The sequence below is a fragment of the Thalassophryne amazonica genome, chromosome 10 (genome assembly GCF_902500255.1).
Source record: "Thalassophryne amazonica chromosome 10, fThaAma1.1, whole genome shotgun sequence".
NCBI lineage: Eukaryota > Metazoa > Chordata > Actinopteri > Batrachoidiformes > Batrachoididae > Thalassophryne > Thalassophryne amazonica.
In genome coordinates this window covers 27328609-27611833 of record NC_047112.1, presented here as the reverse complement: position 1 = coordinate 27611833, position 283225 = coordinate 27328609, and the positions used below count along the sequence as shown (strand labels likewise).

Below are 283225 nucleotides of genomic sequence, written 5' to 3'. Positions count from 1 at the left end.
GCAGCAGTTGTACCCGTCAGCAAAAACAAGTAATGCTGACACGCTAGTGGTCCCTCTTTAACTGTGACTGCAAAAAGGACTTGGACTGAGGGTGCAAATGTAAGACCGAGCGCAGTTTGTTATTTAAGCGGTTAGAAATGCCAGTGCAAAGTCAGGCACTGTGCGAAAAGAGTTGGGGTTACCATGTTCATTATTCATGGGTGTTTTGTAGTCACCTGGCACCTGTCCTGTGGTTTCAACTAAGCAAATGGAGACAAGATTTCCAACTTGTCAACAGATTTGTACCAACCTGTCAGAGTGCACATCGATCATCAAAGCATCCTAATATGAAGACTCCGGTAAGGGGAAAATTTATTCTTTCTTTTTTCTTTGCTGTTTACTCTTATTTAGCAGTTGTTTACAGGTCATCTTTGTTATGTATTTTACACGTATACAGTGCATCCAGAAAATATTCACAGCACTGCACTTTTTCTACATTTTATTATATTACAGCCTTATTCCAAAGTGGATGAAGTAATTTGTTTTCCTCAAAATTCTACACACAATACCCCATAATGACAATGTGAAAAGTTTTTTTTAGATTTTTGCAAATATATTAATAATAATTTTAAAAAACTAAGAAATCACATGTATTTAAGTATTCACATCCTTTGCAATGACGCTCAAAATTGAGCTCAAGTGCATCCTGTTTCCACTGATCATACTTAAGATGTTTCCATAGTTTAATTGGAGTCCACCTGGGGTAAATTCAGTTGACTGGACATGATTTGGAAAGGCACACACATGTCTACATATAAGGTCCTACAGTTGACAGTGCATGTCAGAGCACCAACCAGACACAAACTCAAAGTAATTGTCCGTAGACCTCAGAGACAGGATTGTCACAAGGCACAAAGCTGGGGAAGGGTACAGAAACATTTCGGCTGCTTTGAAGGTCCAAACGAGCACAGTGGCTTCCATCATCTGTAATTGGAAGAAGTTCAGAACCTCCAAGACTCTTCCTAGAGCTGGCCACCTGTCTAAACTGAGCGACTGGGGGAGAAGGAGCGTAGTCAGGGAGGTGACCAAGAACCTGATGGTCACTCTGTCAGAGCTCCAGCATTCCTCTGTGGAGAGAGGACAACCTTCCAGAAGGACAACCATTTCTGCAACAATCCACCAATCAGTTCTGTATGGTATATTGGCCAGATGGAAGCCACTCCTTAGTAAAAGGCACATGGCAGCTCACCTGGAGTTTGCCAAAAGGCACCTGAAGGACTCTCTGACCATGAGAAACAACATTCTCTTATCTGATGAGACAAAGATTGAATTCTTTGGTGTGAATAACAGGCATCATGTTTGGAGGAAACCACGCACCATCCCTACAATGAAGCATGGTGATAACAGTATCATGCTTGTGAGGATGTTTTTCAGCGGCAGGAACTGTGAGACTAGTCAGGATTGAGGGAAAGATGAAAACAGCAATGTACAGAGACATCCTGGATGAAAACCTGCTCCAGAGGCTCTTGACCTCAGAATGGGGTGACGATTCCTCTTCCAGCAGGACAATGACCCTAAACACACATCCAAGATATCAAAGGAGTGGCTTTAGGACAACTCTTTGAATGTCTTTGAGTGGCCCAGCCAGAGCCCAGACCTGAATCTGATTGAACATCTCTGGAGAGATCTGAAAATAGCTGTGCACCAACGCTCCCCATCCAACCTGAAGAAGCTTGAGAGGTGCTGCAAAGAGGAATGGGCAAAGACTTGAGGCTCTAATTGCTACCAAAGGTACATCAGCAAAGCTTTGAGCAAAGGGTGAATGTAATGTAATCTGGTGATTGTAATGTGATTTTTTATTATTATTATTACGTCTGCCAAGGGCATAATAAAATCGGGAATGGTTTATTTATTTATTTGTCTGTCTCTTAGCAGGATTACATCTAAACTACTTCACAGATTCTCACCAGATTTTCTACATATCATGGTTGAAAATCATCAGGAAGGCTTTCTTGATCCTCAAATGATATTTTGTATTGATTACAACTGATCAAGATGATTACTGACACAAAGTGGTCAAGAACAGCAAAATTGTTTTTTCATTCAGATGTAACATCAGTGTGTATACATCCAGAAATATGGCCACCTGGTTACTATGGGTCGCGTCATTGTGATGTTAGCTCAGACAGGACAATATGCACAAACACATCAGTACGTTGAACATGATTTAACAAAGGTGACATGGATAATATAACTGTCTTCATCAATAATTAGTTCAGTGCAACACTGGTAACATCAAGCGCAAGCACTGATTTGTCTCATTACTGTTAGCATCGTACCTACCCGATTTGTAGCGCTACCCGATTTGCGTTGGAGCAGTGGCGCACATGCCTGAGCTGGTCCGCCATCTTGGACAGCTCAGTACGGCACCACCACTTGGACAAACCACAGAGGTGTTTGGTGTCATGAAGATAGCAAATAATCAAAATGCAAGTGTTTAGGTAAAAAAAAAAAAAAAAAAAAACTTGGATTGTATGTGTATCATCATAAAAGACAAATACTGAATTTTAATCAGTTATTTTCCAAAAATGACTCCTTTATGGGAACTATGACTCTTCCAGAAATCTGATCAAAGTTTGGTGAGACAATAATAAATTGTTCATTCCCAAATAAATTCACATTGGAATTATTTACTTAGATGCTGTAGTTATTTTGACTATTTTTGAATTGCTTTCTTTGGATAGTTGCTTTGGCAATAATGGTATTTTTCTCCTGCCAATAAAGCCTGTTTGAGTTGAAGTGGATTATTACACAGATACATTTTTAGAACTGTTTATTGAACAAAAAGATACACAGGGAGATTTACAGAAAAAAAAAAAAAAAAATCCCAGAGGACCACACCAAACAGTAAAATTTAACATTAACCGTTTACATACAGAATTACAAAAATATATACAAAAAAGAACCACTCTGAATTATGTTAAAATGAATAAAACAAAAAATCTTCAAGGGAACAAATGAAAATGTGTTATACAGAAAAATTATTGCAGTTACATTTGACAATCTCAACTCTAATGTTGTTTGCCTAAGTGGTGTTGCTGTACCACATACAGCACAAATTAAATACATAAATTTACTCTATTAATTTTTGTATTTTTATCTGATTGTTACTGCTAGTGTGGCTCTGAAAGGCTTTAAATTTATCTTCAGTATCTGTTAAGTTGAACAGCAAATTGCTTGTGTGATGTGACTGCTCAAACAATAAAACACCATGATATTACACTAACTCTGTATTTATTTTTTTTTTTTACACACCATGACGATGTGAGTAGATCTCAAGTTTAAAATGCATATTCACGCCACTTCTCCGTGACAGCATTTCAGTTCCGTACAATTTTTTTTTTTTTTTTTTTTTACACAGCAACAGAAGTAGTGCTTCATATATTTACAAGATTTAAAACAAAATATTCCAAATTTTATATGTAACAAGTTTAAAACAAAAAAGGTCATCTACTACTATCCTATTACTTTAGAACTTCAACCTTTCAGTTCATGCCTCACTCCAAATGTACAACATCTGTTACTCTATATTTATTACAGTTTTCTTTTAAGAGGACTCTCTATAGTCATGATGAATCAGTTACTGTCCTCGAAGCTGCCGCTGCTGCTGAAAGAGGAGCAGAAACGCACCGTGCTCATGGGGTCAGAGACATACCCTGAAAAACAAAAACATTAACTCTGTCACACTCGTCACAAAATCACCACTGATGATGGTACTGTACATCAGGTGACACCAACCTTCCTCCTGGAGATCACCTGTCCTGGTTTTACTGTGTACCGTCCGCCATCAAGTCACTCTCAGGTCATGAAATCGATTGAATATCATGTGTTAAAGCTGACATGGGACATGACTTGAAACTTGGAGTTTCATAACTTGAGAGTGACTGCCAATTATGGCTGCAACCACAGCTGATTAGTCAAGTCAGGTGTTTTCTAGCTCTTAAATGGCTGAGGACACCTGACTTACGTAATTTGCAGGGTGTGTCGGAAAAATTCACCCCCCACCCCATATATATCCTGTCAATCAGTAGAGGCCGGGGTTGGTTAGGTTCATGTCCATTTGTGGTTTGCTTCATTTATGACAACTCCAAATCAGAATAACTTGGAACGGTACAGAAAATCTTCCCCGCAGTGATCCTTACATTTGCTTTTAATTACATTTCATTACAGAGAGTATTAACAGTATGTTTTGTGTGATCAGCTTTCATTTGTGATATACATCCATTCCTGTCAATGTCAATTTTATTTATATAGCACATTTACAACAACAGCAGCTGCCCAAAGTGCTTCACAGTAAAAACAATATCAAAAACCATACCACAAAAAAACAGAGCATTAAAATTCCAAAATATACAAAGACACATAAGACCAGACACACACAGCTTAAATTGTATTAAAAGCCAAAGCATAAAAAATGAGTCTTACGAACAGATTTAAAAGACTCTAGAGATGGAGCAGCTCTAATGTGCAAAGGCAAACTGTTCCAAAGTTTAGGTGCAGCCACCGAAAAAGCCCGATCACCTCGAGTTTTTAATTGAGATCTGGGCACATTTAATAAAAGCTGGCTTTCTGACCTCACTGATCTGACCGGAACATAATGAGTCAAAAGCTCAGAGAGGTATTCAGGAGCCAAACCATTTAAGCACTTGAACACAAGCAGCAGGATTTTAAAATCAATCCTAAATGTGACTGGGAGCCAATGGAGCGAGGCTAACACAGGGGTGATGTGCTCTCACATCCTCGTCCCTGTAAGCAGTCGTGCAGCAGCGTTCTGGACCTGCTGCAGACGCTTTAGAGACGACTGGTCCAGTCCACAGTAGAGTGAGTTACAGTAATCAAGATGAGATGTTATAAACAAATGAATAATTCGCTCAAAATCACACGCTGGGAAGTAAGCCTTCACTTTTCTCAAGATTCTGAGTTGGAAGAAATTGGCCTTTACCACAGAATTAATTTGCTTGTCCATTTTAAAGGAGCTGTCAAAAATGACCCCCAGATTTCTGACAGACTCATGCACATAGGAAGACAAAGGACCAAGCACATCATATGAACCAGATGACCATGCAGGGCCAAAACCAACTATTTCAGTTTTATTCTCATTGAGAATTAGAAAGTTTAGGGCCAACCAAGTTTTCACTTCCTGCAGACAATTTACCAAGATAGTAAGAGAATTTGATGAGAGCTTAAGTGGCAGATAGATTTGCAGGTCATCAGCATAAAAATGAAAGGCCAAGTTGTATTTTCTGAATATGGTGCCAAGTGGAAGCATATACAGTGAAAAAAGGGTGGGACCCAAAACAGAGCCTTGTGGAACACCATAATTTAAGGGTGCTGAGCGGGACTGGTGTGGCCCAAGGTGCACAGAGAAACTACGGTCTCTAAGATAAGATCTGAACCACTCCAGTGCTGTCCCTTTAAAACCTGCATAATGCTCCAGACGGGACCGTAGAATACAGTGATCAACCGTGTCCTGCGGCAACACATTCCAAAAACATTTGGGACAATGGCAATTTAGTGCTAATAATGAACTTAAATGGTGTTATTTCAAACAGGTGAGGTCAACTGGTGACTGTAATCATGATTTGGTACACAAGCAGCATCCACAAAAGGCTGAGTGTTTGAGAAGCAAAGATTGACAGAGGATCTCCAGTTTGTTTGTTGAACTGTTTAAAAAGAATGTTCCTCAAAGACATATGGGAAGGGATTTGCAAATTCCCCATCCTCGGTGCATAATATCATTAAACAACTCAGTGAATCTTAAGGAATTTCAGTCCTAAGATGAAAATCCATGATCTCTGATCCCTCAGACACCACTGCTTCAATCAATCAATTCAATCAATTTTTTTATATAGCGCCAAATCACAACAAACAGTTGCCCCAAGTTGCCTTCAAGAATCATCAATAGATGATATAGACCACATGGGCAAGGAATTACTTTGAGAAACCTTTTGTCAAGCACTACTATATGGACTTACATTTACAAATGCCACTTCAAACTGTACTGTGCAAAAACTAAGCCTCATGTTAACCTTGTCGAGACGTAGCGGTGACTTCTTTGGGCTCAGAGGCATCTGGGGTGGACCATCACAGAGTGTACTTTGGCCAGATGAGTCATCATTCCAGATCTTTTTTTTAAATAAGAAGTAGACATGGACACTGCTTGCTCCAGACCAAAGAAATGGACCAAATATACTGTTATCAACAACAAGTCCAAACGCCAAGGTCTGTCATGGTATTGGTATTGTGTCAGTGTCCTTGACAAAGGTTGTTGTTGTTGTTCATTCGACTGCTCCGGTGTTGTTCGGGGTCGCCACAGCAGATACAGCCAGATCCACATTGGTAATTGGCACAAGTTTTACACCGGATGCCCTTCCTGATGCAACTCCAGTTTCACCTGGAGAAACATTCACAGCTGTTGGTGTTCCAAAGAGGTCTTCCATCCAAGTACTAACCAGATCCTACTCTGCTTATCTTCTGAGATCTGATGGGATCAGGCTGACACAGAGCAGACCAGCTGCTAGTGTCCTTGACAAAAGTAATTTACTAATTTAATTTACTTACTTCTCTGATGACAGCATTCATGCAAAAAAGTACATTAAAATTTTACATCAACGTGTGCTGCCTTAAAGACAAAAATGTATCCACAGACGTCCATGCATTTTTCAACAAGACAATACAAAACCACATTCTGCACACATTGCAAAAGCATGCCTGTGAAAGAGGGTACGAATACTCGAGTGGCCTGCCTGCAGTCCTGACCTGTCCCCACATGAGAATTTTGGAAATGAAAAATGCAGGAAGGACAAATAGCCTGTCTACAAGGAAGTAAAAGTCCATGTAAACATAAGAATCATTGCATTGCCTCCCTCCCCCACCCTTACCTATCCTCCCCATGCATTTTTGTACCATCCCAACTTTTTCCGATTTGATATTGGAATTTAATCAATATTTATAGAGTACAAATAAAGTGTGGTCCAACTGGAAGCACAATCAAGAGATTTAAAAACACACAAAGCACAGCACAAAATCAAGTTTTATAGAATTTTTTTTTCCTGTATTTACATTTGGATTGACCCTAAACTACAAATGTTATAAGGCAAACACTTTGCATCAAATCCATTAGTGTTACAACAATATTGCTGCTAAGTTGCCTTTGTTGCTTTTGTTTAGGGGTTTTAAGTCATATAATCCCACAGACTTTTTCCACCCTGAGCATTCCTTTTAATCTTGTATTTGTTGTTGCTAAATGTGCAAATAAATTCCAATTAAATCCAAATGCATGTGTATCTGTACACAAACCATTTCGGTCTATTGGCGAAAACTGCAGGTTTCTTCGTAATTCCTCAGATGAAAGTCCTCCAGATGCACGTCGCTGCTCACTGAAATAAACAGGATCAGTATAAGTGATTCATCAGCAACTACCTCCCAGATCCAAAAACAATAAACTGGATTAGTTCATGCAGATTAGTACATGTTAGCAAAATGCAACTCGGTGTACTTCAGCTGATTTTACCAAGTGGGGCTTGATTTTGTGTAGGGGTTTAGCACCAAGTCAAGCGGGCACACCATTTGACATAATTTGTAAAAAGTCTTTTTTCTAGAGCTTGGTGAACTCCCAGATATCTTGGCCCCACTTAAACCTGGCTTCAGTATGGGCCAGGGCCAGCTCCCCGCAACTCAATGCAACTCCGGACAATCTTACACTCCGTCTTCAACTCTTGATATCTGATTCTTTGTGTGCTCAGCATGAAATTTGGAGATTGAGCTGCATTGTACCTGCACCAGATTGCCTGGAGCCAAGCACAAGTCAACCGAGGTAGCCAGGAGCTCAGCCGAGAATCTGAAAATTTTGAACATGATTAACTACCAAGTAGTCCATGGGCTAGACCAGATATCGGTACCAACAAAGGTGGCTAAATGTAGTTGGTTCTAAAATATTTATAGGGTCAACATAAGTGTAAAAAGATGTGACAGCAATTCCAAATTGGTAGCTTTGTCAGTTTTTTTTTATATAAAAATGCAAATTTGCCCATTACCTGTATTCCATATTTTGGTAAAATCTGGAAATATGATAATGTTCTATCCAAAATCAGTCACAAATTGAATAAACAATGTAATGGGTTCCATTTTATGTTTCCTTCAAAGGATCAAAGATAATAAATAGATTTACTCTGTTGTACATCAGTATATTGAATCCAAGTTTAGCGTTGAATCAAAAGAAGTGGTCCTTAAAGCTGACAGGAGCTGTTTGGTCAGATGATCCTTGTTGCTAAAAGCAGAAAGCTGTGCATGAGTGAGGTACTAGCTCATCCCCTGGGGCCTTTGCCATGGGCACTCGCTAATGGTAATGGGACTCTCTGTAAAACCAGCAAAGCAGCCCTAGCCAGAGAACTGGAGAAGAATGTTTCTCCTGCTGAAATCATCCCAAGTCCATCAGCAATGATTATTGATGGAATGAGTGTGGTCCAAAAACTGAAAGGGAATGACAAGACCTTCTCACAGTTGGCAGAATCAGCCCTGGTCACTGTTCTCCATGAAGGTACAAGGAGCTGCCGCATTGATGTTGTGTTTAACGTTTACAAGGAGACATCATTTAAAGATGCAGAAAGAGTCAACAGGGGTGCAGACACAGGGATCCAGTTCAGGAACATCACACCTGGACACAACCTCCTACAATGGAGGAATCTGTTTAGCAGCCCTACTACCAAAACAAGCCTGATCAAGTTCCTGGTGGAGCAGTGGAAGGGACCAAAACATAGAGAGAAACTTGACGGCAAGGTGTTGTATGTTATCTGTGAGCAGCTCTGCTTCAAGATCACCAAAGACCAGTGGGAAGAGGTTGTGGAGCTCAAATCCTCACAGGAAGAAGCTGACACTCGTCTTCTGCTCCATGCTCTTCATGCAGCAGAATCTGGCTACAAGACTGTAGTCATCAGCTCTGAAGATACAGATGTCTTAGTTTTGGTCCTAGGGGTCAGCAGCAGTATCCCCTGTGCCATGTACCAGAAGAGTGGTACAAAGAGCCGAACCCGTTACCTTGACATAACCAGTCTAAGACATGCACTGGGAGGTGGTGTGTGTGACGCTTTGATTGGCATGCATGCCTTCACGGGATGTGGCACGGTCAGTGCATTTGCTGGATGTGGAAAGATGACAGCCCTCAAACAGATGAAATCTGACAAGCACATCCAAGAAGGCTTCAGTGAACTTGGCCGTTCTTGGGAGTTATCTACGGAACTCTTCCAAAAGCTGCAGGAGATCACCTGCCACATGTATATGGCTTCCACTCAAACGACTGAAGTGAACAAGCTTCGGTACCAATTGTTCTGTGTGAAACGGGGAGAGCTGCCATCTGTAGGAGATGTCTGCAGAGTGAGCCTTTTGTCCCAAACCCAAAAAACTGTGGTTGGTCAACAGATGAGAATGGAAGGTGGCTATCCAGTGGATGCGTGGCTCACCTGCACCAAATGTTGTGCTGCAGCTGCTTGCATGCAAATGTGTGCGGCCCTGCAAATTACCTCAGTGTACCTGCCTCAACAATGGCTTTAAGTGCACTGACGTGCAAGCTACAGAGTTGCAACAAGTCAGTGAAGAAGAAACACAAGTTGAGATATCAGACTCTGATGACGATATGGATGATGAATAACTTGCTGGTAATATTCCAGACACTCCACATATTTATTTTTACTTAAACATAGACTACAGTTCATATACAAATAGAGTTTTATGTCACTACAGTTCCTTAAATGTTTATGTGATCCTTTTGGTGTTCATTAAAAATAGGTTTTGCATTCTAAATGATTCAGATAAATTGTGTATTCGCATAGTCTTTTTGCGGGGTACGCCCATTTACGTAGTGATTACCACCATTAAGCTACCAATCTGCGATTTGCTATCATATCAAAACATAAAGTAGAGTCATATGGCATGTCAAAAATACCAATGAGAATTAGCCACCTCAGGTGGTACTGATATGTGAAATTTGGGGTCCTGGCCCATGGACTAAAGTGATCAATTGACCTTTACTGACTTACGCTGATCTCTGTTGTGTAGAATGCTGATCTCTCTGGGACACACACAAGCCATACCGAGATGATGCTCAGAGCTCCGCAATTAACTTGACCAATATTGTAGGATCTTGTTCTTGCTTGTTCTTTTTTATGTTTAATGAAATGGACCACATACACAGAAAACAGCTTTTCTATATGCCTTTTCTGAGTACAATCATCTAGAAAAGCTCACTCTACCTCTTATTATAAAACTCTACATAGTACTTGCCAATACTACAATATAATGATTCCACCTACTGTTACAGGTTCATAGTGAATGTTGCCAGATTCTGTTCACATACACAGGGCAGAGGCCTTCCTCTTCGTTCCGGATGCCATACATGTTTTATTTGGTGTCCTTTTGTTTCTTGTTCAGTATCTAAGCAACTCAATAATATGCTGCTGCTAAAACAATATTTCAGGCAACTCCGCTCTGATAAATTGAATGGATCAAGAACAAATTTGATGTCTTAGCAGAAAGACATGAGTCAAAAACTCTAAAGCTCTTTATTTTTTTATACTAACTTACACTGTGTATGGTCATGAGGGGCTGGAGCCTATCCAAGCTCACATTCCAGCACACTGGTATTTGATTAAGCTCCTGGGTGATTGTTGAATTATACATAATAAAAAAGCACAAGTGACAGATGCAAATTCAACTCAAGGTGCTGAAAGAAGTGATTCAATGCCCCCTACAGTGGTGTAATTCCAGTTGTCACTGCCGTCATGAGTTGTCAGGAGAGGGGTCATCATGAATGAAACAAACCTTCCACATCTACTACTTTAAGTGGTCATCTTACTATTTTCAGGGTCTAGGCTTTTCATGTCATGTGCAGCTGCAACAGTAGGTGGGACCTAATGTCTGCAAAATGAGTGAGCCTGCCATGAGTGAAGACAACCACCCCTGTAAGTAGCTTACAGTGCTGCATGATGGATAGACACAGTGACCATCCTGAAAGAGTGTGAATCCAAAGTTGGGTAGTTAACACCAACTGATAAGTCATGGTGCAAACTTTCCGCTCATGTTGATAAATGCAGAATAGTTATCAAACAACTCTCAAGCAGCCAAAAAATACAGTGTCTTGGAAGACATCAAGGTCAAGATGACCAACTTATAAGAGACAGGAAAGCTCTTCATGGTTGTAGAAGCAGCAGTGTGTCAGTATCTGGTTGAAAAAAGAAATACTGAGTTGCCAATAAAATATGCTTTTATAAGCATTATTTTCAAATAAAAGCATTTTCTTCATGGGCAGCACGGTGGCTTAGTGGTTAGCACTGTTGCCTCACAATAAGAAGGTCATGGGATCGAGTCCCACCTGTGGCCTTTCTGTGTTGAGTTTGCATGCTTTTTCTGTGTTTGCGTGGGTTTCACAGGGTGCTCCAGTTTCCTCCCACATCCAAAGACATGCAGGTTAGGTGAACTGGAAAATTTTAATTGTGAGTGGGTGTGCATGAGTGTGTGCGAATGTGTTTGTCCATCTATATGTGGCCCTGCGAAAAATTGGCATCTTGTCCAGGGTGAACCACGCCTCACACCCTTTGACTGCTGGGATAGGCTCCAGCCCCCCGTGACCCTTAATTGGAGTAAACAGTTTAAGATGAGTGAGTGAGGTGTGCGCATGGCTTTTGTTCAAACAGTTTTTATAAATGAGACCCCGGATGACTTACATTATCTTCCTGAAAAGGTGTGTAATACGAACTCTTTAAGCAGTGCTGCATATGATCAATAGCTGAATTACTGGGTGTTAATCGTGGACTGCTGAGCAGAAAATTTATTTCAGGTTTTCCAGCTGCTTTACCTCTGGCTCCAGACAGCGTAGGCACGAGTGTTGAGTGCGTACTCAAGTTCGAAACGGGAACGCAGGGCCGCCACGTGGCTTCGGCCGGGTCCTGCTCGTCCGAGCAGACAGTCAGAGGAGGAGGAGGGTGACAGGGAGCCACTGCTGTTACTGGAGGCTGGAGACATCAGCTGAGACACACACACACACACACACACACACACACACACACACACACACACACACACACACACACACACACACACACACACACACGTTCATCCAAAAAGAAATATGTATCAAAATGTATGCATTTTACATGAATTGTCATAATCAAAACGCTAAACATTAATACAATACCTCAACATTACACAAGCATTCCTCCAGGCTGGAAACAACTTCAGAGAACTCAGGCCGGTCCTGAAGTAGAAAACCGATTTTAGAATTGTTTTTACATCCAAACTTTAAAAGAACAAGAGCACATGTGCAGCTGTGTTCTCCCTGACATTGTCTCTTATGTTGTGCACTTTGGTTCACTGGTGCATGAAGCAAAGGTGAGCTCTGCTTCAAAAGCAGCCCTTAGATCTCCTGTGGCACTGCAAAAGAACAAACTCCCAAGCTGATCAATTATACATCACAGCCACAGACAGCAGCTGTCTGCACATGGCTTTCACACAAACATGCAAAAATGTCACACGAAAATCATTTAAAGTTTTCCCTCTAATGGTGCCTTTGACATTTGTCAGATAATCTTATTGGTTAATTGTCAGGCACAAACAGGGGTCGTGGCCAAGCAGGTATGTGTGCTTGTTTTGAGTGCGGAAAGTTCCCGGTTCAAACCCCACCCCTGCCCATTCTCCAGTATGGAGTTGTGCCAGGAAAGGCGTCCGACTTGTGCCAAATCAACATGCAGATCCACCTCAGATCTGCTGTGGTGACCCTGGGAAATGCCAAAGGGAGTTCCTATCCTCATCAGGTATAAACATCCATCACTGTGTTCAAATAATTACTGCTTAAAAACACTTAATTGCATTTTATTAGTCTTTAAAGGCGAAGTGTGACATTTTTCAGCCTATGTTCTATTTTTAGATGTTTTGGGGTCATCTTTTCACTGGGGACAAAAATTAATGTAATCAATGCATTATTGATTTGGAACACAAACACCACCATGGCCTAATGGGCTAATTAATGGTGTTGTATGGGGCAATAAGAAACACTCAGAGAAAACCGCCTCATCCTACCACTGAGCAGGTGACGCCAGCACTAAAAATGTCTGGTTTCACCTGCAGTTTCCCAGCAGGCATAAACATGTGCATGTTTACCTCATTAAATAAACTTTTTAAGACCTGATATGCAGTTAGCTGCTTACCTTAGCATCTTTGGCATGGTCTGGCGCTACTGTCCACTGAAAGATTACAAGTCAGTTGCCCATAGGGTTGGGCATCGAGAACCGGTTCTTTTCGAGTATCGTTAAGAAATGATTCGATAGTCCTCTGTTCCATTGGCATAGCTCCAAACGCTGTGCGGCTCTGCCGAGACAGAGTCCGGGCGGAATTAATAACTTCAAAACGAATTGCCGCTTTGAATAAAATAACACCGTTTACAGACAAGAAATTATAATCGACTAAAACTTTTTTTTCCTCAGCTCCGAGGTATGGAAAGATATTCATGCCAATAATGTCTGAAAGGAAATGCTCTTGACAACAACTACAGATTTTGTTTATTTCTATTTATGTCCAGAGATCAAGGATCCACCATGTAGAGTTTATTATGTCCAAAGTTTAAGGATCCAGTGACCAATTTCATATTTATTTACTTTAAGACTCAATAAAATGTTGTTCAGTTTCAATTCAATTTCAATTTAATCTTCTTATAAAGTGCCAAATCACAACAAAAGCTATCTCAAGGCGCCTCACACAGAACAGTTCAACATAAAAAAAAATAAAATAAATAATCAAATACATAATTAAAAACAGAAGTAAAAGAATAAAACAGATAAAAAAATAAATAAAAACTATTCATAAGAAAGAGAATAAAAATAGGCTTTAAGTCTTGACTTAAAAATGTCCACGGACTCTGACTGCCTCACGGTCACAGGAAGACCGTTCCACAGAGCGGGTGTATGATAAGAAAAAGCTCTTTGACCCGCTGACATAGAAAACATGTAAAGCCTACTTTTAGTACACAGTCTTATCAAGGGATAAATAAAGTTCTGTCTAATCTAATCTATCTACTTTAGTAACAGACGAAGTGTGTTTTGGTCATTTGTTTTCACAGTGATGTAGAAAAAGTCAATGCAAAATGCAATTGAAAAGTTGATTAGGACACAATTTTGGACTGGACAGATGAAATTCATGTAAATGGATGATAGAGGGATGAATCTGGATGATTTTTGGCGATGGACATTGGTAAATTTAAAAGCATTTTTGAAGAAACGAGGAAAAGAAATGAGGAAAAGAGGAGTTGATTTGCGAAATGAACATGGCAATCTTGCTGGACTCAGAACAAGTTGTCTAACAAAACCAGACAGATTATGAATCACTACTTAGGACCAACAACAGGGAAATGACATCAGAGCCCATGAAGATTAACAAAGAAACGTCAACGGGGGAGAAGGACAGAGTGTGCCTGTAAACTACTAAACTTAAACAATACGAGGTCTATTAGAAAAGTATCTGACCTTATTATTTTTTTCAAAAACCATATGGATTTGAATCATGTGTGATTACATCAGACATGTTGAACCCTCGTGGACATGCGAGAGTTTTTTCACGCCTGTCGGTTACGTCATTCGCCTGTGGGCAGTCTTTGAGTGAGGAGTCACCCACCCTCTCGTCGATTTTTTCATTGTTTAGGAATGGCTCAGAGACTGCTGCTTTGTTTGATCTAATTTTTTTCAAAACTGTAAGGCACAACTGAGTGGACACCATTTGATAAATTCAGCTGGTTTTCGGTAAAAATTTTAACGGCTGATGAGAGATTTTGGTCTGGTAGTGTCGCTTTAAGGACGGCCCACAGCGCCTGACGGCGATCTGCGCTTCGAGGCGGCAGCGTCTCACCGTTTCAAGTTGAAAACTTCCACATTTCAGGCTCTGTTCACCCAGTAAGTCGTCAGAGAAAAGAGAACTTTCAGAAGAAGTCGGCATGAGGAGTTTATTCGGACATTCCATTGTTAACGGACATTTTGTAATGAAAGAACGTGCGGGCAGAGTCGCATGTCGGGCCGGACCCGACCGCGGGGGGTCGCGACAGGAAAACACCTCCGTTGGAAACCTTAACGGGCAAGTTGGAACATGTCCAAGCTGTTAAACAATTTCTCAGTTACTCACTTGTTGAAAGCCATCAAAAGCCGCCTGAATTTTACAAATGGTTTTCAACACGGAGGTGTTTTTCCTGTCGCGGCGCACACAGATTCGCCGAGTCGTCATGGAAACGACTCGGCAAATTTGCACGCATGTCTTTCATTAAAAAATGTCCTTAAACAGTGGAATGTCCGCATAAAGTCCTCATGCCGGCCTCTTCTGACTCTTCTCTGTTCTCTCACGACGTCCTGGGTGAATTAAGCCTTAAATTAGTATGTTTTCAGCTCGAAACAGGCCGACGACGGCGCCTGGAAGTGCTGCACGACGTCCTGCTCTGTGGGAAGTCCTTACAGCGACAGAAACACCCCATAATCTCTCATCAGCCGTTAAACTTTTCACCGAAATCCATCTTAATTTCTCGAATAGTGTCCACTCGGATATACCTCACAGGTCCAGAAAAAATGTTGATAAAGCAACGCGCGCCATCTCGAGCAGCGTGTGAAACAAAGGAATTCAGCCAAGAGGGCAGGACCACGTCACTCAAGGCCTGCCCACAGGGAAATGACGTCACCGACGCGTGAAAAAACTCACGCATGTGCATGAGGGTTCAAGCATGATTGGTGTAATCGCACGTCATTCAAATCCATATAGTTAAAAAAAAAATAAAAGGGTCGGTTTATTATGTAATAGACCTCGTATATTTTTAATGTATTTGACTGAGTAAGACGTTCGTTATAAAATCTTGCTGAAGCAGTTGCTACGATCTGCGTAAACAAACACGGGTGTTCATGTTTCCTGTATCCAGCGATATCACAGGTGGTATTTACATAATCAGCAATAAACAATAAAATCAATTAACAATTATCAATTCACAATAAGCTTCTATAACATATCACTGGTGTCGCCAACTGAATGGTCCCCCTGCCTTCACTGCACCTTCACTGCGCATGCGTCATTTCATAGCGTCAGCAGGGATTCACTGATTATCGCCTTGTTTCTGCCTAAAACTGCACTCCAGCCATCATCTGTCTCAGCGACAGATATCTGAAACTTTTGTACAACAAACATTTACACATAAATTCAGCATTATTTCATAATAAAAGACAGTGGACCGATCAGAGCGCCACAGCAGCTCGTCTGAGTCTGATGAGAGAGATCAAAGAGAATAATGTGATTATTAACCATTAGATGACAAAGTAACACCTCTTAAATCATTCTAAAGTCAGTCTTAAGCAGAAACAAGGCAGTAATCAGTGAAATGCTGCTGATGCTCCGAAATGACGCATGCGAAGTGAAGGCAGGGGAACCAATTTTTAGTGGGGACTGTTCAGTTGGCGACCACTGAAATTCATTGAAAAACAATGATATAACAGGTGGTTTCAATCCTCACAGGGCTGTGAAAACTCCGGATTTGAGGAATTCCGCGGATTTCATCGGGGGGGGGGGGGGTGTTAGTGTCGTACTCTGTAACTGTCATCATCACTGATTTTTTAAAATGCCTATCGCAACGTGTTTCTTTTTTGTGACATCATGCAAGTTTTATGTTATAAGTTACAGATCTGTGTCCTCGGATCCGCGGAGATTTGCGTTGGAAAAATGCCACTCAAAGCGTAGCTGTTACGGCAGTTGTCGTAAAGCGGGACTGGCAGGGCTGTGAAAACTCCATTCCGCGGATTTCATCATGGGCGGGGTGGGGGGTTAGTGTTGTACTCTTTAATCGTGATCGTTACTGAGTTTTTAAAATGCTTATCGCAAAGCGTTCTTTTTTACGACATCATGCAAGTTTTATAAGTCTGCGGACACTGATCGGTGTGTTACAGATACAAATCGGTTTCCTTGGATCCGCGGAGATTCGCGGAGGAAAAATGCCACTCAAAGCCTGGCTGTTACGCTGCTGCGGTGACACTGTGTGGCTCCTGTGCGAAGCTTAGCTAAACGTGGCATGTGGACATCGCACACTTTTAGAACTTTCAAGTTTTTAAAAGAAGAATTTTGCAGCATGTCTGTGTCGCGGAGCGACATCAGACAGAGGGAAGATGGCGAGAAAGACAGTTTGAAAAACGGGATAAACGGGAAGATAAACGGGAAAAGTGAACTGGTAAGAATTTTTTTTTTCTCTCTCTGGAAAATAAACATTGTGCTGTTCAAACAAGATTTCAGAAAATATTATGTGCCTTTTTTCTTTCATTAATCTAGACTTTCTTTCATTTAAAAAAAGACATTGTTTCTTTGAATGAATTTAGGCTACATGAATTTACACAACAATGTAAATTAGTTTTTATTAATGTAGACTTTTTTCATGGGAAAAAAGACACTGTGGCTTTGAGTGGATTTACAGGAATTTACACAAGAATGTGTGGCTTTTTTACTATAAGGTATGTTATTGATATTTTACCCTGATTTTTAAAATATTCTACAATCTTTAGCTGTAGTTTTTGACATGGTTTAATAGTCTTTTCAGTCTTCATGAATTTCATGTAGTTTAATTGTTCTGAGTTAATACATAATTTGGTTTACAATTAAAAGGAAAATCATTCCAGGTCCTACTTCCACATCGTAATCTGTTATTTCAACATGATCATTGAAATGAAAGGTTGAATCTAGGATCATTTAAATATGCACTAATTTTGAGATTTGTTCTTCCAGGAGATGTTGAAAATGTATCAGTAGATGAAAATTTAATTTGGTTTCTGGGGCCCCACAAGGCCCTAGAAACCGGCTCCTGGGGAGCTGCGCCCCCCAGACCCCCTGCAAATTTTCCTCGGATTTTACAATTTTCATTTCACAGCCCTGTCCTCATCACAAACATATAACAAACGTCGATGACTGTCTTTTCCAGAAACAGTGATCTCTCTGTGTGCTAATATGCTCCGCCTTTAGTAATTCAACAACTACTTCACACTAAATTTGCTAAGAATGAAAGCACACGCCACAAATTTAAAGCCTGTAAAACATTGTCAATATGTACACACATTGCACTAGTACCATTCTATTCCCAATTAACCTTTTAACAGGAAGAGCTAATTTGGCCTTTAGCCACACTGCGCACGCTCCAGCTGACATAGTGACTTTGTGTGTTCCTTTAGGCTTTACCTGTGCCGCCATGGTAGAGCCAATGCATGGCTGCTTGTTGATTTGGCACAAGGTTTACATCAGATGCCCTTCCTGATGCAACGTCACATTACATGGAGAATGGGCGTGGGTGGTCTTGAACCACGAACCTTCTGTTGTTGAAACAAGTGCATGAACCAACGGCACCATTTACATTAAATTTTGCAATGCACTATTATGATTGAGGTGCGTGGGGGGTTCAATCCCTAGCAGAACTGACAGGCAATCTCAGTGTGCGAACAGGAAGGTGACTTCCCTCTTGTGAAAATAACTAATCTGATGCTGAGGATATAGCAGAAGGACTAAAAACATTACGCTACATAAGTTATTATTACTGTGATAACTGTCATTGATAGTTCATCCTGACATAAACGTGCAGAGGTGAAAACATCATTTACCTCTGGACTGGAATTCCAGCCTCTCATCAGAAGTGCAGAGATGGGTTTAGGGATGGAATAGCCGACAGGAGGCCGAATATGATGGTAGGCCATGTCTGCTGCCGCAGCGGCTGAGGACAGGAGAACATCTTGAATTATTTTTAAAAGCAATGAAGAGGTTTCTTCATGTGCGTAATGTATAAATGTTAGAAACACTTCCTCAGCCCACTGCATTTACCGATCTGATCAGCAGAATTCAGTTTCATAATTCCTACGGGATACAAAGCACGCCTGCATATTGAGATCTCAGGGTAGGAGAGGGTGCACAAGGCTTTCAAAGGTCTGCTAAATATGAGCATTTTATATGTTCAAATCAGACCTCCCATTTACAAGAATTCAAGTGAGGTCAACACGTGCATCACTTTTTTATGCAGAGGATGCTACTGGCAGAGGGTGCTCGTACCTCATTTTGAGCTCTGGCATGTTTGTCCACTGATTGTGAAAAATTACCTGGTTTCAAATGAGCAAAAGGAACTTCTCCAGTAAGCAGCTCCCACAGACAGAGAGCATAGCTGAACATGTCTGCCTTCACTGAATATCGGGTACACTGGGTAAATACCTCAGGAGCCATCCAGCGCAGGTTCTGTGAAGACACACACACACACGTATGAAATATATGTTTTGTGAATGAGTTCAAATGTTTACCAAAGGGCAAAATAGTCTCTCATAAAATGTATGAAAATATTATAACATATCCTGTCTCCTTAAATCCAATATAATCAGGTCCATAAGTATTTGGACAGTGACGCTTTTTTTTGTAATAATGCCTCTGTACACAACCATGATGAAGCTGAAACACTTATGAAGTGCTTGACTTTCAGATTTAATTGAAAGGGTTTAATAAAAATATTTAATTAATCATTCAGGAATTACAGTTACTTTTATACACAGTCCCTCCACTATCAGAGTAAATAAGTGAGAAGTTAAATTAATTGTTGTTAATAAAAATCATCACATTTACAACCAGTTTTCTTTTGACAAGTCAGAGGATGGATACTTTAATATTTCTAAGTCATTGAATATGTTTTCATTTACATCAATCGCTAAGGGTGCTACCTCTCATGGGGCTGTGACAGCACGCCAATAGCAGTTGCGAGGGAAATAGCTTGATTTACTGCAACATTTGCAGGGTGACACTCTTCCCTTATTTCACTTGCAGGGCATTGCAAGTGTTGTGCCTGGATTTGAACTGTTCAAAGTTGGCGAGGCGTCAATGGTCCTCCCTGTATGCTCCCAGAGCTGGTGTCATGTGATCATCTGAATGTACTCGCTGGGACTGCTAACATAAGAGATTTTTGAGAAAACTGAGAGGGCTGGGCCACATTCACAAGCTACTGGGGAGCATGCCAAATAGAGGAGATGATTGGAGAGGAACAGCCACCTCTGGAAGTGGCTGAGCAACTGCCGAGCCGGTGCCGCAGTTCCAGTGGACATCAGGACTCCTCTTAGAGCTTTCTGGACTTTTGCATTAAATGTTTTTTGCTTGTTTATTTCTTTTTATTGAGCAGCACAGTTCTGTGGGAGCGCTGTGTCGTTTTTAATCTTTTTTTATCTGATGCACTTTCTCTCTCTCTCTCTGAGGATGTGCACCGGACTCGTTTGATGTGCTCACTGTGCAGACAACGCGCGATCAGTGAGGAAATATGACAACATGCTTTCATTCCAGGGCAAACACCATTTAAATCCTGCACACCCACAGCACGCATGTGTTTCTTTAAACTGGGAAAATCTTTCTGTTAAATGCCATGCTGTAGAAATGTGATGCCATCTGTCCATCAGAGAAAAAACACAGGAGGATGGAGGAATAGAGCAGAGGAGGAGGAGAAGGACACTGCGCATGATCTGTGCCAAATCAATGTGCAGCTCTACCTCAGATCTGCTGTGGAGACCCCGAGTGAAAGAAAACACGGGAGCAATCAAGTGGACTTACAATGCTATTGCTGAATAAATCAAATCAAAGGAAGCACACCCCAAAGTGCTGCTTGGCATCGCTGCGTCACGGAGAAGAAACTGTTCCAGTGCGTGGCTGAGCACTGAGTGTAGATCTTGCAAAGCTTACTGTGCACTCATGAGTCAGCACACTGAGACAAAATCTGCAACGAAAGCAGTTTATTGTTGTGATAACTGTTTGCAGGTGCCAGAAGAAGCTCTGGTTTGTCCTCCCACATAAGCATAACAAAACTCTCAGTATGAATTCAATTCGGTGTGTAAAACTAACACAACTCCTGGGTTTGTATTAGTGTCACTGCTACAAGTCAAAGCTACATTTTTGATAATCTCAAAATATTGCATTGCAAAATATTTGTTACATCGTGTTACAAGTGTATTTTCAACACTATAGTGATGTCTTTCTGTCTGGCACGGTGATCGGCACAAATCAACCCGTCCACCTGCACCTGATACACCTGACTTCAATATCTTGCTTGTTATTGTATCCAGTAATCACACTGAGGCACAACTTTTCAGCCAGCCTTTGCAGCTTTCTCTTAATTTATTTTCACTAAATTTAAGTCTGCTAATATTTTATGAATAAAGTTTAAGGTGTGAAACATTGTAAACACTAAAATCCTATATGTTTGTTCTTGTTGTTGCTTAAAGGCTGTTTGGATTAATGCTAAGAGTGACATTTTATTAAAAACTATTCCTATTTCAAAGAATACCTTTAGAAAACAGTATACTTAAAATGTATTTTATTTAATAAATTTCAGATGTGCAGTTTTGCACAACTGGTCAACATTGCACCAAGTGAGTCAAAACTTCACACATTCTTGAGAGATATTCGTTTCTCAGAATGCAAAAGATGAAGAACTATGCCATGCTTTTTCTGGGTCATCTTTGGATAAAAACTATGTAATGCAACATCTTGATTGAACCCGTACTTTGGATTTTTGTTGTAATTTACACAGGCATCAGATGGTGGGTTTAATTTATCTGACTGTTCTTGATTTTTAGTTTTGCAGCCGGTCGGCTCTGTGTCAGTCTGATCCCGTCCGATCTCAGAAGCTAAGCAATCTGGTTAGTACTTGGATGGGAGACCTCTTCGGAACACCAGCGGCTGTGTGTGTTTCTCCGGGTGAAACTGGAGTTGCGTCAGGATGGGCATCCGGCGTAAAACTTGTGCCAATTACCAGCACGGATCTGGCTGTATCCACTGTGGTGACCCCATCGTTTGGATCTTGGTGTTGATGTCTCACAAGATGGTGGACTGAAATATTGCGGATAGGAGCTCAATGTCCCTTTGAGTGTTTATTCAGCTGTATGGTGCAGTCAGGTGACTGAAGCAATTAAGGTTAACATGTATTGTAATAAAGCCTTTAACTTTAACTTCAACTTCTAATTCATTTAAACTCTCTTTCTTGGGGTTTAGATTTTAGGTGGTGTTTCTTGGGGTTTTTGTCAAATTTTTACTGAGCTCTGTTTTTAAACACCCAATGACTAAAGGAGGACAAAGACATAAATTTGGCAATGCATTTACTGGGAAACCTGTGTTCTGTGTCACGGAATTCTTTATAAAGAATAAAGCAAGTCTTCAAGTAATGAGCAGCTTTGGTGAGTTTAAGTGATTTTACGTGTCTTTACATGCTATCATTGCTGGTGTGAATGACATCTGTAGCCTGGGTCTGTTAGTGTCCATGTAGCAAGTGCAAAAATGTCCAGCAGCTTGGTTGGAATATGTTGAATTCTGGTTGTTTTATTTGTGTCTATAGCATTTTTGCTTCATTGGTGGTCGTATAAGTAAATATGGTTGTTGTGCAAAACGTTTTCTCTTGTGTCTTTGTGTGTTAATTGTGGGAGAACAGCTCTGAAGGCCTAGGTGTAAAATGTATAACCCACCACTGGTGAAAAACTAAAGAAAGCACTGACCCCAGGCTGCTTGGTCATGTTATCCTCCTCAACAGATTGTAGAAATCGAGATTCTGCAGACACAGCAGAGTGAAGCATTTTATTAATTTAGTTGTTCTCTCGTCCAGGATGTTTTACAATAATCTCAGCCAATGGATAAACCCTTTGAAGGAGTAAGTATATAAAGTTTTAAAAGCAAATAATCTGTGTCGTATGTCTCTTTGCCTCACCTCCAAAGTCAGCCACTACAGCATGTCCATCCTCATACAGAAGAATGTTGTGACTGGAAGGAACACATCGTACTTACATCAACACAATTTCAGATTGTTGATACGTCCCTCCACACATACTATTACTGTCTGTGGCTCCTACCTGTTGAGGTCCCTGTGGATGATGGGTTGCGTCAGGTTGTGCAGGTACTCCATGCCCTTGGCCACGTCAATGGCGATGATTAGCTTAGACTGCAGGTCGATAAGCCTGTGCATTGACACATCATTAAAGCGGCAGCTACTTAGCCCTAGATCAATGGTTCCTGCCAATCACGCGCCACTTTAAACAGATCAATGGGACAGTCTGTAAAGGCAGCGCCTGGGCACAGAGTTAGCGGAACACTTCAATGACTGTCCGGTTAAGATAAAGACATCGGTGAAGAGATATTTCCAAGGAGGATAACAGGAGCAGAAATGCACCGCCACGCTGCATAAACATGTATTTGTGACGATGTGCAATGACATTTTCGCCAGCAGACTGCAGGTTTATTTTGGAAGCAGGCCATTTCACTGATGAGCACCATTTTGGGTTGAGTTGTGGGACAATCATCAATAAAATCACCAAAATGTTGGCTCTTTGTTAGGTTACACTATGTGAAGCCTTTTTAGATCTCAACATGAGGAATATTTCACTTTTTGTGGAAATGCTTGCATTTGATTCCCTTGCTGACTTTTCTTCTGTTGAGCCTCTTTGTAAGATATCGGTTACAGATACAAGAAGTGAGCCGTTCTGCTCCAAAACAAGGTAAAAAGATCAAGGCAGCAAGTGAGATTCAAACTAAACAGATCTCACGACCAATAAAGTTATTGTTATAACAAGCAGTAAGCACAACAGGAAGACGTTACAGCTCCTTGAATGGCTGCCTAAGGCTGGCTCCAGAAAGAAGCAGGTTCCCATAGAGGTCCATGTTAAAATCAAGTCAAGTGGTTTTTTTATTGTCATTTCAACCACGTACAGTACATAGTGAGATGAAACAACGTTCCTCCAGGACCAAGGTGCTAATAATATACAATATACAATAAATACACAGGACCACATTAGTGGGGAGGAGGTGGTGCAGGGACTATAATTTTAAACAGACTTATTTTTAGCAGCAGCTTTTCAGTTTTGTTATTGTCTTTGTAGGTGAGGTGTGTGTGTGTGTGTGTGTATGTGTGTGTGTTCGATCAGTCAATGAGATGTGTGCAATTATCAGACCAGAGTCTGGCTGTTCAGGAGTATGATGGCTTATGGGAAGAGTTCAGGAGTCTGATGGCTTGTGGGAAGAAGCTGTTACACAGTCTGGACGTGAGGGCCCGGATGCTGCGGTACCTTTTTCCAGATGGTAGGAGGGTGAAGAGAGTGTGTGAGGAGTGTGTGTGTGGTCATCCACAATGCTGATTGCCTTGCAGATGCAGCGTGTGGTGTAAATGTGCGTGATGGTGGAGAGAGACACACCAATGATCTTCTCAGCCATTCTCACAATCCGCTGTAGGGACTTGTGATCCGATGCGGTGCAGTTCCCAAACCAGGCAGTAATACAGCTGCTCAGGATGCTCTCAATGGTTCCTCTGTAGAATGTAGTGGGGATGGGGGATGGCAGATGTGCCTTCTTCAGGCTCCGCAGGAAGTAGAGGCGCTAATGGGCTTTTTTGGTTATGGTGCCAATGTTGAGGGACCAGGTGAGATCCTCTGCCAGGTGAACTCCAAGGAACTTGGTGCTCTTGACGATCTCCACAGCAGAGCCATCGATATGGAGTGGGGGGTGATCACGCTTGGTCTTCCTGAAGTCAACAACCATCTCTTTGGTCTTATCTACGTTCAGAGACAGGTTGTTGGTTCTACACCAGTCTACTAACTGTTGTACTTCCTCTCTGTATGCTGACTCATCGTTCTTACTGATGAGGCCCACCACAGTCGTGTCGTCAGCAAACTTTATGATGTGGTTCGAGCTGTGCATTGTTGCACAGTCGTGAGTCAGTAGAGTGAACAGCAGTGGACTGAGCACACAGCCTTGGAGAGCCCCAGTGCTCAGCGTGGTGGTGCTGGAGGTGTTTTTTTCCGATCCGGACAGACTGGGGTCTCCCAGTCAGAAAGTCCAGGATCCAGTTACAGAGGGAAATATTCAGTCCCAGTGCGGTCAGCTTCCCAATCAGTTTCTGAGGGATAATTGTGTTGAATGCTGAACTGAAGTCTATGAACAGCATTCGGGCATAAGTGTCTTTATTTTCCAGGTGAGTAAGTGCCAGGTGCAGAGTGGTAGATATGGCATCGTCCGTCGAGCAGTTGAGACGATACGCAAACTGCAGGGGGTCCAATGAAGGAGGCAGCAGGGTCTTGATGTGCCTCTTGACAAGCCTCTCGAAGCACTTCATAATAATGGGTGTGAGTGCTACGGAATGGTAGTCATTGAGGCAGGACACTGAAGACTTTTTTGGCACCGGTATGATGGTGGTTTCTTTTAGACACGTCGGGATGGTGGCGCTGTCCAGGGAGGTGTTGAAGATGTCTGTGAAGACATCTGTCAGCTGGTCCGTGCACTCCCTGAGCACTTTACAAATGTCCAACTTTATTAGAGATGTAGTCCCTTTGAGTGACAGTTTATGTACGTAGTGTGCAGAAGGTAAAACACTGTGAGTGCGGAACTTTTCCTCACCTTTTCTGCTCGTGCAGCAGGGAGAAGAGCGAGCCTCCGGAGACATACTGCGTAACAATGGCAAACTGACTGGGGTCATCCAGACATGCTCCCACAAAGTGGATGATGCACGGATGGTTGAGGCAACAAAGGATGGAAACCTCTCTGCAGAACATATCCACATCCGACTTGGAGCAGTACGTGTTGGCTCGGTAGCTACAAAGGAGAGCTGACATCAGTTTATTGATAATAGACGGAAAATGGCATCTTTAGCTGTGTGCCAAATGCACCGTTACCGTTTTATGGCAACGATTTTGTTTCTGCATTTTCCTTTGTAGACTCTTCCAAAGGAGCCTAGGTGTATACGGATTTCATGAGTATGATTGGGCTGAAGTTGAAAGCACAGTAGTGACTGTATGAGAGGAGTCACCTGATCCAATAATTTCATGAAATTCCAACTCGGAGAGCTGAAGGTGGAAATGAGGCGGCAGGCTGGCTCTGAGCAGGAGCACTTCTGCTTTTTCTAAAAACAGAAACAGGGCATTTTAGATGCTTTTGTCACATCGGTGAAGAGCTGTTTTGTTTTTTGTATTGAGATCCTGAACATAAAAAGTAAAGCGCATCACCTTTCCGTCTCCTTAATTCAGTACCTTGTTTCCAGCTGAACCAGATGAGAACTCGGCACAACACCCCAAACAGATTTTTACACTCTAATTAAGCCCACTGACAGTCAACAGAAGGCATTTTTCATCTGTGAGTGTGTGTTTGTATTTCTATCAACAAAGCATCTCAAAAACTAATAATAGGCAACATCTAGTTTGACCTTGAACACATATTTTACCCGCTGATGCAGTTTCCCTTTGGCGGGTTGGCTTTGTGCTCACGAGAATTTCATATTATTGTCAAAACATAGGTTTAAAAATGCTCAACTAGAATATTTGTATTGTGTAAAATTTATCAGGGTGAAATGTATATGTTGATTTGTCACTGATATACAGTGAGGGGTCACTTCATTGAGATCAAAGGTCAAGACAGACATTTCTAGTCATTTTTATGAAGAATGTTCATTTGGGAAAATATAAATGTCAGATCACTGTCCAAGATCTAGCCTCATTGGTTACTAAGATATAGGAAGGGTTGACTTCACTTGTGGCAAAGGTCAAAATAGGTATTTCCTGTTATTATCAGTTGAAATAGTCTGAGAGCAACCTCAGCTAAAATCTGAGCAGTGGATGAACTTATTTTTGGCCATTGCCATAGCAAAGATTTAATTCCAGTAAAAGTGTTCCAGTAGAGACTATAGAAATTTGCATGTTGCAAACTGGAGCATATAACCAGGAAAGGTAAACCATGTGCATCACTTTTAAAGATCTTACACAGACATAATAAACCACTTTTTGCTGAAACCTCCTTTTGTGATGAGTAATACTGATTAGGGATAGGCCGATAATCGGCCCGGCCGATTATCGGTCAATGCCAATAATTGGCATGGCCGATACTCAGCTAATATCGGCTGAGCTGATTCGGTCTATCCCTAATATTGATGCCCCTTCCACCAATAGCAGGAGCCTATCTTGATGACCTATGATGCATCGTGTAATGTGAATTGCAAGAGGTGTGTCCAGCTCCACATTAGAGGCGTGTCCAACTGCACAATGCTATTTGGACAGTATGAAATCTGAGTGCAGACTAGGGTGCAGTGTGAAAGGGGTTGTATTTAGTTACCTATTAGTTAAGGGTTTTAGGTGTAACATGAAAAAAAAATCTTTTCCCTTAAGACACGTGTAGCCAGATGCTGGCCCATTTCTACTTGTTGTGTGGGCCGCTGAAGAGGAGGTACTGCTGGCCCACCACCACCAGAGGGCGCCCTGCCTGGAGTGCGGGCTCCAGGCACCAGAGGGCGTCGCCGCCCCACAGGAGCAGCCTCGGTAACAGCTGTCACCCATCACCTGAGACAGCTGACGGCAATCATCAGTGGGGTATATCAGCAGGACGGCATCTCCACCTCATCGCCGAGATATCGTTCTTACCGGAGAGGTAACGTATTGACGCTAACAGAGTGTATCTTTTTGGATTGAGCTAGGTATTTGGATTACTGTTCCAACGAGAGGTGGAGGTAACTTTCCTGCTGTTCGGAGTCCTGGGTGCAAACGCGCCCCCATCTGACTGTACTTTGTTTCCTCGCCAGCAGTACCAGGTCCGACACGCGGAGGCAGTGGCCACCTGGGAGTTCGGGACTTGGCGGCTCCAGTATTCCCGGGGTCCTGTGGCGGAGGAAGCCGTGTGGTACCGGTCTTACCTTGGAGAGGCGTCTCCTATCTTCGAGCCTGCCCACACGACACTTTTGTGAATTGACTGTTGTCCATTTCTGTGATTGGTTGTATTCGTTGTGCACATTCACAACAGTAAAGCGTTGTTATTTGACTTACTCCATTGTCCGTTCATTTGCGCCCCCTGTTGTGGGTCCGTGTTCCTACACTTTCCCAACACTACTGAGGGAACAAACTCAGATATGAGAGGTTTTCTAGCCAGCACATGAATCAGTACCCACAACACATGCAAGCAGAAACAGCCAACAAGAAAACGTGGACACCACAAAGACTGCGTAGAGGCTGAGAGTTGTATTAAGACTTGGCACGTCCAGTTTAATGCGTGATGATTCTTTCTCAATATTGCAGAATGTTTTTTTTTCTTTCTGACCACAGGTGTGTTGACTATGAAAATGAGAACCGCCTCTGTTATACACAACCTGACAACCGGCTGCAATGTGTTGCTTTGTGCTGGGTGGAAGATAGGGCCCTATGTGTTTCTTCAAGAGGAAAATCCTTCAGTGCTGCTCTACGTACCTACACCTAAAAAGTAGGGTTCCATTTCAGCTGCTGTTTCAGTGCCAACAGTGTAATTATATTTAAGTTCATCCATTTAGGGCTTCCATCACATTTAACCTGACACTTTCTCAAATATATTATCACACAGATGGAGACGGATCTATAACTCAGAGGATTTCAAATTTCAAAGGGAAGAACAGCAGCCAAGTGTTAAGGTGACTGAGCAGCAACTAGGCCCTTAGCCACACAGTGTGTGTGTGTGTGTGTGTGTGTGTGTGTGTGTGTGTGTGTGTGTGTGTGTGTGTGTGTGTGTGTGTGTGTGTGTGTGTGTGTGTGCGTGCGTGCGTGCGTGCGTGCGCTGTCATGGCAGCTGTCACTGATGTGAATTGTGGGAAATCAGTACCTTTTGTCATGCTTTTTATCTTCCCCAGAGGAGATGGGACAGAAACATAGGACCCATCTGGAGGAGAGCCAGCAGTTACAGGGTTATACAAAGACATAGGCATCGTTTTCTCATAACTTTAAGTGCTCGTGATGAACACTCACCCCCTCCTGGTTGTGAATACTCATTGCAAGGGGAGTCATCGGGACGTTTGTAGTGTTTTAGCAAAGTAACGATGGAATCATGACCTGTGGTGGAAAACACAAGGGCAGAATTGAAAGTGGGTTTGGATCCTGCCCCTCACTGACAGCAGAGCACGACCGCGTGCAACCAGACCTTTTTCGTAAGCCCACATCAGGCAGGTCTGCTCATCCTTCTCCCCGCTCGACCTGCTGGGGTCGCACGCAACCAGGTTCATATCTGCACCGCTGTCCAGCAAGAACTGTACCAGGCGGATGTGGCCGTGGAAACAGGCACTGTGAAGAGCTAAACGCAGGATGTTAAACACTGATTTCACACACACACACACACACACACACACACACACACACACACACACACACACACACACACACACACACACACACACACACACACACACACACACACACACACACACACACACACACATTCATCATCACATTCAATGCCTCTCCTGCACTCTATGTCTGTGATGAGATGAATGAGTCTGACGGATGGAAAGAGGCACCTGTATGCCCGTCTCTGCCCTGATGGTTGATGCTCATAGCATTTTGACTCAACAAGAACTTCACCATCTCCAGGTCTTTACCATAGGTGCACGCACTGTGACACAAGATGCACATACATATGTGAAGATGTCATATTGTGTGTGTGTATGTTTCACATTCACGTCGACAATACCTGTGAAGTGCCGTCTCACTGAATATGTTCTCCTTTGACAGACTTTCGGTGCCAGAAAGCCGGATGAGCTCCTTCAATGCCTCAAATTTGCCATTATAGCAGGCCCTGATGAAACACAGCTTTCAATATTCCAGCTTCCAAAAAAAAAAAAAAAGAGCATCCCTGCATCTCCACCAAAGCCTATGTGAAGTATTTACAAGTGTAACGGTGTGTCGCCATAGATGTTGACAGAATGAGGCTGTAGGTCGAAGTTGCCCTGAAGAAGGAATCGGACAATCTCGTGGTGGCCAAAACGTGCACAGAAGTGAAGAGGAACGTGATCTTCGTTGTCCTGGGCATTCACTGGAAAAAGTAAAATAACAAAATTTCACATTCTCAGTTTGTGGACTTACGTTGATTTTTAGATATTGAGGTTGAAAAGGAAGTATGTAGATATCAAAGTTTTCCCAAAGCTTAAAAATTCTTGCAGTTTATGAGTACTGTATTTACAGTAGTGTTCAGAATAATAGTAGTGTTATGTGACTAAAAAGATTAATCCAGGTTTTGAGTATATTTCTTATTGTTACATGGGAAACAAGGTACCAGTAGATTCTCACAAATCCAAAAAAAACAAGCATTCATGATATGCACACTCTTAAGGCTATGAAATTGGACTATTAGTAAAAAAAAGTAGAAAAGGGGGTGTTCACAATAATAGTAGTGTGGCATTCAGTCAGTGAGTTTGTCAATTTTGTGGAACAAACAGGTGTGAATCAGGTGTCCCCTATTTAAGGATGAAGCCAGCACCTGTTGAACATGCTTTTCTCTTTGAAAGCCTGAGGAAAATGGGACGTTCAAGACATTGTTCAGAAGAACAACGTAGTTTGATTAAAAAGTTGATTGGAGAGGGGAAAACATATACGCAGGTGCAAAAAATTATAGGCTGTTCATCTACAATGATCTCCAATGCTTTAAAATGGACAAAAAACCAGAGACGCATGGAAGAAAACAGAAAACAACCATCAAAATGGATAGAAGAATAACCAGAATGGCAAAGGCTCACCCATTGATCAGCTCCAGGATGATCAAAGACAGTCTGGAGTTACCTGTAAGTGCTGTGACAGTTAGAAGACGCCTGTGTGAAGCTAATTTATTGCAAGAATCCCCCGCAAAGTCCCTCTGTTAAATAAAAGATGTGCAGAAGAGGTTACAATTTGCCAAAGAACACATCAACTGGCCTAAAGAGAAATGAAGGAATATTTTGTGGACTGATGAGAATAAAACTGTTTTTTGGGGGGGTCCAAGGGCCGCAGACAGTTTGTGAGATGACCCCCAAACTCTGAATTCAAGCCACAGTTCACAGTGAAGACAGTGAAGCATGGTGGTGCAAGCATCATGATATGGGCATGTTTCTCCTACTATGGTGTTGGGCCTATATATCGCATACCAGTTATCATGGATCAGTTTGGATATGTCAAAATACTTGAAGAGATCATGTTGCCTTGTGCTGAAGAGGACATGCCCTTGAAATGGGTGTTTCAACAAGACAATAACCCCAAGCACACTAGTAAATGAGCAAAATCTTGGTTCCAAACCAACAAAATTAATGCCTCGCAGATGTGAAGAAATCATGAAAAACTGTGGTTATACAACTAAATACTAGTTTAGTGATTCACAGGATTGCTAAAAAAGCAGTTTGAACATAATAGTTTTGAGTTTGTAGCATCAACAGCAGATGCTACTATTATTGTGAACACCCCCTTTTCTACATTTTGTACCAATAGCCCAGTTTGATAGCCTTAAGAGTGTGCATATCATGAATGCTTGGTCTTGTTGGATTTGTAAGAATCTACTGGTAACTTGTTTCCCATGTAACAATAAGAAATATACTCAAAACCTGGATTAATCTTTTTAGTCACATAGCACTACTATTATTCTGAACACTACTGTACAACATATACTCAGTTCTGGGAGCATGTGCTGATGCCACGTTTTGCCGCATCCACAACACCAAGGAACCGCCTCAGGTCCTTGATGGCAACCACCCAGGCAGAAAGCCAGTCCAACCCCACATCTCTAAAATAATCATTTATTCGCCGGATCCTGATAAAGATTCCTCAGCACTCATGCACCGTCTGTGCTGGATCATGCATAGAGAAATGTGCCACATGACCAAAATGTCAACTGCTAACATATGCTGACACACAGTGCTGGTGCAATTATTAACTTTCAATAAGGACTATTTACTGTGCAGAGCATCCACTTTAAACTGACCATAACTGTCTTTTATGCACTGAGCTGGCCATATATCAAACATTCTGTACCATGCCAATAATTAGCATGTCCCACTGTGTGCACACCTGATCCCAGTGCATCTCAGACAGAAGAGAAGCAGAGTAGGTCCAATTCTGTATGTGACTGTGAGACCACTTGAGAAGACCAGGTGTGTGTGTTTCTCCATGAGGAAATGGAGTTGTGCCAAAAAGGCGCATCCGGTGTAAAACTTGAGGCAAATCCCAAAGCAGCTCTGCACTGGATCTATTGTGTACCTGCTTATCCTGTTAAAGTACTCACTAGTGTGTTGCCTGTGGGGATCCACGGTTTCTAAATTGGGTTGTGTTTATAAAATAGATAGCTGACATTTTTCAAGCGTGGTAATAAATTATGCAAAGTTTCTATAATGATTTTAACTGAAAATGCAGGAAATTAAAATGAGAAAGGTTTGTGAATAATTGCATTTATCATTTGGCACATTTAGTTGATGTTATGTTTTACAATTGGCAACGTTGAGATATTTCCTTTGTTCAGAGTTTGTCTGGTTACCAGGGACCGATTAATGGTGATATCAACATCCACTGTTCACTGTTGTTTCCACAATATCCCTAATTTCTCCAAAAATATTTATCCTATGAACTTTCCATTTTTGCGGCATTCATCACTGACCCAAAATACATAAGGAGGCCGGGGCACAGTGAATCAGAAATGTTGTTTTGTGGCAGCATAAACACATTATGCATAGGTTTAGGTCATTCTATTGTCTATTTACAGTAATACAGAAAGTTATTGTTTATAAGGCTGTGTTTTTTATGTCTCCACAAGTGTAATTTACAGGTGTTTAAAATTGATTTTAATATTTTTGATTCATGGTGCTCCAGACACTAATTCATGGGGCACAGTGAATCAACTTAAAATATAATGAAAAAAACCACATGGTTATAAAGATTTCTTCAAAATTATTAAATATATGCTGATGCATATACAAACTATAATCCAGCAAACCAGCTATGTAATGTGAGAGTGTCTGATACAGTGATATAAGTCCTTTAGAAACTATTATAAATACAACTGTCATAATTTCTGTTTAAATGTGAAAACAGTTGTTTATATACAAAAATTATAGAAATAATTTATGGAAAAATAAATGCATGAGCTTCAACAAGTAATATTTGTCATCTACTTGATACTGGGGCTTAGTAAATCACTTTCTAGACTGATTCACTGTGCCCCAGGTGCATGTGACACACGAGTCATGTTATCAAATAGCTGATAGTCTGGAGAAGACATAACACATGTTCATCAGTTGGACAGGGTAGTCTTCTAACTAATAATTTTTTGGGTCACCTTTCCTCTGTTGTGATAAATAAATAAATACAAAGACACTAACATCCACAAAATTTACTTTCGACTTCACTTGCCACTTAGTTTTACCCTTAATGTATCCAAAAACAAAACACTAATTTATAAGGGCGATGTCTTTATGCATAAAAATATGGCATGACTACTGCAAATATATATGTAGTTTTCCAGACATAGCGACTGATTCACCGTGCCTTGGTTTCCCTTAAGCATAGCAAACGCCAAATGTCAGCTCTCCCCAGTTTCTCCGTGATCGAAGTTACACATACGCACACAGAAGCCACATGGCTTTTGATATATAAACAGCAAACAGGAGTGCAGATAGAAACATCCTGAACATATGTCACAGCTGTCGAAAACTAGTCATTTCAGGCTTAGATTTTACTTACAGCTGGAGTTTCTTCATGCCCAAATTTGTGGGACTTTAATGATCTTTAACATGACCATCCCTGGTTCTCAAGACCAGGCACCTAAGTGGCTCTACTCTACTCTTTTCTACTCTTTTATTTTACTCTTCCTTTTTAGATATTTAGATATACCTTAGTATACTATCATAGTTCCACCTTAGAATTGGAATATAATATATAAGATATACCTTACTGAATTTTCATGAAATCCTAATCATATTTAAATTAAAAAGTAGATTAAATAAGTTATTTTGTATTATGTAACTTCCTTAAAGAGTCAGGTGGGGCACATTCTGGTGAACACTGGAAGAAAGAAGTGCATACAGCTCCCTACAGCTCACACATACAGATAGTCATTCTCACATTCACATCTACAACCAATAATGAGTGTATGTGCATGTTTTTGGAAGTCGGGAGAAAGCCGAAGAACCTCAAGAGAAGAAGGGAGCATACAAACTCCATATAAAACCCAATGGCCTTCTTGCAGAGAGGCACCACCACTGTCTCATATGAATCCTACTGAATTCATGACAGTACGCTTACGTTATGGTCTCACCATCAGCTTTGCTCCCTTCTCCCATCAGCAGTTTAGTAATGTCCAGGAAACCCTTGGCTGCAGCCAGGTGCAGCGGTCGATCCCCCACCTCACCACTCATATTCACATCCGCTCCAAACTTAAGGAGCAGCTTTGCCACCTGGGAAGCAGAGAATGAGAAGGAAAGAGTATAATAAAAGAACAGTTTCTAAAAAACAAACAAACAAACAAACAAAAAAATCAGAAGACAGTATATTAATTTCATTTCCCACAGTGAACACGTCATTCTGACCTGCTCGTGGCCGATGTATGAAGCAATATGTAATGGAGTGAAAAACACAGCATCCTGCATGTTCACAGATGCTCCATGCTGCAGAAGTATATCTACCGTCTGCACAAGAGCAAAAAATAACTTTACTGACTATTGCAAAAGAAGGCATCACTGCATGAATGAAAATTGCACCTTGATTCAAATTAACCTGGTATGATATTATGAAAGAAAGAATACAGGTTTGAGTCTATGCCTGGTTTTGGAGAAACACCGTATACAAATATAGCTCTAGGGAGCTATATACAACCCCTGGCAAAAATTATGGAATCACCGGCCTCAGAGGATGTTCATTCAGTTGTTTAATTTTGTAGAAAAAAAGCAGATCACAGACATGACACAAAACTAAAGTCATTTCAAATGGCAACTTTCTGGCTTTAAGAAACACTATAAGAAATCAAGAAAAAAAGATTGTGGCAGTCAGTAACGGTTACTTTTTGAGACCAAGCAGAGGAAAAAAATATGGAATCACTCAATTCTGAGGAAAAAATTATGGAATCACCCTGTAAATTTTCATCCCCAAAACTAACACCTGCATCATATCAGATCTGCTCGTTAGTCTGCATCTAAAAAGGAGTGAACACACCTTGGAGAGCTGTTGCACCAAGTGGACTGACATGAATCATGGCTCCAACATGAGAGATGTCAATTGAAACAAAGGAGAGGATTATCAAACTCTTAAAAGAGAGTAAATCATCACGCAATGTCGCAAAAGATGTTGGTTGTTCACAGTCAGCTGTGTCTAAACTCTGGACCAAATACAAACAACATGGGAAGGTTGTTAAAGGCAAACATACTGGTAGACCAAGGAAGACATCAAAGCGTCAAGACAGAAAACTTAAAGCAATATGTCTCAAAAATCGAAAAATGTACAACAAAACAAATGAGGAACGAATGGGAGGAAACTGGAGTCAACGTCTGTGACCGAACTGTAAGAAACCGCCTAAAGGAAATGGGATTTACATACAGAAAAGCTAAATGAAAGCCATCATTAACACCTAAACAGAAAAAAACAAGGTTACAATGGGCTAAGGAAAAGCAATTGTGGATTGTGGATGACTGGATGAAAGTCATATTCAGTGATGAATCTCGAATCTGCATTGGGCATGGTGATGATGCTGGAACTTTTGTTTGGTGCCTTTCCAATGAGATTTATAAAGATGACTGCCTGAAGAGAACATATAAATTTCCACAGTCATTGATGATATGGGGCTGCATGTCAGGTAAAGGCACTGGGGAGATGGCTGTCATTACATCATCAATAAATGCACAAGTTTATGTTGATATTTTGGACAATTGAAAGGATGTTTGGGGATGATGAAATCATTTTTCAAGATGATAATGCATCTTGCCATAGAGCAAAAACTGCAAAAACATTCCTTGCAAAAAGACACATAGGGTCAATGTCATGGCATAGGGTCAATGTCAATGAGCAGATCTGATTTGATGCAGGTGTTAGTTTTGGGGATGAAAATTTACAGGGTGATTCCATAATTTTTTCCTCAGAATTGAGTGATTCCATATTTTTTTCCTCTGCTTGGTCTAAAAAAGTAACCGTTACTGACTGCCACAATCTTTTTTTCTTGATTTCTTATAGTGTTTCTTAAAGCCAGAAAGTTGCCATTTGAAATGACTTTAGTTTTGTGTCATGTCTGTGATCTGCTTTTTTTCTACAAAATTAAACAACTGAATGAACATCCTCTGAGGCCGGTGTTTCCATAATTTTTGCCAGGGGTTGTATATATATATATATACTATATTATATGTTAATACAGCAAATGTTAGTAAAACCGTTCCCAGTGCAGGGAGTAAGGAAAAATTGTTGTTATGAGGAAAAATGAACAACGTGTGGCTGCCCTTGGTGAAGGATCTTGTATTTGTATTAATCTTGAATATTTACAGTGCGCCCAGAAAGTATTCACAGCACTTCACTTTTCAACATTTTATGTTACAACCTTATTCCAAAATGGATGAAATTAGTTTTTCCCTCAAAATTCTACACACAACACCCCATAATGACAATGTGAATTTTTTTTTTAGGTTTTTGCAAATTAATAAAAAAAAACTTAAGAAATCACATGTACGTTAATTTACTTAATGTACATGTACTTAATTACAGTCCACCTGGTGTGAATTCAGTTGATTGGACATGATTTGGAAAGGCACACACCTGTCTACATATAAGGTCCCACAGTTGACAGTGCATGTCAGAGCACAAACCAAGCATGAGGTCAAAGGAATTGTCTGTAGACTTCTGGGAAAGTGTACAGAAACATTTTTGCTGCTTTGAAGGTCCCAATGAGCACAGTGGCCTCCATCATCTCTAAATAGAAGAAGTTCTGATTCATCAGATCTCTTCCTAGAACTGGCCACCCATCTAAACTGAGCAATCGGAGGAGAAGGTTGTTAGTGAGGGAGGTGACCAAGAACCTGATGGTCACTCTGTCAGAGCTCCAGTATTCCTCTATGGAGAGAGGAGAACCTTCCAGAAGGAGAAACATCTCTGCATCAATCCACTGATCAGGCTTGTATGATAGAGTGGACAGACGGAAGCCACTGTTAAAAGGCACATGGCAGCCCACCTGGAGTTTGCCAAAAGGCACCTGAAGGACTCTCTGACCATGAGAAACAACATTCTCTTATCTGATGAAACAAAGATTGAACTCCTTGCCCTGAACGCAAGGTGTTATGTTTGAAGGAAACCAAGCACCATCCCTACAGTGAAGCATGGTGGTGGCAGCATCATGCTGTGGGGATGTTTTTGAGGGAAAGATGAATGCAGCAATGTACAGAGACATCCTGAATGAAAACCTGCTCCAGAGCGCTCTTGACCTCAGACTGGGGCGACGGTTCATCTTTCAGCAGGACAATGACCCTAAACACACAGCCAAGATATCAAAGGAGTGGCTTCAGGACAACTCTGTGAATGTAGTGGCCCAGCCAGAGCCCAGACCTTGAACATCTCTGTAGAGATCTGAAAATGGCTGTGCACCGACACACCCCATCCAACCTGATGGAGCCTGAGAGGTGCTGCAAAGAGCAATAGGTAAAATTGCCAAAAGATAGGTGCACCAAGCTTGTGGCTTCATATTCAAGAAGACTTGAGGCTGTAATTGCTACCAAAGGTGCATCAACACTTTCTAGACTGAGTGTGACTTTCTAGACTGTGAATACTTATGTACATGTGATTTCTTAGTTTATTTTTAATAAATTTGAAAAAAAACTTTTTCATGTTGTCATTATGGGGTACTGTGAGTAGAATTTTGAGGGAAAAAATGAATTTACTCTATTTTGGACTATGGCTGTAACATAACAAAATGTGGAAAAAGTGAAGCGCCGTGAATACTTTCTGGATGCAATGAATCACCTCATGGTGTCCAGCCAGGGTGGCTATATGCAGAGCAGTGAGGGCGCTGTAGCCCACTTGCTGGATGTCTGCTCCTCCATGAAGAAGTGCAGTCACAAGTTCAGCATTGTCCTGTAGAAACGAAACCAAAAAATACCTTTTCAGACATTTGGAAGAAACCATAACTGTTATCTTCACCTTCTACTATAAATAGACATGATTTGTACTTGTACATGCTTTTACTGCATTCTTGCTATATCAAGGCCTCAATTTAATTATGATATATTCAGATGTGCGGTAATCACACAATGCAGGTAATCACACTGATTTGTGAGTACCTGCACTCCACCATGTGGTAAAATATAGAATGATGCTGACCAGATGGCAAATATCATGAGAAGGACAAATGGTGGACAACCGCCAGAAATGATGATTTTGACATACACACATGTACAGGGTGACCCAAAAAACCCAGAACTCATAAAAATTGTAATAAATCCTGCAAAGATCCAGCAAATTTCTTCAGTCAGTGTACGATCATTCCCCAAAGTTTTAGTTGTCTTGCATAAAAGTCATGGACCAAGACACGTTGGGGCAAGACTATTGGTCCATTCATCTTTCCCAACATGTCTTGGTCAACCAAGGAAAAGACATTTTGCCTGGACACCTATTTCACCAACAAACCATACCATTTGGAACATAACTTGGAAAGAACATGACTTTTTTTATATATATAACTTTTATTTTCAAATGCAAGTCACAGACTTAAGGTACAAAAATACAGATCCCCCCACCCTTATAACAGAAACAAAATGGAACGCCATAACTCTTGACTCCCTCCCCCCTCCCCGACCTGTGATCTGTGTTCCTATAAGTAAATCAAAATTAAATGAAAATAAAATCTAGAACAAGTGACAACCAGAAGTCAAAACAATAACACACAAACTTATAGGAAATAACATGAGTCATAACTTTTATGCAAAGCGACCGAGATAACTGAAACTTTGAGGAATGATCGTACACAGACTGAAGTTTAAGTTCAGCAAATTTCAAGAACTTTGCTGGACCTTTGCGGGATTTATTATAATTTGTATGGGTTCTGTTTTTTTGTTGTTGTTGTTGTTGGGGGGAGGAGGGGGTCACCCTGTACATGGAAATGTTGATGCATCCATCCTCTGATGTGTCTAATGAAATAATCCTAATAATTAGTTTGTCCAAATGGCTGTAATTTCTACACGGTTAACACAGTTTAAAAAAAAAACCCTTGAATTAAAGCTAAGAGTTGGCACTACAAACACATCACGATTATTTAATTTCAACTCTGTTACTATGGTGTAGCCCTGTGATAGACTGGTGGTCTGTCCACGGTGTCCCATGCCTCTTGCCCAGCAACTGGGATAGGCTCCAGCCCCCTGTGACCCTTAAGTGGAATAACCAGGTTCATAGTGCAGCAGATAAATTCATTTTTTCAGTGAAATGCTTCACTTATACAAAGAAACATGAACTTTTCTACACATCTTCATAGGTTAAGTCATCATTTTCACTGGATGGCCACTCAAAATTTCAAGATAGCCACCATGAAGTTTTGATCATGTCAATTATGCCCTCCTGGCCATGTATTTGAGTTTCTTTGTTGGTTTTATAGAGCCTATGCAATGTCAGTTGGCAAAAGCATTGTTTTTTTTCTTAAAATTTGGAAAAGCACACATGAAACAAGATGGCCGACAATATGGCCATCAAAATCATTAGTTGTTTGTCATATTTAATTTGAAAATAAATATTTGCTTCTAAAATGTGAGAATGTTCTATGACAGTCATTCTAGCACATACATTTCTGACCATTTATTGATGTCTTTGTATAATCTAGGTAGTAGTTTTAGTGATCTATGTAGTTGGAAGGAGTGAATGTCAGTGCACAACCAGGGCACACTGGTGACTTCACTGCTGTGAAACTCAGCATGGGGTTCAGTGTCAGCTAATCTTACTTTACTAATACTCCACCTAGCTTTACTAACTCCCAATATGGTAGAAATGTACTAGTTGTAGTGTAGTTTAGCATAGTTTAGTGTCCCAAATGCTGTCTAACAGCCCCATATCAATTAGCTTGTAGAACATAGTTGGTAGATTTAGTTAGACAGCCGCACCTGAATTGACAGGATGTGCCAGCACGGGAGAGCCAAGCCAAGGGTAAGTGGAGCTATGCATGGTGTGTCCATGTACTTACCCGGATGGTGTACAGATCACACGGGACTTAAATGGCACTGGATGAATGATCGGGCTAGGTGTAGGTCACCTATTTGTCCATGCCAGGTATGCTGCAGGACATGGCAGCAAGTCTGTCATGATCAAAGCCAATGATACAGATGTGCTGGTCATTGGCTTGAGTGTCTTCTCAACTCTACATAGTATGGGTGTGCAGCAGTTGTGGTTGGCATTCGGTCAAGGTTCAAGCCTTTGTTGGATTCCCATCCACGACCTGTCAGACTATGTAGGCCAAGAGAAGGCCACAGGAATGCCATTCTTCCATGCCTTCACTGGCTGTGATGTGGTCTCAGCCTTTAGAAACAAAGGGAAGAAGACAGCTTGGCAAACATGGGATATGTTCCCAGAGGCTACCCCAGTATTTTCTAAACTGAGCAAGTACCCTCCGTCCGTTGAGGATGCAGACATGGAGATTCTGGAGAAGTTTGTGGTTCTTATGTATGACAGATCCAGCACTGTTGACAGTGTAGATGAAGCCAGACTTGACCTGTTTGCCAGGAAGCAGAGGTCGTATGAAGCCATCCCTCCTACCAGTGCAGCTCTGCTTCAACACACCAAATGTGCAGCATACCAGGCAGGATGCATATGGGCTCAGGCAATACTACGTCAGCCAGAAGCAGAGAGTCCATCTGATTGGGGCTGGGAGAAAGCAGGTGATGAGTGGAAGGTCTACTGGACAGCCAACTCATCAACTGCAAAGAGATGTGAACAACTCACCAAATGTGGCTGCAACTCTGGCTGCCGTAGCAGGTGCAAATGCTATAGGCTCGGACTAGCTTGTACACCTTTGTGGAGTTGCAAATGTGACCTGTAAGCTGTCTCCTGAATGAGCTTATGATTTTTGTATGGGTTTGCTGAGTTAGTCGGCCTAATGTCTTTTGGAAATGGACACATCTTCTTCCTATCTGGCCTGAAGTTTTTTTTTCAGCTGCAAACCCACAAGCCACATAAATGAGCCCATACTTATTTATTGATCTTCATTTGCTTATACTTACAGAATACAATTAAAATAGCACAAAGTGAAAGTGGTAAATATATTTTTCTTCTGAAAGGTGCACTAAATCAAATCATTGTCCAGCAAGACTGCCACTCATACAGTGCATATTTACCAGCTTGTAACTGCAAAATTGAGCCAGTGTCACAATGATCAATCACTAATGATTAAATGCAGAGTGGTGCATACAGAGCAAAAAGAGAAAGAAACACTCAGTGCATCATGGGAACCCCCCAGTAGTCTAAGTCTATAGCAGCATAACTAAGGGATTTTTGGGTTCTGAATTTCTGGTTTTTGGGACTTCCAATTTGGATGGACAAGACTAAGAGTCAAGCTTTCAAATGAATTAAAGCTCTGTCTGGGTTTTGGATTAATTAATAAGCTCGAATGGAAGATTGCTGCTAATCCTCCACCTCGGCCCGTGCTACGACCGTTCTGGCAGTTAGTGTGACTCGGGGTGTTGACTCATTTAAACTAACATATTCATCCTGCTGTAACCAGGTTTCTGTAAGGCAGAATAAATCAATATGTTGATCAATTATTATATCATTTACTAACAGGGACTTAGAAGAGAGAGAGCTAATGTTTAATAGACCACATTTAACTGTTTTAGTCTGTGGTGCAGTTGAAGGTGCTATATTATTTTTTCTTTTTGAATTTTTATGCTTAAATAGATTTTTACTGGTTATTGGTAGTCTGGGAGCAGGCACCGTCTCTACGGGGATGGGGTAATGAGGGGATGACAGGGGGAGAGAAGCTGCAGAGAGGTGTGGAAGACTACAACTCTGCTTCCTGGTCCCAACCCTGGATAGTCACGGTTTGGAGGATTTAATAAAATTGGCCAGATTTCTAGAAATGAGAGCTGCTCCATCCAAAGTGGGATGGATGCCGTCTCTCCTAACAAGATCAGGTTTTCCCCAGAAGCTTTGCCAATTATCTATGAAGCCCACCTCATTTTTTGGACACCACTCAGACAGCCAGCAATTCAAGGAGAACATGCGGCTAAACATGTCACTCCCGGTCCGATTGGGGAGGGGCCCAGAGAAAACTACAGAGTCCGACATTGTTTTTGCAGAGTTACACACCGATTCAATGTTAATTTTAGTGACCTCCGATTGGCGTAACAGGGTGTCATTACTGCCGATGTGAATTACAATCTTACCAAATTTACGCTTAGCCTTAGCCAGCAGTTTCAAATTTCCTTCAATGTCGCCTGCTCTGGCCCCCGGAAGACAATTGAATATGGTTGCTGGTGTCGCTAACTTCAAATGTCTCAAAACAGAGTCGACAATAACCAGAGTTTGATCCTCAGTGGGTGTGTCGCCGAGTGGGGAAAAACGGTTAGAAATGTGAACGGGTTAGCAGTGTACACGGGGCTTCTGTTTAGAACTGTTTAGAACTACTACCGGCCAAGAGCTAGTAGCTGCGCTAAGCTAGCGCATTCCTAAAAACACACAAAGTGAATAATGTGTAAATAATTTAGAGGTGATTCAGCAGACGGAGTGCTTTAGTTAAGGCACGTGAAGATTACACTGTGAAACAAATTGTTATCTAGATCAATCTAACTGCGCAGATTAAACAGCTACCAGATACAGCAAAACACCACTGTGCTCCGGAACAGGAAATGATACAATACCGCAGTGAGAGCCAACCACCAGTATTGCAAGGCAAAAGCCATACAATAATTACAGAAAACCCCCAAAGGTCAAAACGACCCCCTATGAGCAAGCACTTGGCGACAGTGGGAAGGAAAAACTCCCTTTCAACAGGAAGAAACCTCCAGCAGAACCAGGCTCAGGGAGGGGCAGTCTTCTGCTGGGACTGGTTGGGGCTGAGGGAGAGAATCAGGAAAAAGACATGCTGTGGAAGACAGCAGAGATCAATCACTAATAATTAAATGCAGAGTGGTGCATACAGAGCAAAAAGAGAAAGAAACACTCAGTGCATCATGGAAATGCCCCAGCAGTCTAAGTCTATAGCAGCATAACTCTCTCAGCTTCTCTCAAAAATTCTTGAAAGGGTAGTTGTAAAACAGCTAACTGATCATCTGCAGAGGAATGGTCTATTTGAAGAGTTTCAGTCAGGTTTCAGAATTCATCATAGCACAGAAACAGCATTAGTGAAGGTTACAAATGATCTTCTTATGGCCTCAGACAGTGGACTCATCTCTGTGCTTGTTCTGTTAGACCTCAGTGCTGCTTTTGATACTGTTGACCATAAAATTTTATTACAGAGATTAGAGCATGCAATAGGTATTAAAGGCACTGCGCTGCGGGTCACCTGATCCAGCCCTAACTATAAGCTTTAGCAAAAAGGAAAGTTTTAAGCCTAATCTTAAAAGTAGAGAGGGTGTCTGTCTCCCTGATCCAAATTGGGAGCTGGTTCCACAGGAGAGGAGCCTGAAAGCTGAAGGCTCTGCCTCCCATTCTACTCTTAAAAACCCTAGGAACTACAAGTAAGCCTGCAGTCTGAGAGCGAAGCGCTCTATTGGGGTGATATGGTACTATGAGGTCCCTAAGATAAGATGGGACCTGATTATTCAAAACCTTATAAGTAAGAAGAAGAATTTTAAATTCTATTCTAGAATTAACAGGAAGCCAATGAAGAGAGGCCAATATGCGTGAGATATGCTCTCTCCTTCTAGTCCCTGTCAGTACTCTAGCTGCAGCATTTTGAATTAACTGAAGGCTTTTCAGGGAACATTTAGGACAACCTGATAATAATGAATTACAATAGTCCAGCCTAGAGGAAATAAATGCATGAATTAGTTTTTCAGCATCACTCTGAGACAAGACCTTTCTAATTTTAGAGATACTGCGCAAATGCAAAAAAGCAGTCCTACATATTTGTTTAATATGCGCATTGAATGACATATCCTGATCAGAAATGACTCCAAGATTTCTCACAGTATTACTAGAGGTCAGGGTAATGCCATCCAGAGTAAGGATCTGGTTAGACACCATGTTTCTAAGATTTGTGGGGCCAAGTACAATAACTTCAGTTTTATCTGAGTTTAAAAGCAGGAAATTAGAGGTCATCCATGCCTTTATGTCTGTAAGACATTCCTGCAGTTTAATTGGTGTGTGTCCTCTGGCTTCATGGATAGATAAAGCTGGGTATCATCTGTGTAACAATGAAAATCTAAGCAATGCTTTCTAATAATACTGCCTAAGGGAAGCATGTATAAAGTGAATAAAATTTGTCCTAGCACAGAACCTTGTGGAACTCCATAATTAACCTGTCTGTGAAGAAGATTCCCCATTTACATGAACAAATTGTAATCTATTAGATAAATATGATACAAACCACCGCAGCGCAGTGCCTTTAATACCTATGGCATGCTCTAATCTCTGTAATAAAATTTTATGGTCAGCAGTATCAAAAGCAGCACTGAGGTCTAACAGGACAAGCACAGAGATGAGTCCACTGTCTGAGGCCATAAGAAGATCATTTGTGACCTTCACTAATGCTGTTTCTGTGCTATGATGAATTCTGAAACCTGACTGAAACTCTTCAAATAGACCATTCCTCTGCAGATGATCAGTTAGCTGTTTTACAACCACCCTTTCAAGAATTTTTGAGAGAAAAGGAAGGTTGGAGATTGGCCTATAATTAGCAAAGATAGCTGGGTCAAGTGATGGCTTTTTAAGTAATGGTTTAATTACTGCCACCTTAAAAGCCTGTGGTACATAGCCAACTAATAAAGATAGATTGATCATATTTAAGATCGAAGCATTAATTAATGGTAGGGCTTCCTTGAGCAACCTGGTAGGAATGGGATCTAATAGACATGTTGATGGTTTGGTGGAAGTGACTAATGAAAATAACTTAGAACAATCGGAGAGAAAGAGTCTAACCAAATACCAGCATTGCTGAAAGCAGCCAAAGATAATGATATGTCTTTGGGATGGTTATGAGTAATTTTTTCTCTAATAGTTAAAATTTTATTAGCAAAGAAAGTCATGAAGTCATTACTAGTTAAAGTTAGAGGAATACTCGGCTCAATAGAGCTCTGACTCTTTGTCATCCTGGCTACAGTGCTGAAAAGAAACCTGGGGTTGTTCTTATTTTCTTCAATTAGTGATGAGTAGAAAGATGTCCTAGCTTTACGGAGGGCTTTTTTATAGAGCAACAGACTCTTTTTCCAGGCTAAGTGAAGTTCTTCTAAATTAGTGATGCCATTTCCTCTCCAACTTACGGGTTATCTGCTTTAAGCTGCTTGTTTGTGAGTTATACCACGGAGTCAGGCACTTCTGATTTAAGGCTCTCTTTTTCAGAGGAGCTACAGCATCCAAAGTTGTGCTCAGTGAGGATGTAAAACTATTGACAAGATAATCTATCTCACTCACAGAGTTTAGGTAGCTACTCTGCACTGTGTTGGTATATGGCATTGGAGAACATAAGAAAGAAGGAATCATATCCTTAAACCTGGTTACAGCGCTTTCCGAAAGACTTCTACTGTAATGAAACTTATTCCCCACTGCTGGGTAGTCCATTAAAGTAAATGTAAATGTTATTAAGAAATGATCAGACAGAAGGGGGTTTTCATGGAATACTGTTAAGTCTTCAATTTCCATACCATAAGTCAAAACAAGATCTAAAGTATGATTAAAGTGGTGGGTGGACTCATTTACATTTTGAGCAAAGCCAACTGAGTCCAATAATAGATTAAATGCAGTGTTGAGGCTATCATTCTCAGCATCTATGTGGATGTTAAAATCTCCCACTATAATTATCTTATCTGACCTAAGCACTAAGTCAGACAAAAGGTCTGAAAATTCACAGAGAAACTCACAGTAACAACCAGGTGGACGATAGATAACAACAAATAAAACTGTTTTTTGGGACTTCCAATTTGGATGGCCAAGACTAAGAGTCAAGCTTTCAAATGAATTAAAGCTCTGTCTGGGTTTTTGATTAATTAATAAGCTGGAGTGGAAGATTGCTGCTAATCCTCCGCCTCGGCCCATGCTACGAGCATTCTGACAGTTAGTGTGATTCGGGGGTGTTGACTCATTTAAACTAACATATTCATCCTGCTGTAACCAGGTTTCTGTAAGGCAGAATAAATCAATATGTTCATCAATTATTATATCATTTACTAACAGGGACTTAGAAGAGAGAGACCTAATGTTTAATAGACCACATTTAACTTTTTTAGTCTGTGGTGCAGTTGAAGGTGCTATATTATTTTTTCTTTTTGAATTTTTATGCTTAAATAAATTTTTACTGGTTGTTGGTGGTCTGGGAGCAGGCACCGTCTCTACGGGGATGGGGTATTGGCGGGATGGCAGGGGGAGAGAAGCTGCAGAGAGGTGTGGAAGACTACAACTCTGCTTCCTGGTCCCAACCCTGGATAGTCACGGTTTGGAGGGTTTAATAAAATTGGCCAGATTTCTAGAAATGAGAGCTGCTCCATCCAAAGTGGGATGGATGCCGTCTCTCCTAACAAGACCAGGTTTTCCCCAGAAGCTTTGCCAGTTATCTATGAAGGCCACCTCATTTTTTGGACACCACTCAGACAGACAGCAATTCAAGGAGAACATGCGGCTAAACATGTCACTCCCGGTCCGATTGGGGAGGGGCCCAGAGAAAACTACAGAGTCCGACATTGTTTTTGCAAAGTTACACACCGATTCAATGTTAAATTTAGTGACCTCCGATTGGCGTAACCGGGTGTCATTACTGCCGACATGAATTACAATCTTACCGAATTTACGCTTAGCCTTAGCCAGCAGTTTCAAATTTCCTTCAATGTTGCCTGCTCTGGCCCCCGGAAGACAATTGACTATGGTTGCTGGTGTCGCTAACTTCACATTTCTCAAAACAGAGTCGCCAATAACCAGAGTTTGTTCCTTGGCGGGTGTGCCGCCGAGTGGGGAAAAACGGTTAGAGATGTGAACAGGTTGGTGGTGTACAGGGGGCTTGTGTTTAGGACTACGCTTCCTCCTCACAGTCACCCAGCCGGCCTGCTTTCCTGGCTGCTCGGGATCTGCTGGGGGACAGCTAACGGCGGCTAAGCTACCTTGGTCCGCACCGACTACAGGGGCCTGGCTAGCTGTAGGATTTTCCAAGGTGTGGAGCCGAGTCGCCAATTCGCCCAGCCTGGCCTCCAAAGCTATGAATAAGCTACACTTATTACAAGTACCATTACTGCTAAAGGAGGCCGAGGAATAACTAAACATTTCACACCCAGAGAAGAGAAGTGCGGGAGAGACAGGAGAAGCCGCCATGCTAAACCAGCTAAGAGCTAGTAGCTGCGCTAAGCTAGCGGATTCCTAAAAACACACAAAGTGAATAATGTGTAAATAATTTAGAGGTGATTCAGCAGAGGGAGTGCTTTAGTTAAGGCACGTGAAGATTACACTGTGAAACAAATCCTTATCTAGTTATCTAGATCAATCTAATTACGCAGATTAAACAGCTAACAGATACAGAAAAACACTGCTGTGCTACAATACCGCAGTGAGAGTCAACCACCAGTCTAAAAATATATTACTTCTGACTTATTACATTAACTGTTCTGCAAAGTGGAACAGGAATGGAACACTTGAATGTGTTTTTTTTTTATATGTATAACGAAAAAATGATGGAAATTGGTACAACTGGCGGCCATCTTGAAAAAATGGTGGCCATATTGAAATTTTGCGTGGCTATCCAAACTTTTCAAAAGAGTTGGTCCTAGTGAGTGTGCCAAATTTTGTTTCTTTGTACAACTGAACTATTTTTCTCCTTATCTGCTGCACTATCAGAAAAGAGGATGGATGTGGTGAAGTACGGATGCCACTGCTGGGTTACTTATGGACTTAACTGCATATAGTACTTTCTAATCTTTCTCACCTTGTAAGCAGCCAGGTGGAGTGCAGTGAATCCATTTTTGCTCAGTCTGGTGGGACGCAAGCCTTTAAGCATCAGGGTGCTGACATGGGATTTGTTCCCTGCAAAATATGTACCGTAATGTATTCTAAAATGTATTTCCTTTACCTTTCGCAAACTGACAACACTGAAAATGTTGCAGGGCACAAAAATATTTACTTCTTTTAGTCTCAGTGGACAGACAGCACATAAATTTTATATATGCTTTACTTACCGAGGTCAAAAAGTCAACTTCCACCACAGGAGACAGTAAAAGCAGTGTGACGTAATCCCAGTAACATTCTGACATTATTAATAGAGTTTAGTCTCCATGCATACCTCCACATACGCAGCAGAGATGCAGCAGCGACAGCCCCTTCTCCGTGCGGTAGTTGATGTTCACCTTCTTAAAAGCCTCATCAGAGCTTCACACACAAATATCGATACTTAAAACAATCATAAAGTGAAGGAAAACATCTTCAATGTTGAATTTCTCCCTTTAAAGCAATCCATTTCTGCCACCTGAAGGCCAGTCTGAGCTCCACGAGTGCACTCTCTTTGACCTGGTGGTCATCTTCCAACTTCTCAGCGATCACAGAGTACGACTCGCTCACCTTCTTCTTCCATTCGTCTTCAAAAACAAAACTACACTTGATTCATTACAGCTGTTATTATTGCAGATATGCAGAACATTTGTAATCTAAATGCCTGTTTGTGGCTTGAAATCTTTTAACTTTGCAAGTGCTGATTAAAAAAAAATGTATCCAAATTTCACCCTGAATGTTTCATTTGAGAGGATTCAGATATTAACCATGTGGATTTTTGTTTTTTTTTTCAAATAAACTGTCTGATAGTCAGAACATTGATCTGCTCGACCTTCACTACAGCAAATCAACAATATGGACACATCAGAAAAAAACATCTCACACAGCCACGAAGATGCTGAAGGATTACCTGTGCACGTCTGAGAAGGTCTTGATTTATAATTTCCCATAAGACTCTGTTCTCTTTTCGTGTTGTGTGCGTTAGTTAACTGGAGTAAAGTAGGAACACTATCTCTCTGCCACAATTGTGCACGTCCAGATAAAGGAGGATCATGGTCCTGGGCTAAAAATAAACCTCTGTGACTGGAATGTCCACACAACTATGACAACTGATCTCCCTCCAAAACATGTGTGTAAACAGGAAGTGAACAAAAGGAGGTTATTTTTGTGTTTTGCCTAGTTTAACAAAGTAACATGGCTATTCTATTTTCTCCTGTTGTGCTTAACTATTCATGAATTAATTTATGTAGCAGGTGCAGTGCATCCAGAAAGTATTCACAGCGCTGCACATTTTCCACATTTTATGTTACACCCTTATTCCAAAATGAATGAAATTAATCCTTTTTTCCTCAAAATTCTCCACACAATACCCCATAATGACAATATGATTTAAAAAAAAAAACCCTAAGAAATCACATGTATGTAAGTATTCACAGCCTTTGCCTTGAAGCTCAAATTTGAGCTCAGGTGCCTCCTTTTTCCACTGATCATCATTGAGATGTTTCTACAGCTTGATTGGAGTCCACCTGGGGTAAATTCAGTTGATTGGACATGATTCGGAAAGATACAAACCTGTCTACACATAAGGTCCCACAGCTGACAGTATATGTCAGAGCACAAACCAAGCATGAAGTCAAAGGAATTGACTGTAGACCTCAGAGGCAGGATTGTCTCAAGGTACACATCTGGGGAAGGGTACAGAAACATTTCTGATGCTTTGAAGGTCCCAGTGAGCACAGTGGCCTCTACAATCCCTAAATGGAAGAAGTTCAGATCCACCAGGACTCTTACTCGAGCTAGCCAGCCAGCATCTAAACTGAGCAATTGGGGAAGAAAAGCCTGAGTCGGGGAGGTGACCAAGAACCCAATGGACACTCTGTCAGAGCTCCAGCATTCCTCTGTGGAGAGAGGAGAATCTTGAAGAAGGACAACCATCTCTGCAACAATCCACCAATCAGATTTGTGTGGTAGAAGTGGCCAGACGGAAGCCACTCCTTAGTAAAAGGTACATGGCAGCCCACCTGGAGTTTGTCAAAAGGCACTTGAAGGACTCTCAGACCATGAGAAACAAAATTCTCTGGTCTGATGAGACAAAGATTGAAGTCTCTGGTGTGAATGTCAGGCATCACATTTGGAGGAAACCAGGCTCCATCCCTAAAGTGAAGCACGGTGGTGGCAGCATCATGCTGTGGGGATGTTTTTCAGCAGCAGGAACTGATAGACTAGTCAGGATTGAGGGAAAAATGAATGCAGAAATGTACAGAGACATCCTGGATAAAAACCTGCTCCAGAGCGCTCTTGTCCTCAGACTGGGGCGACAGTTCATCTTTCAGCAGCACAGCTCTCGGCATACAGCCAAGATATCAAAGGAGTGGCTTCAGGACAACTCTGTGAATGTCCTTGAGTGGCCCAGACAGAGCCCAGACCTGAATCTGATTGAAAATCTCTGGAGAGATCTGAAAATAGCTGTACCGACACTCCCCATCCAACCCGATGGAGCTTGAGAGGTGCTGCAAAGAGAAATGGGCAAAACTGCCCAAAAATTGTGGCATCATATTTATGAAGACATGAGGCTGTAATTGCTGCCGAATGTGCATCAACAAAGTATTGAACAATGGTGTTTATATTATGAACATGTGATTTCTTTGTTTTTTACTTTTAATAAATTTGCAAAAATAAGAATAAAAAACTTCATGTTTCATTGGCCTCTCTTCATTGGCTTCCTGTTAATTCTAGAATAGAATTTAAAATTCTTCTTCTTACTTATAAGGTTTTGAATAATCAGGTCCCATCTTATCTTAGGGACCTCGTAGTACCATATCACCCCAATAGAGCGCTTCGCTCTCAGACTGCAGGCTTACTTGTAGTTCCTAGGGTTTGTAAGAGTAGAATGGGAGGCAGAGCCTTCAGCTTTCAGGCTCCTCTCCTGTGGAACCAGCTCCCAATTCAGATCAGGGAGACAGACACCCTCTCTACTTTTAAGATTAGGCTTAAAACTTTCCTTTTTGCTAAAGCTTATAGTTAGGGCTGGATCAGGTGACCCTGAACCATCCTTAGTTATGCTGCTATAGACGTAGACTGCTGGGGGGTTCCCATGATGCACTGTTTCTTTCTCTTTTTGCTCTGTATGCACCACTCTGCATTTAATCATTAGTGATCGATCTCTGCTCCCCTCCACAGCATGTCTTTTTCCTGGTTCTCTCCCTCAGCCCCAACCAGTCCCAGCAGAAGACTGCCCCTCCCTGAGCCTGGTTCTGCTGGAGGTTTCTTCCTGTTAAAAGGGAGTTTTTCCTTCCCACTGTAGCCAAGTGCTTGCTCACAGGGGGTCGTTTTGACCGTTGGGGTTTTACATAATTATTGTATGGCCTTGCCTTACAATATAAAGCGCCTTGGGGCAACTGTTTGTTGTGATTTGGCGCTATATAAAAAAAATTGATTGAAAAAAATTGATTGATTGATGTTATTATGGGGTATTGTGAGTAGAATTTTGAGTGTAAAAAATTGAATTTACTCTATTTTGGAATAAGGCTGTAACAACAAAATGTGTGAATACTTTCCGGATGGACTGAGTATCTGACCCCAATAAGAAATCAAAATGTCTTTTACCTCTTAAGACAATGTATTTGTATAATGCAATTTTATAGTAATATGATATAATTACAAGAATGTTGCAGCTCAAAAGGAAAGCTTCCATATGTCTAATATGGTTCCATGTCTGCTTATGTATCACTGTGTTTTCAATGCAATAAATTTAAAACCTGAATTCCAGTTCCCTGAACAAAAACTCCACTAATTCATTGTATCAGGCTAAGACAGGTGTGAATCAAACCATAAACAAAATGTCTCATGTTATGGTCATATCAGATCAAAAATTCATGTTTTTTTAAACTCCAAATTCTGGCATGTATAGAAAGAAGCCAGGTAATTATTAACTTTAATTTATGCAATCAAATGTTTGACATGCCTGAAAAGGGGGATTGTGCCTGATTTATTTTTTAACCCGTAATTATCTTCGAATTACATAAAATTTGGTGATCAAGTAAGTGTGATGTGCAGAATTTAAACGTGAAGGCTGCAAAGCCATAAATACACATATTTTATTAATAATAAAAATAGTAATGTAAAACTTTTAAACTGCAAGCACAGGCACAGTGGGTCTCAATGTTTTATATAATTTTCTCTATAAATGTAAGATACTGTAGGACTCAGAGGTACAGTTAAGACAAAACAGGGAGCATGTGATTTTTTTTTGTTGTTAATGGAAAATTACTCTTTTTGATCTGATCTTAGTAATAACATACATACAAAACAGTTCAATGACTAATACAGAAAGAAACACACATTATATGCAAAATGAAACCACTTTATTTTGCAGCTGACAGTATCGGCTTTTAGTTTCAGCTTTCATTATGTGAACTGTATGAAAACTAGAAGGCACTCTGTGAGTGCATACCCATAAACCATCTTGTGGATCCAAAATATGTTCCAGATCAAATACAAAATAAACCCCTCATTTTGTAGGACATTACACATCGACACACCAAAATCCTCTCACAACTTTGAGTTAAATGCTGGAATATGCAAAATATTCTTCTGGATCTCATTTCCAGAATATATTCTGTATTGCCTCCAAAATGAAATCATTTATTCCCAAGAACATTATCCATCTTCTCACCAAGGTTTATTGAAATCCATTCATTACTTTTTGAATTATACTGCAAAAAGACAAACACCGGTGAAAACATTACCAAGTTGGCGGAGGTAATGAATAATTTTTTTTTAATTATAACCCCAATTCCAATGAAGTTGGGACATTGTGTAAAATGTAAATAACAGAATACAATGATTTGCAAATCCTCTTCAACCTGTGTTACATCACCTTTCCTTCTAACAACACTCAATAAGCATTTGGGAACTGAGGACACTAACTGTTGAAGCTTTGTAGGTGGAATTCTTTCCCATTCTTGCTTGATGTACGACTTCAGTTATTCAACAGTCTGGGGTCTCCATTGTTGTATTTTGCGCTTCATAATGCGCCACACGTTTTCAATGGACGACAGGTCTGGACTGCAGGCAGGCCAGTCTAGTACTCGCACTCTTTTACTACAAAGCCACGCTGTTGTAACACGTGCAGAATGTGGCTTGGCATTGTCTTGCTGAAATAAGCAGGGATGTCCCTGAAAAAGACGTTGCTTGGATGGCAGCATGTGTTGCTCCAAAACCTGGATGTACCTTTCAGCATTGATGGTGCCATCACAGATGTGTAAGTTGCCCATGCCATGGGCACTAACACACCCCCATACCATCACAGATGCTGGCTTTTGAACTTTGTGCTGGTAACAATCTGGATGGTCTTTTTCCTCTTTTGTCCAGAGGACACAACATCCATGATTTCCAAAAACAATTTGAAATGTGGACTCATCAGACCACAGCACACTTTTCCATTTTGTGTCTGTCCATTTCAAATCTGGCCCAGAGAAGGCAGCGGCATTTCTGAATGTTGTTGATGTACAGTAGAGTTCAGAATAATAGTAGTGCTATGTGACTAAAAAGATTAATCCAGGTTTTGAGGCTTCTTAAGGCTATGAAATTGGGCTATTAGTAAAAAAAGTAGAAAAGGGGGTGTTCACAATAATAGTAGTGTGGCATTCAGTCAGTGAGTTTGTCAATTTTGTGGAACAAACAGGTGTGAATCAGGTGTCCCCTATTTAAGGATGAAGCCAGCACCTGTTGAACATGCTTTTCTCTTTGAAAAGCATGGGACGTTCAAGACATTGTTCAGAAGAACAGCGTAGTTTGATTAAAAAGTTGATTGGAGAGGGGAAAACTTATACGCAGGTGCAAAAAATTATAGGCTGTTCATCTACAATGATCTCCAATGCTTTAAAATGGACAAAAAAAAAACAGAGACGCGTGGAAGAAAATGGAAAACAACCATCAAAATGGATAGAAGAATAACCAGATTAGCAAAGGCTCACCCATTGATCAGCTCCAGGATGATCAAAGACAGTCTGGAGTTACCTGTAAGTGCTGTGACAGAAGACGCCTGTGTGAAGCTAATTTATTTGCAAGAATCCCCCGCAAAGTCCCTCTGTTAAATAAAAGACGTGTGCAGAAGAGGTTACAATTTGCCAAAGAACACATCAACTGGCCTAAAGAGAAATGGAGGAATATTTTGTGGACTGATGAGAGTAAAATTGTTCTTTTGGGGTCCAAGGGCCGCAGACAGTTTGTGAGACGACCCCCCAAACTCTGAATTCAAGCCACAGTTCACAGTAAAGACAGTGAAGCATGGTGGTGCAAGCATCATGATATGGGCATGTTTCTCCTACTATGGTGTTGGGCCTATATATCGCATACCAGGTATCATGATGTATGTGAAGAAATCATGACAAACTGTGGTTATACAACTAAATACTTGTTTAGTGATTCACAGGATTGCTAAAAACGCAGTTTGAACATAAAAGTTTTGAGTTTGTAGCGTCAACAGCAGATGCTACTATTATTGTGAACACGCCCTTTTCTACTTTTTTCACTAATAGCCCAATTTCATAGCCTTAACAGTGTGCATATCATGAATGCTTGGTCTTGTTGGATTTGTGAGAATCTACTGAATCTACTGGTACCTTGTTTCCCATGTAACAATAAGAAATATACTCAAAACCTGGATTAATCTTTTTAGTCACATAGCACTACTACTATTCTGAACACTACTGTATGGCTTTCACTTTGCATGGTAGAGTTTTAACTTGCACTTGTAGATGTAGTGACGAACTGTATTAACTGACAATGGTTTTCTGAAGTGTTCCTGAGCTCACGCGGTAAGATCCTTTACACAATGATGTTGGTTTTAATGAGGTGCCACCTGAGGGATTGAAGGTCACGGGCATCCAATGTTGGTTTTCGGCCTTACTGCTTACGTGTAGAAAGTTCTCCAGATTCTCTGAATCTTCTGATTATATTATGGACTGTAGATGATGGAATCCCTAAATTACTTGCAACTGTTCTTAAAATGTTGGACTATTTTTTCATGTAGTTGTTCATAAAGTGGTGATCCTTGCCCCATCTTTGCTTGTGAACGGCTGAACCTTTTGGGGATGCTCTTTTTATACCCAATCACGACACTCACCTGTTTCCAATTAACCTGTTCACCTGTGGAATGTTCCAAACAGGTGTTCTTTGAGCATTCTTCCACTTTCCCAGTCTTCTGTTGCCCCTGTCCCAGCTTTTTTTAAATGTGTTGCAGGCATCCATTTCAAAATGAGCAAATATTGACACAAAAACAAAAAAAGTCTATCAGTTTGAACATTAAATATCTTGTCTTTGTGGTGTATTCAGTTGAATATAGGTTGAATCATTGTATTCTGTTTTTATTTACATTTCACACAACGTCCCAACGTCATTGGAATTGGGGTTGTAAAGTATCTAAAGATTCCTTCCTTTGAGTTAGATCTCAGTCTAAGTACATTCAGGGAGCGTTCACACCTAACCTGTTTGATCGGTTTCAATCAGCCCATAGTCTGTTTATTCTGATAGTTTGCTTTGTTTCTCAAAGTGCAAATATGCTTTCACATTAAGCTGTGGACCAAACAAATGGCCACGTCTACAGAAGACTATGAGGCGGTACGGTTCCACATGGACTGTGCTTCAGATCACTTGGGGATGAGAATGCAAAATGAGTCAAAGGATCTGAACCAACTGTGAATTCTGCTGTGTTTATTTTCTTATCAAAGTTTGCAAGAATGATTTGTGGGTTCACACTGTGCCTCAGACAAATTTGCAAAAGCCCAGAAATATTAATGTTCAATTAACTATTTAGAAAGGAAACTTCACTCGAGCTTGTAGTACATCACGTTACTAAAAAAACAGACAAACAAACAAACAGGGCTGAAAACATATCCTTCTTCAACTTCAGTGGCAGAGGTTAAAAACAAAAAAAGTGGGCAGGAATAAACAAGTTGAGGCGACACACAGCTCTGATATTGGCACCTCAGTTCACCAGACTCTGAAAGCTGCCGTGATGACTTATGCTCTTCTGTAATATAAAGCAACATTTCTGACCAATGAGGGGACATGGTGCTCTTTGAGATTTATATTTACCCTCGCCAATGAAGTTGAAGGAGGTTCTGTTTTTGCCCCCATTTGTTTGTTTGTCTGCTGGTGAACAGCCTGGAGCCCACATTCTTTGATATATCATTATGGAATTGTTACTGAAGATTAATGTCCTGATAGGCAAGAACTGATTCAACTTTCAAGGTCATAGGTCAAAGGCCAAAGTCAGGAAAAATCTCTCTTTAATTACAGAGTTTGTGGCCATTTAATTTATATTTTATATTATATCTTAATAAAATGTGCCCTAATCACTCTCATATTTTAAAGTGAGGTTCAGACTGGCACTCTATCACCTGACAAAGTTTGATCCAGATCTGATCCGGACTGTGGATTTTGTGGACATTTGAATTTAATATTGAAAAACCCATTTGGTGAACATTTTACATTATATCTCAATCAAAAGTGACTCAATCACTCATTTGTGAAAATGAGGTGCAAACTGACACTCTCAATGAACAAAGTTTGATTTGCATCTGATCCATATTGCAGATTTAGTGGATATTTGATTTTAACATTGCAAAGCCCTTTTGATCTATATTTTGTATTATATTTTAGTTTATGAAAAGCCACTTCTTACAGGACTTTGGCCTTTAAATTTTTGTCAAAGGTAAAAATTTGTGGAATTGGAAACTAGTGTTGGCGGAGGTTTGCGCTCTACGAGTGCAGCACTCTAGTTACCCGTTTTGATACTTACAAATATTGTCAAACCAAACCCAAGAAAAAGTGCAACACTGTACAGTACCATTTCAGTCCCTAATAGGGAACCAAACAAATCAAAATGTGTTAAAGTAACCATAAAATCCCAGCTTTGGTTGGCTGGACAGTCACGTCTGACTGGATGCAGCCAGTAAGCAAAAATGGCAATATATAGTTAGTGTTCAGCCTGAGAACATTAAAGTGCTACATCATCTCTGTGTGATGTCACTGTGTAGTTCCTTCCGGAACTTTAACATCTCATCGAGGTTCTTGTACTGTAAAGCCTCATGCATCGATATCAGCTTTGTGTTTTTGGGCAGCGTTAACAAAGAGCCGCACAACACAGCCTGCTGCATCTCCAGAGACTTTGAGAATGCGCTTTGCAGGTCAGTGCACACAGGAAAGAGGCACGCATTCCACAAACTACAGCTGGATGCATCTCCAGAGAACCTCAGGGTATCCAGCTGCCAGCAAGACAAACACTCTTCAAGGCTCAACCCAAAAAGTTTCAGATCTTTTAGATGGACCTGAGATTTCACCGTGTGTTTCAGGTTGTCATTAATTCCGAAGATGATGGTCACGAACTTCAGTTCACCATTTTGGTTTATGCATATTGAATGTATGACGACTCCGTCAGGCACCGAGAGGCCAGGACCGACCCAGCAGCTGCTCACGATGCAGCCTCTCCCGACAATAACTCCTGCTTCCAGCCGTGAGTACTCCACCACAGACTGAGGACCCACAGAACAACCATGACCGAGGACACTGTACATAACACAAGAGGCGCTGGAACCCACTGTATTTTCATCCAGATGTTTACTGAAGGCTGCTGACAACAGACCCAGCATAGCCTTCAGCTCCTCATCCTCAGTGAGGTGAAAGAGGTACTCAGACATGGTTCCAATGTGAAAAAACCTGGAGTTGTTGAGTACAATGACATTCAGCGGCGTTCCTGTGAGAACGGTGAAGATCTTCTTGCGGATTTCCACCAGACTGTCCTCCACTTTGGGTACATTAGCAGTGTTGCTGGTGTACTCTATCATAGCTTTGGGACCTAGAGCTTGAAGAAAGTCCCCATAAGCATCTACCTCACATTCAAGGGTACCCACCTCTTTAAAAAATTTAAGAAGAGACCTTGCAGTATCAAAGTCGACATAATAGGTGCTGTCAGTGTAAACAAATTCAGTATCAGACAAACAATTACTCCCCCTGTTACAAACTGCACCACTATTTCGCATCTGAGCAATGCTGGGCTTGTGCAAAAACTGCAGGCAAGAAACATTTGCCATATCTGAGAATTTAGACTCCTCACATAAATCCAAAACAAACACACCATGAGTTGTTCCAATAGAGAGTGATGAAGGGTGGGCCAGAGCTGTAAAGCCAGGTTTGTCAAACCTGATGTTGTCATTCTCTGCAACACTGTACACCTCTATGTCATCTGCACATGTCACCAGAATACCAGGCTTCATGTGACTTGGAAATTCCATGTACATGGCCAATTTAAGTTCAAGCATCTGGTAGAGAGGTTCACCCAAAGGCAGGGCAGTGAAGATCTTCCCAAGACTGCTGGCATGAGGCAAACGCTGGCTCCACCCTCCTACGGACAGTACAAATGAGAATCATCACACGAAAGTCTTATTTATAACAGCTGAGCAATTGTAATCGACCAGTTACCTTTGGAAAAACCCATCTCAAGAAAGGCTTGTAGCACAGGAACGCGTACAGATTCTGGCCACCATAGGATAGAAAATTAAGTACCTTGACATATGTAATGTAACATACCATTTTAAAGGGTCCTGTCTGGAGTATTAACCTGTGAAGTTTCAGAGTGTAATACCTGCTCAGTGTGGAGATTGAGCTGAATCAACATTGCAAGCACCTCCACGCAGGTAAAAAAAAAAAAAAGAACAAAAAAACAAAGCATTTTGAAGATTCTTGGACCATACTTTGACTAGGCTACTTCCTTAAAACTAATAATCTTCCAACGGCATGTTCGTATTTCTGGTCTAATACGAGATACACAAAAATGTGACATACACAAAAACGTGACATACAGCAACTGAGAGAGATTTGTTGGAGCTGTTAGCTACTGCTTGAAGTGTTCAAATCAAGATGTATTCAGAGTACCAAATAACAGTGAACTCTAACTCATGGCATAGTTCCAACCTGGTTCTGTAACAACTGAAATGCTACAGAGCGTGACGCACACAAATCATGACATACCATTTTGGACCTGATATCAAATACATTCAAAGAAATAGATGACTAAATAGTAACTAAATCTTAACTCTACCTTAACTAGTGACATTCCATAAACAGCTGCCCTGCATCATTGGTATGTAATCTCTGGGGTGCAAGTTTTTGTGACATACAAAAATGTGACGTACTCTGTAACAGTAAACAATAATTAAGTGTACATGTTCCCATGCAACAAGCCGAAAAATAATGAGTAGAGTCATAGTCAACTCAAAGGTGATTTCCTTTTAACTACTTGCATGTTTTGCATGTGCCTCATGATAGATTGGCAGCTCCATGGTGCACTGCACCAAATGACCACTGGGGATTGGCTCCAGCAACCCCATGATCCTTAACTGGACTAAGCAGGATTTTTTGAAAAAAACAAAACAAAACAAAAAAAAAAAACACAAGTACTTTGCATGCCATAATATAATAATTGGAAAAACAAAGAAACAATAGAAGTAAAAGCTTGATATACTGCCATGTCCATAAGTATTTGGACAGTGACCCTTTTTTTGTGGAATTTTGCCTCTGTACACCACCACAATGCAGTTCAAATAAGACAATCCAGATGTGCTTGTCATGTAGACCCTCAGCTGCAGTTTAAGGGATTTAACAAAAATTAAAAAAAAACTGCATTAACTACTTAGGAATTATGGCCATTTGTGTATAAAGTCCCTCTATTTTCAGGAATATGATTTAATACAAAAGGAAGACGGACGGAACACATTGCATTAGCGCCACCTACTGCGGAGGAGGTGTTCGTGAACCAAGACTTTGTTCAACAAGTGATGCTTTTTTTTTTGTTCAAAAAATACATGCATGAACCGATTTGTTCATAAAGACAGGCGCTCTAAAACTGAGGTTCCGCTGTATTAACTTACACAGATTTGAATAAATCTGTGAACACATTTTGAGAGAAATAAGCTTAGATCTTTTCCTCACATCAGCTCAGGTCAGCATGCTCTGCATGGTGCCACACCATGAAACGGCCTTGAGCCCTGGCTGGCAACCACCCAGGCAGACAACTGGTCCATCCCCACCTATCTGCTGTTGCCATGAGAAAAGTAAGTGTCCCCTTGAACATCTCCAGTCACTGAGGTCATCAACACTGATGCAGTTGTCTGCATGATCACGGACCAAAAAACGGCAACCAAAATGTTGTAGCTGATGTTCGCTCACAATGCAAGTGATCTTTTGCTCCAACCCATCCAATATGGGAGCGAAAACAAAAGTGTAGCATTCATAGTGTTGTTGAGTACATTCAAATATCACTGAGCACATTAAAATGTCAAACCTGCATGGATGAGAATGACCTTTAGTTGGCCCAGAGTCTCCCCGAACATCTCAGTCAGGTGCTGGAGCGCGTACAGAGTCGATCCTCCGTTTCCTTCAAAAGACAAAAGACCACAATCATCACGATGTTTGTCTGCGTCGGGGAGCAAACCGTAGCAGTGATGACGTCTGTGTCATTCACCAATTTTATAACCAGGAGGATCCGAGAAGACTTTATAATCAACCCCCAGGGGAAGCTCTTTTCTCTCCACCTTCTCTCTAATCTGTAGCTCATAAGCTTGTCTCTGGCTCTCATCCATGGCACTCACAACGACCACATCCCAAAACCGACCCGTCTCAACACCTCGACCTAATAAATCACATTAGAAAGAAGAGCTGCAGGTCACTAAAACACAACTTTCACTAAACGGCACCCAATCAGAAAACTCACCTCGCAGCAACTCAAACTTCTTAATCTTTTCACGTGTCGCAACTTTCAGCCTTCTTAAACATTCTTGATTCATAATGTCGCTTTTTTTTATGTATGTACCACAACAGCAGATTATATTTTGAAACAACTCTTTTCCTGGAGCCGTGGTTTCCGGGTGTGGTCACGTGGGACAAGACACGTGCGGGTCACGTGATTTAAAGGCGTTCTGGTTAGGCTGCATTCATAACCATTAACAAGTAAAGTCAAGCTTCAAAACGCTTTCACGCCTTGTTTTTTTTTGTTTTTTTACTGCATCCTTTAAAACTGTTCGAGCTATTTATATAATTACGAAATTGTCCATGAATTAATTGACTGAGCAGAATATAATAATTTTTTTTATTATAAATTAGTCTTTTTCATCATTGAAGTCAACAATATGCGAAGTGTAACTTTGTTCCAGGTTTCAAATAGTATTTTTAGCTACTAACTTCATATGTAATTTCCACTGATTTATGCCAAATATTAAATTAATAAATCCACTGGGGAGATATAATTTCCTGCTTTTAAACTCAGATAAAACTGAAGTTATTGTACTTGGCCCCACAAATCTTAGAAACATGGTGTCTAACCAGATCCTTACTCTGGATGGCATTACCCTGACCTCTAGTAATACTGTGAGAAATCTTGGAGTCATTTTTGATCAGGATATGTCATTCAATGCGCATATTAAACAAATATGTAGGACTTAGCCGCCGTTAGTTACCCCCTGGCAGATCCCGAGCAGCCGGGAAAGCAGGCTGACTGGGTGACTGTGAGGAGGAAGCGTAGCCCTAAACAGAAGCCCCGTGTACACCGCCAACCCGTTCACATCTCTAACCGTTTTTCCCCACTCGACGACACACCCGCCGAGGATCAAACTCTGGTTATTGGCGACTCTGTTTTGCGAAATGTGAAGTTAGCGACACCAGCAACCATATTCAATTGTCTTCCGGGGGCCAGAGCAGGCGACATTGAAGGAAATTTGAAACTGCTGGCTAAGGCTAAGCGTAAATTTGGTAAGATTGTAATTCACGTCGGCAGTAATGACACCCGGTTACGCCAATCAGAGGTCACTAAAATTAACATTAAATCGGTGTGTAACTTTGCAAAAACAATGTCAGACTCTGTAGTTTTCTCTGGGCCCCTCCCCAATCAGACCGGGAGTGACACGTTTAGCCGCATGTTCTCCTTGAATTGCTGGCTGTCTGAGTGGTGTCCAAAAAATGAGGTGGGCTTCATAGATAATTGGCAAAGCTTCTGGGGAAAACCTGGTCTTGTTAGGAGAGACGGCATCCATCCCACTTTGGATGGAGCAGCTCTCATTTCTAGAAATCTGGCCAATTTTCTTAAATCCTCCAAACCGTGACTATCCAGGGTTGGGACCAGGAAGCAGAGTTGTAGTGTTACACACCTCTCTGCAGCTTCTCTCCCCCTGCCATCCCCTCATTACCCCATCCCCGTAGAGACGGTGCCTGCTCCCAGACCACCAACAACCAGTAAAAATCTATTTAAGCATAAAAATTCAAAAAGAAAAAATAATATAGCACCTTCAACTGCACCACAGACTAAAAGAGTTAAATATGGTCTATTAAACATTAGGTCTCTATTTTCTAAGTCCCTGTTGGTAAATGATATAATAATTGATCAACATATTGATTTATTCTGCCTTACAGAAACCTGGTTACAGCAGGATGAATATGTTAGTTTAAATGAGTCAACACTCCCGAGTCACACTAACTGTCAGAATGCTCGTAGCACGGGCCGGGGCGGAGGATTAGAAGCAATCTTCCATTCCAGCTTATTAATTAATCAAAAACCCAGACAGAGCTTTAATTCATTTGAAAGCTTGACTCTTAGTCTTGTCCATCCAAATTGGAAGTCCCAAAAAACAGTTTTATTTGTTATTATCTATCGTCCACCTGGTCGTGTGAATTTTCAGACCTTTTGTCTGACTTAGTGCTTAGCTCAGATAAGATAATTATAGTGGGCGATTTTAACATCCACACAGATGCTGAGAATGACAGCCTCAACACTGCATTTAATCTATTATTAGACTCTATTGGCTTTGCTCAAAAAGTAAATGAGTCCACCCACCACTTTAATCATATCTTAGATCTTGTTCTGACTTATGGTATGGAAATAGAAGACTTAACAGTATTCCCTGAAAACTCCCTTCTGTCTGATCATTTCTTAATAACATTTACATTTACTCTGATGGACTACCCAGCAGTGGGGAATAAGTTTCATTACACTAGAAGTCTTTCAGAAAGCGCTGTAACTAGGTTTAAGGATATGATTCCTTCTTTATGTTCTCTAATGCCATATACCAACACAGTGCAGAGTAGCTACCTAAACTCTGTAAGTGAGATAGAGTATCTCGTCAATAGTTTTACATCCTCATTGAAGACAACTTTGGATGCTGTAGCTCCTCTAAAAAAGAGAGCTTTAAATCAGAAGTGCCTGACTCCGTGGTATAACTCACAAACTCGTAGCTTAAAGCAGATAACCCGTAAGTTGGAGAGGAAATGGCGTCTCACTAATTTAGAAGATCTTCACTTAGCCTGGAAAAAGAGTCTGTTGCTCTATAAAAAAAGCCCTCCGTAAAGCTAGGACATCTTTCTACTCATCACTAATTGAAGAAAATAAGAACAACCCCAGGTTTCTTTTCAGCACTGTAGCCAGGCTGACAAAGAGTCAGAGCTCTATTGAGCTGAGTATTCCTTTAACTTTAACTAGTAATGACTTCATGACTTTCTTTGCTAACAAAATTTTAACTATTAGAGAAAAAATTACTCATAACCATCCCAAAGACGTATCGTTATCTTTGGCTGCTTTCAGTGATGCCGGTATTTGGTTAGACTCTTTCTCTCCGATTGTTCTGTCTGAGTTATTTTCATTAGTTACTTCATCCAAACCATCAACATGTTTATTAGACCCCATTCCTACCAGGCTGCTCAAGGAAGCCCTACCATTATTTAATGCTTCGATCTTAAATATGATCAATCTATCTTTGTTAGTTGGCTATGTACCACAGGCTTTTAAGGTGGCAGTAATTAAACCATTACTTAAAAAGCCATCACTTGACCCAGCTATCTTAGCTAATTATAGGCCAATCTCCAACCTTCCTTTTCTCTCAAAAATTCTTGAAAGGGTAGTTGTAAAACAGCTAACTGATCATCTGCAGAGGAATGGTCTATTTGAAGAGTTTCAGTCAGGTTTTAGAATTCATCATAGTACAGAAACAGCATTAGTGAAGGTTACAAATGATCTTCTTATGGCCTCGGACAGTGGACTCATCTCTGTGCTTGTTCTGTTAGACCTCAGTGCTGCTTTTGATACTGTTGACCATAAAATTTTATTACAGAGATTAGAGCATGCCATAGGTATTAAAGGCACTGCGCTGCGGTGGTTTGAATCATGTTTGTCTAATAGATTACAATTTGTTCATGTAAATGGGGAATCTTCTTCACAGACTAAAGTTAATTATGGAGTTCCACAAGGCTCTGTGCTAGGACCAATTTTATTCACTTTATACATGCTTCCCTTAGGCAGTATTATTAGACGGTATTGCTTAAATTTTCATTGTTACGCAGATGATACCCAGCTTTATCTATCCATGAAGCCAGAGGACACACACCAATTAGCTAAACTGCAGGATTGTCTTACAGACATAAAGACATGGATGACCTCTAATTAAACAAATATGTAGGACTGCTTTTTTGCATTTACGCAATATCTCTAAAATCAGAAAGGTCTTGTCTCAGAGTGATGCTGAAAAACTAATTCATGCATTTATTTCCTCTAGGCTGGACTATTGTAATTCATTATTATCAGGTTGTCCTAAAAGTTCCCTAAAAAGCCTTCAGTTAATTCAAAATGCTGCAGCTAGAGTACTGACGGGGACTAGAAGGAGAGAGCATATCTCACCCATATTGGCCTCTCTTCATTGGCTTCCTGTTAATTCTAGAATAGAATTTAAAATTCTTCTTCTTACTTATAAGGTTTTGAATAATCAGGTCCCATCTTATCTTAGGGACCTCGTAGTACCATATCACCCCAATAGAGCGCTTCGCTCTCAGACTGCAGGCTTACTTGTAGTTCCTAGGGTTTGTAAGAGTAGAATGGGAGGCAGAGCCTTCAGCTTTCAGGCTCCTCTCCTGTGGAACCAGCTCCCAATTCAGATCAGGGAGACAGACACCCTCTCTACTTTTAAGATTAGGCTTAAAACTTTCGTTTTTGCTAAAGCTTATAGTTAGGGCTGGATCAGGTGACCCTGAACCATCCCTTAGTTATGCTGCTATAGACGTAGACTGCTGGGGGGTTCCCATGATGCACTGTTTCTTTCTCTTTTTGCTCTGTATGCACCACTCTGCATTTAATCATTAGTGATTGATCTCTGCTCCCCTCCACAGCATGTCTTTTTCCTGGTTCTCTCCCTCAGCCCCAACCAGTCCCAGCAGAAGACTGCCCCTCCCTGAGCCTGGTTCTGCTGGAGGTTTCTTCCTGTTAAAAGGGAGTTTTTCCTTCCCACTGTAGCCAAGTGCTTGCTCACAGGGGGTCGTTTTGACCGTTGGGGTTTTACATAATTATTGTATGGCCTTGCCTTACAATATAAAGCGCCTTGGGGCAACTGTTTGTTGTGATTTGGCGCTATATAAAAAAATTGATTGATTGACTGCTTTTTTGCATTTGCGCAATATCGCTAAAATTAGAAAGGTCTTGTCTCAGAGTGATGCTGAAAAACTAATTCATGCATTTATTTCCTCTAGGCTGGACTATTGTAATTCATTATTATCAGGTTGTCCTAAAAGTTCCCTGAAAAGCCTTCAGTTAATTGCTGCAGCTAGAGTGCTGACAGGGACTAGAAGGAGAGAGCATATGAGGGCTGTCCATAAAGTATAGGTACTTTTTATTTTTTTCAAAAACTATATGGATTTCATTCATATGTTTTTATGTCAGACATGCTTGAACCCTCGTGCGCATGCGTGAATTTTTCCATGCCTGTCGGTGACGTCATTCGCCTGTGAGCACTCCTTGTGGGAGGAGTCGTCCAGCCGCTCGTCGGAATTCCTTTGTCTGAGAAGTTGCTGAGAGACTGGCGCTTTGTTTGATTAAAATTGTTTCTAAACCTGTGAGGCACATCGAAGTGGACATGGTTCGAAAAATTAAGCTGGTTTTCGGTGAAAATTTTAACGGCTGATGAGAGATTTTGAGGTGATACTGTCGCTTTAAGGACTTCCCACGGAGCGGGACGTCACGCAGCGCTCCCAGGCGCCGTTGTGAGCCTGTTTCAAGCTGAAAACCTCCACATTTCAGGCTCTATTGATCTAGGACGTCGTGAGAGAACAGAGAAGTCGGTTTCAGCATTTTATCCGGATATTCCACTGTTAAAGATTTTTTTAATGAAAGACGTGCGGACGGGTCCGCGCGTCGGGACGCAGCCGGCGCGGTGCGGCGGCACAGGAAAAACACCTCTGTGTTGATAACCATTTGTAAAATCCAGGCGGCTTTTGATGGCTTTCAGTGGAGTGAGTATATGAGAAATTGTTTAACAGTTGGACATGTTCCAGCTTGTCCTTAAGGCTTCCAACGGAGGTGTTTTTCCTGTGGCGGAGCATCGCAGCGGCTGCAAGCCAACACTGCAATCCATCCACACGTCTTTCATTAAAAAAATCTCCTTTAATAGTGGAATATCCAGATAAAATGTTGAAACCGACTTCTTCTGAAACTTCTCTGTTCTCTCACGACGTCCTGGATCAATAGAGCCTGAAATGTGGAGGTTTTTTGAGCTTGAAACAGGCTGACGACGGCGCCTGGGAGCGCTGCGCGATGTCCCGCTCCGTGGGAAGTCCTTAAAGCGACAGTATCACCTCAAAATCTCTCATCAGCCGTTAAAATTTTCATCGAAAACCAGCTTAATTTTTCGAACCGTGTCCACTTCGATGTGCCTCACAGGTTTAGAAAAAAATTTGATCAAACAAAGCGCCAGTCTCTCAGCAACTTCTCAGACAAAGGAATTCCGACGAGGGGCTGGACGACTCCTCCCACAAGGAGTGCTCACAGGCAAATGACGTCACCAACAGGCGTGGAAAAGCTCACGCATGCGCACAAGGGTTCAAGCATGTCTGACGTAAAAACATATTAATGAAATCCATATAGTTTTTGAAAAAAATAAAAAGGACCTATACTTTACTGACAGACCTCGTATCTCACCCATATTGGCCTCTCTTCATTGGCTTCCTGTTAATTCTAGAATAGAATTTAAAATTCTTCTTCTTACTTATAAGGTTTTGAATAATCAGGTCCCATCTTATCTTAGGGACCTCATAGTACCATATCACCCCAATAGAGCGCTTCGCTCTCAGACTGCAGGCTTACTTGTAGTTCCTAGGGTTTGTAAGAGTAGAATGGGAGGCAGAGCCTTCAGCTTTCAGGCTCCTCTCCTGTGGAACCAGCTCCCAATTCGGATCAGGGAGACAGACACCCTCTCTACTTTTAAGATTAGGCTTAAAACTTTCCTTTTTGCTAAAGCTTATAGTTAGGGCTGGATCAGGTGACCCTGAACCATCCCTTAGTTATGCTGCTATAGACTTAGACTGCTGGGGGGTTCCCATGATGCACTGAGCATTTCTTTTTCTTTTTGCTCTGTATGCACCACTCTGCATTTAATCATTAGTGATTGATCTCTGCTCTCTTCCACAGCATGTCTTTTTCCTGGTTCTCTCCCTCAGCCCCAACCAGTCCCAGCAGAAGACTGCCCCACCCTGAGCCTGGTTCTGCTGGAGGTTTCTTCCTGTTAAAAGGGAGTTTTTCCTTCCCACTGTCGCCAAGTGCTTGCTCACAGGGGGTCGTTTTGACAGTTGGGGTTTTTCCGTAATTATTGTATGGCTTTGCCTTACAATATAAAGCGCCTTGGGGCAACTGTTTGTTGTGATTTGGCACTATATAAATAAAATTGATTTGATTTGATATGTCAAAATGATGCTTCGCCTACTTTTGGATCTCTTTTCATTAAACTTGGTGGAGATGGGCAGAGACCAAAAATGTATACGTTAAATAAAATTTTGATGTTAATCAACAGCCAGCCCAGTCTCACGTTTCTTTTTCGTGACACCATCACAAAAAGCGCCCCATTTTTGTGATGAGATTTTTTTTTTGTATTATCCTCCCCCTTCTCCTAACTGTAACCATAAGTGCCTAACCCTAACCCCCCCAGACCGCTCCCCCATCAACCCACATTTCGTTCCCTGTCACAAAAATGGGGCACTTTTGTGGCGGTATCACGAACCACAGATTTATTTACTTTTTGTAATGTCATAACGACCTGCTGTGAGATTGGATTACAGCTGTTTTTTGCCTGGAGCAGAAGTTCAAAGCAGTTTACAATGATGCCTCACATCATTTATTCATTTCCGCACACACACTGATGTCAGAGTGCTGCCACGCTGCGCTCCTCCAGACACCCAGGAGCTACTTTGGAGATCGGGAGCTTGCCCAAGGGCTCTTACTGATTTACTGGTGTGACAGAGATTTGAACCGAGGACCTCGTAGGCTGCAGCCCCTTGGTGGGCCGCAGGGCAGAGGTACTGCATGTGTACCATTAGAGGTCATAAATACGTTTCTTTGATTTTCAATTTTGCAATTAAGTTTGAAATGACCGAAAACATAACAACAGTAATGATAATAACAATAATCATATAAAGCCTTGGGATTTTAATTGTTAGCCTACATTTTCTCAAAGTAAACAAGTGCACAGACCCAAAGGGAGATGAGAAATTAAGCCATAATAGGCTGTTTGTTAACTAAGACATCCCATTTTGGACTCACAACAGGTGAGTCCAAAAAGAGAAATCATTAAATGCATGCTGTGTTTCTTTATAATACCTGGATGTGAACATCACTTTATTCTTTATGTATTTTTTTCAAAAGGATTAAGCAGCAACCTTTGAGCGACACAATCTTTAACTTCAGTATTAATGCCACATTCTCATGCAATATACTTATAAATTAACCAACATGTGAAGACTGTAATCGTAAGTGAAAGCGCTGCTGCGAGCCACAGTGTTTTGTTCTTACAACCCCAATTCCAATGAAGTTGGGACATTGTGTGAAAACTAAATAAAAACAGAATACAATGATTTGTAAATCCTCTTCAACCTATATTCAATTGAATACACCACAAAGACAAGATATTTAATGTTCAAACTGACAGACTTTTTTGTTTTTGTGTAAATATTTGCTCATTTTGAAATGGATGCCTGCAACACGTTTCAAAAAAGCTGGAAAAGGGGCAACAAAAGACTGAGAAAGTTGATCAATGCTCAAAGAACACCTGTTTGGAATATTCCACAGGTGAACAGGTTAATTGGAAACAGGTGAGTGTCATGATTGGGTATAAAAGGAGCATCCCCAAAAGGCTCAGCCGTTCACAAGCAAAGATGGGGCGACGATCACCACTTTGTGAACAACTGCGTGAAAAAATAGTCCAACAGTTTAAGAACAATGTTTCTCAATGTTCAATTGCAAGGAATTTAGGGATTCCATCATCTACAGTCCATAATATAATCAGAAGATTCAGAGAATCTGGAGAACTTTCTACACGTAAGCGGCAAGGCCGAAAACCAACATTGAATGCCCGTGACCTTCGATCCCTCAGGTGGCACTGCATTAAAAACCAACATCATTGTGTAAAGGATCTTAATGTGTGGGCTCAGGAACACTTCAGAAAACCATTGTCAGTTAAAACAGTTTGTCGCTACATCTACAAGTGCAAGTTAAAACTCTACCATGCAAAGCGAAAGCCATATATCAACAACATCCAGAAATGCCGCCACCTTCTCTGGGCCCAAACTCATTTGAAATGGACAGATGCAAAGTGGAAAAGTGTGCTGTGGTCTGATGAGTCCACATTTCAAATTGTTTTTGTTTTAAGCTCAAAAGCCAGCATCTGTGATGGTATGGGTGTGTGTTAGTACCCATGGCATAGGCAACTTACACATCTGTCATCATGGCACCATCAGTGCTGAAAGGTACATCCAGGTTTTGGAGCAACACATGCTGCCATCCAACCAACGTCTTTTTCAGGGACGTCCTTGTGTATTTCAGCAAGACAATGCCAAGCCACATTCTGCACGTTACAACATCGTGGCTTCGTAGTAAAAGAGTGCAGACTTTAATATCACAGACTGGCCTGCCTACAGTCCAGAGCTGTCAGGCATTGAAAATGTGTGGTGCATTATGAAGTGCAAAATATGACAACGGAGACCCCGGACTGTTGAACAACTGAAGTTGTACATCAAGCAAGAATGGGAAAGAATTCCACCTTCAAAGCTTCAACAATTAGTGTCCTCAGTTCCCAAACGCTTATTGAGTGTTGTTAGAAGGAAAGGTGATGTAACACAGTGGGAAACATACCACTGTCCCAGCTTTTTTGAAACGTGTTGCAGGCATCCATTTCAAAATGAGCAAATATTTGCACAAAAACAAAAAAAGTCTATCAGTTTGAACGTTTGTGGTGTTTTTCAATTGAATATAGGTTGAAGAGGATTTGCAAATCATTGTATTGTTTTTATTTGCATTTTACACAACGTCCCAACTTCATTGGAATAGGGGCTGTATACCATATAGACTCTCTTTAATATCCATCTGGGGCAACATATAGAGATCGCTGCAATGGTTGTACTGTGATATTAAAGACAATTTTAATGAGACGTTTCAGCAAAAGGTTTTACGAGTACACTCATTCGGAATAGTCTCTACCACCTTTGTACACACAGCTCTGAAAGTAAAGTGAACATGAGCTTCAAGCAATTCATCAACGTCATGACTCCGTCAACAAGACTACATCTGAGCTGGCTGCTGAAAACTGCAAGCGTGCACACTTCAGACGCCGGTGTTGCACAAACATCAGTCCAATCCATATCCAGGGTTACTGTTACATTAAGCTTTCACAAATTAAATTTAGATGTGACACTGATCTGAGGTCCTCCAGTTGAACAGGAGACTCCAACCCCAATGACGTACACAACATGTAATACAACTGCAAACTGCATTTGTCAGTTTGGTAAATTAAAAAAACTGGTTTTGCAATATCAGTAAAGCCTGGAAGTGAAGGACAGCTCCAACAAACAATCATCTGGTTAACTGTTTTTATTCTTTCTATTAAACCAAGATTACATATAACAGGAAATTGAGGCACTTTGCTGTTGAATGCCCAATAAAATTATCTCAAAATAAAAGCGCATATATTACTTTTATTTATACACTAAATGTACATCATGATTTAATTACAGTTTATTTAAGATTTTGAAAATATCCACTCAGGCAGGTAGAAAAATATGACTAAAAACAAACTTTCACTAACTTTATACCCATACTCATAGTTTATCTACATGCGAATCAGTGCAAATAAATCTGTATCAAAGTTAGTGATTGTGCAGATCACAAACATACTACTGATGAGAATATGTTAATCTGTGATTAGTGCAGCTGAATTTGTTTCACACAACTAGATTTGTCCTAATAAGCTCCAACAGTCGTCTTCAGAGAAAAAGGCAACTGCTGATTTTTGCATGATTTTTTTGTCTTATCTGACTGTGTTCATTTAAACACAATGCATGAAACTATGAAGCAGCTGACTTGTCCAGCATTAACAAATGCATAGTCTGCACTAAGACTTGGCAAATGCTGATAAACCTAACATTAAAAAGTGATGCTCTTTTGCAGAAGGCTTCCACAATGTACAGTTTGGTGATTTTGACCTTTTGATCCCAAAATGAATAGGCTTATTGGGGGCCACCATGCCTAAGACACATACCAAGTTTAGTGATAATCGGGCCAGTACAAGCGAACTCATCTCGCTGACAACTGAAATGTTGCTGACTGACTTGACTCACTCATTGTGCATAGACTGAAGTTGGCAATCTGGTCTGAGTGGGATTTTCTGAATGTGAACAGCGCAAATCGGATTTAAGACCGATTGTTTCCTATCTGGTGCAATCCACCTTCAAAAGGTTTGTTGAACCAGATTTGATTTGAACTAGGGATAGACCCATAATCAGCTCGGTCGATAGTGGCTGAGTATCGGCCATGTCAATTATCAGCATCGGCCGATAATCAGCCAGGGCGATAATCACCCCAGGCCAATTATCGGCCCTGCGGATTATTAGTCTATCCCTACAGAGCACCCAGAGGATTTATCGAACAATGCAGATTATCAGCCCAGCCGATTATCGGTCTATCCGTACAGAGTACCCAGAGAGATTATCGGCCGACGCTGACTGTCGGCCCAACCGATTATCGGTCTATCCCTACAGATTACCCAGAGATTTTATCAAACGATGCAGATTATCAGCCCAGCCAATTATCGGTCTGTCCCTACAGAGTAATCAGAGGGATTATTGGCCAATGCAGATTGTTGTCCCAGTCGATTATTGGTCTATCCCTACAGAATACCCAGAGGGATTATCAGCCGATGTCGATTGTCGGCCCAACCAATTATTGGTCTATCCCTACAGAGCAGAGGTAGGACAAAGTCACCATCAAGTCACTCTCAAGTCATGAATCAGCAAGTCCCAAGTAAAGTTTCAAGTCATAATTACCACCAATTGTTTGCAAGATGACTTGAGACTTGCAGGTTGATGACTTGAGAGTCACTTGATAGTGACTTTGTCCCACCTCTGTTACAGAGTACTCAGAAGGATTATCGGCCGATGCAGATTATCAGCCCAGCCAATTATCGGTCTATCCCTAATTTGAATGCAAATGTGGCTTGAATCCAGCTAGCTCAGGGATCATGACATCAAAAACTTCCTCACTACATTCATGCTCCCACATCGTCCACTGTGGCGCTATTCAGTGCGGCTGCAACGGAGAGGACAGCAATCCTTGTATCTCTGCAGTGCCTACTCACCCAGAAAATACACTGTTTGTGTTCCCTTCCATGTGTCACACACACACCTGCATTTCCACACACACACACACACACACACACACACACACACACACACACACACACACACACACACACACACACACACACACACACACACACACACATTTGCATGCTCACTTGCAGACACACCTCTTTCAGGGTTGAGCCAAATTCATTTTGGAAGCGTGTGCAGGATGAACCAGACTTGAAAAACAGGTCTGAACGCTAAAAAGCAATCCGGATGAATCCGGCTGGAGCTGGATTATTGCCAACAACAGTCTAAACGGGACCACTTCCTGCTCCGCGGGGTGTGGAGGTGATCGGGAAAACAACAGAACCCATTGCAGAGATGTTCAGAGAGCTCCCAGTGATAATCAGCCATTGAGTACATCACCTCGTTACAGAGGTCAAATGAGTTAAAGAGAAACTGTTCCTTCCTGCTGATACTAATGTTTGTTTGGCGGCGCTGCTGTGTCACTGTGCACAGGGCTGCACGGTGGCCTGGCTGTTCTTGTTGGTTTCCAGGAAGTGGCTGCAGGCGGAGAAAGCGTTGTAGAAGCTGGAGGAGAGGCCGGCAATGTCTGTGGAGATGTAGGGGAAGACGCCTGGCGTGGCCTGGTTGTAGTACGTAATCTGAAATGAAACACAGGAAACACAGGAAACACAGAAACACGTTTCCACCTCATAATCAGTATTAAGTGCTGTGTGCAGAATGTGCCGCTGACCCCAAAGGTCAGGCAGCACAGCACTCATGCACATTAAACAGAGCACTCAGTTCGTCTGGCCCACCTTAGTGACGGTCGTGGACTCTTCCCAGATTGTGAATCCGGCACAGAGAACCTCTCCCCTGGTGTAGTCTTCAGTGGGGGGGTGAGTTGGTAGAGTGACGGAACGCAGAGCAATCAGATACGGGTCTCTGTGAAGGACAAACGAGGGCAGGACTGTGAGACAGTGAGGCAGGGAGGCGTCACTCTCATCTGCTTCACACTAAGGAACCTGACGAGAAGCACCAACACCAATGGACCTCAGGGCCTCAACAGGACTTAATTCCCTTCTCTCCTCTTGAATTAAAGATAAAAGTCTATATTACCAGCACATCTTTATAGTTTCATTTCAGCTTCACTATGGTGGTGTCAGATTGGGCCGTGCCACGTGAAGAAGAATAAAAAATGTCACATAACAATATCATTCATTTTATATCCTGAAAATGATGTATATCATGATATTGTTCCTTTAAACATTTTTTAATGAATTCATAGATTATGTACAATGGCCACATGGAAAAGCATATTTCCTATTACATCTTAAATTATATGCTGAAGACTAAAAGTTATTCACTCATATTTGATTGCTTTCCCAGCAAGGGTGGTGGAAAAGTGGTTAGTGCACTTGGTTTTGGTGCGGAAGGTTCCCAGTTCAACCCCCACCCCTGCCACATTTCAGGAAGGACATACAGTGTAAAACTTGTGCCAATTCAACATGCAGATCCATTTGAACATGCAGATTTGCTGTGGCGACCCCAAGTGCAAACAAGGGAGCAGCTGAAGGGACATTCTATTTAATTGTTTTCCATGTTTATTGAGAACATTTGGGGAAATATTTAATTAACATCACTCTCTCACTCATCTTCAACCGCTTATTCAGGGCCGGGTCATGGAGCCAACAGCTCCAGCAGGGGATCCCAAACTTCCCTTTCTCAGGTCACTTTAACCACCTCTGACTGGGGGATACCGAGGTGTTCCCACAACAGTGTGGAGATACACTATAATTTCTCCACCTAGTCCTGGGTCTTCCCCGGGGTCTCCTCCTAGATGGACGTGCCTGGAACACCTCTATAGGGAGGCGCCCAGGAGCATCCTTACCAGATGCCTGAACCACCTCAACTGGCTCCCTTCAAAGCGAAGGAGCAGCGGATCTACTCCAAACTCTCCATGGATGGCCGACCTTCTCACCCTATCTCTAAGGGAGACACCAGCCACCCTCCTGGGGAAACCCATTTCGGCCGCTTGTACCCGCAATCTAGTTCTTTTGGTCATGACCCAACCCTCATGACCATAGGTGAGAGCAGGAACAAAGACTGACCTTCGCCTGACTTCGCCTTTTGGCTCAGCTCCCTTTTTGTCACAACAGTATGGTAGAGCGAATGCAACACTGCCCCTGCTGCGCCGATTCTCTGGCCAATCTCACACTCCAGTGTCCCCTCCTTCCATTAATTAACATGAAAAAAATGTATTTACCTTTGAAACATACTGCTTTTACAGTCTGTAAACATACAGCTTCTTTCCTCGAGCCATCACAGAAATGAACAGACATGTCCAAGCTCCAGTCAGAACAATTGCATTACTCTAACTAGAACAATGGGGGACATGTGAATATTTGTTTTTAACTATTTTAACTTTTTAGGTATATTTATTAATGTTGGATTGATTTTTTTTTAGCTATTTAAGGGTTTTATTAAAGTTGGGTATTTTAAATATCAATTGATGTTTTAGAGTGACATGTACAATATGAGACATGTGCACTATGGGACATGTGTAATATAGGACAAAGACAATGTGGGGTTAGTGCAATATGTGTTATGTCTGTTGGGGACAGTGAAATATGAGACGAAATGTCTAACTGGAATGGTGTAATTTAGAGGTTTCTGAGCCCCTCCGCCACAATGTCCTGATCTTCTTAATATTTATTGAAGTATGTGTGAGGGTGGGCATTGTTTTTGAGGATGAACAAGCAAATTTCGTTGTGCCGATTTCCTGTGCAATGACAATAAAACTGATTCTGATTCTTTTACTGAAGTTTTTAAACTTGCATTTAAACAGTTGATTTTTTAAAAAATATATAACTTCTGCTATGAATATAACTGAACTGAAAACAAACAATTAATGTAAAAATATAAATATAATTTAGCTGGAAATTAAAGGGTTAAAACTGACCTGAATACCCCCTTCCCATTCTTTCAGTGTCATGCGTCCAAAACACATGAACTCGCAGTGCTATTTTCTGCAGGGATGAAACACAGAATGAGAGAGAGCGCCTGAAGACAGGAAAACACTTATTCAGTGAAATAATCCCTTCATTTCTGAATGTTTCAGTGTGGAAACTGAATTGATCGTGCCATTGAAAGCTTCAACAGAGTTTCTGCTTTTTCTCCTGTGACGCGTGGCACAGCAGCACTGTGAAATGTGAAATGGAGCACAGTCACAGTGACACAGAGAGAGTGTGAGTGTGCTGGAATTATTACACATCGTATACACCACTATGGAAAAACATTACAGAAGACAATATGAAACAATCAGCTGCATCCCTGTGGTGGTGTACAAAGGGAAAATGACAAAAATGTACTGGGTCCAATCTCACACTTGGTTCCAGGCAGCACACAGTGCAACAACACAAGTGTCATTGCTAGTTTTCATTCAACACAGGTGCCATTTTTTATACCATGAGTCAGTGTCCTTTAAATAACAATACCACTTGTGCTCCCAAGGCCATGTTTGTCTGAAAATGAGGCGTGGTTGTGTTGCCAGTTGATATCACCCATCATCAGGAAGCGTTTGCACCATAGACAACCTAACAACAGGTCTAAAATCCAGTGCTGTCTTGTTAAGTACAAACAGTCAAACACACTTTATACCAGATATTTAACAAAACATGCTCACTCTGCTTGCCTGTACATATCATCTCCAGTCACCTGCAATGGTGTAATATTAACAAGATGTCCATTGCTGGCACAGAAAGAAAATGGAGTGAGAGGGGAGGGGGAAAAAATCATGTTTTAAAAATGTTATCTCTAAATCACTAATGTTGCTGTGGGCTTCACCTCAGGGAGCTTTGGTGGCCACCATCTCCTGTGTGCTGTGACAGGTTGTAGTTAAATCTCCTAAGAAACCACTAATCCTTTCATTTGACTCCATCCATTCATCCATCCATCCATCCATCCATTTTCTATCTGCTTCCTCCAATTAAGGGTCACAGGGGTGACTGCAGGCTATCTCAGCAGTCATAGGGTGTGAGGCGGGTTACACCCTGGACAGGACGCCAGTCTGTCACAGGGCCACATATAGACAGACAAAAACATTCAAACCTGCATACACACACCTATGGACATTTTAAAGTTACCAATTCACCTAACATGCATATCTTTTGGATGTGGTAGAAAGCCAGAGCACCCAATGCCCACAGTGCCTGGACTTTTGCTAGTGTGTCCTGGTGTTTAAATCGGAAAGTTCACTTGGACACACCTCAAATGTGCTTGCACCCTCGATGCAAGTCAGTTTTGTGTCCACCATTAAAACAGGTCCCAATGTAAGATTGGGCAGCTGTGACTGCATAATACCTGGCATCACATGGCTTCCTCCTGGAGGCCAGCAAGATAAAATCCTGTCCTTTGCCTCCTTTACTGACAGATGGTGTAGCTACACGGTAAAGCGTGTCATCTTCGTCCACCTGGATGATCATCTCACACTTCCTGTAAATGACAGCATGGGAAAAAAATAATTAAATTTATAAAGTTAATTAGACTTTGAATGTTACACTGATATTGCTATCTGCTATCATAGGTAACTTGAATTGCCTTTTTTTAAACAAGTAGTTTTCATAAACAATAATGCAGAATATTGACAGCAAGCCCTTACAGCCTTCAAGTAAGTAAAACCAAATGTATGGTTATGGTCCATTTATATATATGTACGAGGTCTGTGACAAAAGAAACGGACCTTTTTATTTTTTTCAAAAACTATATGGATTTGAATCACGTGCGATTACATCAGCCAAGCTTGAACCCTCGTGCGCATGCGTGAGTTTTTTCACGCCTGTCGGTTGCGTCATTCGCTTGTGGGCAGGCTTTGAGTGAGCACTGGTCCACCCCTCCCGTCGGAATTCCTTTGTCTGAAAACTTGCTGAGAGACTGGCGTTTTGCTTTATCAAAATTTTTTCAGAAACTGTGAGGCAGATCCGAGTGGATACCATTCGAGAAATTCAGACGGTTTTCTGAGAAAATTTTAAGGGCTGATGAGAGATTATGGAGTGTTACTGTCGCTTTAAGGACTGCCCACGGAGCTGGACAGCGCGCCGAGCCCGAGCCGCTGTCGTCAGCCTGTTTCGAGCTGAAAACTTCCAAATTTAAGCCTCTGTTGACCCAGGATGTCGTGAGAGAACAGAGAAGTTTCAGAAGAGGTCGGGATCAGCAGTTTATCCGGACATTCCACTGTTAAAGGAGATTTCGTAATGAAAGACGTACGGACGGATTCGCGCGTCGGGACGCAGCCGCTCATCGCACGGCGCCACATGAAAACGCCTCCGTGTTGATAACCATTCGTAAGATTTAGGCGGCTTTCGATGGCTTTCAGTCGAGTGAGTATCCGAGAAATTGTTTAACAGCTGGGCATGTTCAAACTTGTCCTGGAAGGCTTCCAGCGGAGGCGTTTTTCTTCCTGTAATTAAAAAAGCCTTAGTGGGATTTCCTTACCACTGCTGCCGCTGTGCTTGCTCAGGGGGTAGGTCAGACTAGACCTTACTCATCTGTCACACCTTATGTAACTTATGTTGTAAACTGGTGCTGCAATAATCAAGTCAGTTGACTTGAATGGAGTCATAGATTCTCATCCGTTTCACACTGTGTAGTCAGCATGCCAACTGCACGCTCCCTCAAAACTTGCAACATCTGTGGCATTGTGCTGTGTGATAAAACTGAAAATTTCAGAGTGGCCTTTTATTGTGGCCAGCCTAAGGCACACCGGTGCAATAATCATGCTGTGTAATCAGCATTTGATATGCCACACCTGTGAGGTGGGATGGATTATCTTGGCAAAGATTTAGACAGATTTGTGAACAATATTCGAGGGAAATTGAGGTAATTTTGTGTATACAGAAAATGTTTTAGATCTTTGAGTTCAGCTCATGAAAAATGGGAGCAAAAACAAAAGTGTTGTATTTATATTTTTGTTCAGTGTAAATAAACAGGGAAAAACTTTGTTGCAAATTTAGATCACCACAACTTATGCAACTCTTCCCTGACCAAACGTCCACCTGTCTATAAAAATGTGGAGTGAAATTTACTTGGTAATAAGCTTGGTAACAAATTCCACATACTAGAGATGGAACTGTGACAGTATTCTGTGGCAGTAATAGTTACTCACTTATTTCTTTTTTATATTTTTTTAAATTTTCACTTTTGATACTCTGTCTGCTTCTTACTCTGTGTGCTGCTATACAATACTGCTGGAACCTCAATTTCCTGAGGGAGTCATCCCAAGGGATCAATAAAGTTCTATCTAATCTAATTTAATTTGTAATTTCTACTTCAGAACAGTACCAGACCAAATTAAAATGAAGTTACTGAAAGTGTTTCTGTCGTGGTTTGTCATTTTGCAACAGATTTTCAGGACACTGTAAAGTGATTCCTCACATTTACTTGACCTAGGAACTTTAGTCTCTTCTGTTCCCTTGCTCAAGGAAAGGTAGGGTGCAGAAATTGTTATAAAGCTTTTCTTAAAGTAAATTTCAAACCTTGCTTTTTTTCAGTGCTGCTCTTTCAGTCTGCACCAGTCATGATTTGTAATACTCTAATTTTACTTTTGGGTTGTTGCTGTAATCCTTGAATACTGCTCACAGTGTAATTACGGCTTATTGGGCTGTTGCACTGACTGTGATTAACCACATTCCAAATGTGCTACTGACTCATAATGTGGGTCCCACTCTTGTCTCCGCCTCAGGTCCGTCAGTAAGTGGAATGTCTGCTCTGCTGGTACGCCGACATGTGTCTCCACCTTAAAGCACAGCATCTGGTTTTCCTCCACTGTGTACAGTCTGACCTAGGATGGAAGCACATCCACAAAGACAAGCAGTGTTCAGCATCTATAAATAGGGTTCCAGGTATTTAAGCAGAACCATTTCAAATCCAACATGCAGTCTGAACCGTATTTACTCTGACCAGTGGGATACCGCAGTCATAGTGGCTGCCCTCAGAGTTACTGATGCAGATCGGAACTTCATATTTATGAACAGTTAATCTTAGTACACATGAGCTGCACTAAAGGACAAATTCACTCTTTTTCAACCTTAGTCAAGTCAACATCATCGTAAACAATCAATCCTGAGTTCTCCACTCACCTTTGATACCTGTGTCATGTGAGAAAAATCCTTTTTCCACAAATTGCTGAAAAGGAAATACATTGGTATCAACAGGGCACCTAGAGTACGGCTCTACATAAACTCAAACCACATTCTCCCAAATCTTAAAATGTCATAGTGTACTATAGTTATTAATGCTTTCGTGCATTTTATAGCTCCTGATAATATATGTTGTAGACAATATTATTGCTATACAATTTCTATAGGGTGTAATTTCTCCCAGCTCTTTATGTAATTTACTGGCCCTTTCCAAGAACCAAACAATTGCATTCCTCATTTTGGAGTTATTAAAGGTCACAATGAAAACTGGACCGGGACCCTCACATACAGTGTCCATCTTGTGAAAGGCACAGAAAATGGGTGATACAGCACTTTTTATACAATGTGGGTGTTTACAATGGGTGTAGTTTAGTCTCACATTTCTAATGTTGCTAGCTCTCACAGATAGGGGGAGCCCTCCCTGTATCTAAAACTTAGACATAAATGATGGAAGTAAAACGTAACTCTTATGTTTAAACATGAAACCAGATCCCAGAGACTTCCAATCAAATAGCAAAAGCAAACACTTGATAACTAACATAAAATAAGGACTTAGCACAGATATTATCTAACAAGGGACTATTTATTCATTGGAGGTACTTGTAAACTAAACGTTTAACATCATCCTTTGATGTTAACCGTTTAATCAAATCTGGAAAAAGCAGCGGTGGGCACAGTTCCGCTAATCTGCTAACCGCTAATTATCGAAGCTAATGTTTTCATTAGCAGATTAGCTTTTCAAATAACACTGAAACCCATCAGCGGACCAATTAGCTTTCAACAAATTTAGGATCTGATCATTTTTAAACCGCTAACATATTTTTGCAGGCATAGTGAATATAGCTTAACAGTTAAAAACATTTGTGAAGTCTGAAATCAAAGGTTTTAGTGCCTGCCTCTTACATGTTTTGTAGCAGACAGACAGCTATGAGAGGTACAGTTCTATCCTCTGCAGGCAGAGGAGAGCTGACTACGCTAAGCACTAAAACCTTCAAAATTAGTGCATTACTTTAAAACTAAAACATATAGCTGATATTTTCACTTTATAAAATGACAAACATGACATTAGTTTAAATAACTTGTCCGGAATTAGTTTGTTTAAAATTTTAACCATAAGTGAAAACTGTCTGCCTGTGCATGACTTGGGTGATATGCCAGCGAGTCTATATTTCTGTAAATGTTATTGAGTTATTTTTTTTCTTCATTGTTTTTGTGTTTCTGAGAGCCTGTGTATGTGTTTTGTGGTTTGAGAGGTGATATATATATATATATAATATAATATTATATGACTGCGATGCTACACATGCTCTGATTGGCTGATTACTGGTCGGATACTTTGCCATATCCGAACCGGTTTCCATGACAATTGGTCTGCAACGCGTATTTTCTTTACAAACCAGGAAGCTAAAAAAAAAAGCAAGTCGGACATGAACATACTCCATAAATATCTCAACAGCATCGGAAAAAACACACAGATTGAAAGCTTACCAGGACCGGACCATCTGTTAGCAAGTTCTTCATGGAGGTGAAGAAAGTGAACGAGCCCAACACCGTCAGCAGCATATTCGGGTGTTACTGTAAGTTTGTGTGTTTATACGTATACGAGGGCTGTCAATAAAGTAACGGTCCTTTTTATTTTTTTCAAAAACTATATGGATTTCATTCATATGTTTTTACGTCAGACATGCTTGAACCCTCGTGCGCATGCGTGAGTTTTTCCACGCCTGTCGGTGACATCATTCGCCTGTGAGCACTCCTTGTGGGAGGAGTCGTCCAGCCCCTCGGCGGAATTCCTTTGTCTGAGAAGTTGCTGAGAGACTGGCGCTTTGTTTGATCAAAATTTTTTCTAAACCTGTGAGACACATCGAAGTGGACATGGTTCGAAAAATTAAGCTGGTTTTCAGTGAAAATTTTAACAGCTGATGAGAGATTTTGAGGTGATTCTGTCGCTTTAAGGACTTTTCACAGTGTGAGACGTCGCGCTGCGCTCTCAGGCAGCGTCGTCAGCCTGTTTCAAGCTGAAAACCTCCACATTTCAGGCTCTATTGATCCAGGACGTCGTGAGAGAACAGATAAGTTTCAGAAGAAGTCGGTTTCAGCATTTTATCCGGATATTCCACTGTTAAAGGAGATTTTTTTAATGAAAGACGTGCGGACGGATCCGCGCGTCGGGACGCAGCCGACGCGGTGCGGCGGCACAGGAAAAACACCTCCGTGTTGATAACCATTTGTAAAATCCAGGCGGCTTTTGATGGCTTTCAGTGGAGTGAGTATATGAGAAATTGTTTAACAGGCAGGACATGTTCCAACTTGTCCTTAAGGCTTTCAACAGAGGTGTTTTTGCTGTGGCGGAGCGTTGCGGCGGCTGCGTCCTGACGCGCGGACCCGTCCGCACGTCTTTCATTAAAAAAATCTCCTTTAACAGTGGAATATCCGGATAAAATGCTGAAACCGACTTTTTCTGAAACTTCTCTGTTCTCTCACGACGTCCTGGATCAATAGAACCTGAAATGTGGAGGTTTTCAGCTTGAACAGGCTGACGACGCCGCCTGAGAGCGCTGCGCGACGTCTCGCACCGTGAAAAGTCCTTAAAGCGACAGAATCACCTCAAAATCTCTCATCAGCCGTTAAAATTTTCACTGAAAACCAGCTTAATTTTTCGAACCATGTCCACTTCGATGTGTCTCACAGGTTTAGAAAAAATTTTGATCAAACAACGCGCCAGTCTCTCAGCAACTTCTCAGACAAAGGAATTCCGACGAGGGGCTGGACGACTCCTCCCACAAGGAGTGCTCACAGGCGAATGACGTCACCGACAGGCGTGGAAAAACTCACGCATGCGCACGAGGGTTCAAGCATGTCTGACGTAAAAACATATGAATGAAATCCATATAGTTTTTGAAAAAAATTAAAAGGACCGTAACTTTATTGACAGCCCTCGTATAACAGCCATATAATAAATTAATTATTAACTTTGTGGCTCGGTCTGTACGGAGAAATATCAGGCCGAGGTGTTGACAGTACGGACCGAGCACAGCGAGGTTAACAATCCTTTAATATATATCCAGTAAAACTCACCTAAACCGTCATTGTATAAACCGGATATTTGCACTCACGGGACAAAAGCTGTGCTTCTACCTGGGATATTTCTCTCCAACGTCCGCTTATTCCACAACAAAATGGATGAGCTGGCACTGCTGATGAAGAAGAATAGAGATTTCTCCTCATCTTGTGTACTGTGCTTCACGGAGATGTGGTTAAATGTACAGACACCAGACTGCGTGCTCCAACTAGAGGAATTCTGACTCCTCCGCGCAGACAGAGACCGAGCACTCTCTGGTGGAAAAACAAGAGGTGGAGGACTCTGCTTCTATATCAACAACGCCTGGTGCTCCGATGTGACTGTGATCTCCCAACACTGCTGTCCCTCTCTGGAATATCTCCTCATAAACTGCAGACCGTTCTACTCTCCACGTGAGTTTAACTCTTTCATACTTTGCTCTGTGTATATTCCACTGAGCACGGACGTGCACGAGGCCGAGCGCGCGCTCGCGGATCAGATTATGAGCGTGGAGAGAGACTTTCCGGACTCTCTTGTTATAATTCTCGGTGATTTTAACAAAGGGAATCTCAGTCAGGAATTACCAAAATACAAACAGTTTGTTAAATGCCCGACCAGAGAAGGGAGCACGTTAGATCATTATTACACGACAGTGAGCGGCGCCTACCGCGCGGTGGCCCGTGCAGCTTTGGGACTCTCAGATCACATGATGGTCCACTTGATCCCCACGTACAGACAGAGACTAAAACTCTCTAAACCTGTTGTGAGGACGTCTAAAGTGTGGAGCAATGAAGCTGTAGAGGAGCTACGCGCATGCTTGGCCACCACAGATTGGGATATGTTTGAGGCTTCAACAGACAGTCTAGATGACTACACGGACACTGTGACGTCATATATTCATTTCTGTGAAGACAGCATCATCCCACAGCATACCAGGGTGAGATATAACAATGACAAGCCCTGGTTCACACTTAAACTCCAGGAGCTCCGTCAGCAGAAAGAGGTGGCTTTCAGAGAAGGAGACAGAGACAGCTATAGAGGTGCAAAGTACAGATTTAGCAAGGAGGTGGCAAAGGCTAAATCCATGTACAGTTCACGTCTGCAGCAAAGGTTCTCTGCCAACGACTCTGCCTCTGTGTGGAGGGGGTTGAAAGAGATCACCAACTACAAGCCAAAAGCACCTCGTTCTATTGACGACCTGAAGCTGGCCAACGACCTGAACGTCTTCAATTCACGCTTTGAAGACAAGGACTCACACCTCCCCACCCCCCACACAACTGGATATTCAAACACTCTGGACCTCCCCCCTCTCACTGCTGCCCTCCCCACTCCCCCTGTTGCCCTCTCGGTCCAAGAGGAGGACGTGAGGAGACATTTCAAAAGGCTGAATCCACGTAAGGCCCCGGGCCCAGACTGTGTCTCTCATGCCACCCTGAGACACTGCGCTGATGAGCTGGCCCCAGTCTTCACGGGGATCTTCATCACCTCCCTGGAGTCATGCCATGTTCCAGTCTGTTTCAAGTCCTCAATCATAGTTCCAGTCCCCAAGAAACCACGCGTCACTGGACTTAATGACTACAGGCCTGTGGCTCTCACGTCTGTAGTCATGAAGACCTTCGAACGCCTGGTTTTATCCCACCTTAAGTCCATCACCGACCCCCCCCTGGACCCCCTGCAGTTTGCCTACAGAGCCAACAGGTCTGTAGATGACGCCATAAACCTGGCCCTGCACTCCATCCTGCAGCACCTGGACTCTCCAGGAACCTACGCTAGGATCCTGTTTGTAAACTTCAGCTCTGCATTCAACACCATCCTTCCAGCTTTGCTCCAGGACAAGTTTTGTCTGCTCCACGTGCCCAACTCCACCTGCAGATGGATCACAGACTTCCTGACGGACCGGAGTCAGCGTGTGAGGCTGGGAAAAAATGTCTCGAACACTCGGGTTCTCAGCACAGGATCTCCACAGGGCTGTGTCCTTTCCCCTCTGCTCTTCTCCCTGTACACTAACTGCTGCACCTCCAGCCACGACTCCGTAAAGCTCATCAAGTTTGCGGACGACACCACCCTCATCGGACTCATTTCGGATGGGGATGAGTCTGCCTACAGGAGGGAGGTGGACCGGCTGGTGACCTGGTGCAGCAGTGGAGATGATCGTGGACTTCAGGAAAGCCACAGCCCCCCCGCCCTCCCTCACCCTCACCAACAGCCCCATCACCACTGTGGTCTGTCACCGCTTCCTCAGCACCACCATCACCCAGGACCTCAAGTGGGAGTCAACCATCAGCTCCCTCATCAAGAAGGCCCAGCAGAGGATGTACTTCCTGCGGCAGCTGAAGAAGGCCAAGCTGCCTGTCCAGCTGATGGTGCAGTTCTACACGGCCATCATCGAGTCCATCCTCTGCTCCTCCATCACGGTGTGGTACGCCGGGGCCACAGCCAGGGACAGACAGACTGCAGCGCATTGTGGCCTCTGCTGAGAAGGTGATCGGCTGTAGCCTTCCATCTCTCCACGACCTGCACGTCTCCAGGACTCTGGGCCAAGCAGGTCGGATCACAGCTGACCCTTCTCACCCTGCACACGGTCTATTCAAACCACTCCCCTCGGACAGGAGGCTATGGTCCATCCGGACCAGAACCTCCCGCCATAAGAACAGTTTCTTCCCGTCTGCCATTAGACTCATGAACACCTCATGACTCAAGTCACCTTAAGCTTAACTCTGTCACTTTATCATTTTATCACGGGTCACTTTAGACAATGTACTTTGGTTTTTAATTGCACTCCTCCCACTGCACTGTTTTTTCTGTTTCTCTGTTTTTCTGTTGCACACAGCCTTTCATATTTCATATTTCTTTTTTTTATCTTATATTTGATCTTATTTTGACACATATGTTATATTTTATCCTAGCATTTTATCTCTTATTAATGTTGCACCATTGTACCGAAGCAAATTCCTAGTCTGTGAATCCTGTTCACTGGCAATGGCAATAAACTTCTTATGATTCTGATTCTAGTAGGACTTCTTGATGTCAGCCACTTCCTTTGTCTGTTGATGGTACAGCTGATGAAGGGGCTTGGTCTTCCATGATACATCCTCATCCTGTTCTTGATCACCATCTCTCTTCAGCTCTCTGAGGCACTCTTACAGCAGCTGATGTCGGGGGGGCATCTTTCTAATGTATTCATAGATGCTCCTCATTTCATCCCAGATTGTAGCTCTGACACTCACTAATCTTCGCCCTTCCTCTGTCCATTGCACATAGGGCCTCAGGGTGCTGGACTTTGGATGGAAACCTCTGTGAATTGTGAGGTGTTTTCCTGTCTTAACATCAATTTCATCTGTCTCCACCTGTGGCCAACTTATTATTCCAGATGGGTATCTGATGACTGGTAGGAAATACATACTGATGGCTGGGATCTTGTTCCTATCATTGAGCTGGCTTCTCAGCACCTCTTTTACCTTCTGGGGGTATATCTGTGGCTGACCTTCTTGCATCTTCATCATGATTCCTATTTGCTTTTGGGATTCAATTCAATTTTAATTTATTTTCATTTATATAGTGCCAAATCACAACAAGGTTGCCTCAAGGCGCTTCACACAAGTAAGGTCTAAACTTACTAACACTCAACAACAGTGGTAAGGAAAAACTCCCTGTGAGGAAGAAACCTCAAGCAGACCAGACTCAAAGGGGTGAGCCTCTGCTTGGGCCATGCTACAGACACAAATGACAAAACAATTCACAAAACAAACATACAGGAAATGTTGTTGGTGCTCAGGATTCCCAGGTACTTGTAGCTGTCCTGTCTGTCTGTTATCCTGCCTTCTGGTGCACTGATATATAGTAGTGTTCAGAATAATAGTAGTGCTATGTGACTAAAAAGATTAATCCAGGTTTTGAGTATATTTCTTATTGTTACATGGGAAACAAGGTACCAGTAGATTCAGTAGATTCTCACAAATCCAACAAGACCAAGTATTCATGATATGCACACTCTTAAGGCTATGAAATTCGGCTATTACCAGAAAAAAGTAGAAAAGGGGGTGTTCACAATAATAGTAGCATCTGCTGCTGACGCTACAAACTCAAAACTATTATGTTCAAACTGCTTTTTTAGCAATCCTGTGAATAACTAAACTAGTATTTAGTTGTATAACCACAGTTTTTCATGATTTCTTCACATCTGCAAGGCATTAACTTTGTTGGTTTGGAACCAAGATTTTGCTCATTTACTAGTGTGCTTGGGGTCACTGTCTTGTTGAAACACCCATTTCAAGGGCATGTCCTCTTCAACATAAGGCAACATGACCTCGTCAAGTATTTTGACATATCCAGACTGATCCATGATACCTGGTATGCGATATATAGGCCCAACACCATAGTAGGAGAAACATGCCCATATCATGATGCTTGCACCACCATGCTTCACTGTCTTCACTGTGAACTGTGGCTTGAATTCAGAGTTTGGGGGTCATCACACAAACTGTCTGCGGCCCTTGGACCCAAAAAGAACAATTTTACTCTCATCAGTCCACAAAATATTCCTCCACTTCTCTTTAGGCCAGTTGATGTGTTCTTTGGCAAATTGTAACCTCTTCTGTACATGTCTTTTATTTAACAGAGGGACTTTGCAGGGGATTCTTGCAAATAAATTAGCTTCACAAAGGCGTCTTCTAACTGTCACAGCACTTACAGGTAACTCCAGACTGTCTTTGATCATCGTGGAGCTGATCAATGGGTGAGCCTTTACCATTCTGGTTATTCTTCTATCCATTTTGATGGTTGTTTTCCGTTTTCTTCCATGCATCTCTGGTTTTTTGTCCATTTTAAAGCATTGGAGATCATTGTAGATGAACAGCCTATAATTTTTTGCACCTCAGTATAGGTTTTCCCCTCTCCAATCAACTCTTTAATCAAACTACGCAGTTCTTCTGAACAATGTCTTGAACGTCCCATTTTCCTCAGGCTTTCAAAGAGAAAAGCATGTTCAACAGGTGCTGGCTTCATCCTTACATAGGGGACACCTGATTCACACCTGTTTGTTCCACAAAATTGACAAACTCACTGACTGAATGCCACACTACTATTATTGTGAACACCCCCTATTCTACTTTTTTACTAATAGCCCAATTTCATAGCCTTAAGAGTGTGCATATCATGAATGCTTGGTCTTGTTGGATTTGTGAGAATCTACTGGTACCTTGTTTCCCATGTAACAATAAGAAATATACTCAAAACATGGATTAATCTTTTTAGTCACACAGCACTACTATTATTCTGAACACTACTGTATATACAAGTGTACAGTGGACAGCTGACCCTGTCACTGTTATTCATTCCCTCCTAAACTAATTTTAAAAAAATGAATTTCTTGCAAATTGAATAGTTGTCAAAAGTGAGTACACACTCTCAAACTTGACGATAACAATGTTTTAAGGACTATAAAACATTGAAATTTCTAAATCAGATCTTAAGTCTGTCATACAATCCAAACTGACCTTGATTTTCTCAGACGTTAACATCCAGTTGGTTCTAGCATCCATCAGTTTCAGCGCTGAGATGTTATTGTAGCTCAGGTAAATCTGAAAAACAAACAAATTCTGTCTAAATTCATAAGATTCTAAATGGTCTGAAGATATTACTGAACAGCTATACACAGTAAGAGTGCTGGTACTGGCCAGAAAGAATCACAGTACCTGGTTACTTGGATCCCAAGGGACAGATAAAGGCACGTCAGTTTGCTTGCAAGAGATAATGTATTTCCTGTATTTCCATGTAGAGAAAAAAATGACATATGGTATCACAAGTACAAAGAACTGGAATTCCATGCCACAGTGATCACAGATATTTGGTTATCAAGTGGTTGCTGTTGTTATTATAAAGATTACAATAAGGGCAGCGAACAATGAATGTATTATTCTGGACAGGTTGTGTGCTCCACAGCATTGTGTAGACTGGATCTGTGTGTGTGTGTGTGTCCTCACATTCTTGTCAACACAAATACTCAAAATCAACACATATTAGAACAAAATGGGTAGCCATTAAAATGAAGTTGAACCGATTAGGTTTTTGTGGGAAAGTTCTGTGCAAAAATTGTACACTAAAAAAGGGGAACACAATGTTTTGTAAACTATTATATCTCAGAAGAATTGAAAAGTGTAAAGATCATGTTTCCACGTGGTACCTCCTGTACCTGTTATGTGTCGACGCGGGTTGAGGAGCGGACCTGCGTCTGACGGAACCCAGCGCTAAAATAACCAGAAAGCGGTTCCAATAACAAAACAATTTATTATTCCACCCTTTGGTGCATAACAACGTGTATAAACAAAAGCTGCGTCCGTCTGGCGGAGTGAAGGATGGCACGCTCTCCAGCGCCCAAAAGAATCGAAGCCCGGCGCTTCTGGACCCACGTTTACCACCAAACACCCCCCAGGTGGACACGACAAACCGACTCTTTGCAAGGATAGAAAAGGTGAGGTAAGTCAGCAGCTACAACTAATATCCTTCAAAAGGCACACACTATCAGCAACACATTCAGGTTTGTATTTAAGCTTTATGTAAATGAGCAGCTTCTCACAACAGGTGGAGGATCATCAGTCCGCATGCCACGGCAGTGAGAAGCGAGCTGCACAATTCTCATCAACGTTCAAATATACTGCGTAACAAAATACCAAGTTACTATTAACAATTAGTCAAACAATTAATCACCTCTGATGTGTGCTGACAGCATGTTTCCCTCACCCTTCCTCCTTCACAGGCACGATGTGTCAAACCCAGGCGCGGTCCTCAGCGTCTCACAAACGAACATCACAAGGTCGAGTTCCCAGCAATTCTGCTTGAATCACACATGACTTAAATGCAGAACGCCATCTCATTATCTGCTTCAGCTGAAAGTCTTTAAGGTTGCACGTGAGCAACATCCACAGGTGCTGCTCATCATGTTGATGAGGGTGAAGCACTCTTCTGCCAGCACCTTCTCCACAGACAATAAATCAGTTTGCAGACCACCAGGAGAGCAAAGAAAGGAAAAGAACACCAAAACGTCCAGCCACACCCCCCCAACACACAACAGTACCCCCCCTGTAACGGGAAGCCTCCCGGCGACCGAACAGACCAGGACCGAGAACAGCATCTCCCTCCGGGGTCCACGTCAGGAAGCAGACAGCGTAACGCTCCCAAGGTTCACCACAGACAGCAGGACAGGGCACCGCAGCTGGAAGGCCGGCTGGCATCAAGAAAAACCCCAAAACAGTCCCAAATACAACCCATCATACAAGAAAAACATAAAACCCACTCAAAACCTCCCCAGGGGACCGTCCCAGCCAACCCCGGGAAGAAAAGAAAAACTCCCAAATGCAAAAACCCAACACAGCCCCACAAACACAATACAAACATAAATGCATAAAAGAAAAACAACAAACAACCCCCCCAGAACGACTTGCAGAGCCCAACACCCCCCAGAAGGCCTTTACCGCCGGTTCCAGGAGGAATAGCCAAAACCGGAATCCCACAAAGGTCCCCAGGTACACATGGAGCAAATGGCGCCCCCCAGAGGACCGTACCATCAAACCCCAGGAGGCACCCTCCCCACAACCCAGGAACCCCAGACCCGGCCACACTTGGCTAGTCGGCCCCACAAGCCAATTCCCCCCCAGAGGACCGTCCCATCAACCCTGGAGGTGGAACCCGGAAGGAAACAAAAAACATCAAAGACCAACCCCCGGAGGACTACCTTAAACAACCCCGGGGCAAATAAAACAACCGATAAGCCCTGTTACCCTCCCCGGCACCCCGAAAGACCCCAGGTCCCTCCCAGAGCCCCTCGGCGGCTCAATCTTGGCGAACAGCACAAAACAGCAAGCCAGCAACAGTACCTGTTGTGTGAATATAATCAGAGTACTGCAGTTGCAGTGATCTCTAAGGTCCACAACCCTTGATGTGTTCAGTCTTCAGAAGGTGGGTGCACCTATTTTTGGTCTGTTCAGTGTACTGACCAGAGTAGCAGTTGCTGTGGCGGTCGGGTTTTTTCCAGTGGTGTCACATATCACCCCCTGTCAACAAGCATTTCATGAGGCTCAGACTTTGGGTGTACTGTCTTTTGTTGCAATAAGTGATATCTCTGTGAGGGAGACTTATTAACTTACAGCTTCACTCAAGTGATTGATAAATGCCCCAGTGGTGAAACTCCTCTGGTCATGGATGTTGTCAATGCAACCATAGACGCTGACAGAGCCAGTCAAGATGAACGTATTGTGCACATGGATCTGGCAACTGTGATGAAAATGGCTCAATGCTCCTTGACTGTGCAAAAGGTCAGGGCTTTAAGTTGCTGGAACTCGTATTCAGCATCCAGAACAGCACCACTGAACATGGTTAACAAAACAGATGGATCACATTCTCATTGTTAGATGTTGGAGACTCTAATGGCTCAGCTTGTGAACTTTGTTGTGTCTTCCCAAATGATTCAGTTGAAGTCCCAGTCATTGCTTTCTTTTGGGAGACCAGTCTCACACAAACAGACTGGAAGAAAGGTCTTGTTGTCCCTCTCTGGAAAGTAAAAGGCAAGTGTGCCTGGATTGGAACAACAACTGCTCTCTGTGCTAAGCAAGGTCCATGTAATGAAAACTAACTTAGATCCAGGTTCAGAGAAAAAATTACAGGCTGATACTGAATCTATCCTTCTGCTCTAAAATCCTTGAAAAGGTGGTTTCACAGCAGGTTGTGGATTATCTTGCTGACAATGACCTCTTTGAGCTGCTGCAGTCTGCATTAGGAATGTTCTGCTACATGAAGACAGCACTTACTAAAGTGGTGAATGATCTTCTGCTTGCGATAGATTTGGATACCACCACAGTTCTGCTATTGTTAGACCTTAGTGCCATGTTTGATATGGTCGAGCATTATATATTACTGGATAGGCTTGACAATTATTTTGGGATTACTAGCATTGTTCTCGCGTGGTTGACATCTTAATTATCTAATTGGTCTCATTGTGTCTTGTATAACAACATGTCTTGTCTTGTCTAACAACATTTCAATTTCAAATCTTGTTCCAGTAAAACATGGAATACTGCAGGGGTCTGTACTTGGCCCTCTCCTACTCTCTCTCTATATATAGTGCCTCTTGGTCAGGTATTGGGAGGCTTAGAAATTACATTTCACTGCTATGCTGCCTATAAATGCAGATAATCTTACCCACATTTTAAAAAATCTGTCGCAGGCCTTAAATGCAGGAATGGATGTACGTATATTAACAAATGAAATGAAGTTGACCGCACAAAACATTAAATATCTTGACTTCATACTGTCAAATAGAAGTAAAAGGAAATGTTTTACCTTACCATCCAAACCATTTCTGATTTGAGATTGTAGATGGTGTAACCTTAGCGTTACAATGATGTTTGCATGAATTCATGCATAAAATTTTTGTTCATTTTGGCCATATCTCACCAGTGTTTAGCAGTGATGAGCTCATATTCATATCATGGCTACTCAACCTTTATTTCTAAAGTTTGTTTCAAATGACAGCAGTTGACCAAAGTGTTGTACATAAATTTAAAAATGGGCATCAAGTTACCCCCAATCATAAATAAATGAATTAAAAATAACAATAAAATTACAACAGGCAATAAAACAAATAAAAGACAAAGTAAAATAAAGAGTAAAACGTAGTAGAAAATAGTGTAATTTTATTTATTTTATTTAAACAGCGCCAAATCACAACAAAGCTGCCTCAGGCGCAACGCATAAGTAAGGTCTAACCTTACCAGCCCCCTAGAGTAAGCACACAGGCAACAGTGATGAAGAAAACCCCCCTCTAATGATATTGAGGAAGAAACCTCAAGCAGACCAGACTCAAAGGGGTCACCCTCTGTTTGGGCCATGCTACCGACACAATAGACAAATATACAGGACCTTTTGAGAGTCACATCTCAGAAGCCAAACAGAGTGGGTCCTGCTTAGTATTTGGATGGGAGACCTCTTAAAAAGACCAGGGGATGTGTCTGTTTCTCCAGGTACAAGCGGAGTCATGTCAGGAAGGGAATCTGGTGTAAGGCTAGAGCTTTCAGACTAATGAGAGGAACAGTGTCTTTTATTTTCTAACACACTATATCACAACAGAACTGAAAGATGGATCGTTAATATTTATACCATGTACACTTCATGACTGTTGGTGTGATCTCTGCATAAATGTATATATTAGGCCATAGTATATTTACCTATTATATTTATATACTAGGTAAGGTTAGATCTTATTCGTGTGAAGCACCTTGAAGCAGCTTTGTTGTTATCTGGCGCTGTAAAAATGAAATAAATTGAAAATAAACTGAATTAAATTGTCATGCAGGTAGTGTAAAATACATACTCACATCTCAGGTACCTCATGCAGTTGATGTTGTAAATATGACTGCTGCACTGATATTTACACAGGACCAGCACGTGCAGGTGTCAAGTTCGTGTTTGCATCTTAGCTACATTATGTTGACTAAATGTTGCAGCATGTGTTGCTGATATTTGCATATATTTGCATGAAATCCCAACTGCCTCTTGTTTTTCATATATGCTTCATTTTGCCATGATTAAAAACAAATTGTACGTAAAGTAGTCAGCCGTCTCTCTCACCTAAAATAAATCTGATGGTTTGCCAGCAAAAACTAACCTATCAAGGCGAATTTTCTTTCTGGCAATGGCTTCTTGGTAACGTCGTTTTCCATCCTAGAAACATGAGAAAACATCGACTACTATTAAGTGTTATAACTACAGTATATGCAAGGTAGATTTTGAGATTATTTTTTTTTCTCTGTTGTGGATGCCTGGAGAACTCACCACAGGCTCTGGTCGTATCCTTGGCAACGTGCATGGTTTCTTCTCCTTGTCCAACAACTCAAATGTCATAAATGCACTATTTATATGACGCAGAGGTTCTCCACCCTGGTAGGCTTCAGCACACACTCCTACCTCCATGCTGAAACATATCATTCTTTAGATTAGATGAGATGAGATTAAATTAGATAGAACTTTATTGATCCCTTGGGAAGACTCCTTCATGGAAATTGAGGTTCCAGCAGCATTGTATAGCAGCACACAGGGTAAAGGTCCAGTCCCACTGGTGTTTAGGAAGATTTGCAGATGAATTGCACACAAACTTGGTTTATATTCCCTAAACATCCGCAATATCCGTGAAACATGCTTGTGTGAGTCGGCCGACATCCGCAATTATCCGCAGAGGCATGTTTGTCCATTGCCAGGATTTTTGAGCTGCACAAAATTTTGGTTGCGGATGACATCTGCCTTACATACTCCATACATACACAATAGATACTCAATACATACTAAGTCTATGCGCTGTATATCCGCCGTTATCCGCTGATATCCGCAACTGATGGGATATTACGGCTTGGCAGCAGACTGGGACAGTGTGTAAAACGTATATATAGCGTGCTTATCATGTCCACATCACGAACTAAAATAAGTTGTAACGAATGCATACAGTGACCACGAATAAAGCGTTTGTGTTATGTCTGCTTTGCATCTGATTTGCGGACAATATACGAATGCATAACAAGCACTTCACGGAAACCCAAAGTACTATATAAATGTGTCAGAGATCAACATACTTGCCAGTCATTGCCAGTCCAGCTGTGGAGATGTACAGATGTAGTTAAGGATCCCCAAAGACATAGTGTGATAGTTGCTGCCATCCAACAACATACCAATCAACTTGTCCAAGTCCAGCAATTGCTCCAGAGGCTGTGGTGCTGGTGTGAATAGTGATGCCGAAAGGCCCAAGTGCGCTTCTTTTATGCCCGCAATGCAGATGCTGCGCATGCGCAATACAACCGCTGTTTCTGCAACACGTGTGCAATGCATTCTCAATACATCCAAGTCCAGCAATTGCTCCAGAGGCTGTGGTGTTGGTGTGAACAGTGATGCCGAAAGGCCAGAGTGTGCTTCTTTTATGACCACAATGCAGATGTTGTGCATGCGCAATACAACCGCTGTTTCCGCAACATGTGCGCAATGCATTCTCAATACATCCGTAATACTTCCGTGGTAATCGCAAAGCATCCGATCCATTTCCTCAATACATGTATACATCCGTGATTGTTCGTCATATATTCACTATACATTATTAATATATCCGTAATTCATACTGAGAAATTTGTCATTCTTGGCCAATTTTGTTGCAGACGACAATGAACGCCCAAAATTTGTATACTCAGTTCATGCGCAATTAATCCTCTCCCCAGTGGGACTGGGCCATAAGAAGAGTATCAAAAGTGAAAGTAAAAAAGAAAACACTTTGCAATATAAATACCAGACATACTGATCAATACTGGTTTACTGGCTACTACTGTTCCTCCCATTCCCGTCCTCTGTCTTCCTGTTACTCCTCCTCCCCCGAGTGAGGAGTTGTACAGTACAAAGGAGGACGGGAGTTTTTTATACAAAGGAGTTTTTCAGTCTGTTGGTCCTGCAGTCTGTGGCTGAAGAGGCTCCTCTGGTTGCTGATGACGGTGTGCAGAGGGTGACTGGCATCATATGTACACAAAGCACAAACACCATATATGTATATAAAAAGAGAATCACATTTTTGAGACTCACCTGTGCTTGAAGGCATTGTTAACAATTGCTTTCAGTACAAGCCTGTCCCCAATGTGAGACGGACCATGGAAATGGAACATATCTATGGTCTTTAAGGTTGGGTGAGCATTGCACAAACGACTAGAAGAAAAAGTAAACACAAGAAAAGTGAATACATATTTGTCTTATTCATGCCAAATAACGTAAAGACAGTAATGCATTTTTTAGCAAGCAGTCCACCACCAAGGATAAAAAAACGGCCCACTGTGCAGTTTTTCCAGAAATAACTTTTGAATGTCTTATCAGAAATAATTAAAGCTGTTCCATCACCACTCTTACATTGAATTAAAAAAATTTAAATATTACACATGCACCTTGCTGCAATCGTAGCCACATTTTCCATCCAGGCCATTATCTGGCCTCCGAAGGTGTTGACTTGGTGGTTAGCATGAGGCGGCAGCACCAGCTCCACACTTTCCACACGTGTTCTCTCAGCAGGAACAGCATCCTGATACTCCTGACATTGTCCTGGTAGAAGTCAATCCACAAAGGATTTTAAATGAACTTCTCCCATTTTTAATAGTACATGTCCAAGTTCAGGTTTGGAAGGCATTGCACGATTTGTACCCAGTTGAGCAGCGCTGCTGCTCAGTAGATCAGTAATAATCTCAGCATGAATAAGTCTCATCCTCCGCCGCTCTGCTGCCAAGCTGTACTCCATCTGCTCCAATTGTGTACGCGGAATTACCTGCTTGAGCTGCACCTATGTAAACGCGTAAACGGAGAAGGCTCTTGAAAAGGTTTTAATGAAATAGCCACGTTCACAATTCAGTCCTTATTGCCTCTTACCTTACCAGCTTCTGTACGTCTTGCAACGTAAGTAGCAAAAGCATTGCAAACTCGCCATTGTTTGTCAGTGTAGAGATCTTCGCAAGTTGCTAATATGCCAACCTGAAATAAAAATTACTGTATTACATTGTTGTTTTTTTTTCTTTTATTCTAAGTAATACTGTATAGATGTATATTAATATTCATTAAACATAAATCCACCAACCTCCATACTGGATGTAAATGCTCTATTGACTTTCGCTATGATATTGACAACTTTTCCAACCCTGCAGCACACAGATACAGATGTCTGTCTTCATCAGCAATATATAGCAGGTATTATACGTATATCATTGTATCCACGTCCACTTCTATTTGTTTACAATTTCACAATTTAATTAAATTTATTTCATTTATATAGCGCCAAATCACAACAAAGTAGCCTCAAGGCACTTCATACAAGTAAGGTCTAACCTTACCAATCCCTAGGCCAAGCACACAGGCGACAGTGGTAAGGAAAAATTGCCTCTGATGATTTGTGGAAGAAACCTCAAGCAGACCAGACTCAAAGGGGTGACCCTCTGCTTGGGCCATGCTACCAACACAATTGAAAAAACGAATACACAGGACATTTTTCACAGAACTGAAGGTTTTAATGGGTGGCATAGTGATGCATGGTTTCCTCAAAGCAAGAAGGTTCTGGGATCACTTCCTGCTTGATTCTTTCTGTGTGGAGTTTGCATGTTCTCCCCGTGTTTGTGTGGGTTCCCTCCGGGTGCTCTGGCTTCCTCTCACTTCCAAGGACATGCAAGTTAGGTGAAGGGAAAACTTTAAATTGACCATAGGCTTGAGTGTCCTATCCAGGGTGAACCCTACATCTTGCCCTATGACTGCTGGGATAGGCTCCAGCCCACCATGACCCTTGATTGGAGGAGGCGGGTATGGAAAATGAATGTATGTTTTAATTAACTTTTTTATTTAGCAGCTGGCATTATGTGAGTCTCAATAAAAGCTGGCCTATACATAGGTACTATGAGTGCTGTGCAAAGTGGAGGTGGTGAATTTTGTCGTTCATCAGGCATACATTCTGTCTCCTATACTGTTCAATGCTTGAATGGACTAGATGTTGGACTGGGTGTTAGTTAGGGTTGGAGAGACCAGTAGCTTAAGTCCCTTTGTTGGTGAGGAAAGGTTTATTGAGTTTGACGTCTCATACATTGCTGTGATCATTGCATGATTAATGGATACTGACTGCAGCAAGTGAGAAGCTGAGTGAGGAATCGAAGTGTTTGCTTTTTGATTGTCCTGGATCAAGACTATGATCCAGGCTTTCAATAATTTCCTTGACTCGGTAGTCTACCTGCAGTGATGTTCATGTCTCTGGGTCCTCAGCCTATGTGGTGTCAAGAGACACCACATTATGCAGTCACCTCTGTCACCCTAGACAGAGGCTTTTGGCACCAGGTCTCCTCAGAGGATCCTTGGGTAAATGGTAAATGGACTGCATTTATATAGCTCTTTTCCATCTGCATCAGACGCTCAAAGTGCTGTACACGCAATGCCTCACATTCACCCCAATGTGAGGGTGCTGCCATACAAGGTGCTCACTACACACCGGCAGCAACTAGGGGATTAAGGACCTTGCCCAAGGGCCCTTAGTGATTTTCCAGTCAGGCTGGGATTTGAACTGAGGATCCTCTGGTCTCAACCCCAACGCTTAACCACTAGACCATCACCTCCCCTATGACCATTACCTCCCCTATTGGGTACTGTTTGAATGACTTTGACTTTGTGTTTATTGAACTGTTACTGAGAAAGACTCCAATGAGGTGAATTACTTGCACTGTGAGGGAATGTCAGGTGTGACATTTTTGCCATGTGGTGCATTTCTCAGGAAACTATCCAACATACTGGTGCATCAGTGTTGAGGACCCCAGCAACTGGAAAAGGCCTAGGACTTGCCCACATATCACTTGTAGGGATAGACCAATAATCGGCCTGACCGATTATTGGCTGATTATCGGCCATGACAATTATCGACCCTAGCTGATTATCAGCCCAGCTGATTATCGGCCCAGCCGATTATCAGTCTATCACTACAGAGCACCCACAGGGATTATCGGATAATGCAAATTATCGGCCCAGCCGATTATTGGTCTATCCTTACAGAGCACCCACAGGGATTATCGGATAATGCAGATTATCGGCCCAGCCGATTATTGGTCTATCCCTACAGAGCACCCACAGGGATTATCGGCTGATGCACACTATTGGCCCAGCCGATTATCAGTCTGTCCCTAATCACTTGGCTGTGGCAGATAACTTTTGAGAAGTGGAGACGGACTGGCTGTCTGCTCTGGTGGTTGCCATCAATGACCCGGGACAACCCCTTGAGGTGTGGCACCAGCACATGCTCCCATACCCAACCTGACATGACTATCCATCCATCCATCCATCCATCCGTCCGTCCGTCCGTCCGTCCGTCCATCCATCCATCCATCCATCCATCCATCCATCCATCCATCCATTTTCTTCCGCTTTATCCGGAGTCGGGTCGCGAGGGCAGCAGCTCAAGCAAAGCCACCCAGACCTCCCGATCCACACACACCTCCCCCGAGGCGTTCCCAAGCCAGCCGAGAGACGTAGTCCCTCCAGCGTGTCCTGGGTCTTCCCCGGGGCCTCCTCCCAGTGGGATGTGCCCGGAACACCTCTCCAGTGAGGCGTCCAGGGGGCATCCGGAAAAGATGCCCGAGCCACCTCAGCTGGCTCAAAAACTGAAAAATATACAATCGCTCTTTTAAATCATTTTATACCCCCCCCCCCCCCAACTTTTTTTTCTATTTTTCATACTGTCAGGGTTTAGCAGCATTTGCCCTTGCAGGTTTGTTATGGTGGCTTCACAAGGAATACATGCAAGCACATCTGTCATCATGATGCTCAAAACTGAACTAAGGTTAGCATCTCACCCTATGGTGTGCTCAAAATGGATGTCATCCACAGAGGCAGTGATGCAGGAGCAACCTGCATGTCGCTCAGCTGGGAGAGAAGATAGCAAATAATTTGATCGTACAACAAAAATCTAAAACACATCTGCAAAGGTAGTTTATAATCTGTATTATCTATGCACTTATTAAACGATACAGAAATAGAAAGACATCGGATGTGCATAATACTTAATGCATTTAATTTTTAGAAGAACATCAGCGGACGAAAATACTAATTCCAATATATTATCTGTTGCTTATTTAATTTAATTCAGTGACTCAGCATAGTTAAATGAAAATAGCCCACACTGTTAATTTTGCAGTCTTTGCTTTACAAAACCAAGTCAGGCTCAACTTTTTCCATAAGTAAAATGACAGTGCACTGGACAGGTTACATGCTTGGGATTGAGTTTTGTAAGGGCAATGAAAGAGGACTGCAAATACAAAATAGATAATTCTGAATGATAATGGTAAAATACATGTATAAAACAGCATTGCAGATATTGCGCATTCACACCTACGTTACTTTGATCCCAGTGACCTTGATCTTTAACAAAATAGCACATCTGTTGCAACTGTAGAGTGAATGTTGACAACAGGCCTCAGCCAAATATGTGTTTCAATTTCAAATTTGATGTAATTTGAAATACATGTTGCATCATGTCATGGTTATTTAACTCACTTGAAATACATGAAATAGTAAATTAATGAAAAAAGGGGGCGTGCAGTTAGTATTTGATTTCATGGCTGTATTGTAGTGGATCACAATCTCTCCTTTTGCGGCCCCGTGTTCTACAAACTAAACCAAACCAACTTTTTTCAGTTCTTTTGATGACCCCAAAACTAAACTGAGATGTCCCCCCCAAAAAACATATCTCAAGCGAGATATTCAAGATGGCATTCAACATGGCTGTCAAAATGTGATGTTCTGTGTATATTAATTCTCCTGTTTGTTGCTGTGATGTATATTAAGGGTATTCTAATAAAAGAGTTGATTGGTGGTCATTTTGAATTTAAACCTCATGAATTCAACTGTTTAGATATAAATGTATTCATTGTGAGCAAAAACTTTCTTTTCATGGAATATTTTTGAAAATTTTCTTTATGTGTCATTTTAATGTGTTGTAATGAAAAAACATTTTGGATGGCCATTTTGGACACCATCTTGAATATCTTGGCTTGAGGGCAGTTGTAATTTTTGAGAACTAAACATCCTGGCTGTGTTTTGGGGTCATCTAAGGAACATAAAAACAGTTGGTTTGGCTTGGTTTGGTTTAGTTCTGTGGGAATTGGTGCCAAGGGGAGAGGTCCTCACTCCCATGTTTTTACCTCAACTGGACAAAGTAATTCAATAACATTTGCCACCAGCTGACTGCATTCCTGAAATGCATAAATTTCACCATGCTGTAGTCAACATTATTATTCTAAACACTTTTCAAATATGGCATAATTATAATTCGGCTATTTACGTTGGTTTTAATATCACAACTGATAAGACCTTCTTTGGGCAAGATATCTGACTGTTCAATCTCTTTAAAAGGCCTTGAAATTTCATTTTGTTTTCTATGGAATGTCTGATGTGGCCAATAGCAGTAGAAATATGATGACTTTCCACTTTGTGACCTCTGACTCCAATGACCTCAACCTTTGACAATAGAACCCAAAAGTGGAAATTACGGGACTTAAATAAGGACGCAATCCCATGCAAGCATCACACCAATCAACACCTCCAGCTATGTCTGCTGGACTGTTTGGCCACAAGGGAAGTATTCTTGCCAAGAGGTGGACTCAGGTCTCAACAATGATGGGGTACATGGACACTTATGTCCCATCTTTGGTGTACAAGACTATATATATATATATATATATATATATATATAAAACAGATAAAACGCCTCATAGGCTGTTTTGTGAATCGTCTTGAACTGATGAATCTCTTGATGTTTAAACAGAGGTTTTCTGATCGATATGATACCTACCTGACAGGCAGGCTGTGGAGTCCATCCATTTGAGCAGCTGTCCAACACTCAACTCCCCACAGTGATTGGCGTGGCACGGCATCACGATCTGACTCATCTTCACTTCAGTGGGGTTTCTATACACTTCTCCAGTCTCCAGGATGAACAGAGGGTCCTGCATGGTATCTGTACCTGCCCCCTGTGTTGTCATGACTCAGAGCTATAGAAAACAAATAAATGCATGAAGGAAAACCGTGTCGTGTTCAAGTCATGTTTCTCTTAAAGGAAATATATGCCATTTTTGGTTAAACAAATCATCCTTAAAGGTTCAACTGGTCAACGAAATGCAGATTCATTCATTCATTCATTCATCTTCTACCGCTTAGTCCAATTAAGGGTCGCGCGGGGCTGGAGCCTATCCCAGCAGGCTTTGGGCGCGAGGCGGGGTACACCCAGGACTGGACGCCAGTCTGTCGCAGGGCCACAAACAGACAAACAAACACAGACACACACACACACCTAAGGACAATTTTTTTTAAAGATTCCAATCCACCTAACCCGCATGTCTTTGGATGTGGGAGGAAACGGGAGCACCCAGAGGAAACCCACGCAAACATGGGGAGAACATGCAAACTCCACACAGAAAGGCCATGGGAATTGAACCCATGACCTTCTCGCTGTGAGGCAACAGTGCTAACCACTAACCCACCGCAAAATGCAGATAATCACTCAAATATAAGTGAAATTATATCACTTTCAAATAGATTGGCAGATGTTTGAAAAATTAAACTACATAATCGTAAAATGACAGTTTCTAATAAAGGTGAATTGGTAACTTTAAATGATTGTGGTTACCACACATTATGACTCATTAATTTGCTGTTCCAGTGCACATCTGGAAGTACTGGCACATAAAAATTGAGATATTACTGTAATAATTAAGAATAATTATTGCAAGAAGTAACATTTTGTCTCTGTTTGAGATGCAAGTTTTCTACATACAAAACAGTGACATTGGTGAATTTTCTACATAAAAAAAACTATTTTTTAGATGACTTTAGCCTGTTTTCACTAACAACAAAAAGAACTGGCATTGCGTCATGAGCAGTGTGTAAGGTTGATGTGTTATTTTATTTACTGCTAAATTAGAACAGAGTTAACATTGTCCAGTCTATTGCTCCAAAACAAAAGGATTTAAATAGGTGCTTTAAATAATCTGCTGCTTGGTGTGTTGAAGAGATTCTGCAACAAGGATCAGGAAAAACCTAAAAATTATAAAATGTAATTACACACACACACACGCACGCGCGCACACACACACACACACGCGCGCACACACACACACACACACAGAGTCTCCAGTGCCAGGGTTCTGGTGACTGAGCCGCTACTCAGCTGAAAATCACAGAATCTCGAGAGACTGTGAATGTGGTGAAATAGCCAAGGGTGGGTAAAGCTACAGGAATCTGTGGTATTGGAACTGAACTCCTGCAGGCAGGTGGAGGTGCTGTTCTCCTCACACTGCAAGCAACCTTTACCTGGGATACACATATCATCCCAACAGAGTGAAAGAAAGGACTTGTTGCCCCTGTCTGGAAAATAAGTGGTGATCCCCTGGATTGCAACGGTTGTAGGGTTATTACACTGCTCTCTTTACTGGGTAACAGTCATTCTCAATAGTATTCAGTGTCACGTACTTGCTGCTCAGTGCCCACAGCCATCTGATTCCACACTCAAGAAGCCAACCATCCACTACATTGTAGCTCTATGACCACTCACTGCTCACGAATCTACTCATGAATATCGACAATGCTTCTTAGTGGCACTGCTTTAAGTGCTTGATTTGGTTGACTGAGCTGCTCTGTGGGTCATCCTGAGAATTTGCAGTATTCCCAGTAAGTTGTTGGACATCATAACCAGCCGATACACAGGTTCTGTGAATGCTGTGTGGAGTGCATGCAGATACTCTGACTTCTTCCCAGTAGACCCTGGCCTTCATCAGGGATGAGTTCTGGCTTCTGTTCCTTTTGAACTCTTACAGAATGCCAAGTTATTTACCAAGTTGGACTTGAGGAACACGTACCACCTAGTATGAATCAGAGAAGGTGACAAATGGACAGCCACCTTCAATACTCCAAGTGAGCGTTACGAATATTCGGTAATGTCATTTAGCCTTTCATTGTCTCGGTGGTCTTCCAATGCCTGGTAAATGACATTCTGTGTGACATGTTAAATGTCTTTTTTTATTTGGATGACATTTTGAATTTTTTTCCAGAGACCAGACAGACATGCCACTCATGTCAGAAGGTTTTGCAGTGCCTTCTTGAGAGTCAGTTGTTTGTAAAGGCTGAAAAATGTGATTTTCACCAGTTATCTTGACAAGGTAAAGACAGATTCAATGGTTCAATGGTCTCTGCACTTCCATGTTTAATTGTTTATTCATCTTTATAACCACTGTTACCATGTTCCCTCACCTCCAGATTGTATGGGTTCCTCCTGTTTTCTCACATAATTATTCTTATTATAATTATGCTTATTTTCCAGTGTTTCTGCTTTCCTGTCACAAACCTTTGCTGCTGTCCCATGTTCCTCCATTTTTGCCTGTTGTTTTGAGTTGATTGTTTGATATGAGAATTTTCTGCTCCTGACATTTTGCCTGTATTTGGATAACCCTCTGCTACCTCCCCGAGAAAGACTATATTACCTGATGGACTGACCACTGAGCTATTGCCTGTTAAAAATTAATGTTGGCATTCGATTAGAAATGTGCATTTTTGTGGGCAATGAACCTGTCTTCTCTTTTGGTTCTCTGCATTGGTGTGCATTACCAAACTGTTACAAGCTTTGAGATCCTTGGGTATTGATGGAATGACCGTATCAGACAAATGGTTACTTAGGGAGCCTCAGATGAGGCATACCACTGCATCATTAGGGAACACTGGCCACATGGTGCACTTTTCTGAGCACGATCCAGCGCACAGGTGTCTCAGGGTTGAGGACCCCAACAACTGGAACAAGAGTCATCACAAATCAGCAATACAAAATGTCCTGGGATCACCCAAGTACACACTTATGCTAAATATGAATGAAATTGGTCAACTGGTTCTTGAGATATTACACCAACAAGGGCAGCAATGACAATATGGTGAATATCTCGCTGTGACCTTGAAACTGACCCTAAGGTCACTGTAATCGACTGGTGTCAGGGATCACTCAAGTACACCCTTATGCTAAATATGAATGAAACTGGTTCTTGAGATATTGCGCTAACAAGTGTGGCAATCACAATATCTTGAGTATCTCGCTGTGACCTTGAACTTGACCCCAAGGTCGCTGTAATCGACTCGTGTTCGGGATCACCCAAGTACACCCTTATGCTAAATAGGAATGAAATTGGTTAACTGGTTCTTGAGATATCGTGCTAACAAGTGAAAACGGGGTGGATGGACAGACAGATATGCTGATCGCTATATCACCCCCCCGTATTTCATAATGGGAGGATAAAAAGCCAAGGGGACACCCAATATATCACTTGGCTGTGATTGATCACTACTTTCAGGAGGTGGGAATAGGCCAGTGGTCTGCCTTGATGGTTGCCAATCAGGCACTAGGGTGGTTCTATGGTGTGGTGGATGCAGCGCCTTACTGCACAAGCACATGTTCTCAGACAGGCACAAAAAATAGTATTTCATGGTATTGCTTAATATTGATCAATGCTACTTTATTTTCATAAATATTTGCTATTCTTACTGAATTGTAAGATTGTTTTAGAAATGTAATAGAGATGAAACACAAACCGTTTGCAGGTACACAGGTAAATGACGTATCTGTAACCAGTCTGTTGAGACCGAGTTTGCCTTTAACCTTTGATCCAGTGTATCGCCTGTCATTTGTGTTACGGCAGGAGTCGCTTGACACATCATTCAACAAATTATATTCACAATTTTAGATGCAAACTGCAGTAAAATAAAGTATCATGCAGATTATAGGGGATTTTAGCTAGGTTTTTGAATGCCAGTTTGCTATTGATATTGAACACGAATAATAAAAGTCTTACCCAGTTTAAAAGTTACTGCAGCAGGTGAGGTCGATCACCGACAGTCAGTGAACGTTACACAGCATCAACAACAGCGAGGAAACAAACAGCGGTCTCCATTTTAACAACACAAAACACGCAGACTGCGTCTGAACGAGAGAAAAAAAAAAAAGAGAGAGAGAGAGAGAGAGAGAGAGAGAGAGAGAGAGAGAGAGAGAGAGAGAGAGAGAGAGAGAGAAACAATCCCTTTTTGGGGTTACTGTTGCGTTCATGTTTTTAAGGTAGCGCTTAAAGGCGCCGTTCATGTCAGTCAGTAGTAACCTTAATTTGTTTTCCAAATCTAACGGTTTCTGAAATAGATTTTTAACATGTCAGCCACAATGTTATTATTTCTTTGTTTCATTCTTTCTTTCTTTCTAAAACGGAATTTTATTGGTCATTTAAAAATTATCCACTGGCGGTGTTGAAATATTATTATAGGTGGGGCTGAGCACATCTCACCAGCTTGACGTTGCATTCCAGAGAGTTTGTAACTTCACAATTTCCAATCTCCTACTTGAAAAGGTACATTGGAATAACACTTGAAGTCAGAGCTCTCACTGGAAAACAATTTATTGGACACAACATTTGCAACAGGCAATTAATTGTATTTTCATGCATGAAACTGAAATAAAAGGCACTATAAATAAAAGAAAATAATTTGTATGAGTGGAATGATGGAAGTGTGAATTTTCAAATGTGGAATTCCGACCTCTAATGTTGTCTGGAATGCAGCATGAGCATCCATGGATTATTCTTCAAATTACAAGACACAACAACTAAAGAATATCAAAAAAGCACTGCTTTTTTTGCTGCATTCTTTCATCATTTTTAAATAATCTCTAATAATAATATCTATTGTCAACATTATTTCTTTTTTTTTTTACTAAATATTAAAATGTTTTTATCCAAATGCCTCATTTCACACAAGTATCTTAACTATAAATACAAAAAAAGAAAAAAGAAAAGGTTTCACTTTTAGTGAAATGTTTGAGTCTCCTGTTTTTGACATCCTGATCCTAAATACACTAAATAAATGTTCTTGCAAAAAAGGTTCACATTACATGGAGATAATAGATGATGAATTGAGCATTTTTACCCGGGGCCAAAATATGGCCATCAAGTATTGCATAGACTTTGCGTCTGTCTGTCCTCCTCAGCATAGGTCCAGTCCTATTACTGCCACTGTCTTCAAATTCACAGGGAGTATTCTTGGGACACAGACCTTGAACAAGTTCAAGGATGGGTATGGGACCTATTTTAAGAGGTCAAAAGGTCACATTCATTCTACACACTCTTTCATTGATTACATGCTCATGCAACTGAGGATATTTTAGCATTGTGTATTTCTGTGATGCATTTTGTCATTGTAACTGTATGTATACACATATATACAGTTGTATGCAAAAGTTTGGGCACCCCTGATAATTTTCATGATTTTCCTTTATAAATCGTTGGTTGTCTGGATGAGAAATTTCAGTTAAATATATCATATAGCAGATGAATACACTGATATTTGAGAAGTGAAATGAAGTTTCTAGTATTTACAGAAAGTGTGCAATAATTATTTAAACAAAATTAGGCAGGTGTATAAATTTGGACACCCTTTTCATTTTATTGATTTGAATATAGCACTAATTCTTGGAACACAAAATTGATTTGGTAACCTCACTGACCCTTGACCTCCTTACACAGGTGAATCCAATTATGAGAAAGGTTATTTAAGGTGGCCATTTGCAAATGTTTCCCCTCTTTGCATCTCTTCTAATGAGTGACAACATGGGAGCCTCTAAACAACTCTCAAATGACCTGAAAAAGATTGTTCAACATCATGGTTTAAGGGAAGGATACAATAAGCTATCTCAGAGATTTCAACTGTCAGTTTCCACTGTGAGGAACATAGTGAGGAAATTGAAGACCACAGGCAGAGTACTAATTAAGGCCCGAAGTGGCAGGCCAAGAAAAATCTCAGATAAGTTGAAGCGAAGGATGGTGAGAACAGTCATAGTCAACCCACAAACCTGCACCAAGACCTACAACATGATCCTGCTGCAGATAGTGTTTCTGTGCATCGTTCTACTATACAGTGCACTTTGCACAAAGAGATGTTGGATGATGCTGTAATGCAGAGGAAGTCTTTTCTGCGTACATGCCACAAACAGAGTCGCTTGAAGTATGCTAAAGCACATTTGGACAAGCCAGCTTCATTTTGGAAGAAAGTGCTGTGGACTGAAGAAACTAAAATCGAGTTATTTGGACATAAAAGGGGCAGAAAAAGAACACAGCATTCCAATAAAAACACTTGCTACATACAGTAAAATTTGGAGGTTGTTCCATCATGCTGTGGGGCTGTGTGGCCAGTGCAGGTACTGCGAATCTTGTTAAAGTTGGGGGTCACATGGATTCCAGTCAATATCAGCAGATTCTTGAAAACAATGTTCGTGAATCAGTGACAAAGTTGATTTTGCACCGGGGCTGGATCTTTCAACAAGACAACGAACTCTGCTCAAAATCTACAACCCCAGTTCCAATGAAGTTGGGACATTGTGTAAAATGTAAATAAAAACAGAATACAATGATTTGCAAATCCTCTTCAACCTATATTCAACAGAATACACCACAAAGACAAGATATTTAATGTTCAAACTGATAAACTTTATTGTTTTTGTGCAAATATTTGCACATTTTAAAATGGATGCCTGCAACACGTTTCAAAAAAGCTGGGACAGTGGTATGTTTACCACTGTGTTACCTCACCTTTCCTTCTAACAACACTCAATAAGTGTTTGGGAACTGAGGACACAAATTGTTGAAGCTTTGAAGGTGGAATCCTTGCCCATTCTTGCTTGATGTACGTATGACTTCAGTTGTTCAACAGTCTGGGGTCTCCGTTGTCATATTTTGTGCTTCATATTGCACCACACATTTTCAATGGGCAACAGGTCTGGACTGCAGGCAGGCCAGTCTAGTACCCGCACTCTTTTACTACAAAGCCTCGCTGTTGTAACAAGTGCAGAATGTGGCTTGGCATTGTCTTGCTGAAATAAGCAGGGACGTCCCTGAAAAAGATGTTGCTTGGATGGCAGCATGTGTTGCTCCAAAACCTGGATGTACCTTTCAGCACTGATGGTGCCATCACAGATGTGTTAGTGCCCATGCCATGGTTGGGGCTGAGGGAGAGAACCAGGAAAAAGACATGCTGTGGAGGGGAGCAGAGATCAATCACTAATGATTAAATGCAGAGTGGTGCATACAGAGCAAAAGGAGAAAGAAACACTCAGTGCATCATGGGAACCCCCCAGCAGTCTATAGCAGCATAACTAAGGGATGATTCAGGGTCACCTGATCCAGCCCTAACTATAAGCTTTAGCAAAAAGGAAAGTTTTAAGCCTAATCTTAAAAGTAGAGAGGGTGTCTGTCTCCCTGATCTGAATTGGGAGCTGGTTCCACAGGAGAGGAGCCTGAAAGCTGAAGGCTCTGCCTCCCATTCTACTCTTACAAACCCTAGGAACTACAAGTAAGCCTGCAGTCTGAGAGCGAAGCGCTCTATTGGGGTGATATGGTACTATGAGGTCCCTAAGATAAGATGGGACCTGATTATTCAAAACCTTATAAGTAAGAAGAATTTTAAATTCTATTCTAGAATTAACAGGAAGCCAATGAAGAGAGGCCAATATGGGTGAGATATGCTCTCTCCTTCTAGTCCCCGTTAGTACTCTAGCTGCAGCATTTGAATTAACTGAAGGCTTTTCAGGGAACTTTTAGGACAACCTGATAATAATGAATTACAATAGTCCAGCCTAGAGGAAATAAATGCATGAATTAGTTTTTCAGCATCACTCTGAGACAAGACCTTTCTAATTTTAGAGATATTGCGTAAATGCAAAAAAGCAGTCCTACATATTTGTTTAATATGCGCATTGAATGACATATCCTGATCAAAAATGACTCCAAGATTTCTCACAGTATTACTAGAGGTCAGGGTAATGCCATCCAGAGTAAGGATCTGGTTAGACACCATGTTTCTAAGATTTGTGGGGCCAAGTACAATAACTTCAGTTTTATCTGAGTTTAAAAGCAGGAAATTAGAGGTCATCCATGTCTTTATGTCTGTAAGACAATCCTGCAGTTTAACTAATTGGTGTGTGTCCTCTGGCTTCATGGATAGATAAAGCTGGGTATCATCTGCGTAACAATGAAAATTTAAGCAATGCCATCTAATAATACTGCCTAAGGGAAGCATGTATAAAGTGAATAAAATTGGTCCTAGCACAGAACCTTGTGGAACTCCATAATTAACCTTAGTCTGTGAAGAAGATTCCCCATTTACATGAACAAATTGTAATCTATTAGATAAATATGAATCAAACCACCGCAGCGCAGTGCCTTTAATACCTATGGCATGCTCTAATCTCTGTAATAAAATTTTATGGTCAACAGTATCAAAAGCAGCACTGAGGTCTAACAGAACTAGCACAGAGATGAGTCCACTGTCTGAGGCCATAAGAAGATCATTTGTAACCTTCAGTAATGCTGTTTATGTACTATGATGAATTCTAAAACCTGACTGAAACTTTTCAAATAGACCATTCCTCTGCAGATGATCAGTTAGCTGTTTTACAACTACCCTTTCAAGAATTTTTGAGAGAAAAATGCATGGTAGAGTTTTAACTTGCACTTGTAGATGTAGCGACAAACTGTGTTAACTGACAATGGTTTTCTGCAGTGTTCCTGAGCCCACACTGTAAGATCCTTTACACCAGGGGTAGGCAACCTGTTCCAGAAAGAGCCATGAGGGTGCAGGTTTTCTTTGCAGCCACTGACTCCACCAGGTGATTTTACTGATTAACTGATTCCATCTGCTCAAAGTGATATTATTTGTAGCCGGGGTTATATCAAATTATGTTCAAAATCATGGGAAATTTTGTAGATTTTGAAAAGAAGAAGAGTTGATTCAAAATTAATGTTGAAGTCCATACCAGCAAGTGTGAATACAGACCGTGTTGACATTGATATGGCTGCACATTCCTGAACCGGCCAGCAGGTGCCAGTGTTCAGCATGACAGACATTTTTTCATTATTTAAAAATTGTTAATGCGCCAAAGCAGTGATTCATTGAGTTGTGTTTTAATATGTTGTAACGCCAAAAATGGCAAATCAAATGGCGTTTAGATTTTTCATTCCTAATATGCAGCACTTGTCTATTTAAACGTGTTATCCGATGCTCAGTGGGTGCAGGGCACAGACAAACAAATCAGTAAACCACAGCTGTACCTCATGTTCCATAATCCATGTAGCATCCACTAAACAACCAGCAGGTGGCAGACACATCTATATGATATTGCATAGGCAAAATAAAGTTCCCTTTTCGATTGATCTGGTGCAGCAATTTTAACCACCATTGAAATTCTTCATCCGCATTATATGCTATTGTAACTTGGCGAGCTATAAGATGATGTAATGAATTGGTTTTGAGTTATTGCTTACACAAGCTACCCGAAACGTAATACGCTCCTCTATATTTTCCTGAAAAGCCACATGAATTAGAGTTAAATTTGTTTATACTTCAGAATTATGGTACCGACTCATTGGTAAATTACTCGAGTTTTACTTTGCGTTACTTAATGTGCGCAACTGTTAGCAAAATAAATAAATATAAAACACGGCAAACAGCAAGAACACAAAGGAAGACCTTAAGAAACATATTGCACGCTGATTGGCCAGTAGGTGCATCACTCAGACCAGATCCCGCCTCTTCCCCCCTCCCCCGGACGATGCTCGGTTGAGCAGTAGAGTGCGGTTGGAGTGTGAGAGTGGGTCGCGGCCGCGATGATCTGACAGATGAAATAACGAAAAAAGAGAGAGAAGGCGGGCGTCCTCCCACACAAAATAATGTTTCCCAAAGGCAAAGGCACCCCGGTGCCGTCCGACGGCCAAGCACGAGAAAAGTAAGCTGTGAGATGTTTATTGGTGTGCGTTTTGTGGGCGGTAAGTTGCGCTCTGTTGTTCGCTGGACAGGCTAGCAGGAGGCGATTTCCTCCTGCCGACAATCGAATTGAATGAACCGCCTTGTCTGCTCGCCATTCCTTCCCGGGGCTGTTTCTTCTCCCTTTGGGTTATTCATTTCGAGCACATCCCGGACCTGTTCCTGGGTGCAGTTCGGTTGTTATTGGTGATATTTTTACGGCCGTTTTGTCGAGAGTACGGAGAGCAGAAAACAATAACATCGTCTACGTTGTTTTGTGTGTTGCGCTCCGTTCTTTTATTTTTTAATTTCTTCAGCCCCATCAGGATGATCCTGTACCCAACTACTAATACAGCAGCCAGTTTCAACACCTTTAATTATGCTTCAATACTCTCCCCATATTCTTCTCATTTTAGCGAATAGCTTACTTGCTCAGCTCCTATTTTTTTTTTTTTTTTTTTGGTCACTGGCGATTTGGCAGCCATTGTTCAAAGGGCCTGCACCACAATATTTATTTTTGCCTCTAGAACATCTGTTGTTTGACTTTTATTGTGTGCAGATTGGTCACGTCTTTAATTAAACCTAATATATCCTCTCCTCACAGGTTGGCTCTTTACGTCTATGAGTATTTGTTGCACATAGGAGCACAGAAGTCTGCACAGACCTTTTTGTCAGAGGTATGTGGATACTGGGGGCAACATTGCTTCATTTTGCATATCAAAACATGTTTCCGACACCTGTGACAATTGCTGAAATCTTCCCTTCCTCAGATCCGATGGGAGAAAAACATAACTCTTGGAGAACCCCCTGGATTCCTGCACTCCTGGTGGTGGTAACTGATGATTGTCTTCTTCTAGCAAACATGTCAAGAAGTTGTTTTGTGCGCTTTTGATTGCTTCATAACCTTTGTCGTCCGCAGTGTATTCTGGGACTTGTATTGTGCAGCACCAGAGAGGAGAGAGACATGTGACCATTCCAGTGAAGCAAAAGCCTTCCACGATTACGTGAGTGTTGCTTACATATCGCTGTCTCCTGTCAAGTCAAATAATGCAGAATGCAATCTGTCTTCATCATGGGTTAAGCAATGAGTCAGAATATTTCTTTTTGTACTGACAGAGCAAAGACCTCATAATCTCTTGTTTGTCAATATTCAAGGTCTGACAAAATTTCTTGCATTCCCCATTTAACAGTGACACAGCTGTTGTAATTTGGGTCTTCTTGGCTGGAAGTATTTCTATAATTTACTGTAAAATTCAGTTTTTATGTTCTAGTCGTGGTTGTTTTACAGGTCTTTTTTGGTGGTTCTCAGATCTTTGGTGTAATTGGAAGGTTGAGAGTTTCTTCTATCTTAACAAGGTGGTCATGTTGATCTGATAATGGTGCACCTAACAATGAGGTTTACGCTCTTTTGAGAAAATGCTGCTCATGTCAGTATGCCCAGAGTCATACCTGTTAAGTTTTTTTTTCTCTCTACTTCTCTGCTTTTACTTTTCGTTAGGTGATCTTGGGTGACTTGAAAGGCACCTCCAAATAAAATGTTGTAGTATTATTATTATTATTATTATTATTATTATTATTATTATTATACCTGTCATTTTTGTCAGGGCAAAAGAGGGAGCTGTTTCTTAAAGGATAAACTCACTTTTTTAAACCTTGGTTATGTTAAAATTTTGTTGTAATAATAATAATGTGTTTGTAGTCCCTCACAAGGTAAAATTAAAAGTGTTTCACAAAACATGTACCAATAAAAACAAGATAAAACAAAATAATGTGGCTAGAAAAAATATTTAAAAAATAGGCCATTACTATTTATACAGTACTGTGCAGAAACTGTGATTTTCTGTTAGTAGCTTGAAATTCAGTTGCCGCCTGTACAGCTTTGACACCAGCATATCCCTCTTTTAGTCATCATAATTGTGGTGGCTTGTTATTGGATACTGTACAATGACGTTGGATACAGTACCACATCAATAGCCACTTTATAAGAAATATTACCAACTGTTGATGTCTTAAAACATAATTTAAGGCACCATTAGTGAGCGCAGACAGCCAAGAACTTGCAAGTCTTGTGTGTCTTCTTAAACACTTCAGTCGAACTTGACTGCCGATTCTCAGCTGGTAGACAATTCCACAAAAACGGTACACGAAAGGAACAAGCTCCACCACCTGCTGTTTTCTTGTGAAATATTGGGACACAGCGAGTAACAACAAATAAGTGGTTATTTGACTTACTGTGCCTTACTGTTCTATTAACTAAAACCAGTCTGGCTCTTCTTCTCTGAGTTCCGCCATCAACAAGGTGTTTTCACCCAGTGAGCTGCCATTTACTAGGTGGTTATCCTTGTTTTTTTTTTTTTTGTTTTTTTTTTATTAAACCATACTCTGTAGACCCTGTCTGTGAAAGTCCCAGAACATCATTTTCTAAAATTCTCATATCAAACCATCTGGCAACAAGCAAACACTTAACTCATATTTCTTCCCCATTCTGATGCTTGGTTTGAATGTCAGCAGATCCTTTTGACCATGCCTAAATTCTCTTTAGTTTCTTACACGATTGTGCGATTAGAGCTTGACTTTAATGAACAGGTGTTGTCTCCAGTTTAATTCCAAAGCCGTTGTTGTAATTTATAGTGGTTTAGGATAAAATGCACTTTTAAATGTAGTATTTCGATGTGACAGTTTGCAACGATGCTGCTCTGAGCTCACTTGAACCGATCATATCTCAGAAGTTAAGCAGAGGAGTGAACATGGTTGGGAGATCACATGGGAATACTGGGAGCCGTGCGCATTTCTCCACATACAACTAGAATTGCACCAGGAAGGACATGGAGTATAAAATTGAAATTTCTGCTAAAACCAGTGCTTAGCTTTAATGGGTCCACTGTTGTGATGCTGAGAAACTGGGGGTACCCCCCCTCGCCCAAATGAAGGAAAATTATTGTGACAATTTTCTTTATGAATAAGAAAAGTACAGAGGTTGGTATTAACAATGACTAAGAGCCTTGACTACTTGTGCTATTCCATTGCTATTTGACACTGCACGTTAAAGTACCCATTCTTTTTGGAAGGGCAAAAGGAGCATTTTCCTAAAGAATAAACTTTTTTTGAACAACCTTATTTATATTAAAATGTTTGCTATCAAGTCCCTAAGTGTTCTACTCACCTCTGACAGTTAAATCGTATGAGAGAAATCATGTTTGTTTTTAAATGCTGCAAAAGAAATGCATGGGTGTCAGTGGGAGACCAGCTGTAAAACTCTAAATTAATACAAACCATGTTTTCATGAACCTTCAAATTGAATAGTGTAGTATTATCACACTATTGTATTTTATGATTGGTTACTACATTGATGATAGTCTTATACCATGTATAACAACTCAATCAATCAATCAATTTTTTTTATTTATATAGCGCCAAATCACAACAAACAGTTGCCCCAAGGCACTTTATATTGTAAGGCAAGGCCATACAATAATTATGTAAAAACCCCAACGGTCAAAACGACCCCCTGTGAGCAAGCACTTGGCGACAGTGGGAAGGAAAAACTCCCTTTTAACAGGAAGAAACCTCCAGCAGAACCAGGCTCAGGGAGGGGCAGTCTTCTGCTGGGACTGGTTGGGGCTGAGGGAGAGAACCAGGAAAAAGACATGCTGTGGAGGGGAGCAGAGATCAATCGCTAATGATTAAATGCAGAGTGGTGCATACAGAGCAAAAAGAGAAAGAAACACTCAGTGCATCATGGGAACCCCCCAGCAGTCTAAGTCTATAGCAGCATAACTAAGGGATGGTTCAGGGTCACCTGATCCAGCCCTAACTATAAGGTTTAGCAAAAAGGAAAGTTTTAAGCCTAATCTTAAAAGTAGAGAGGGTGTCTGTCTCTCTGATCCGAATTGGGAGCTGGTTCCACAGGAGAGGAGCCTGAAAGCTGAAGGCTCTGCCTCCCATTCTACTCTTACAAACCCTAGGAACTACAAGTAAGCCTACAGTCTGAGAGCGAAGCGCTCTATTGGGGTGATATGGTACTATGAGGTCCCTAAGATAAGATGGGACCTGATTATTCAAAACCTTATAAGTAAGAAGAAGAATTTTAAATTCTATTCTAGAATTAACAGGAAGCCAATGAAGAGAGGCCAATATGGGTGAGATATGCTCTCTCCTTCTAGTCCCCGTCAGTACTCTAGCTGCAGCATTTTGAATTAACTGAAGGCTTTTCAGGGAACTTTTAGGACAACCTGATAATAATGAATTACAATAGTCCAGCCTAGAGGAAATAAATGCATGAATTAGTTTTCAGCATCACTCTGAGACAAGACCTTTCTAATTTTAGAGATATTGCGCAAATGCAAAAAAGCAATCTTACATATTTGTTTAATATGCGCTTTGAATGACATATCCTGATCAAAAATGACTCCAAGATTTCTCACAGTATTACTAGAGGTCAGGGTAATGCCATCCAGAGTAAGGATCTGGTTAGACACCATGTTTCTAAGATTTGTGGGGCCAAGTACAATAACTTCAGTTTTATCTGAGTTTAAAAGCAGGAAATTAGAGGTCATCCATGTCCTTATATCTGTAAGACAATCCTGCAGTTTAGCTAATTGGTGTGTGTCCTCTGGCTTCATGGCTAGATAAAGCTGGGTATCATCTGCGTAACAATGAAAATTTAAGCAATGCCGTCTAATAATACTGCCTAAGGGAAGCATGTATAAAGTGAATAAAATTGGTCCTAGCACAGAACCTTGTGGAACTCCATAATTAACCTTAGTCTGTGAAGAAGATTCCCCATTTACATGAACAAATTGTAATCTATTAGATAAATATGATTCAAACCACCGCAGCGCAGTGCCTTTAATACCTATGGCATGCTCTAATCTCTGTAATAAATTTTATGGTCAACAGTATCAAAAGCAGCACTGAGGTCTAACAGAACAAGCACAGAGATGAGTCCACTGTCTGAGGCCATAAGAAGATCATTTGTAACCTTCACTAATGCTGTTTCTGTACTATGATGAATTCTAAAACCTGACTGAAACTCTTCAAATAGACCATTCCTCTGCAGATGATCAGTTAGCTGTTTTACAACTACCCTTTCAAGAATTTTGAGAGAAAAGGAAGGTTGGAGATTGGCCTATAATTAGCTAAGATAGCTGGGTCAAGTGATGGCTTTTTAAGTAATGGTTTAATTACTGTCACCTTAAAAGCCTGTGGTACATAGCCAACTAATAAAGATAGATTGATCATATTTAAGATCGAAGCATTAAATAATGGTAGGGCTTCCTTGAGCAGCCTGGTAGGAATGGGGTCTAATAGACATGTTGATGGTTTGGATGAAGTAACTAATGAAAATAACTCAGAGAGAACAATCTGAGAGAAAGAGTCTAACCAAATACCGGCATCACTGAAAGCAGCCAAAGATAATGATACGTCTTTGGGATGGTTATGAGTAATTTTTTCTCTAATAGTTAAAATTTTATTAGCAAAGAAAGTCATGAAGTCATTACTAGTTAAAGTTAAAGGAATACTTTAATCTTTAATCTTTGTCAGCCTGGCTACAGTGCTGAAAAGAAACCTGGGGTTGTTCTTATTTTCTTCAATTAGTGATGAGTAGTAAGATGTCCTAGCTTTACGGAGGGCTTTTTTATAGAGCAACAGACTCTTTTTCCAGGCTAAGTGAAGATCTTCTAAATTAGTGAGACGCCATTTCCTCTCCAACTTACGGGTTATCTGCTTTAAGCTGCGAGTTTGTGAGTTATACCACGGAGTCAGGCACTTCTGATTTAAAGCTCTCTTTTTCAGAGGAGCTACAGCATCCAAAGTTGTCTTCAATGAGGACGTAAAACTATTGACGAGATACTCTATCTCACTTACAGAGTTTAGGTAGCTACTCTGCACTGTGTTGGTATATGGCATTAGAGAACATAAAGAAGGAATTATATCCTTAAACCTAGTTACAGCGCTTTCTGAAAGACTTCTAGTGTAATGAAACTTATTCCCCACTGCTGGTAGTCCATCAGAGTAAATGTAAATGTTATTAAGAAATGATCAGACAGAAGGGAGTTTTCAGGGAATACTGTTAAGTCTTCAATTTCCATACCATAAGTCAGAACAAGATCTAAGATATGATTAAAGTGGTGGGTGGACTCATTTACATTTTGAGCAAAGCCAATTGAGTCTAATAATAGATTAAATGCAGTGTTGAGGCTGTCATTCTCAGCATCTGTGTGGATGTTAAAATCGCCCACTATAATTATCTTATCTGAGCTAAGCACTAAGTCAGACAAAAGGTCTGAAAATTCACAGAGAAACTCACAGTAACGACCAGGAGGATGATAGATAACAACAAATAAAACTGATTTTTGGGACTTCCAATTTGGATGGACAAGACTAAGAGTCAAGCTTTCAAATGAATTAAAGCTCTGTCTGGGTTTTTGATTAATTAATAAGCTGGAATGGAAGATTGCTGCTAATCCTCCGCCTCTGCCCGTGCTACGAGCATTCTGGCAGTTAATGTGACTCGGGGGTGTTGACTCATTTAAACTAACATATTCATCCTGCTGTAACCAAGTTTCTGTAAGACAGAATAAATCAATATGTTGATCAATTATTATATCATTTACTAACAGGGACTTAGAAGAGAGAGAGCTAATGTTTAATAGACCACATTTAACTGTTTTAGTCTGTGGTGCAGTTGAAGGTGCTATATTATTTTTTCTTTTTGAATTTTTATGCTTAAATAGATTTTTGCTGGTTATTGGTGGTCTGGGAGCAGGCACCGTCTCTACGGGGATGGGGTAATGAGGGGATGGCAGGGGGAGAAAAGCTGCAGAGAGGTGTGTAAGACTACAACTCTGCTTCCTGGTCCCAACCCTGGATAGTCACGGTTTAGAGGATTTAAGAAAATTGGCCAGATTTCTAGAAATGAGAGCTGCTCCATCCAAAGTGGGATGGATGCCGTCTCTCCTAACAAGACCAGGTTTTCCCCAGAAGCTTTGCCAATTATCTATGAAGCCCACCTCATTTTTTTTGTTTTTTGTTTTTTGTTCCAGCCAGTCTGTGTTAAACAAACTGCCTGGAACAAATATTGAAGACTGTTGTAACATTGACTTTTTTTTTTCTTCTTCTTCTTTTTTTAAGAAGCTATACACCTAGCTGGTCATTTTTTTTGGCATTGCTCAATGCTAACATAAAGATAATTACATAGATTACTGGCATTACTTTGTTGCTGTTTTGCTCATACAGTTGATATATATTTATTTTATTTAACACCCAGTACATCTGCTTTGGTCACTCTTGTGGATACGTTCTTAAAAATAAATTTTCAAACAAAGAGTTTCTAGTAACCAAGGCAATTATAAGTGAGGACAGTGCTCAGAGGCTTCATTGCTTCCAGTATTTTAATACAAGTGTGATGGTAAAAACTGAACTTATCCTGAATGAAATTTAGGTCATTGATGGTACATTAACACTGTTGACTAAATTGATCAGAATCAGCTTCCTTGGACTTCCATATCTTGTGGTTATGTTCATATTTGTAAGTGATATATATCTGATTTGATCATTCTTCCTCATTTCACATTGCCAGAGAGTAAATACAAAACAGATCTTGGACTGCATATATTAGCGTGTTGCCGTGGGGATCCACAGGCTCTAGAAAGGGTAGTGTTCATAAAATGGGCAGCTGACATTTTTCAAGGGTGGTAGTAAATTAAGCAAATCTTGTATGATGAGTTGAAATGGTGTTTGAGTCCAGAATGTTTTTAGAAGCTAAGACCTCAACAATTTTTAGAAGAGGAACTCAGCCCTGTTATTTCTTGTAATTATGCAATTTTGTAATGTTAATTTACTGTCTTAATGTATTTATAAATTGTTTAGGTTCTTGTTATCATATACACACTGTTATTATTATTATTATTATTATTACTTCTATTTTGTCATTTGAATTTTAAATGGACCACAATAGAATAAGTATTTTCACTTTCTTGTGTCATCCATGTGGTTTTAACATATTTACAATTATATTATGTACTTATGTTGAACTTACTAAATAAAATCACTCACAGCACATATGCTTTTAATATAAAGATGACTTACTGCCTCCTGCTGGAATGGCATGTGAGTGCAGAATGTAGTTACCAACATCTATTGTTCAATGTTGTTATCTAATATCCAGAGCTTCTCCAAAAATAGTCCTATCAGTGTAACATTTTGGCAGTGTTCATCCTTGACCTAAAATACATGAGCATAGTAAATGGCAAATGTCACAGTCTCTCTGTGATCAAAGTTAAATGCACACACAACATTTTGTCTTTCCCGCATTCTGCTGCAAGGAGGTGCTTCTAATTTTAGACTGGTAAAAACAGAGATGTGGCAGAAGACATCAAACACACTACAGTTTTCACTCATGGAACCGACAACATGAAACTTTACTCACTCATGATAACAGAAACATGAGACTTAACTAAACTGACTAAACCAATTCAATTATGAAAACACAATAAATCAATAACACTAACAACACTGTGAAAGTAACATGAACCACAATAACAACATTTAAACCCCCAAAAATGATATATATATATATATATATATATATATATATATATATATATATAAGTACTGGTACTTGGACAATAAGTGAACCATTCATGAGCATGTGGTTATTTTATGTTGTAATTATGCCTTTTTGGAGATGGTTGAGTTTTAATTTGATTCAGCATTACCTGTTAATCTAACCACATTCATCAAAGGATGAAACATGGAAGCATGAAGCAGTTTTTATTTCTCAGATTTTGAGGTAAAGTACACTGTAAATTTAGCTTTTAAAAAAAGTCAGACCTGCAGAGTGTGGCGACTAATGTCAGTGTTAAAAAGGTTGTTACATATTCATGTTTCATTCTAGCCACACAGCTGTTGAGAGCTCCTGGAGGTACGGAATCCTCCCAGGCGTCGCACACTTTGCTCTCGAGGGAGGTTGGAGACGTGTAGTACATGAAGGAGTTAAAACGGCGATGTTGGTCCTGCTCCTGGCAGATAGCGTTGTCAGGGTAACAGGCCTCCTGATCTGGTAGGTGACCTGGAAGCCAGGAGGGAGGCTGAAGTGTGGCTCTGCCCTTTCAGCAACCACGTTTCTTGCCATTCCAGCTAATGCAGACAAAAGAGTACCGAAAAGCAGCTTTTACTCTCCAGACTAATTTGTAGTAAATGTAGTATTGTTAATTGGCTTTGCCTGTTTGGTCTCTTGGGGGACATTTGTGTGTCATTGTATCTTAAATTGCAGAATTAAAGGAGGTGTTGCAGATTTTAGAGTACTTCATCTGTGGTTATTTTGGTTGTTGTTGTTGGGGGATCTAACACATTTGATCTTCCATGCTAATTTTTGTGATTTATAATATCATAAACAGCCCCATCTTTGCATATATATTTTTTATCTTCAAGACAAATTGATGTTTTCTTTCCCACATAATGTGATATATAAACATAAGCAGATCTGTTTTAAAATGCACACACGCACGCAGAATCATATCATATTGCAGTGCTTTGGTTTGTCTGAGCTCATTTTCATAACATGGAAAGCATTGAGAAATTGAAGGAATGGCAAAACGCCTGTGCGCTGTGCTGTGGTGCAGCACGTTGATAGTTTTTGTGTGGCGGTTTCCTCCGACATCTTACTGTTTCCCTTCGTCGTTGTGTTGGTTCTCCTTGTGTTCGTTTTTTCACATTTGGGGTCAGGCAATTGTGCGTGGACAGTTCTGGTACTTGGACATTAGCCTTTGTCTCAGTGTGGGGGGAGGTGAAGGCTGCTCTGTTAGCCGGCAGCGCTTGTAAAGCCCGAGTAATTTACGCCGGGCCTGACAAACGCTCCCCAAGGGGCCCTGTCGCCATGGTGTCAGAGGCTGATTGATGGCTGTCACGGAGCTGAGGGGCAGATTGGAGAAGGGAAGGGGAGTGGCACCATGGCATATGCCCAGCGTCCACCATGGAGGAGCACAGGGAATAAATTAGGAAGGGGGTGGGGAGGAAGACGGGGTGGATATGAGAAGTGGAAAGAGGAGAGAGGGAAAGAGCATCCAGTCAGGATCCACAGTGGGTTTTATGATGTTGATTGATGGTTAAACATTTACAGGCTAAACATAGGAGTTGATTTCTTCTGAGCGGTGGTTCTAGTGGAAGAAGTGAGGCTGTTAAGAGCAGCAGCGTCAGGATTTGGTGGTTGGGTGGTCTGTACTGTGGCTCAGACCTCCCCATCAGTGTTGCTCCTTCATCCCCTACTTTCTGTTTATCTCTCTGTTTTCAAAGTTACCTCTAACTTCTTAACCATCTTTGCTCTTCTGTTTCTGTCTGCTTTTCTATTCCCCTCTTACTTCCTCTTACTTTGTTTTAACAGGAGCACAAGCACGTCAGTCACTGCTCCAGACTTTTGTAATCCCCCTCAGTGCTTCAAGGAGTCACGGAAAATTTGTTTGGGTGGAAGTGCTTGTATGCTGTTTAGCGTACGCATATATATACATGCTGAATCATGGTGGGTGACGGAGGGTGGGGGTCTGTCTTAAAGGAGCCTCCCAAGGGAAGCTGCAAGAAAGGCCTCAGACAAGCGCGTCACAGCCTCAAGGCATGGTTCAGACATCTGCCCCTTTCCTATACCAGTGAGTGTGGGGAGAGACCAAAAGTAGCATCAGGCTGTCTGGGACCATCCAGTTAGTACAGCTGGGGCTTTACTGGGACCTGATAAGGATCTAACATCACATGCCAGGGAGCCGGCCACGCACGTAGCTTTTCAGGCTGGTAAACATTATGTCTTTACAGGCCTTTTTCCAGGAATCAGCTAATTTATGGTCGGGCAACAAAACCACAGTAATTGCTGTGTCGTTATGTAGTGCATATACTGCACACATAAGAAACCGTAATACAGTTGTACACAGTGTAACATCTGTTTACACTTAAACAAGAAAAATTTGCTGTAAGACACTTTTCTTAAAAAAAAAGAAAAAGAAAAACAAACAAAAACTAGAGGGTTACTCATCAGAGTGCATATCATCTACAACAGCATTTAATAAAGTTAGCCTCAACCTGTATCATCTTCCAGGGGTCGAAATACATTTTTTAACCTACTTGCACTGGTGCTAGTAACAAAAAAAAATGTTTACACCAAAAAAATTACTTGCACAACCAAAAGTCAGTCTTATATCAACCTTAAAACTCCTCCTCTGATGTGTCAGACTCTTCCTCTCTCGGGAGAGTTTGAGCGGAGAGCAGTGGCAGACATTTTTTTTTCATGTGCGCATGCATGAACGAATCGTCCGTGAAGATTATTTTATTCATTAACTACACAGATGTATAATAAAGCAAATTGTGACTGGTTTATAACACAATTATGACAGAGTTTGAGGGGAGAGAGAGCGAGGAACTACGGAGCCCTGGAAGTGTCATCGCAAAATGTTTTGTATGTGGAGAAAATGTGCGCACATTCTATGATATTGTGCGCACATTTTAAGCATCGTTTGAGTAAAACAAGGGTACGATCTACTTAAATGTGACCACAATTTGTAAAACGTGCACGCAATATTGTCTTGAATTGTTGGCTATTAGCCAACAAACCAGGAGACAGTGTAATACATTTCCCTATTAGAAATGGATCTGGTCAGGGTATATCATCATGGTTTTGGCGCACAAGGATATACAAAGAACTCCAGCTACCCAGCATGACATCATCTGGAGTTTAAGCACATTAAAAAGGATGCTGAGGGCGAAGCATCTCCCCGTCGTGAGGATGACAGTTTAGGTCATATTATGAAGTTCATTTTGAACGAAAGGAAAACGTGCGCACGTTTTATTAATTCAAGGGCTCAATTAAAGGAAAATGTGCGCACGAATTATCACAGCCAGGAAAACATGAGCACGTTTTATTAATTTGACAGCACGTTTTATTAATTCGTGGGCTCAATTAATGGAAACCATACGCACAAATTATCATGTCCAGAAAAAAATATCACTTTAAGTGACCTCTCCCAGGTTCCGTAGAGGAACCGCAGCAGCATCCAGTTTTTTTTTTTTTTTCACGTGCACGCACGAACTAATCGTCTGTGAAGATAATATTATTAACTACACGGATGTATAATAAAACAAATGGTGACTGGTTTATAACACAATGATGACAGAGTTTGAGGGCAGAGAGAGAGGGAACCGCAGCCAGTTTTTTTTTTTCCTTTGTTTACATGTGCGCACCCGAACACAACAAATAGAGCAGAGCAACTCCCTCCGTGTGTGAGAGTCATAAAACGCAGGGAAGACGAAGACAACACACTGGAAATAGTTTTTTTCCCTTATTTATTCCTTTATTGGTTCATTCTACTGGTGCTTATAGTTGATAAAACTTGGATAAAGTTACTTGCACCAGTGCAAGTGCAGTATAAAATTATGTGTGCCGCTCGAATAATACGTGCACAAACTAGCACATGCACTTACTATTTTGACCCCTGTCTTCTTTCGGCTGCTTCCATCAGGGGTCGCCACAGAAGATGAGTCATTTCCATTTCATCTTGTCCTGTGTATCTTCCTCTGTCACACCAACCACCTGCCTGTCTTCCCTCAGCATATCCATAAACCTCCTCTTTGGCCTCCTTCTTCTTCTCCTGCCTGGTGGCTCCATCCTCAGCATCCTTCTCCCTATATACCCTGGGCCTCCCCTCTGCACATGTCCAAACCATGTCAATCTCACCTCTTTGAGTTTGTCTTCAAACTGTCCCACCTGAGCTATCCCTCTGTTATGTTTATTCCTAAGACCCCTGTCACACCTTGACAATTTAGCCAGCATATGCCAACTGTATTAAAATGCTGGCATACGCAGGCATAGGGCTAAGAAGTTATGGGTAAGTTTTGTATAAGTTAAGAGCACATTGAAGCATGCTGATATATGTCATAATATGTATAATATGCATAATAGTATGTTGCAAGATTTTGGGCATGCACAGTATTTTCAACGCAGGCCAGTGTATGGCTCATATGTCCTGCATACGGGGGTGTAAGTTGTAGGCAGATAACAGATAATTATCGAAGATAATGTTTTCATTATCGGATTATCTTTTTAGATAACTTTGAAAACCATTATCGGACCAATTATCTTCTGATAAATTTTTGTCCGATAACTTTTAGACCGATAACGTAGTAAACAAAGCTGAACAGCAGCAAACATTTTTAAAATTTAAAATCAGTTGAGCACCTACCTGATAAAAGTTTCCTAAAAGATGTATGGTTCCAGAAGAGAGCCGCATTTATGAATAACTACTCTATCCTCTGCAGGCAAAGGAGAACTGGTTACCAAAAAAAAGAAAAATTATTTCCTTTCACACCATACTGATACGCTGGCAATATCACTCAAGTCATCCAGAGGCATACATTTTTAACTTATGGTTCAAATTTTAACCAAACTAATTTTGGACAAGTTATTTAAAATTACTGTGATGTCTGAAGTTTTATAAAGTGAAAATATCAGTTATATGTTTTAGTTTTAAAGTAATGTGCTAATTTTTAAGGTTTTAGTGTGGACATGCTGTGCCCAGCAGTGCATTATGGGTAATCTCAGTACATTCACGACAGGACAAATGCATTTCAGACACTCTGATCAGGCTCCAGGGACAACAGCATTAAACTCTAGTGCCTAAAACTCTCATGAATATATTCTCTGGGTTTATAGACGTTATTGTATTTGCGTTTGTTAAATTCCACGCATCTTAAATGTAGCAGACATGGATTATCTGGAATTTTGTTTTGGCAAGTTTTCATGGTCTCTACTGCCATCTACTGGCCAGTAGTGTTCATGGCAGTTCATGGCAGTATTCGTCCTGAAGATGAGCAGACACTGTATGATATTTTTAATCACAAGTTAAGTTTTTCAAACTTAATTTACAAAAACTCTCGATGGGAGACATCAAAGTTTAAAAACAAAACGACAAAAAACATTACAAGACAGCTCTGCAGTGTTTGCACATGCACAGTGTGAGCGGTTGGACGCTTGTAGGTCTTCATCAGCCGCAGGATACCCTCACGATGGCCGACCAGAATAATATCAAACAGATTTGATTTTCATTCGACCATACGATCGGCGATCAGGAAGTGATCGTGAGATGTTAAACGCAGCTTGTTACTCCATGTACACTACACAATGCAGGACTTAAATTAACCTGAAACTCGGTCCAAAAAATTCTCGCACTAATGAAAAATCATCTGAAAAAGGGCCAAAACTCGCACAGTGTAAAGCCAACATTTATATGTCAAGACAATATTGAGTGCATGTTTTACAACATGCACTCAATCCCATCGTCACGTGTTCCGAAGAGGAAGCAGAGACTGGGGACTCAGAGGCGGACTCATCCTTTACCCAGGCCGAAGTCACCGAGGTGGTTAGAAAGCTCCTCGGTGGCAAGGCTCCTGGGGTGGATGTAATCCGTCCTGAGTACCTTAAGTCTCTGGATGTTGTGGGGCTGTCTTGGCTGGCACACCTCTGCAACATCGATCGGGGACATTGCCTCTGGATTGGCAGACCGGGGTGGTGGTCCCTCTGTTTAAGAAGGGGGACCGGAGGGTGTGTTCCAACTATAGGGGGATCACACTCCTCAGCCTCCCCGGTAAGGTCTATTCCAGAGTACTGGAGAGGAGAATTCGACCGATGGTCGAACCTCGGATTCAGGAGGAGCAGTGTGGTTTTCGTCCTGGTCGCGGCACACTGGACCAGCTCTACACGCTGCATCGGGTGCTCAAGGGTTCATGGGAGTTCGCCCAACCAGTCCACATGTGTTTTGTGGATCTGGAGAAGGCGTTCGACCGTGTCCCTCGGGGCACCCTGTGGGGAGTGCTCCGGGAGTACGGGGTCCGGGGTCCTTTGCTAAGGGATATCCTGTCCCTGTACGACCGCAGCAGGAGCTTGGTTCGCATTGCCGGTAGTAAGTCAAACCTGTTTCCAGTGCACGTTGGCCTCCGCCAGGGCTGCCCTTTGTCACCGGTTCTGTTCATTATTTTTATGGACAGAATTTCTAGGCACAGCCAGGGTGTAGAGGGGGTCTGGTTTGGGAACCACAGAATCTCATCTCTCCTGTTTGCGGACGATGTGGTTCTGTTGGCTTCGTCAAATCAGGACCTTCAGCGTGCACTGGGGCGGTTTGCAGCCAAGTGTGAAGCGTCCGGGATGAAAATCAGCACCTCCAAATCCGAGGCCATGGTTCTCGACCGGAAAAAGGTGCTTTGCCCTCTTCAGGTCGGTGGAGTGTCCTTGCCTCAAGTGGAGGAGTTTAAGTATCTTGGGGTCTTGTTCACGAGTGAGGGACGGATGGAGTGTGAGATCGATAGACGGATCGGTGCAGCATCTGCAGTGATGTGGTCGCTGTATCGGACCGTCGTGATGAAGAGAGAGCTGAGTAGGGGGGCAAACCTCTCAATTTACCGATCGATCTACGTTCCGATTCTCAGCTATGGTCATGAGATTTCGAAAGAACGAGATCGCGAGTACAAGCGGCCGAGATGAGTTTCCTTCGCAGGGTGGCTGGGCGCTCCCTTAGAGATAGGGTGAGGAGCTCGGTCACTCGGGAGGAGCTCAGAGTCGAGCCGCTGCTCCTCCATGTCGAAAGAAGTCAGTTGAGGTGGCTCGGGCATCTTTTCCGGATGCCCCCTGGACACCTCGCTGGAGAGGTGTTCTATGCACGTCCCATTGGGAGGAGGCCCCGGGGAAGACCCAGGACACGCTGGAGGGACTACATCTCTCGGCTGGCTTGGGAACGCCTTGGGGTTCCCCCGGAGGAGCTGGGGAGGTGTGTGTGGATCGGGAGGTCTGGGCGGCTTTGCTTGAGCTGCTGCCCCCGTGACCCGACTCCGGATAAAGCGGAAGAAAATGGATGGATGGATGGATGTTTTACAACATCATAAAACGTGCGCACATCATAAAACTAATAATAAAAATAATAAAACTAATAAAATGAGCGCACATTCTCTCCACATGCAAAACATGTTGCGATGACACTTCCAGGGCTCTGTAAAAATGCCTCTGTAAACACCAACACACGTCACATTAACGTGTTGGTTTACATAATGAATGACTCAACCAATCAGTGTTTAGCAGAGGCACTTTTACCCAGAATCCTTTGCGATCTGTCTGTGTTTGTTACAAAACCTCAGAATTAGTGCATTATTCAACATTAAAAGATATATGTTACATTTTAACTTTGTACAAATGACAGAATTGACATTAATGGAGTTATTCTATCAGTATTCATTTTATTTATACACCAAACCATAAGTCAGTATGACTTTATTTTCCAAGACCTCCGCCTGACCGGAGCGTTGTGATTGGGTAGAGAGCTGGGCTTTATGGCTGCGCTCAGCGTGCCTTTGTGTTGTAAGCCGTGTAGTAAGTAAGAGCTTTCAGCAGGGGGCAGGATGTTCAAACATAGAAGTGCGGGCTCATTGTTTGGGTGTTGTCGTTTTTTATGTTTCCATCAGCGATCGTTTGTGTAAAAACTCATTCAGTTTATTAGTAGTTGCAAATATACCAGAAACAATGCTGGAATTTATTGGTTATCTGTTATCTGTAACTTCCGATACATTTTTGAGTGGTTTATTGGTTTATCTTTATCAAAGATAACTTTTCAGTTATCTGATTATCTGTTATCGAAGTTAATTTTTTGGTTATGTGTGCCCACCACTGGTTGTAGGTAAGTTATGCGATTGCTGACACACGTTTCTTTTAAGTTACTGATAAGTTGAAATGCGTCCATTGATGCTGTCCATTGATTGGTTCAACAACTGAAAGCTGCAATCCTCATGCGAATAGTTCAGACTGTTTCAATATTAAAACCATCACACACAGAATAAATATAAAGTCTTAATCTTACCTTTTTGTTTTAGTCAGATTCATCATCACAGCTTGACGAAAACATCAGAGTTCTCCCCAGAAATTTTTAGTATAGTGGTGCTGTTAGCAACTATAATCTGTAGCGGTGCGCAACGCTTCCACTCGGGGTCCTATCCGACCTTGTGTCTTGAAGTCCAAAGACAAAACTTATTTGAAGTCTAAATTAAATTTAAAAAATTTTTAAATTACTCTGTTTGGCCTCCGTGTGGAGGGGAGAGGCCGTGCAACAGCGTGCGTGTGCTCGATAATGTGCTTGTCAATATTTATGTGTTCTGCCTGCCAAACAAAAGGGTTCTACCGGTGGGGGAAACGCAACCCAAGCCAGACCTAATTGTTTTGACCCAGACCATACCGTGCAGTACCGACTCGGACTGCTCGGTGGAAACAGGGCTGTCAGCATACGCTTACTTATTACGAATTAGTAATAAGTCTATTTGTTGACTTAAAAAAGGCTTTTGATACAATCAATTATAGCATATTATTTAAAAAGTTGGAACTTTATGGGATTAGAGGAGTGGCCCTGAACTGGATTAAAAGTTATTTGCAAAACCGGAAGCAGTTTGTTAAAATCGGGGACTGCGGTTCTACATATCTGGACGTTGTTTTTGGGGTTCCCCAGGGCTCTGTGCTGGGACCAAAATTATTTATTTTATATATTAATGATTTATGTAAAGTTTCCAATGTGTTTAAAGCAGTTCTCTTTGCTGATGACACAAACCTGTTTTGTTCTGGGGAGAATTTGCATCGATTATTGTTTGATTTGAGAGTTGTAATGATAAAGCTGAAGAGTTGGTTTGACATGAACAAATTGTCATTAAATTGGTCAAAAACCAAAATGATGTTATTTGGAAATTATAAATTGGATGTACAAATACAGTTAAATATACTTGGGGTAAATCTAGATTGTGTCAAGGAAAATAAGTTGTTAGTTAGGTGTGATTATTGATGATAAAATTAACTGGAAAGCTCATATTCATCATATTCAAAAGAAAGTTTCTAAAGGTATTGCAATACTGAATAAGGCAAAGTATATTCTAGATGGTAAATCACTACATACTTTGTATTGTGCATTGATTGCACCTTATTTGACATACTGTTTTGACGTTTGGGGTAATAACTATAAAACTACTTTACAATCATTATTCATCCTTCAAAAAAGAGCATTAAGAATAATTCATAATTCAGGGTTTTGGGATCATACCAATCCGTTATTTATTAAATCAAAGATATTAAATCTTTATGATATGATTTCATTTAAGACGGTTCAGCTGATGTATAAATAAATAAACAATTACCTCTCAGAATTCAAGAATATTTTTACGCTGAGAGAAGGAATGTATAATTTAAGGGGTACGTTTTATTTTAAAAGTGCGGGCACTAGGACGACTAGGGGGTGCTTTTGTGTTTCCATTTGTGGCCCAAAAAATGGAATAATTTACCAGAGAAACTTAAGCAATGTCCAGATATTAACCGGTTCAAACATTTATACACACAAATGGTATTTTCTAGATATGTATTAGATTAATAGGGTTGAGTTGTGTTATATGTAGAGGCTGTTGTACTGGAACCTTTCTTTTTTCTTTCTTTTTTTTGTGAGTTGTCTGGAGAAATATTTGACTTCTTTTATATGTAACTATGTGCTGCTGTGTTCAGATTGTGTTGGATATAAATGTCTATGAACAGGCGTATATGCCTGATTGATTTTATACAGGATGGTAGGCATGGATAAGCGTTGCTTCTGCCTACACCTTTAGGCACCATGTATTTGATTTATTTTCTTATTTCTTTTTGTTTTTGACAAAAATATAAACGCAACACTTTTGGTTTTGCTCCAATTTTGTATGAGATGAACTCAAAGATCTAAAACTTTTTCCACATACACAATATCACCATTTCCCTCAAATATTGTTCACAAACCAGTCTAAATCTGTGATAGTGAGCACTTCTCCTTTGCTGAGATAATCCATCCCACCTCACAGGTGTGCCATATCAAGATGCTGATTAGACACCATGATTAGTGCACCGGTGTGCCTTAGACTGCCCACAATAAAAGGCCACTCTGAAAGGTGCAGTTTTATCACACAGCACAATGCCACAGATGTCGCAAGATTTGAGGGAGCGTGCAATTGCAATGCTGACAGCAGGAATGTTAACCAGAGCTGTTGCTCGTGTATTGAATGTTCATTTCTCTACCATAAGCCGTCTCCAAAGGCGTTTCAGAGAATTTGGCAGTACATCCAACCAGCCTCACAACCGCAGACCACGTGTAACCACACCAGCCCAGAACCTCCACATCCAGCATGTTCACCTCCAAGATTGTCTGAGACCAGCCATTCGGACAGCTGCTGAAACAATCGATTTGCATAACCAAAGAATTTCTGCACAAACTGTCAGAAACCGTCTCAGGGAAGCTCATCTGCATGCTCGTCGTCCTCATCGGGGTCTCGACCTGACTCCAGTTCGTCGTCGTAACCGACTTGAGTGGGCAAATGCTCACATTCGCTGGTGTTTGGCACGTTGGAGAGGTGTTCTCTTCACGGATGAATCCTGGTTCACACTGTTCAGGGCAGATGGCAGACAGCGTGTGTGGCGTCGTGTGGGTGAGCTGTTTTCTGATGTCAGTGTTGTGGATCGAGTGGCCCATGGTGGCGGTGGGGTTATGGTATGGGCAGGCATCTGTTATGGACGAAGAACACAGGTGCATTTTATTGATGGCATTTTGAATGCACAGAGATACCGTGACGAGATCCTGAGGCCCATTGTTGTGCCATACATCCAAGAACATCACCTCATGTTGCAGCAGGATAATGCACGGCCCCATGTTGCAAGGATCTGTACACAATTCTTGGAAGCAGAAAATGTCCCAGTTCTTGCATGGCCGGCATACTCACAGGACATGTCACCCATTGAGCATGTTTGGGATGCTCTGGACCGGCGTATACGATAGCATGTACCAGTTCCTGCCAATATCCAGCAACTTCGCACAGCCATTGAAGAGGAGTGGACCAACATTCCGCAGGCCACAATTGACAACCTGATCAACTCTATGCGAAGGAGATGTGTTGCACTGCATGAGGCAAATGGTGGTCACACCAGATACTGATTGGTATCCCCCCCAATAAAACAAAACTGCACCTTTCAGAGTGGCCTTTTATTGTGGGCAGTCTAAGGCACACCTGTGCACTAATCATGGTGTCTAGTCAGCATCTTGATATGGCACACCTGTGAGGTGGGATGGATTATCTCAGCAAAGGAGACGTGCTCACTATCACAGATTTAGACTGGTTTGTGAACAGTATTTGAGGGAAATGGTAATATTGTGTATGTGGAAAAAGTTTTAGATCTTTGAGTTCATCTCATCCAAAATGGGAGCAAAACCAACAGTGTTGCGTTTATATTTTTGTTGTGTGTGTGTGTGTGTGTGTGTGTGTGTGTGTGTGTGTGTGTGTGTGTGTGTGTGTGTGTGTGTGTGTGTGTGTGTGTGTGTGTGTGTGTGTGTGTGTGTATATGTATGTGTGTGTGTGTGTATATGTATGTGTGTGTGTGTGTATATATATATATACACATACAACCCCTGGCAAAAATTATGGAATCACCGGCCTCGGAGGATGTTCATTCAGTTTTTTAATTTTGTAGAAAAAAAGCAGATCACAGACATGACACAAAACTAAACTCATTTCAAATGGCAACTTTCTGGCTTTAAGAAACACTATAAGAAATCAGGAAAAAAAAATTGTGGCAGTCAGTAACGGTTACTTTTTTAGACCAAGCAGAGGGAAAAAAATATGGACTCACTCAATTCTGAGGAATAAATTATGGAATCACCCTGTAAATTTTCATCCCCCAAACTAATACCTGCATCTAATCAGATCTGCTCGTTAGTCTGCATCTAAAAAGGAGTGATCACACCTTGGAGAGCTGTTGCACCAAGTGGACTGACATGAATCATGGCTCCAACACGAGAGATGTCAATTGAAACAAAGGAGAGGATTATCAAACTCTTAAAAGAGGGTAAATCATCACACAATGCTGCAAAGGATGTTGGTTGTTCACAGTCAGCTGTGTCTAAACTCTGGACCAAATACAAACAACATGAATGAATGAATGAATGAAAACTGTTTATTTCGAACATTTGATACAACAACAATTACAAGATAGATCAGTAAAGACAACAACAAAAAAATTCCTACTGTGTACCCAACATGTCCGAAAAGGGGTAGGGTGAAGCATCAGCTTATTTATCCCTACCCCTTCTTCCCCACAACCAGTAATACCCTTTGCCACATATACACATAAATTCCTACACACCTAAACCGATATCAATATATATATATATACATATATATACACACACATACATATACTCATCAACATACACATATATACACATATATATACACAAACATAAATATACACCTACACATACCTACTTACATACAAAATACTATATATTTACAAGCCGAAGCAAACAACAAAAACACCCTAACCCTCATTACCCTTCCTCCTCCCTATACCCAGAAAAAACCATATTTTTGTACCGCTGTTTGAACTGGTTCATGCTTGGACATTGCTTGAGCCCCACTCCCAATCTGTTCCACATCCTCACCCCACAGACAGAAATACAGAAACCTTTTAATGTTGTTCGTGCCCACTGATGCTTTAAATTAAATTTCCCCCTCAGACTGTAATCCCCTGATCTGTTAAAAAACATATTTTTAATATTTGCTGGAAGTAAATTGTTTATTGCTTTATACACAATTTGTACTGTTTGAAAATGAACCAAGTCTGTGAATTTTAAGAATTTGGATTGTAAAAATAGTGGATTTGTATGATCTCTATAGCCAGTATTATGAATAATTCTTATAGCTCTTTTCTGCATTACTGACAGTGATTGTGTTGTACCTTTATAAGTATTACCCCATACCTCTGCACAGTACTGTAAATATGGTAAAACCAGTGAGCAGTAAAGAATGCGGAGTGAGTTGTGGTCCAGAATATGTTTCGCTTTGTTTAGAACTGAAATGCTTCTTGACAGTTTACTTTGTATATGTTTTATATGAGTCTTCCAGTTTATCTTATCATCTATTATCACCCCCAGAAACTTATTTTCATGTACCCTTTCAATATCTACCCCCTCGACTTGTAACTGAACCTGTATATCTGTATTACAATAGCCAAATAACATGTATTTTGTTTTACTTAAGTTTAATGATAATTTATTTCTGTCAAACCATATTTTCAATTTTCCCATTTCCATACTGATCCTCCTCAGTAACTCCTGCAAATCCCCCCCTGAACAAAAAATGCTTGTGTCATCTGCAAATAATACTAATTTTAATATTTTGGAAACATTGACAATATCATTTATATAAATTAGAAACAGTTTGGACCCAATACTGACCCCTGTGGGACGCCACAAGCATTGTCCAAGCATGATGATGTATATTCCCCCAACTTCACAAACTGTTTTCTGTTACTTAAGTAGCTTCTCACCCAGTGCAACACCAACCCCCTAATCCCATACTGTTCAAGTTTATTGATTAATATGTCATGATTAATTGTATCAAAAGCCTTTTTAAGATCTATAAATATTCCAACTGAATGTAATTTGTGGTCTATGGCGTTTGTAATCTCCTCAACTGATTCTATTAATGCAAGTGATGTTGAACTATGTGCTCTGAATCCATATTGACTATCAGTAAGTAATTTATGTTTATTTATGAATTTGTCTAATCTATTATTGAATAACTTTTCTAATAATTTGGAAAATTGTGGAAGCAAAGAAACAGGTCTATAATTTGTGAAGTGGTGTCTATCCCCAGTCTTATACAGCGGCACAACCTTAGCTATTTTCATTTGATTGGGAAATTTACCGGTTTGAAATGATAAGTTACAGATGTATGTTAATGGTTCTACAATCCATTCAATGACCTGTTTTACCACCACCATATCAATTTCATTTAAATCGGTAGATGTTTTATATTTACAATTATTCACAATGTCTATAATTTCATTTCCATCCACTGCTGTGAGGAACATTGAACAGGGATTTCTTTCTATGAGATTATTATCCCAATCCTCAGGTTGGGAATCGGGAATTTTTTCTGCCAAGCTTGGTCCAATATTTACAAAAAAATTATTAAAACCGTTGACTACCTCATCCTTATTTTCCTTCTTGACATTATTATCAATGAAATACTGAGGGTAACTCTGTTTTTTATTACCATTTTGATAATGCTATTTAATATATCCCATATTCCTTTAATATTGTTTTTGTTATTATATAATATGTTACTATAATATTCCTTCCTACATACCCGTATAATATTAGTTAATCTATTTTTGTATTTCTTATATCTATTTTCTGCCTCTTTAGTCTTTAGTTTTATGAATTCTCTATACAGTGTATTTTTCTTATTACATGCATTTCGTAACCCTTTCGTCATCCATGGTCGAGCTTGGATTTTTTGTTTTCTGTAGTCTTGTTTAATTGGACAATTTTTATCATATAATGATGTAAATATTTGTAAAAAAGTTTCATATGCACTATCAACATCACTTTCACTGTATACCTTTTCCCAGTTTTGCTCCTGTAAATCCTTCTTTAGTGTGTTCATGTTTTCCTCTGTCCGCACTCGCCTGTATTTTATTTTCTCCTCTGGCTGATTCCGCCGATGGTTTCTATTATAAACGATGAAAACTGGTAGATGATCACTAATGTCATTGATTAATAATCCACTCACAGTGTTATTCTCAATATCATTGCTGAATATATTATCAATTAAGGTGGCACTATGGGATGTAATTCTGCTTGGCCTGGTGATTTTGGATATAAACTCATACTGTACATTATACTGATAAATTCATCTGTTATTTTATGCTTATTTGGATTGAGCAGATCAATATTTAAGTCACCACAAATGAACACAGTTTTTTGATTAGTTTTTGAGAACATTTTTCCATACAGTCAGTGAATGTTTCAATACTAGATCCTGGTGCTCTATATATACAGCTGACTAATACATTTTTGCTTTTTTCTTCACATATTTCAATAGTTATACATTCTAATAAGTTATCAATCACAGTTGTCATATTGTCTACTATTTTATAATCCATGTTCTTATCCACATACACAGCCACTCCTCCTCCACTCTTATTCTTTCTGTTTACACAATTAAATTCATATCCATCCAGTTCAAAATCCATTCCTTTATCTTCATTGATCCATGTTTCTGATATAGCAATTATGTTAAATATTTTTTTAAACTGACTTAAATATTCTTTAATGTTGTTAAAGTTTGCATATAGACTTCTGCTGTTGAAATGGATTATTGATAATTTGTTATCCGTTTTAATGATCCGATTAAACTGTTCATCTGTATAATAGCAACAACTGTCATTGATATTTGAGAAGAAATTATTGTCTGGGTCTATATCGTGCTCCAAGTCCAGTACATTGTGGTCTGTGTATTTAAATGTTCTCAGTTCTACTTTCCATGATCAGCAATCCTTTGAGTTATATCCTTCTTGTCTCCAGATGTAGATGAATAGGTAGTAGATGAATAGGTTCCTCTGGTCTGTGTCATGGTGTTGTGATGTGTTTGTGTCCTCATACCTTATTGGTCATATCTGTCCAGATCCTCGCTTTAAGAAACACTATTGTTCATATTTGTCCAGCTCCTCGATGTTCCTTATTGCCATGACTTTTGCTTGTTCTGGTGATCCGTTCAGTTTGATGAATATTTTACAGTTTGAAGTCCATGTGTGCTGGATTTTTCCCTGTTTCTTCAAGAAGCGTGCTTTCCTGGCGATGTCGGCATTCCGTTGGTGAGATGTTCATTGATGAATACATTTGTCCCTTTCAGTTTTCTTCCTTGTTTTAACAGTGCTGTTTTGTGTTTTCTGTTGATGAATCTCATGATGACGGTTCGTTTATCACCGTCATTTCTCCGGGGCAGAGGGTGGCACGCTTCAATGTTATTTAAATCCATTTCTATACCTTTAGATAGGAGGAAATCAGCAACCTGTTTTTCCACAGAGCTGACCTCCTGTTCACTGGGCTCCCCTCCGCTCTCATCTGTTACCGCCCGTGCGTAGGACCGTGGTTTGATGTGAAGACCTGTGATGATGACGTCGTTGATTCTGGTGTACTGCTCCAATTCAGCCACTCTATTTTCCAGCTGCACCAGATGCCGGTCTTTCTCGGCATTCTGGAGCCGTAATGCCTTCACCTCCTCCACCAGATCCATGATTGATTTCTGTTGCTGCTTCACAACAGAAATCTCCTCTGATAAAAAGTCCAGAGATTTTTAATATCGTCACCTTCCTCCGCTGTCAGAACCTTCTTAGGCCCCATGGTCGGTTTATGAGCAGCTTGTCGATCGCCGATGTTAACAGCCTGTGTTGTTTATCACCGGGATGGATCTGCACTGCGCTGGTGCCGCGCGGCCTCGGTGTTTCCGCGCTGATGGATCCGCGGTGGCTGCACGAGGCCTCGGGGAAGCGGCACTCGTGACGCGCGGCTCTAATGACGCAGCGCGCGGCCTCAGTGAATTCACCACGTTGGGCCTCGGACGTTGTTGCTGTCCAGTCGCGGGGCTAAGTTGCCGGTTGAGGTGGTATTCCCACTGTCCGGGTTGGCAAACACCGGCGTGGCAGATGGCAACTACAAACACCACCTCTGAAAACTCGGGTACAAACTTTTTGCAGCTCACTCTGACGACACGCAGCTCTGACTGATGGGAAGGTTGTTAAAGGCAAACATACTGGTAGACCAAGGAAGACATCAAAGCGTCAAGACAGAATACTTAAAGCAATATGTCTCAAAAATCGAAAATGCACAACAAAACAAATGAGGAACGAATGGGAGGAAACTGGAGTCAACGTCTGTGACCGAACTGTAAGAAACCGCCTAAAGGAAATGGAATTTACATACAGAAAAGCTAAACGAAAACCATCATTAACATCTAAACAGAAAAAAACAAGGTTACAGTGGGCTAAGGAAAAGCAATCGTGGACTGTGGATGACTGGATGAAAGTCATATTCAGTGATGAATCTCGAATCTGCATTGGGCAAGGTGATGATGCTGGAACTTTTGTTTGGTGCCGTTCCAATGAGATTTATAAAGATGACTGCCTGAAGAGAACATGTACATTTCCACAGTCATTGATGATATGGGGCTGCATGTCAGGTAAAGGCACTGGGGAGATGGCTGTCATTACATCATCAATAAATGCACAAGTCTACGTTGATATTTTGGACACTTTTCTTATCCCATCAATTGAGAGGATGTTTGGGGATGATGAAATCATTTTTCAAGATGATAATGCATCTTGCCATAGAGCAAAAACTGTGAAAACATTCCTTGCAAAAAGACACATAGGGTCAATGTAATGGCCTGCAAATAGTCCGTATCTTAATCCAATTGAAAATCTTTGGAAGTTGAAGAAAATGGTCCATGACAAGGCTCCAACCTGCAAAGCTGATCTGCCAACAGCAATCAGAGAAAGTTGGAGCCAGATTGATGAAGAGTACTGTTTGTCACTCACTAAGTCCATGCCCCAGAGACTGCAAGCTGTTATAAAAGCCAGAGGTGGTGCAACAAAATACTAGTGATGTGTTGGAGTGTTCTTTTGTTTTTCATGATTCCATAATTTTTTCCTCAGAATTGAGTGATTCCATATTATTTTCCCTCTGCTTGGTCTAAAAAAGTAACCGTTACTGACTGCCACAATTTATTTTCCTGATTTCTTATAGTATTTCTTAAAGCCAGATAGTTGCCATTTGAAATGACTTTAGTTTTGTGTCATGTGTCTGTGATCTGCTTTTTTCTACAAAATTAAACAACTGAATGAACATCCGCCGAGGCCGGTGATTCCATCATTTTTGCCAGGGGTTTTATATATATATATATATATATATATATATATATATATATATATATATATATAATATAAATCATGACCCGCTCATTGGAGCCCTTATTTTCACAGTTTACGTGGTACTCAGGTCAGGTAAATGGACTGCATTTATATAGCGCTGTTCCATCTGCATCCCATCAGGCTGGACTCAAGCCCAACGCCTTAACCACTAGACCATCACCTCCCCCATCACTTCAAACTTTACTGCCACAAACACAAGATATTTAATGTTCAAACTGGTAAACTTTATTGTTTTTGTGCAAATATTTAATCATTTTGAAATGGATGCCTGCAACATGTTTCAAAAAAGCTGGGACAGTGGTATGTTTACCACTGTGTTACATCACCTGATGTAACACAGTCCGGGGTCTCCGTTGTCGTATTTTAGAATAGAATATTTGTTATCACTGTAACATGTACAACGAAATTAAAAATGCTAGACCAGTTCGGCCTAGCAGCAGTATTAAATTTTGGCATTAATAATTGTGGTTATTGCTGTGGGGTAAAAGCTGTCTCTGAATCTTTGTCCTTGTTTTGTTTGATGTGTTACCGTCTGCCTGATGGTAACAGATCAAACAGGGAGTGACCAGGGTGTGAGATGTCATTTATAATATTCTTGGCTTTTTTGAGGCAGTGGGAACGGTGCACTTCTTCCAGAGTGAGGAGAAGGCAGCCAGTGATCGTCTGGGCCACGTTGATGACCCTCTGGAGCACTTTCCTCTGAGCCACTGTGCAGCTGGTGTACCACACACATATGCAACCCCTGGCAAAAATTATGGAATCACCGGCCTCAGAGGATGTTCATTCAGTTGTTTAATTTTGTAGAAAAAAAGCAGATCACAGACATGACACAAAACTAAAGTCATTTCAAATGGCAACTTTCTGGCTTTAAGAAACACTATAAGAAATCAAGAAAAAAAGATTGTGGCAGTCAGTAACGGTTACTTTTTTAGACCAAGCAGAGGAAAAAAATACGGAATCACTCAATTCTGAGGAAAAAATTATGGAATCACCCTGTAAATTTTCATCCCCCAAATTAACACCTGCATCAAATCAGATCTGCTCATTGACATTGACCCTATACCATGACATTGACCCTATGTGTCTTTTTGCAAGGAATGTTTTTGCAGTTTTTGCTCTATGGCAAGATGCATTATCATCTTGAAAAATGATTTCATCATCCCCAAACATCCTTTCAATTGTCGAAAATATCAACATAAACTTGTGCATTTATTGATGATGTAATGACAGCCATCTCCCCAGTGCTTTTACCTGACATGCAGCCCCATAACATCAATGACTATGGAAATTTACATGTTCTCTTCAGGCAGTCATCTTTATAAATCTCATTGGAAAGGCATCAAACAAAAGTTCCAGCATCATCACCTTGCCCAATGCAGATTCGAGATTCATCACTGAATATGACTTTCATCCAGTCATCCACAGTCCACGATTGCTTTTCCTTAGCCCATTGTAACCTTGTTTTTTTCTGTTTAGGTGTTAATGATGCCTTTCGTTTAGCTTTTCTGTATGTAAATCCCATTTCCTTTAGGCGGTTTGTTACAGTTCGGTCACAGACGTTGACTCCAGTTTCCTCCCATTCGTTCGTCATTTGTTTTGTTGTACATGTTTCGATTTTTGAGACTTATTGCTTTGTTTTCAGTCTTGACGCTTTGATGTCTTCCTTGGTCTACCAGTATGTTTGCCTTTAACAACCTTCCCATGTTTGTATTTGGTCCAGAGTTTAGACACAGCTGACTGTGAACAACCAACATCTTTTGCAACATTGCGTGATGATTTACTCTCTTTTAAGAGTTTGATAATCCTCTCCTTTGTTTCAATTGACATCTCTCGTGTTGGAGCCATGATTCATGTCAGTCCACTTGGTGCAACAGCTCTCCAAGGTGTGTTCACTCCTTTTTAGATGCAGACTAACGAGCAGATCTGATATGATGCAGGTGTTAGTTTTGGGGATGAAAATTTACAGGGTGATTCCATAATTCTTTCCTCAGAATTGAGTGATTCCATATTTTTTTCCTCTGCTTGGTCTAAAAAAGTAACCGTTACTGACTGCCACAATCTTTTTTTTTTCTTGATTTCTTATAGTGTTTCTTAAAGCCAGAAAGTTGCCATTTGAAATGACTTTAGTTTTGTGTCATGTCTGTGATCTGCTTTTTTCTACAAAATTAAACAACTGAATGAACATCCTCCGAGGCCGGTGATTCCATCATTTTTGCCAGGGGTTGTACAATATGTCAGCATGCTCTCTGTGGAGCACTGGTAAAAGGACACCAGCAGTCTCTGTGTGATGTTGTTTTTTCTGAGCAGCCTCAGGAAGTGCAGTCTCTGCTGGGTGTTTTTTAGCAGCTCAGAGGTGTTCATGCTCCAGGACAGATTCTCTTCAATGTGGACTCCCAGGAAGCGGAAGTCTGCCACCCTCTCCACACAGTCCCCGCTGATAATCAGTGGTGTAATGTCTGTTTTTTTTTTCTGTTTTTTTTCTTAAGTCTATTATCAGCTCCTTGGTTTTTGAGCTGTTGAGGAGCAGGTTATACTACCTGCACCACCCTATTAGCTGCCGCACCTCGTTCCTATAGGCAGAGTCATCCCCTCCTGAGATGATGCCCACCACTGTGGTGTCGTCTGCAAACTTGACGATGGTGTTACCGTAGTGTGTGGGGGTGCAGTCATAGGCGTAGAGGACGTGGAGCAGGGGGCTCAGCACACAGCCCTGTGGGGTGCCGGTGCTGAGGCTGAGGGCCGTAGATGTGTGGTTGCCTACTCTGACTCTCTGGCTGGGTCCAGACAGGAAGCTGTATATCCACATGCAGATGGACTGTGGGAGACCCAAGTTTCCCAGTTTGTCCAAGAGTTTGTGAGGGAGGATGGTGTTGAATGCAGAGCTGTAGTCAACAAAGAGCAGCTGCGCATAGGTTCCCTGCTGTTCCAGGTGGAATAGTGCAGCATGGAGGGCTGTGGCTACAGCGTTCTCTGTTGATCTGTTTGCTCTGTACCAAAACTGGTGGGGGTTGAAACTGTGGGGCAGGAGTGATGTGACCCCTGACCAGCTTCTCAAAATATTTCATTACCACTGGGGTGAGTGCAACTGGCCGGTAGTCATTAAGGCTGGAGATGTGAGGTTTCTTGGGCAGGGGGATTATGGTGGAGGACTTCAGACAGGACGGGACAGTGGACTGGGACAGGTTAAAAATCCTGGTGAAGATTCCACCTGGTCTGCGCAGTCCCTCAGGACCCATCCTGAGACGCCATTAGGTCCAGCAGCCTTTCTCGGGTTGACGGCCTGCAGCGCTTCATAATGCGCCACACGTTTCGATGGGCGACATGTCTGGACTGCAGGCAGGCCAGTCTAGTACCTGCACTCTTTTACTATGAAGCCACGCTGTTGTAACACGTGCAGAATGTGGTTTGGCATTGTCTTGCTGAAATACAACCCCAATTCCAGTGAAGTTGGGACATTGTGTAAAATGTAAATAAAACGGAATACAATGATTTGCAAATCCTCTTCAACCTATATTCAATTGAATACACCACAAACACAAGATATTTAATGTTCAAACTGATAAACTTTATTGTTTTTGTGCAAATATTTGCATATTTTGAAATGGATACCAGCAACACATTACAAAAAAGCTGGGACAGTGGTATGTTTACCACTGTGTTACATCATCTTTCCTTCTAACAACACTCAACAAATGTTTGGGAATTGAGGATAGTAATTGTTGAAGGTTTGTAGGTGGAATTCTTTCCCATTCTTGCTTGATGTACGACTTCAGTTGTTCAACAGTCCGGCGTCTCTGTTGTCGTATTTGACCCGTGGGGTGTAGGTGCACTTCATAATGCACCACAAATTTTCAGTGGGGGACAGGTCTGGACTGCAGGCAGGCCAGTCTAGTACCCGCACTCTTTTACTATGAAGCCACGCTGTTGTACAGAATGTGGCTTGGCATTGTCTTGCTGAAATAAGCAGGGACGTCCCTGAAAAAGACGTTGCTTGGATGGCATATGTTGCTCCAAAACATGGATGTACCTTTCAGCACTGATGGGGCCATCACAGATGTGTACGTTGCCCAAGCCATGGGCACTAACACACCCCCATACCATCACAGATGCTGGCTTTTGAACTTTGCGTTGGTATCAATGTGGATGGTCTTTTTCCTCTTTTGTCCGGAGGACACGACTCCATGATTTCCAAAAACAATTTGAAATGTGGACTCACTTTATGGTGTGGTATCTGTTGAAAGGTGTTGGTGCCACACAGGTCCTAGTGGCAGCATAACTCTAGGAGGTGTTGACCATTTTCATTCATCTTGCCATTTCCATGGTGGCTATTACAGGTTGGCCAAGAGTTGTGGTCGCTCCCCACTCTTGCAGTGAACTCCCCTAATAGAAACAGTGACTCACTCTGTGGCATACTTCATATGGCAGTTTTCAAGGAATCGTAGAACTTGTCTTTATCATCTGATGTAGATGTGAGTGTAGGTGCATATATGCAGAGGAAGTTTGCAAGACCCTTGGAAGTGTTCATAAGCAGTCGAAGTAGTCACTCTGTTCCTGGAGATGGGGTCTCAACCATAGACATGAGGGAGGTTTTTGACAGCGAATCCGACCCCATGTTCGCTAACATCCTCCTCAGGTTTACCTTGCCAGAAGAACGTGTAGTTTTCTTATTTCAGGGATCCACTCTCTGCAATTTGACAAGAAATCCAACAAGAAGTCAGAAAAAGATGCTCAAATGACCCTCAATTCATGGCGTAAAATTGCACATGCCATATCGTTGGTTTGGAAGTTGATGTTTATATAAAGAAGTGGAGCTCGTTGAGGAACAAATTAATCCAGAAAAGGCCGCTGTTCCTGTGGAAAATTCCATTAAGACGTGACGGAGAACTTTAATGTCATGCGCTCGTCTACGTCATTGCATGGCCACAGGTTACAGAGTTGCAGAAGCATAAATCAGGCTTTAGGGTTTTAAGGTACTGCTCTGCAGTGGACTTAGAATAAACGTATTTTGTCCGTTTTATACATATAACGAATTTCGTCTATAATGGACAAAATTCGCTGGTCCACCTGAATCAATTACAGTGAGGAAAATAAGTATTTGAACACCCTGCGGTTTTGCAAGTTCTCCCACTTAGAAATCATGGAGGGGTCTGAAATTTTCATCTTAGGTGCATCTCCACTGTGAGAGACATAATCTAAAAAAAAAAAAAAGCCCTCTTATTCTGCACTCTTTACCTGTATTAATTGCACCTGTTTGAACTTGTTACCTGTATAAAAGACACCTGTTCACACACTCAATCAATCACACTCCAACCTGTCCACCATAGCCAAGACCAAAGAGCTGTCTAAGGACACCAGGGACAAAACTGTAGACCTGCACAAGGCTGGGATGGACTATAGGACAACAAGCAAGCAGCTTGGTAGAAGACTGTAACAGCTGTTATGATTATTTATTAGAAAGTGGAAGAAACACAAGATGACTGTCAATCTCCCTCGGTCTGGGATGCCATGCAAGATCTCACTTTGTGGGGTAAGGATGATTCTGAGAAAGCTCAGAACTACACAGGAGGACCTGGTCAATGACCTGAAGAGAGTTGGGACCACAGTCACAAAGATTACATTAGTAACACAGGATGCTGTCATGATTTAAAATCCTGCAGGGCAGCAAGGTCCCCCTGCTCAAGCCAGTTCACCAGTGACCATCTGGATGATCCAGATTAGGCATGGGAGAAGGTCATGTGGTCAGATGAGACCAGAATAGAGCTTTTTGGAATCAACTCCACTTACCATGTTTAGAGGATGAGAACAACCCCAAGAAAACCATCCCAACCGTGAAGCATGGGGGTGGAAACATCATACTGTGGGGGTGCTCTTCTGCAAAGGGGACAGGACGACTGCACCATATTGAAGGGAGGATGGATGGTCATGTATTGCGAGATTTTGGCAAACAACCTCCTTCCCTCAGTAAGAGCATTGAATATAGGTCATGGCTGGGTCTTCCAGCATGACATTGACCTCAAACAGCCAGGGCAACTAAGGAGGGGCTCCGTAAGAAGCATTTCAAGGTCCTGGAGTGGCCTGGCCAGTCTCCAGACCTGAACTCAATAGAAACTCTTTGGAGGGAGCTGAAACTCCAAACCTGAAAGATTTGGAGAAGATCTGTATGGAGGAGTGGACCAAAATCCCTGTTGCAATGTGTGCAAACCTTGTGAAAAACTACAGGAAATGTTTGACCTCTGTAATTGCAAACAAAGGCTACTGTACCAAATATTAACACTGATTTTCACAGGTGTTCAAATACTTATTTGCAGCAGTAACATACAAATAAATTAGATTATGTCTCTCACAGTGGACATGCACCTAAGATGAAAATTTCAGACCCTCCATGATTTCTAAGTGGGAGAGCTTGCAAAACCGCAGGGTGTTCAAATACTTATTTTCCTCACTGTATATGCGAGTTTTACTGTGTGTGTGTGTACAAACATAAAATACAAATAATGAATGTTTATGAGTTCAGTGGTACGAATATTTCATGAGGTGAAAGCTGGAACAAACCATTGAACAGTGCAAAGCCTCATTGAATGGTTTGTTCCAGCTATGACTGCATGTTCTGATAATTTTTTGTTTTATTTAATTCGTATGGCCATGGCAGATTGTCACCCCACTGAGTCTGGTCTACTTGAAGTTTATATATATAATATATATATTTTATTATTATAATCATAAAACCAGAGGAAGTTTTTTTTTTTTTTTTTTTTTTTTTTTTTTTCCTTACTACTGTCACCAGTGTGCTTGCGCATTGGGTGGGTAAGGCTTAAACCTTGTTCTTGTGTGGTGCTTTGGGATGACTTTTGCTGTGATATGGTGCTGTATATATATGAATTTAACTTGAATTAGGCCTTGGGAGAGAGGTATTCCCCCTGTTGTATACCTTTGTTGGTATCTTTTATATTCCTTTACTTTATGTCTTTCTCTTCATTAGCTCCAGCTCATCTCATTGATTTTCTTGCACAATCTTGTAAAAAAAAAAAAAAAAAAAAAAACCTGTATTCTGCCACTGTGCATGTCACTGTCCCTGACTGAGATATGATTCCCCCCTCCGGCCTCACTTCTCTTGCTGCTGAGGTATTTCACAGTGACCCTCGGTGGCAGCCAGAGCAGATATAATTAGGGATGGTGTAGTCAATTCCAGGGAGTGTGTTGGCTATTGACCAGTCTCATCTGTTGGGCTGTAGGCCTCTAAACAAAGACGGTCAGAGATTCTGAGTGAGAGTCCTTACGTAGGCCCTTCTGGTAATTGCCGGTTTTCTGCATGCATCTGCAAGGCAACACAGTTGAACCCCATATTAACAGCTGTACTGAAGAATTTGCTGTCATTCTTTGCTGAGATTTTTTTTTTAATCTAAACCCATCAGAACTGAAAACATCATCTCAAATTGCGCTAGCTACAGGCAAGAAAAATTTTGTCAGTTATGTGTGACCAAGGCAAATGGTACATTAGTGAATTAGGGCTGTGGTTTGAGCAGGAAATCGGCCCAGTGAGCTCCTGCTGTGCAACAGCACTTTGTAGAGCCACTGACACCAGTGAATGTCCCTGATGCTTATCTTATCTTTTGGATCCTTGATCAGCAAGGCTCAGAAGCCTCAAACTGGCCAATATACCCCTTCTGTTCTGAAGACATACATATGATGTGTAGTGAATGTTGTTCAGATTACCATTGGGAAAGCTCATCGGTGCATCCAGGGACTCAAGTCTGCTGCTGGAGTACAGTACGCATCCCTGCTAAACCGTGATAACTCAGAGCTTTTTCCACATTTGCTTAGAAAGACATGAAGCTTGTTACAATATTCTGTTCTGTCGTTATATGCGAATAAAAGATTATATTGGTGTTTTGGAAAAGTCGCTTCATCTTTTTACACGTCTGCTCTAGTATCATATATGGAGATACACTTAAGCTGGAAAAAATTGTATGATCTGCAGGATTGTTACTAACACACATGCATTGTGAGTGAGCTACTAAAGTATAAATAATACAGTAACAGTAACTATCAACATAAAGGGCATGAATTCTCTCTACTGTACATAATTGCATCCAAATCACTGTTGGAGCGCATTATTTTCCTTATTTTGAAGAGATTTACAATCATTCTCCTGAAGTGGCACACAGCAGTCATGGAGAATATCGTCCAACTCTCTGATGGTGCTTTGGACTTAACTAGGTTTCATAAGCTTCAGTATTTCCAAGTTCATGACTTCAACATTGTAGTCACTACACATCGAATTATCATTGTCATGTTTGCGTTTTGCGATTCTTTCATTTGTCCAACCACAGCCAGTAAGCCGGTAAGCGTAGACAGTGCTAACAGCTAGCAGTGCTAACTACTTCGAAGTCCTGTGTCTCTTGCAAAATCGGATAAACTTGTGCAACTTTCTAGTAGACACATGTATGAATAAAACATACATACCGAACGGTCCCACATAAAAATTGGTCTGCCGTGCCTTCACTGCGCATGCATCATTCGAGACTACAGCAGCACGTTTGTGACTGACTCTCTGCACCCAAAGTGATCAAAGGGAATAATGTGATTATTAGCCATCAGATGACAAGGTAAAACCTCTTAAATCAAGACAGGTTCAAACACAAATGAGGTGATAATCGCCTCATTTTGCTACTGACTCACCAAAATGATGTAGGTGCAGCTGCACGTCAAACGTCTGCCATGCAGCTGTTGCGCTCTGATTAACTCGCTGTCTTTTATTACAAAATAATGCTGAATTTATGTGGAAATGATTATTGTACAAAAGCTTCAGATATCTGTTGCTGAGATAGATGATGACTGCAGTGCAGTTTTAAGCAAAAACGAGGTGATAATCAGTGAATCACTGCTCATGCTTAGAAATGACGATGCTGATGCTCCAAAATGGCGCATGCGCAGTAAAGGCAGGGCTGACCGACTTTCTTTTTTGGGGGGGGGGGGGGGGGGGCGTTCGGTCGACAACAGTGGAATTCGGGTTACTCGAAAAAAACAAAAACAAATTGACATTGGTACAGCAATGTTTTCTTGGCTGATTTCCGCCACAATATGTGGTAGGGAGAAGATAATTAGATTCTTCAGAGAGTACAGGCAAGCAAACTCACTTTTAATGCAATAGGAGAATATTCCTTGCAGAGAAAAAGTGATGAGTGATCAAGTACTGTAGAACAAGCTTCTTTGGATACCATAGATCAATGGATTTTGTTTAGGAGTGTTTTTATAAGTATGTGGCATCAGTGGTTCCATTGCACTTGGCTACAGCCATCCATTTGGAGACACTCCTGTACTGTGAAGAAGAACTCCAAATTTATGCTCCTGATACAGCTTCAATGTGCCTGTCCAGTCACGCAAGCACCCGCAAAAGGCTGAGAAGTTTTGCCCGAACAGTAATAGAGATGCAATCATTTTGTGTCGCCTCCCGTCCCGCAGGAGAAAACACATCATTTAGGTTATTAAAGAGATTCATGGGGTTGTTTGTTTTGATTCCCTGACCTGTATGTTTTTTGACACACTGGTCAGGAATAGCGCTACTATTTGGTTGTTTTTATTTAGTATAGGGACAGTTTCATGTGTCTGCCATACATGGGCATGCAGTGTTGCCACGGTAACTTGCTGTGTGTCTCTCTGTATGTGTACCCGTTCGCTTCTGTTAAATTAAAGATGTTCTCTGAAAGTAGCATGTGGACACTCCATACTTTACACTATTCTCATTTTTTGACTGAGTCATCCTGTCGCTTCCGTTCATGCAGTGTTTTTTTTTTTTTTTTTTTTTTTTTTTGGCTGCCTGCTCCCACCCGCAGTGCAGTTCTGACCGTCCGCTCCCGCCAGGTTTGCGTTGTGTCCCGGTGGGACCCGATCCCAATGCAGCCCTCTATTATGCATCTCTTCCTTATAAGCAACATGATACATATCTAGATACATGGATTATGATATATTGAGGGACCAATCACATCATATCATAATATGGGTTGATGCGATTCAATTCAGTGCGATATGAAAACCATGGACCTTTTGCGGTTTTTACTACTGTGGTGCAGAACATTGGCGCTGCCTCTGCTCACCTTTAGTTCATCACTGGGGACAGCACTACATACACATAGCAGAAGTGCTGCATATAAGAAGCACAGAAGAAGAAACCAGTTGTTTTTTGCCTGTGTTTATATAGCATAATTTTTCTGTTCTCAACCTGTAAAACAGTATTAAAACAATTCTGAACAGAACGTAAAGTTCAAATGGGCACAGTGCCTACTACTAGTAGACATGTTTTTGTTTTTGCCTCATAAGGTTAACGTTCTTGTGACCAGCCTTGGGATGCCACACCGCCGACCTTTGAACTTTTCTGCGAGTATGAAACTGGATTTAGCAAATCAAGATAATCTTAACAGATTTATCACAAAATTGAGCCATCGACTGATTCATGTTACATACGAGGTCTATTAGAAAAGTATCTGACCTTATTATTTTTTTCAAAAACCATATGGATTTGAATCACATGTGATTACATCAGACATGCTTGAACCCTCGTGGGCGTGTGAGTTTTTTCACGCCTGTCGGTTACATCATTCGCCTGTGGGCAGTCTTTGAGTGAGGAGTGGCCCACCCTCTCGTCGATTTTTTTTTTTTTTTTCATTGTTTAGGAATGGCTCAGAGACTGCTGCTTTGTTTGATAAAAAATTTTTCAAAACCTGTAAGGCACAACTGAGTGGACACCATTCGATAAATTCAGCTGGTTTTCAGTGAAAATTTTAACGGCTGATGAGAGATTTTGGAGTTTTACTGTCGTCGTAAGGACGGCCCACGGCGCCTGACGGCGATCTGCGCTCTGAGGCGGCAGCGTCTCGCTGTTTCAAGTTGAAAACTTCCACATTTCAGGCTCTGTTGACCCAGGAAGTCGTCAGAGAACAGAGAACTTTCAGAAGAAGTCGGCATGAGGAGTTTATTCGGACATTCCATTGTTAACGGACATTTTGTAATGAAAGAACGTGCGAGCAGAGTCGTATGTCGGGCCGGACGTGACCGCAGGGGGTCGCGACAGGAAATACATCTCCATTGGAAACCTTAACAGGCAAGTTGGAACATGCCCAAGCTATTAAACAATTTCTCAGTTACTCACTTGTTGAAAGCCATCAAAAGCCGCCTGAATTTTACAAATGGTTTTCAACACGGAGGTGTTTTTCCTGTCGCGGTGCACACAGATTCGCCGAGTCGTCACGGAAACGACTCGGCGAATTTGCGCACACATCTTTCATTAAAAAAATGTCCTTAAACAGTGGAATGTCCGCATAAAGTCCTCATGCCGGCCTCTTCTGAATCTTCTCTGTTCTCTCACGACGTCCTGGGTGAATTAAGCCTTAAATTAGGATGTTTTCAGGTCGAAACAGACCGACGACGGCACCTGGAAGCGCTGCGCGATGTCCCGCTCCGTGGGAAGTCCTTACAGCGACAGAAACACCCCATAATCTCTCATCAGCCGTTAAACTTTTCACCGAAAACAAGCTTAATTTCTCGAATAGTGTCCACTCGGATATTCCTCACAGGTCCAGAAAAAATTTTGATAAAGCAACGCGCGCCGACTTGAGCAGCGTGTGAAACAAAGGAATTCAGCCGAGAGGGCGGGACCACATCTCACTCGAGGCCTGCCCACAGGGAAATGACGTCACCGACACGCGTGAAAAAACTCACGAATGCTCACGAGGGTTCAAGCATGATTGGTGTAAACACACGTCATTCAAATCCATATAGTTAAAAAAAAAGTGTCGGTTTCTTATCTAATAGACCTCGTACAGATGTTTTTTTTTCCCCTTTTAATTTGGAGACTTACAAGATGATATAATTTATTGTTTTCGAGGTAAGGTGTTAAAGTAGAGGGTGTGAACATGTGCATGTGTCTGATTACTCACTGCATTTTATCTTATACATGCCTTGGTTTTTTTTCAAAGCCTGGGAATAATTGTGCCTTTTTCCAGAGTATGTGGTTTTTTTCTCTCTTTCTCTCCTTTCTTTTTTCTTCTTCATACTTTTTGAGGTCCTGCAACTTATGCTCCAGTGCAACTTGTACACTGAAAAATCATGTGTTTATTATTATTAACAATAATGAGAACTAGGGATGTGAATCGTACAACAACTCACGATTCAATTCGATTCCGATCCTTGGGGTGACGATTCAATTCAGAATCGATTTTCGATTCAAAGAGCTCTGAGAAATAGGTATATTACTTAAAAATGTTTAAGAAAATGCAGCTTTACAAGGTTAATCAAGTGATTCTAGATGTAAATTTACTTATCTGCTTTGCTCGTTCAGAGTTGGCTGGCAGTTTAGTGAAGCTCTGGTCAGTAGTCGGCAGATACCGCTGCTCCGCTTCTTATAGCTCTGGGTGTTGGCGTAGCATGTGGGCTTGCGGATTTGAAGTGTTTCTGAAGTACTTGACTTTCATTTTGCAGATTTTGCACACTGCATAAGTGATGTCAAGCTCCTTCTTATGCAGCAAATAATAAAATACAAAATGTGCCCAAACACTTGCCTTCAGCAAAGATGGTGCTGGCTGAATTAGCTCTTCGTCCGCCATGCTAAGCTGCAGCTCACGAATGTTTGAAGCACGCCGGACCCTTCCTTCACAAGGACGCTGTAGTACGGAAGCCGTTGTCTGACAAACAGTACACGCAGCGAGTAAGCAAGAAAATGTTTAAGAAAATGCTTTTTAAAAATCGATTCTTGGACATTTTAGATTGATTCACAATCGTAATAAATAAGAATCGCGATTCAGACGTGAATCGATTTTTTACGGCACCCCTAATGAGAACTATTTATATAGGACTTTCCCACTAATAAAGCACTAAACAAAATAAATTCAAATTCATTAATGAAAGAATCCATTCCAATAATAAAAGTACACTACAACAATACACAAAAATCTAAAATAAAGCGATAATACAGAAAAAGCTGTGACTTGTACTTCAGTGCAACTTGCATATGATCTTTGCTCTTCAAGAGGCATGCTTTTTTTTTTTTTTATTTTTTTTTTTTACAGATACGTCTTATACTCCGATGTGACTTGTACTCCAGAAAATAAGATGTATAGCTGAGGGTTAGATTCCGCTTTCCCATGGCTGTGATGATTTTTGAAAAGAACAGATACATGAAACTACTTATCACGTGTTTAAGTTCCACAACTTTGTGATGACATGTTGTAGCATCAGACTGTTGACTCTTTTTATTTCTTCTCAGAGTGCAGCGGCAGCCCCCAGTCCTGTGATGGGTGGCATGCCCCCTGGTGACGGCATGCCTGGAGGACCCATGCCGCCAGGCTTTTTCCAGGTGAGTTGATGACTCACCGATTTGCTTTCATAACACATATAGTGCATCAGCATTAGTCTGTTATTTTAACCCTCAATAGTATTTATTATTGATTATTTATTATTTATTATTGATGGTTTGTTTTTTAATGCATATATTGTAAAATTACATGCTATTGTCTGTAGTTATTGGTATTCTAGGCATTATTCACTTCACCTTAGTCAGTCTCGTAAATCAGAAAATCCTCACATTTGAGCAACTTTTTGCACCACCTTTGGTATTTTTATTTTGGAGATGATTAATCCCTAAACAATGTAGATGTTCCATAAATAACTATTACCAAAGCACCAGTGCAGCCCATTTTCTGCACTGCTACAGACTCCAGTTAAAAAAAGAAAAGAAAAAGCCTCAGTGTTTTGTATGCAATGTGTATTGACCTGATTGATGTTAGTTCTGCAAATGCGTTTTGTTTGATTCACACTTGCTACGTGAATTTGTCGTGAACATCATAGACATTGTGTCTGCGGCGGCCCCTCCAGTGCTGTAAACAGGCAGGCATGGCCCAGCCATTTTCCCTAATGGAGTAATCGAAAAGGTGCAGCACCTACTGTAAATCAATATTGCAAGAGGATAAACTCTTGGCAGGCAACTTTGTGGAGCTGGCTCTAAGAGGTGACAGCAAATTGCTGTGTTGCGCTACCTTCCCTAGTCCAAACTGTGTTTTTAAAATCTACCATCTAGAAGATGCTATAAAGCTGCAACTCGTTATGTAATCGTGTCATTATCAGGAGACATTCTGACAAAAGCTCACATGCTTACATTTTCAATCTGGGAATCCATTGGAGTAGGCTCAATTAGACCCCTCGCTCTCTGTCAGATAAGCAACATTAGTGACACAGTGCTGGTGTTTAGTGTTGTTCTAAAGCTAATTGCATAGCGCTTAATTGATGCTGTTAATTCAGGGAAATTATCACTGATAACATGCTGCATGCAGCAGGCTTCTTAATGTCTTGACTGACAGGCAAAAGAGCATACATCCTCTCCATCTTCTCTGCCTCCTTTCTGTCATTCAAGCCTATGTCGTTGCTTGCTCTTATCTCTTGCTTTACTGTGTCTGGTACATGAAATTTACAGCCTTGATTTTGTACTTTTTTTTGCACAAGACTTACTCTTTGCACTTCAACTGTCTTCCGTCCTGCAGTAACCCTGCTTGTCTTTCTGCTCCTGTTTTGTCACTTGTATGTCTTGGTCCCTCTTTCTCTTTACGTCTCATCTTCTGCTTTTCTCCTTCCTTCCTATATCTACTCGTTGCCACTTGATTTTGTGCGATGCCACAGGGTCCTCCTGGTCCCCAGGGCTCTCCTCACCCTCAGCCTCCTCCCCCTAACAGTATGATGGGACCTCACAGTCAGGTAACACTCCCTCTCTCCCTTTTTTTGCTTGATGGCTCTTGCTTTGAGTTTTTTGCTGTCTGCTGCCATTTGGGAACACTCAGTGCTGATGCTTCATGCTTTGGCGTTTGTCTCAGCTTAATCCTGCTGTGCATATTGACAGACATTGAATTGATAAATCATATGTTTTTCCATAGATGCATGCTGTGTTTCTCTTGAAATGTCACAGAGCAGTTGTGTTTGTTTTGTAGTCTTTCATGTCTCCTCGATTTGCTGGAGGCCCAAGAGGCCCCCCCATCAGGATGGGCAACCAGGTAGAACACACAAGCACAGACTATACATCCTGGAAAAAAAAACATTGTTCTTACTCACAGCTTAAGGTGCTGTTTCATAATTTGCTAATTTTATTTTTCAAAATCTGTTAGCCACCAGGTGGAGGACCAGGTCCTCATCCCATGCTGCCTAATATGGACCCCACACGACCACAAGGTGTGGATACACGTTGAATGCACAACAGCAGCGGCTCTTTGTGACCATATAATCTAGATGGGAAAATGTATGAGTAAATGCTTTCTGTTTGTGCCTGTAGGCCATCCTAACTTGGGGCCCATGCAGAGACTGAGCGGTCCTCGAGGGATGGGACCCATGGGTCCCGGCCCGCAGGTAGGATATTTCACTGAAGCAGGATGTGAAACTACTTCCAACATCACCCACTACAGACAAGACCTAGTTTTCTCTAGAGGTCTTCTATTATTCAAGGAGCCTCATATGCCAAAGTTTTTCTTCCAAGTAACTATTATACATATATATAAGATATTTTTTGGTAAAAAAAAAAAAATTAAACACAGGCCTGACAGATGGACTGACCAGGCAAGGATGTGCAGCAGGTTAAGCTGGTAAAGGATGCAGATGGCATCTTAAGTGCCATCTTAAGATGGCACTTAAGATGCCATCTTACAGAAGTGAGAAGAAAAGATGCCAGGTGACAGAAGTGAGAAGAGTCCATTGAGGAGATGGAGGATTTTGAGGACATGATGAAAAAATAAAGAAAGAAGACTGCATGATGTGGAGAGAGTAAATCAGGAAGTACAATGAATTAGTAAGGATGAAGTCAGGACAGCTATGAAGTGGGGAAAGGCAGCTGACCCAGATGGCATGCCAGTGGATACATGAAAATGTTTAGCAGAGCTAGCAGTGGAGTTTTGAATTCTGTTTAATAAAATTTTAGAAAGGGAGAGGGGCGTTTGAGGAATGGAGAGGAAGTGTACTGGTACTGTTTTTTAAGAATAAGGGTGATGTGCAGAGCTGCAGTAATTATAGCGGCATAAATTTTGACAGTTTCAGCAGAAAGTTATGGAAAACAGTTGTGGAAGCTAGGCTTGGAGAAGAGATAATGATCTGCAAGCAGCAGCGTGGCGTCATGCTGAGAAAGAGCAATAGAGATACATGTTTGCTCTGAGAATGCTGATGGAGAAGTATAGAAAAGGCCACAAAGAGTGTTTGTGGATTTAGAGAAAACTTATGACATGGTGCCAAGAGAAGAGGTGTGACATTGTATGAGGAAGTCTGGAGTGGCAGAGAAGTATGTGAGGGTGGTGCAGGATATGTATAAGGACATGCACAGTCAGAGTGACAGATATATTTGAGGTGGGATTACGTCTAGGATCGGCTCAGAGAACAGAGTTCTTTCGTTTGCAGCGGTAATGGAGAGGTTGATGGATGAGATCAGACAGGAGTCTGCATGGACTATGATGTTTGCAGATGACATGATCTGTAGTGAGAGTAGAGAGCAGGTTGAGATGATCCTGGAGATCTGGAGATAAGCTCTGAAGAGAAAGGGAAAGAACGTCAGTAGTTGCAAGACAGACTGCCTGCATGTGGAGAGTGAACATGGTGGAATAGTGTGGTTACAAGGAGTAAAGGTAGTGAAGATAGGTGAGTTTAAATGCTTGGCATCAGCTATCCAAAGTAATGAAGAGTGTGGTAGAAAGGTGAAGAAGAGAGCGCAGGCAGGGTGGAGCGGGTGGGTGAAAAGTGGCAGGAGTCATTTGTAACAGAAGGGTATCTGCAAGCATGAATGGGAAAGTTTACAAGACATTAGTGAGACTATTTATGTTGTACAGCTGATAGATGGTGGCGTGAACAAAAAGACAGGAGGCAGAGATGAAGGAGCTGCAATTATCGTTGGGAGGGAGAAGGATGATAAGTTTAGGAGTAAGCATATCAGAGGTAAAGTGCAGGTAGGACAGTTTGGAGAAGGGTGAGACTGAGATGGTTTGGAGATGTGCAGAGGAAGGACTTTGAAGCCACCTGGTAGAAAAGAGGGAGGCCAAAGAGGCAGTTTATGGATGTGCTGATGGAGGACATGCAAGTGGTTGGTGTGATGGAGGAAGATGCAGAGGACAGGGTGAGATGGAGACTGATAATCTGCTGTGGCAACACCTAATGGGAGCACCTGACAGAAGAGAGAAACATCCATCCATTCTCTATACCCGCTTATTCCAATAAAGGGTCACGGAGGAAGTTGGAGCCTATCCCAGCAGTCATAGGGCGTGAGACAGGGTGCACCCTTGACAGGACACCAGTCTGTCGCAGGACAAGAGAGAAACATAATAATAACTGTAGTTTGCACACTAGCAATTTGTGCTTTTCTCGTGTTGTAGTTTAATCCTGTTGCATTTGCATTGTAAATGCAGTTTGATTTTATTTAATTAATTCCAAGCTCAAGTTCTCTTCCCTCCCTTCCTCAGAACTTTGGTGGTGGAATGAGGCCTCCACACAACACCATGGGTCCCGGCATGCCAGGAGTGAATATGTGAGCCTTCACTTGTTTTTTAATAATAATAAAACAAATGTATTATAGAGTACTTTTCAAAACACCATATTACTGCAGTTACATTACTGCAGACAACTATATGTCTACAATTACTGAGCTAATGTTTTAGGCACATTGGTTGTACTTAAAAAGAAAAAAGGAAAATCTGTTGGTGAATTGATTTCCTCAAGTTTGCTACAGTGCATCTAGATCTGGTACAGATCTACATTGGGAATTGGTTTGAGTTTTACACGTGAAGCAACTCCAGTTCTACGTACATAGATAAACTTGCTCACAGCTCCTCATTGTCCCACATGGTCTCCTAGACAAGTGCTAATCAGGATGTTCTCTGTTTCACTTTTGAGATCTAACAGGATCAGGCGTGCTTTCTTCAAATAATGCAGCTTAAATGGCATTACATGATAGACTTTTTCAGGAACACTACTGTATCTGTAGCATGTGTCTCTTTGTCCCTTCCAAAGTTTGAATACTTTTCACCTGCAGAATGTAGCTAGTTACTGTTTGTTGTGAGCCGCTACCCCACCTGGAAAAAGTTTTTGGTTTTGATCTCTGTAGATGCTTTCTTGGCCTACATTAGTGTGATGCCTCATTTTTGCAGGAAGTATCATGGTGATATTAATGGAAAACCTCAACAACCAGTCTCAGTTGGAAAGGACACTATCTCACCAATTAGGGGTGGGTGGTATAAATGGTTGACAATATAAATTATATAGATTTGCCCAACTGCAGGGATTTTGATGATACCTGCCAACTGCAATAGCGCATGTTGATGACATCATCAGTGCGCATCAAAAGTGAGAATAGCGAGGCTTTGTTGAGAAAAATGGCCAGATCAAGGCATTTTTTAAATCAATCTGTATCTGTTAAATTTAAGCCTGCACATGTCTCCGCTTCACCTTCTAAGTGCTGAGCTGGTGGACTGAACAGTCACAGCAGCTGCTACTTCAGGACAGAACCATGGTGTGTGTGTTCTAAACCCCCCCCCAACTGTCCCCAAGAGTAAAGGTCCACATTTGAAGACATTTTTTTATATAGAACAACACACTCACTATTACTCTCGAGTGTCCTGGTTTTGTGGAATTTCTTAGACATATAAAAATGTTAGCTTAATTTTTTTGTAAAATAAGTAAATACAGTGGTATGTAAAAGTTTGGGCACCTCTGAATGATTCCATGATTTTCCTTTATAAATCATTGGTTGTCTGGATCAGCAATTTCAGTTAAATATATCATATAGCAGACAAACACACTGATATTTGAGAAGTGAAATTAAATTTCTAGTATTTACAGAAAGTGTGCAATAATTATTTAAACAAAATTAGGCAGGTGCATAAATTTAGCCACCCCAACAGAAAAAAATACATCAATATTTAGTAGATCCTCCTTTTGCAGAAGTAACAGCCTCTAAATGCTTCCTATATAGTCTGGATTCTGGTTGAAGGTATTTTGGACCATTCTTCTTTACAAAACATCTTCAGTTCAGTCAGGTTTGTTGGTTTTCAAGCATGGACAGCCCGCTTAAAATCACACCACAGATTTTCAATAATATTCAAGTCTGGGGACTGAGATGGCCATTCCAGAACTGTTGTACTTGTTCCTCTGCATGAATGACTTAGTAGATTTTGAGCAGGGTTGTTGTCTTGTTGAAAGATCCAGCCCCGATGCAACTTCAACTTTGCCACTGATTCTTGAACATTGTTCTCAACAATCTGCTGATATTGACTGGAATCTATGTGACCCTCAACTTTAACAAGATTCCCAGTACCTGCACTGGCCACACAGCCACACAGCATGATGGAACCACCTCCAAATTTTACTGTAGGTAGCAAGTGTTTTTCTTGGAATGCTGTGTTCTTTTTCTGCCCCTTGTTATGTCCAAATAACTCAATTTTAGTTTCATCAGTCCACAGCACTTTCTTCCAAAATGAAGCTGGCTTGTCCAAATGTGCATTAGCATACCTCAAGCAACTCTGTTTGCGGCGTGTACGCAGAAGAGACTTCCTCTGCATTACAGCATCATACAGCATCTCCTTGTGCAAAGTTGAACGATGCACAGAGACACTGCAGCAAGATCATGTTGTAGGTCTTTGGAGCAGGTCTGTGGGTTGACGATGACTGTTCTCACCATCCTTCGCTTCATCTTATCTGAGATTTTTCTTGGCCTGCCACTTCGGGCCTTAACTAGTACTGTGCCTGTGGTCTTACATTTCCTCCCTGTCGAAACTGACAGCTGAAATCTCTGAGATAGCTGTTTGTATCCTTCCCCTAACAGTCTTTGTTTTCAGGTCATTTGAGAGTTGTTTAGAGGCTCCCGTGTTGTCACTCATTAGAAGAGATGCAAAGAGGAGAAACATTTGCAGATAGCCACCTTAAATACCCTTTCTCATAATTGGATTCACCTGTGTAAGGAGGTCAAGGGTCACTGAGCTTACCAAAACAAATTTTGTGTTCCAATGATTAGTGCTAAATGTATTCAAATCAATAAAATGAAAAGGCTGCCCAAATTTATGCACCTGCCCAATTTTGTTTAAATAATTATTGCACACTTTCTGTACATACTAGAAACTTCATTTCACTTCTCAAATATCAGTGTGTTTGTCTGCTGTATGATATATTTAACTGAAATTGCTGATCCAAACAACGATTTATAATGGAAAATCATGGAAATCATCAGGGGTGCCCAAACTTTGACATACCACTGTACAGCATTACGAAGCAGCTTGGATTGAAGGTGTTTTTCAATCAGTCAACCAATCACTCAACGTTTATTTCTGTAGCCATTTACAGCAGCCTGATGGTGTCCAAAGTGCTTTACAGTAAAATCAAAGATCAAGAATTCACAAAAATAAAACAAACATACAATGGAGTTAAAAAGACACATAAAAAAAGGCACCACTACGCATTTAAAACCAGTTTAATTAAATAAGTCTTGAGCCTTGATTTAAAAAGTGCGAGGTCAGAAATAGTGTGTAAATCAGGAGGTAATGTGTTCCACAGTCTGGGGCCAGCTACCACAAAAGCACCATCATGTACTTTGACCTCGGAACATCCAAGTAAAGCTGAACAGACGCCTGTAATGTCCCACTGTAAGTGTGGAGAGTTAAAATTTGAGGCATAATATGCTCACGCCTGGAAGTGTTTATTAAAAGATGAGCAGCAGCATTTTGCACTAATTGGATGCGTGCAAAAGACCGGTTAACACTAACATAAAGTGCATTACAGTAATTAAGTCTGGAACTGATGAAAGCATGAATGGCATCATCAACATGCATCAAAAGTGCTGTGGACATACTTTTTTTCCTTAATGTGTGGCAGAGCTGTTAACGTGACAAGCATATACAGTATAATACATACACAATAGATTGACTTTAATGTTACTTATTAAATTTTTTATACTGAAGAATATGTCGCAGTGTATATACAGTTATTGTCCATGCTTCAAATTATAACAGTATGAATTTTTGATCGTACCCCTCAGCCCTGTTGTTAATCAAGTCCTGAAATTTTTCTTTTTACTTTTGGAAGCTGATGTTCTGTCCTCTCATGGGACTGTAGGCTCTACAATACAGACAGTCTTGATAGCCCTTCATAGTCAGTTGTCGCAAGTTTTCTTCCAGGAAGATGAGTTTTTTCCATAGATCTACAAGCATATCACAATCTGACACTGGACATGGAATGAAGCGGTGGTATTTGATGGTCCTTTGGTTTGGCACTTGAGGCCCTTTGTAAGGAAATAAATGAGCTCAAGGAGTTTCTCTTCTGTTTGCTCTTACTCACTTGGATTTGACTCACTTGGAGAACCTTATGTCACCATCTGTACCAACCTGCAAGCTGTTGGAGGCATGATGTCCGGCTCAGGGTGCACCGCGTTGCACCACACTACTTACAGTAGTGTTCAGAATAATAGTAGTGCTATGTGACTAAAAAGATTAATCCAGGTTTTGAGTATATTTCTTATTGTTACATGGGAAACAAGGTACCAGTAGATTCTCACAAATCCAACAAGACCAAGCATTCATGATATGCACACTCTTAAGGCTATGAAATTGGGCTGTTAGTAAAAAAAAAAGTAGAAAAGGGGGTGTTCACAATAATAGTAGTGTGGCATTCAGTCAGTGAGTTCGTCAGTTTTGTGGAACAAACAGGTGTGAATCAGGTGTCCCCTATGTAAGGATGAAGCCAGCACCTGTTGAACATGCTTTTCTCTTTGAAAGCCTGAGGAAAATGGGACGTTCAAGACATTGTTCAGAAGAACAGCATAGTTTGATTAAAGATTGGAGAGGGAAAAACCTATACGCAGGTGCAAAAAGTTATAGGCTGTTCATCTACAATGATCGCCAATGCTTCAAAATGGACAAAAAAACAGAGACGCATGGAAGAAAATGGAAAACAACCATCAAAATGGATAGAAGAATAACCAGAATGGCAAAGGCTCACCCATTGATCAGCTCCAGGATGATCAAAGACAGTCTGGAGTTACCTGTAAGTGCTGTGACAGTTAGAAGACGCCTGTGTGAAGCTAATTTATTTGCAAGAATCCCCCGCAAAGTCCCTCTGTTAAATAAAAGACGTGCAGAAGAGGTTACAATTTGCCAGAGAACACATCAACTGGCCTAAAGAGAAATGGAGGAATATTTTGTGGACTGATGATAGTAAAACTGTTTTTTTTTTTTGTTTTTTTTTTTGGGTCCAAGGGCTGCAGACAGTTTGTGAGACAACCCCCAAACTCTGAATTCAAGCCACAGTTCACAGTGAAGACAGTGAAGCATGGTGGTGCAAGCATCATGATATGGGCATGTTTCTCCTACTATGGTGTTGGGCCTATATATCACATACCAAGTATCATGGATCAGTTTGGATATGTCAAAATATTTGAAGAGGTCATGTTGCCTTATGCTGAAGAGGACATGCCCTTGAAATGGGTGTTTCAACAAGACAATGACCCCAAGCACACTAGTAAACGAGCAAAATCTTGGTTCCAAACCAACAAAATTAATGCCTCGCAGATGTGAAGAAATCATGAAAAACTGTGGTTATACAACTAAATACTAGTTTAGTGATTCACAGGATTGCTAAAAAAAGCAGTTTGAACATAATAGTTTTGAGTTTGTAGCAACAGATGCTACTATTATTGTGAACACCCCCTTTTCTACTTTTTTTTTTTTTTTACTAATAGCCCAATTTCATAGCCTTAAGAGTGTGCCTATCATGAATGCTTGGTCTTGTTGGATTTGTGAGAATCTACTGAATCTACTGGTACCTTGTTTCCCATGTAACAATAAGAAATATACTCAAAAGCTGGATTAATCTTTGTAGTCACATTGCACTACTATTATTTTGAACACTACTGTACATGATGATTCTGGATCATTGTCCCAGTCTGTAAAATGTGTGAGCACTTTTCACCTTTCAAATGGTAAATGTTTCCACCTGATGGAGCCACTCAGTGCTTTACAGTGATGTTGCACATTCATCCATTGCATGCACACAGTAATGTCCGCATGCTGCCATGCATGAAGCTCAGCTTGCACACTTGGAGCAACAAAGGGATTAAAGGATCTTAAGTGATTTTTTTGTTTTTTCTCCCTGTCTTGACTGGGAATTGACCCAAGGGTCCTCTGATAACAAGTCTGCCTCTCTAACCTAAAGGCCACCAAGTCATTTAGTCATGTTTCAAGAATCAATTTATGACTGAAAATGTTTAAAATTTAAGAATTGTGACATTTCAAATGGAATTTTTCTGTTGATCCACCGATGATGCTAAAAAGAATTGTCATCAAAATTCATTGCTGCCTAATTTAAATGTATTTTTTTTTAATATATAATTTATTTTTTGGTGGGTTATCCTACAGGGGTCCAGGTACTGGACGGCCATGGCCCAATCCGAATAATGCCAATTCTGTGAGTATTTATTTGTGCATGATGTACACAGACAGAGTGATTACACATATGGTTCAGATTGCCGCCAGATCTCTTCTCAGAGCCGTGGAGGTCTAATGTGTTCCAAGGTTCCACTCTGGGATGTAATTGTAGTATTATGTGTCAAGATTTCCACAGACTATTAGACAGACGGCCATAATGGCATCAGAGTGATCAAATAATGAATGATGACATATTGAGGTGTTCAGTGTTTGCATTTTTTGTTTTAGATGCCTTACTCCTCACCCTCTCCTGGAGCATATGGGGTAAGAACACATTGCACCATATACACACTGTACTTCAGACTGCTTTATATTAAAATGCATCACACTTAGCAATATCACTATGGGTTGTTTATCACTTATCCATTGTTAGATGGAGCCAGTGCAAAAATCCGAGTAGTGCAGTGATCTCCACCTGAGGGAAATATGGCAGTAATAATGTTCATGCCACCATCTGTAGTGACCCATACTGTCCAGTTCTCATCAAGCCCTGAGATACAAGTGACTCCAGTGTCATCTTTGGCGAAAGTAGTCTGTGCAGACATTTGTTAGTGACATTCCACTCCATTGTCAAAATTATGGATGGTGAAGTCTTATGCAGTCAGACCTAATGTTGTCAGTCATATCATTTGGTCTCACCGAGCTCTTTAAATCCAGATTTCTGCAATTGCTGGGGGTGGGGGGATCCACAGTTGACTTTTGGTAATGGAAAAGTTTAGCCTCAGGTTGGTCTGCTTTACAAACGTGTTAATATGCAAATAATTGGCCCAGCATAAAACATTGTATCTAAGGGCCCTGTCCCACTGGCGTTTAGAAGGATTTGCGTATGGATTACGCACAGAATTGGCCCATATTCGCCAAACATCCGCAGTATCCGTGTAACATGCCTGTATGAGTCGGCCGTCATCCGAACACGCCCATGATCACCCGCAGAGGCACGCATGTCCGCAGCCAGGATTTTTGAGCTGTTCAAAAATCTGAATGCAGATGACATCCGCCTTACATACTCCATATATACTCAATTCATACACAATACATACTCACTCTATGCGCTGTAAATCTGCCGTTAACCGCTGATATCCGCAACTGATGGGGATTTGCGGCTTGGCAGCGGACCGGGACAGTGTGTAAAACAGATATATATCATGCCCATCACGTCCACATCACAAACTAAAATATGTTGTAGCGAATTCATACAGATTGGCCACGAATAAAGCCTTTTTATTACATCTGCTTTGCAGCTGATTTGCGGACAGTCTGTGAATGCACAACAAACACATCATGTAAACCCAAAGTACTATATGTGGCAGAAAGCGACATACCTGCCAGTCAGTGCCGGTCCGGCTGTGTAAATCCACAAAGACGTAGCTGCTGCAATCCAGGACTTTTATTTAACACCAACAAAAGGAAGAGTTGCTGTTTACCCACAACTCACGCAAAAAAAAAAAAAACACCGTCTCACACCCCGAGCGGCTTCCCCCCTCCCGCTCCCCAAACTCATGAACAGTTAACCCTCGCATGACAAAATGAACTTTAACTCTGTGATCAACTTGTCCAAGTCCAGCAAATGCTCCAGAGGCTGTATTGTTGGTGTGAATAGTGATGCCGACGCCCCGAGTGCGCTTCTTTTATGACCGCAGTGCAGATGCCGTGCACCTGCAACACGTGCGCGATGCATTCATAATACACCCATAATACTGCCGTGATAATCTCAATATGTTGGATCAGTTTCCTCACTACATGCCTTATATAACCGTGATTGTTCATCATATATTCACTATATATTATTAATATAGCCGTAATTCATACTGAGACATTTGTCATTTTTGGCCATTTTTGTTGCGAACGACAACGAACGCCCGCAATTTGTGTACTCAATTCATGCACAATTAATCCTCTCCCTAGTGGGACAGGGCCCTAAAATAAATCTCATCACTCAATAATTTGCACACTTGTACACAAATAATGGTTTGGCACAGTACATAGTATAGAATTCAAGATTTAAGATCATTTTTAAATTTGTAATATGCTTGTATTAATATCTTGTTCATCAAAGGGGGCATCTGGCGGCGGGGGGCCACCAGGAACTCCCATCATGCCCAGCCCAGCAGGTTAGTACTTTTCTGCCCTAATCTGTTGATTGTCAAACTTAGCATGCTTTGTTGAAAACTAATACCTGTGACTGCCACTTTTCCAGACTCAAACAACTCTGGTGACAACTTGTACACCATGATCAATACCGGACCTGGCAACCGAAATAACGTAAGCACCACTTTACATCTCTGTGGTACCACTTCATGCAAAAGATTCAAGTTGTACATAAGTGTTGAAATATGGGTTGTCCACATGGCGAGGGTCAAATGTGTAACATGGTGTTTTTCTCAATGCAAGCAGATAAGAGAATATTTACAGAGGAATCCTTCAAATGGTGATGTAAGCACCAAATTTAACAGAAATGCTCATTAGACATAACTCTTTTGAAAAAGCAGAGTGTCCAGTTGAATTTTCAACATGGGGTCAAAATTTAAAGATGATCTAATCATATTGAAAGGTATTCCATATTATTTGTCTGATCATAAAGATGTCAAAAAGGTATGGTTTTGACTATCTATGACTGAATCTTATGGAGTTATGGGGTAAAAAATATGGCAAAAATGGTGAGAAAGGTCAGTTTCAGTTTGCTCCAATTTTGGTAAAATGTGGTGCAAATTGTTGGTTGAGCTAATAGGATTAATAAATGGAATAGTTTTGACTGAGTGCTTGTTCTGCAAAGTAAAGGTCAAACAATGCTGATGTCCATTGGATTCTATGACATGTGACATATGTTACCCCGTAACATGATAACTAAGCAGGACAAATGATGCAAATTATTCCTTTTTAAAACCCTATTAGCTCAACCAATAATTTGCATTAAGTTTTTCCAAAATTAGAGCAACTTTAACTTTGACCCCTGTACAAACTGCAATTGACCTTTGTCACCATTCTTGCTGTTTTTACCCAATAATTCTATAACATTCAGTCACAGATACTCCAAACTATACCTTTTTAGAACTTCTGTGATTGGACAAATTATGTGGTATAGTTTTCAATATGATTGGAGCATGTTTAATTTTGGCTCCTGTGTAATTCTTCAGTTGACCCCCCACCTGGCTGTGGACATCCTGTCTTTTCAAAGGGGTAATGTCTAAGGTGTATTTGTGCCAAATTTGGTGCTTGCATCACCATTTGAAGGATTTTTTCCCACTGAACTACAAGTAGATTGGCATGTTTACCTTTCTATTCAATAATTTATTTATAAAAGGTCACCTCTTAAACCTAAACAGCTATAAAGCAGACTGCATTTAGCTTTCACTATTCACTCAGTGCATTTACACAAGATATCGATTTAAAAGAAAAGTAAATACAGAATAGTTGTCATGAAAGAGACTTTATTGAACAGTAGTAGAATTAATTAAAGGCAGTTTTATGAGATAAATGGGTTCCAGGGTACTTTTGTTCACTTAACTTGGAAATTATTATTTTTGTGGAATTGTGTGCCACCTGTGTGGTGAAGACTTATATGTTGTCTTCTTTCCCCTTAGTTCCCTATGGGCCCTGGATCTGACGGCCCCTTGGGAGCCATGGCTGGGATGGAACCACACCACATGAACGGATCACTTGGTAACAACACCCACTACAAAACACCTAGACAACATAATAGTTTCTGCTTTAGCTGCATTCTCACACACAAGAATATAATTTTCTTTAGCGCATCTGGTCAGTGTTCATCAAGACGTTTTTACTAAAAGAACTGCTGTATTAAAATGGTTCTTTTGTGGTCATTAAACATTGCATTCTTGCTGTTATACTGTTTGATTCTTAGGCTCTGGTGATATGGATGGAATGAGCAAGGTAAATATTGTAACCACTTTGAGATTATTTGCATTTTGAAATGAATCCTGGGCAAATTTTACACATTAATAAACGCTGTACACTTTTTGTGTACAGAATTCTCCAAACAATTTAAGTGGCATTAGTAATCCTCCTGGGACCCCAAGGGATGACGGAGAGCTGAGTGGAAACTTCCTCCACTCCTTTCAGAGTGAGAATGTAAGTCTGAATTTGTCCCTCAGCTAGTGTTGCTGTTGTTGAGTGTAGTTGTGCTTCGATGAAGCCAGCGGTAGAACACTGTCGACCGCACACTGACGCCTCAGTCATACCACATTAGCATCACTGTCTACAGGAGCACTGTGGAGAGTGCACCGGTCATTTGGTGAAACAATTTGACTGAAAACACGTGTGATTCGTTATGTTTTATGGCTGATTTGATTAATGAAGTTAACTAGTTTTCTGTCTGGGAAGAATTATTTTATTCATGGAAGTGCTTGACCAGTATTCACTGGAATGCTGAGATATACTGTGGGTTGGCTTTTGAAAGACCTGCCTGCGACCTGCTGAACACTGCCACCTCCTGGCTGGATGGATGATGGATTTGAAATGTACTAAATAGAAGTAAACCTTTACTTTCTCACCATTCAGCAGCAGTTACTTTCAAAATCTCAACATGGCCATGCCCCCACACACGCCTACAGAATGGACTTTTTTTTTTTTTATTAATTTAGTCACTAAAGAAAAGGATAGCAATACAGGTGATCCAGAGAGGTACAGGATGAACGGGTTCTGTGAGGACAGACATTTTCTGTGTTGTAGTGTGAACATGTAGGTTCCCAAAAAGGATTTGCATGTCAAAATCAGATGATGATCAAAATGTACCAAAATAATAAAAAGAACAAATGAAATTAAATAGTTGTTTCCATTCAGCATACATTTTATTCACAGTACAGAAAGCATAAAAACAAATGAGAAATGGTCAATTAAAAAATGCACATGGAAAATAATTTTAATGATCTAATTAATTTATTTATTCTGGTTTTACCTCCTGCTCCTTCATATCCTCGAGGTGATGCTTGTTGCCTTCATGTGATATGGCAGTTTCATTTATTATATTAGTGTATAAGCTCCATCAGGAGCAAATGTATGACTTTAGGGTGTAGGAATGGTGTTGTTGGGATGCCAGAGTACTTTGGGGGGGCTCAAAGAATGGGTGTCCAGAACCGGTTCAAGAATCATTAAGAAATGATTCGATCCACCAACATTACTTCGCTGCTTTTCAGAAGCGGCAAGTCCGCTTCATTAACCCCCCTCAAAGCCATTTTAAAATGTCAATCGTGAGTCACTTTTGTGCAGATTAGTCACTAACTGGGACTCTTGTCTTGTTGTGAGCAAGAAACGAGAATCGTCCTCCGTTCTGTTTGACCAGCTCCAAATGCTGTACTGCTCCCTGCTGAGTTAAGTTAGAGTCCATCCGGAATTAATAACTTCAAAGTGAACCAATGTTTTAAATCAAATGACACCTCTTAATGACACAGACTAAAACTTTTTTTTTCCTCCCAAAATGAGATGCCCTGCCTTCTTTATCAATTACGTTGACGTTGACTTGCAGCGCACCTGGCTGCAAGAGCTCAGCGCAGAGGTGTGGAGTGACATTCATGCCATTGATGTCTGAAAGGAAATGCTTTTGAGAAAAAGTACAGATTTTGTTTATTTTTATTTATGTCCAGAGATCAAGGATCCAGTGACCAATTTCATATTTATTTATTCATATTTATATTTAAGACTCAATAAAATGTTGTTGACATAGAAAACCTGTAAAGCCTACTTTTAGTACACAGAAAATTCACAGGAGTTATCGATAAGGAATCGGATTGATAAGCGGAATCAGTAATGATATTGATAAAATCTTATCAATACCCATCCTTATGTTAAAATGTGTTAGTTAGGCCAAAGACATTTAAAAACACACAGAGATGTTTAAGTCTTTTTAAAAAAGATGTTTAAAATATGACAAAAGGTAAAAATAGAATAGAAAGTTCTTTAAAAACATGTTTAAAAAGGGTGTAAAATGTGTAAATATATGGACAGTTCCTTAAAAACAGACCAATACTTTTAAAATGTGTTTAAGATGTGTAAAAGAATAACAAGAAACACATAAAAATGTTGAAATTGTGTGTATGTGTGTCGTGGGGGCGGGGTGCTCACTCTCCCACACTTTGAAAATTATTAGAATTAGACTGTTTAGTTCTGAAAGTCAAATTACTCTTAAAAGTTCACACAACCCTGTGGAAAGGATTTAGTTTGAATGTAGCTGACACATCTTCCTTCTCTTTCTGTCTCTTCTCAACATATTTTATGGTTTTGAAGTTATATGTAGCTTGAAGTATGCATGTCAATTTCTTTCATTCATCGTAATAGTTCCCCGACACACACACACACACACACACACACAATGTTGGGAGTACATAGTTCTCTCCCGTGTCTCCCCTACTGGTGATATATTCAGTGTTTTTTATATGCCGGTATTATCAAATAAATTTTTTTGTTTTTATATAAAGAGACCAGACATGGTATTCCTTCCCAAACTTAAGGGAAAAAGGTAATACTGTGATATCATGTCACCATCCCAGAAAGTGAGAAATTGGGCAGCGTAGGCTCGTTTGAGGGTGGGCGATAAAGGGGTTAAATGAAAGAGCATATGATGCAAAAAATCTACGTCCGGGGACAGCCCCATTATCTTTATTCACATTAAATCTTGTTAAAACTTATCAACACGACCTCTCCCATTTGCCTTGTCTTCCCTTTTCCACTGTTAATCAAAAAAACTGCACTTTTCCCGACTGCTTTGTTGATTGAAGCTGAAAACAAAACTACACCATCTTTGGTGTGTTTGTATTGCACACTGGCAGGCTGTCCCCGGAAATGGTCAAATCCCACAATATCACGCAGGGGTTCAAAGGAGACTGTGCTGCCCCATACTGTAATATTAATTTTAGGACATATCGTCCGCTCCGCTGTATCCCCTGTAGTCTCTTTAGTTCTGAGTCTGTTGCAGCACTGCTGTGTGGTGTTTTTTTTTTTTTTAATAAACTGTGTCTTCTCCGTTGTCTCCACAGTACTCTCCAACCATGACGATGAGTGTGTGACTCGCCCCCACCCGACATTATTTGCCATCATTCCAAGGATCTGAACTCACTCTAGGACATGGCCAAACAGATCAGCACAGAATCAGGGAGGAGCGTCATTTTGGTTCCACATAACGCTAGAATGCTCATCATTAAAAAAACAAACAAATGAAAAATCCAAATGGACAGCTACTGCAGCTCCTTTACTCAAAATGGACAATTTTTCCATCATCACAATCCCAAATATGACAAAAAACAGCTACTGAAATGCATACATGACACGTAATCTGTTCTGTGCAGAGCCTCTCCCCTCCTCTAGAGCGAAAGAGTTAAAACAAAACAAAAAAAAAAAACAAACAAAATGGTTGAAGTTTACCTCTTGTACTTTTTAATTATTGCTTTGTGGTGCAAGATGTGCAGGAAAGTGTCTCGGCTTTTGTCACTTAAAACACTGGAGAGTGTGCATACACGTTGTGAGCTTGGAAAGTTTGTGTCTTGTCATTTGAATCATGGCCATGCGTACGGTGTCACAGCAGTCAGGTGACATTGGACGTTTGCCTTTTACGCTGCGGCCACACTTTCTGAATAATATAACATTCTTTCCGGTGCCCATGTTGCTATTTAAAGATGTTTTTAAAGGGGGAAACTGTGTGAAAGTACAAGGCTTTTATTATTATGTTAAGTGCTCAGTTTGTACACTTTGATCTGATTTGACCAATTTTACGCCACTCTGCACTCCTTCCTCTTGTCTTTTTTTTTGTCCCCCTCTCCATCCTGTTCTGTTCAAGGGAAACAGACTTTGGCATAAGAAGTGAGTGCATGTATGCTGAGAACCTGTACAACATACTACCTAGTGCTGCTCTTATGTGTGTGTGTGCGTGTGTGTGTGTGTGTGTGGACACCTGCTTTAACACGTGGTGAATCTCTCTGTCTCTGTCTCTCTCTCTGTCTCTGTCTCTCTCTCTCTCGGCCTGTGCTTAACACTCTGTGCTCTTCATCGCTGTAGGCTTCTGTGTTCTGTTTGCATATGATAAAATGGCTAAGAATGAGCCACCCGTGTTAATGTTCATATCACCCTACTGTGTCATCAGTCGTCCCCCGCTACCCTGCCCACACATTTTATTTTTATTTTTTTAATATTTTGATAAAATCTTTGACTATGTGTATGGGCCCCAGTTATTCAGTTAGTCAAAGCTTTCTGAACAGATTCTACTGTAGTAGGCGTCATTATAAACTTAGCAGCAGTCTTGTAAATGTGATGACTTTTTTTTTTTTCTGTGAACATTACGCATTATACACATCTGTCCTATGTTGCCTTTATTTGCTGATATTTTTTTATTTCAAATTGAGGAAAGATTGCTTGTTAATATAATTTTACAATAACTTAACTAATTGTGCATTTTTCTTTGATTAGATTTGTGGCAATTTGTGGCATTTTTTTGTTTGCCAATTTTTGTTTTATTTTTTACAATTGTTTTAGGACCACATTGAGGTTTTTTTTTTTTTTTTTTTTTTTTAGATTGCGTGAATAAAGTCAGAATATTACAGCAATAAAGTCATAATGTTATCGCTTCTCATATAAATACAACTTTATAATATTTTGAGTTTTTTCTCATAAAAGTACGACTTTATTCTCATAATATTAAAACTTTATTTTCATAATATTACAAGTTTTTTCTCATAAATTATGAGTTTAGTCTCATATTACATTATTCTCGAATATTTTGACTTTTTTTCTGATAAAATTACAACTTTATTGTAATATTATGACTTTATTCTCAAAGTCTTAAAAAAACAAAAAACAACAACAACAAAAAAACAACCTCAATGTGGCCCTAAAACGCGGTTGCAATTTTTGACAGGAAATGAACGTATGGAGGTTTATGCTGTTATTACCTCCATCAAGGAGGTCATGTGTTCAGTGCAGTTTTTCTGAATGGCTGCAGAAAAAAAAACACAACTGAATTGATTTCCCTCAAACTTGGTGGAGGGTGGAGCATGGTCAAAGACAGAACCCATTAATGCTTGGAGTGGATCTGATTAAGGGGGTCGATCTTTTAGGGACAAGAAGGGCATATGTAGAGTGCTAATATCTAAATACAGGTTAGATTTAGTGCAGATTGAGATAATCCAGATTTTGTGGATCATTTTATTAATCATTTAATCTGCAAAATCTGGTTGGTTATCCTGATCTGCATCAAATCAGATCCTACCTGTGCTGTGATATTCGCACTCTGCATATGCATAATTTATTTGACCCCAAAAATATTACAGAAAGTGGTTTAAAAATCACTAATATTTAGAAATATAAAGATTATCTTTAAAGCAGATTAAAGTAGAGGGATGATCCATATTTTTTTTCCCCAATTTATTAAAAAAAAAAGAAAAGCTGCAACAGAATGGGTGGTTCTTAAACCGGTCCTCAGTAACCTACACATTTTCCATCTCTCCCTCCTCTGTCACATGATGATTAGCTCATTCAGGTGTCTGATAGCACTTGTTTGGCTGAGCACACCTGAATGAGGTAATCAGCTTGTGACAGAGGAGGGAGAGATGGAAAATGTGTTGGTTCGGTGGCACCAAAGGACTACTATGGTACAGTACTTCAGCTGTTGGCAGAGCTGTGTACTCTTGAGTTCTCGTCATTGAAATGCACCAACTGGCTGCTCTTGTGTGCTCGTGCTTGCAGCGGTGCCAGGGGGCGCTGTAGTGCTCCTGGTGCTACACCAACAACAGGAAATGGTGGACCATGGAACATGCTGTGCAGGCGGGGCTGCACTGCTGGGATAGGAGGCAGGATGAGAGGGAGTTTGAACTGTGCAGTCCTCAGTGAATGCCGTTCCATCAGCAGGAATCTCTTGGGTGCACATTCTAAGGATGTACCCTGAAATAATCCGATGATCACTTGAAAAATTAATTTATGATACAGAACAATTAATGGTAGGATGCGAACAAAGACTTTCTCAGTTGTGCTTCACATTCACATACTGCCAGGATCTGACCTGCAAATCAGGAACTATGATGTGCTTAGTGCCTTGCTCAAAGGGATCTCAAAAACATAATGGGTCACAGTTGAAGTGCCAAACATTCATATCTTCTGAGATGTTATTTCTCAGTTTTTGATGGGAAAAAGCTCTTTGATGAGGTCATGTTTATAGACTGGGATGAAAATGCAAAAGCAATCTTTACAAGCACTCTACAAGCACTGTGCTTGTAGAGTGCAAACCTCCGCCAACACTAGTTACTAATTCCACAAATTTTTTTACCTTGGAAAAAAATTTTCAAGGTCAAAGTCCTGTTAGAAGTGGCTTTTCATAAGCTAAACTAGATGTGATCAAATGTCAGGAATATGTGGGTGATTCTTTAACTACGGGCACTATTGGCCTTGTAAATGTAATTTCCACCACACCATTGCCGTACAATATAAAGCGCCTTGGGGCAACTGTTTGTTGTGATTTGGCGCTATATACATGTGCTCTGATGTCACTGTTTATCTCCATACAAACTACCCAAACAATCTTTCATACAAACTGTTTAAAGGGACATTACAGTGTTGTGGTGGAAATTACGGCAATAGTGTGGGACAACTACATTTTGTTTAAAAAAAAAATCACAACAGTTGTATGACATTGAATACCCCAATTATGTTTTGATTATTTTACTGATATTTTATTCAGAGATATTTTAAAACATTAGAAAAAACAATTCTTTACCATTCATTTTTATCATTGAAGATCAAAAGTCTGAGTGTAGGACAAGCACAAAACGGCAATATTTGCATATAATGATGCTGAAAAATTCATCATAGACTACTAGAACAAATTTCTTAACACACTTTCATTGTATTGATAACTATTAATTTGTGAAATTTCCCATTTTTTCTGTTTTTCATACAATATGATCAAAGGACATAAGTGCCCCTAGTCTAAGAATCACCCATGTATGTAGTTCATGCACTTGAAGTTTTCTTTTTTTGTTGTGGTGTTCTGTTTTTTCAACATTTTCAGTTTCTGAATTCCTTTAAAGATAATTTTCACAGAACATTGGTTATCTCTGTTATGCACAATACGTCATTCCTTTTTGGCACTTGGTGTCTGACTGGTAACTGGAAGATAGACAAACAGGGATAAAATTGGAACTTCCATCCAATTTTGGTGGTGTAGGTAAATCGTAATTGAGATATAATGCAAAATGGACACCACATGGGCTTTTCAATATTAAATTCAAATGTCCACAAAATCCACAATCCAGATCAGATCTGGATCAAGCTTTGTCAGGTGATAGTGAATGCCAATCTGCACCACACTTTCAAATATGAGAGTAAATGGGGCAAGTTTGATTAAGATATAAAATATACATTAAATGGGGTTTTCAATGGCCACAAATCTGTAATCTGGGTCAGATCCAGATCAAGCGTCAATCAATAAAGGATACCATTCTACATTATTATCTCAAATATTTGAATATTCTGTTCAGTGTTAGAGGATAGGAATTTTTTCCCATTTTCAATTTTTCCTGACTTTGACCGTTGACCTATGACCTTCAAAATTGCATCAGTTCTTGCCTATCAGGATACAAATCTTCAGTAAAATTTTCATAACGATATATGAAAAATTATGAGCTCCAGGCTGTTCAAAACAGACAATCGGGTGAATACATAAGCACCTCCAGCTTCGTTGGTGGAGGTAATGAACACACACTGTTCCCTCAGGCCCCCGTTATTACATAATCACAACTAATGTTTGTGCTGTTCTCACAAATCAAAAGGTATGGAGCATTTCAAATGCTTAACAAAATACAGGGGTGGTGGATAAGCGGTTCACTGCACTTGTTTCCAATACGGAAGGTTCGTGGTTCATGACCACCCCTGCCCATTCTCCATGTAATGTTGAGTTGTGACAGGAAGGGTATCCCGCGTAAAACGAGTGAATTTGAAGCCAAAGGGACTTATAAGTGCTTATAAAATACTGACTAAATGGTCTCACACGTGTCCATACTGTATGGAGGGGAAAAACTGTAGGACATCTCGGGCATGGACCTGATCACATTCCAGCTAAAGGAGAGCTTCCCACCACAAGGTGGCAGCTGAGACTTGAAATTTCTAAGTAAATGGTGAGGTGATGGTCTAGTGGTTAAATGCTGGGCTTGAGACCAGAGGGTCCTCAGTTCAAATCCCAGCCTGACAGGATAATCACTGAGGCCGGTGCTCCAGGTGTGTAATTGGACACCTTGCATGGCAGCAGCCTGACATTGAGGTTAATGTGAGGCATTATTGTAAAGCTCTTTGAGCATCTGATGTAGATGGAAAAGTGCTATATAAATGCAGTCCATTTACCATTTAAATTGGTCTCACAATTATGTAACATCCTAAAGAGCTTAAAATGCAAACTTCTGACCTCTGTGCAGCTTTCATCTGGGCTGTCTGACTCACACAGCATTCCTGTGTCTTAAACAGCCATATGTTTGAGCAGGATGCTGTTTTGTGTGCAGAGCGTGAGGCAAAACTTTTTTCACTCAAAGCACAGATGGCTGCACAAAAAACAAAAAAACATGATGGATGACACCTCAAACTTCAAATGGTGCACCACTTGGGACCGCCCTTGGAACACTGCACTTCTTCACCTTCCACTCAGTGTGCATGTTGTGTGTGAGTGCTGGTTATCCTGCAGGACCACAGATCCAAACCGTTTACTGCACCAACTCGATGGGTACGGAAAGTTGAACTGTTTTAGTCTAGGTCACTTCCAACTACAAATACTAAAATAAACTGACTCCCTGGGTGACCTGCAGGATTTCCATCCAATAAATGTATAACAGAGGACAAAATTATTAGGTCCTTCCCCCTATGAAATTTTATGTTTTCTTCAAAATTTTCCCAAGTGCTTTTTTAACTGAGTGAGGAATTGTCAACACATTGGTAAGGTTAGACCTTACTCGTGTAAAGCACCTTCAGGCAGCTTAGTTGTGATTTGACGCTATATAAACAAAATAAATTGAACACAGCATTTCTAAGCATCTTAGGTTTTTTTTTTTTTTTTTGATGTTTATTTTACTTTGCACACAGAAACAAAATAAAATCCACCAGGGTCAAAATTATGTACATCTGTCTGAGCCTTTTAGCACAGCAGGCAACTCCTCTGAACCTGATGTGTAGATTTCAATGAAACGTCACACAGTCAGCACTCCATATCAAGATGTTCGTGAGGGACAATAATTCCAGTCCGACATCAAGAGGAGATAATTGCCATTTATTTTACATGCACAGAGGTCTGCGTTAATTCAAGCATTTTAGTAAAAATAAAAAAAAAACTACTACTGCTGATAAATAATACATGCAAGTAAGTAATATGACAGAACAGGGGGGCTATTTGTTGGGCTTGACAACAAACATGCCCCAATCACTCTCATATTTGTAGACTACCACTAGCACCTGACAAAATTTGACTTGGATCTGGATTGTGGATTTTGTAGACCTTTAAAATGTAACATTGAAAAGTCCATTTGGTGTACGTTTTGCATTATATCTCAGTCAAAAGTGTCTCCAATCACTCATTTGTGAAAACGAAGTACAAACTGGCACTCTCAATGAATAGACTGTGCTCCACATCTGCTCTATATTGCGGATTTAGTGGATATTTGATTTTAACATTGAAAAGCCCTTTTGATCTACATTTTGTATTATATTTTAGCTTATGAAAAGCTACTTCTAACAGGACTTTGACCTTGAAAGTTTTTTCCAAGGTAAAAATTTGTGAAATTGGGAGCTTGTGTTGGCGGAGGTCTACACTCTACGAGCGCGGTGTGCTAGTTTCAGTTGAAAGGAAGTTGCAGCAAAATGTGATCTACTGCCAACTCCTCCAGAGTTGTCATAGGTGTCTTTTCGTCACTCATGTCTTTCTTGCACAGTTAGTTTTTGAGAAGTGCTGCCTCCAGGCAGATTTGCCGTGCATTACTCTGCTGTTTGCATTTCTTAGTAATTATTGTAAATTAAATCCAAGACACATTCAGTGATTTGGAAATGTTCATGTATCCATCCCCTGACTTAAATATTCCATGCTGTTTCAAAAGGCATTCATCTTGGCAGGGGCGCAATTTAGAACTAGAAATTGGGGCGAGGGGACAAAGTGTGAGGCCCGCAGGGCAGAAGGCAATAGGCTGGGGGTTTCTAGATAAGCTCAGATGCATTCTGAGCATCCAGAACAGTAATTTTAATGTTTTGAGAAGACCATAAAGTGGACACCATTTGACGTATGCAATTTGAAATTGTGGATATAAGTACTTTATTCTGAGAATAGTCAGCATTGATTTTATTAACATCCTGGTGTAAATAAGGTATCACCACATGTGTAGAACTCAAAAAGAATGATAGGTTGTGTTTTCATAAAAAAAAAAAAAAACTACAATGTGGTAAAATATTCATAAATATGAAAGAACAGGCTCTTAATAATTATTAACTATTGCATACTGTATTTTTTCTCGATGTGTTTTTGCATAAGTTTGAAAAAACAACAGATCATAAGTTTAGGATAAATTACTTACCATGAATTTTATTTTCAAAGTGGCACTAATGACAACACTCATACTGAACATAATTTCACTTGCATAGACTGATTTTGGAGATCAAGCAATAATTGCAGATGGGCTTTCTGAGGTCCCAGATAGGTTTTCTGATTTCCTTTTATAACTTTCAGAATTTAGTAAATTAGCATATGGTCCATTGATACTTATGTGTAGACACTAGTCCCTAGAGGCAACTATTTTTGGTTTCAAATCTGGGCAAATGCAGTCCCAGAAATTTCAGAATGTGACAAACAAGAAACAGGTGTTGTAAACAAGTCAATGCTGCTAAAAATACAAACTTGCAGAAACAAAGATACTATTCTGACATGGTTTTGCACATAAGACTGGCATAGCATGTTTCAAGTAGACACATATATGACAGAAGGTTGGGGGCACATACCATATTCTGTCTCCCCTGGTTGAAAAGGTGCGGGGGACATGTCCCCCCTATCCCCCACCAAATTTCGCTCATGCATCTTGGTGTATGTAAACCTTTGACCCACTGAAAATCTATCTTGAAACTATTATTTGTTAATACCTTTATATCATTAAAATTCTCTGACAAATTGTTTGATAAAACATGAACAGGGTCTTTATATTGTCTGACAGAGGAGTGAGATGCTTAAAAAAAAAACCTTTGGGGTCTCAGCCTGTTTTGTGTCTGTTGCCTTAAATGGAAAGGAGCTGCTGTTTGCCATGCCCCCTCTTTTCCACAGACAGTGTGGGTGTGTCAATGACTGAGTCCAGACAGGATCGTCCATTATTGCATGTGACAAAAGTGTCTTGGGCTGACATTTTCTCATAATTTCTATATGCACCGAGTTGTGGGACTTAGTGAGTTTTTAACAGGAAACCATAACTATAGTTAACCGCTAAAAGTAAAATAAAGCCAGTCAAGCAAGATATGGTCCCTTTGAAGGCACTGCAAAATGAAGCAAATAATCCAAGGAACAGCAGCTTCACGTTTTTCATGCTTTGCAGGAAAATGACTCCACACTGCCCTCTGGAGGACATCAGTGCCCCTCTGTCATGCATGCAGACACTTATGGCCCGGATGGCTTAACACACTCCCAAAAACTAGGGGTACATGCACATCACTATATGCTGGCTTCAGTATTACTTGAAGATTGAAATGTGAACTTTTCGCTTGAGAGGATCTGACAGCATCCTGGTTCCTGTCTAACAATCGGAAACGAGGCCGAGCTGCTGGCCTGCGGCCACAGGCTGTGGGTGGCTGAAGCCAAACCTCCGGTCCAGCTCCAGAGCCCCAGTTAATGTTATGAAAGCAGCAGCAACACAAAACTGCTTTGTTCACCAACACAGCCATGGAGCAGATGTCTAACCGGGAGCCGTGACATTGTACTTTGGATTTATGTTACAGGGTCATTTAATGTATGTGCTTGTTTTTCTTAAACGTACAGATAACTTTTTAAAGTCACAAAGCAGATCATCAATCCTGGTTCAGGTTGCTCCTGACGCAGCTCTGACATTAGCTGGATTACAAAAATGATCAAAGAATGGCATCACTGTATTTTAAAACTCCCCACAAAAATCATGACTTTTATGAATTTAAAAAAAAAAAAAAAAAAAATCAACATACGGGCAGTTGTAAAATCAATGAGTGTTGGAAGATAAGACAGTTAGACATTAACTGACAGCAGGGCATGGATGCCATGCTCCATGACTCTCATGTGTACGTGTGCACCCTGGATTTGTTGAAATTGCACAACCCAGTTACAGTACGTACCGCTTATCACTTGCAGACAAGACAGCAAACAACTTATAGATTAACATCTGGCAAAAACACAAAACAAAAAACACTGCCATGTGGGTTAATATTAAAGACCAACAACCAGCTTACAGTCAAGAATAATGATTTTCCAAACAAACACCTCAGTATGCAGTATAGTAAGTCCTGTATAGGCCATAAGGCCTGTTGGTGCTCATCTCCAGACTCCATAGCATGGACGGGACGCCGGGCCAACACAGGATACCTCTCCAGCCATCATTGGTACCCATTTACAGGTGAGTGGACTGAGACTACCAACATTTCTCAAAATTGCACACAGTGAGTCCAAACTACACATATTCTCAAGAAATACTGGTTTCTCAGAATGCAAAAGATGGAGAACCACAACCTACTTTTTCTGGGCAAGACTGAAAACGTCTCGTCACATTGTCTTCACATAAAGGATGTCAGCAGCTCTTTGGTTCATGGACAAACCTTTTCTTTCCTTTGCTTGGATGCCCTTTCTCTTTTATCCTGTAGGAGCTCTTCTTTTTCTTCACCAGTTATTGAATATGATTTTTTTTATTTCCCTTTGCTCTGTCAGTTCTCATTTTTTATTCAGCTGATCATTTTCTTAATTTTTGTGCTCCACAAAGTGCCATTGGATTTTCCTGTTAATATACATTTCCTTGTTATTTTGAAGGTCTGAAATGAAGTACTTTATTTTTTTCTTTTCAAGCACATAGCATAATGCATTGATTATAAAATACAAAAAAAAACTGGCAGAAAAATTAATTTTGAGATACAGTATTAGACAAATTTTTTTTTGTACTGAACACTTTGTCGGCAACAACAAATAGCCTTTAAAATGAAAATGGGATGGAAGGGGAGGTGATGGTCTAGTAGTTAAAGTGTTGGGCTTGAGACCACAGGATCCATGGTTCAAATCCCAGCCTAACTGGAAAATCACTAGGGCCCTTGGGCAAGGTCCTTAATCCCCTATTGTTCCCAGTGTGTATTGAGCGCCTTGTATGGCAGCACCCTGACATCGGGGTGAATGTGAGGCATTATTGTAAAGCGCTTTGAGTGTCTGATACAGATGGAAAAGTCCATTTACCATTTAAATGGAAAAAGTGCTTTCATCCATATATGGCCAGGTGATTAGAGCACTTTGTTTTAGTGCAGAAGGTTCCTGGTTCAATTAACCCCAACCCTGCCACATTTCTCCATGTAATGTGGAGTTGCATCAGGAAGGGCATCCAGCATAAAACTTGTGCCAATTTGACATGCAGAGCCGCTTCAGAGGTGCTGTGGCGACTCCAAGTGCAAAACAAGGGAGCAACCGCAGGGTCTTACTTTACATGTGATTAGTATGGCTTTTCCAAAAAGGCTGTTGGAAGTCATGGGGTGGATTATAGTTTGAGAAATGCAGAGAATCACATGTACTTTTGAAATTAGGTGTGAGATTACGTTGAGGATTTTTTGATCCATTACATACATCATCATACTATAAATTTGAAAAATGTGTCCCCCCAACACAACTTCTCTGAGGTGACTGGACCAACCCATATTGCCATTAACCTCAGCAATGCCCGAAAGCGGTTTGTTTTTGTCAAGGTTTTTGATCATCTGTTTGTTCCCCCTACTCCTCTCAGGACTTTTGTATGAATTCCACCAAAGAAACATCTGTTTTGGCAAAGGTCAAGATTATTGGAGTTAAAGGTCATAGTTATTAATTTCACTCAAAATGTCACCAAACGCAGCACAGACACAGTAGGTGTTTTCTGGAATTGCTCAGGTACCACATGGCAATCATCGGCGTCGAGGTCATTGGGGTCAAAATAGAAGTTTTTCACTTCAGTGTGCATTAACTGTGGCACATATATGGAAGTGGGTTTTGGAATTGCCCAGCAAGGTGAAATTAGCCAAAAGTCAATCACTGGTATCAAGGTCATATTGACATACTCCTCCCACATAATTTTGCTGATTTCTCCCAACTTGGTACGTCAATGAAGACTGGCCTCAAAATTACATAAATTATTTTGTCAAAGGTCAATGAATTTGATTTTGAACCCAATGTGGTGCACACTTGGTAAATTTCAGAATTACCCTGGCACAGTCAGCCAGAGTTCAAGACCATTGGGGTCAAATGTCAGATTGCTGTGGGTATTGCTGTCTTTATTTTCATCAGGTACTATTACCTAGTCCTTTAAAAAAAAGTGTGATGACCACATACCCCTCATCCTCCCACTTCCTCCACCTACCGCCCAACAGCTCAAACTAACTATGACAATCACTCATGCATGACGTGCCAGCTCGTGTATCTTTAAAGCAATTTTATTTTAATACAATAAAATGCATGATTACATACATGCTGTTAAATCATAAGTGTTCCAAAGAAGGTGAGACAAATGCCCGTTTTAAAGTCATCAAATTACAGTTCCCAGAGGTTTACACTGTAATAATCATGTAAAACACTGTCTCTTGCGAGTTACCTTGGAGCATTTATGACAACATAAATCCTTGATGAGATGGTACAGTAACACTGAACACGTTTATTGATAACTGACTGCAAGAAAATGGACTGATTTTCACAGTATGCATATCTACCACATTTCCTGCATGTTCAGACACCTCAAACAAACTCCAACCAGATGGTCCCAGTGTTTCACTTTATCTGGCTGCAGAAGCCATGTGGTTTAATCTGTAGCCGTCATGAAGAAACACAGAGAACACTGATGGCTGAGTTTGTGTTCGATTACAGGAGAGCCGTAACACAACACGTGTGAACATTCAGAAGGTTGTCTAAAACTGATCTTGATATAAAACATTCTGTCAGATGACCAGTGTCGCTAAAACTAAAAAAAATAAACACAAAAAGTAGAACTTTGTGATATAGCAGTGATGCATTTGCTCTCATGTACAGAGCAAACTGAAGTCCTACCAACAGAACAGAAAGACAGGGTGAACATACAGCTGGGCTTAAAAACATTTTCTTCCTACTTCATCTTCTGCAGGAACAAACGCACCTCCAATGGTTTGTAGCCCCAAGGCCCCATACGCCCCTGTAAAGAGAGACTGTAGCATGAACAAGAGGAACCAAAGATTACAGGTAAAAGAAACTAGAGTGCCAAGGGCCCTGTGAGTTACCAGTTCAATTAAAGCCTAAAGCAAAATGGACTCAAAAACAGGTCTATGAAACCCGAGACCATTCATAAAATCAGAATTATAGCTGAAATCCAGATCAAAGCCACAGAAAAAAGGCAAATATGAAAGCAACTGTCCACATCCACACTCAGTTATGGCAACGATAAACGCTGCTGTCCAGCGAAAATACTCTTGTAGGCAGTGGTGGGCACACTTCCGATAATCCGATAACAGATAATTATCGAAGATAATGTTTTCTTTATCGGATTATCTTTTTAGATAACTTTAAAAACCATTATCGGACCATTTATCTTCCGATTAATCTTTGTCTGATAACTTTTAAACCGATAAACAAAATAAACAAAGCTGAACAGCGACAAGCATTTTTAAAATTAGTTTAGCACTCACCTGTTAAAAGTTTTGTAACAGACGCACAGCTATAACCTTTGCAAACAGAAGAGAGCCACTTGTATAAAAAGCATCTCAATCCTCTACAGACAAAGGAGAAACAGCCCCAAAAGAAAAAAAAACATTTCCTTTAACACCATACCAATAGATAGCAGACAGGGATTACTGTATCTGGAATTTTGTTTAAGGCCTCTACTGCCATCTACTGGTCAGTAGTGTTCACTAAGTGTGTGGGAACCAGTAGATAGCAGTGTTCTATTTATTTTGACCCCGGTTATGTCAGATGATTGTCAAATCAACTTTTTGGCTTTGCAAATGGCTTTTTTTGTGTGCAATGAATGTATACATTATACAAGTTTCACTTTTTTAATGGAATTACAACCTTATTTCTTTTTCAAATTCTCCCATTTTTTGCATCCAGCCTTATTTCCTTTAGAAATTTCCTTGACAAATAATATCAGTCTATTAGGACGTCAGGTTTTGTGTTACACATATACATGTGTGTGTATATATTTTCCAACTTATTCCCATTGATGAAACTTCATTTTCTGCCTGAAAGCTTATTAGATGAGTGTGTTCAGGGCTCCATTTGTTTACAAAATACACACACACACGTTACAGACCTTGAAATCCAACAGCAGGGATTGATATTATCCAAAGATTTATGAACATACAAATTAACGTGCTTACACTTTATCATGATTTTCTCCGTTGTGAGATATAAAAGTGTCTTATCGTAGCGTTCGTGTGTATGTGCATTATAACACAGCGCATGAGCGACGTTACGATATTCTTCAGAACGACAACATACGCAACATGCATCCAGCAGCATACATGCTGCTGTCATAGACAACTGCCTGTAAAGTTTTTTGGCAAGTTATAACTTTCTAAACAGCGTAATTTGTAATGAAATCCGCTTCATTTATGCGGCTCTTTCGGCACCATGTTTGTTTTTTCAGAGACAGCAGTAAGCTCCTCCTACCCCTCCAAACGGAGGGATTTGTAGCCCTTCACCTTCCCCTCCGCCTCACTCCAAAAAGAGAGACTCAGCCAGAGTTTAGCAGAGGCACTTTTACCCAGAATCCTTTGCGATCTGTCTGTCTGTTACAAACCTCAGAATTAGTGCATTATTCAACATTAAAAGATATATGTTATATTTTAACTTTGTACAAATGACATAATTGTAAATAATTGTACATAAAATTGTACATAATTGTACAGCCATAAAAAGTCAGCATGACTTTATTTTTCAAGACCTGCGCCTGACCGGAGTGTCGCAATTGATAGAGAGTTGGCTTTATGGCTGCTCTCGGAGTGCCTCTGTGCTGGGAGCTCTGTAGTAAACAAGAGCTTCCAGCAGGGGCAGAATGTTGAAAGAAAAGTGTGGTCTCATTGTTGGGGTCTGTTGTTGTTTTTATTATTATTATAAGCTATTAAATTTGTTCTACTACTAGTTATAGATGTGTCAGAGGTAATATTGGAATTTATCCGTTATTGGTTATCTGTAACTTCCGATACATTTTTGGGTGGTTTATTGTTTTATCTTTATTGAAGATAACTTTTCAGTTATCTGATTATCGAAGTTAATGTTTTGGTTATCTGTGCCCACCACTGCTTGTAGGTTACTATTGATAACTTGACACAAACAAACCTATGCATTTCATCTATGGATGGAAACAAGGCCATGTCAATTTAAGAGAAAAGTTATTTGATAGTGTTTGAGAAAACTGTCAAATGGCTATTTTTGGCCTAAAACTTCCTCGCATTTCCACATGAACAAATCTACGCAAATAATTTTGGGATGGGAAAAAGGTCAATAACCAATATTGTGCCCTTGTTAAATTAAAAGAAACGTTATTGGACAGTTTGAGAAAATCATGTTCAAATACCTAAACTGGCTGTTTTCAGCATAAAAATTGCCACCATTTCCAAATGAATGAAGTTTGTTAGACATGAAATATGTTAACGACCCATATTACGCCCTTGACAAATTAGAAAAAAAAAGTTACACCAGTTTTTGAGATATTGCAATAAATGGACAACAATGCCAATGACTATGATGGACGCCACGCTATGACACACACAAAAAAAAGAAGCCAAAACAAAGCCTGGACCCACAGCCAGCTGATCGTGGAGGAAGACCAAGTCACAGATGCCACCTAAGCTTGTGTAAAAATGTCGATTAGAGGTGACAAGAGGCCGATATAACATGCTCTTAGAAGGCCGGAGGCCCACTGGTCTCTGTGATTATTCCTGCACACCATAGTATGAAGTGTATGAGAGCCTATGGCTCCCCCTGGATGGGACGCAGATTACTTCCCCAGCCATTTACAGCTGGGTGGACTGAACACTGCAGATGAAATCTTGTCCAAAAGACATGTAACGTGACTGGGAATCAACCCCAGGTCTACATATTGACAGACCAGGTCTTTATCCACTCAGCTACCAGCTCAAATAAAATCTCCAGTTATCCATAAACTCCAAGTTTCCTAATCCCAAAACCTATATCTGAGGAAGGGGGGGGAGTTGTATGTAAATCTGTCAAATGTGCCAGTCACCCAGACAGTCAAACACAAACAAACTCAGGTGATCACCATATCCTCTCCCAGAAGTGGGCAAGGGTCAATACTCTTTCAAAAAATACAGAGACACTGAAGCATCACATTCCACAGATGCAGAAATAAAATGGAGCAGAAAACTGAAATAAAAGACATTGTGGCTTCATGTTCACCAGTTTCAGTGTTGATTGTTTATGTCAAGGATTCACATCAATTCACAGTGTGAGGACAGAAGTGCACAGAATTCAAGCAGACATCATTTCCTTTTTTTTTTTTTTTTGCTCCAAATTGCATGAGAGAATAAACATGGCAGATTCAGCAACAATATACAGAGCTCACCTTATAGACGACTCTCCCAGCCTGTAGCACGTAAAGCCTCTCAGGCAGAGCGGCGTACTTGATGGCTGCGATGTCAGTCATTTCGTCTACGACCACCGGACACAGGGGGTCTTTCTGGACCAGGATCCGTGCTGCAGACAGCCGGTCCTCCAGGCTCCGGTGCTGTTTGATGTCTATGTTGTTGCGAAAGGCCCAACCATCTGAGATGGAGACAACACATGTCAATGCACGGTAAGGAATGCAGCACAATACCATGACAAGCACAACTAAAAATGCTGTCTGATGTTCTTTGCAGTCCATTGAGTAGATATACCATGCATCATGAAAGTATTCACAGTGCTGCACATTTTCCACATTTTTTTTAATCTTACAGATGAAATTCATTTGTCCCCCTTCAAAATTCTACACGCAATACCCTGTAATGACAATGTGAAAAAGTTGTGATTTTGGCAAATTTATGAAAGAATAATACATAAAAAATAATCACATGTAGATAATTATACACAGCCTTTGCCATGAAGCTCAAAATTGAGCTCAGATGCATCCTGTTTCCACTGATCATCCTTGAGATGTATCTACGGCTTAATTGGAGTCCACCTGGGGTAAATTCACTTGATTGGACATGATTTGGAAAGACACACACACCTGTATACATATAGGGTCCCACAGCACAAACCAAGCATGAAGTCAAAGGAGCTGCCTGTAGACCTCCGAGACAGGATTGTCTCGGGGCACAAATCTGGGAAAGGGTACAGAAACATTTCTGCTGCTTTGAAGGTCTCAATGAGCACAGTGGACTCCATCAATGTACAGAGACATCCTGGATGAAAACCTGCTCCAGAGCGCTCTTGAACTCAGACCGGGGTGGCAGTTCATCTTTCAGCAGGACAATGGACCCAAGTACACAGCGAAGACATCAAAGAAGTGGCTTCAGGACAACTCTGTGAATGTCCTTGAGTGGTCCAGCCAGAGCCCAGACCTGAATCCGATTGAACATCTCTGGAGAGATCTTAAAATAGCGGTACCGACGCTCCCCATCCAACCTGATGGAGCTTGAGAGGTGCTGCAAAGAGGAATGGACAAACTGCCCAAAGATAGGTGCACCAAGCTTGTGGCATCATATTCAAGAAGACTTGAAGCTGTAATTGCTGCTGAAGGTGCATCAACAAAGTACTGAGTAAAGGGTGCAAATAGTTTTGTACATGTGATTTCTTAGTTTTTAATTTCAATATACTTGCAAAAACTTTCAAAAGAACTTTTTTCATGATGTCATTATGGGGTGTTGTGAGTAGTTTTGAGGGAAAAAAATTAGTTTACTCCATTTTGGAATTAGGCTGTAACATAATAAAATGTAGAGTAAGCAAAGTGCTGAAAATACTTTCTGGACACACTATATGCTTTTAAAGTCAATCCTCACTGACCACTTAAAAAAAAGCCAGCCATAGAAATTACAGATGTAACTGATAATGTGTCAGGCAGTCTTTTAGATTAATAAGAGTGAAAAATATCAAATATATCCATGCAAGATCCAAAAGACATGTCTGCCCCCTGCTGGACAGTTAGAAGATGCAGGACGAGGTGTGGGCGTGATTGTCAGACAGACCATTACTGCACAGAAATAGGCAAATATGACCAAAGTGGGGTGTTACTAGAGTTTCTACGATGTCATTTTAATTGGGGAGTGAGGAAAAAAGCAACAAACAAAAAGTAAAACATTGCCATGGCTGATGAAGTGTATAGGGGGACTACTGTCGTATTTTAAAAACATTCTACATACTTTGACACTCTAAAATGTCCACTCAAACTAAAGAAAGATTTTAATATTTAGTATTTACTCATTCACTATTATTAATGTACTAATTTATCTTAATGGATCTTGATTTTCCCAGGCAGCTGTTGCCTGACTGACTGGTCAGCAAGTCTGGAAATGCCTTTAATTCCATGCAGGTGAACTCTTCTTGTTATCACTGACCATTTTTTCCTGTACTTTGTGGAGAAACTGTACACTGGGTTGACGGCCACTCTAAGCCAAGCACCAAGCAAGACAATCGGCCACACGCATTCAGTGTCCATGTTTTTTTTTTTTGCCCATGCACGGCTAATGGCGACCACATCTCCATGTTAACTACAGGCAGTTGAACTCCTTTTGATGGCTCAGATTAAATTTTTCCTCTGCATGGTGTGAAAATTGGACGCCATGTTGTGTGCTGAGCAGCACACATCATTTATGTTGAGCCAATGTTAGGATTTCTGATGCTTCCCTTAGGCAGTATTATTAGAAAGCATTGCTTAAATTTTCATTGTTACGCAGATGATACCCAGCTTTATTTATCCATGAAGCCAGAGGACACACACCAATTAGTTAAACTGCAGGATTGTCTTACAGACATAAAAACATGGATGACCTCTAATTTCCTGCTTTTAAATTCAGATAAAACAAGTTATTGTACTTGGCCCCACAAATCTTAGAAACATGGTGTCTAACCAGATCCTTTCTCTGGATGGCATTACCCTGACCTCTAGTAATACTGTGAGAAATCTTGGAGTCATTTTTGATCAGGATATGTCCTTCAATGCGCATATTAAACAAATATGTAGGACTGCTTTTTTGCATTTGCGCATATTAAACAAATATGTAGGACTGCTTTTTTGCATTTGCGCAATATCTCTAAAATTAGAAAGGTTTTGTCTCAGAGTGATGCTGAAAAGCTAATTCATGCATTTATTTCTTCTAGGCTGGACTATTGTAATTCATTATTATCAGGTTGTCCTAAAAGTTCCCTGAAAAGCCTTCAGTTAATTCAAAATGCTGCAGCTAGAATACTGACGGGGACTAGCAGGAGAGAGCATATTTCACCCATATTGGCCTCTCTTCATTGGCTTCCTGTTAATTCTAGAATAGAATTTAAAATTCTTCTTCTTACTTATAAGGTTTTGAATAATCAGGTCCCACCTTATCTTAGGGACCTCATAGTACCATATCACCCCAACAGAGCGCTTCGCTCTCAGACTGCAGGCTTACTTGTAGTTCCTAGGGTTTTTAAGAGTAGAATGGGAGGCAGAGCCTTCAGCTTTCAGGCTCCTCTCCTGTGGAACCAGCTCCCAATTCAGATCAGGGAGACAGACACCCTCTCTACTTTTAAGATTAGGCTTAAAACTTTCCTTTTTGCTAAAGCTTATAGTTAGGGCTGGATCAGGTGACCCTGAACCATCCCTTAGTTATGCTGCTATAGACTTAGACTGCTGGGGGGTTCCCATGATGCACTGTGTGTTTCTTTCTCTTTTTGCTCTGTATGCACCACTCTGCATTTAATCATTAGTGATCGATCTCTGCTCCCCTCCACAGCATGTCTTTTTCCTGATTCTCTCCCCTCAGCCCCAACCAGTCCCAGCAGAAGACTGCCCCTCCCTGAGCCTGGTTCTGCTAGAGGATTCTTTCTGTTAAAAGGGAGTTTTTCCTTCCCACTGTCGCCAAGTGCTTGCTCACAGGGGGTCGTTTTGACCGTTGGGGTTTTTCTGTAATTATTGTATGGCTTTTGCCTTACAATATAAAGTGCCTTGGGGCAACTGTTTGTTGTGATTTGGTGCTATATAAATAAAATTGATTGATTGATTTCTCATTGATCCAATTTTCAAATTCATTGTATTTTCTACACTGATTCAATGTCAGCCTTCAACATGCATCAAACGTTGGGTCAACGTCACTTTGCCCACTGGGTTGGTGGACAGCATGGATACAGACATCCATTTGGTGCATGCATGAATGGAACAAAATCTCTTCTCCAACCATTAAGTGGGCATGTACTGCTGTAAATAGCTATGAATTTTTGAAAATTCCTTCAGTGTTAAAGGATAGGAATTTTTCAAGTTTTCCAAGATTTTTTCCTGACTTTGACCTTAAAAATTTAATCAGTTCTTGCCTATCAGGATATGAATCCTTAATAAAAATTTCATAACGATATATGAAAATTTGTGGGTTTCAGACTGTAAAAAAAAACACAAAAAAAAAACAGGGGCAAAAACATAACCTCCTCCAACTTTGTTGGTGGAGATAAGAACATGTACAGGCCAAGAAGATGCGTTCTTGGCCTGTTCACACTTTCACCTTTGTTCGTTCATTGCTGCAAGAAATGGACTCGTTGCTACATGCCTTAATTTTCTGCAGTTTGGTGATTGTTCTTACTTTAAGGTGTAAATTAGTTGCCATGGCTTCAAGCGCTATGAAAGAAGTCGACAATCAATATTTGTGAAGACAGTTTGAGAAGTGGCGTCAAGCCCATTGACTCCGGGCGGGCATGACACCAGCTAAAATAACATCACTGAAAAATAAACACATACATTATTCTAACATTACTCAACAAAGAATAACACTTTCCGAAAGGGAAGTCTGGGGTCCCTTGCTGGAGCCACGACCCGATCCCGGATAAGCGGTTGAAGATGAGCGAGTGAGTAACACTTTCTTAAACTGCATTATCAATTTAAGCTGTGCACAAAAACTCCAAATGTACAAGGAGAATAGAGTATGGGAAACCTTGAACCAGAGGCCTCAGTGTGTGGAACCCTTACCAAAAAGTAGTACATGCAAGTATGTTTCAAGTATACGTACTTCCAGTTTACTTTTTATATACTTATCAATACTATTTTTTGGTAAGGGAAATGCTAACCATAACCACTAAGGGGCATTTCAAGGGACCTTAGCCACTCCAGGCTAAAGGGGCCTAAGGGGCATTACCCCCCCCCCCCCCCCCGCCACTATAAACTCAACATCACCCACTCCCAATGTACACCATTCTTCTAGTCATACAATTCAAAACCACCAATGGTTTTTTGGTCTTCACAATCACCAACAGTTTCCAGATATGTATGAAATCCTTCACATTTGCAAGATCTTAGCTTTTGTCAATATTCTGCATACTGCAAGACATGCACAGGCAACTTCCAACAGCTACAATGCATGCAGAAAGTGTTCACAGCACTTCACTTTTTCCACATTTTGTTCTGTTAATTTGTGTCAGTTCAACATGCAGATCCATCTTGAATCTGCTGTGAGTGAAGACGAGTGTAGCAGAAGGGACTTACTTTTACACTAACAGTACTTTTACTTTACTGTACAGTCTTATTACAAAATGGAGTAATTGTACTCTCAACACCCCATAATGACTGTAAAAAAAAAATTTATTTTGCAAATTTATTGATCATCATAAAAAAAACAGAACATAAATATAAAAAAAACAAAGAACTCACATGTACATAAGTATTCACACCCTTTGCTCAATACTTTGTTGCACCTTTGGCAGCAATTACAGCCTCAAGTCTTCGTGAATATGATGCCACAAGCTTGGTGCACCTATCTTTGGGCAGTTTTGTCCATTCCTCTTTGCAGCACCTCTCAAGCTCCATCAGGTCGGACGGGGAGCATCGGTGCACAGCCACTTTCAGATCTCTCCAGACATGTTCAATCTGATTCAGGTCTGGGCTCTGGCTGGGCCACTCAAGAACATTCACAGAGGCGTCCTGAAGCCACTCCTTTGATATCTTGGCTGTGTGCTGAGGGTTATTGTCCAGCTGAAAGATTAACCGTTACCCCAGTCTGAGGTCAAGAGCGCTCTGGAGCAGGTTTTCATCCAGGATGTCTCTGTACATTGCTGCATTCATCTTTCCCTCAATCCTGACTAGTCTCCCAGTTCCTGCCACTGAAAAACATCCACACAGCATGATGCTGCCACCACCATGCTTCACTGTAGGGATGGTATCTAGTTTCCTCCAAACATGACTCCTCTTTCTCATCAGACCAGAGAATTTTGTTTCATGGTCTGAGAGTCCTTCAGGTGCCTTTTGGCAAACTCCAGGTGGGCTGCCATGTGCCTTTTTATTAAGGAGTGGCTTCTGTCTGTCCACTCTACCATACAGGACTGATTGGTGGATTGTTGCAGAGATGGTTGTCCTTCTGGAAGGTTCTCCTCTCTCCACAGAGGAATGCTGGAGCTCTGACAGACTGAGCAATGGGGATCTTTGTCACCTCCCTGACTAAGGCACTTCTCCCCCGACTGCTCAGTTTAGATGGGTGGCCAACTCTAGGAAGAGTCCTGGTGGATCCGAACGTATTCCATTTACAGATGATGGAGGCCACTGTGCTCATTAGGATCTTCAAAGCAGCAGAGATGTTTCTGTACCCACAGACAACTCCTTTGACTTCATGCTTCGTTTGTGCTCTGACATGAATGGTCAACTATGGGACCTTATATGTAGACGTGTGTGTCTTTCCAAAAGATGTCCAAGCAATTGAATTTACCCCAGGTGGACTCCAATTAAGCTGTAGAAACATCAAGAATGACCAGTGGAAACAGGATGCACCTGAGCTCCATTTCAAGCTTGCAAAATCTAAAAACCTTTTTTCCACATGGTCATTATGGGGTATTGTCGGTAGAATTTTGAGGGAAAAAAAAGACTTTTACCCATTTTGAAATAAGGCTGTAACCTAACAAAATGTAGAAAAAGTGAAATGCTGTGAATACATTCTGGAGGCACTGTATAATGTTCTGATTATGCATTATTAATAGCTGAGACAGAATGCAGCCTAATGTCTAACCAGCTGTTTACGTACTGGATTGACAACCAACCCATCTGTCTTCTGTTGGGACAAATACAATTTTTGTCATAATTTAGTCAACAAAACAGATTCTCATTCACCACCGTCTTTTTTCTGTTTTAATATCTCCTTCTTGTGCTTTATTTTTCTGTTTTTATATCTCTTCCTTGTGCTTTATTTTTATTCATTTTTTGACTGCTTGGAAGATAAGTTGTCTTTATGGTGCTTTGTAAGTTGCCATTCTGAAATTGAGAGACGTTTGGCAGCAAGCTTGTTTCGTGGATCCTTTGTAGGGAGATTTCTGAACACGTTGTTACATTCTCTGAGGCTGTACGTGGCTGATCAAAAAAATTTAAGGTGGTTCTCACAAAATAAATTTCCATTACTGTGCACAGTGTAATCAACCGTTTTCGGGAAGGGGGAGTGAGCCACTTCCAGTTTGAGGCCTACGTAGTTTGCCTACACTGTTGCAATGCCCGTGTTGCAATGCCACTGTTTGCGCCACCATGATGCCCTGTCCTCTCACACTGCCTTTGCCCTAACAAAACCTTATTCTTCCATCACCCATTTTATGGACTATGGCAGTGGTTCCAAAACCGTTTTTCCTTGGAAGCCCCCTATTCATATCTAAGAAAGGCTGAGCCCTCCCCATTCTGAGACCACACAAACACCTGCCCATACACATGGACAGATGATACCACAAAAAAATATAAATATCCATTCTAATTTTTTGTTTGTTCTTACATTTTTTGCAAAATTTCAATTTATTTTAATTTATATAATGCCAAATCACAACAAAGTTGCCTCAAGGTGCTTCACACAAGTAAGGTCAAACCTTACCAACCCCCAGAGCAAACACAGGCGACAGTGGTAAGGAAAAACTCCTCCTGATGATTTGAGGAAGAAACCTCAAGCAGACCAGACTCAAAGGGGTGACCCTAAACTTGGGCCATGCTATGGACACAATTTACAAAACAATTCACAAAACGAACATACAGGAAATATTGCTGGTGCAAAATCACATAAATAAAACTTTAATTATGGTTGACAACTTTTCTTATTAGTCCACCGAAAGAAAAATAACGATTTATATAATTACTATTAATTATCCAGAGAGTTACTGGTTTACATCTGGACTTCTTATTTTGAGAACTTTACAGCAGACAAAACTCAATGACCGCCCCTCTACAGTAGACTGGCAGTATCTCACAACCCCCAGTTACAAAACATAGAATCTTTCAAACCTTTTAAAGGTATTTAAGTGTCACATGAAACACTGAACATGACCAGTTATGTGAAAATGGACAAACAATTCAAGATTCAACATAGTTTTTTGGCAGTTTACTTTCAAATGTTCCACTGTTAGATGTACGTGTGGGTTTATGTTGTATTTTGTTATTATGTTTTGGTATGAAATAATTACCTTACTTAAATGATCATAGTTTTCATGCGAGTCTCGTAACTGCTTAAAACATGTGTACTGAAGTGGATTTGGTCGGTTCTGACTCTTAGAACAAAGAGAATCAAGTTACCATAGGTTCTGTATTTGTGCTGGTTTTTGGGCAGGGGTCCGGACCTCTCTTTAGGCCCATGAGAGACAAGTAAGAAAAGGATTTGTGAAATAAGGTCCACCTTTTGTCATGCCCATGTTGTGTTTTATAAAAACTGTTTTGGTTTCTTTGTTTTAGTGTTCTGAACAGGGCTGTGAAATGAAAATTGTGAAATCCAAGGAAAATTTGCACGGCGTCTGGGGGCACAGCCCCCCAGGAGCTGAGGTTTAGGGCCAGCGGAGCCAAGAAACCAAATAAATTTTGTATCTAATGATACATTTTCAGCATCTCCGGGAAGAAAAAAATCTCAAAAGAAGTGCATATTTAAATTACCCTGTATTCAACCTTTCATTTGAACTGTTATTGAAATAACAGAGTATGACGTGGAAGCAGGACCTGGAATGATTTTCCTTTTAATTGTAAACCAAATTATGCATTAACTCAGAACAATTAAACTACATGAAATTCATGAAGACTGAAAAGACTGTTAAAGCATTTCAAAAACCACAGCTAAAGCTTGTAGAATATTTTGAAAATCATGATAAAATATCAATAACAAACCTTATAGTAAAAAGTCACATATTCTTGTGTAAATTCCTGTAAATCCATTCAAAGCCACAGTGTCTTTTTCAGAAAGAAAAATCGAAAGAAAGTCAACATTAGTAAAAAAAAAAAAAAGTTACATAATCTTGTGTGAAATCCTGTTTGAACAGCACAATGTTTATTTTCCAGGGAGAGAAAAATTCTTACCATGTTTCCTGACGGCACAAGATACAGTGACCTTTTCCTGTTTCTTTAATCTTTTGGATGTGTCGTGAATTTAATTCAAGCCAGCACCATTCCACGGATTCTTGACTTTCAAACTGTCTTTCTCGCCATCTTTCCTCTGTCTGACGTCGCTCCGTGACAGACATGCTGCAAAATTCTTCTTTTAAAAAGAATGACTCTAAAAGTATCTGATGTCCACATGCTACGTTTAGCAGCACTCACACAGCGTCGCTGTAGCAACCAATCAGTCCCGCTTTACGACAACTGTTGTAATAGCCATGCTTTGAGTGAGGCATTTTTCTCCATGGACTTCCGCGGATTTGTATCTGTTATACAGATTAGTGTCCGTGGATTTATAAAACGATATCATAAAAAAAGAATGCCTCGCAACAGGCATTTTAAAAACTGAGTGACGTTCACGATTACAGAGTAAAACACTAACTCTCCCCTTCCCCCTCCCCATGATGAAATCCACTAGGGATGTGAAACGTACAACTCACGATTCAATTCGATTCCGATTCTTGGGGTGATGATTCGATTCAGAATCGATTGTCGATTCAAAGAGCTCTGAGAAATAGTTATATTACTTAAAAAATGTTTATGTTTAAGAAAATACAGTTTTACAAGGTTAATCAAGTGATTCTAGATGTAAATTTACTTATCTGCTTCGCTCGTTCAGAGTTGGCTGACAGTTTAGCGAAGCGCTGGTCAATAGTCAGCAGATACCGCTGCTCCCCTCTTTTAGCTCTGGGTGATGGCGTAGCATGTGGGCTTGCGGATTTGAAGCGTTTCCGAAGTACTTGACTTTCATTTTGCAGATTTTGCACACTGCATAAGTCATGTCAAGCTCCTTCTTATGCAGCAAATAATAAAACCCAAAATGCGCCCAAACATTTGCCTTCAGCAAAGACGGTGCTGGCTGAATTAGCTCTTCATTCGCCATGCTAAGCTGCAGCTCACGAATGTTTGAAGCACGCCGGACCCTCCCCTCACGGGCACGCTGTAGTACGGAAGCCGTTGCCTGACAAACAGTACACGCAGCGAGTAAGCAACAGAATGTTTAAAAACATGCTTTTTAAAAATCGATTCTTGGACATTTTGTATCGATTCAGAATCGTAATAAATAAGAATCGTGATTCGGATGTGAATCTGTTATTTCCGGCACCCCTAAAATCCACGGAATTCCTCGGATCCGCAGAGTTTTCACAGCCCTGGTTCTGAATGGGTAGATCTCCTGCGAGAGAAGTTTTCCATAATCCAGGCCTGTTTCTTGCCGTGACTTTGAATAAATTTAATCTGAGAAATAGATTGACTTTGTACTTTATAGGGAGAGTATAACAAAAAAGGACCGGGATAGAACTAACACCATCACTTGTTACATTTATCATGCCTGGTGTTTCAAACCTAAATTTTGCTTACTGTCGTAAATTCTGACATAAACAGACATAGACAAGACTTAGAAAACCACAAACACACTCAACTATATAAAAACAAAACTTTATACAATATTACCCTTTAAAAAAAATCGGAGTGGCTATTCGCCCAACCGTTGGTTCAATATAGTAAATATGCGAGCATATACACCCAACCACAACCGACCAATGAGTGCACTTGTAAGTTCACTTCTGGTTTCAATGCCGGGGGTATTTTCTCGCCGGCTGCCGGAGGGTTCGCAGCCCGCGGGGAGGCTGTGACCTAAAGTGGTTCTGTTTGGCTCATTACACCCACGGAACTGTGTCAAACTAACACCATCTTACAGGCAACAAGCAGCATTTTGTTCAAAAACTGTTTTGTCATCGTTAACAGGCTTCCGTTCAAAATGTTTCTGAAATTTGCCTGCTTTCATCCATTGCGGTGTTTTTTTCACAGTAATTAAAGACGGCGGCGCCGTTAAATGTGTCAAACATACGCCGCAATAAAGCCTTAAAAAAGTGGTGTAAATAAAATGCAGTTTACATGCACAAAACGTGTCAAATACACAATCACGGTTGCGTGAATACGGTAGGACGTTATATTTATCTGCTGGTTGTGCGTGTAATGTTCAATGTCTGACTTATCTGCCCAATGGTTGGGCGAATAGCCTTTGCCTTAAAAAAAATAAGGTACTGTGCGCCTTGTCAAGCGCAGGGTCAAAGGTCAAACCCGGCCCTTCCTCACCTGTTGAATGCGCCTCAGCGATGTAGATCACCAGAAAGTCTGCCACATCCCCAAAGTCCTTGACGAGCTCTTTGAACTCCTCAAGTTTGAACATGAACGGGGGTCAAGTGCAACTCCCAAAACTCAGCACCAGCGGTCTGTTGCCTGCAGACATAAATACAAACAGCTTGGACACAACAGTCCGCTTTCCAGCAGCCTTTGAAGGCATCACGACTCACCTCTCAGGTACTTGTGGATACTGGTTTTCTCTCCGTCCATGGTGACCACTGGTGAGTCCGGAGCTTCTCCTCCTACGAACGCCTCCTGACCCAGAGAAAGCCACAGGTGCAAAGTGGCAGTTTTGACAAAGTTCAGTGATGTCACAGCCGGAGCCCAGTCTTCATACTTAAACCTGGTGTTCTGGGTCATCGTCGTTTTCTCGCCCATTTTGAGTATTTGTTTCTTGGCGAGGCTTGGCCAAACAAATTGTATAACCCTGATGAAGATGTTTAGCGTTATCATATAGAAAAACGTCCATATTGACAGCATGTGGTCCAGGAGTTTAATCAAAAACATCCCTTTTCTTGTCGTTGAGCTGCTGGTGAAAAATGTCAACAGGTTCATTTGATTCTGGCTTCTGTACGTGCAGCAGCAGGCCCCGCCCACTCTGAGGTCTGATAACAGCTGCCTTCACGGACCACTCCGCCACTTCGGTCCTCTCAGTGACGTTACGTAGTTGTTCTGATTGTGTCGGGAAGCACGTGGAGAATTTAACTATGTTGTGAAAAGTATTCCTATAGTGGACTGAAAGAATTGATGAAGGCACATGAGAAAAAGTAAATTCAGTATACCATAGGCTCAATAATGATCGATGGGATTCCATTCAATAGAGCCAAAAATGCAGCAATAAACACATTAGAAATACAATTCAAAATTTTAATAGGAATATACCCACCTGTAAATCTTATTGGAGCTCTCAATACAGCAATCTAAATTGGAAATTTAGATTGCCAATATTGTATTTATAATAAAACTAGAGAACTACACTGGAAAATTTTACATCGCATTTACCCGACAAATCTGCTTATATCCAAATTTACAGATGTAGATCCCAAATGCTGTTTTTGTGGTAAAGAAGAAGAGTCAATAATACATCTATTCTATTAGTGTAAGTTCACAGATATTTGGCTTAATCTGGAGTTACTCATTTATAATAAAACCAGTCATAATGTAATAACCTCCTTTGAATATAAATGCAAAAATATACAATATTTAGTAAACCTAGGGTGTCCCAAAAAATATACAACATTTAAAACACTTGGTTTGAACCTTAAATGCTGCAAACTTAATCACTTATTTATTTTTTTTTTTTACTTGCAGAGACCATGAAGTTTATGTTGATGCGTAACTTTAGCATCGATGCATTGAAGGAAAACATCTGCCGAGAAATCGAAACATTCCTCAGGACACTTTCCCCAAAGTGATGCGGAATATGGCTGGGCGTTTGCAGGCCTACATTGAACATGTTGTCTAAGAGACTGACAAAATGCAGGGCCAATATTGACACTGGTGACTATCCAGGGTTGGGACCAGGAAGCAGAGTTGTAGTCTTACACACCTCTCTGCAGCTTCTCTCCCCCTGCCATCCCCTCATTACCCCATCCCCATAGAGACGGTGCCTGCTCCCAGAAAACCAATAACCAGTAAAAATCTATTTAAGCATAAAAATTCAAAAAGAAAAAATAATATAGCACCTTCAACTGCACCACAGACTAAAACAGTTAAATGTGGTCTATTAAACATTAGGTCTCTCTCTTCTAAGTCCCTGTTAGTAAATGATATAATAATTGATCAACATATTGATTTATTCTGCGTTACAGAAACCTGGTTACAGCAGGATGAATATGTTAGTTTAAATGAGTCAACACCCCCGAGTCACACTAACTACCAGAACGCTCGTAGCACGGGCCGAGGCGGAGGATTAGCAGCAATCTTCCATTCCAGCTTATTAATTAATCAAAAACCCAGACAGAGCTTTAATTCATTTGAAAGCTTGACTCTTAGTCTTGTCCATCCAAACTGGAAGTCCCAAAAACCAGTTTTATTTGTTATTATCTGTCGTCCACCTGGTCGTTACTGTGAGTTTCTCTGTGAATTTTCAGACCTTTTGTCTGACTTAGTGCTTATCTCAGATAAGATAATTATAGTGGGTGATTTTAACATCCACACAGATGCTGAGAATGACAGCCTCAACACTGCATTTAATCTATTATTAGACTCAATTGGCTTTGCTCAAAATGTAAATGAGTCCACCCACCACTTTAATCATATCTTAGATCTTGTTCTGACTTATGGTATGGAAATTGAAGACTTAGCAGTATTCCTTGAAAACTCCCTTCTGTCTGAACATTTCTTAATAACATTTACTCTGATGGACTACCCAGCAGTGGGGAATAAGTTTCATTACACTAGAAGTCTTTCTGAAAGCGCTGTAATTAGGTTTAAGGATATGATTCCTTCTTTATGTTCTCTAATGCCATATACCAACACAGTGCAGAGTAGCTACCTAAGCTCTGTAAGTGAGATAGAGTATCTCGTCAATAGTTTTACATCCTCATTGAAGACAACTTTGGATGCTGTAGCTCCTCTGAAAAAGAGACCCTTATATCAGAAGTGCTTGACTCCGTGGTATAACTCACAAACTCGCAGCTTAAAGCAGATAACCCGTATGTTGGAGAGGAAATGGCGTCTCACTAATTTAGAAGATCTTCACTTAGCCTGGAAAAAGAGTCTGTTGCTCTATAAAAAAAAAGCCCTCCGTAAAGCTAGGACATCTTACTACTCATCACTAATTGAAGAAAATAAGAACAACCCCAGGTTTCTTTTCAGCACTGTAGCCAGGCTGACAAAGAGTCAGAGCTCTATTGAGCCGAGTATTCCTTTAACTTTAACTAGTAATGACTTCATGACTTTCTTTGCTAATAAAATTTTAACTATTAGAGAAAAAATTACTCATAACCATCCCAAAGACGTATCGTTATCTTTGGCTGCTTTCAGTGATGCCGGTATTTGGTTAGACTCTTTCTCTCCGATTGTTCTGAGTTATTTTCATTAGTTACTTCCTCCAAACCATCAACATGTCTATTAGACCCCATTCCTACCAGGCTGCTCAAGGAAGCCCTACCATTAATTAATGCTTCGATCTTAAATATGATCAATCTATCTTTATTAGTTGGCTATGTAACACAGGCTTTTAAGGTGGCAGTAATTAAACCATTACTTAAAAAGCCATCACTTGACCCAGCTATCTTAGCTAATTATAGGCCAATCTCCAACCTTCCTTTTCTCTCAAAAATTCTTGAAAGGGTAGTTGTAAAACAGCTAACTGATCATCTGCAGAGAAATGGTCTATTTGAAGAGTTTCAGTCAGGTTTTAGAATTCTTCATAGTACAGAAACAGCATTAGTGAAGGTTACAAATGATCTTCTTATGGCCTCAGACAGACTCATGTCTGTGCTTGTTCTGTTTGACCTCAGTGCTGCTTTTGATACTGTTGACCATAAAATTTTATTACAGAGATTAGAGCATGCCATAGGTATTAAAGGCACTGCGCTGCGGTGGTTTGAATCATATTTATCTAATAGATTACAATTTGTTCATGTAAATGGGGAATCTTCTTCACAGACTAAGGTTAATTATGGAGTTCCACAAGGTTCTGTGCTAGGACCAATTTTATTCACTTTATACATGTTTCCCTTAGGCAGTATTATTAGACGGCATTGCTTAAATTTTCATTGTTACGCAGATGATACCCAGCTTTATCTATCCATGAAGCCAGAGGACACACACCAATTAGCTAAACTGCAGGATTGTCTTACAGACATAAAGACATGGATGACCTCTAATTTCCTGCTTTTAAACTCAGATAAAACTGAAGTTATTGTACTTGGCCCCACAAATCTTAGAAACATGGTGTCTAACCAGATCCTTACTCTGGATGGCATTACCCTGACCTCTAGTAATACTGTGAGAAATCTTGGAGTCATTTTTGATCAGGATATGTCATTCAATGCGCATATTAAACAAATATGTAGGACTGCTTTTTTGCATTTGCGCAATATCTCTAAAATTAGAAAGGTCTTGTCTCAGAGTGATGCTGAAAAACTAATTCATGCATTTATTTCCTTTAGGCTGGACTATTGTAATTCATTATTATCAGGTTGTCCTAAAAGTTCCCTGAAAAGCCTTCAGTTAATTCAAAATGCTGCAGCTAGAGTGCTAACAGGGACTAGAAGGAGAGAGCATATCTCACCCATATTGGCCTCTCTTCATTGGCTTCCTGTTAATTCTAGAATAGAATTTAAAATTCTTCTTCTTACTTATAAGGTTTTGAATAATCAGGTCCCATCTTATCTTAGGGACCTCATAGTACCATATCACCCCAATAGAGCGCTTCGCTCTCAGCCTGCAGGCTTACTTGTAGTTCCTAGGGTTTGTAAGAGTAGAATGGGAGGCAGAGCCTTCAGCTTTCAGGCTCCTCTCCTGTGGAACCAGCTCCCAATTCAGATCAGGGAGACAGACACCCTCTCTACTTTTAAGATTAGGCTTAAAACTTTCCTTTTTGCTAAAGCTTATAATTAGGGCTGGATCAGGTGACCCTGAACCATCCCTTAGTTATGCTGCTATAGACTTAGACTGCTGGGGGGTTCCCATGATGCACTGAGTGTTTCTTTCTCTTTTTGCTCTGTATGCACCACTCTGCATTTAATCATTAGTGATTGATCTCTGCTCCCCCCACAGCATGTCTTTTTCCTGGTTCTCTCCCTCAGCCCCAACCAGTCCCAGCAGAAGACTGCCCCTCCCTGAGCCTGGTTCTGCTGGAGGTTTCTTCCTGTTAAAAGGGAGTTTTTCCTTCCCACTAGGGGGGTCGTTTTGACCGTTGGGGTTTTTCCGTAATTATTGTATGGCCTTGCCTTACAATATAAAGCGCCTTGGGGCAACTGTTTGTTGTGATTTGGCGCTATATAAATAAAATTGATTTGATTTGATTTGATTGGTATGAAAAACTTCAACCTTTCAGCTTTCTATCCAGCCATAAATTTATTTCCTAGACATATGCTTTGACCATTTTCTTTGCCGATAAAATGTTGCATATTTTTTTGGGACACCCAATATATTACTTGGCAAATATACACAAAACTAAATTCAGTCAATTTAAACTCCTTCTTAAACTATGGATAATTGAAATCAACACCTACTTTAAAACTTTTAATAACATACCAAACAAAAACGCAATAAAGATAATAAACCTACTAAAGAACTTCAGTTTACAATAAACCCTCTCGTACTCCTCGGGTCAATCTTTGCTGTTCATGTCTGTGTTGTATAATATGTCTTCTGTTAACTGTTTGGAATGATGCCTGTCTGTTAGACATGTTGTATGCTAGTCAGATTGCTTGTGTGCCTGTGCATCTTATGTTTTTTCTCTCTTGTTAAATTAAAAAAAAAAGTGGAGGTGATCACAGACACAAGCGGTGACCACTTCCTCAAATTATGTTTGTCTGCGAGCCAGAATGTAAGAGTGGGAAAGAATTTAGTCAGCTAAAGGTGTTTTTTATTTTTCAAGGCTTTCCCCTCCAAGTGTCTGTGAAAACCTTGACAATGACAACTGATAAAGGAAGTGCAACAAGATGTGAAAAGATAATCCTGATATTGTCAGATTGTATCATACAGTCTATGGATTTTGTCAGTCCCTGTGTGATTGTTAAATTTGACTCTTGTAGATTCCAAAAGAGTGTACATCTAAGAATAGGTACTGCACACAAGGCCCAAACTCAGCCTACATCTCATATCATCAGGATTTCTCCATAAAAAAACAACTCATTACCACATCAGTGTATCTGTAGACTTAAAGAAATGATTGGCAGATATAAGGTGATAGATGGTAGCATGTTCTTGTGATTTTTGTATGTCAACAAGTCATTTGACAAGGTCGACCATTGTAAATTGGTTGGAAAATTGATTAAAGAAAAGGAGTGACTGGCTACAATGTAAGAAGTTTGATATTTCAGTTTGCTTATGTTGATCAGATGATCTTCATGGTCACCTGATTAACCAGTGCAATCAATGTCACCAGAGCAATTAATGGCACTAACCCCTAACCCCTTAACCCGTTTTCACTTTAACCCTGGCACTAGTGCAATCATCAACCTAGGGATGGGGATAATACCCCCTATATTGAGTCCAAGTCTACGCCAAAACCTTAAAGGGGTGAGTGTGAGTTGAGACCAGAACTTTAGGATTTTGGAGAGTTCAAGACCAAGTCAAGACCCAGTCTTTGGAGCAGGCAAGATAAGACCTAAAATCTAAAAACAAACAAACTAACAAAACAAGTCTGTTTTCAAGAATGTGAATTGAATTAGAAATAAGTCCAGTACTTTTAATATTCAAAAGTAAAATTTCTGTAGGGAAGACAGACTCACCAGCTCAGTTGGGGTCAACCTGAAAACTGTATGAGGTCAAAATAAAGGTATACAACTCAAACACGCACATCCCTGACACAGTTATGGGGTATATTTAGAATGGCTGTTCTAATGAATTGGTTAAAGAAACACTTATGGTTACAGTGCAGTTGACACACTAATATGAAGGGATATATCGGTTTTCTATTGGTCACATGACCTTTAGCCTTGGGATACCTTTAAGGGTCAAAGATAACTGTTTAATTGTTTGAAGCCAATATAGAGGTGGAGGCATTCTCATGAAGTCCACTATCATCTCCACAGTCTTGAGCAGGTTCAGCTCCAGTGTTTTCTGACCACACCACAGGACCAACTGTTCCACTTCCTGTCTGTATGCAGCCTCATCACCATCCTGGATGAGACCAATGATGGTGGTGCCATCCGCAAACTTCAGGAGTTTAACAGAAGGGTTCCCTGATGTGCAGCTGTTTGTGTAGAGGGAGAAGAGCAGTGGGGAGACCACACACCCCTAAGGGGCACCAATGCTGATTGTCTGTGTGTTGGATGTGATGCTCCCCAGCATCACTTGCTGTGTCCTGTCCGTCAGGAAGTTGGAGATCCACTGACAGGTGGGAGCTGGCACAGAGAAGTTGGAGACTTTTTTTGTGGACAATGTGTGGAACAGTCCATGAACAAGATCTTCATGTACATCCCTGCAGAGTCCAGGTGCTGCAGGATGTGATGCAGTCCCATGTTGACTGTATCCTCAACTGACCTGTTTGCCTGGTAGGCAAACTGCAGGGGGTCCAGCATGTGTCCTGTGATGTCCTTCAGGTGGCTCAACACCAGCCATTCAAAACATTTCATGACTACGGATGTCAAGGTGACGGTCCTGTTCTGGAGGGTTCCTTTGGGACTGCGGGATTCTGTTTTGCATCAGCATAATTGCAGGCACAACAGCTCAGCACAGTAAAAGGCAGAGATATAATCATGTTGCCTCCTGGTGACTGCAGTTCTGATTCAGGGGCAGATCCGGGGGGTGGGGAGCACCAAAAAAAAAAACACACTGAATGATGTGCTTCAGCAGGGTTGTTCACTTTTTTAGCCAAAGATAGTTCAAATGTTTGCTGTTGCTTAACATCATAACATCACATTCAAGATTGTACAAGTTCAAATCAATTCCACAAAATTAATTTTATTTTGGAATGAAATATGCACCAAAATGCATGACATGGCACCTAAAAAATCTGTATTTTCTGGGAGGGGAGCATGCCCGCAGTCCCTCCGAGGGAAGTGTAGCCGTGATACATCCATGCCCCCACCCACCCTTTTACAAAATCCTGGATCTGCCCCTGTCCTGATTCTCCTTGTAGGGAGTTGCTACAGGTGGTGAGTAAAGTAATGAAAAATGCCCTCTTTGCCGGTGTTCTACCTCAGCTTATGGTAAACAAAACTTTGGCCATAGAGACAAATGTCCCACAGGCATTTGCAGTTCTGCTGAGGCAACAGTGCAGAAAATGTCACCTGTTGAATGACAGTGAGTTGAAAGGACTGATGACCTTCTTGTATTTCCAGCTCTTGGAGCAAAAATACTGTTGACTGTAAATGTTGTGTGCATTTAAAGATTTGCCTACATCACTGCTTCCCAAAGTGTGGGGTGCCGCCCCCTAATGTGACATGAAGGTACTGCAGTAGGCCCGTGCTAGGTCATTAACAATAAATAAAACCATCTCTGATTTTCAGTTTTGTTAATAAAGTTAAAAGTTACCTAAAAAGATTGTTTTAAAATGCAATCAAAACTAATACAGCAAAGCCATGGGATTTAACTGTGGTATTCTTCCTTCCCCTGACCTATTTTAACATAATATATACAGTAGGGATACAACTTTTTAATTGTTTTCTTCAAAAACAATTTTCCTGCAACATATGGAAATTTACTTTTATCCACAAGTAACTAAAGTGAACTCACTTCTGCACCATCTTAGAGGTGGGCGATACCAGGAATTTTGGTATTGATCCAATACCAAGTAAATACAGGCCCAGTATCGCTGATATCAATACCGATACTTTTTCATATTTAAGCTTCATAGATCCAAAAGACCTAGGATAGAATTTCACCAAACATTGTATGTGACAACAAAATACTTTATTATCACAATCAACATTTTTGTTTAAAAAAATATCACACAACTTAAAACCAAATCTCCTGAGGTAGAGAGCTGACAAACCACAATACAAGGGTGCGCTGCTCCGTGTTGTGTGACACAGCGCAGTGCTGCTCTTACAGACAGAGAGTAGACTTTGATGAATCTGCGTGCGCAGCAATCAGTGCATGCAGGAGAGAAAACAGATTATCGATCTTTATACATGAGGATCATTCAATATCAATACCAGCGTTGGTATCAATATTATCGATATTAGGATCGATCCATCCACCTTTAGTGATTAGGATGTATTGCTGAGTCATCATGCCTTTTCCCCTTTTTTATTGTTGAACCAGGGTTTTAGTTTTCGGAAATCCACCCAATCGCGACAGAGTATAAAAATGTCAAAGTTAGTCGTGGGTGAAATTTTTTGTTCAAATACACACACAAAAAAAAAGAAAAAAAAAAAAGCCCATTTTACCCAGATTTTCAGAGAGAATGCAGAACAACCAGCATGTACATTTGCTGCCTTCGTCCTTAAATAAGGGCCACCTGTTTGACACATTTTTTTCCACAAAGAAAAATGCAGACACTGCTATTTTTTTGAACAGCCTAATATTCCTTTTTCTTCACCTTCTATAAAGTAATAACAAATTTGATATACAACCCCAATTCCAATGAAGTTGGGACATTGTGTAAAATGTAAATAAAAACAGAATACAATGATTTGCAAATCCTCTTCAACCTATATTAAATTGAATACATTATAAGATATTTCATGTTCAAACTGATAAACTTTATTGTTTTTGTGCAAATATTTGCTCATTTTGAAATGTAATTTTTTTTCATATTTTCATTTGGAATAGAAGCTGTTATTAGGATTTTGAGGTTTACTACTTTTTTAAAAACACACTGCAGTTACTTTGAACAGAAGTGTTCAAATCTGATTTGACACATGCACAGATTCTAAATACACATTTACAGATTCCTGTACATATTAGCACATCTCAGTACACATTTACAAATCAGATTATGGACACACAGATTGAAATAAAGTTACGCAACTCCCCACACGAATTTGCAAACAATTTGGCTACAATAATGGCCCCATGTCATGTTTTAATTTGGCCAGGATAACTGCAAAATCTGGTCTTAATCCACTATCTGGTGTTGTGAATTATCTCCCCCATTCTGAATAATTATAGGCCTCTCTCTGATTGACCTTTTAAAATATTTTGTAGTGCATTTGTCAATCTCTCCATTTCAATCAGCATTTAGGGTTTATTAGTCTGTGGAAATTGCAGAGTGGTGAACAACATTGTTCTTACTGTAGAAGAGGGCTCCATTCCCTTACGTTTGTGATACAACTGATCATTGCATAATGTGAGAAACAAGAATCATTCTAGCAGTTCATTGTTCAACTCTTGTTGAAGGCATAGCCATCGGAAGGATCAGTGGGTTAACAATGACACTATATCTGAATTAACAGCTATAAAACATGGGGTACCCCAGGGTTCTCTTTTTGGTCCCTTATTACTGCTTGATATAGTATGTCTGTTACATCATGTGCAGCTGTTGAAAAGCATTTCACTGTTCTGATGACACTAAGCTTTATATGCTTTTCAATTCAGATAACATTCATTTCATATTAGTATCTGTAGGAGCTTCACCTGGATGGTCTTATTTTCTGCTTTGCCACAAGCTAGCATTGGAGGTCTTCAGTCGATTCAGAATTCTACTATAAAAGCTGTAATTAGGAAAAGATCCCAATCCCAATTTCAGTCTAATTTCATTAGATACCCACTGATGAAACATCACAATTTAAAATATTAACATCTGAAATTTTAAATTGTCTGGAACCCTCATAGTTAAAGCCTATGATGTTCCCTATTCTGAACCAATGTTTCTGTGTAGGCTCTCAGTTGTCCAGGTGGTTTCCATAGTACAGAAGCTTGAATCTTCGACTGGACTGAGTTGCTTGACGCGAGGACATTTCGCTTCAAATCGCAGAAGCTTCCTCAGCTAAAATTCTTGCTCTGGAAGTCTGACTGCTGTCTGACTCTTGTAGAGAGTCAGTTTCTTCTCTACAAGAGTCCAGTCGAAGATTCAAGCTTCTCTACCATTCTGAACCAATGACTGCTCCATGTACCAAAGATAAAGGTCAGTGGGCCACAGAGCCTTTTCATATCTTGCAGGTGTTCTGTGAAACAGTTTGCCCACATAAGACAGCTGTTCTCATTTATGAGTAATGCATTCAGTATATTTTATCTATCTATATATTAATTAAATGGGTGATTAGTGTTTGTTCCCTTAAATTTCACAGGATGTTTGCATGATACAAACATTTATTTTTCTAATTATCCAGGTCTGTGTCACAGTGGCAGCAGACTACGTAGCTAAACCCACAATTCCTTATCCTCGGCCACATCCTCCAACTATTGCTGGGGAATCCTGAGGCACTTGTAAGACAACTGGGAGATCTAATCCCTCCAGGGTATGCTGGGTCTTCCCTGAGGCGTCCTCTCAGCTGGACATATCTGGAAGACCTTCCTAAGGAGATGTCCAGGAGGCATCCTCAAACGTCCAGCTGGCTCCTTTTATTGAGAATCAACCACTTGACTCTGTACCTCCTGGCTATTCAAGCTTCTCGCCCTGTTGATACAAGTCCAGATACCCTACAAAGGAACCTCACTTCTGTCTCTTGTATGTGCAGTCTTAGTCTTCTTCTACAACCCCTGGCAAAAATTATGGAATCACCGGCCACAGAGGATGTTCATTCAGTTGTTTAATTTTGTAGAAAAAAAGCAGATCACAGACATGACACAAAACTAAAGTCATTTCAAATGGCAACTTTCTGGCTTTAAGAAACACTATAAGAAATCAGGAAAAAAAAAAAAAATTGTGGCAGTCAGTAACGGTTACTTTTTTTAGACCAAGCAGAGGGAAAAAAAAATTATGGAATCATGAAAAACAAAAGAACGCTCCAACACATCACTAGTATTTTGTTGCACCACCTCTGGCTTTTATAACAGCTTGCAGTCTCTGAGGCATGGACTTGAGTGACAAACAGTACTCTTCATCAATCTGGCTCCAACTTTCTCTGATTGCTGTTTCCAGATCAGCTTTGCAGGTTGGAGCCTTGTCATGGACCATTTTCTTCAACTTCCACCAAAGATTTTCAATTGGATTAAGATCCAGACTATTTGCAGGCCATGACATTGACACCATGCGTCTTTTAGCAAGGAATGTTTTCAGTTTTTGCTCTATGGCAAGATGCATTATCATCTTGAAAAATGATTTCATCATCCCCAAACTTCGTTTCAATTGATGGGATACCTGACATGCAGCCCCATATCATCAATGACTGGAAATTTACATGTTCTCTTCAGGCAGTCATCTTTATCTCATTGGAACGGCACCAAACAAAAGTTCCAGCATCATCACCTTGCCCAATGCAGATTCATCACTGAATATGACTTTCATCCAGTCATCCACAGTCCATGATTGCTTTTCCTTAGCCCATTGTAACCTTGTTTTTTTCTGTTTAGGTGTTGATGGCTTTTGTTTAGCTTTTCTGTATGTAAATCCCATTTCCTTTAGGCGGTTTCTTACAGTTCGGTCACAGACATTGACTCCAGTTTCCTCCCATTCGTTCATTTGTTTTGTTGTGCATTTTCGATTGAGACATATTGCTTTAAGTTTTCTCTCTTGACGCTTTGATGTCTTCCTTGCTCTACCAGTATGTTTGCCTTTAACAACCTTCCCATGTTTGTATATGGTCCAGAGTTTAGACACAGCTGACTGAACAACCAACATCTTTTGCAACATTGCGTGATGATTTACCCTCTTAAGAGTTTGATAAGCCTCTCCTTTGTTTCAATTGACATCTCTTGTGTTGGAGCCATGATTCATGTCAGTCCACTTGGTGCAACAGCTCTCCAAGGTGTGATCACTCCTTTTTAGATGCAGACTAACAAGCAGATCTGATTTGATGCAGGTGTTAGTTTTGGGGATGAAAATTTACAGGGTGATTCCATAATTTATTCCTCAGAATTGAGTGAGTCCATATTTTTTTTTCCCCTCTGCTTGGTCTAAAAAGTAACCGTTACTGACTGCCACAATTTTTTTTTCCTGATTTCTTAGTGTTTCTTAAAGCCAGAAAGTTGCCATTTGAAATGACTTTAGTTTTGTGTCATGTCTGTGATCTTTTTTTCTACAAAATTAAACAACTGAATGAACATCCTCCGAGGCCGGTGATTCCATAATTATTGCCAGGGGTTTGTATAACAAAATGCAAGTAGTTTCCCCAAGATGCTCATTATGCACCAATTATAAATATCCAAAACTAAATCAGAAAGGAGCTTATTTTCAAGTCAAATTACACTTAGAGGTTTGCAATGCAATCAAAAATTAGAAGGGCACTCGGTAGAGCGCATACCTCTGCCACGCTACATATCAATATCGAAGGATGTGGATTCACAAAAGGGCAAACATACATTATGCTATATGAGGTCTGTTAGAAAAGTATCAGACCTTTTTATTTTCTGCAAAGCCTGACGGATTTCAATCATGTGTGTTTGCATGAGCCAACCTTGAACCTTCGTGCGCATGCGTGAACTTTTTCACCCGTCGATTGCATCATTTTCTGGTAAGCAGCCTTTGTGAGGACATGTAGTGCGCTCAGCGGATTTTCATTTCAAGGAAAAAGCCATAACGACTGGAGCAGCGCAGCATCAAATTTTGCCAGAAACTGGGTGACAGCCAGGTGGAACCCATTCGGATGATTCAGACGGCTTTCGGTGACTTTTCAGTCGTGCGACTATCTGAGAAATTGTGGAAGAGGTGGGCATGTCACAGCATGTCCTGTGAGACTTCAACACGGAGGCGCTTTTGCTGCGCCATCAGCAGCAGCATGAATTTCACAGCCACTCTTCATGGCCAAATCTTATGTCACAGTGGAATGGACCAAAAGAGTGCTGATGTCCACCTCTTCCGCAGTTTCTCGAATAGTCACATGACGGGTCCCGCATCACCACAGCGTTCACTTTGGAATGATCTGGTCATTTCAGCATGTTGATGGCCGACCGGAGCGTGGCTTGCTCTCCACCGTTGTGCAGATGTCTTTAAACCGGTTGTACCGCTCCTTAATCTGTGTGATGCCCATAGGATCGTCATCGAAAGCTGTCTGAATCTTCCAAATGGTTTCCACCTGGCTGTCACCCAGTTTCTGGCAAAATTTGACAGTAGCGCTACTCCAGTCGTTCCGTTTTTTTCCTTGAAATGAAAATCCGCCTAGCGCACTATACATGTTCTCACACAAAGGTTGCTTATCAGCAAATGATGCAATCAACAGGCGTGAAAAAAGTTCACGCATGCGCATGATGGTGCAAGGTTGGGTCATGCAAGCACACGTGATTCAAATCCATCAGGTTTTTGCAAAAAATAAAAAAGGTCTGATACTTTTCTAACAGACCTTGTATTCCAGAGTTTAATCCGGATCATCACCAAATTTTAATCGACTGATCCTGGACATATTTCCCATCATTCCACCAAATTTGGTTCAAATGCGTTCAAAACTGAGTTATCTCGTTAACAGACAAACACCGGTGAAAACAACCTCCATGGCGGAGGTAAAAAGTCTAATCTGAATTTACCTTGGAGCATGTAAAATCTTAACATAAAAAATACAATGACGCAGATACCACTTATGTTGATTTTCTGTTTAATGATTTTAAAAATTAGTTACATCTTTTTATTTTATCCATTTTTAATACTTTAAATTAACAGCACAGAAACATCAAGACTACATTTCCTGTTCATTGTGACACCTCAAACAAACTGATCCGACAGGTCTCCACATTTCAGTTTATCAAGCTACAGAAGCCAATGGTTTAATCTGTAACTGTCATTAAGAAAATCAGAGCCCTGTCTAAACTCAGAGGCTGAGAGGTGTTTTCAGATTACAGGACACACTTAAAGCCATGTTGGTGCAAATATGGACAGTTCTCAAAGTGACCGTTTTATTCACAGGACTGTTGGTACTCATTCCACAGAGCTGCCATCACCCCTGCATAAGTAAGAATGATGTGCCCGCCTACCTGCATCTCTGTCATGTGTCACACAGAGTTATACGTAATTATTCATTTCCTCTGTTGCAAATTAACATGGGATAAGGTATTTTGTAGCAACTGGTTAAAAACTATCCCAACCAGTTTAGACATGATGTCAGCGTCACGCAACATCTCAGAGTACTTCCTGTTCCAAAAAATTGATATATTGGTGATAAGTGTAGCAGTGATCAAAAAGTATTTAAAGGAAAGAAGAAGCCAAAATCTCCAAAAAAAAAAGTCCCCCCACACACACAAACTGCACTGAGCCAGTTTGCAAGCTAAAGTTGATAAAGTTCAGGTCATCTAGTTTTATTAGAGTCGTGTAAGCTGGAGTCAGTTAATCAACTGACCAATTGCCCGTTGTAAAATTAGACAGAGTTGTTGCCTTTTTGAGCACATATTAACATAAGTACTTGGAGCCAGAAAGCACAGTTTAAACAGATGTCAGACTGATTTCACTAACTAGACAGGCCGCATGAACAAATTTTATTAAAGCTGGCCCACCAAAGTATAAATTGTTCCAAAAACAGATAGTTGTAAAGGAGACAATTTTGGACAGTACAAATATATTTCCTTCACACTGTTAAATTATTATTGCTAGCAGCTGCATGAGTGTGCCAGCAGGGCATGCTAGAGGTATAGAGAACCACTGTAGGTCACAATAATCTCGCAGACAACAGCAAACAGTACATAGCTATGTCTACTACATAATTTGTTTTTGTCAATCTGGCTCGAGGCCATGCTAGTTATTTAGCCGCCACAGCCCAGTTAATGGCTTGCCATTGTAGCGGCTGCACTCTGAGTTGTGTTATGACTCTGCCCATTCGTTCCCCTCAGGATGCAAACTCACGATCCTTGGCATAGAAGTTGGGCTCTCTAACCAGAAGGCTAAAACCCAGGGCTCTGGCCTTATGACCAGGGAATCCTTTTGAGCTGCTGGGAGTGAGGTTTACTAACTACATCTCCACAGCAACACCTGCTGGCATCCGTTACACCATGCCATTGTACTTTAGGTATGATGTGTCCAGAAAGTATTCACAGCGCTTCCCTTTTTTCCCCCCACATTTTGTTATGTTACAGCTTTATTCCAAAATGGATGAAATTCATTTTTTCCACTCAAGAGTCTACACACAATACCCCATAATGACATGTGAAAAAAAAAGAAAAAAAACCAAAACATTAAGAAATCACATGTATATAAGTATTCACAGCCTTTGCCATGATGCTCAAAATTGAGATCAGGTGCATCTTATTCCCACTGATAATCCTTGAGATGTTTCTACAGCTTAACTGGAGTCTACCTGGGGTAAATTCAGTTGATTGGAAAGGCGCACATTTTTTATGCTGTCATTATGGGGTGTTGTGATTAGAATTTTGAGGGGGAAAAATTACTCCATTTTGGAATAAGGCTGTAAAAAAAAAACAAAATGTGGAAAAAGCAAAGAGCTGTGAATACTTTCTTTCTAGGTGCACTGTAAATGGTAAGAGTCATAGAACAAATACATTATAATCCTAAAGAAGCTCTCTCACTCACACACACAAAAAGGTGATGCACATGTAGCTGTACATGAAGACATTTCTTTCCTATTTCATCTTCTCCAGGAATGATCGTACCTCCAACAGATTGTAGTCAAAAGGCCCAATCCCCCCCTGAGCAACACAGAGAGAAGGGAATGTTAACATGCAATCAAGACAGACAAGCCCTCACCCCCACACTGATCAAGAGGTACAATAGTGTTCAAAACAATAGTAGTGCTATGTGACTAAAAAGATTAATCCAGGTTTTGAGTATATTTCTTATTGTTACATGGGAAACAAGGTACCAGTAGATTCTCACAAATCCAACAAGACCAAGCATTCATGATATGCACTCTTAAGGCTATGAAATTGGGCTATTAGTAAAAAAAAAAAAAAAAAAAAAAAGTAGAAAAGGGGGTGTTCACAATAATACTGTAGTAGTGTGGCATTCAGTCAGTGAGTTTGTCAATTTTGTGGAACAAACAGGTGTGAATCAGGTGTCCCCTATTTAAGGATGAAGCCAGCACCTGTTGAACATGCTTTTCTCTTTGAAAGCCTGAGGAAAATGGGACATTCAAGACATTGTTCAGAAGAACAGCGTAGTTTGATTAAAAAGTTGATTGGAGAGGGGAAAACTTATACGCAGATGCAAAAAATTATAGGCTGTTCAACTACAATGATCTTCAATGCTTTAAAATGGAAAAAAAAAAAAAAAAGACGCGTGGAAGAAAATGGAAAACAACCATCAAAATGTATAGAAGAATAACCAGAATGGCAAAGGCTCACCCATTGATCAGCTCCAGGATGATCAAAGACAGTCTGGAGTTACCTGTAAGTGAAGTGACAGAAGACGCCTGTGTGAAGCTAATTTATTTGCAAGAATCCCCCGCAAAGTCCCTCTGTTAAATAAAAGACATGTGCAGAAGAGGTTACAATTTGCCAAAGAACACAACTGGCCTAAAGAGAAATGGAGGAATATTTTGTGAACTGATGAGAGTAAAACTGTTCTTTTTGGGTCCAAGGGCCGCAGACAGTGAGAGACAACCCCCAAACTCTGAATTCAAGCCACAGTTCACAGTGAAGACAGTGAAGCATGGTGGTGCAAGCATCATGATATGGGCATGTTTCTCCTACTATGGTGTTGGGCCTATATATCGCATACCAAGTATCATGGCTCAGTTTGGATATGTCAAAATACTTGAAGAGGTCATGTTGTCTTATGCTGAAGAGGACATGCCCTTGAAATGGGTGTTTCAACAAGACAATGACCCCAAGCACACTAGTAAATGAGCAAAATCTTGGTTCCAAACCAAGAAAATTAATGCCTCGCAGATGTGAAGAAATCATGAAAAACTGCGGTTATACAACAAAATACTAGTTTAGTGATTCACAGGATTGCTAAAAAAGCAGTTTGAACATAATAGTTTTGAGTTTGTAGCATCAACAGCAGATGCTACTATTACTGTGAACACGCCCTTTTCTACTTTTTTTTTTTTTACCAATAGCCCAATTTCATAGCCTTAAGAGTGTGCATATCATGAATGCTTGGTCCTGTTGGATTTGTGAGAATCTACTGGTACCTTATTTCCCATGTAACAATAAGAAATATACTCAAAACCTGGATTAATCTTTTTAGTCACATAGCACTACTATTATTCTGAACACTACTGTACTTTTCACTAATAGCTCTGCATTAAGAAAGAGAGAAAAAAAAAAAAAAAAAAAAACAGCAGACACCTTGAATCCAAGTTGCTTCTTAATGTTTGTGTTCATGTTTTTAAATAAGTAAAAAAAAAAATTCTAATGTCTCATCAATTCCATCTATCCAAACTAGGACACGGAGCACAATAGTGACTGATGTTTTAGTTGTTAATACATTCATTTGCATAATCATCATTGTAATAAAAAAAAAGGCTTTAAAAAAGGGATGATGTTTACTGTAACGAGGGGACAGAGCCCTTTCAACGCTTTTCTCTGGCCCCGCCCCTGAAAAAAGTAACAGGACAAATGGGAGAAGTTTTTTTTTTTTGTTGTTGTATTTTTTTGGAAATTGCACCTTACTGGCCAGAAGAAAAGTCATGTCACATACACCGTTCAACATAAATAGAGTTGGTGTACATTTGAAACTTTGTGAAGACTGTTGAACTCTGTCGGCTGTGAACGCCGCCTCTTATCACTCTGCACTTAACAGAGGGAGACTCACGCTCACTGTTTCTGTGATAGGCTTGTTGTGTAGTTAAAGCAGAATGTTAAACTGTTTTTTAAAAAAGGTACACCATGATTGTGGTGAAGAAGCAGCTGCCACATGCAACATGTGCATGTATTTGACAAATCTGCTTTAATTTCACCAACAAAATCGATCAACATAATGCCTTGGTCGGGCCATTTTTGTAAACTAAGCCTTGTATTTGTCAACAAATGCTATCGTGGTTGTCCGGTATAATCAAGATCCCTACCATTGGGCCTCCCATTATTTAGTCTACTGTTTACACTGCCCACCCTAATGTGGTATTAGGTTTCTTCAGAAGAGTCTTGGGTACTACTTGACTGTTCCAAATTAATGGTTAGTTGGGGAAACTCAGATGAGAGTATCACTTGCATTGTGAGTGAAACATCAGCGTGGGTGCTTCATCCCAAGACAAATTTCCCCACGAGGGACAATAAAGTTTCTCTCATCTTATCTTATCGTTTTGGCCACGTAGAGCTCTTTGGGTATGAACTCCAACCCAGGTACCTCAGTGTTGAGGACCTTAGCAACCGGAAATGGCCAAGGTGAGGCTCACGATTGACCTGCCTGTGGCAGATAGAGGGTTATTTTTGAGAGATGTGGATGGATAGGTTGTCCACTTGGGTTGTGGCCATGAGTACCCAAGGCAGTTCCATAGTGTGGTGGATGCAGCAACATGTGGGACCTGCAAGTTCCCAGATCTGAACTGATCTGTAAATCCCGAATTCTTGTTATATTTTTGTTAGTAGTGTCATCTAGTGACGAGGTTGGAGACTGCTTTATGTCATTGCTGGTTATGATTTTGTTTCCCCTTCATGTTTTCCCTTTTTGGCAAAGGGGATTCTTGCTCCCTTGCTTTCTCTTGTAATAAGAAATACATGTGATTCTCAATTGTACAAATCAGAGTTCTCAAATGCATTATCCTGCAAAAGCAACCAGCAGACACCGTTGGGAATAACCACAGATTCCTCTTTTCTTCAATCTTTGGCCACTCTACAAAATGTGGAGTAAAATATGTCTCGAGTGACTGTATAAACATGGTGACCTTAATGAGGTCCTGTTCCATGTAGATCAGAAAGGCCCATTCTAAGCTTATTAAAAACATTGTTCATTGCTGCACTAATGAACAAGTGATTATGAATGCTAGATTTCATTTTTAATAAACACCCTTACACAAGTACAAGTAACAAAACTTGTGCTGTGATCCAAATACTTATGTAATGTAATTAATATGAGCTAACCTCAAACATTGAAAACAGACTCATTTCTGAATGGTTAATAAAAAAAAAAAAAACCCTATGTAACTGATATGGACAAAAGGAAACCCTAACATTTGTTAAGTCATTTGAAAGCATGCACTCGTGCCACATCTACCACACCATGTAACTGCCCCAGTGTTGCAGACCGAATGGACCCCCCTAAAACTTGGTCCACCCTGCCTCCACTGCGCATGCGTCATTTCGGAGCAGCAATCGCTTGTCTGAGAGTCTCTACAACCAAAGCGATCAAATGGATTATTAACCATCAGATGACAAGGTAAAACCTCTTAAATCATTCTAAAGTCAGTTTTAAACAGAAACTAGGTCGTTTTAAGCAGAAATGAGGTGATATTCGCTGATGCTTTGAAATGACAAACGCGCATCGAACGCATCAGCTAGCAGCTTGTGTACCTGTGGCGCTCTGATTGCTTCCTCAGTCTTTTATGATGAAATAATGCTGAATGTGTGTGGAAATGATTGTACAAAAGCTTCAGATATCTGTCTGAGATAGATGATGACTGGAGTGCAGTTTGAAGCAGAAACAAGGTGATCCATGAGCCACGGCTGATGCCGCATGTGTAGTGAAGGCAGGGCGGATCAATTTTTAGGGGAACCGTTTGGTCGGCAACACCCGGTCATGGAATGGCAATGACCCAGGCAGACAATCTGTCAGGTCCCAACTTTTGAAAGTACTCTTGCCTTGTGTCCACTGAATGGTCTGTGTAAGTATGGCCAGTGGTGGGCACAGCTAACCAAAAAGTTAGCTTTGATAACAGCTAATCAGCTAACTGAAGTTATTTTATAAAGATAAACCAATAAACCACCCAAAAATTTATCGGAAGCTACAGCCAAGTAATAACTGATACAACTTTCAGTATTGCTTCCAGTACACCTGTAACTACTAACGAGCTGATTTTGAGTTTTAACATCATGATAGGTTCTGATAGCATCAAAGGAGACCACAAACCCAAACAATGAGTCACCACTTCTGTCAGCGCGCGCACACAAACACGTTCTTAACAGAATACAGCAGTGCCACAGTGAAGCAGAGGTCTTGGAAAATAAAGCAGTTTTGACTTATGGTTTTGATTTAATATCAAATTAATCCGGATAGAATAACTCCATTAATGTCAGTTCTGTCATTTGTACAAAGTTAAAATATAACATCTTTTAATTTTAAATAATGCAGTAATTCTGAAGTTTTGTAACAAAAAAAAAACAAAAAAAAACAGATTTCAAAGGGATTATGGGTAAATGAGCCTCCGCTAACACTGATTGGTTGACTCATTCATTCTATGTAAAACCAACATGTTAATGTGAGGTGTGTTGGTGTTTACATATAAATGTGCTTTTATAAAATATGCCTATTTGTTAAAAAAAAGGCCATGTGCAAAAGCCAAAAAGTCAAGTTTTGACTAGACAACCGTCTGATATAACCGGGGTAAAATAAATAGAACACTGCCATCTACTGGCGCTCATACTGCCATGAACACTACTGGCCAGTAGAGACTGAAAACTTGCCAAAGCAAATATTTAAGATAATCCGTGTCTGCTACGTATGGAGCCCTAAAAACGTGCATTCAATATTGTCTTCACACAAATGTTGGCTATTAGCCAACAAACCAGGAGACAGTGTAATGCATTTCCCCATTAGAAATGGATCTGGTCAGAGTATATCATCATGGTTTGGGTGCACAAGGACATATAAAGAACTCTAACTACCCAGCATGGCATCATCTGGAGTTTAAGCACATTAAAAAGGATGCTGAGGGCGAAGCGTCTCCCCATCGTGAGGATGACAATTTAGGTCATATTATGGAGTTCATTTTGAACGAAAGAAAAATGTGTGCACGAATGATCACGGCCAGGAAAACATTGCGCACGTTTTATTAATTTGAGAGCACATTTTATTAATTCGTAAAAAAAAAAAAAAAAAAAAAAAAAAATCACTAAGTGACCTCTCCCAGGTTCCGTAGCTACGTTTAAGATGCATGGAATTTAATAAATGCAAAATGAATTTCAGACATCTCATATATTACTCTGGAACAAAGATGACAGTGTTTGACATAAGCAGGACTCTAAAGAGCAAACAGGAAGCGATTGCAGCTCACAATGATTCCAACTAAAAATAATGGAGAAGCAACCTGGGCTTCTTCTGGTATTTTTACATAAAACAAACAATAATGTCTATAAACCCAGAGAATATATTCACAAGTGTTTTAGGCACAATATACAAAGGGTTTAATGCTGTTGTCCGTGTGGGGCCTGATCAGAGCATCTCAAATGCATTTCTTCTGTCGTGAATGTACTGACATTACCCATAATGCACCTGGACACAGCATGTCCACATTAAAACCTTCAAAATTAGTGCATTACTTTAAAACTAAAACATATTTTCACTTCATAAAACTTCGGACAGTTAATTTAAATAACTTGTACGAAATTAGTTTGGTTAAAATTTTAATCATAAGTTAAAAATGTATGCCTCTGGATGACTTGGGTGATATTGCACTGCTGTTGCGTGGCCTCGCCCCTCCATATGGAGTCCACACAATAACTTTTTTGGTCTTGGTGGTTTACAAATGGAATTTATTTTCTTCAAGAACAGAATGTTGAATAAATGGAGTGCTGTGACGCTTTCAACTTGTAAAATACGTTTTTTTTTTTTTTTTTTCTTGTTGGTTACACAAACCGGTGCCGTCCTCTGGTTCAGGCTGACAAAAGCACCGGGAGCACTCAGAGGGAATTCTTTAAAAATGCTGCATTTATTCAGTAAGTGCCACAATAAGGAATTAAAGTCATCCAGACAGTCTTCTAGGCTGTAATGATGAAGCTGACTGAAATAATTTATGTGAAACAGTATAGGTTGGAACTGTATGAATAGTCACGTGAAGACTGTAGCTTTAGCTGCTGATAAAATCGGTGGACAGCAGTGGGTTAGCACATTCCTTCTGTAGCCAGTCCATTATTTTGGTACCCCAAGCGAAGGCCAAAAAAGTGGTACAGTACTGATGGGTAATTCTGGTACCAGTCCGCTCTGAGAAGCACAACACGTGGCCGAAATGTCTAAGCTGACATTCCTTCATAATGCAAGTGATGCTCCTTATCTCATTCTCTCCAAGTAGGCACTGTTTGAACACACAATCATTCCCCGGGACCAGCGAGCTTGGAACCACTACACAAACCCTATGAAAAATGCTGAAAATCTGTTTCCCCCCCTTCTTTCATTTTTAATGTCATTTCTACACTGAACGGCATGTACCCTTCAACCTGTCTCAGAGTCCACTGCAGAAAACACACTGTGCTTTGTAGCGATTCCGACAATGTCGTGGCTCCAAGAGCATATCGGTACCTCTGTTACCGAGGTTGTTTGGTTCAGAAGTGTCCAGTTACCTAATAAAGGATTCTCTGAGAACACCTAGTACCAAAAACATGCAATCATTACATTATGTCACTGTCTCGCATCCAAGTCTCACAACCATTACTTAACACAGAGCACCAGAACGTGGAATTTTGCTCTTTAAATAGTATCAGCATCACCAAAACAGTGGGTCACCCCTTTGAGTCTGGTCTGCTTGAGGTTTCTTCCTCAATATCAGAGGGCGTTTTTCTTTACCACTGTTGCCTGTATACTTGGTAGGGCTTGGTAAGGTTAGACCTTACTTGTGTGAAGCGCCTTGAGGCAGCTTTGATGTGATTTGGTAAATAAACTAAATTGAAACCAAACACCTCTGTCCACAGATCACGACTCCAGAAGCTCTTCCCAGGCATGGCTTGACCTCAAGAGGCTGAGGACCCAGAGATATGAGCAGAGGACGGGGCAGCTGCTGGGGCAGACCAAATCCCTCCACCCTATTAGGTGCTGGTTGTAAGGAAGGCATGCATATTTACTGCGTTACATTTCTGACCTACTTAAGGCAAGAATTTACTTTGCTGATAGTCATGGTGTAACAGTTAACATTCTGGAATCTGAATCCACCAATCAGCATTTGGATCTTAGTGTTTCATTTCATACAGAAAGTACCCTTCCTTCCTCCAAACATGCCAACTCTCACTTTGCATTTAAAGCATTTTGTTCACTTTTACAAGAATGCGTTTCACGTTTCAGATACAATCTGAAGTTGCATGAATTATCAGCGCCTCTGCTCTGCACGCACTCCAGTCCATGAATGTGCTGTGGCACATTTGTAAAGAAAGCGACACAGCTGAGTTCAGATTTAATCTGTAAATGCAACAAGACATACGATGTCTATTAGAAACGTATCCGACCTTTTTTTCAAAAACCATATGGATTTGAATCACGTGTGATTACATCAGACATGCTTGAACCCTCGTGGGCATGCAAGAGTTTTTTCACGCCTGTCGGTTACATCATTCGCCTGTGGGCAGTCTTTGAGTGAGGAGTGGCCCTTGTCTATTTTTTCATTGTTTAGGAATGGCTCAAACTGCTGCTTTGTTTGATCAAAAGTTTTTCAAAACTAAGGCACAACTGAGTGGACACCATTCGATAAATTCAGCTGGTTTTCGGTAAAAATTTTAACGGCTGATGAGAGATTCTGGTCTGGTAGTGTCGCCGTAAGGACGGCCCACGGCGCCTGACGGCGATCTGCGCTTCGAGGCGGCAGCATCTCGCCATTTCAAGTTGAAAACTTACACATTTCAGGCTCTGTTGACCCAGGAAGTCGTCAGAGAACAGAGAACTTTAAGAAGTCGGCATGAGGAGTTTATTCGGATATTCCATTGTTAACGGACATTTTGTAATGAAAGAACGTGCGGGCAGAGTCGCATGTCGGGCTGGATCCAACCGCGGGGGGTCGCAACAGGAAAAACACCTCCGTTGGAAACCTTAACGGGCAGGTTGGAACATGCCCAAGCTGTTAAACAATTTCTCAGTTACTTGTTGAAAGCCATCAAAAGCCGCCTGAATTTTACAAATGGTTTTCAACACGGAGGTGTTTTTCCTGTCGCGGCGCACACAGATTCGCTGAGTCGTCACAGAAACGACTCGGCGAATTTGCGCGCATGTCTTTCATTACAAAATGTCCTTAAACAGTGGAATGTCTGCATAAAGTCCTCATGCCGGCCTCTTCTGAATCTTCTGTTCTCTCACGACGTCCTGGGTGAATTAAGCTTTAAATTAGGATGTTTTCAGGTCAAAACAGGCCGACGACGGCGCCTGGAAGCGCTGCACGACGTCCCGCTGTGTGGGAAGTTCTTACACCAACAGAAACACCGCATAATCTCATCAGCCGTTAAACCTTTCACCAAAAACCAGCTTAATTTCTTGAATAGTGTCCACTCGGATATTCCTCACAGGTCCAGAAAAAATTTTGATAAAACAACGCGCGCCGTCTCGAGCAGCATGTGAAACAAAGGAATTCAGCCGAGAGGGCGGGACCACATCTCACTCAAGGCCTGCCCACAGGGAAATGACGTCACCGACACGCGTGAAAAAACCCACGCATGCGCACGAGGGTGCAAGCATGATTGGTGTAATCGCACGTCATTCAAATCCATATAGTTAAAAAAATATATATAAAAGGGTCGGTTTATTATCTAATAGACCTCGTATTAATAGTTTTTACCTGTCCCGGGGGATTTTTATGATTAAGGTGAATCGAGCACTCACAGACTCGATCAATAATGTTTTTACATGCTCTGGTTACAGCAAAGGGCTTGAACAGCAAAAAAAAAAAAAATGTTGATACATGGCTGAGGGAGTGTGTTAGTCCATCCCAGCCAGCTGGTGCCAATAACTCAAAATCAAATGCCAGTGTTGTGTAATTCACCAAATTAGAACATATAGCGATGACAAAGCCTATTGCATCTGGTCACGTTTTGATGCACCAGATTGATTGAAAAAGCAATTTTGTTTTGCCTATCCTCAGTGGTGGGTACAGATAACCAAAATATTAACTTTGATAACAGATAATCAGATAACTGAAAAGTTATCTTCGATAAAGCTAAAATGATAAACCACCCAAAAATGTATCGGAAGTTACAGATAACCGATAAATTCCAGTATTGTCTCCGGTACACTTGGAACTACTAAACAAGCTGATCGAGTTTTAACACAACGATCGCTTTTGGAAGCATCAAAAGCAACAGCAGACCCAAACAATGAGTCAGCACTTCTGTCCTTGAGCGTCTTGCCCCCTGTTGGAAGCTTCAGCTTACTACATGGCTTCCAGTATAGATGCAACTGAGAGGAGCCGCAAAGCTCAACTCCCTATCCAATCAACACTGCTGTCAGGCGGAGGTCTTGGAAAATAAAGCAGTGCTGATTTATGGTTTGGTGTATAAATAAAATGAATGATAGAATAACTCCATTAATGTCAATTCTGTCATTTGTGCAAAGATATAACATACGAGGTCTGTTAGAAAACTATCCAACCTTTTTATTTTTTTTTTAAAAACTATATGGATTTGAATCATGCGCTTGCATCAGCCAAGCTTGATCCTTCGTGCGCATGCGTGAGTTTTTTCACGCCTGTCGGTTGCGTCATTCGCCTGTGGGCAGGCTTTGAGTGAGCACTGGTCCACCCGCCTCATCAGATTTTCATTGTCAGGGAAATGGCTGAGCGATTGGAGCAACGCTGAATCAAATTTTTCCAGAAACTGAGAGACAGCCAGGTGGAAACCATTCGGAAGATTCAGACGCCTTTCGGTGAGGATACTCTGGGCGTCACACAGATTAAGGAGCATTACAACTAGATTAAAGACGGCCCACAGCAGCGGAGGGCGCGCCGCGCTCCGAGCGGCCATCGACAGGCTGAACTGACCAGATCATTTCCAAAGTGAACGCTGTGTTGATCTGGGATGTCGTCTGACTACCAGAGAAATTGCAGAAGAGGTGGACATCAGCACTTCTGTGGCACATTCCACTGTTACAGGAGATTTTGTAATGAAAAACGTGCGGAGGAATTCGCGCGTTGGGATGGAGCTGCAATGGCGCACAACAAAAAGCACATCCGTGTTGGAAGTCTCACAGGACAAGTTGTGACATGCCCAGCTGTTACACAATTTCTCAGATACTCACTCGACTGAAAAGCCACCGAAAGCCGTCTGAATCTTCCGAATGGTTTCCAATACGGACGTGCTTTTTGTTGTGTGCCATGATCTACTGGTGCTAGCGTGAGTTTTGACCTTTTTCAGCTGCTTTTTCATTCCTGCAAGAATTTTTGGATCGCACCGAGTTTCAGGTTAATCGCGCGTCCTGCATCGTGTAATTAAAGTTGGAGTAACGAACTGCGTTTAACATCTCACGACCACTTCTCTCATTGTGCCTCTGCAAACACCGCAGACCTGTCTTGTAATGTTTTTTGTTTTGTTTTTAAACTTTGATGTCTCTCATCAAGAGTTTTTGTAAATTAAGTTTGAAAAAAAAAAAAGCTTCTGGAAACACGAGTCTGACGTGTGGTTTTTGAACGTACAATGTGTGTGAGAACATAAATCGGGCGCTTTGAACTTTTACAACGTGCGGTTCTGTGGTACAGTTTGAGGTGGAACCGAGTACAGTGATTGAAAATAGTGTCTGCCCAGCTTCAGTCTGAATACTGCCATGAACACTACTGGCCAGTAGATGGCAGTAGAGACCTTGAAAACGTGCAAACAAAATTCCAGATAATCTGTGTTTCTACTTGCTACGTTTAAGATGCGTGGAATTTAATAAAAGCAAACAATAACAACGTCTATAAACCCAGAAAATATATTCACGAGAGTTTGCCACTAGAGTTTAATGCTGTTGTTCTGATCAGAGTGTCTCAAATGCATTCTCCTGTCGTGAACGTACTGAGATTACCCTATCACCCATAATGCACCTGGACACAGCATGCCCACACTAAAACCTTAAAAATTAGCACATTACTTTAAAACTAAAACATATCTGATATTTTCACTTTAAAAAAACTTCAGAAGCAACATTAGTTAGTAAGTAAGTAAAGTAAGTCCCTTCGGCTGCTCCTTTGTTTGCACTCGGGGTCGCTACAGCAAATCCAAGGTGGATCTGCATGTTGAATTGGCACAGGTTTTACGCCGGCTGCCCTTCCTGACGCAACTCCACATTACATGGAGGAATGTGGCAGGGGTGGGATTTGAGCCCGGAACCTTCTGACCTGAAACCAAGCGCATTAACCACTTGGCCACCACCCCTGCCTCAGTGATGTTAATTTAAATAACATGTCTGAAATAAGTTTGGTTAAAATTTGAACCATAAGTTAAAAATGTATGCCTCTGGATGACTTGGGTAATATTGGCTGCGCATCAGTATGGGGTTAAAAGAAATGTTTTGTTACCAGTTCTTTGTAGAGGATAGAGCATTTTTTTCTTGAAGCAGCTCTCCTTTACTTGCAGAGGATAGAACTACACATCTGTTCACCTTTGTTTATCGCGTTAACAGTCTAAAAATTATCAGACAAAAATTTATTGGAAGATAATTAGTCCAATAATGGTTTTCAAAGTTATCTGAAAAGATAATCCGAAAACGAAAACTTTATCTTCGATAATTATCGGTTATCAGAACTATGCCCACCACTGCCTATCCTATAAATGTGCCAATGGAGGTGGCAAGTTTATAGGATAGGCAGGAGGTGGAAGAGGAGTTAATGTAGGTGTGCCATCCACAACAGTTAAGCTGTGGATGGATAGTGGAGGTTGGAAAAGCGTGATACCCAAGTGGAGTGGTGACTCTTACTGTCACAGACTGAGCTGTGACGCTTATGCAGTCAATGGCGTGTAGGCAGCAATTAGCCGGCATTTAACAACTATGCTGCACTGACGCCGACTATGTTTCACTTTTCATCCATCTGTATGTATTGTTTTCATTTTCCTGGTTCATTATTCACCGTCATTAATCACCATTTGTCATAACTTTTACCTAGTATTGTGACTAAGAGTGCAGGGAAAGGCCTACCAGCATTTCTTATGTTGCAATGTGTTTATTTCCACTGCGTTTCAAAACGTGCATCTTATACCGTTACTCATTACCAAAGTTCATCTGTTTTAGTGATCTTTAAAACACTGGTAAAACATTTCTGTAACAGTTTAAGCTTACTCACCAAGGTTGCCGGCATGCAGGTGCTTCCTTGTTTGGGGAAAACCGACTGAATGTTCCATTCAGTGTAAATACAGGGGTTGGGCGGAGTAAACTATTTTAGACAGGGGCGTTTTATCTGGTGATGCTCATATTCCATTTTATTATGCTTAGAAGGGGTTTTTGGTTAAAGGAAATGTGTTGGGTGTTTATATATTTTGTTTGTATTTCTTTGGGTTGTTATTTTGTGCTTATGTTATTGTTATTTAGTTGATTGATTTATTTTGTGAATGGAGCTTACCTGTGGGAGGGGCTGTTACTCTGTAAAGGGCTCAGAGCCTCAGTTGTGAGGAGAGCGTCAGAGGGGAAGGTTGTGTCTCAGTGAACGTGTAAGTAGTGGCCCAGAGTCTTTGATAGATATAGTCTGGCACTCTTGCTCATTTGTTTCTTGATGCCCATCTTGGGATGCACTGTAAATATTTGCACTTTTAGAAAATAGGAAAAGAAAAATAAAAGAAACATTTTAGTTGGGAAAACTGTCTCTTGTCCACTCCGTCGCCGGTCATCCTGCTACATGTGGTGTCAGAAGCGTGGGTAGCGGAGTGAGATGGAGAGAAGACCAATTAAAACAGCTGACAAGATAGCTACCAGGAAGAAGGCTACTGAAGGCAAGGAAGATGGAGCAATAGGGGGCGCCACTGAGACAGGAGTGACCACTCCACAGCCTGCCACAACAGACATAGCCATCGATAGACTTGCCATGATGTTCCAGTCGTTTATGGAAGTGCAGCATGCCAGAGATGAGCGAATGGAGAGAGATGCATCAAAGCAAGCCCAGGAGGTCAAGGTCCTGATGCATCAGGTGACAGCTGCAGCTGGACTTGAAGTCAGGCCAAGCCACAACCCCACCACCATCCCTGGAGACTTCAACCCCTGAACCACCACCAGTGACCGCTGTGACCACCGAGGGGCGTCTACCAAAAATGGCCAAGCTGGAGGAGGCTGATAACATTGAGCACTACTTGACTACTTTCGAAAGGCTAGCCACAGCTTTTGGCTGGCGAAGAGCAACCTGGGCCGTGCACCTCATCCCGTTGCTGACTGGGAAGGCCTGCAGTGCTTTCGTTGCCATGAACCCAAATGACAACCGACTACGATCACTTGGAGGCAGTGTTGAAGAAATATGAAATCAATGCTGAGACGTATCGGCAGCAGTTCAGAGCCCTGGACACCAGTTCGACTGAGACGCCGCAGGAGCTGTATGTCCGACTGAAGGACCTGTTCTGTAAGTGGACTGGATATGAAGAGCAGCAAAGAGAACCTGATGGAGATGCTGGTGCAGTATCTACGTGTGCTATATCCAGATGTGAGGACCTGGGTCAGCGAGCGTAATCCGAAGACTGCAGCAGAAGCCGCAGTACTGGTGGAGAGCTATGTGGATGTGCACAGAGGTCCCCAAGGCTACCGCTACGCTGGAGTAGAGCACCCGGGGTAAGTCTGTTGGGTTTGGGAAGGGAGTTGGTTCTGGTATGGCTAATAGTCACAGCCTTAGTAGAGCCCCACCACCACCCCCCCACAGACCGTGCTAGATCCCAGAGCATTTCCTGTTATAATTGTGGCCAGGAAGGTCATAAGAGCCCTGCTTGCCCCCTGAGAAAGTCAAATTACAGCCACTTATGCTATGTTCCCCACCCCACCACTCCTTTAAATATCCTGGAGAGCAGAGATCCTGTTATCACCATCGAGCTAAATGGTAAATCTGTTAAAGCATTGATGGATACTGGATGTTCACAGACACTAGTGCAGGCTGACCTAATCCCCCTAGAGTTCCGCAACTGCAATGAAAAGCTGACCATCTCTTGTGTACATGGAGATAAAAGTGAGCATGACACAGCCGATGTGTATGTTAGAGTGCAGGGACAGACATACTTGCTAAGGGTAGGACTGGTGTCTAAGTTGCCATATCCTGTGTTGCTAGGCCAGGATCTTCCAGTGTTACTCGAGTTGGTGAATAGAACCGCTGTGTGGTGTTGTGACAAGAGCACAGGCTCGGGAGCAGCAAGCAGAGTTGACAGAGTTGCCATATTATGGCGAAGAGGTTCCTGTTGAGTCCACAATGAGTAGGCAGCAGAGGTGTGATAGGCGTAGACAGACTGATGAAGACACTTTGAATCAAAAAGACGTGCAGACAGAATATTGACCCCCTGAATTGACGGCTGTGAATTTTACTGGTAATCTGGCAGAGGAGCAGCATGCAGACCCCACACTGAAAGAGTTTTTAAGAAAGCTGAAGGTGTTGGTTATGTTCCTATGTTAGGTAAGGAGGGCTACACTGTGCAAAATGAGCTACTGTATAGACAGAGTGAGGATGGAATGCAATTGTTGATCCCAAAGTAGTACCGTAGGCAGGTGCTGGAATTGGGTCACACTATACCCTGGGCTGGACACTTGGCCTTCTTGGAAACATTACAGAGAGTAAGCAAACGTTTTTACTGGCCAATTTTGTTCTCTGATGTTAAAGAATTTTGTAAGTCTTGTCCTCAGTGTCAGCTGTCAGGAGGTAAAAACTTTGCCCGTGCCCCATTGATCCCCTTACCTGTTACTGACACGCCATTTGAGAGGATAGCTGTTGATGTGGTAGGCCCTCTTGAAAAGAGCAAGTCAGGGAATAGATTTAATCCTGGTAATGTGAGATTATGCCACAAGATACCCCAAAGCCTTTCCCCTGAGAGATGTTACAGCTAAGCGAGTTGCAACAGCCATGCTGCAGCTCTTCTCTAGAGTAGGGATACCCCGTGAAGTGCTTACCGATCAGGGCCCCAACTTTATGAGTAAAACCCTCAGGCAGGTTTATGATATCTTAGGCATTAGGCATATCAGAACCACTCCTTACCACCCACAGACCGACGGACTTGTTGAACGGTTCAACCAGACCCTTCTCAACATGCTTCGGAAGCTTGTGGAAGACTCTGGCAAGGACTGGGACCAGTGGCTACCATACTTGCCCTTTGCCTACAGAGAAGTCCCCCAGGCGTCAACAGGATTTTCCCCCTTCGAGCTTCTGTATGCACACCAGGTTCGAGGGCCCCTTGATGTGCTGAAAGAGACTTGGGAGGGCGAGATGTCTGCTGGCACAAACATCATCTTGTATGTGCTGAAGATGAGGGAGAAACTTGCTGCTGCATCTGCCCTGGCACAGGAGAACCTGCAGAAGGCGCAAGAGAGATAAAAGGCATGGTACGATCATTCTGCCAGAACACGCTGCTTCCAGGCTGGTGACAAGGTCCTGTTGCTGCTGCCCAGCTCTGAGAACAAACTGCTGGCATAGTGGCAGGGGCCGTACACTGTTACCAGGCAGATGGGACCGGTGACGTACGAGATTCACATGCCAGACCATCGTAAGAAGCACCAAGTCTACCACGTGAACATGCTGAAGAAGTGGACTGAGCGTCAAGAGCAACAGCCAGAGGTGTCTGCCCTGTTCATCCGTGCTATTGAGGAAGAGGAGGAGCACAGCGAGCAGTACCTACCGTGCTGGGGTGAAGGCTCTACACTGGACTTGAGCCACTTGTCCAATGACCGTCAGCAGGAGTTGACCGCCATCTTACCCGCGGGTCTCTTCGTGCAGAGGCCAGGACGGACGGAGATGGTGGTGCACCGCATAACCCTGAAAGAGCAGCAGCCGGTGAGACAGCCATGCTACCGGGTTCCAGCTAGCCTGCTGCCCGTGCTGAAGGATGAGTTGGACATGATGCTGGAGCTGGGGGTGATTGAGCCATCCTCCAGTGAGTGGAGCAGCCCCATCATCTTTGTCCCCAAGAAGGACGGTAACCTGAGGTTCTGCTTGGACTGTAGGAAGGTCAACGCCCAGTCCGAGTTCGACCCTTACCCCATGCCGAGGGTTGATGAGGTCGAGCGCCTCGGCAAAGCCAAGTACTTGACCACCATTGACCTTTGCAAAGGGTATTGGCAAGTGCCGTTGGCTGAGGACAGCAAGAAGCTGACAGCCTTCAGGACACCTTTTGGCCACTACCAATTCACGGTGCTCCCTTTTGGATTGCATGGAGCACCTGCAACGTTCCAGAGATTGATGGACAGGCTCCTCAGAGGGACTAAGGGCTTTGCCGCCGCCTACCTGGATGACATTTGCATCTACAGCTCCACGTGGGAGGAGCATTTGCAACATCTGCAATTGGTCCTCTCCTTGGTGAAGGAGGCGGGCCTGACCAGCCATCCTGGAAAGTGCATGCTGGCCAGGGAGGAGACAGCGTACCTTGGCTACATGTTGGGCCAGGGTGTCATTCGGCCTCAAGTTGGGAAAGTTGAGGCCATCAAGGTCGCTGAGTGCCCCACCACCAAGAAACAGGTGCTCTCTTTCCTGGGCTTGGTTGGGTGGTATAGACGCTTTATACCCAACTTTTCAGAGAGAGTGGTCCCACTGACTGAGCTCACATATAATAGTCAGCCTAACAAGGTGGCGTGGACTGAAGAGTGTGAGGCAGCATTTCAGGGCTTGAAGGACTCCTTGTGTAGGGACCCTGTGCTGCTCATCCCAGACTTCAAGACTTTCAATGTCCAAACTGATGCCTCAGAGCGAGGCCTTGGTGCGGTGTTGCTGCAAGAGGAAGATGGACATTTGCGACCTGTGGCTTACATCAGCCGCAAACTGCTGCTGCGGGAGTGTAACTACTCCACAGTCGAGAAAGAATGTCTCACTATTAAGTGGACTCTTAATTATTTGTTGGGGAGGAAATTTATTTTAGAGACTGACCATAGGGCGTTGTCTTGGTTAGGACGCATGAAGGATACTAACTCAAGGATCACTAGGTGGTTCCTTGCTGTACAACCATTTGACTTTGAAGTGCTGTACAGGTCTGGGAAGCTGAATCCTAGACTTCCTTTCTAGGATGCCACAGGGCATCTTCAGAAGGGGGGGGAAATGTAATAGTTCTGTAACAGTTTAAGCTTACTCACCAAGGTTGCCGGCATGCAGGTGCTTCCTTGTTTGGGGCAAACCGAGTGAATGTTCCATTCAGTGTAAATACAGGGGTTGGGCGGAGTAAACTATTTTAGACAGGAGTGTTTTATCTGGTGATGTTCATATTCCATTTTATTATGCTTAGAAGGGGTTTTTTGTTAAAGGAAATGGTGTTGGGTGTTTATATATTTTGTTTGTATTTCTTTGGGTTGTTATTTTGTGCTTGAGTTATTGTTTAGTTGATTGATTTATTTTGTGAATGGAGCTTACCTGTGGGAGGGGCTGTTACTCTGTAAAGGGCTCAGAGCCTCAGTTGTGAGGAGAGCATCAGAGGGGAAGGTTGTGTCTCAGTGAACATGTATGTAAGTAGTGGCCCAGAGTCTTTGATATAGTCTGGCACTCTTGCTCATTTGTTTCTTGATGCCTATCTTGGGATGCACCGTAAATATTTGCACTTTTAGAAAATATGAAAAGAAAAATAAAAGAAACGTTTTTAGTTGGGAAAACTTGTCCACTCCGTCGCCGGTCATCCTGCTACACTTACATTTACTTTCACTGCAAACAGTATGAAAGTAAAAGACAAATACTGTATTTTGTGTGGTCAACTTCATTTTATCCTGTATTTATAGCCTGAAACTTTCTAATGTTGCCATTCCTTCTCACAACATTTAAGCATTGACTATACCATGCAATGAAGTGTTTCGGGGGTTATTTTATCTCATTCTTCCTGTACACACTAATGGGTGTGGTTTGCAGGCCATTTCTCTTTCATCCCATTACTTGTGAGAAGGAGTGGATTGATTACCTGCACAGACCAAATGAGTATGACTGATTAGGTGCACCTGTTCACTCTGAGAGGTGTAGGGTTTTTGTTGGGATTGATTTTTTGTTGGGATTGATTTCTTTAAGGTGTGCAAGTCGAGTGTTTGCAGAGGAGATTAGGAAACTGTGCACCTCACACTGTGCCTGAGGAGGCCAGAGAGAAATGGAACCTGCAGGATTGAGCCAAACAGCTACTGGAGAACAGAGCATGACGTTGGAACACTGCAGAAGCCAGTACGAAGGGAGAGGCGGCTGCAATCGGCAGTGTCAAAAAGGTTTTGCAGCAGCATGGTGCAGGAAGTTCCTGACAGGGAGGGAGACACGAGAGGAGGCGTGGTGGGAACAAGTTTCAGCTCTTCCTTGAACCAAGTACCTCTTGTGAGCTCTTTATGATGACAGAAGCCAATTGCTGATTTTCTTAATTCTTCATAGGAAAGACCGCTGTTTGGATCAGTTATATGCCAGGGTCTAATTGATATTTATGTGAACATGTGACTTTTCTGGGGCTGATTTTAATGCCCTGCGTGCCGCGAGGCAGGACATATAGCATCCAGGTTGTCCGTCCTTCCGTCAGTTTGTCTGTCTGGCCGCAATTCGTTCGCCAGAACGTAGCTCAGGCACCTATTACTCACAGAAACTTCATATTTGGTGGGTACATGCCTTGGAAGAGTACTTCACATGGGTTCGAAGGCCAGTGACCTTGACCTACTTTTCAAGGTCAAGTGTCAAATCCTTCGCCACAGTGTAGCTTCGTACCTATTGCTCGCATAAACATACTTGGTGGGTACATGCCTTGGAGGATTACTTGCATGGGTGAAGGACGGTGACCTTGACCTCCGTTTCAAGGTCACCAGTGGTTGCATTTGTTTTGAAGGCTGGTGACCGTGACTGACTTTTTATGGTCACTGTTTGTCACATCCTCTAAATAAATATGCCAATCTCCAATTTTTTCATTGTATATCCCAGTTTACATCAAACACATAAGACTTCAAATACCCACCCCATACAAGTACATATTACTGCACTTTGCATGGAAAACACTGCATGTGCGGCATTTTGTGATGAATGTCTAGTTCTTTTGTTTAATTTGAATTTTCATTAACTGACATACTGCATCTTGGAAATACCAGACCTGTACCCTTATGTAACGTATACAACCCCTGGCAAAAATTATGGAATCACCGGCCTCTGAGGATGTTCATTCAGTTGTTTAATTTTGTAGAAAAAAAAAGCAGATCACAGACATGACAAAACTAAAGTCATTTCAAATGGTAACTTTCTGGCTTTAAGAAACACTAAGAAATCAGGAAAAAAAAAAAATTGTGGCAGTCAGTAACAGTTACGTTTTTAGACCAAGCAGAGGGAAGAAAATATGGAATCACTCAATTGAGGAAAAAATTATGGAATCATGAAAAACAAAACGCTCCAACACATCACTAGTATTTTGTTGCACCACCTCTGGCTTTTAGAACAGCTTGCAGTCTGAGGCATGGACTTAATGAGTGACAAACAGTACTCTTCAATCTGGCTCCAACTTTCTCCGATTGCTGTTGCCAGATCAGCTTTGCAGGCTGGAGCCTTGTCATGGACCATTTTCTTCAACTTCCAAAGATTTTCAATTGACTTAAGATCCGGACTATTTGCAGGCCATGACATTGACCCTATGTGTCTTTCTGCAAGGAATGTTTTCACAGTTTTTGCTCTATGGCAAGATGCATTATCATCTTGAAAAATGATATCATCCCAAAACATCCTCTCAATTGATGGGATAAGTGTCCAAAATATCAACGTAAACTTGTGCATTTATTGATGTAATGACAGCCATCTCCCCAGTGCCTTTACCTGACATGCAGCCCCATATCATCAATGACTGTGGAAATGTACATGTTCTCTTCAGGCAGTCATCTTTATAAATCTCATTGGAACAGCACCAAACAAAAGTTCCAGCATCATCACCTTGCCCAATGCAGATTCGAGATTCATCACTGAATATGACTTTCATCCAGTCATCCACAGTCCATGATTGCTTTTCCTTAGCCCATTGTAACCTTGTTTTTTTCTGTTTAGGTGTTAATGATGGCTTTTGTTTAGCTTTTCTGTATGTAAATCCCATTTCCTTTAGGCGGTTTCTTACAGTTCGGTCACAGACATTGACTCCAGTTTCCTCCCATTTGTTTCGTTGTGCATTTTCGATTTTTGAGACATATTGCTTTAAGTTTTCTGTCTTGACGCTTTGACGTCTTCCTTGGTGTACCAGTATGTTTGCCTTTAACAACCTTCCAATGTTTGTATTTGGTCCAGAGTTTAGACACAGCTGACTGAACAACCAACATCTTTTGCAACATTGTGTGATGATTTACCCTCTTAAGAGTTTGATAATCCTCTCCTTTGTTTCAACTGACATCTCTCGTGTTGGAGCCATGATTCATGTCAGTCCACTTGGTGCAACAGCTCTCCAAGGTGTGATCACTCCTTTTTAGATGCAGACTAACGAGCAGATCTGATTTGATGCAGGTGTTAGTTTTGGGGATGAAAATTTACAGGGTGATTCCATAATTTATTCCTCAGAATTGATCGAGTCCCCCTCTGCTTGGTCTAAAAAAGTAACTGTTACTGACTGCCACAATTTTTTTTTCCTGATTTCTTATAGTGTTTATTAAAGCCAGAAAGTTGCCATTTGAAATGACTTTAGTTTTGTGTCATGTCTGTGATCTGCTTTTTTTCTACAAAATTAAACAACTGAATGAACATCCTCCGAGGCCGGTGATTCCATAACTATTGCCAGGGGTTGTAGATGCACAAATCACTTTTTCCACACCCTTTTTTGTTTTTGGGTTTTACAACAGATCAGGAAACTGAAACGGTAATTAATGGATAGACAAAATGTGGGTGAGGCAGTTCTACAAATTAGTTATGCCAACTTGAAACACTGGTACAAAGCATTTCAATACCTGTTTGAAACACTGTTGCAGAGACTGTATTGAAAGGAAGACTTCACAAGCTGTGCTAAATGAGTCTCAACACAACTGATTCAAAAACAAATCCTTTGAAATATTCCAGTTAATTTGGTATTGGAGAAAAAACAAAAATGAATGAACTAGGATTGCATTCTTTGAATTTCATATTTTAAAAGCTGCATTCAGCACATGGCTTTATGTGCAGTGGCACATTATTTATAACATGAATAAAGTTGGAGATATTAACCAAGTTACATGAAAATGCAGTTACCTTTCTGTAAATAAGTAAATAAAAATTTAAATCCAACTCTGCACCAAGATCCAAACAATCTTGGAGAACCACACCACAAGAGAACCCCCCCCCCCCCCCCCCCCAACCCTTTTCTCCATACAAGTCTGTCCATTTTCTAAAACAAATAAAAATCACATCCTCCTCCTTTGGGATTAGGCACTTGGAAAAAACCCCCACAAAATAATAATAATACTAATAAAAAAATTACAATAAATTATTAGTTTCCATAAACTTATTGAAATAGGGTCACGTGCATTACTATCACCGCAGAACCAGTTCTGCCTTCATGCCAGGGACTCCAGTGTTGTGTGCTTCTTTAAGTGCTTCATGTCACGCAGTTGTGTGAGGACAGAAGTGCAGATAATATACATCCACATCACTTTGTCCCTCCTACTCATGACTGAGTGAGAATGAATGCAGGTCAAGTCAGGGATTGTTCACTGCAAACTACATACTGACCTTTCGTCTTTCTGGAACTCATCACTTGGGCTGATACAAAATAAACAGGAATCTCTTCTTGTTTCAGTGCTGCCAGGGGCGGTCCTGGAGGCGGGCCAACCGGGCAGCCGCCCGGGGCGGCATTGCAGGGGGTGGGCGGCACAGCCGTGCAGGGAAAAAAAAAAAAAAAAAAAAAAAAGGTAAATAAGGGGGGGAGTTGTGGTTACGTTACGGCAGAGCGGTGCCCCCCCGTCCCATGGTGGCTTTCTTCTCATTCCCGCAGCTTCACAGTGCTTTAAACAGTGTGGACAATGTTCAATAGCGAAGCAAAGACTGCAGTGAAACGAGACGAGCTGCCCATCGGACGCTCAGCATCTCTGGGGGGGTCTATGGGGCAGTGGGCTGGCCTCGGCTGGCCCGGACGCTCAGCTTCTGCATGATGATTGGATGATCTGTCTGAGGCTGAATCCCTTTTTGATTGACAGCGAAATGAGCGAATCAGCGATCTTTTGGTGTAAACATCCGTGGGAGCATTTTTAAATTTTCATTCTGTTCCGAGTTGAACCGGAGACTTTTCTAATCCTCTTAGCGGCATTTTCCTTGTTAAAAACGACTAGCGACAAATCGAGCTTCTATTTCTGGTGTTTTTTTTGGTAGCTGCTTGTGTTTGGAGACTGACTTCTATCACTGACTTCTATCGCAGTTTCTGTCCCGACCGAGCAGCGGGTGCTGCGGAGCTCCTCCACCGTCACAAAGCACTTACAGGCGGACACACTTCACACTAGCCTTGCGCCAGTCCCAGCTAGCGAGCTAGCAAGCTGCACATAATGGCAGACAATCTGAATGTTGTGGACTGGATTTTGGCGAAGCCATTTGATAGTCTTCCTTACGAAGAAGCCATGGCTGCTGTCATGGCTTCAGCTCTCAATGGTTTGCAGGCCAAAGTTAAAGCAATAGCCCCCAGTGCAATGTTTGTGTATTGCTATGCACACAGACTGAATCTGGTTCTGTCTCAGGGGGCTAAACACTTATCTGAGTGCAGAATATTTTTTGCATCACTCTCTGGGTTTGCCACATTTTTCTCAAAATCCACAAAGAGGATGTCTTTTCTTGAGTCTGCAGGCTGCTCAAGGTTGCCCAGAAATGCTCCTACTCGATGGAATTTCACATCACGGATAGTGATCACTGTGGCAAACAATTATGAAGCCTCCTGCAAACTTTTGAGATGATCATTGCAGATAAGACCATGGATGATGACACATTAGACTGTGCCAATTTCTTTGTGTTTGTTATTGCAGTAGTCATTAAAACCGGAAATTTGTTCTTGAAAATAGCTGTTGTGAGTTAATTTGTGGGATTGTGGGTGTTCTGGACGAAGTTAGTGTTTGCATGGGTGGTGGGGCGGAGGTGGTGGCCATGTTAGTGTGCGCGGGGGGGGCATGCAGGGGGTTTCGCCCGAGGAGTAAATCACTCTAGGACCGCCACTGAGTGCCACCCAGAACTCACCTTAAAGACAACTTTCCCAGCCTGCAGCACGTAAAGCCTCTCCGGCAGAGCGCCGTACTGTGCGGCAGTGATGTCACTCATTTCATCCACCACTACCGGACACAGGGGGTTCTTCTGGATCAGGAGCTGTGCTGCAGACCGACGGTCCTCCAGGCTCTGGTGCTGTTTGATGTCAAAGTTCTTGTTAAAGGCCCATCCATCTAAGACAGAGACAATGTCTGATTTTACTATAAATTACTCAAAGCACAAGACATAGTTAAAGACCAACTCATAAATGCAGTTTCCAGTGTTTTGACAGTGAGAGAATGTTTTTTTATGTCAGTGGATCTTTACTGCCCAGTGTACACATCAATAGAAGTTGGAGTGCATTGAATAAGTACTGACAAGTTCATTCCAAGCTACATTCAACTTCAAAACCATACACAGATACAGCGACAGAGTCCAAAGCATTTGAATTATTCCATACATTTAACAGTGCAAATACAGACATAACCGAATTAGTCAGAGTGATTAGACTTGCAAAATTTCTGTCAGTAACACTAAAAACTACTACATATTTAGATTTGAAATTTTGAATTCTGATGGATACAAGTGGGGTAAAGTGAACCTCCTGTTTTGGGTCAGGCCGGCCTTGTTTAAGATTATTTGCAGTGATTCTTTTTATATTAGTTTAAATACCAATGTTGGTACAGTAGGATGTCTGGCTTTTTTTTTTTTTTTTTTTTTTTTAAATGTGATTTAATGAAGCCTCGCTGTCGGCAGCCAATAAAGTCATTGTTGCCTGTTGATTAATGAGTCCATTTTAATTAAACTTTGTCAACAAAAATGACAATAGGGAAAAATGTTCTCTTACAGAACCAAGAATCATACCTTCACATGATGTTTGCCTGAGGATTTGTAAAAAACCCAAACATCTTCAATTTAAAAAAAAAAAACAACTGAGACACGCAGGTTTGAGGACAAAGAATTACTGCATTTTTACTTGACAAGGCTTCAGCAATTATTAGATTATAATTCTTGGAAGGGCTGAAGATTTCAAATAACAGCTATTATTCCAGCACTTACGTGCAGCGGGCCAAATACCACACAAGCTACTTAGCAACCTTAACACCTGACCTGAACTTTAACCTATTGGCGTTTTACAGACACTTTCCTCCAGAGCTACATACAAGTTTCAGAGTGAAACTCAGATTTTCAACACGCATAGGAGTAACCAGGAGTTGTTCTAACACTTCAATTGGAAGACAACTGCTTGATTCACAGGGCTATAACTGACACAGCTGAATGGCTACCAGAACTGTTTGTACACTGCACAAAACACCTTTCAACCGCTTAAACAACAACAACAACAAAAACACCTGGTTATTTGAGCAAAAATATGAAAGACGACAAAATAGGAAGTGTCAAGCACTGCAGCATCCATTAAGGGTCAACTGTGGCGCCAGTTTATGGATTATCCATACATGGTGCGTTCAAATGCTGTAGACAGGTACTTGGAGAAATAAAAGCAAATCATAGGCTGAATTTTTAAACCACAGAATGAGATTGGAATGTGTTGAGCCAGTGTCTCATTGTTGTAGTTACAAAGCAAAGACAGAAGCAACACAAGTAATTTAAATTTAATTTATTTAGCACCAAATCACAAAGTTGCCTCAAGGCGCTTCTAGCGTTGGGTACTGGGAAGCAGTTCTTTTCAGGTATTGTTAAGAAATTATTCGATCCACTGACATCAATAGCCTTTTTGCTTAACAATTCCCTTATCGGTCCTTCAGAGCTGCCATTGTTTGAGGGTAAATGGGAAAATGATCATTTCTCTATGTTGATTGCAGACCCAGGCTCTGTACTCAACCGCTTCTGCAGCACAACTCTGAATTGAAGCTTGAACCAATGAAGCAGTGCTTCGATCCGGTGCTTTGTTGGTTCTTTGATTTGCTGCTCTTCAGAAGCGGCAAGTCAGCTTCTTAACTCCTCTCAAACCCATTAAAATATCGTGAGTCACTTTTGTGTTGATTCAAGAAACAAGAATCATCCTCCGTTCCATTTGCACAGCTCCAAACGCTGCACCGCTCTCTGCTGAGTCGAGTTAGAGTCCGGTTGGAATTAATAACTTCAAAGCGAATCGCCACTTTAAATAAAATGACCTTTTTTCAAACCTTGTAATACAGACAAACTACAATCGACAAACATTTTTTCCTCCCAAAAAGACGTACTACATTCTTTATGAATTACATCCTGACGTGCAGCACAGCCAGCTTCAAGAGTTTAGCTCAGATGTATGGAAAGTCATTCATGCCAATAATGTCTGAAAGGAAATATTTTTGACAAAAACTACGGATTTTGTTTATTTCCATTTATGTCCAGAGATCAAGGATCCACTACATAGAGTTTATGTCCAGAGTTTAAGGATCCAGTGACCAATTTCATATTTATTTACTTAAAATAAATAATCAAAATGTTGTTGACATAGAAAACCTGTAAAGCCTACTTCTACAACCCCTGGCAAAAATTATGGAATCACCGGCCCTCAGAGGATGTTCATTCAGTTGTTTAATTTTGTAGAAAAAAAGCAGATCACGGACATGACACAAAACTAAAGTCATTTCAAATGGCAACTTTCTGGCTTTAAGAAACACTAAGAAATCAAGAAAAAAAAGATTGTGGCAGTCAGTAACGGTTACTTTTTTAGACCAAGCAGAGGAAAAAAATATGGAATCACTCAATTCTGAGGAAAAAATTACGGAATCACCCTGTAAATTTTCATCCCCCAAATTAACACCTGCACCAAATCAGATCTGCTCATTGACACTGACCCTATGCCATGACACTGACCCTATGTGTCTTTTTGCAAGGAATGTTTTTGCAGTTTTTGCTCTATGGCAAGATGCATCATCTTGCCAAGATGCATTGGCTCTTGCTTGCCTCTACTGGTGGTTGGCTCTCACTGCGGTATTGTATCACTTCCTGTTCCGGAGCACCGCCGTGTTTTTCTGTATCTGTTAGCTGTTTAATCTGCGCAGTTAGATTGATCTAGTTATCTAGATTACGATTTGTTTCCCAGTGTAATCTTTACGTGCCTTAAGTAAAGCACTCCTTCTGCTGAATCACCTCTAAATTATTTACACATTATTCACTTTGCGTGTTTTTAGGAATCCGCTAGGTTAGCGTAGCTACTAGCTCTTAGCCGATTTAGCATGGCGGCTTCTCCTGTCTCTCCCGCACTTTTCTGCTCTGGGTGTGAAATGTTTAGTTATTCCTCGGCCTCCTTTAGCAGTAACGGTACTTGTAATAAGTGTAGCTTATTCGTAGCTTTGGAGGCCAGGCTGGGCGAATTGGAGACTCGGCTCCGCACCGTGGAAAATTCTACAGCTAGCCAGGCCCCTGTAGTCGGTGCGGACCAAGGTAGCTTAGCCGCCGTTAGTTCCCCCCTTGCAGATCCCGAGCAGCCGGGAAAGCAGGCTGACTGGGTGACTGTGAGGAGGAAGCGTAGCCCTAAACAGAAGCCCCGTGTACACCGCCAACCCGTTCACATCTCTAACCGTTTTTCCCCACTCGACGACACACCCGCCGAGGATCAAACTCTGGTTATTGGCGACTCTGTTTTGAGAAATGTGAAGTTAGCGACACCAGCAACCATAGTCAATTGTCTTCCGGGGGCCAGAGCAGGCGACATTGAAGGAAATTTGAAACTGCTGGCTAAGGCTAAGCGTAAATTTGGTAAGATTGTAATTCACGTCGGCAGTAATGACACCCGGTTACGCCAAACGGAGGTCACTAAAATTAACATTAAATCGGTGTGTAACTTTGCAAAAACAATGTCGGACTCTGTAGTTTTCTCTGGGCCCCTCCCCAATCAGACCGGGAGTGACATGTTTAGCCGCATGTTCTCCTTGAATTGCTGATCATTTCTTAATAACATTTACTCTGATGGACTACCCAGCAGTGGGGAATAAGTTTCATTACACTAGAAGTCTTTCAGAAAGCGCTGTAACTAGGTTTAAGGATATGATTCCTTCTTTATGTTCTCTAATGCCATATACCAACACAGTGCAGAGTAGCTACCTAAACTCTGTAAGGGAGATAGAGTATCTCGTCAATAGTTTTACATCCTCATTGAAGACAACTTTGGATGCTGTAGCTCCTCTGAAAAAGAGAGCTTTAAATCAGAAGTGTCTGACTCCGTGGTATAACTCACAAACTCGTAGCTTAAAGCCGATAACCCGTAAGTTGGAGAGGAAATGGCGTCTCACTAATTTAGAAGATCTTCACTTAGCCTGGAAAAAGAGTCTGTTGCTCTATAAAAAAGCCCTCCGTAAAGCTAGGACATCTTTCTACTCATCACTAATTGAAGAAAATAAGAACAACCCCAGGTTTCTTTTCAGCACTGTAGCCAGGCTGACAAAGAGTCAGAGCTCTACTGAGCTGAGTATTCCATTAACTTTAACTAGTAATGACTTCATGACTTTCTTTGCTAACAAAATTTTAACTATTAGAGAAAAAATTACTCATAACCATCCCAAAGACGTATCGTTATCTTTGGCTGCTTTCAGTGATGCCGGTATTTGGTTAGACTCTTTCTCTCCGATTGTTCTGTCTGAGTTATTTTCATTAGTTACTTCATCCAAACCATCAACATGTTTATTAGACCCCATTCCTACCAGGCTGCTCAAGGAAGCCCTACCATTATTTAATGCTTCGATCTTAAATATGATCAATCTATCTTTGTTAGTTGGCTATGTACCACAGGCTTTTAAGGTGGCAGTAATTAAACCATTACTTAAAAAGCCATCACTTGACCCAGCTATCTTAGCTAATTATTGGCCAATCTCCAACCTTCCTTTTCTCTCAAAAATTCTTGAAAGGGTAGTTGTAAAACAGCTAACTGATCATCTGCAGAGGAATGGTCTATTTGAAGAGTTTCAGTCAGGTTTTAGAATTCATCATAGTACAGAAACAGCATTAGTGAAGGTTACAAATGATCTTCTTATGGCCTCGGACAGTGGACTCATCTCTGTGCTTGTTCTGTTAGACCTCAGTGCTGCTTTTGATACTGTTGACCATAAAATTTTATTACAGAGATTAGAGCATGCCATAGGTATTAAAGGCACTGCGCTGCGGTGGTTTGAATCATATTTGTCTAATAGATTACAATTTGTTCATGTAAATGGGGAATCTTCTTCACAGACTAAAGTTAATTATGGAGTTCCACAAGGTTCTGTGCTAGGACCAATTTTATTCACTTTATACATGCTTCCCTTAGGCAGTATTATTAGACGGTATTGCTTAAATTTTCATTGTTACGCAGATGATACCCAGCTTTATCTATCCATGAAGCCAGAGGACACACACCAATTAGCTAAACTGCAGGATTGTCTTACAGACATAAAGACATGGATGACCTCTAATTTCCTGCTTTTAAACTCAGATAAAACTGAAGTTATTGTACATGGCCCCACAAATCTTAGAAACATGGTGTCTAACCAGATCCTTACTCTGGATGGCATTACCCTGACCTCTAGTAATACTGTGAGAAATCTTGGAGTCATTTTTGATCAGGATATGTCATTCAAAGCGCATATTAAACAAATATGTAGGACTGCTTTTTTGCATTTACGCAATATCTCTAAAATCAGAAAGGTCTTGTCTCAGAGTGATGCTGAAAAACTAATTCATGCATTTATTTCCTCTAGGCTGGACTATTGTAATTCATTATTATCAGGTTGTCCTAAAAGTTCCCTAAAAAGCCTTCAGTTAATTCAAAATGCTGCAGCTAGAGTACTGACAGGGACTAGAAGGAGAGAGCATATCTCACCCATATTGGCCTCTCTTCACTGGCTTCCTGTTAATTCTAGAATAGAATTTAAAATTCTTCTTCTTACTTATAAGGTTTTGAATAATCAGGTCCCATCTTATCTTAGGGACCTCGTAGTACCATATCACCCCAATAGAGCGCTTCGCTCTCAGACTGCAGGCTTACTTGTAGTTCCTAGGGTTTGTAAGAGTAGAATGGGAGGCAGAGCTTTCAGCTTTCAGGCTCCTCTCCTGTGGAACCAGCTCCCAATTCAGATCAGGGAGACAGACACCCTCTCTACTTTTAAGATTAGGCTTAACTTTCCTTTTTGCTAAAGCTTATAATTAGGGCTGGATCAGGTGACCCTGAACCATCCCTTAGTTATGCTGCTATAGACGTAGACTGCTGGGGGGTTCCCATGATGCAGTTTCTTTCTCTTTTTGCTCTGTATGCACCACTCTGCATTTAATCATTAGTGATCAATCTCTGCTCCCCTCCACAGCATGTCTTTTTCCTGGTTCTCTCCCTCAGCCCCAACCAGTCCCAGCAGAAGACTGCCCCTCCCTGAGCCTGGTTCTGCTGGAGGTTTCTTCCTGTTAAAAGGGAGTTTTTTCCTTCCCACTGTAGCCAAGTGCTTGCTCACAGGGGGTCGTTTTGACCGTTGGGGTTTTACATAATTATTGTATGGCCTTGCCTTACAATATAAAGCGCCTTGGGGCAACTGTTTGTTGTGATTTGGCGCTATATAAAAAAATTGATTGATTGATCATCTTGAAAAATGATATCATCCCCAAACATCCTTTCAATTGTCCAAAATATCAACATAAACTTGTGCATTTATTGATGATGTAATGACAGCCATCTCCCCAGTGCCTTTACCTGACATGCAGCCCCATATCATCAATGACTGTGGAAATTTACATGTTCTCTTCAGGCAGTCATCTTTATAAATCTCATTGGAAAGGCACCAAACAAAAGTTCCAGCATCATCACCTTGCCCAATGCAGATTCGAGATTCATCACTGAATATGACTTTCATCCAGTCATCCACAGTCCACAATTGCTTTTCCTTAGCCCATTGTAACCTTGTTTTTCTGTTTAGGTGTTAATGATGCCTTTCGTTTAGCTTTTCTGTATGTAAATCCCATTTCCTTTAGGCGGTTTCTTACAGTTCGGTCACAGATGTTGACTCCAGTTTCCTCCCATTCGTTCCTCATTTGTTTTGTTGTACATTTTTCGATTTTTGAGACATATTGCTTTAAGTTTTCTGTCTTGACGCTTTGTCTTCCTTGGTCTACCAGTATGTTTGCCATTAACAACCTTCCCATGTTGTTTGTATTTGGTCCAGAGTTTAGACACAGCTGACTGTGAACAACCAACATCTTTTGCAACATTGCGTGATGATTTACTCTTAAGAGTTTGATAATCCTCTCCTTTGTTTCAATTGACATCTCTCGTGTTGAAGCCATGATTCATGTCAGTTCACTTGGTGCAACAGCTCTCCAAGGTGTGTTCACTCCTTTTTAGATGCAGACTAACGAGCAGATCTGATATGATGCAGGTGTTAGTTTTGGGGATGAAAATTTACATGGTGATTCCATAATTTTTTCCTCAGAATTGAGTGATTCCATATTTTTTTCCCTCTGCTTGGTCTAAAAAAGTAACCGTTACTGACTGCCACAATCTTTTTTTCTTGATTTCTTATAGTGTTTCTTAAAGCCAGAAAGTTGCCATTTGAAATGACTTTAGTTGTGTCATGTCTGATCTGCTTTTTTTCTACAAAATTAAACAACTGAATGAACATCCTCAGAGGCCGGTGATTCCATAATTTTTGCCAGGGGTTGTAGTACACAGAAAATTCACAAGAGGTATTGATAAGGGAATCGATAAGGAATTGGATAGATAAGTGGAATTGATAATGGTATCGATAGATAAAAATCATAATACTCATCCCTAGGCGCTTCACACAAGTAAGGTCTAACCTTACTAACACCCAGAGCAAGCACACAGGTGACAGTAGTAAGGAAAAACTCCCTCTGATGATTTGAGGAAGAAACCTCAAGCAGACCAGACTCAAAGGGGTGACCCTCTGCTTAGGCCATGCTACCGACAATTTACAAAACAATTCACAAAACGAATATACTCTTACAGGAAATGTTGCTGTGCACTTGGACAGGAGGGTTACATAAACAAACACCACCCCCCCCATCTCTGGATGGAGCTGCACCAGACAGACAGACACACAGACAGACACACAGACAGACACACAGACAGACACACAGACAGACACACAGACAGACACACAGACAGACACACAGACAGACACACAGACAGACACACAGACAGACACACAGACAGACACACAGACAGACACACAGACAGACACACAGACAGACACACAGACAGACACACAGACAGACACACAGACAGACACACAGACAGACACACAGACAGACACACAGACAGACACACAGACAGACACACAGAGTATAATTTGTCAGCATTAAGCAACAAGAAAAGAAGAAATACTAATGTGATCGCCGGCCACTAGCACTAAGCTTCACTAAAAGACCCATAATTTAAGACCCAGTAAGATGGCTGTTAACTAGCTGCTTGCTCGCAGTTGTTAACTACATCCAGCTTTTGGTGCCTCCAACCGTCTCAATTCATTCAAGGATAGAGCCAGCGTAGTGGCCGGGTGAGCCGAGGAGCCAGGTGAGCAGACGGTAAAAAGAAATGATCTTTCACTACTGCTTGTCTGCACCGGCTGGAAGATCCAAAATACACTAAATAATGTGAATATCCCTGAGCCATGACCAAAGTACTAATGACTAATGGATGGTGTAAACCACTCCAAATGTTGCTCTAAGCCTGAGTGCCAAATGAGCTGAAACTTGTGTTGTTCCTTCAGGAAGTAGTGGTGAATGGGCAGACTGAGTTGCAACTCAGTAATAAATGGAAAATAGGCTGTATTTATATGGCTCTTTTCCATTTGCATAAAAGCTCAAAGTGCTTTACAATTCTGCCTCACATTCACTCATTGACACAAACACACCCCGATGTCAGGGTGCTGTCATGCAAGGCGCTCACTACACACTGGGAGCAGCTAGGGGATTAAGGACCTTGCCCAAGGGCCCTTAGTGATTTTCTGCTCTGGCTGAGCTTTGAAGAGAGGATCTTCTGGTCTGAAGCCCAACACTAAACCACTAGACCATCACCTAAAGTATATAAATAACCCAGAAATATGAATGAATAAGTCAAATGAAGAGATTTTTTTTCCCCCTGAATACACCACAGGCCACAAAGAAGCCAGAGCGACGTTAGTCAACGAACTTTGGAAAATTCATTCAAAAACAGACAGCGCACCCCTTATGGTGGTACGCAAGTACCTCTATGCAGTAGGGAGTCTACAAATAACCCAGACATACAAATGAATAAGAAGCCAAATGAACTGAGAATTAATAAATTAATTTAGCTTTTAGTTTTTTGTTCATACCTGGTTTAAAGTCTATTGAACATCAGCCTTAGAATTCAGTTTCGCTCAGTTTGTTTGTCATAGATGTTATATAACACAAATAGTCCCTATAGAAATTTATCAATATCATGAATTAGTAAATGTTACTTGCTTGTAATTAGTAAGCTCTGGTAAATCTGTCTGGAGGAGGGAGTTCTCAAAAACTGATTGATTGTGCAAGAAGCGGACTAGTGACAGAAGCCACCAAGACACCCAGGATAACTATGAAGTGACAGGCTTCTGTCGCTGTGATTGGAAAAATTGTGCATCATGCAACTTTTGTCAACAGCACAGGTACCAAGGTGGCTTAGTGGTTAGCACTGATGCCTTGCAGCAAGAAGGTCATGGGATTGCTTCCGATCCTTTGTGTTGAGTTTGCATGTTCTCCCTGTGTCTGTGTGAAATTCCTCTGACCACTCTGGTTTCCTTCCACAATCAAAAAAAATAAAAAGCTTATTTAGTGTTTGTTCCTTTCTCTGCCCCTGACCAAGGCAGTTCCTGTAAATATGGAGTTGGTCCCCGGGGGCCGGACCGTGGCTGCCCACTGCTTCTAGTGGTTGGATTGTGTTCAACTGCAATTAGGATAGTTTAAGTGCAGAGGGCACATTTCACAGTATATATATGTACAATAAAGGCTATATTATTATTAGGTTGATTTACCATGCAGTTTATATTTCTTAGAGAGTGATGTCAATGACAACAAGGACATTCAGTGACTTGGAAATGTTCATGTATCCATCCCCTGACCTATCTAAAGAACACACTGTAAAATTTATGATTTACTGTAAATTCAAAGGGTGCCAATAATAGTGTGAAGCATCTATATATTAACAGCCAAGTGGCCTCTGTGTGATTACATGCGTGTGCATGGCTTTGATCACAGAGAAACTGTGGAGAGCTGACATTTGCCACCTGGCATGCTTATGTATTTTGGGTCAAGGATGAGCATCGCGAAAACGGAATGTTGACAGGACTAATATTTTTAATATTAGCTAAAAATGGTGAACAATGGATGTCGAAAAATACATTCTGGACACACACACACACACACACACACACACACACACACACACACACACACACACACACACACACACACACACACACACACACCATTAAAGCAGGGGGCAGTAAATCATCTACATATTAAAAGCCAAGTGGCTTCTGTGTAGATGTATGCATGTATGCCTGTGTACCTACCTTCAATCATGGAGAAATTGGGGAGAGATGACATTTGCCATATGGGTTATTTTGGGTCAAGGATGAACAAAATAGAACATTGATAAGACTAAAATTTTTGGAGAAACTACGTATATTACATAAAAACACTGAGCAATAGATGTTGATAATGACATTCTGGACTCACACGCCATTCCAGCAGGAGGCAGTAAATCATCTATATCGTAAAACGAAGTGGCGTCTGTGTACGTTTATGCACGCGTGATTTTTATTTTGTAAGTTCAATGTAAGTACATAACATAATTGGAAATACATTAAAAATACATGGCTGACATAAGTAAAAACTCATTTCCATTGTTGTCCATTTAAAATCAAATAACAAAATAGAAGTAAAAATAAAATAATGTCATCATAATAATAATAATGTATGTGATAAGAAGAACCTAAACAATTTATAATCCATTATGACAGTAAATTAACATAAAAAATATGAAATTAACAGGAAATAAATGCCGAGTTCTTCCTCTAAAAACTGCTGAGGTCTAAGGTTCTAAAAACATTCTGGACTCACACGCTATTCACGCTATGAATATGTTAGTTTAAATGAGTCAACACCCCCGAGTCACACTAACTGCCAGAACACTCATAGCACGGGCCGAGGATTAGCAGCAATTTTCCATTCCAGCTTATTAATGAATCCAAAACCCAGACAGAGCTTTAATTCATTTGAAAGCTTGACTCTTAGTCTTGTCCATCCAAATTGGAAGTCCCAAATACCAGTTTTATTTGTTATTATCTATCGTCCACCTGGTCATTACTGTGAGTTTCTCTGTGAATTTTCAGACCTTTTGTCTGACTTAGTGCTTAGCTCAGGTAAGATAATTATAGTGGGCGATTTTTAACATCCACACAGATGCTGAGAATGACAGCCTCAACACTGCATTTAATCTATTATTAGACTCAATTGGCTTTGCTCAAAATGTAAATGAGTCCACCCACCACTTTAATCATATCTTAGATCTTGTTCTGACTTATGGTATGGAAACTGAAGACTTAACAGTATTCCCTGAAAACTCCCTTCTGTCTGATCATTTCTTAACATTTACTCTGATGGACTACCCAGCAGTGGGGAATAAGTTTCATTACACTAGAAGTCTTTCAGAAAGCGCTGTAACTAGGTTTAAGGATATGATTACTTCTTTATGTTCTCTAATGCCATATACCAACAGTGCAGAGTAGCTACCTAAACTCTGTGAGTGAGATAGAGTATCTCGTCAATAGTTTTACATCCTCATTGAAGACAACTTTGGATGCTGTAGCTCCTCTGAAAAAGAGAGCTTTAAATCAGAAGTGTCTGACTCCGTGGTCTAACTCAAACTTGCAGCTTAAAGCAGATAACCCGTAAGTTGGAGAGGAAATGGCATCTCACTAATTTAGAAGATCTTCACTTAATCTGGAAAAAGAGTCTGTTGCTCTATAAAAAAGCCCTCCGTAAAGCTAGGACATCTTACTACTCATCACTAATTGAAGAAAATAAGAACAACCCCAGGTTTCTTTTCAGCACTGTAGCCAGGCTGACAGAGTCAGAGCTCTATTGAGCCGAGTATTCCTTTAACTTTAACTAGTAATGACTTCATGACTGAAAAACTAATTCATGCTTTTATTTCCTCTAGGCTGGACTATTGTAATTCATTATTATCAGGTTGTCCTAAACGTTCCCTGAAAAGCCTTCAGTTAATTCAAAATGCTGCAGCTAGAGTACTGACAGGGACTAGAAGGAGAGAGCATATCTCACCCATATTGGCCTCTCCATTGGCTTCCTGTTAATTCAAGAATAGAATTTAAAATTCTTCTTCTTACTTATAAGGTTTTGAATAATCAGGTCCCATCTTATCTTAGGGACCTCATAGTACCATATCACCCCAATAGAGCGCTTCGCTCTCAGACTGCAGGCTTACTTGTAGTTCCTAAGGTTTGTAAGAGTAGAATGGGAGGCAGAGCCTTCAGCTTTCAGGCTCCTCTCCTCCGGAACCAGCTCCCAATTCAGATCAGGGAGACAGACACCCTCTCTACTTTTAAGATTAGGCTTAAAACTTTCCTTTTTGCTAAAGCTTATAGTTAGGGCTGGATCAGGTGACCCTGAACCATCCCTTAGTTATGCTGCTATAGACTTAGACTGCTGGGGGGTTCCCATGATGCACTGAGTGTTTCCTTCTCTTTTTCTCCGTATGCACCACTCTGCATTTAATTATTAGTGATTGATCTCTGCTCCCCTCCACAGCATGTCTTTTTCCTGGTTCTCTCCCTCAGCCCCAACCAGTCCCAGCAGAAGACTGCCCCTCCCTGAGCCTGGTTCTGCTGGAGGTTTCTTCCAGTTAAAAAGGAGTTTTTCCTTCCCACTGTAGCCAAGTGCTTGTTCACAGGGGGTCGTTTTGACCGTTGGGGTTTTTCCGTAATTATTGTATGGCCTTGCCTTACAATATAAAGCGCCTTGGGGCAGCTGTTTGTTGTGATTTGGCGCTATATAAATAAAATTGATTTGATATTCCAACTCATTATAGGAATTTTGCACAATTTATTACCACCCTTGAAAAATGTCAGCTACGTGGATCGCCACAGACAACACCCTAGTACATTTTATGTCAGGATCTTTTATTTCACTTTATGAAAGCATTTTGTTTGGTTCTTGTTGCCAAATAACTTTGGACATTTAAAAAAATATTTTGATTAAACAAAACTGCTTTGTTTACATTCATTTCTGATCATATAATAAAGTGTACATAAAATATTGGGGTACCAACAATTTGTTCACATATGCTGTTGGTTCTTCCAGGGAAGTTAGAGTCACTTCATGTATTGGTTCCCAACAAATTAGAGTTTGGGAGTAAAACTCCATTTTGACAATCATCAGTACCATCTGCAGAAAGATTATTAATACTGGCACAGTTTTGAAGTAGAATTCACTGATGACAACATTTACAGGGGGCAGGGGACATACCTGTTAAGTTTATTATTTCTTTGCGACAATAGTTAAAGCTTTTTCTTCTTTAAATTTTATCTATAAGTATATTTCACTACATTTTTGTCAGTGTTGCCGACTTCACTTTACAAAACTGGTCCTTCCTCACCTGTTGAATGCGCCTCAGCGATGTAGATCACCAGAAAGTCCGCCACATCCCCCAAGTCCTTGACGAGCTCTTTGAACTCCTCAAGTTTGAACATGAACGGGGGTCAGGTGCAACTCCCAAAACTCAGCACCAGCGGTCTGCTGCCTGCAGACAAAAACAAGAGCCATCTGAGATTTCTGACATCCGCCAAAAGGACTCAAAATAAAACATACGTGATTGATATCGTGACATTGACTTTACCTAGATCCCAGAATGGTCTGACTGATCAAGATGTTGCAATCTGATATTTCATTTACAAGCTGAAACAAAATGGTGTCTTCCTGATTGAGCTTTGTTTTACATTGTAATGTTGTATCTGTAAAATAGTTTTGATGCAATACCTAAAAGTCTACAAAGTGAAATACTGATCCAGGATCCAGATCACCTATTAACTTAATGGAGTCTTCGAAGGCAACACCAATGCTTGGTGAAAATCCATTAAGTAGTGCCACGATATAAAATGGCAGCACGGTGGCTTAGTGATTAGCACTGTTGCCTCACATCAAGAAGGTCATGGGTTTGATTTCCACCTGTGGCCTTTCTGTGTATAGTTTGCATGTTCTCCCCGTGTTTGCGTGGGTTTCCTCCCACATTTATAGACCTACAGCTGAGCTGGAAACTTTATAATTATCCGGGTCTCCCTTGCAAAAGAGATTTTGATCTCAATAGGTTAAATTAAAAGTGAAAACTTGATCCAGAGCACCTCCAAAATTCGGTGGAGTGCCCTATATGTTGTGCAAATTTGGTGAGCATCCGTGAAAAATCGTTTTTGTTGTTTCTTTTTTTGACGTATCCAGAATCTGGATCACCTCCAAAACTTAATGACATCTTCCATGACTTAATATCTATCTGGTGAAAATCTCATCAAAATCCATGCAGTAGTTTTAACGTAATCTTGCTAATAGACAGAAATTTAAAAATGCCGATGATTTTATATCCTTGGCGGAAGTAACAACAGCTTGGACACAACAGTCCGCTTTCCAGCAGCCTTTGAACGCATCACGACTCACCTCTCAGGTACTTGTGGATACTGGTTTTCTCTCCGTCCATGGTGACCACATGTGAGTCCGGAGCTTCTCCTCCTACGAACGCTTCCTGACCCAGAGAAAGCCACAGGTGCGAAGCCACGGTTTTCACGAAGTTCAGTGACGCCATCGTCGGACCCCAATCTTCGTACTCAAACTTGGGGTTTTGGGTCATCGTTATTTTCTCGCCCATTTTGAGTATTAGTTTCTTGGCGAGGCTCGGCCAAACACATAGCAGGACTCTCAACGTAGCATTTAACGTTAGCATGTAGCCAAACATGAATATTATATATAGATACGTCGACAGTTTTCTTAAAAACATCTTGCTTATTTCCACGACGGCTCTCGAGAAACAAACAAACCGGTTCTGTCGACTCTGGCTTTTATAGACACACTATGCAGGCCCCGCCCACTCCAAGTCAGATAAGAGGTGCCTTCACGGACCACTCCGCGTTCTCGGTGCTTCTCATTCAGTAGTAATGTTCAACGAACTGCCGTTGCCAGATATTACCCGAAAAGCAAGCATTTCTATTAAAAAAAAACAAGCCCAAAGGAAGTGACTTTTGTCTTTCTTCTTCTTATTATTATTATTATTAACATTCTTTCTATTTTCTTTCATACCAAGAAAAGATTAAGTTGAAGTTGGCATTACATTAATTAAGTAAACTTGCATTTTTTTTATTTTAAAATCATCACAAATGTGGATGTTAATGCATAAATATGAACGCACTGCAACGAGTCTTCAAAAGCTGCTGCTCCTACTGTCTCTTTAGCTGCAAAGAAGGTATTTCATAGGGTGGGGTGACAGTTTTTGTTGTGATCTCTACCTCTGGGGAGGTGATGGTCTAGTGGTTAAGCGCTGGGCTTGAGACCAGAAGATCCTCGGTTCAAATTCCAGCCTGACTGGAAAATCACTAAGGGCCCTTGGGCAAGGTCCTTAATCACCTAGTTGCTCCCGGTGTGTAGTGAGCGCCTTGTATGACAACAGCACCCTGACATCAGGGTGAATGTGAGGCATGATTGTAACGTGCTTTGAGCGTCTGATGCAGATGGAAAAGCACTGTATAAATGCCGTCCATTTGAACATTTTAGACGTCTCCTTGATGTCTGTTTAAAATATCTTAACCTCAAAGATATACCCAACCCAAATTGTCTGTATTTACTGGTGAGGTAACCCTATTTGACCTTAAAGAACATATCAGGCTTATCCACTGACTTACTGACTTGGTGGACCCCATGCATAGGCCTAAGACAGTTGACAATGTAGCAAAGCTTCATCTCATGGGGACATGGACATGTTGGAACTGAGTTGGCACAACAATCCAGGCCAAGCAATGTAGGTTTTCCTTGCAGCAGTAGGTGCTTTGATTGATGAGCTCCTCTCCTCAATTTAATCACATGTAAAATCACCTACCGAGGTGATCCTTAGAAAAGAAAACTTGCACCGTCTTGGAACTACATGCACCTGCTTTACTGTGTGATATGAGTACAAGTGTTGACAGCATGGCATGGAAAACAGCAGACTGATCTATCTATCTATCTATCTATCTATCTATCTATGATTGGATTTACCCCTTAATTAAAAGTTACGTTCTACATGATGTCCACTAGATGGCAATGTATTATAGGACTTTACACACAGTTACTTTGATAATTTGATGAAAAGCAACAGTTGAGTGAGGTACAAAGGACACCAGCCAGAGTCCTGGAGATCACCTGCCCTCCATGGTTCCTGACTCCCTGCCCCACCTGCTGGTAATTAACTACGACAGGTGTGTTCAGCCAATCAAGCACCAGACCTGAGTAATCAGCTGTGGCTGCAGCAGGTAAACACGGAAAACATGCAGTCCTGTTGATCACTGAGCTACACTTTCATAAAACAGGTGAAGTTTAAAAAGGACACAAACTCACATAATTCAGGAACATGTCTTAATGACAACAGCATTTTCTGTGTTCGTTAAGTGGTGATAACGACATACATGGGATTTTTTTTTTAAATGACTGTACAAACAATACAGCTGTAAACAAATCTTAAAAGTGCCATCAGAAAAAAATGTTTTAGTAGTGTGTGTGTGTGTGTGTGTGTGTGTGTGTTTGCATTTTTGGCTTTAGTCGATTTCAGAGTGTCAACAGGTTCCCAAATTTTTTGTGTTTGTGCTTGTTTGGAGAGGTGACACTTTTGTGTTTTCATCATTGTAATGTCCCTTTATATAACAAAGTATTTATGAAGAGTGAGAACATTTGAAAGAGGATCCTGTAAGTCTGGCCTCCCAGAGTGATCATTTTGATCACTCGACAATGTGTTGGGTGGTTCTTATTAACGTTTGAAGGGAAGAAATTAAGATCCAAGAGCAAGATTCAAATCAGTCAATCAGAAGAATATGAATGAATAAAGTATTTATTAATTTTTATGGTTTGTGGCACAGTGGTAAGCACTGGCAATACTAAAATATGAAATGGACGAAATGGAGTGAAATGGGGACTGATAATTATGAAAAGGGGTAAAACGTAATAAAATGGAGTGAAATGAAGCGAAATGGGGACTGATAATTAGGAAATGGGGGTAAATAATCACAAAATGGGGACAATAAACACTAATTTCATTAAATACATACCTTAATAGCCCACCTGATGCAAAATGGGATCAAATCTGCTGCCACCTAATGACGATTACCAATAAGCAGCGAAATGGGATGAAAAGTTGTTGGTATTGGCTTCTGAGATGGATTGTGGCATCAGTTTTGCAATAAGTATATTTTATTATGCGAGTAATCTATAATATAAAGTTTGTTTTGGACATTGAGTGCATAGCCCCATTTTTATGCATTTCATCCATTTCGTATTTTAGTGTGGCTCGATTCATACCCAAATGGGTGTGGCAAAAAACAACAAACAAATGAAAGGTCTCACAGGGGAGACACACACACACACACACACACACACACACACACACACACACACACACACACACACACACACACACACACACACACACACACACACACACACACACACACACAGAACTGCACTGGGTAATAATTTTGGATGTTGTCACAACATCCCTCATACTATGTGATTTCAAGTCATCTCTCTCAACCTTTTGGTTGTCGAGATATCCTGGAAAATATGTTTGACTACAGTTCTGACAACTTTGACCTGCTCCGTCAATTAATCGCCAGTAGACTATCCATCTCCATCTCACCTTCTCCTCTACATGCTCTTCTGTCACACCAACCACCTTCATGTTCTCCCTCAGCACATCCATAAACCGCATCTTTGACCTTCCTCCTCTTCTTCTGCCTGGCAGCATGCAGCAGATATACCCTTTGTCCTCCCTCTGCACATGGACCCCCCCATCTCGATCTTACACTTCACTTGGTGTCCAAACCGTCCATGCTGTCCATCATCATTAACTCCAAGGCTGGTCTCACTACTCTCTTGTAAACTTTCCCTTTCACTCTTGCAGATATCTTTATATCACAGAGCCCTCCTGTCGGTCTTCTCTACCCACTCCTCAAAACTCAGCAGTCACATTCCATCACTTAATGGAAATGCTGTTATTTTGTTATGTTTTGGTGACATTCTGAAAACATTGCTTAAATTCTGCGCAAATCTGTAATGTAAACCCAGCTACTGTTCTCATACATATCCTTTATCTCACCCTCACATACTTCTGTGCTATTCAGTACCACAACTTTATTCTTGGTACCCTGTCTTAAACTGGTGGTCAAGCCAAAAATACACAATGCAACTGTTTCTGGCCTTCTCTGTACATCTTCATCAGCACTCTCAAAGCAAAGATTGGATCTGTCATGGTCTTTCTCTGCATGAAACCATATTTGCTTCTCACAGATCTTCAGTTTTTAGCCAATCTTCCATTACTTTTCCCCATAATCTGTAATTACAACAGCTCTGCACACCATCTATATTCTTTAAAAATTTATACCAGTTCATTTCTTCTTCACATCCCCAAGCCTCCACTAGTGTGTTTTTCCACTCTTGATCCTCTTCATTGCTGTCCTCACTTCATCCTTAATAATTTAATGACCTTAGTGGTTCACTCTCTGCACTTCAACCTGCTTTGTCGCCTTTTCATTTTCTTCATTCATCAGCTCCTCAAAGTGCTCCCTCCACTTTCCCAATAAAATCTTCTCTCCTGTCACCATATTTCCATCTTAATTTTTTATTAGCCTATCTTCTTGCACATCCTTTCCAGCTTGGTCCCTCTGTCTGGCCAATCGGTACAAGTCTTTTTCTTCTTCTTAAGCTTTCAGTTTCATATACGAGGTCTGTTAGAAAAGTATCCGATCTTTTTATTTTTTTCAAAAACCTGAGGGATTTAAATCACGTGTGCTTGCATGAGCCAACCTTGAACCTTCGTGCGCATGCGTGATTTTTTTCACGCCTGTCGGTTGCGTCATTTGCTTGTAAGCAGCATTTGTGTGAGGATGGGTGGAGTCTCTCGTCGTTTTTTCTTTGCAAGGAAATGGCGGAACGACTGGAGCAGCGCGACTTCATCAAATTTTGCCAGAAACTGGGCCACAGCCAGGTGGAAACCATTCGGATTATTCAGACGGCTTTCGGTGACGATCCTCTGGGCATCACACAGATTAAGGAGCGGTACAACCGGTTTAAAGACGGCTGCACAACGGTGGAGAGCGTGCCGCGCTCCGATCGGCATCAACATGCTGAAACGACCAGATCATTTCCAAAGTGAACGCTGTGATGATGTGGGACCGTCATGTGATTATCTGAGAAACTGCGGAAGAGGTGGACATCAGCACTTTTTCGGCACATTCCACTGTGAAAGAAGATTTTGCCATGAAAAGAGTGGCGGCGAAATTCATCGGCATGAAGCTGATGGCGCAGCAACAGCGCCTCCGTGTTAAAGTCTCACAGGACATGTTGTAACATTCCCAGCTCGTCAACCATTTGGAAGATTCAGACGGCTTTCGGTGGTTTTTCAGTCGTGTGACTATCCAAGAAATTGTGGACAAGCTGGACATGTCAGGGCATGTCCAGTGAGGCTTCAACACGGAGGCGCTGTTGCTGCGCCATCAGCTTCGTGCCGATGAATTTCGCCGCCACTCTTTTCATGGCAAAATCTTCTTTCACAGTGGAATGTGCCAAAAAAGTGCTGATGTCCACCTCTTCCGCAGTTTCTCGGATAATCACATGACGGTCCCACATCACCACAGCTTTCACTTTGCAAATGATCTGGTTGTTTCAGCGTGTTGATGCCGACCAGAGCGTGGTGTGCCCTCCACCATTGTGCAGCCATCTTTAAACCGGTTGTACCGCTCCTTAATCTGTGTGATGCCTAGAGGACCGTCACCGAAAGCCATCTGAATAAGCCGAATGGTTTCCACCTGGCTGTCGCCCAGTTTGTGGCAAAATTTGATGCAGTCGCGCTGCTCCAGTCGTTCCGCCATTCCCTTGTAAAGAAAAAACGACGAGAGACTCCACCCATCCTCACACAAAGGCTGCTTACAAACAAATGACGCAACCGACAGGCGTGAAAAAAATCATGCATGCGCACGAAGGTTCAAGGTTGGCTCATGCAAGCACACGTGATTCAAATCCATCAAGGTTTTGGAAAAAAATAAAAAGGTCGGATACTTTTCTAACAGACCTCGTACATGTGTGCCTTTCCTTTAGCTTTTGCCATTTCCCTCTTCCCCTTGCTCCACATTTCCTTGTACTCTTGTTGACTTTCTTCATCACTCTAAGTATCTCAACTCTTTTATTCTGTTTTTTGTCAATGTCTTCTTCTTTATACTTTCCTTTACTTCATCATTCCACCACTAAGTCTTCCTGTCTTCCTTTGTCTATGCAGATGTCACACCCAGCAGTATTCTGGCTGTCTCCCTCACCATTTCTGCAGTACTTGTGCAGCATTTCTTCAATTCCATCCAGCATGTCTCACTTATTTTCTGAAATTTGCACAACAGTCTTCCTACTTCTGCTTTGACCATTTAGCTCTTGGTTCACCCCTCATTCTGTTCTACTTCCAGCCCAGTCTCACGTTTTTTTTCATGCTCCCGTGATTTTTTTTTTAACTCACTATTCCTAACCCTACTCCTTCCTCCAACCCTAACCTTAACCATAACCTAATATTACTCTTTCCCCCTACCCTAACTATACCCCCCCCCCCCCCCCCCCCCCCGCTTCACTTTTAATTTTGTACAGCCATCACGGAATGATTGAGAATGAATTTTTGCTGCTGTGACAAAAATGAGGCACTTTTCGTCACAATATCACGAACCAATAGATTAATGCATATTTCATGCTGCTCAATCACGACTTGCCGTGAGGCCAGGTTGCTGCTTCACTTCCAGAGTCACTCTGTAGACCACCATTCAATGCTGTCTAGCTATGCTCTCCCATGTCACCACTTTCCAGACTTCAGTTTTTTTCAGGTTGCAATTTCTGCATAGAACATAGTCTACTTGTGTGACTATTATATCGCACACTGTTCTCTTCCTTCTTCTTAAAAGACATATTCACCACAGCTCCATCCTTGCTTTTTTGTAAATTCACCACCGTCTGCCCTTCCACATTCTTTTTTTTTTTTTGACACTGTGTGCACCAAACACTTCTCTGTTCCCTTGGTCAACATGACCATAGACGTCTGCAAGAATCACAACTCTTTCTTCCTTGGATGTAATCTGTACCTCATTTAACTCACTCCAGAAATCTTCCTTCTCCTCCATCTCACTGCCCACTTGTGGGGCATATGCACTGATTACTCATCACTCCTTCAGTTTCCAGGTTCACACTCATCACTCTGTCAGACACTCACTTCACCCCCAACCCACTTTTAATATAATCACTAATATAATCACATTAACATCATGATAGAATAATTTGAACCTACCTCCAATGGTCTTGGCCTTACATCCCTTTGAACTTGAACCCTTGTATGTGGCCATTGCATGTGCTGCAGTTAATAGGAGTCACAGGTGAGAGCCAGGTGTTAGGTGAGGACCAAGGGTTGTTGAATTACCCTAGTTAGAACATAACACGTCCAACCTCCATAGGTGCTCTCTCTTCCACCAAACCCCATACATACCACACATTTTTATATATTACCAAATGATCATTATATTATCATTTTGGATGCAGGTGTTTCAGTTGTCTCTAACAGTTAAAAGTAACTTGGCACCATGAAGGGTTAATAGCCTATATAAGCACCTTAACAGATTTCTTTCAATGACGAGCGCCTTTTTGTCTCAGGATAAATTGTTCAGTGAGATGAGCTGGAACAAAAACCCAAACACTGTTGAAACTTCATGATACATGGTTGCCCTGTAGGTTGTCCCTGGAAGAAGACATGCCAGTAATGCCAGATTTCTTTAATTTGATACATTTCTTTGAGTTACTGTGAATCTGGAAAGTATTCACAGTGCATCACTTCTTCCACATTTTGTTATATTACAGCCTTATTCCAAAATGGTGTAAATTCATTTTCCCCCTCAAAATTCTACTCACAACACCCCATAATGACAACATGAATTTTTTTTTAATTTTTGAAAATTTATTAAAAATGAAAAGCTAAGAATCTCAAGTATTCACAGCCTTTGCTAAATACTTTTTTGATGCACTTTTGGCAGCAATTACAGCCTCAAGTCTTCTTGAATATGATGCCACAAGCTTAACTTTAGTTCAGTTGAAATAATTTCCTCTATTTTGTAATAAAGCTGTAACATAACAAAATGTGGAAAAAGTGTGAACACTTTCCAGATACCCTGTAAATACCAACTAGAAGGATGCTTAAAGATTTTCCCTCTGCCAAATGAATAAGAATGCCCAACACCTACACCTCTAGCAGCTCACTGAAGAGGGTGAATATAATTTTGGTTTAACAGGAGACATTTTGAATATATAATGCAAGAGTATTTCAGAAGTAAATCCTCACAATGAAAGGAATATGCCTATAAAAATATTCACCACTTTGGGATTTTGAATGATGATTTTGTTGTTGCAAAGAATTACTGATATGCATTTGAATTTTTTTTTTAAATTAAAACTGTAACTATGAATAATTATGGCAAATTTGAGCAGCCCATTTTTCTTTAACATATTTTCACATGGTCTGCACAAGTTCAGCCACAATCCAGCCCAGAACATCCAGCAGGCCTCCAGAAAAGCCTTACTTATCAGTTAAACCCATTTGAAACATCCGCTTCTCTGTGACAAATCCAGAATTTCCCAGGATTTTAAGATTACTATGCAATACACAAGCTGTGCTTTTATTTTGAAATGTAACTCAAATTTAGTTTACTTCCACACTTCCGATTTAACTAGATTGACAACAGATAATTATGCCCAAAGTGAGTTATTGTTACCACTGCCAAAGTAGCCTCAGCAGCCACATTTACCACCTGTTTTTAGACCATTAAAATGAATGGAAATAAATAATGTAAAGGAATACCATGTTTTGTATGTAAATAATAACAACGATCAAGTCAGAGATTGCCAGTTAGAGTGAAATATGGTAGCCCTGAAGGCCCAAAAGCAACCCTGAACACGAAATAGCTAATGGGGATCTGGGTGAAACAAGAAGTCCTCAATGATGGATCAGGCAGAGGAAGTGATGTCTTGTCATCCAACGGCTGTGAAGGCGGATGAAGGCTGCAGCAGGTCCTCATACCCAGATTGTCTGGGTTTTCCCAGCCATCCAACCAGTCTAAGGATCTGTCGAGGACCATGTGCTTGTTGGCATGTAGACATTCCCACATCAAACTAACCCATGCACAAGCGTCTCTGGATCAACCCTGAATATAGAATTCCACTATCCTGTCCAGGAATCAATCAAGAGACAATCTTCCTCGCCACTGAGGGACTGCCATAACTAATGATGATGATACTGCTATTACTATTACTACTATGATGATGATGATGATTCATCAACTCAAATTCAGCTCAAATTATTTGTATAGTGCCAAATCACAACACAGGTCATCTCAAGAATCTTCACAAGAGTAGACCCAATTCATTGGGTGACCATTCATTCTGGCAACCACAACAATGTCCATCCATCTATTTTCTATACCCACTTAGTCTAATCAAGGGTCATGGGGTGCTGGAGCCTATTCCAGCAGTCATGGGGGGTGAGGCAGGGTACACACTGGACAGGACGCCAGTCTATCACAGGGCCACATATAGTCAGACAGACACATCCATACCTGCACACACACATACAGACAATTTAAAGTTTTAAATTCACCAAACCTGCATGTCTTTGGACGTGGAAGGAAGCCGGAGCACCTGGAGAGATCCCACGCAAAAACAGGAAGAACGTGCAAATTCCACACAGAAAGGTCCCAAGTGGGAATCAAACCCATGACCTTCTTGCTGTGAGGCAACGGTGCTAACCACTGAGACATCATGCTGCCACCACAACAATATAAAACATAAAAAGCAATGCAAAATACAAGAGATTTGTCACGACTAACAGCAATGAAGTAACAATTGATGAAACAACAACAAAATCAAATAAAAATACAATTAAAACAATTAAAACAAGGGGTAAAAGTGCTAATCAAAGCAACTAAATCAGTGTCAACTATAAACAACGGATAAGTCTTCAATCTTGATTTAAACGAGTCCACAGAATCAGACTGTCTGAACCCAATTGGCAAACTCTTCCATAGAAAAGGTGCCCGATCAGAAAAGGTCCTAAAACAAGCTGACTTCTTCTTCTTCATCCTCGGAACACACAACAAACTGGATCCTAAGAATGGACAGCACAAGCAGGTATATCAGGTATATATGGTGCAAATAAATCAACCAAATATGAGGTCCTAGTCTATGAAGAATTGTATAAAATCTTAATGATAATGATTGATACGATTGATATTGACGATGATCGTGATACTACTTCTACTACTACCACCATCGATTAGAGGTGGGCGGATCGATCCTAATATCGATAATATCGATACCACTGCTGGTATTGATATGGAATGATCCTTGTGAAAAAGATCAATACTCAAGCTTTTTTCCTCTCCCGCACATACTGACTGCTGAGCACGCAGATTCATCACAGTCTACTCTCTGTCTGTAAGAGCAGCGCTGCGCTGTTTCACACAACACGGAGCAGTGCACCCTTGTATTGTGGTTTGTCAGCCCTCTACCTCAGCAGATTTTGTTTTAAGTTGTGTTGAGTGATATTTTTTTAAACAAAAATGTTGATTGTGATAATAAAGTATTTTGTTGTCACGTACAATGTTTGGCGAAATTCTATCCTAGGTCTTTTGGATCCTTTGGATCTATGACGCTTAAATATGAAAAAGTATCGGTATAGATATCGGTGATACTGGGCCTGTATTTACTTGTTATCGGATCAATACCAAAATTACCGGTATTGCCCACCGCTACCATCGACAGCTATGACAGTGACAATGATAATACTATCATCCCTCACTTTAGAAATCGATCTGAAGCCCATGCAGGATCTTGGAAAAACTTTAGTTGATTCAGATTTCATCCTCCCACGTGTTCAGTGGCGCAGCAGAGCTATCGGGTGTCAGAGAGAGAGAGAGAGAGAGAGAGAGAGAGAGAGAGAGAGAGAGAGAGAGAGAGAGAGAGAGAGAGAGAGAGAGAGAGAGAGAGAGAGAGAGAGAGAGAGAGAGAGAGAGAGAGAGAGAGAGAGAGAGAGGAGAGAGAGAGAGAGAGAGAGAGAGAGAGAGAGAGAGAGAGAGAGAGAGAGAGAGAGAGAAGAGAGAGAGAGAGAGAGAGAGAGAGAGAGAGAGAGAGAGAGAGATGCTGATGCCTTCTCACTGGGAGGATGCTATCGATCAGGCTCGCAGCAGATGTTTTCTCCTGCAGCTGGATCAACATGCTGACGCGCGCCATCGCACCTTTTCTTCTCCTCATAGGCTGACCGGATGAGGTAGGTTTTTCATCGCTTTCGTCTGACGCGGAGAACAGAAATATTGCTTATCATAGAGGGAGAAAAAAAAGCCTCTTGTCAGCTGTGATTCAGTGGTTGCAATGTGCGTGTGCGCAGGTAAAGCGAGCACGGGACACTGCATGGGAACACATCGATGCAGAACTCGTCCTCAGCCGCGCTGTTCGGGATGGTGAGCCACTGTCAGACCCCAGCTTTCCCAGACTTCACCAGCTTGTCGCTCTCCGTGTACGGCAGCAAGGCGGAGATCTGTGCGCGGAGACCCGGGAGCGCCGGTTTTGGATCGCAGACGTGCCGGAGCGCACACGATGACGCGCCGGCACACATGCGCTGCGTCAGCCCTAAGGAGAAGGCGCATTTGTCTGCCAAGGCTCCACGCTCGTGTTTTTCTCTCCCACCCGTGCACGGTAAGCCCCAAAAGTCCACGTGCCCCCTCCTCAGTGTTGGGATCCTGCTGAGGCTGATTGCGCAATTTGGCACATTTGGATGGATGCACTAACATGTTATGTTTTTATATCACAAACGGCAGTAATAACCACACACGGATTAAACTGAACCCGTGTCAGTGTGCATGGCAACTCTGAACTTGCATGACTTGTGAGGTTATTTGAGGTGGATTAAAAAAAACTGATAGTGTTTCTATATATGGCTCACTTTTGTGACGCGCAGCTGTTTCTGTTAAGAGTCCTGTTTGCAGTTGTGGATTAGGTCTGTTAATGAAACCCAGAGCTGACAAGGATACTCAGCCAATTCATAAATAACACCAGAATCAAAGCCTCTGCAGTGCAAAAAAGGCCATGTCAAGTGATATACAGTGTGTGGAATAAATGCCAAGTCAGTGTACTTCCTGTGAATGTTAAGAAGATATGGCAGCTGTTTGCAGTGGTTCAGCTGAACAACTAATTTTGCTTTAAAAAAAGAAGAAAGATTGAGTTTTGCAGCTAAAGTATGAATATTTAAAAAATCCAGAAAATGGCTTATGTGGCTCATCCCTGATTTGATGCCTTGCATTAAAAAAAAACTGACAGAGGCTCATCAGTGCAGGCAAAACCCTAATGAGAGCAATTACACAGCTGAAATAAGCCCGTGTCATACAGATATCAGTCAGAGTGGAAAGTGGGCTTTGAATGTCTGTGGAAGTCTTCTCCATCCTGTTTAGGCAGAATGCTGTGAGGAGGCGGAGGAGGTAATTACAGCCCCATCCTAAATTATGATTAGACGGAACAGACTTTTGTATTATCAGTCATCCTTGCAGCAAGAAGAGGGGATCGACAGATTTGATTATTGTTTCTTGTGGCTAAACACAAACCATATGTTTGCCGAATGTGTCTCAGCATTTATGAGCTCTCTTTGCAGCACACAGTTGTACCCTTAGTCCTCCGTCCCAGCATCCCCAACACAGAATGAATCGTTTCATTGTCTCGGCAACGCTTTTGAACTCGCTTCCCGTAAACTGTGGGAATACAAGCCGGATTGTTAGGGATTGTGCTGTGCAGATTAATATGGACACAGGGACATGCATAAGTGTTTTATAGTACGGCTCTGGCTCAGTTGGGTAATACTGAGAGATATCTGTGAGGTTTTAAGTGCACATACAGCTGAGTGCAAAAGTTTGCATCCCCTTTACTTTTAAATGGCAAAACAAAGGTACTTTTTCAAAAACATAATGTTCAATGCCCATTCAGGTTTTCCAAATATTCCTTCATCATCAGAAGCAATAAAAATGGACAAAAAGTGTATAAAAAGAGTGATACACACACACAAAAAATGACTCATTGGATGAACTCAATTCAGTTATGAGCAGGATTTCCATTGAATAAATATATGTAGTGCCAACTCAAATAAAGCACATCAATGCCAGATAATTTAATTTAATTTAGTTGAGACTATTAGATGAAAATCCAATCCGATAGTGATCTATCCAAAAACAATATTGCATCCTTCTTTATGACATGTTCTCTCATACTTTGTATGTCCATCATTTTCCCCTTATAACTATCTCCAACTTCTTTGGGTCCCTTGGAGCAGCCGGTGTGTTGGTGGCTTCCCTCACTCGTCTCATTCTTGCACAGTCACTTAGTTTTTAACTGCCTACACTGAAAAAAAGAGAATAGTTGAACCAACTTAAATGAATTATTTCAACTGGTAACATCTAAATGAATTAAGTTGTTTGAACTTAGTAAGTTAGAGTTGATCCAACTTATTAACTTAAGTTCAAACAACTTAATTTACTTAGATGTTACCAATTGAAACAACTTTTTAAGTTGGTTGTTTTTTCAGTGTACTCCAGATAGATTTACCATACCACACTATTTGTAACTCCATGATACATGCTTATGTATCTATGAGAGGACAGAAAAGCCACTCAAAAGGAACCAAAGATGTCGGAGGAGGCATAGAGGGTAGAGAATATTTCATAGAGGAGGATGCAACTCTTTTGGACTAATATAGTTTCTTTTCTTTTCTTTTTTTTGTATGACAGTTTTTATACACTGTCCATTTTTGTTACTTTTAATGATGGAACATTCATGCAAACTGGGAATGAAGTATTATGTTAATAGAAAAAGGGGGCTTCGTTTTTGACATATTAAAGGGGATACAAACTTTTGCACTCAGCTACATCTCAGTCATCACTGAATTTTCATATTTTCATTGCTTTTCACTTTTACATTTCAGTAATCACATACACCAATTAATCATATTAATACACACTGTTATCCAGTTTTGTTTTAAGCCTCTTATGTGCTTGTCAGTCTTTTGTATCACGCTTCACTTCAGCGAGATGACATGAGTTTTTAAACTGAATTCCCAACTGTTACTTTAGATTTATACTGAATGCAACAACTCACGCAGCAGGTTTTTTTTTTTCCTAAAGGAAGAGAGACAATACAGGGAGAAAATGTTTCCTGTGACCTTTCACGTGTTGAGAGCAATTGCAAAGTTTGAGAAACTACGCGGCGACATAAAAGCGATGTTCCATCTAATGATCCGTTCAGGAATTTAATTGAGGCTCTGTTGTGAGACGACGCGCTGCAGGACATTTGGATGTTGATCTGCTGTTCATCGCTGTAAACAGATTGAAATACAAGCCGTGTTCTTTTAGGGTGTTTACAAGTGCATAACTAAAGCTCGGAATGAGAATGTGTGGAAAGAAAGGATGAAGGATGAAATGAGAAAACTTGAAGATTCTGGTTCCTTTTAAAAAAAATCAGTTCAGGCTAGGCTTCCTTTTTTAATTTTTTTTTTAACAAGATACCCCTGTAGGTTCAAAAAAGCAAACCCAAACTTTCATGAACATTTGCAATTTCAGCACAAATCAGTGACAAGTCTTTCCGAGTGCAACGGCGGCTGATCTTTCTCACACTGGGAGTCTATATGCTATAAATATTATTGCCCACCAGCAAAGAAAATATTTAGCCTGCAAAGAAAAACACTTGACCCCTCTTGAAAAAGAGCATCAGGTTTGAATGAAGTGTGTACTCTAGAATCATTCGATACCTTGCTACAGTTTCTCCTGGCTGGGACGGTGCTGTTGAGTCCGGCAGATTATTTCAGGGAAACGTTAGAGTTAGAAGAGCATACCCATGTACCATACGTCGTCTTTCGGATAAATGTGGAGGTTTGTCTGTTGATTTAGGCTGCAAGGAGATATGGTTACGGGAGTTTGGATTTGATAATTGTTTGAATTTTTCCTTGCGCAGATGGCTCACCCACACAAAAATTCACCAGCATCAGCAATTAAATACTCATGAGAACAGAAATGTTCTGACACACCGTGAAACCTTACAGCCTTAAAAAATTAAATTAAAAATAAGGCTGATTTTATAAACAGTTTTCCATTTATACACTTTAATCTGACAGTGAAGATAAATGTCCACAACATGATACAAAATGTACCCCCCATACATTTGTTATGGAGGCAGAAACTAGCCACAGGGACAAAAAGATTTTTTTTTGTTCCTGGCTGTAAGCATGTTTATTTCTGCCCTAGAGTTGGACATTCTAACATGGGCTTCTATGAGAATCTGCATGCTTTTGGAACCAGCATGAAGCGGCCATATTCCTACGCCTGTCAATTTAAATAGAAAGGGGCTGCTGTAACCCACACCCTCATCTCCCTGCAGAGACACTGCGGGTGTGTCACAGGATAAGTGGGCATCAGAGGTCAAAGTGAAATATTTTAAACATAATCACGTCTGAAAACAGATATGTCAAAGTTTCAACCACATAAACTAAATGGTTAAAAAAATCATAGTTGAAAACACCTGAAACAGTACTGAACTAATTGTTTCAGATACCAATTCACTGTTTCACAATGCTTGAAACTGAAAAGGAAACAATTGCTTCAGACAATGATTTATTGGTTCGAAATACTCAAAACAGAACTCACTGTGCCACAAAATCAATCACTTTTACTAAACACAGAAAACTAGAAAATGATTCATGAAATGATTTACAAAATAAATCACTCGGGAAATTATTAGGTGTTGCAAAATATCATATGATTTCTGATCCCTCACACAGCATTTCATCAAGAACAGTCATTAATCAATAGCTGATATAACTACATGGGCAAGGTATTATTTTGGGAAACCTTTGTCAAGCACTACAATATGGAGTTATATTCACAAACATCATGTAATTCTTCACTGTGCAAAAAAGAAACCTTATAGTAACTGTCCAGAATTATGATGATTTCTCTGGGCTCTGAGACATCTAGGTTGGGCCATCACAAAGTGGAAACATGTATTGCGATCAGATAAATCGATATTCCAGGTCTTTTTTTTTCTTTTTTTAAGAAATGGACACTGTATGCTTCAAACCAAAGATGAAAAGGAGCATCTGGACTATCAACACCAAGTCCAAAAGCCAGGGTCTGTCATGTTATGGGGCAAAGATAAATTACATTTCTGTGATGGCAGGATTAATGGAAGAAAAGTACGCTGAGAATTTAGAACAACATATACTGCCTTCAAGATGACGTCTTTTCCAGGGAAGTCCATGCATTTTTTTTTTAACAAGACACTGCAAAACTGCATTCTGCACACATTGCAAAGGCACAGCTCCAGAAGAAAAGGGTACGGATACTAAAATGGCCTGACCAGTCCCCAATAGAGAATGTGTGGATAATTTTGCAAAAAAAAAAAAAAAAAAAAAAAAAAAATTAACAAAAAGCAACAATGAGCCTGTACTGTTGCACACCTTAAGATGTGTTTACAGGAAGAATGGGACAAAATAACACCTGAAACACGTCATTGCTTGGAATCATCAATGGCAAAATGTCTTTGAAGTGTTTTGAGAAGGAATGGCAACAATACAAAGTGTAAATGCTGCAACATTCCAACTTTTTTTTAATGTGTTGCAGGCTTTAAATGGAGAAAAGAATTTATGTTAACAAATAAAAAGAAGTTGTCCGTACAAAACATAAAATATCTTTGGCTCCAAATGTCTGCAGTGAAAAATGCCAGTCAAAGTAAATGTAAAAACTGTTTTTTTTAATGTTTCTTTTAATTTGTATTTTCCATATCATTCCAACTTTTTCTGATTTGGGATTGTATTTTTTTAATTTGATGTCATAAAAAATGTGTAAATGCCGGAGGGGTTTCTCGCACCACTTTAAGTATACGTGTTTGCACGTTTTTCTTGTGGTAAAGTGGGCTTGGCACCCATGTTGAATTCCCCCAGAATGACTTAGTTTCCTGTGTTTAAGTCAGCAGCATTTGTAGACATCAGACTGCAGGGTGATAATCTGAGTGTTATGAGAAACAAGCAGCCATTGCAGCGCCGCTTTCAGCCCGTGCTGTGTCAGGAGCTTAATCACCATTTCTCAGCCGCTCGTGAATGCTTTTGGTCGCATCCACTTTCATTCTTTTTTTAATAATCCAAGTTGTGTTTTCCATTCTGATGAATTATTTTGTAGATATATATATATATATATATATATTTTTTTTTTTTACAAGAATCTTGTGTCCAGTTTGGTATCTGTCAGGGAAAATTTGAAAGGACAGCAGAAATGGTCCCCGTTCAGAGTAAGAGAAAGGAGGTGATCTGGTTTTTACCGTCTCCGTGGCTTCTTTGAGTTGCTGCCGGAGAGCATCTTCTGAAGGGAAATAAAGTTTTGTGTCTCGTAAAATCTGCTTACACAGCTATGATTCTGGCAAAATGTCTGCTTCAGATGTTTCGAGTGCAGTAATTTTCACTTTCTTGAAGTGTGCAGGATTTCAGGATTATAATTGCTTTCATTTTTTTGGATGTGACACAGACACAGATCATATTTGTTATTCATGTTGGAGCTCATGCTGTGTGCAAGTCATCGTGCCAATTCTGATTTATTAAGGCCATGTGTTGTTGGGAAATAAGTCATTTCTTTCTTGTTTGCTTTCTGTACTAATGACTGCACAAGCCAAAATAAAAAATAATTTCATCACTGTATTTTTGAATAAAACTCTTATAAGAAGCTCTCAGGAATAGTGGCATGTGACTTTTCTACATAAATTGAGGATTCCAGAATTTGTTGAGCTGGGTGTGCCATAACTTTTTTTAATTTTAAAAGACAGACCCTCCTCACTAAATGGGAAGATTGTCATTACTGGTTTGACCGTGAAAATCTTCAAAATCATGCAGTTTCAAGCAAACATTTTTATTATAGTCTAAAGGGAAGGTACCTCAGTGGGATACTAATATATAGACCTGGGTTTGGCTCCTGATTTCTGGTCTTGGACAAGACAAATCACATTGTCCCCTTCCACCCAGCTGGCAGTGGGTACCAGCCTTACTTGAGGAAGTGACTTACGCTGGACTGGTGTTCCATTTCGAGCTTCACTTCACACTCTGGTGTCCAGGATAAGTACTTATAATGTGCCTTGATAAAACTTACTGCTTCTTCTTACAGGGTTGTTTCATACACCCAGTGCAAAGTGGTGCACAGCACTTCATTATTGTCATTGCTAGTTTCCGTCGGACACATTTTTCATTTTATATGCAGCGACCACATCCTCAAAATCCAAGATTTGACCACGTCCTCTCATGTGGACAACTTTGTCTGAAAAAGGTGTAATCTGGCGTGTTCATGTCATCTGCCTTAGACCACCAAAAACATGACCTAAATTGCTGTGTATATAGCAAAACTCGCCTAAGCCGTCATTGTATAAACCGGATATTTGAACTCATTGGACGAAAGCAAAAGTCCCAATGCTTTTGTATGGTGTTCCATGTAATAAACACTGTAGATAACAGATTTTCTATAAAGAAATTTTCGCTCACATTGGACAAAACATCCTATATGAATGCATTGTATTTTCATTAAAAACCCTCCGCATATACCGGACAGAGCAGTCTGGACATGTCCCGTAACAGAGGTATGAAATGGGGTTCAGCACTGACACTCGCAATTCGAGGAAAGTGGGTACTGTATTTCCATGATTAATAGCCGTTTAATTTTTTTCAAACCGTGCTCTGACCTGGCGCCTAAACGAGGCAGGACGTAATTCAAGGTGGGTGATTATTAACAAAATGCTGCTTGCTGGCTGTGCTGTAATATGGTGTTAAGTTTCACACATATCCCTGGATGCGACAAACCAAACCACCTTAGATCACAGCCCTCTGCGGGGTGCGAACCAGCACACCTACTAAATCGGAGACAGCAAAGGGCTGTGATTTGTCACTTTTCTGGTTTCACTCCTTCCTCTCCCGACATATTTTATGTTTTTGCAGAGTGCGTGCTGATGTCATTTCAATCATGGATCAAATACATTTGGCAGAAAAGTCCGCAAATATGACCAACTTTACACCACGGAGTCAGAAAAAGATGCTCAAATAACCCGCAGTTCATGGAGGAAAATGGTACACAGGTTGATGATTGTATAAAGAAGCTCAGTGAGGGACAAATTAATCCAGAAAAAGCCACCTTTCCTGTGTAAAGATACAACGGACCTTTAAGAGATCAGCGTGCATGTCAACGTCATTGCATGGCCACGGAGTTACAGAGCTGCAGAAGCATAAATCAGGCTTTAGGATTTTAAGGTAGGTGATGGTCTAGTGGTTAAGCGTTGGGCTTGAGATCAGAGGATCCTCAGTTCAAATCCCAGCATGACCGGAAAATCACTAAGGGCCCTTGGGCAAGGTCCTTAATCCCCTGGTTGCTCCCGGTGTGTAGTGGCACCTTTCATGGTATCAGCCTCACATCAGGTGAGTCATTGATGCGTAAAGCGCTTTGAGCATCTCATGCGGATGGAAAAGCGCTATATAAATGCAGTCCATGTAAGGTAGCACTCTGCAGCTGACTTAGAAAAAAAGAGTGACTCGATCAAATGTAATCTTTTTAATGCACCTAATGTCCGGCGCTTATTTAAGGCAGGCGTTTATTATTTTCAGACGAAGTTTTGACCCGACCATTAAATGAGGCAGGTCCTGATTCAGGATTCCCCACAGATAATTTGGCACCTCCTGACTGTAACTAATCCATTGTATAAATATAATCAATTTGGTACATTTTATACATATAACAGATTTCAATGATAACGTACAAAATTTCCTGGTCCACCTGAATCCATTGTATGCGTGTTTTACTGTATATCTGTATTTAAAGAGTGCAGTACTGAGCTGTGCCTGAATAATGGGTTCACAACCTACGTATGTCTGCAACTGCGTATTAGTACAATGACATATTATGGCCGCTGTTGGAAAAATAAAACAAAGCGGAAAGATGGAGAAAACTGTTGCAGTATGGAGCAAATACAGCGAAAGTGGGGGAAAAAAGGTGTAGAAGAAGAACAACTACAAAATTTCTCTTTACTCTCGCCTTCACTGCTTCACCTCAGGGGAGCTTTGGTGGACACTGTCCACTGGTGCATTACAACAGAAGATGTAAGGCAGCCCATTGGTACCAGTGCTTATCCTCAGATTCCATAGCGTGAAGCGGATCAGCATCTCCAGCTTCTGCTGGACAGGATGCCAGTCTTGAAGCAGGTTACCTCTCCAGCCAAGACCAGTACCCGTGACAATGATTGGTAACGTGACTGGAAATCAAACCCAAGTCTACATAATTGTGGCTTAACTCTTTATCCCACTGAGCTGTGTGTTTGGATGTATCCAGTTCATTGGGCATGAGCGTGTTGTAGTCTGAACGTAATTCCTACCAGGTTGGCGGTAATCTGTTAATTTACCAGAAAATCTCTCACTTGCATCCATTTTCTGTTACAACAAACTATGAACTGTTTGTATAATAATTTAAAATCTGGAAAACCTGAAAGTCATTGATGGCTGATTCCAAGCACATGCAACTGTGTGTTTTGTGCCATTTTCACTTTGTGCATTTGTTCTCTAAATATTTGATAATTTCGTTTGTATTGCAAGCTAATGTTCCTACTTTCCTTGCTGAAGGGTGTGCGAAGAAGTCACCAAATCTCTACGACCTGTGTAGAAGATGCTTGAGAAAAATACACTTTTTGTCAAAGTACTTTAGCGGTAAGGATGACTGTCCTTTCACAAGGTTTCTCACCAATTCCTACATTCCCATGAGCCCTGGCCCACGTCTTTGAGTCTTCTATGAGCTCAGCTGTGAGGTATGGATGAATGTGAGGGTGCTGTTTGGGAAGAGTGGTGCAGGGAGTAATGTTTGCAGCATGTTCCATTGATTCATAAAGCTGAGGCCCAGTGATGATTCTGCAGCGGTATTCCCGTAAACCTCTGTCTGGCTGAGTAGCTGAGGAGGGAATGCTGGGTAATGGAATGATAGCTCTTCCTGACTCACAACCATGAGAGCGAGAAAGAAAAAGAGAGAGAGGACACCCCTGCTTTGTCATCTGGTTGTTTGAATCACCTCAATCAAAGTTGGGCAGCATGACGTTTGTGGAAACTGGAGATAAGTGCAGAGGAAGAGACTCGTGTTGCATCAGCTTCACTGAGGTTTGCTTCGCACAGAAACCGCGATTTATGAGAGGTTATGACGGCATTCCTGCTTGAGCGTCTTTTGAAATAATCCTCTGGTTGTTACAGTATCAACATTTCAGTGGCAACTCCTGAGGTTTTATCTCGGAGGGGGGAGATGGGGGCATTATAGCTTAGTAGTGGTGAAACCAGCTTTGCAGTAAATTTAGCAATATGAATTTTAAAGTAAATTTCAGATAGTTATTCACATCATGTCGATGTCATGTGTTAATTGACACACACGTACACAACAGATAGAAGCAAAAACAGCAGTTGTTTCAAAATCATGACATTTCTGCTTCTGACAGGAAGAAGAATTTAAGGGCCCCTTCTCACACAGTGCGAATTTGGTCAAATTGCGCATAAAGTGCACATGCAGCAGGAATCGTATGCAAAACGTGTAAAATCATACCTGCCTCGAATGGCTCGTACACCTGTTGCTACAACTATTTGCTGAAAGACAGAGTGTGCGCTGTGTGAGCCCATCGAACCCTCTCGCGGCAGATGTCAGCCAAATTCCAACTGACACACACGAACATCTAATGCCACTCATTTGGCACTTAGAAAATGCGTGGCCTTTCATGAACATGAAAACAGTCAGCAGACAATCATTGTCAAGCTGGATGTGAAATTTGTCTAAGTGCCCCACGACTGTTGCTGAGTGCACATGTCAGCTCCCCCTACAATACGTGTGCATGTGTCGTGCACTCCCCCACACCCCCAACACATGCATGTGTGTGGTTTGCGTTCCCCCACAGGCAATGCGCCTCTCATCTGATCATAGAGTGACACTTTGGTCTGTGCGCTGAACAGACGGGGGCGTGGTAGCTGTTGGCAAGTCTGGTCCTGGACATCAGAGCTGCAGAACACGCACCGTGATTTGACGGACACATGCATGTGTGTATTTGCTATCCTCACATAGAAATACATAAAAACATATATCGCTTTTGCAGTGGGCTGGAGAGCGCACACATTGACAGGCTGTTCCAGCTGGACCGGACCGTCAGTTCATGTGGACATGCAGCAGGCGATCTGAACGTCACGTCTGTCTGACAGGACAGTGAGCAGCGCGCTGTAGGATCATATGACAGACCAGTAGTACAGCAAATATGCCACTTTCAGTCACATATCAGCAGAAATACGCTGTACCAAATACCGTTTGGTCAGTTATCACAGTGCTTTTTTCTTTTATTAAAAAATACATTCATCTGATTGTTGATTTTAGCCATTTCACGCTCTTGTTATAAGATAGTGATTGTAGTACAGTGGTAAAGTTTCTGCCTGGTAATCAGAGTGTGTGGGTTCAAATCCTGTAAGTGGTGTTTTTTTTTTTTCCTTAACCAGGGTTATTTAACTGTGGGCTTCTGTATTGCGTCCCCTTTTATGTATTACTTATATCAACCCAGTGATATTCACTAATTATAATTAATAAATAAATAAATGTGGTGACCCCGAATGCAAACAAGGGAGCAGCCAAAGGGACCTACTATGTAAACTACAATTTATGTGGTGGAAGTGACATCAGCCTGTCCGGCCGGCTCATTAATTCCACACGGTGCCATGTGCTCGGACGCTGGCTGGTCCTCATGTGATCATGTCTGTATGTAATTATCAGCATGTCATGAGGCCATGAGCGCCTGCCCACACATGTGCATTGCGTGTTCACCAGCTGAGTTGCAGTACCCAGCGGTCAGCTGTTCCAGCAGTGCACTGCGCTGGATAGCGACTGGACTCTGGGACCCTCAGCTACAGCTGACAATGTTGGATTCATGGTGTGTGTGTGTGTGTGTTGGGGGGGTTCGGCACAGTCACACCCATATGTGTTGCTTGGTAGCACCACACTCGTGTTGCACTTAGACAAATTTCACAGACAGTTCGAATGTGGTCATCTGCACTCCATTTTCATACCGGAAGCGCGAATAGCCACGCCTTTTCTAAGTGCCCAGCAAGTGGTGTTGGATGTTCCTGTGTGGCACCTGGAATTTGACTGACACCTGCTGAGAGAAGGGTTGAATGGGCACTCGCTGTCTTTCGGCCACTGGTGTGTGCAAATGATTGTGGCGACAGCTGTACAAGGCATTTGAGGTGGCTCAGATTTTTCACGAGTGGCATGCAATTCCTCCTTCGTGCGCCAGTCGGCTTCAACCATGTTATATGTGAAGGGGCCTTTAAGCAGCACTCTCAAGACTGAAATCTGTAGAATGTGGGCATTGCAACATCTCCATTACTTCTCTCATTCTCTGTGGTTCATGTCAATCAGGTTGGGTGTTCTCATTCTTATGTGACCATTGTGGTATGATTATGGCATCTCACTGTAACCAAAGGCATTCTGACTTTTAAAAGCTCTCTCCAAAGAGTCACACAGCAAAAAATATGATCTGGTTTGAGTAAGTGCTGAAATATTTCTGGAATACCAGAAGAAATGTGCTTTGGGCCTCAGTGTAATCAGAGCAGTTAAAGCAGATTTGGCTCAGATACATCATCATAAAAAACATATTTTTAGCAGAAACCTTGCACTGAGAATTACACTCACACATTGCATTTTTTTGCCGAATTAATCTCCCAGGTCATATGAACTGGATTGTATTGTTTTAACTATTTGTAGCGGAGATAAAGATAACTTCTCTGTGTCGGTGTTGGCCCGGACAGACATGCCACAGCTGACCACATGTCTGTAGAGTCTGCATTACTCATGCATTTTCAGACAGCAGCAACTCCTGCTGCAGACCTCTTGCTGTATGACTTAGCACACGACGGGTGGGTTTTTGATTTACATGACGGCTCTGCCACTTGCTGTTCTTGGCCACGCTGTTGCCGTTTTTGATCAAAGAAAAATACGCTCCTCTCTCACTGTGGCAGTTAGGCCGGCAATCTGCTGCTGTGCTACCTCTGCCAGAAGTGGGCCAACAAGATGACTGGATTCTTGCAGCTGTCAGCTAGAGAGAGAGAGAGAGAGAGAGAGAGAGAGAGAGAGAGAGAGAGAGAGAGAGATTTTGTGGGCAAGAAAACCGTTTTTGGTCACACAAGGAGGCTCCAGCTTTTCCATCAAACAGACGTGATACTTTGAGCACTTAGGTAGTCATAAGTACCAGCATTTTAAATAAGTATTTGCTACACTGTAATCATGAATGTTCAAATTAATTTAAAAAAATTAAGTAGTGTAAACTCAAAGTTTGAAGAAACATTTTACTTACTTAAATATTTCAAGTTTGTGTAACATGGTGTTGCTTTTTGAGTACTTTAACTCAAAATTTTTGATTGACTTGAACTAATTGTGTATTAAGTAAGCAAAACTTCAAAGCATAACTTAAACGAATTAAGTAATTATATATGAAAATATCTCAGGTGACTTAATGAACCCTTTAGCATGGGTGGTGGAAAAGTGGTTTGTGTGCTTGGGTTCAGTGCGATAGGTTCTTGGTTCAAACCCCACCCGTGCCACATTCCTCCTTGTAATGTGGAGTTGCGTCAGGAAGGGTATCCGGTGTAAAAATTGTGCCAAATCAACATAACAGATCCACCTCACATCTGCTGGCGACCCCAAGTGAAAAACAAGGAAGCAGCCGAAAAGACTTACTTTTACTGATGAAAGTACAATAGTGCAGCAGATAAGAGAATATTTAGAGCGGAATCCTGCAAATGGTGATAAAAGCATCAAATTTGGCAGAAATACTCCTTTCCTTTTTGAACAAAACGTTTGGCCACTTGAATTTTCAGTTGGCGTTCAGTTAGAGGTCAATTGAAGAATTACACGGGTCAAAATTAAAGGTGCTCCAATAATATTGAAACCTATGCCACATTACTTGCCTTATCATAAAGGTATAGTTTGGACTATCTGTGACTGAATTCTATGGAGTTATTGGATAAAAACAGGAAGAATGGTGACAAAAGTCAGTGTCAGTTTGTACAGGGGTCAAAAGTTAAAATTGCTCCAATTTTGGTAAAACATGATGTAAATTACTAGTTGAGTTAACACGGTTTTAAAAAGGAATAGTCTGGACCATGTATCATCCTTACTTATGTTACGGGGTAACATATGTCACATGTCATAGAATCCAATGGACGTTGACCTTGTTTGTCCTTTACTTTGGAGACCAAGCATTCAGCACTGTCAAAACTATTCCATTTATTAACCCTATTAATTCAACCAATAATTTGCATCACTTTTTACCAAAATTGGAGCAACTTTAACTTTTGACCCTGTACAAAATGAAACTGAGCTTTGTCACCATTCTTGTTGTTTTTATCCTGTAACGCCATAGAATTCAGTCACAGATAGTCCAAACTATACCTTTTTGGAATCTTTATGAACAGGCAAATAATGTGGAATATTTTTCAATATGATTGGAGCATCTTTTAATTTTGACCTCTGTGTAATTCTTCAATTGACCCCTACCTGTCCACCGATTGAAAAGTCAAGTGGCCAATCTGTTTTTTTTTAAAGAGGAGTGTCTAAGGAGTATTTCTGATGAATTTGATGCTTTTATCACCAATTGCATGATTGTTTCAGTTATCTGCTACACTACATTCAGCATTTAATCGAAACTTTTAAGTTCTGGGAACAATTGACTTTTAAGTTTATTGACTTAAAAAATTTGTGGCAACTGATTGCCGCACTATTTTTGAGTTCTGCTAACTTGTTCGGGTTTACAGTGTAGTCATTGTGCATGAGAAGACAGTAGTCAACATGTCAACTGTTTAAATCCTGCAAACTCAGGCTCAGCTTGTTTAAATGGCGTCTGAAATGGCCTTTTTACAAGATTAATCAGCCAAGCAATCAAATGTTGGCTTCATCCAAGTGGTCAAAAACAAACAAGCAAACATGATGCAAGCTGAGTTTTTTAAATGCAGTCATTAGAGCAGAGGAGAAAGCAGCCAAAAAGCTCAGTTTTATTCTCTTGTTCTTTCTGTCTCTGTGCCAGGAAGAGGCCACGAGGCAGTGCCCAGTCAGCTCCCTGCACCATTGGCTGGCGCTGCCCCAGAGGACTATGAAAGACATTATAAAGTCTAATAGTGTAGTTTTTATAGTGTATTAGTGCTCATTAATAGAAGCCCAGCGTCCTGAAGAATTACTGATTCTCTAGTCTTCTGCAGTTCAGCTCAGCCCCTGTGCTATTTTAATAAGCTTACCCAGGACTAATAAGTGCACCAAAGAAAGCAACAAAATAAAGTTTGAGAAAAATGATGTGGGCTGACCTCGGTAATAAAGACTGCACTTCATACTGTGCTGATACTGTGCGCAGGGTTTCAGCAGATACAGATTATTCTGTTGCACGCACAGTGCCACGTTTCTTCATACAGAAACAATATACACTAAATTATTCTTCCAATTATATGTTTTAAAGCTCTGCCAGGCACATATTTGAAGTTGATCCATTAAGTATTTTAATAAATCTAAAGCTTTGTCAGTGAATCTGTGTTTATTACGCTGGTTAAAAATAAATAAATAAATAAATAAAAAATATTAAAAAACAATTTCTTGCATGGACTTTGAGAACTGATTTAGGGTAATGTTGGGGTGCTAAATCCAAATCTGAGCTCAGATTTCCTCTATCACATCATGTTTTTTTGCACTCTGCATGTTCTGTATTGATGGATTACCCAAAAGTTGCCCATTCACTTCCGAGTTTGATGTCGCTAATCGTGCACAAAAGCAACTTCAAAAGCATAGTTTTTAAACCAGACTCACGAAATGTGAACAAGAGCAGTGATATCGTTTATGGCACCAAAGAGGCGTGCTTCAATGCTTGATACGAGAATTATGCTTTCATATCTCATAAATATGATGTGATTGGCAAAAACTAAAACCAGATTCAGATTCAGTGCCCCCAGATTACCCCAAATCCATTGAAAAACTCCATGCAAGAAAAATTGTGTTGACCAGTGTTATTCAACCTCAGTCTGCACAATGAGAGCCACAAGGTGGGTTTCCATTATCCTCCAAACTGCACAAATTGAAGAAGAGAATTGGAAATATGCTTAATGGAAGCACGTGTATTTTGAAAAAAAAAAAAAAAGAAAAAAAAAATTTTGCAAAAACATTTTCACGCTCTCATGAGTTTGTATTTCAAGCAATTTGAAAAAGCCTTAATTTAGAAAATTTGAATGTAAACATTTATTTATTTATTTGCTATTACAGGTCTCATGACATACAGAAAGCATTACATGACATTCTAAAATACATGACATGGAACGTGTGGACGTGCAACAAATGGAGAGCTTGTTAAACATTATGTATTATTTGCTTCATAAAATGAATCCTTGTTTTAAAATGCTCAAAAACCTAAATGAAACATTTCCTTCAGGGAGATTCACTTGTTGACAGATTTGAAAAATAAATGAAACAATTTCTTCAGAGAATGATTTACTGTTGGTGAACTGGTTGAAAACTAAATGAAACAATTCACAAAATAACTTCTGTGTTACGAAGCACTACAGGCAACAGTTGCTCCAGAAAAGGTGTTTCGCTATAAAACACTCAAAACCCGATACAGTTGCCTAAAAAAAGATTCACTAGTCTAAAAGGCTTGAAACAATAAATAAACTGTTTGCTCAAAGCACATATGATGATGACCTCTAGTGGACAATGAGAATCCTCCAGTTCAGAAAATGATTCACTCGATATGTTCAATATGTTCAAAACCTAAATAAAACAGTGGAGTCAGAGAGGGATTAACTGCTGTGAAACACTTGTAGACGAAATGAAACATTGCTATGAAAATGACTCCTCTTTTGAAACACTCAGAACAATAAATAAAATGATTGTTTCAGAAAATGGTAAATGGAAAATGGTTTTGAAACACTTGATACACTGACTGAACCAGGTGCTTCAGGGAAAGATTCAGTATCTCAAAATGCTTAAAACACTATGATGGTGACATTTAGTGGTGGGTGGAGGTGGGGAAGAAATAGCTGGGTATTGCTTACATCACTGTGGCACAGGTGTGCAACTGATTTGTTAAAAATACCATTTTGTAGTCGTGGACAAGCTTTGGACAGCATTGTGGTGAATGCTGGGAGGAAGCGGAGGATTGTGGGAAACTGAGGGATTGGACGTTAAGTGTAGTCTGTGCTGCAGGGAGTTGGATGTTTCGCCAGGCCAACTCTGAATCTTAATAAACTTTTGGGGCACTATGCCAGCGCTGTGATCTACGATGCTTAGGGTTATTTTTACAGATAATTATTTTTAAAAGGAAAGGCTGTTGTCCATTGGGCTAATACCAGAGGACGATGATGGTGTATGTGATAAGGAAATGCAATTTCCCACAATGTGATGCTGTGGATTATATGAAGTTTTTCATTGTGTGGGAATGTCTTTTGGACTATCAGTGTTGTACTGAAATAACAAATAAGCAAATGAAATTTATTATTTCTGCAAAGGTTTGCTCACAGCGGATAGTTTTTGCCTTGAATTCTCTGCTACATCGCAGCATTGGGGGCTTTAACATTTATTTATTCATTTTCCCTATCGATTGTTAATTTTCTCAACTATTTCCTGGATTAATAGCTCGGGCGTTTACTTTTTCAAAATGTGTGCAGACCCGACGCCTAAATGAAGCAGGCAATTATTAATAAAATTAACAAAAGGCTGCTTGCTGCCTGCACTGTAATTTATAAGTTTCACACATATCGCTGGGTGTGTGAACCAAAGACAACCACTTTAGATCAGTCATGTAGCGTCTAACAAGATGTTCTCAATATCTTATAATGGGAAATCAATGCAGGGCTAAATCAAAGCCACACCGGTGCGCCACCTACCATTGTTCCTCTGCAACTGATAAACGTGGCATGCCATTTTATTTTAGGATTTTAAGGTAACACTCCGCAGCGGACTTATTGTAAAAATTTATTGTAAACTGTACCTACCTTGCTGTTTTTTTTTCCAGCAAACACAACAGCTTGCAGCTTTGCCTCAGTGGTATAGGAATTGTACTTCCTGAGTTGCTCCCTCAGGAGTCAAATTACAGGTATATTGTACATCTCCACACACGCTCAAGCAGGAGGCCGCCATTTGGACCCGCAACTGCTCAGACGGACAATCATCCAGGCAGAGATGTCTGGCAGCTAACATAAGTGACCCGGCCTTTACACAAGACCGGCGCTTATTTAATGCCCTGGTCACACGGTAATGGCGATAGCTAAGTATAAAAAAAAAAAAATAATTCAAAAAGTAAAAAATCATCCAGAAAAGGTGGACGAAAGATCTTGCATTTTTTCCCATCACCGAAAAGCCTGCGAATCAAGCGAACTCAAATAGAACTTAAAACAAAATTTATTGCCAACGTCTGTGAAGATTTCAATAAAGGATTGAACGAAAGGAACTAAACAAATCTAAAACTAATGAAAGAAAAAACGAAGCGAACATCGACTTTGACGCGCTAAACAAAATCAAAACAAAACATTCAAGATGACCTGACCGAAGCAGGCATAAAACCAAGCACAGCCAGCCTTGTCCTCATTTCCGCAGTACTTGCAGGTGCAAGATTTTGTTTTTATTGACAACAGGTGCGAGCTTTTGTTTGTCTTCACAACAACAAGTTTTGTTTGTCTTCACATTCTGAGTTCTCACAGTGTGTCTGTATCTTGTTGTACACTTTATCTGTGATAGTACTTGTCCTGACGAGTACCTGTGACAACTCCGTGGCATCAGCCATGGGGAACGGTCCGTGTCAAAGGCTAAGACACGCACATGCATGTCAGCCACAACCGTTGAAATGTGGGTAAATAGTTAAAGTAGTTGATAAAACATTCTTAATGCTATAGTTTCTGTGTGAAAACATTGTTTTTTCATCCCCAAAATTAATAATTCATTAGTGATACAAACATGTTTCATTCAGCTCATCAACACTTTAGTTATTGATTTGTTCAGATATCATTGCATTTGTCAACCTTTGTTCAATATGTTGGACTTTGGAGGTTGAACGAAGTTGGATGAAAGTAAAATGAAACGTTAACGTTACAAAAACTAAGCAAACGATAAGAAACTGTCAAGAACGAAAGCAAAATGAAATATGGATGAATAGAGGTTGTTGGTGTTATTCATTCAAATTTTTGAACAGTTTAAAAATTTGTGACAAACCGCCAGCTGCAGGAACAAAACTCGACGAAGATTAAAAATGTGGTCACACTTTACTTGAAGGTGTTGTCATAATAGTGACATAACACTGTCATAACTGTTACATGACACAGTCATGAATGTGTCATAAACATTATGTCAATGTCATAAAGTTGACATTTTTTGGCTTGTCTTGATTATAACAACTTGACTTTAATCAAAGTGATATGACCAGAAGTTGTTGTTGACCTTTTTGATCTTTGGCTGTATGGCAACTTGTCAACTAGTCATTACAAAAACTGAATGACACTTAATGACAGCAGTCATAAACATTTATGACATTGACATAATGTTTATGACATGTTCATGACTGTGTCATATAACAGTTATGACAGGGTTATGTCACTATTATGACGATACCTTCAAGTAAAATGTTACCAAAAATGCCTCCAAAAGTCCAGATTTCTTGTTTTGTTTGGGTTTCGTTGTCCTTCATTAGTGCCGTGTGACCAAGACTTATTTTTTCGTCTTTTTCAAGAGTTTTGAACCAGCAATTAAATGAGGCAGGCCTGTATTTAAGGTCAGGTGTTTAATCGAGGAAATACGGTACTACAGAACCTGTGTGTTTATTCAAAAAGGATGTCTTCTTCACGTTATCTCAGTGTTCATCTTTAATGGGCTGTGACAGACTGATTCCTGAACCGGGAGTAGAGGGATCTAGGATGACTTTGGCATGCAGTCACTGTACTAATATTGCTGCCTGCCAGAGATGTCAGCTTGATTTCACCCTCTGGAACTGCAAACCGCGTCTCGTACTCCTTTCACCAGAATGCTTCCAATGGAAACAGTAGGGGCGTGTGTTATCTTCTAGTTCCTGCAGTATCTCTCTGCTTTACGTCCACTACATCAAATTACTTGTGAGAGGCGGTCGTGTTTTCCTGCAGTGCCAAATATGGAAGTAATTGTTTTGTAAACACTTTTGGCAAGGACAACCATCTTTGTACAAAGTGTTCTCTTTTGATTTACAGCCGCTGAATTAAATGTAAGATCTTATTATCTCATGTGAACGAGGCAATAAGCATGTTAAGTGGATCCATGTTACACTGAGTAACAGCCCGAGTCTGTTAGTATTCATTCACGTGCTTAGCATTCTATGCAGCATACAAGCGTCTGCTTCCATATACACCCCTTAATGCAAACATCATGTTTCAGTTTGGGTCTCTTATGGGGCTCATTGTTAAAAGTTTAATAGTGAGTGTTTTTTTTCGTTTGAGTAGTGAGCAGTGTGTTGGACGTGATGTCATTGCGAGAGTGTGAGTGAGTCCCTGAATGCCTGATTGTCAGGTTTGTGAACCTTGAAGAGTATAGTCAGGCTTTAAAGTGGGCATCAAGTATTGTGCAATGGTAAATGACTTGTTTATGCAGCTCAGCGACATTTAACGGTGTAGACACAATGCCATGTTTAGTTTGGTTGATACATGTTGCAATTAGTGGTGTTTTGTACAAAAGCAGCCCCTTCTGAACTGCAGTGGTCGCTGCACGTCGAGAAGGACGAAGGCTTCCCTTGGCTTTATTAAAGCTACTGTGTGTAGGATTTAGGAATGTTTAGTAGCATTAAAGGAATATAGCATTCATATATATATATATATATATATATATATATATATATATATATATATATATATATATATATATATATATAGCAACAATGAATCAGTGACTCTGTTGGCTTGGCCTTAAGATGGACTTGCACAATCATGTACTTTTTGTAACTGCTTGTTAGAATGGCCTAAGCAGTGGGTCACCCCTCTGAGTCTGGTCTGCTTGAGGTTTCTTCCTCACGAATGCTAGAGGGAGTTTTTACTTACCACTCTCGCCTATGTGCTTGCTCAGAGGGTTGGTAAGAGTAGAGCTTACCTGTGTGAAGCGCCTTAGGGCAGCTTTGTTGTGATTTGGCGCTATATAAATAAAATGAATTAAATTGAAACTAATTGAATCAAAACATTTTTGTGAGCTTAGAATGAGTCCTTCATAGCTACATGGGAGCAACCCCCTCTCATGGAAGTTGCCATGGTGTACCATCATGTTGATACCGGCGCTCAAACAGGGGGCATACTTACTCTTTTGCATGGCGGCCAGAAGAAGGAAGAAAAAATAAGAATAATCCGTGGTTGCTCCCCTGTACACTGTCTCCTGGTTGCTAATGCAGGCTAACAAGTTTGAGAACCTTCATTTTTGTGAAAAGAAGGATCATGCATATTGTTTAATAAGGCAAGAAAGCACGAATCCCCATGGCCAAAGAAGAAAAGAACATAAATTGATACATTGTCATAACCATTCATTCATTCATTTTCAAACCGTTTATCCGGGTCCGGGTCATGATGGCAGCAGAGCAAAGCAGCTCAATCCACATTTCCCTATCCTCGGCCAAGTCCTCTAACTCTTGCCAGGGGATTCCAAGGTGTTCTCAAGCCAGTTGGGAAATCACAGTTGGACATGCTTGGAAGACCTCCTTAGGGAGACGACCAGAGGGCATCCTCACCAGGTGCCCAAACCATCTCAACTGGCTCCTTTCGATGTGAAGCAGTGGCTCTACTCCAGTTTCTCACCCTGTTCAGGTGCGTAAGCCCAGATACCCGTCGGAGGAATCTCATTTCTGCCGCTTGTTTCCGTGATGTTATGCTTTGTCATTACCCAAAGCTCATGACCATAGATGAAGACAGGAGCATAAATTGACTGATAAATTGAGAACCTCGTCTTCCCGCTCAGCTCCTTCTTTACCACGACGGACCGTACAATGTCCGTAAAAGACCCCAAGATACTTAAACTCGTCCACTTGGGGCAGTAACTCGCCCCTGTCCTGACCAGTGACTGCATAATGCAATCTGCAATCTCACCACCAGATGGTGCTAAATTCTACACACTGTAGCTTTAAGTTTCCTGTTTGCCCAAACTGTATTTCTGCTGTATTTCATGGAGACAGTGGAATTGAATGAAAGAATGAATTAATTTATTTCAAACAAGGAAAACACAAAAATAAAAAAAATAAAAATCCATGAGAAAAAGGTTAGGCTCAAAAAGGATTATTTACACTATCGAAGCTGAACGGCGCTGTGCCCAAAATGAATGACTTTCAGTGCAGAAATGTACATTGTTAAATGAGCCTTGATGTGGATTGTGGTGCATTGCTTGAAGATATGCACAGGCACCAGTGGGCCTCAGAATATGTGTAAGACTTTGTTCTCTGTTTCTGTTGAGGGATTGGGCACAACTCCAAAAAGCACCTAGTTCAGTTTTGACATCCACTGAGATGCAGGGATGGGGCCACATTTTTATTTTTTTCACTTTTGTCAACATTGCATTGCTTTTTTTTACTGTTTTCCCTCCATTGCTCATGAAATAATGCCCAGCTCGCAATAACTACAATACCTCCCATTCATGTGGCTGGAGAATTGGAATAGTGGCTCAGATTAGTATGACTGAAGACCTTGTTGTGGCTTAACTGACTTATGCCCTCTAGTGAGTGCTCCTTTCATCTTTCTAATGAGACT

General features: G+C 41.0%; 7 protein-coding genes and 2 long non-coding RNA genes across 15 annotated transcripts in view; 3 read left to right on the top strand and 6 right to left on the bottom strand.

Annotated features, from left to right (window-relative positions):
- Positions 1-3215: 3215 nt before the first annotated feature.
- tnni3k (TNNI3 interacting kinase) lies at positions 3216-56103 on the bottom strand. Its single transcript, XM_034180803.1, has 25 exons — positions 56022-56103; positions 48400-48508; positions 48217-48302; positions 47863-47960; positions 37788-37898; positions 34385-34483; positions 34114-34252; positions 29733-29877; positions 29536-29640; positions 29363-29457; positions 28990-29139; positions 28818-28901; positions 28675-28731; positions 25874-25966; positions 25740-25797; positions 25465-25659; positions 22932-23036; positions 22790-22842; positions 22581-22633; positions 19167-19299; positions 18678-18787; positions 12227-12286; positions 11888-12057; positions 7339-7418; positions 3216-3695 (listed from the first exon to the last, which is right to left on the bottom strand). Exons 1-25 carry the CDS (start codon positions 56101-56103, stop codon positions 3616-3618), a joined length of 2550 nt encoding a protein of 849 aa, XP_034036694.1. The 3' UTR covers positions 3216-3615.
- A 611-nt stretch (positions 56104-56714) lies between these two features.
- fpgt (fucose-1-phosphate guanylyltransferase) lies at positions 56715-60837 on the bottom strand. The gene is made up of 4 exons (XM_034179632.1): positions 60697-60837; positions 60448-60615; positions 60268-60360; positions 56715-58329 (listed from the first exon to the last, which is right to left on the bottom strand). The coding sequence occupies exons 1-4, from the start codon at positions 60767-60769 to the stop codon at positions 56939-56941; spliced, it is 1725 nt and encodes a 574-aa protein (XP_034035523.1). The 5' UTR covers positions 60770-60837; the 3' UTR covers positions 56715-56938.
- Positions 60838-70985: 10148 nt separating this feature from the next.
- On the bottom strand, positions 70986-105458 carry acot11b (acyl-CoA thioesterase 11b). 2 transcript variants are annotated; one of them, XM_034179627.1, is made up of 16 exons: positions 105284-105453; positions 101248-101446; positions 99251-99320; positions 96511-96571; positions 96306-96407; positions 96084-96219; positions 95831-95984; positions 95478-95597; positions 93699-93837; positions 93532-93587; positions 88568-88634; positions 88370-88453; positions 79322-79455; positions 76980-77111; positions 73436-73562; positions 70986-73279 (listed from the first exon to the last, which is right to left on the bottom strand). In XM_034179627.1, exons 2-16 carry the CDS (start codon positions 101435-101437, stop codon positions 73121-73123), a joined length of 1731 nt encoding a protein of 576 aa, XP_034035518.1. In that variant the 5' UTR covers positions 101438-101446; positions 105284-105453; the 3' UTR covers positions 70986-73120. The 2 variants fall into 2 exon arrangements, with proteins under 2 accessions (XP_034035518.1, XP_034035519.1); XM_034179628.1 differs by lacking the exons at positions 70986-73279; positions 73436-73562 and adding an exon at positions 75653-75821 and having other exon boundaries at positions 105285-105458.
- ssbp3b (single stranded DNA binding protein 3b) lies at positions 105429-169042 on the top strand. 3 transcript variants are annotated; one of them, XM_034179630.1, is made up of 19 exons: positions 105429-105445; positions 111159-111249; positions 111871-111943; positions 112037-112098; positions 112186-112270; positions 151364-151453; positions 152770-152844; positions 153075-153137; positions 153249-153312; positions 153413-153486; positions 155574-155638; positions 161511-161559; positions 161808-161843; positions 163636-163690; positions 163777-163841; positions 165161-165239; positions 165442-165470; positions 165567-165668; positions 168569-169042. In XM_034179630.1, exons 2-19 carry the CDS (start codon positions 111194-111196, stop codon positions 168596-168598), a joined length of 1152 nt encoding a protein of 383 aa, XP_034035521.1. In that variant the 5' UTR covers positions 105429-105445; positions 111159-111193; the 3' UTR covers positions 168599-169042. The 3 variants fall into 3 exon arrangements, with proteins under 3 accessions (XP_034035521.1, XP_034035520.1, XP_034035522.1); XM_034179629.1 differs by lacking the exon at positions 105429-105445 and having other exon boundaries at positions 111078-111249; XM_034179631.1 differs by lacking the exons at positions 105429-105445; positions 152770-152844 and having other exon boundaries at positions 111078-111249.
- Positions 136009-162176, bottom strand: LOC117518496. The gene is made up of 4 exons (XR_004563002.1): positions 161872-162176; positions 150191-150197; positions 144763-144766; positions 136009-136021 (listed from the first exon to the last, which is right to left on the bottom strand). It is a non-coding gene; the product is annotated as an uncharacterized LOC117518496 (long non-coding RNA).
- Positions 169043-180185: 11143 nt separating the features above from the next.
- Positions 180186-196040, bottom strand: LOC117518491 (type I iodothyronine deiodinase-like). Its single transcript, XM_034179626.1, has 4 exons — positions 195601-196040; positions 195383-195526; positions 184319-184518; positions 180186-180931 (listed from the first exon to the last, which is right to left on the bottom strand). The coding sequence occupies exons 1-4, from the start codon at positions 195983-195985 to the stop codon at positions 180866-180868; spliced, it is 795 nt and encodes a 264-aa protein (XP_034035517.1). The 5' UTR covers positions 195986-196040; the 3' UTR covers positions 180186-180865.
- Positions 180875-235171, top strand: LOC117518492. Its single transcript, XR_004563001.1, has 3 exons — positions 180875-180933; positions 188916-188920; positions 235112-235171. It is a non-coding gene; the product is annotated as an uncharacterized LOC117518492 (long non-coding RNA).
- Positions 209731-250138, bottom strand: LOC117518490 (type I iodothyronine deiodinase-like). Of its 2 annotated transcripts, none has more exons than XM_034179625.1 (4): positions 249763-250138; positions 248714-248857; positions 235105-235304; positions 209731-211726 (listed from the first exon to the last, which is right to left on the bottom strand). In XM_034179625.1, exons 1-4 carry the CDS (start codon positions 250097-250099, stop codon positions 211661-211663), a joined length of 747 nt encoding a protein of 248 aa, XP_034035516.1. In that variant the 5' UTR covers positions 250100-250138; the 3' UTR covers positions 209731-211660. The 2 variants fall into 2 exon arrangements, with proteins under 2 accessions (XP_034035516.1, XP_034035515.1); XM_034179624.1 differs by lacking the exon at positions 209731-211726 and adding an exon at positions 227087-227316.
- A 10382-nt stretch (positions 250139-260520) lies between these two features.
- LOC117518488 (zinc finger protein GLIS1) overlaps positions 260521-283225 on the top strand; it is a 238252-nt gene continuing 215547 nt past the window's right edge. For 2 of the 3 annotated variants that reach the window (XM_034179622.1, XM_034179620.1), the window contains exons 1-2: positions 260521-260677; positions 260794-261099. In XM_034179622.1, coding sequence (XP_034035513.1) covers positions 260829-261099 — 271 coding nt within the window. In that variant the 5' untranslated portion in view covers positions 260521-260677; positions 260794-260828. Of the gene's footprint in view, positions 260678-260791; positions 261100-283225 lie in introns of all 3 variants that reach the window. The other variant, XM_034179621.1, reaches the window with a different exon arrangement.

Bases quoted from the DNA above. Each gene is read 5' to 3' on its own strand.
- acot11b (XM_034179627.1), bottom strand. From the start codon at position 101,437: ATGACAACACAGGGGGCAGGTACAGATACCATGCAGGACCCTCTGTTC. The intron at 93,588-93,698 runs GTGAGTTCTCCA...TCATGTTTCTAG, and splicing joins GGATACGACCAGAGCCTGTG to GATGGAAAACGACGTTACCA. The intron at 77,112-79,321 runs GTCAGTAGCACA...TGTCATTTACAG, and splicing joins GAGTGGGACCCACATTATGA to GAAGTGTGAGATGATCATCC.
- ssbp3b (XM_034179630.1), top strand. From the start codon at position 111,194: ATGTTTCCCAAAGGCAAAGGCACCCCGGTGCCGTCCGACGGCCAAGCA. The intron at 153,313-153,412 runs GTGTGGATACAC...TTGTGCCTGTAG, and splicing joins GGACCCCACACGACCACAAG to GCCATCCTAACTTGGGGCCC. The intron at 163,691-163,776 runs GTTAGTACTTTT...CCACTTTTCCAG, and splicing joins CATCATGCCCAGCCCAGCAG to ACTCAAACAACTCTGGTGAC.
- tnni3k (XM_034180803.1), bottom strand. From the start codon at position 56,103: ATGTGGGCTCCAGGCTGTTCACCAGCAGACAAACAAACAAATGGGGGC. The intron at 28,902-28,989 runs GTCTGGTTGCAC...TTTCCACCACAG, and splicing joins GATGTGGGCTTACGAAAAAG to GTCATGATTCCATCGTTACT. The intron at 22,634-22,789 runs GTGAGGCAAAGA...CTGTGTCTGCAG, and splicing joins TGTAGTGGCTGACTTTGGAG to AATCTCGATTTCTACAATCT.
- fpgt (XM_034179632.1), bottom strand. From the start codon at position 60,769: ATGAATCAAGAATGTTTAAGAAGGCTGAAAGTTGCGACACGTGAAAAG. The intron at 60,616-60,696 runs GTGAGTTTTCTG...GTGATTTATTAG, and splicing joins GAAGTTTGAGTTGCTGCGAG to GTCGAGGTGTTGAGACGGGT. The intron at 58,330-60,267 runs GTTTGACATTTT...TACTGTCCGTAG, and splicing joins GGTCATTCTCATCCATGCAG to GAGGGTGGAGCCAGCGTTTG.